Genomic DNA, 288,358 nt, shown 5'->3' on the forward strand with positions numbered 1-288,358 from the left:
TGCAGGGCTTGGTGAGGGTTTCCCAGACATCTGATGTCTCTGCCCTCAGACTATAGGATGGAAGGAGAGGCTGTCTGCAAGTGGAGGAAAACGAGAGAATCCATGTGAGAGTCAGGTGGCTTTACAAGATGCAGAAGCCTAGGGGCCAAGGTGGCGGCAGTGGTGGTGGGTACAAGCCTGTGTGTATATGTGCATGTGTGTATAGATGTGTGCACGAGTATGTGCATGTGTATATATGCATGTGCACGGTATAGGTATGTTTTGTGTGCATGCATGATGTGTGTGTATTTGTGTGTATTGCATGTGTGTGTTTGCCAGGCTGGGAGGATCACTCCTTAGAAGGCAGGAGGGACTTTCTCCCTGACCTGGTTGTCCTCTCTCCCTCCTGGTCCCTGTCATTCTTTGTAGCTCCCTAACCCCAGCCTTCAACACCTATCAGCTTGTTGTACTTCAGCAAACTTCAATTTCAAATTCATGGGCAGCCCTTGATATAGACAGCCATGAGAGAACTGTGTTTTCTAAGTCAGGACTGTGGCGTTATATTTCTCAGCAGGAAAGACCTGTCTAGATTCAGTGGCTGGGGCGTTCAGCTTAAACTCCAGTCTCTGCTTGCTTACATTTCATAGGCAGGGATTGTGGAAAGACCGTATACATTGTGGTTCAAATTCTGGTTCCACCTGTTATCAGCTTCGTGACACTGGGCAGTTCTTTTAACCTCATTTTTCTCCTCTGTGAGATGGGGTGGTACAGCTTGCTTTGCAGGGCAGACTGGAAACAGATCAGACTGCAGAGCTCTGTGTAGGTAGGTGCTCAGTACCTAGAAAGGACATCTCTTCCTTTTGGGGGCAGTCAGTGCTTGAATGCTTGTCACAGTGCCTCTCCGGGTGACTAGTGAGCGGGAGCTCGTGCACCAAAGTGACTGTGAGTGACATGTGTTCCACCAGCTCCCCTGCTCAGCTCAGCCCCCACACACTGCTTCCTTGGGTCATTTTCCCCTCACCCCGAGGTCAGGCTGCGTCCTGCGGCATCGCCTCTTCGCTGTCTCCCAGGGTGCATGCGCAAGTGCCGGCCCCTGCTGTGCCTGGTCTCCGCTTCCCCGCGCCCTGGGTCTTGCCCATCATTGCATTACGTGAGTGTGGCCTGTATCGGAGAAAACCACTGAGTGTGACCCACGGGCTAGATGGAGGTGCCACGTGTTGATTTAACACAGATACTGGGTTTTGATTCCAGTCTGGCCTCTCCCAGCTGTGTGCCCTGGATGAGTCCATTTACCTCCCTCTGGGCCTTCAGGTTTGTACTCCGAGGAGAAGGTTGGATCCCATTTTTCCTTTTCTTATTTTTCCTCTTAAAATTTCACCGTTTCTCCCTCAAATGAAATCTCTGGGACCCACACACACACACCAGGCTCACAGGCCAACAGGGGCTGCCGTGGTTGGAGGCCCCAAAGGCCTTCCGTACAGTGCCCCCTCCTCACCTCCTTCCTCCCGCCTCTGGGAACACACTAGAGCCAGGCGCCTCTCTCTCCTGTTCTGGGAGGTGGGCGCCTCTCTGACAGACCGCGGGGCAGTCCTGGGAACCTTCTGTCTTTTGTTTCTTTTTTTCTTCAGAGAATTAAACCTTTGACCTGAGCTTATTTTCTGAATGCGTATTTCTCGTAGTGAAACATGCATAGAGACCAGCACCGTAGATGTTCTGTCTAGTGGTTCTCTAAGCAGTTGATATTTATCCTGTACTTTGGAGCAGCCTAAGGACATCCAGATTTGGGGTACCTTCCCTCTAGCCAGGTCCCCATGCTGTAGGAGTACATGGGATTTAGCCATGGGATTTCCACCTCAAAGAAAGATGTGACCTGGACGAGGGCAGTTCATCTTTTAGACCCAAATGAGTCAGTGTCGTTTTAGTGACAGTTTGTTTTTGTCTCATGATCAGAAAATCAGGTAGGGCTTTAAGGGGGCTGGAACACAGGATGGGAGTTCTGCTGGGGAGACAGGGTAGCGTGGCACAGAGCCACACCGTGTGGTCTCCATGGTCACAGTCCAGGGTTCAGATCTTACAGCTCACCTGTACTGGCCCAGAGGCCTCCAACTGTAAGATGGGAACACTGACCCCTAGGATTATGGGGGTGGAGCATCAAGGAATAGTGTGCATGGCAAATGAGTTCTCAGATGATTTGGGCTCTTAGTATGATGAGATCCAGGGAGAGGCCAAAGTTGGGAGGAAGAGATTAGACCCTTAGCTTTGGGGGCAGAGCAGAGGGAGGGTGCTATAAACTGCATGTCTCCTCAGAATTTATATGTTGAAATCCTAACCCTCTAATGTGATGGTGTTTGGAAGTGGGACCTTTGGGAAGTGTTTAGGTCATGAGGGCAGAGCTGTCATGAATGGGATCAGTGTCCCTTAAAAGAGACCCCAGGGAGCTCCCTTGTCATGTGAAGTTAAAGCCAAAAGGCGACTGTTTGTGAGCTAAAAAGGAGGCCCTTCCTGCACAGCACACGGATATGCTGGCACCTTGACCTTGGACTTCTGGTCTTTAGAGCCATGAGGCATACATTTCTTTGGTTCATCAGCCACCCAGTCTAGCAGCTCACACAGACTTAGAAGGGTGTCTAAGCATAGAATCCGAGGCTATGTGATAACCAGGCAGTGATTTTCAAAAGCCAGTTGGAGTATCTGGACCTGACTCTACTTACCATCACCTAGAAAGTTTGTCAAAATGCAGATTCTCACTCACAGCCCTAGGTATTTGGCGTATTGGTGGCTAAGATTCTGTAATTTTAACCAGTGCCCAAGATGATTCTGTGAATGGTCAGAACAGGACACTGACTTTTGGAGTCAAAAGAATAGCTTTGGAATCAGATTTTTGAGCCTGAAATTTCATTCCTTAGCTTGCCATGGGCTTACCTTCTCTAACCCTGTTTCTTTGTCTCTGAAGTGGGGGAGAATTCCTGCCCTCCCTCCCTTGCGGGTTGTTTGAAGGCTCAGATGGAGGAACCTGGCAGGCCACAGTCCATGGGGTCGCACAGAGTCGAACATGACTGAGCGACCAACACAAACACAACAACCAACAATAAGATGCTGAACGGAAAAGCACTTCGCAAACTAAAACTCTGCATAGATATTCCTCCTGTTAGGAGTGGCAAGGACAGCCTTCATTGTTTCCAAGACTTCCCGCTCACTTTAACTCTGTCCACCAGGGGGCAGCAGGCGCACACACATGAAACCTTGGAGGGTCTCTCCTGCACCAGAACCCTGTGGGGTCTCTCAGCAGTCCTCAGGCTATCGGGGAACTCGATGTGGCTCCAGAAATTTTCTTCAGAGGTGTAGAATATCTCCCGTTATTCATTGACTCCAGGTAAAACTGCTTTCTCCTTCCAAAAAGAGACCGTGGAAATCAGTAGGGACATTTAGGAAAGCAGACTTGAGATGCCAGACTGGAAGTTAGGGCTGTAGGTCAGCACATTAGCTGTTGGATCTAAGGGACCAGGGAAGCAAAGGTGGATCAGGCCCTGATATTGCCTTGAGGACTCTCTGTCTTCAAAATAATAGTGAACATTTCGGGAGTACCACTCATGTGTCAGAGGCTGTTCTTGACTCCTGACGTGTCCTCTGATGAGAGTCCTGCAAGGGACGTCTGAACCCAAACTCCACTTGACAAAGGAGAAACTGAGGCCTGTAGAAGTTAAATCCAAGTCCCATGTTCAGCGGAAAAGCAGTTATTTGGACACATGGACATGGGCGGTCTGGCTCCAGAGCCCACGCTGTGTCTGGTTTGGTGGGGAGGTAGACTTGATCATGACAGGAATAAATGCAACAGGAGACTCAGCCTTTGTTACTCCTTGTCCCCAGGCCTGCTGGTGACGCCCTCTGAGCTAGGCAGTGGCTTGTGACGGCAGGTAGTTCAGTCACTCACTGCTCCTCCTCACCCCCCTCCCTGGGTGCTGGACAGCCCTTTAGTGTGATCCTTGCCCTCCTTGGTGGTACCCTGGGTTCCTGGAAGAAATCAGAGGGAGAGATACTGTGCTTCCTGCCTGTTTTTGTTTCAGATGTCCCCAGGGATCTGGTAGAACTCCAAGCATCTACCTTGGGAGCTCATGGCCAAACATGCAGGAGACCCAGCCCAGCGTCGGAACTTTGTTACATTAACAGAACTGTTGTCTCTTCCCACCTCAGTCATATTACAGAGCCCAGTGGGATTCGTCTCGTCAGGCCTTGGCAGGTGCTGTGATTCTGCCCAATCCCCTTTTGCCTTTTCACTGATTGCCACTGAGAATAATGATGACAAATCTTTGTTAAGCTTTTACTAAGTTTATTATGAGCTTTTGTATGTGCTAGACCCTAAATCTCAGCAATCTTAGGAAGAAGGGACTTTTTTTCTTTAACACTATTAATTTAATCTTCCAACACTTATTATTGATTATTTAAGGTATTCCTAAACTGGGCTGTGTTGTTTAGCAAAAGCAGTCTCCTGGTTTAAAGTCTTAACTCTAACTTTATTATTATTATTATTTTGGAGTATAGTCGATTTACAATGTCATATTAGTTTCAGGTGTACAGCAAAGTGATTTAGTTATACATCTATCCTTTCTAATGTTCTTTTCCATGATAGGTTATTACAAGGTGTTCAGTAGAGCTCCCTGTGCTATAGAGTAGATCTGTGTATATAGTAGTATGTGTGTGTTATTTACATTGTAATTCATCCCTCCCCTGCTTTTTCCCCTTTGGTAAATGTTAAGCTTGTTTTCCACCTCTGCGTCTGTTTCTGTTTTATAAGTAAGTTCATTTGTATCATTTTGTAGGATTCCAAGGATGAGTGGTACCTGGTGATGTTTGTCTTTCCTGTCTGACTTACCTGCGTAGTACGCTCATCTCTAGATCCATCCGTGTTGCTGCAAATGGTGTTATTTCCCTCTTTTTATGGCTCAGTAATATTCTGTATATAGATACACCACACCTTCTATATCCGTTCATCTGTCAGTGGGCATTTCTGTGTCTTGGCTATTGTAAATAGTGCTGCTATGACCATTGGGGTGCATGTGTCTTTTTAAATTAGAATTTCTGTCTTCTGGATATAAGCCTAGGAGTGGGATTGCTGGATCATATGGTAGCTCTATTTTTAGGTTTTTGAGGAAGCTCCATACTGTTCTCCATAGTGGCGGCACCAATTTACATTCGTGCCAACTGTGTAGGCAGGTTCTCTTTTGTCTATAAGGAGGGGCATTTTCTATCTCCGTCTCACAGGTGCGCAGGTTGAAGCGCAGAGACTTTAAATCACCCACCACCGTCACGTAACAGGAAAGCTAGAATCACGCTGGCTGTCTTTGAGTCCTGGGTGCGGGGCGGTGTGCCGGCATGGATGGCGTGCCTCCCAGTGTGTGCGAGACCGGGCGAGGCCCCGGCCCTCCTGCGGGTGAGCAGAGCAGCTGACAGCTGGCGGATGAAGTGAGCTGGTTGGCGAGGCCTGGATCCAGGGCTTGGGACCTGCCCTGTGGAAGCCTCCTGGATCCAGAACTCAGAACGGCTGGTTCCCTTAGGAAAATCTGGGTGCCATTCCCAGAAGGGGTTGGGGAATCTACACAGCAACACAGTCAACAACCAGGGTGGGATTTGTGCACACCTTGGACGTGAGGCATCCCCCAGCCAACCTCTTTCCCCAGAGACAGTAAGCTTGTGCCTGTTCAATGTCACCCATGAACTTGATGAAGACCTGGGTGCAGAGTGCCCTCTGAGGATGCAGGGGGTGGGCTGGAGGCTCTCCGTCTACACTGGCCTCAGCTCAGTCAGTAACTGGGAGGAAAATCAGACTCCCAATTTTGCTTCTTTCCTGCCATGAACAGCGTCCGCTGATGGTCGATCTGCCTCCAAGGGAGGAGGTGCTTAGGAAGACAGAGGGCCAGTCTCCTCTAAGTGACACATGCTGTCCTCAAATGGGGCAGAAAGCAGCCTCCTCACTTAGAGTGAATGCAGACAAGCCAGGCTGTGGGGCCAGTGTGGTGTGGTGATGGGCAGCTGTGGGCCGGGGGCTCCAGGGCAGTGACTCTTGGTGGAGACGAGGGAATCTGGACTCTTGCAGGGGAGCAGACCAGAGTTGATCATGACAACAAGAAATCCTCCTGGCTTGAAGCATCTGCTTATTTTTTTCTTTCTTCCAGCTTGACTCAGAGAGAGCTTTCTCAAAGATGGATCCAGCCTCCTTAGCATTGCCCTGGGGTGGATAGCTGGAGACACAGCAAATGATCCGTGAAGGGATGGGATTTGTATTGACAGACACATGTTTACCCAGATCAATTAGGGGAAATTATTTTTCTTGCAACACTCCCCAAACAAGGCTTTGCAGCTGATAATGAGTTTGAACTGCACAGTACGAATGACAGAAACGTGAAAGGAGACAAGAAGATGATTTGCCAGATTGCCTCTCAGGGAGGGCACTGTATGGTTGGGAGGTCAGACGTGGATGACCCCTTGGACCAGAGGGCAGGATGCTCTGTAAATTGCTCTGCATAATGAAGGAGGGAGAGGTATGAAGTTAGGGTTTGAAGTTGGGGAGGGAGTGACTGGCTTTGAAAGCTGACCCTCAGGCAGAGGAAGGGCAGGAGAGAGGGAGAGAGATAGCACTGCCGAGAGGAGAGGGCCCTGATGATTCAGGTAGTCAGGTGGGGAGCTTTTCAAGGGAAGTTCAGGGTGCTGGGTGACGTGGGCCTTCCTTCCCTGTGAACACATGAGTCGCCAGTAAAGATTATTAAGAAATCCCCCAGTGCTCGGTGGGCGGCGTCTCTTCTCTCTACTTCCCTCACCCTGCGAGGCCATCCTGCATGGGCTCCTTGCCCTCTGGCTTTCTTTGGGTTTGGGCAACAGGGAGCCTTGGGTTTGGCCAGTGGGGTGCCCCCATTTATGTCTGAGTGGGGCATCAGGGAGAAGGAGGAGAGCAGTGGTAGTGGGGAGGCTATTTGTTTTCCTACATCCCTATCACCTTGTGCTGGGGGGTTGTGCTGATGGCAGGGAAGCACGTGATCTCCTGGGGTGTCTCTGCACCCTGCCCATACCTTTGCAAAATGTCCTTCTGTTAAACATGGCCTAAATGATGCTCGTTTTGATTACCCTGGCTGTTTCCTGCCAGATTCTGACCAACCCACCTGGGGTCAGTGCATTTCTCTTGAAAGTTTATAAAGGGTTGAGTTTTGCATTGTGTTCACTCAGACGAGTGAAGAGCTGGCTTCGGTTACAGCAGACACAGATAGGAGCTCTCCAGGGGTGTCCTGGCAGCCCTGCTGCCCCTCGTGGCCATGGTCACTTGGACATGTGAATCTCAGAATACCAGAGTGGCTCTGAAATGTCATCAGGGCTGGGACCCCTTCGGCCTTCATGGAATGGTCCTCCTTCCATAGAGGCTGGGAACAGCCAGAGTCATAAGACACAGAGAGTGGGGAATTGAGGTTTACTGGATGAAGTCATTGGTGTGGAAACTGAGGCTCTAAGTGGTTCAAGGTCACACGTCAAGGAGAAGGCAGCATTGAAGGAGCTGGAGTGAAAAGAGGGCCTGGCCCAGGATCAGACACCAGAGGAGATGTCAGATGTAAATGCAGAAACACGAAATTGTGAGTACAGGGTTTGTGTGCAGCATTATATACATCTTTTTAAGACTCTTGCTGTATACTGAGGCCCTGCAGAGACTCTTTACTAGCCCTGTTTCTCCTGCCAGTCACCTAGGAGGGTGCAAATCCCAACATAGCTTTGCCTGTGGGGAGTTTGGTAGGGCCTCTCTTCAGGGCCCGTTCTCCCCACACCCCTGCTCCTAGCCTGGCCCTTCCCCAGATCCTGGCCCCTCCCCCTGGTTCTGCGTCTGTTGGTCTGTTGGTATTGGTCTTGAAGGTGAGCCTGGCGCCTGTTGTGTGGTGGGTGAAAGCTGCTTTGGTTCCAAGAGTAACATGTGTCCATTTTCTACTTTCCAGATGTTCCTTCTCTCTGGGTCCAGTTCCATGGCTCCCTGGAAAGTGATATGATGACCTTGGGCTTGAGCCCAAAGAACACAGGAGATTTCTGGCAGGTTGAGGGTGGGTTGGTGCCAATCCACTTAGAACAAAAAACACTGCATGTTGTGCTCACGTGGAGGAGCGTGTCTGCACCTGCCTCCTGTGGACACAGGGGCACCGACAGCGGCCACCAGCAGACTGAGGGTCCCCTTGGAGGAGAAGCAGGGTGTGCGGTAGCAAGGATTCGTGGGTGGGGGTTTGATGGGAGAGCAGGCACACCCTGGCTGTGGAAGCAGGACGCCTGGGCTGCAGTGACCACTGATGCAAAATCAGTGACCACATAAAAAGCAGATACTGGACCCCTCAGTCCCAGCTTCCTCCACACTTCGTCTGTGCGAGTTACTGCTGGAAAGTTCGCTAGGGCCTTTTCCATCAAGTGTACACACACTCGTGTTCATGTCTCTGCACACACAGGGCCAAAATATATATTCTCCTGTACAGTCTACTTGCTGGATGGTGGCTAGGTCCCAGCTCATTCATCTTAAATTGTCAACTTCCTCCTGCTGCCCTGGTGCTGTAAATGCACTTAGCTATAATAATAGCAGCAGCTTTGGAAACCCAGGACTGCCTTTCCCTCGAACAAAGCCCTCTTCCTGTAGCTGCCATCATGGCCGCATTATTTCCCACGGCTGGGTAGAGTTTATTTTAATACTAATTCCAAAATATGATTGAGAATGTTGATTGCAGAGCTTGTGTTTGGACTTGCTCAGGGTTTACGCAATGACACTCTATCGCTTTCCCCTCTGAGCGCAGGGAACTTGGAGTTACTAGACATGACCATCGTACAAACATGGAAACTGAGGCTGAGAAAGGAGACATGTTGAGCCCAAGAATGCCACCCAGTGAGTGGTGGAGCCAGGACTGAGGTGTAAATCTCTAGGTTCTAGGCTGGTGCTTTACTTATTTTACCTGTGATTTTATGAAGGTTTTCTGGGAATCCTTCCAACTCCGATGGCAGTAGTGGGGAAGGGGTATGTGTAGCCCAGAGCCTCATCTGCTAGGGGCTTTTAAAGCAATTCCAAATTGGATTACAAGCAAAGGATGTTCACCAAGCAATTTGCCCTATTTGGTCTCTATTCTCTCTCTCATTTTCCACCCAACAAACTTGGGATGAGTGCTTACTATATCTTTGGCTCCATGCCCTCCATGGGATTCTCCAGGCAAGAGTACTGGAGTGGGTTGCCATTTCCTTCTCCAGGGGATCTTCCCAACCCAGGGATTGAACCCTGGTCTCCCGCATTCCAGGCAGATGCTTTAACCTCTGAGCCACCAGGGAAGTCCCATTCTCTCTCTCATTTTCCACCCAACAAACTTGGGATGAGTGCTTACTATATCTTTGGCTCCATGCTTAGCATAAGCGAGCTACTTAATGTCTTTCCAATATATTCCCTGCCCTTGCCTTTCTTCCTTTCTTGAAGTACCTAGCATCTTTGTCTTGTTTTCTATCAATGAGCCCTAATGGGTGTAGGGAGTTTTTACGATCCAGTGGTGAAGCCCATTTGGGAGATTTTAGGCAGGTGAGTCTGGGGCAGAATGAGTGTTACATACAGCAAGCTGGTGACTGAAAAGTGGATAACCTGGTTCCTGTGGGCCTACGAGTGGTCAATAGGAAGCAAGAAGATTGATCAGGTATCAATAGTATTGACAACGAGGAAAGAAATGCTGAAGGTCTAAGCTAGGTTAGTGGTTGATTGCATTAAAGGCAGGAAAATTCAGTGATGAAGAGCTTGGTCTCTGATGGCAAACCTGGGTTCGAATCCTGACTCCACCACTGAGTTGGTTTGTAAACATGAGCAAGTCATTTAACCTCTCCCGGTCTGTTTCATTATGTGTAGGATACGCTGGGTGAGATTATCTCTGCTTGTCAAGTGTTGGGAGGATTCACTGATGAGCGCCTGGCTCTTAGGAAGCACTCTGTAAATGTCATTTATCTATTGTGATGCTGATGATGGTGAAGACAATGATGGTGATGCTAATGATGGTGATAATGGGTGGGGTTAACAGGGGTGGGGATGATAAGTGGGTTTTGATGGTAAAGTCAGGGTGACTTCTGGATTTCTAGGCCTGGTAACTGAGAAAACACACACACACACACACTCACACACAAACAAAATATTTTCAGATGGTTCTGTGGTTTTGTAGACTTTGAAAAGTTGGCTGTAGGGTAGCTTAATCCCACTCAGCTGAGATGGGCTTCCCTGTCTTCTGTGATCTCTTCACACCGTCACTTGTATGGAGTGGTCCTGGGGTGGATGCAAGAAGGGCCCATGCAGACTTCTTTAGCTCCCTGTTAAATCTGTCTGTGTCATCACACTTTGCAGAACTCTTGAATTGTATCTACTTAACATTTCTTTGCCTTGTCCATGGGAAGCCAGTGTCACATCCAGTGGCTACAGAATTAAACATGATGGAAAGGGCAGTGGCTGTAGAATTAAACATGGTGGAAATCAAAGTCATTCAGCCTTAGCTGGATCTTGTTTCCTGCAGGAACCCTAAACCTGAGGTTTGTTCTTGGTTTGGGGCTTCCCTTGTGGCTCAGCTGGTAAAGAATCTGCCTGAAATGCGGGAGACCTGGGTTTGATCCCTGGATTGAGAAGATCCCCTGGAGAAGGGAAAGGCTATCCACTCCAGTATTCTGGCCTGGAGAACTCCACGGGCTGTATAGTCCTTGAGGTCGCAAAGAGTCGGAGACGACGGAGTGACTTTCGCTTTCAGACGACGGAGTGACTTTCACTTTCACTTGGTGAAATAATTGCAGTTTTGGACCAGGAGTTTTAAATCATTGCAACTAGGCAGACATATCTTTATTTATCAAAATAGGAACCATTACACTCAACACATTTCTGCCAATGAGAAATAAGTTTGCTTATTCCTGTGGCATAAAAATCTGAGCTCCAGGATTTGACAAACTCTTGGAAAGCATCTTCTGCCTCCTGCTGGTTGTGGACGTGTATTCCCTGTAAAAGGTTGTTGAGATGCTTGAAGAAGTGGTAATTGGCAAGAGGTCAGGTGAGTGTGGAGGGTGAGGCAGAACTTCGTAGCCCAGTTCCCTCAACTTTTGAAGTGTTGGTTGTGTGATGTGCAGTCGGGTGTTGTCCTGGAGAACTGGGCCCTTGCTTTTGATGGATGCTGGCTGCAGGCATCGCAGTTTTCAGCGCATCTCATCAATTGGCTGAGCATACTTCTCAGAGGTAGTGGTTTTGTCGGATTCAGAAAGCTGTAGTGGGTCAGACAGGCAGCAGGCCACCAAACAGTGACCGTCACCCTTTTTCGGTGCAAGTTTGGCTTTGGGAAGTGCCTTGGAGCTCCTTCTTGGTCCAGCCACTGAGCTGCTTGTCAGTGACTGTTGTATGAAATCCACTTTTTGTAGCATGTCACCATCTAGTTTGTTGTTGTGTAGAATAAGAGAAAATGACACTTCAAAAGACAGTTTTTTGGAATTTTGGTCAGCTTCATGAGGCATCCACTTAATGAACTTTTTCACCTTTCCAGTTTGCTTCAAATGCTGAATGACTGTGGAATGGTTGATGTTGAGTTCTTCAGCAGTTTCTCGTGTAGTTGTAAGAGGATCAGCTTCGACGATCCTCAGTTGGTCACTGTCACCCTCCGATGGCCAGCCGCTGTGCTCCTCATCTTCAAGGCTCTCGTCTCCTTTGCAAAACTTCTTGAATGACTGCTGGACTGTGTGTTCATTAGCAGGTCCTAGGCCAAATGCATTGTTGATGTTGCAAGTTGTCTCCACTGCTTTATGACCCATTTTGAACTCAAATAAGAAAACCATTTGAATTTTCTTTTTGTCTAACATCATTTCACTAGTCTAAAATAAACAACAAGTAATGTCATTATCAAAAAAATAAACTGAGAAATATGCATTAAAATGATATGTAACATAACCACATTTATTTAGGAATGTATTCTGATATCAAACAGCAAAGTTCAACAATGCAAAAACCGCAATTGCTTTTGCACCAATCTAATAGAAGGATGTTAAAGACTTAACGGCAGCAAAGTGAGTGGCAGTGGTTACTTTCTCCTGCAGTAACCAGTGTGACATACAGAGAATTGAGAGTAGCACATGGTAAATCTCTTGCTGTGTGGGCCTGGGTCTTTTCATGCTGGGTCTGTGGACCACCAGAGCCATCCCTGAACTTCCAGGGGAACTCACCCCAGAACATGGACAGTCCTGTCCCCTAGTCAGGCTGTCCCATCAGCACACCACGTGGCTGCATTATTCAGGACCTGTGGAAATTGACATTGACAGGTGGACACAGGTAAAAATTAGCTCAGGATTAATTGGTGTGGCCTGGTGCTTCCTCAAGCAGGCAGATGGGAGGCATCATCATACAAGCCTTCTATTTAGAGAAGGCATCTGAGCAACTGGGTTTGGATGGGCCAGGCTCTGCGGAGGGGTTGCTGGAATCTCCAAAGCAGGCTCGCTGGTGACATCACTGGAGCCAGGGCACAATAGCCCAGCTCTGAGATCACCAGGAAGCAATTAAAAGGATGAGAACCGCCCCCCGCCCCGCCCCGCCCCCCCCCCCCCCCCCCCGCCCCACCCCATACCTTCTAGGAGCTTCCGCAGAGACTATTCCTTCCCCTGAAGGAGGCCGAAACCAGCTTATTGGCTTCCTGGAAAGAAAAAAAGTGAGGATGAATAGCTCTTTGGTCGTGTCTTTAATGAGCATGCTTTTCTTAGTCCCTGCCCTGCTCAGTAGGAATGTGCTCATATGCCTTCCAGAAAGACTAATAAGCACTAACATAATCACAGACACCAGAATTGACCTTGGGAAAATATTTGCATCCTTTACAGATTCTCTTTCTAGGCCATGACATTAGCAGGGATGCTCAAAATATTGGCAACGTCTCTTTCTTAAATCTTAGAGCAAATTTTAATCATGTACGAGAGTAGAGAGAATGTTAAGTATAATGAGCCCCTGGTATCTAGTGCCTGGACTCAGCAGTTACTAACTCAGGGCCGGTCTCATTTCATCTCTTATCACCTCCTCTGCTTCTGTTAATCCTACTAGGTAATTTGGAAGGAAATCCTAGAATTGTGTTATTTCATCCACAGATACCTCCTGGTGTGTTAGATGGAACTATATGCAATTGCTACTTGATGCACAGATTTCTGTAGAGTTGGTTTGTTTGGCTGAGGCTTTGTGCCCAGTTTGGCAGTGTCTTCACTTTGCTTCTCCTGCCCCTACCTGTCTCCGTCTCTTCTCTCATCTTCCCGAGATTGACAGTCATCCCAAGACGGAAATTTGAGAAGGAGCTAAATTTGTCTCTGGAAGCCCCAAGCTCTTCAGATCCCACCCACCTCCTTTAGGCACCCAGAGATTTTACATTTTCTATGTATTTAGGAATTTTGATTCCCAACACATTCTGATTCCTTGAAAAAAGAGGATCCAGAGATGAGAGAGCCGGTGGGTTGGATGGTAGAAGGCCTCCTTGGTGCTTCTGGGCCTCGTGGACCTACTTCTGTTTAAGAATTGCACTGAGGCCTTGTGTGACCCTGGCCAAGTTGCTGAACGTCTCTGGACTCCAGTTGCCTCCAGTGCGACGCGAGAGAGTATCTGCTGGCTTGTTAGTCCTTTCCTTTCCCATTGGTAGAATGGATAGCTGTAGCAGGATGCCTACCGCATTGAGAGCGCTCGCTCATCTGCTGGGGGAACTGAGACTGAGCAGAGGCCCAAGACTCGCCAGTCCTGCCCCGCTCAGGGTGTCTCCTGCCCCCCTCCTATTGGTGGGGAGGAGCGTCTCCCACCCCTGACTTTGCTTGGCTGATTCAGAAGAAAACAACTGCAGACGACAGTGGAGGGAGAGGTGGGCAGGGCTGTTAGAGGCCGCCTCCCTCGTGTCCTTGAATGGGTGTCCCCTTCCTGGGTGCCAGCCTGTGTCCCGGCACTCAGCTCTATTTCGGGCGCTGTTTGGCATGTGTCGCCTTGCAGAGACTTGAGCCCATGGGGACAAAAGGCCAAAATCTGCCACAAGAATGGTAATTTGAGGAACTTGGCCCTCTGCCCCTGGGGCTTCGGTGTTCTTGGGACAAGTCACTGATGATATCATGGACTTAGTTACTTTCTGGAGCACGTAGGGTCCTTGTCTCTGGGCTCCAGCCGGTGTGAGGCCCCAGGGAGCCTAATTTAGGAAAAGGAATCAGTGGGATGGCAGCTGTTGAAAGTGCTTGGCTCCTGCCTTTAGCCAGAGAATTTAAGGAAAAGGCCCTTAGAGACACCCTGCTAGAGAAATAGGTCTTTCCTCCTAAGGTCTCCCAGGAAAGGTTTAACTTGGAGGTGAAAGGGCCCACAGGGGTCATCTTAGCTGGCCGATACCCTTCCCAGTACCCCTAAGAGGTGGTCATTCTGCTGGTACTTGATTACTTCCAATGACGGGGAGCTCATTCTCTTTGGAGACACCTCAAACTGCTGGACTGCACCTGACTTCTGCACAGCCCAGTCTGCCTTGATGCCACTTCCATCTCCCAGTCTCACCCTGTGGAGCCACATGGAACCTGCTGAAATCCCTCTCCCTTGTGACAGCCCTTATGTATTGGAAAGCCTCTCAGACATTGGAAAGCCGCTCTCCTGTCCCCCGAGCTGCTTCTCTAGGCTAAACGTAGCTCTTTCCACCATTGCTTATATGACGTGGCTTCCATCTGCCCCACTGTTGTCACCATTTTCTCCTGGATGAGTACTAGCTCTTTGCTGTCCTTCTGAAAGTGGAGGGACCTCGGAGGCGCTGCTTGGAGCAGAGAGGAGCCAGGCACTGTGTTTATTCCGACTCTCGCACAGCCACCGTCACAGCCCTGCTTGGCAGACACCCCTGCTCCTGACGCATGGCCCAACCCCACGACTTCCTCACACCCGCGGCTGTCAAGCGCTGAGCTCTCTCTGGGATTTGGGCAGCTGCATCTCGGGGCCCGAGTGCAGGGCTCTCAAGCATCTCTCCCATTAGAGTTGCGCCTTGTTGGATCCATGCTGTTGCTCCAGGCTGCCTGGATATGTTGGGGTCCTAATTCTCTTAAAAGTTGGCAGCCCTTGTCGGGTCTGTGCTGCCCACCCTGTGCTCACCTGTCGCTGAGAAGCATGACCTGTGGAATTGGACACGTGCGTCCCTGTCAGGCTTCAGTGAAGCCATCAGTCAGTGCCCTTTTAGGGGGTGGTCATTCAACACCTTACAGGCTCCATCATCTGGCTCCTATTTCTTCATCCACTTGCAGGGTGCTTGGGGGAGCTGGATTGTGATCCAGATAGTCTGTGTCTTCACCCGATCCCTGTGCAAGTGACTTGTCATAGTGTTAAAGCAGGGATGGGGATTGTCCTGTGCCTGATCACCCGTCCTGCTCCTGGGGGTCCTCATCATCTTTGTGGAGGACCGGGTCTCCAGGTGGCCGTGGGAACCCGAGGGAGGCGGTCCTCAGGCAGCACTGCCTGTGTGGTCCTGGGGGCTGGTCAGCAGGTTCTGGAGTCTCTAGGCTGCTGGCTGAGGTCACCAGGAAGGGCTGCATCAGGAGTGACAGATGCAGGAAAAGAGGAGCCTCCTACCTACAGGTCTGTTTGCCCGTGGAACCTTTTCCAGGGACTGGACTCAGTGGTTTTATAACTAGAGTGACTGTAGGTCTTACATTTCTCTGGTTTACTTTTCTTATCTTTCCTTCCTTTCCCACTTTCTCTGACTTCCTTTCCTTTCTCTCCTTTCTTTCAGTACCCTCACTGAACTCAGTGTTGCCCCAGGTGCCTCTGTCCTCCAGGTTGCAAGCCATTGGGCAAGACACATGTCAATCACCAGCATCTGGTGAGAGGTGGGCCCAAGGTGCACACAGGATGCTATGGGAACATGGGGTTTCTGGGTAATCCCAGTGCCTGAATTTCTCCCCTATGGTCTTCATAAACCATTGAACTGTCCTTGGAATCATCATACTTTGGTGTCCAAATGACACCTTCCCACATTGACTTCACACTTGAAGGAGAATATAACTCATCTGTTAGACTCTGAGCTTGTATTTTGGTTTGGAAAATGTGTCCCTGTAATAGGTGAGCTTACAGTCAGTCCAGGTCATTTTGGGATTCAAGATGTTGCTGAATTTGACAACAAAGCCTGATAAATTACAGCTCATTGTGATAAACTGGAACCAGGACTTCCTCTGAGCTGAGAGAGCCAGGAACTCTTAGGACCTTCTGGGAAGAGTACAGAATCTCACATCAGCCTTGGGTTTGTATCGTGACTTTTCCTTTCACTGTCTGTGTGCTGTTGAGCCTCTTAATTTCTCTGAACCTCAGTTTTCCACATCTGTAAAATGGGGGTAGCACTTTGCAATTTTTAATTGTGAGGATTAATTGAGTTAGTGTGGTACCCAGTATATAGCAGACATTGTATTTATAACTTCATGTTATGCCTCTAATAGCACTATGAACTCTTTCAAAGAATCCTACTCTTCTAAAAAAAAAAAGTTGGAGAACATGAATCATATAGATTCCATAGGGTGCTTGAATTATGCTTTCAAATGATTTTCATTTATGTTTCTCATGCATGTAACTCTGTGCAAATTGGCCTTTCTTTGCTGCTAGGGTTTGTTAGAAGTCTTTTCAGAAGGGAAAATGCAACAGCCTTTCAAAAGAAAACCACAGGCCTTGCCTTTGCTTGGGACAGCTGGGCCCCACAGAACAAGGTCTGGGAGCTTATCCTGAAGATGACCAGGACACGTGGCCAGGGCCTGTCCTGACCTGTGCTGTGAGGTTGGGTGAAATCAGGGAGCTTCTGGGGTGTTGAGCTGGAAGAGCTTTTGTGTGGCTGGGAGAGGAGGACAGATCGGTGCCATGGGGTGCCACACAGGCGGGGCTTGGGGCTTTGACTCCTCCTGGGTTCCTGGGTCAGATTTGGGGTGGAGGACCATCAAGGTGGGGGTGATTGCTCCTGCTCCTCTGCCCTTTACCTCTCTCACCCGTTTTCAAGGCCAAGATGTGAATTCCATGTTCACCATCCCAACCACTGACCGTGTCTCCTCCCAGGACTCAGCCCAGCCTGGCTGCCAGTTAACGTGCAGCCTTGCTGCGTGTTAAGTGGGCTTTTGTCCGAGGGTCGTTTCTCTTGTGGATTCACCTTCCTCTCCCTCCTCTTCCTCCTGGGTCCCAGCTGTGCACCATTTCATTAGGATTTCCCAACTCCGAACTCTGTGACACAGTCAGCCCAGGCCATTCCACACCAGGTCAAGTCAGCAGATTTCATCCTATTTATAGGATGAGGAGGCAGTTCAGACCTGATGCCTTAGACTGCCAGCCCGGCGGCCACAATAGACTTTGTTTTCTTTTCTCTTTTTCTTTATTCTCTGAAGTTTTAAAGGTAATTATTCTCACAAATAATATGTGAATATATTCTCACCAGAAAAGAGTTAAAAAAATAGAGGAATATAGAAAAAACAAAACAAAACAGTGAAACATTTAGGTTACACTTCATTCTATTCTGACCGTTCCCAGTGTGTAAGATTCCTTCTAATCTCTCTTGTAGGCATTTATATACTTATCTGTGTAAATACAAGCAAATATATGTGTGTATATGTAGTACAGAGTTTAGCCTCGCCCCAAAGGAGGTCTGGCCTTTGTCCTTGGCTCCTGGAAGGTGATCTTTGTTTGCCTGGGTCAGCTGGATATAACAGGGTGATTGAGGGTGGGGCTGGCCACGCCAGAAAGACCAACTGGGTGATGCAGAGTGCGGGCTTCGGGTCATGCAGTTACTAGATGACCTGCAGATTAGCCAACCGTGGGTCAGTCAATCAGTGAATCAATAAATCAGTCAGTCAGCTGTGCCTGTGTAATGGCACCACAGTGAACATTATGAACTCTGAGGCTTGGGTGAGTGTCTCTTGTTAGAGACACTCTGTGCGTGGTGGCCCGTGTGAATGTCAGGAGAGTCAACTGTCGGTGACCCGCAGTGGAAACTCCACCTTTGACCTTTCCCACGGACTCTGCCTTATGCATGTCTTCTCTTGGCTGATTTCAGTCTGTATCTTTTCCCTGTGATAAACCATAACTGTGAGTCTAAGAGTTTTCATGAGTTCTGTGGGTTCTTCTAGCAAGCATGAGGGTTTTGGGAACCACCCTGAGTTTGCAGTTGGTGTCAGAAGTGAAGGTGCTCGTGGGGAGAGTGCCCTCTAACTTTATAGTTGACTTAAACTCATCTCAGTGTGTGAATTTACATATGTGTGTGTGTTTGTTTCAAATTACATAATTGGGAATTCTATTCATGCTTCTGAAAATTATTTAATCTTTCATATGCCTGGAGGCCTTCTTTAAGGCTTCTTATTTCACGGGTAAAGTGAAAAGTGAAGTGGCTCAGTCGCGTCCGACTCTTTGCGACCCCACGGACTGTAGCCCATGAGGCTCCTCCGCCCATGGGATTTTCCAGGCAAGAATTCTGGAGGGGGTTGCCATTTCCTTCTCCAGGGGATCTTCCCAACCCAGGGATTAAACCTGGGTCTCCCACGCTGCAGGTAGGCTTCTTACCATCTGTGCCACCAGGGAAGCCCCTTTACTTCATGGGTGAAGTGAGGTTAATAGCAGCACCTCCGTCACAGCAGTGGCTGTGAAAATTGGTTTGTTGCTCATCATATCGCTGGACTGTTGAGAACAACTCTGATGTAGGCAAGCATTATGATCCCCATTTATGGATGAGAAGACTGAGGCCTGAAGGACTAAGCACCTTGCAGCTTTTAAACAGTTTTTAAAAATAACTTGCAGTTAAGTTTGCACAGTGGGCTGTGTGGGTGTCATAATATTGTCAGTGACTGTCTCTGTGACCGGGAGAGTCACTCTCCTGGCGGCAAGGGGCTCTTCTTCAACCTCAGGACCTCTGCCCCCATCTCTGGAAGGCAGCCTGCATCTTCTTTGACTCCCAGATCCTTTTTTTCCCAGTCTAGCTGCTCAAGTCCTTAGGACTCTGAAAGCAGATTCCTTTGGGCTCTTGGTAATGGAGTGTTTCAAAACTGACCCTAAGTGAAAAATAAAAGCCTTAATTAGGTTCTTTTGCAGCTTTATCTGCAAACAAATAAATGGCTGCCTCTGGAGGGTTTTCTTCATTTTTCTAGGCACGACTCATTGTCAGATACATGCATCCTCCAGGATATAGTGGAAAACTAAATGAGACTTTAATCTCTGCTGAGAGGAGTAGAAAAACCCAAGTTGAACACAGGGATGGCCACAGGGCAGCCAGTGAGTGACTCAGAATGCTTTTCTCCATGACCTGAGCGTGGACCTTGAAAGGGTGGCTGAGCTCTGAACTGCCAAAATAAGGCCGTGAATGAAACTGGCACGCACTTTCACTGTGAACTTCAGTTTGTGAGGCATCCAGAGACTCTCCCCTCTCTGTGGAGGCGGCCTTGTGAGCACGCAGGGCACCAGCACCCAGAGCCTTTGCAAAGATAGCAGGCCTTCCTCCCTCTGCCACAACTGCTGCTGACATAAAGGTGTCTCCGCCCCCACGCCCCGCCTCGGGAACTTGGGGTCCGTTTTTCCTCTTTGGAATCACAGCTCGACCTGGGACAGACATGGTGATTGATCTTCCTCCCAGGCTCTTGTTCTGAGGACCACAGGATCACTGGGATTTGGAGAATTATTCAGGAATCTTCTGCTTGGGGCAAAACAGTTAATTTGCCCATTCTTCTGGCTTCTTTGAATTGCGTACCTACTGTGTCCCACTCAAAGTACTAGGAACTGGGAGTGTTGCCTGGAATAGAACAGATGTGGGCCTCCCAGGAAGCCTGAGTACTCTTTTATCGTGACTCCGGGTGTCACAGCCAACAGTCTCGGATGGTACCCACAGCAAGGACGTAGAGAAGGAAGGGATCGGTTTTTCCCATTTTCCAGGTGAGGAAACAGAGGTTGGAGAAGGTCCAGGGACAGTCACAAACCAGTGTTGAAACTGGGACTTCGAAGCCACAGTTTTTCCTTAACCTTGACCCTGAATGTCTAAACCAATAAGCTGTGCAAACTTTGGGAAAGGTACTTAATGTTTCAAAACGTCCGTTTCCCTGTGATACGACAGGGTTGAGAGAAGCAGTTCTGCAGAGTTGCTGAGATGATTGAGTTAGATGCGATAGATGGGTGCTAATAGAGAGATATATATCTGTAGAAAGAGAGGAAACATAATAATATGCTTATGGCCCTTGATATACTGCTGAGAACATAAGAATAACCACCTTTATAATAATAACACTAGCTAATAGTTATCAAATGCTTCCTAAGTTCCAGTCAAATTTTAGTATTTTCTCTCATTTTACAGTTGAGAAAAACTAAGTGTAAGAAAGTGAGGTAACTTGCCTAAAGTGACATGGTTTATAAGGTGATGAAGCAAATATTTAAGATTTACAGTACATACAGATATATTATATATATCTCCTTTGCCTCTTATTTCTCCAGTGGAAAGAAAAGGCAATTATTTTGGAACCATCAGAGGAAAGGCTACAACTTTTCTGCAAATAGTTTATAATATACATCCATTTTCCAATGCTGTGTGTAGGCTCCTGAAGGAAGATCAAGGCCTGTTTTCCTATCTGTTCAGTAAGGATTGCTATAATTCTCTCAAGGTGGTTTTAAATATTAAGTGAAAATGCCTTGTACCAGATGTCTTGTTCAAAACACAAATTGCTTGTCTTCATATGCCAAACTCCCGGGACCACGACATTTTGTGTTCTATAAATGGGTAACAGTGACATTTGACACAGAGAGAAATCATTCTTCTGAGTCTGCAGTCCGAAAGATGGAATCTTACTGAGGTAAAAGGACACCCAGCTGACCACCCTGGGAGAGTTCAAGGAACCATTGAAATTAAATTATTTCACCCTGGGCTATTGATGACCCACTGTTCCAAAGGAAGATCTAACTTTTAACTTCATTTTAAAAAGACTTGTTCAGAAACTGTTTTCTCTTTCTAATTTTGTTTTTAACAACCTCTCTCTTATCTTAAGGGCTTCCCTGAAAGGTCAGTTGGTAAAGAATCCACCTGCAATGCAGGAGACCCTGGTTCGATTCCTGGGTCAGGAAGATCTGCTGGAGAAGGGATAGGCTACCCACTCCAGTATACTTGGGCTTTCTTTGTGACTCAGCTGGTAAAGAATCCACCTGCATTGTGGGACACCTGGGTTCAATCCCTGGGTTTAGCAGGTCCCCTGGAGAAGAGAAAAGCTACCCAGTCCAGTATTCTGGCCTGGAGAATTCCATGGACTATATAGTCTGCAGGGTGGCAAAGAGTTGGACACAACTGAGTGACTTTCACTTTTCACTCTTGTCTTAAAATAATGGTGTCACTTGGTGTCAGTATATTGAGGTACAAAGGGGGAAAAATAGAAAATTAAAATTTCTTCTCAGGAAACAAACAAAATAGAAATGCTCTCTACTACTCCATCTATTTTCAGATGTGAAAGAAACATAGGGTAATAATTTCTTCCTATAGATTTTTTATAGAAGTATTCTTTTTTATTATGGTAAAACATGCATAACAAAATTACCATTTTAGCCATATAACCCAGTGACATTAAGTACATTCACAATATTGTACAACTATCGTAACTATCCATTTCCAGAACTTTTCATCATCCCAAAGACAATCTGTGTAACCATTCCACACTAACTCCCCATTCACTCTCCCCTCAGCCCCTGTTAACCTCTATTCTACTTTCTGTCTCTATGAATCTGACTGTTTGGGGTACCTCATATAAGTGGAATTGCATAATACTTGTCTTTTTGTGTCTGGCTTATTTAATATTTTCAAGTTTTGTCCATGTTGTTGTATGTTAGAGCTGAGTTTCGTGTCCCTCCTCCCTCCATCTGTGAAAATTTATATGTTGAAGTCCTGACTGTCAGTGCCTGAGAATGTAACCGTATTTGTGGAGTGGGTTTTTACAGAGGTAATTCAGCTGAAATCGGGTCATGTGGATGGGACCTGATCCAGTGTTACCAGTGTCCCTAACAGGAAAAGGAAATTTGGACACAGATTTATACAGAGGGAAGACCATGTGAAGATACAAGGAGAAGACCATCTAAAAGCCAAGGAGATCCTTTCCTCGCAGCTCTCAGGAAGAATCAGCTCTACTGACACGTTGGTCTTGGGCTTCTAGCCTCCAGAACTGAAGAAAATAAATTCTTGTTGTTTAAGTCACCCAGTCTGTGGTACTTTGTTATGACATCTCTAGCAAACGGCATGTACCAGAAATTCCTTCCTTTTTATGGCTGAAAATTACCCCATTGTATCTAGACCACATTTTGTTTATTCGTTCATCTGTTGATGGACACTGGGTTATTTCCATCTATTGGCTGTTGTGAATAACGTCACTTTCAACATTGGTATACGAGTGTCTCCTTGAGTCTCAGCTTTTGATTCTCTTGGGTATATGCCCAGGAGAATTGCTAGATTGTATGATAGTTCTATGCTTAACTTTTTGAGGAACTGCCAAACTTTTCAGCAGTGGCTGTGCCGTTTTACATTCCTACCAGCAAAGCACAAGGGTTCCAATTTCTCCACATCCTTGCCAACAGTTGTTATTTTATTTTTTTTTTATATGTTTCTTTTTAACTTTTTTGTTCTATCAGAGGTGTTAAGATCAATAAGGAGTTGCACTTATGGGATGGTAGACTAGGCTCTTAACCGGCTGATCCTCCTTCAGAGAATAACTATAAGCTCTGAATAAGATAGAAAATCAGGACCTGAAGACTCTGTAAAGTGCACAGAGTAAGTAGATTTTGGAGAGGGTCAAAACTTGAAAGAAGTGACCCAGCATTGAGTAGTTTGCAGCGTTTATGGCTTTAGCTTGAAGGTAGGGTGCAGTCATGGTGCAATAAACTGTACCTAAAACTCCAATAGAAATCCTGCCATATCTTTAGCCAGGGGATCAGAGCTTGGTTCTGGGGGCTACTGAAAAGTGACAGTGAAGTCCTGGGCAGGAGAGAGAGCTGGAGGGGGAACCCCTACATTCTCCATTTTCTCCCCATGTCTCTGACTGAACAGTGAACATGCATGTTCAGGGTAGATGTATGTGGCTTCCGGTTAAGGCTAATCAAAGTCAATTGTGTTTTTATGTATTGGCAGTAAACAATTAGAAAATGAAGTTTTTAGAAATTATATTACCACTAACAATTGAGGAATAAATTTCATTAAAATAGCCAAGACTTTTTACAATGGAAGTCATCTGCAACAAGAGAAAGAAAGAAGACCTAAATAGAGTGGTATACCATAATCATGGTTTGAGATACTCATTTTTGTTGAGATGACAGTTTTTCCCAAAGTGATCAACATAGTCCCAATCAAAATCGCAGCGGGCACTTTTGTAGGAATTGATGAACTGATTCTAAAGTTTTTGTGAAAATGAGAATGATCTAGAATCCACCAAAACAATTTTGGAAAAGAACAAATGTGGGAAACTTAGCTCTTTATGGTCTCAAGACTTACTATAAAATTAGAACAATCAAAAAATAAAAAAAATAAAAAATAAAATAAAATTAGAACAATCAAGACAGTGTCGTGTTGGTGAAAGGTAGACATATAGACCCTGTCCCACTGGACAGAAGAGAGTCCAAAATAGACACATGTATGATAACTGATTTTCAACAAGGATGCCCAAGCATTTGGACCAGGAAAGAATGGTCTTTGCATTCTATTGGCCAAAGTAGGTCCCAACGATAGTCCAGATTCAAGGAATAGGGAAATAGACTTTGTTTCTTGGTTGGAGGGTAGCCAAGTTGCCTTGCTAGGAATATGGAGACAGGGCTACAGGAAGGACTGAAATCCTTCATAATGAAGGATGGATGAAGATCCGTCTTTAAGATTCATTGGTACCAACTCTATTCATGGGAGTTCCAGTTCAAAGGCCACCTCCTCTGAGAAGCCTTCCTAGATTGTTCTACCTCTAGGTGACCCACAGGTATTGCTTATCACACTGCCCTGTTCAGCTCTTTCATATCTCCACAGTCTCATTCATCTGTTTCTTTGTTCATTGTCTGTCTGCCCGGTTAGGATAGGATTATAGTTTAAGATGGCTCTGAAGAAAATAGAAAGAAATGAGGTCGGAAAAGTACCCAGAGGCTGGGCCATAGAGGCTTGGAATGTCCCAGTAAGGAGTGTAGTCATGAAGTTGTAGAGAAACAAAGAATCAGGAAGTTAGAGCAAGGGCATGACATGCTAACCCTGATATCTTCTACAAGATTCTTGTGCCAAGGGCAGTGGGGTAAAATTCTTTTCTGGGAGGTGTCTGAAGGGAGAACTAGAGAGGGTGGAAACAGGAGCCTTTGAGGGTGTGACAGTCTGAGTGAAGGTGAACAAAGGGTCTGTGGTGTTGGAGAGGTGGGTCTGAACTCTGATAAGCACAGCCCTTCTTTTTTGTTTGTTTGTTTTTTCAGCAGAATATGGACATTTAGATGTTCTCTGTGGAATCTCACAATTTTTCATCATTGGCAACTAATAAAAATGCTTAAACTCTTGCTGGTGTGGAGGGGGTGCTATGGCCTGAGTCCCACTGGACAGCTCTCTGCCAAGCATAATATAGTCCTGATTTCAAAGGCGTAATTGTAGCTTAATTTGAATGCCTGGAACCCAGGTTATTGCGCCAAATGACTTGTGTGTGCAGCCCAAGGAGGGCGGGCAAGAGCCAGAGTGGGCTGTGGGCCCCACGGTGGGAGGAGGCCCAGCTCTCCATCCTGACTGGAGGAAGCCTGGATTCTAACACACGATGAGTGGTCAAAGTACAGTCCCGCCACTTCTTCACTTCAGTCTCTTCCTTCCAACATAGAAACAGTAATCCGTCCTTCTCAGAGCTGGTTGGCAGAGAAAAGAAGGGCAGGTAATTACATCTGTGGTGATGACCGTCTGCCACATGCAGCTGTCTGTTCTCTGCCTAAATGAATGCATTTAACACTCACAGCGATTCTCTGAGGGCATTATTATGTACTACATTTTATGTGGGTAAACTGAGGTGCAGAGAAGTAACTTGTCCAAGTCTGCACAGCTGGGATGTGGCAGAACAGGGTTTCCCCAGACTTCGGTGCATGCACCCACTGTGCTATCCTCTGAGATGTGGACGATCCTGACAGTTCGTAGGCCCTCAGCCAAGTTATTCATTTATTCAGTTGATGTTTATTATGCTCCTGCTGTGTGCTAGGCTCTGGAGGTAGAGCAGTGGGGTGGATAGGCGGGACTCCTGCCCCCGTGTGATCTTTGTGTGGGGTTTGCTGAGTGCCAGCCTCTGGTGGCTCAGTGGTAAAGAATCCACCTGCGATGTGGGAGACCTGGTTTCAATCCCTGGATTGGGAAGACCCCTGAAGGAGGGCATGGCAACTCACTCCAGTATTCTTGCCTGGAGAATCCCATGGACAGAGGAGTCTGGTGGGCTACAGTCTACGGTGTGGCAAAGAGTCAGACACCACTGAGCAACTGACACTTTCACTTTCACCTGTGAGATCAGCCCATGTGGTTCAGGGGGCGACTAAGCACAGGCTGTGTTTGCGGATAGGAGACTGTATTCAAATGTAGGTCTTATTACTATTTATGTGTCATGAGGCCAACAGATCAGGAGAGGACAGCCCTTGAAAAGAGAGTCTGTTGCTCATTCCCAAGAGGAGGGACTCATAATGCCATGGGGAGCCATGCAGGGAAACACCAGGGTCCTCAGGAGGCAGGAAGAGAGAGGAGGAAGAGTGGGCAGGGGCCTTTATTGTGGTTTTCACAGGAAGGCATGGGAGAGGCAAGGTGAATAAGCTGAGCTGTCTAGGGCTGGGTAGTTTGGAGAATTTTATGTGAGCTCTGGACTTACAGGAGGGTCCCTTCTTGTCCAGTATGCAGCCTGGGGTTGACTTAGGGCAGGGGAGTAGTGTCTCAAATTGCAGGAGTCTGATCAAAGGCGATGGATGTGGAGCAGGATCAGATTGGTTTCCATATCAAAGGACTGTTGTTTAAGATCTCTAAGGAGTGACCAGCCCTGGGAGAGACAGTCAAGAATATAGGAAGTAAGAAAATGCAGATAATATAAAGACACCTTCTCTGCATGAAACAGGCATGGTTCTGCTCTGGAGAAGCTTTCAGGCCAGGATGGGAGCACAAAACAGTAGCAAACTCAAATATAGGCTGTTCATTCCTCTGTCAAACAGTTATTCATTCATTCAGCCAGATTTATTGAGTGCCTACTATGTGCTGGACACTGTTGACAGTCTGAGGGATCAAGCATGAAGAAGGCCCCTGTTTCATGAAGCTTACATTCTGGTGGAAAAATAAGAAGAAACAAAATAAACATGATCCACCCCTATATGTTGTACACAAGAAAATAGATTTTTAAGTCATATAAGAATATATGTGTCTTGGTCTCTGCTCCTGCTTCCTGACACAAAATTCCTAACACCCTGGGAATTTCCTAGGTGAGAGGAGATAGATCTTTGGTTCTACTGAGGCCTCCCTGGTTGGGCTCCTGAATGGGGCCGGTCACCAGAAAGACCAAATCCTGACCAAATTAGTAGCTTGGGGCTTTCAGCTCCCTCCCCCAATCTAGAAAGAAGGGAGAGGGGCTGGAAATTGAGTTAATAAGGGATGGGGTCCAAGTGATGAAGCCTCCATAAAAATCCGTAAATCATGGGGTTTGGACAGCTTGCAGAGTGGTAAACACATCCATGTGTCGGGCGGGGTGGGAGTGACGTTCTCCAACTCTGTACTTGGGACCCTTCCAGACCTCGCCCTGTGTCCCTGACTATTCATCCGTATACTTTATCGTGTCCTGTAGTAAACCTGTAAGCATTACTGAGTTCTCTGAGCTGCTCTAGCCAATTATCAAACCCATGGAGGCGGTCGTGAGAACCCTGATTTATGTCTGATTGGTCAGAAGTACAGGTGACAAGTGGGGACATGTGATTGGTGCCTGGAGTGGGTGCAGTGTTGTGGGGCTGAGCCTTTAGCCTGTGGGGTCAGTGTCAGAACTGAATGGTTGGACACTCACCTGGTGTCAGAGAATGGGTGAGTCTGGGAAAGACCCCTGCCTCTGGTCACAGAAGTGCGCTATGAATAGTGACCATACTGGGTTGGGCAGAGAAGGGTCTTCCCTTAGTCAGTGTAGAGAAGTTGTTGTGTCACAGGCAGGGATGTGACATGGAGTGACTGGGGATGGGCCTTATGGATCAGATGGTTGGGGCCGCGTCTCTGTAGAGCTGGCATCCGAGTCAATGCTGGATGGCAACGTGGAGCCGGTGTGTGATGACCTGGGGAAGAGGCAGCATTCCTGTACCCAGTAAGTGCAAAGGTCCTGGGGCTGTTATAGCTCAGCACCGTGCAGAGGCCTGTGTGGCTGGAACCTAATGAGTGAAGGTGGGGGTGATGGAGGGTGAGATTTGGGAGGTTCACAGGCACTGAATTATCCCAACCACAGAAAAGAGACTGGACTGGATGCTATGGGAGACCCCACCAGGCTGTGAGCAGGGTGGGACTTGGGCATGTCAGTACCAGCTGTGAAGAATGGGTCATGTGGGGACAGGGGTGCAAACCAGTTGGGAGGCAAGTGCTGGGTGCTAACCTGGACAGTAAGGGCGCCCTGGGATGGGTCCTCAGGGATTCCCTGTGTAGCGAGCAGAGAGCACTAGAGACCAGACCTCACAAACCTGGGACAGAGACCCCCACCCCAACACGCCGGCCTCTTCGTGGGGTTTCGGACCTGCTCTACTTTCCCTTCAACATTTCTGCTGTGAAACCAGCAAAGCTTCTTGTAAAGTGGCCCCTTGTGGAGCCTTGTTGAGGCGTGGCAGAGTCAGGCTTCACCCTGAGTGCCAGGGAAGAGCCCATGATGGATTGTTCTGGAGCCTGAGTTTCCCTGTCTGTGAATGGAGCGCTGGGACCCTGGCCCCTGCCTTGAGCCAGGGAGTGTTTCTAGGGCCGTGAGCTGTCTGTCCGACCTTATTATACTTCTCGAGTGTTTCCCAGGACAGCCAATATTTTACCGTGGATTCTGTGAGAATGGAGGTCATATTTGCCTTTCACTTCATTGAATTGCAGTTAAACCCTGGTTCACACTGGGTTTCTCTGAGCCAGCAGGATCCAGGCCATTGTGGATGAAGCTAACCGGGGTGGCGGGATTCTGTTTGCCTTTAAACTGCCTGCCCTGCAGGCAAAATATATGGGCAGAGTTATAATAAAACAAAAATACGAGTGTTTGTTCAAGATCAATTCCTCCTTTGCTGGCCAACCTCAATTAACTTCTCTGACCTTAGGCAAAAAATGACAAGGAAAACAACAAAAATTGTGGCAAAAACAGCCTTAGTAACTGCCGCTTGCTTCACCGGTTACTAGCACTGCTTTTACAGAGGAGGTGAAAGGCCTCAGGACAAGGAACCAGGAGAACAGGTGTCCAGTCCCAGTCCTGTTACTTCCCGGCTGTGTGGTCCCGAGGCCCCAGTTTCCACCCAGGTTATCATCAGCCCTGGTTTGCTGGCTGTCTGCCAAGTGGCCCGAGGCTTGTTCCATAACCTTCCTGAGCCAGTTTCATCCTGTGCAAAAAGGAGACGAGTAACCTGCAGTGCAGGCAGGACTCGGGCTGTGTGAGGGTCCCCAGAAATGCTGTTTCTCAGCTGTGTTATTGATACAGTATAGTAATGTCTGCTTACTTGAACAGTCTTGACATTTCGCCCGGAATAATCTTCCTCGGCTCCACACTGGATATCTGGCGATCTTCAATGACAGTCAAGGAAATAAACACAGTGGTTTTGAGCTTGCTTTCCTAAGAGCCACAGAGTCAGTCGGTTTAGGGGAAAAGCAGGACAGAGCTAGTCCTTGTAGTGATGTACGACCGAGAGCCACAACCGTGTTTTGCGTTTAGGATCTGTTGTCTCCTGACAGAGGCTGAGGTAGGTCAGACAGAAGGGGGCACCCCCAGAGCAGCTCCAGGTCCTCCTCAAGGCTGGGTGCCTTCCTGACGTCAGCATTTTGGGTGGGCTGGGCCCTCAACCTTTACCTGCAGGACCCTGAAGCTGGCCTGGAAACCAGCTGCTCTGGGGCCATGATGCAGCTCCAACTGCTTGGCCAGTTAAGCAAATCGAACGTGTGGAAACTTCCCTCAGTCCGCCTCCCATCCATCACCATGTGGGTTGTTTGGACAAGAGTTGGGGTGGTGGTTTCCACTTGCAGCATGTAGTGAGGCTAAGCTTGACAGAAACTGAAGGAGAGTCATGAACGTGACCTTTCCAAACTGGGCCCAGATTGCCAGCCTTGTCTCAGACCATTGGCCTTGTCAGAGTCCCCTGCCCCAGTGAACCCCCGTTTCCTGCCCTCAGACCTGAACTGTGTAGTCAGATAAATGGTCTGTTTTGCTTTCTCTTCCCTCCTAATGCCCTTCTTTAAGGAACTTCCAGAATGAGGGGTGTCTGGCTTCAGCTCCTGCCTCAAGGATGAGCCTTAATGTCGAGAGCCCCTCCCCGCCCCGCCCCCATGGTTCCTGGGAGCCCTGGGGTCTGTGAGGAGGCCTCGTCAGTTGCTGTCAGTTGAGTGGATACGTGGGTTGGGGGGGGGGGTCTCTGGCTGCCTTCCCCCTGCTCGTGCTTACAGCCCTGCTTTCCTTTATTTCATGTATGAGGAAGCTGTATAAATTTTATTGACATAGAGCGTTTGGACAGTGTTTGCACATGCCTGAGTTAGGCCATCAGGGGCTGCCGAGAGAACGTTCTTCTCAAACCAGATTAGCAGAAAGCCAATGTTTTCTTCTGAGAATGTCAGAGAAGCAGCAGTGCATGGCTAGTACTCTTTACACAGACCATTCCCATCCCACCTCTCATCCGGTCCGCAGCAGTGCTGAGGGGTGGGTGGGAGGGATGCTCTCGGCCATCACTCGCCAGTTTTGCAGGTGATACTGAGGTGAGGAAAGCTCTCAGGGAGCAGGAGAGCCCAGGACTGAGCTCCAGCTTTCTGCCTTCTGGGCCAGTTTCCTGTCATCCCCTATCTAGAACCAGCCTCTCAAGAAAGAAGGCCCTGACTAGAAAAAGTCTAGGTTAATGACATTTGTGGGAATACACCACCACCAAATGAATGAAGTTCATGGAGAAGCAGCAAATGTAGGCAAACCTGTAAAAACAGGGCATAGGAGGAAATTTAGATTCACAAGAAATTTCTATTTGTAAAGATGATTCCCTGTCTCTATATTATCAGTGGGGGACTCTTTATCACTCTTATTCACAGAGAAAGCTTAGACTTGAACCTGCCTAACAAACCTTCCTAAACAACCCTAGTTTACTGTACTTTTGCTGGTTACCTTCCTGTAACTTGACCAGCTCCTGCATCTTGAAGCCCAAACCCCTTTTCCTTTGTTAAGCCTGAAATGTGCGCTAGAAATCTCATTCATCTAGCTGTCTCTTTGAGCTGTCTCTTTGTCAACTCCTGGGCACAGGTATGCAATTAAAAGCTTTTTTCCTTTTGTTAATCTTTCTTTCAGTAGTTTGATTGGTGGGCCCCAGCCAATGAAAAAGAATTTTTTCCTCCCTGCACTAGCCTGCCAGCAGGGCCCAGATCCCAGGTCACAGAGAGATGGGTGCAGAGTGGTGTCCTCGTCATCAGGAACCTCGGAAAGTTCCTCTTTCTATGTAACAACGGGGACTGACTCCTCTGATGGGTCTTTTGGTGCTGGAGTGTCATGTGTTTCCTCTTCCTAAGCTTTTTCTTACAGCACTGCAGTGTCTGGCCTCAGGTTATTATTGAATGCAAGTCCATGTGCCCGACGCACAGTGAGGCCATATAAACCGAAACATCAGAGTTTGAGGTAGAGAAAGGTTTTTTGCAGGCCCATGCAAGGAGATGGAGTGGCTTGTGCCCTCCAAGCCTCAAAATCTTTGCAGGGTTTCAGCAAAGCTCTTTTTATCTCTCTAGCTATCTATTTTTGGTTTTACTGGATCTTCGTTGGTGCATGTGGGCTTTCTCTATAATTGCGACAAGGGGTGACTACTCTCGAGTTGCAGTGCACGGGCTTCTCATTGTGGTGGCTTCTCTGTTGCACAGCACAGGCTGCACGCACGTGAGCTTCTGTAGTTGCAGCACTCAGGCTCAGCAGTTGTGGCTCCTAGGCTTAGTTGCTCTGAGGCCTGTGGAATCTTCCTGGACCAGGGATTCAACCTGTGTCCCCTGCAGTGACAGATGGATTCTTATCCACTGTACCACCAGGGAAGTCCAGCAAAGTTCTTTTTAAGGGAGAACGAGGGAGGGCTATGGTCGGTTGTTGGAAGTTTCTTGATGTTGGAATCCTTTGTTCTTGCAGCTGTTTACCTGGGTCATGTCATGATGTTCCTGTAAATCTCCAACAAGACAAATGTTTTTCTCTGTTCTGCAGCTTTTTACCTCTATATGAATGAAAAAGTGTTATACCCTTGAGAATGGGTTATCCTGTATATTTCAGGCTATAGGCAGCATTCTTAACTGAGGCAAAAGTATTAGAATACAAACTTTAAAGTAAAAGAAACAGATTCAACATGGAGTCAGATTTGTTCTTCCCTATTACAACGTTGCTTCCCGGGTAGCACAGTCATAAAGAATATGTCTGCCAGTGCAGGAGGTGGAGGACACGTGGGCTTGATCCCTGGGCTGCAAAGAGCCCCTAGAGTAGGAAGTGGCAAACTACTCCAGTATTCTTGCCTAGAGAATCCCATGGACAGAGGAGCTACAGCCCATGGGGTTGCAAAGAGTCGGACATGACCAAGCAGCTGAGCACGCACTCGTACATTGCACGGTTACCTGGGGTGAGTGGGGACAGGATGACGAACCGTCTTCCTCTTCCCCCGTGACAGGAAGACCAGTGGGGCCTGCATCTCTAATGTAGTCATTCAGACTGCTGCCCAGGGGCCTGCAGATGACTTAGCCTTTTAAATAAGAGTCATCTAATTTTAAAGAATGATGGAAAATTTCTCTGGTTCTCCATTATAAATGGAACAGACAAGATCCACCGACTCTAAATACTATTCCTTTTCTCTTGGCAAGTTTCCTGGCATGGAGGATACCACATGGTGTCCTAATGGTTGGAACTGGGTTTGCCTTCGGAACAGAAGGAAGTTTCTTAGCATGAACAGCGCCACAGCCCCAGCGTGAGATGGATCCCCACGTCGCTCTCTGTCTGAAGCCGATGGCTGGATTTCAGGGCCATGTGTGCATTCTCCTGTGGGATTCCCTCGCCAGGCAACAGAAGGCAGTCTCGATTTGGGCAGAATCTGGAAGATCTCACTCTGACTGACAGATGGACAGCCTGACAACAACCAAACGGAAATAGATGCGTGTACCCATCAGAAGGCACTTGAAACTCTGAATATGGAATAAGAAATAAGAGTTAGAAGAAAAGCCGGCCTCTGAGGCCATGGCAGGCTGCCAGCTATTTTCTGACTTCACAGCAGTTCAGAGGACGTGTCTCTGGAGCCATGTAAACTGTTGTTCGTCCTTCCAGCATGAGGTGTTTTCATTTCAGGCTGTGGGTGTTTCATCTAGAATGCTTGGTATTTTCTTCCAGGCCTCTATTTTAATAATCTTTTGATTTTTAAAAAATGTTTTCTTTAAAAAACGATGAGTACATAGGTATAATCACGCCTCATTCCTTCAGATCCACATGCTCATTTGGAATTTGTGATAATTCAGCTCCTACAGAATTGATTCCCTTTAGGGAAGTTGCATGCTTGCTCAGTCATGTCCAACTCTTTGTGACCCCATGGGCTATAGCCTGTCAGGCTCCTCTGTCCATGGGATTCTCCAGGCAAGAATACTGGGGTGGGTTGCCATTTCCTCCTCCAGTTAGGAAAGTTACACCAGTCATATATGGTAGGGAAACCACTTTGGGGATAGTAGGGGGCTTTCGGGTAGTTGGTGGCAGGAAGACATGTAACTTTTGAAAGTAAATTACAATTTTCTTTTTTTAATTGGAGTGTAGTTGACTTACAGTGTTGTGTCAATCTCTGCTGTACAGCAAAGTGACTTAGTTATACACATAAAGATATTATGGCTTATCATAGAATATGGAGTGTGGGTCCCTGTGGCGTACAGCAGGACCGTGTTGTTTATCCGTCCTATATATGATACTTTATATCTGCCCATCCCAAACCCCAGCCCTCCCCTCCTCAACCATCCTCGCCCTGGGCAGCCGCAAGTCTGTTCTCTGTGTCTGTGAGTCCGTTTCTATTTTGTGGACACGTTCATTTGTGCCATGTTTTAGATTCCACGTGAGTGACGTCATATGATGTTTGTCTTTCTGTGACTTCCTTCACTTAGTGTGGCCATCTCTCGTTGCATCCATGTCGCTACCATTGGTATCATTTCATTCTTTCTCATGGCTGAGTTGTATTCCATCGCATATACCTGTGGCGGATCCATTTCGATATTTGGCAAAACTAATACAATATTGTAAAGTTTAAAAATAAAATAAAAAAAAATAAAAATTTTCAGTCTCTGGTTCCACATGAATCCCATCCGTTTATCAAAGTTTGGCCATACGATTTCTCCTAGATGGAAAAGCGCTGGTTACCATGACCTAAAACTCGGGCTTGTCACACCCTGCTGTGCTGTGATGGGAGCCTGAGAACACCGTGAGAGTAGACCATCAGAGGAGGGTGTCCTCCACGAGTTGATCTGTCGTGTCCTCCATGGGTTTTTGTTCACCGCTCGTACCATTCACTCAACTGACAACTTTGTATGGGGCTGCAGGGCGGAGCCAAGTCCCCATCCTAGGAATGTGATCTTTTCATTTCATGTGTACTTTAGAACCAAGAAAGCAAGATAGTTAACCTCCTCTCTCTGTCCCTGCACACGCACAGAGGACAGCACTTTACCAGCTAGAAAGATGCATGCTGCATTTTAAAAAATCCTCTTTTAGAAGGGATAGTTGGTAAAGATAGAGAGCACTCCCCCCGCCCCCTGACCCTGTTTGTGTAATTAGCTGAGTGAACACTGGTTCCCTGGCCAAATCCAGCCTACCTCCAGTCAAGTTTTATTGGCACCCGGGGTGCTTGTTTGTTTCCGTTTGTCTGTGGCTACTCACCCGGCACTAGGGCAGAGTTGAGCAGTTGCAACAGAGGCCATGTGGCCCGCAAAGCCTAGAATATTTACTATCTGGCCCTTTGCAGAAACATGTTGCTGAATCCTGGCCTTAGGTTGGGGCGATGCAAGCTGGCTGCCTTCAGAGCAGTTGTAGCAACAGGTATGTTTCTTGGTGTGTTAGAAAGCGAAGTGACAGGCAGCCACACAAGCAGCTTGGCCCCTGCTGTTGGCATGTGGCCTGCTTCATGGATGTACCTCATTCCCTGGTCCCTGCAGGCACTGGAATCCCATCCCTGGCTAGCGGGTTCAGGAAGGCTGTGGGCTTTGAAGCCAGGAGACCTGGGTGGTGGTCTTGGCCCTACTTTGAGCTTGCAGTGTGACCCTGATAAAGCTCTTCTACTCTATGGTCTCAGTTTCCTCACTTCTCAGGCAAGGGGTCAGGTTGCCTTGCCTCAGATCAGCCTTTGCAAGTCTAACATGCTCCAGCCTGGCTACACCAAGGGTGGTCCTTAGACCAATGGCATCGCCACCTGGAGCTTGTTAGAGAGGCAGCATCTCAGGCCCCACCCCAGACCTACTGAATCGGCTGTTCAGTCGCTAGGTCGTGTCTGATTCTTTACGACCCCATGGACTGCAGCACGCCAGACTTCCCTGTCCTTCACTGTCTCTGAAACTTTGCTGAAACTCATGTCCATTGAGTCAGTGATGCCATCCGATCAGAACTGAATCAGAACCCACATTTAACAATCTCATTTCGATATATGGCAAAACCAATACAATATTGTAAAGTTAAAAAATAAAATTAAATTAAAACAAAAAAAAACAAAAAAAACAATCTCCTCAGGCGATTCTTCCAAACACTATGTCCGAGAGGCCTTCCTCAAGAATGTCACCTTCCTGGTGTTAGCAGTAAATGCATGCTTATTTGCTTTAGTCGTGTCCAACTCTCTGCAACCCCGTGGACCATAGTCCGCCAGGGTCCTCTGTCCATGGGATTCTCCAGGCAAGAATACTGGAGTGGGTTGCCATTTCCTTGTCCAAGCAGTGAATACTGGGCTCCATGTTTTAAGTCAGAGGGCTTTGGGGATTTCACTTCCTGAGCTGTTTTCACTCCTCGACTGAGTTAGGTGAGACATAAAATGTATGGCATTTTCAAAGGAATGTTTCCCCTACCTTTTCCCAGGTATTCCCTTAAGACTTCGTGGAACTCATTGTCGTGAGTCTGGGGGTCAGCAGAGCCACTCACTATTCTTGTTTTTGTTTTTAATGTTTAACTGAATTTTAATGTTTAAATGTGTTTGTTTTTAATGTTTAAATAGTTGATTTACAAAGTTGTGTTAATTTCTGCTGTACAGTGAAATGACTAGTTATACCCATATTTGCATTTTTTAAAATACTCTATTCCATTATGGCTTATCCTAGGATATTGAATGTAGTTCACTATGCCCTACAGTAGGGCCTTGTTTAACTATTCTGTATGTAATAGTTTGCATCTTCTAATCTTGAACTCACAACCCATCGCTCTCCCCTGCCTCTGCCCCTTGGCACCCACAAGTCTGTTCCCCGTGTCTGTGAGTCTGTTTCTGTTCACAGATGAGTTCATCTGTGTCTTATTTTAGATCCCACATGTGAGTGACATCGTGTGATACTTGTCTTTCTCCTTCTGACTGACTTCACTCAGTATGATCATCTCTAGGTCCATCCGTGTTGGTGCAGATGGCGTTATTTCATTCATTCCTTATGGTTGCCACTCACCATTCTTAAAATGCGCATGACACAAGCACAGGGCAGGCATCACCTGGCTTTGAAAAGGTCGACAGACTTCACTAGCAAAGAGGGGGTGTCTGCATTCACCACTCTGTGTGTGTAGGTGTAGCAGGATGCCAAAATAGCTCTCTCAGTGGGGATGTGGGTCATATTTAGGCATTTACCAGATGGTCTCAGAGATTAGAAATAAGAAAAGGAAGTTTGCTGGTGAACTTTAAAAAAAAAAAAAAAATTAGGGAAAAAACACTCTCTCTAACAGTAGAGGAGATTTCAGTTAAGCCATCTTCTTCCAGGGTCCACTGTTGGGTAATACAACCAACACTTACTTGGTTTGGTAATTACTGAGCACTTACTGTGGACCAGGAGCTGTTCTACATCTTTTTATTTTTTTTTTAAACTTTACAATATTGTATTGGTTTTGCCGTATATTGAAATGAATCCGCCACAGGTTTACATCTTTTAATGTGCACACTCCCATTAAATTTTCAGAACAGCCCTATAAAGGAAATGCTATTACTACCCCCATTTTATAAAGGAGAAACTTGGGAACAAAGTGAAGTGACTTATCTAAGCGCCACAGTGGAGGTGGCTTTAACACTGAGGCATCCAGCTGCCGTGCCCGTGCTGTCAGTAGCCAGGCTGAGCTGCGGGACATGTGGGATCTATTCGGTGACTGAGTGAGGAGGGTCAGGCCTACTACTGGCCTGTTTTCTAGGAGGCTGGGGAGACCTTGGCAAGGAGCTCAAGCTGGAATTCTGCTAGGATGCAGGTCTGAGTGGATAATGGTGTTATTGGTGGCTCTCCTCTGATAGATTTTGACTCTGTTGGTGCAGAAACCATGTCTCTTTCATCCACTATTGTATTTCTAAGGCCTAGCACAGTGCCCGTTTCCTGGTAGGCATGGTGAGTGAATGAATCAAAGAATGAACTAATGCATGAGTGAGTTGCCTTTTCTGAAGACAAACGTGGAGTCTGACACGTGGAGTCTGGTCAAAGGCCACGTCAGTCGCACAGTTAACTCTGGACATCTGGAGGAACCAGCAAGGGCTTCCTGGAGGAGGGAGCATTTCTGCTGAGCCTTGATGTGGAGGTGGCAGAAGGGTGCCATTTGGGGCGGGAACAAGTGCTGAAAGCTTCGTGTTTGCAAGCCCTGGCCCAGATGTCACGGACACCTCTCCTGCAGAGGGACCACACAGGCACCGTGTTGAATAAACACCGTCTTCCTTGGCCTGGGACTCTGGCGGGAGCGTAGTCCTCTGTCCAGCTTTGCCACACACGGTCCCCTTGCACTGGCCAAGGATGTCTGCCCACCCGTCACCTCCTGTTCCCTCTCCCCTTATCAGCGGAAGATGAACTTCGTGGAGCTCTCCTGTCAAACGATGCACAAACTATTCCCTTGTAGGGCAAAGACTTGTGGATCTTTGCAACAATATTTCATAATTTATATATTTGATTAAAAAGCGGAACCTGTGCCAGCAGTCTGCATGATCTAGCATATTGGGATCATTAGCTGCTTGTGTCACTCTGCTATTTTAAAACTTTCCATATTTGAACTTGTGCATGTACATCCTTCACATTTATTAAACTTTTCCCATAAAAACAGCTTAGTAAGTCTCCATCATCTTTCATGGAATAAAAGAAAAAAAAAAAGGTCCCAATAAAACCCTGCAGACATTTCCTTGAGGGAATACCATTTTATTTGGACCTTTAAAAACATTTGTCTATTCTTGCCAGTAATTAAAAAAAATACCAAGACAAATGAGAGTTTTAGTAGCACGATAATTGCTTCAAGATGAGCTCTGTGATTTGGCTTCCTCCCTGGCTCTTTGCTGTACTCCTCCCAGGAGTCTGCATTCCCCAATCCCGGATGGCCTCGTCCTTAGATTCCTTGGCTTGGTTCTCTTCTAACTTCTAGAAGTGCTCCTTCTCTGTGCTTTGCTCCTGTAGTTTTATCCACCCTCCCTCTCTTTGCCCAGAAGGATTTCCTTTGTCACCTCCAGTTCTAATGGAACCTGTCTTTTATACAAGGGCCTGACTTTTGTGATTTAGGGGTGGCTGATCCCTTCTCTTCCCCTCAGGGATTGGCTGGTTAATCAAGGCACTGCCCATCAAGGTACCCTGCCTGTCTGGGCATAGTCATTGGTCAAGGGATTAGTTACATGACCCACATTGGGTCATTTCCAGAAAGCCCAGAAAAGGGAGCCCTTTCATTAGGCTTACTGGCTCCAAGGACGAATATAAGCTTTGTTGCTTCTGGGTGAACCTGCTTGAGCATGAAGTCAACACAGAAAAACAGAGGTGAGAGATGGAAAAAGGAAGCAGATTAGTAGATTCTAGAATGTGGATTCCCTTCAATTTTTTTCTTTTCATTGTTGTTGTTTAAACTGGTTTGCGTTGGACTTCCCTCACTTGTGAGAGAGGCCTGGATAATATTTCTTCTGTCTGAAAGTCCAAATCCTTCCTGTTGTTCAAGAACCAAAGCTGTTCCAGACTCAGACCAAAGAAACTCATTATGCTGATACCCTCAGATTCTATCATCATAGAACCGAGGGAATCAGTCCAAGAGATCATTTTGCTTGAAACTAGTAGAATCTGGCTGAACACACATCCTGCTTGAGAAGAAGGAGCAAGCACACTTCTTCCTTCAACAGCATCATCTCCAGTCTCAGGTCAAAAGCAGGGAAGTGTGAATGGTCTGCATGCATGCCGTGGCACACTCTCAGCTTCCATGGAACTGGCTCAGACTTGAAGCCAAGCTTTTGGAGCCAAAGTCTGATAACCTAGTGAGTCACGCACTCATGTCACTATTGCCTGTGCCCCCTGGACAGACTTGACTACACGTCCAGATGAACCAGGGGTGTAACGGCTTCAGAAATGTGTCAGTCAAGCTAAAACGTGAGACATCTTGGGTACTAGTCACATTGTTTCTGGCTACAGTGAACAAGACCTCACTAATGAGAAACTGTATGGTGAGGAAAGGTATCACACAATTAAGGAATTTGTAGCCCAGCACAGAGTAGAAGGAGATTGTCTCATGTAACAGGAAAGGCGGAAGTGAGTTCACTGGCTTGATGATGCAACCAAGGATCTAGGTACTGTTTAAGTCTCAGCTCCATCTCCCTCAGTTTATTAACTTGGTTCACTTGTCTCCTCATGGTTCTAAGATGGTGCCAGGAGCTCCCACCCGCCAGCACCCAACTTAAGAAGATGGGACTTCCTGAGAAACGGCTGAATCCAAAGCTGGGGCAGGAAAAGCATAAAATGAGCTGAGAGCTCCTTGTGGCGCCAGAATGTAAAATTATGTTCGAGGCATGATGGCAACCTGTCGAAAGAGTATAACAGCCTGCTTGTAAAAGTCTTTGTTGGCCATATTTGGGACAGTTTGAGCATCAAAAGTAATAATGAGAATAATAGATAATAAGCAATTTAATAAAATAGACATCTATAACTCCAAACTGACAGAACAGTGAATAAATACATAAATAGGGAGAAAATAAAGCTTTCCCTTATAGGAGAATGCTAACTGATAAATATGGAAGGAATGATTGAATTAGAAAAAAATCAGCATTTGGCAACTATTGTAGTGATAATTAAATCATTCAAGAAACCTCAATGGATACTGACAAGCAGTGGGTGGAATTTTGATGAGGAACCAGGATATTAACATAGTCTCAAAGTATCTTCCCACAAAATAGTCATTAAGTACAAAGAGAAAAGGAGTAACTTTATAATGGAAGAAATCTAGTATAATCAAGTGTTGAAAATTAATATCAACACTAATGGAACAACTAAGAATCTTGTATTATCTTATAGGATGCAATGAAAGGAAAACAGCATCACTCCTGTGGGCTTCCTACCAAAAAAAAGCATAACCTGAATCTAATTATAAGAGAATATCAATTCTCAAGCCCAATTTGATGGACATTCTACTCATTAAGTGACCTTTAATCGTTTAAGATGTTAAGATGGTAACTGTCACGGCAAGAAATGGGAGTATTTCCCAACTGAAGAAAGCTAAAAGGGACAAGTTAAGTAACTGCAGTATGTAATCTTGGACTGGATCTTTTTGTTATAAAAGACATTATTGGAACAACTGGTGAAACGTGACCAAGATCTAAGAATGAGAAGGTAGAATGCTAATCCCTATTTTTGATGTTATTTCACGCTTAGGTTGGAGAACGTCCTTGTTTGTAGGAATCACACACTAAAATATTCAGGAGCAGTGGGGCATTGTGTCAGCCACACTCTCACGTAGTTCAAGAAGTCAAGTTCTTTGTTCTCTTTTTGAGACTCGAAGTTTGAAATTATATCAAAAGAAAAGGAAAGCAGGACTGTTTCCTCCAGAGCATCTCTTTTCCTCAAAGAAGAAAGCATTCTTAAGTAGCTTCCCTATGGCGAAGCCCCACTAGCCTGGCACAAGTCACATGCCTGTCCTCCAGCTGCCAAAGAGGCTGGGAGAATGAGTGTATGTCTTGGGAATGGGCTGTCCCCACCAAGAAGAAGGAAGCGGAGCCAGCAACGTCTGCCTCAGACTGAAGTTCCCATATTTGATTTAGGCACTTTTGGAACCCACTGCCGTTAGCAACAATGAATCATCCCAGGGCCCTCTGCAATTTATTTTTTGATTTAGTTGCTAAGCGTTATTCTAAGGATTGGAGACCAAAGATGATGACAGTATGTATTGTCTCAAGAAGCGCATAGGGGAGCCTTTCTCTAACTATTATTTATAGCACAATAGAGTCAGTGCAGTGATCGCTGTAAGCCTAGGGGGTTTGGGAACACAGGTGAAGGGGAAGGGCATCTACAGTGATCTTGTAGGGAGGGTGAGGCCGGGGAATGGCAGTGATGAGCGTGACAATTGCTCTTCCTGCTGACATAGGGATAAACCATGCATGAGTTATAACACTTTAGAGCACATGTCCTTTCAATTCTGATGCAGAATCCCATTCAGTTCTGGCAGCCCCATGGGCAAGGCAGTAATAGGGCGCCGTGTGGGGAACTCTGGGCAAAGGGAGCAGTCGGAGCAGCCAGCAGAGATGGGGGAAGCTGGGGTGTGTGCATTTGGCTTCTGAAAGGAAAGCGGGAAGTAAGGTGGGTTGGGGTCAGGAAAATTAAGAAGTTTGACTACAAAGCTAGGAGTGAAACTCTCTCACTCATGTCCGACTCTTTGTGAACCCATGGACTATACAGTCCATGGAATTCTCCAGGCCAGAATACTGGAGTGGGTAGCTGTTCCCTTTTCCAGGGGATCTTCCCAACCCATGGTCGAACCCAGGTCTCCCGCATTGCAGGTGGATTCTTTATCAGCTGAGCCACCAGGGAAGCCCACAAAGCTTTCCACCTTCTCCTGTGTGTGAACAAAGTGCCCCTGTTTTGTAGAGGAGACTGCACGGCAAGGCTGTGTTTCTGAAAGGTCTAGCTGAGCAGTGTGTGGACAGGGTGAGTTTGTGGCAGGAAGACTCACTAGGAGACCATTGTCAATCTGGGCAGAAAACACACAAGGTGAAGTACAGCCTTGGGGATGGAAGGAAGAGGCAATGGGAGAGAGGGCTGCATTGAGTGCCCATCAGAAGGGGGTGTCAGAGGGGATTCGGGTATTCCAAGTGCAAGGTCAGTGTCGTTAGTGGACACTGGGAAGGCAAGAGCATGCTCTGGGTGGTGTCCACCAGGGTCTGTGGGGGGCATCACTCCTGTCCACAATAGTGTGGACAGAGGCACCAGAACAAACTCAGGCAGGCATCACTCTGGGGCTTCATGTATCCTGTGGTCTCTCTGTCCAGCCATCACCAACCCCTGCTGAAAACTCTTTGCAGGCTTCCTATTGCTTTTAGGACAGAGACCGGTCTTGTCTGCTGCCCACAAAGCTGACGACCCCCTTGTGCCTCAGCATCCATGTTACCTCTCTGGACTTGCCACACCTGTCCATGGACCGTGGTCACTGTGTCTCCAACAGCAATAAATAGGTGCTGCTTCAGCCACAGGGCCTTTGCACATGCCACCCAGGCATCCATCTTTAACATCTTCCTTTCCCTCTTCAGATCTCAGTTCACATGTCGCTTTTCCAGGAACACCTTTCCAGACATCCCTGATTAGGCCCAATCTCTTTCATTTGCTTTATAGAGACACGTTTCCCCACCACCGCCTTTATAGCATCCATGTGTACATGCACGCGTGCTCAGTTGCTAAGTCGTGTCTGACTCTTCGGCCATCTCATGAACTGTAGCCTGCCAGGCTGCTCTGTCCATGGAATTCTCCAGGCAAGAATACTGGAGTGGGTTGCCATTTCCTCCTCCAGGGAATCTTCCTGACCCAGGGATGGAATCTGCGCCTCCTGTGACTCCTGCATTGGCAGGCAGATTCTTTACCACTGAGCCACTTTTGAAGCTATAGCATCTATAGTAGCAGTAATTTTAAATCTACTTGTGGGAATATTTGCCCAAGGCCCATTTCCTGCACAGACTGTAAAGTCCAGGGGCGTTGTTCTTTCTGTGAGCACCATCCCCACCTGTACTCAGCAGAGGAACTGGAACTCTTTAGTGCTCAGTGAATATTTGTGAATGAATGAATGAGGGAATGTATGAGTGAATATTCCATTGGTGCTACAGGAAGGGCTGAGAAGGTTATGTTTCAGAAGCACCTTCTAGAACAGACTTTCAGTGGGGAGGAGTGGCCTTCAAGGAACCAGCACAGAAAAGGGATGTGGGGAGAATGGGAGGTCTTGATACAGAGGAGTTTCTGAATGTTTAAGAGAAATAAGGAAATTAAAATCTAGAGAAAGAAAGGTTTTAAGACCAGAAAGACAGTTAAGCCAAGTGTTGGAGGGATTTACATGTCAGGGTGAGGACTTTGTTCTTAAGAGGCAACTGGGAGGCAGGAAGAATGCATCTAGAAGCTTCTCTTTGAAAAGGTGGACATGGAAGAGAAGCAGGGTGGCTGGAGAGAGGAGCTGGACACAGAGGACCACCTGGGAAGGGCGTGGCCATAGCTTCATCGAGCTTGCAAAGCACGTGAACGGGGCTATTGTAGACAAGATGATGTGAGTGGAAGTTGGGTGGTGAAGGTAAAGAAACTGGGCAACAGATGGGCAGTTTAAGAAAGAGAGGCCATGGTTGAATGGACTGTGAGCTACTAAGACTCGGGTCTTTTTACACTTGAATCCCCAGTAGAGGGAAATGTCTTTTTTTTCCTGAAACTGTGGGAAGGAAATGAATTTGGAGGCTGTAAGTGCACCGAGGTCATAAAAGAGAGACTAGCCAATGAGCTGGTCTGTTTGGTTGGCAACATTTACAACAGGGAGTGATTTCTCATGAAGTCCCTATAACTCAGGTCAGCCTGCACTGGTCACCATATCCCACGTGGCACCCATCGGGTGAGCTTAGGTGGCCCTTTCTGAACACTCTACCTGGTCTCACTCCCAGAGGGGCTCACTCATCACCTGCCTCAGCTCTGAGAGCACTGAATTGCTGCTCCTAAGTTTCTAGGAGGCTGCTTTTAGGTTCCCGTGAAACACAGCACTCTCATTTCCATCAATGCCCTGGGGCTACCTGGAACTGGGCCATGGGGGTCCTGCCCTGAGGACCTACAGTCCCCAAAGAAGTCTGACGAGACACGGCTGAAGAAGAGGCACACCAGCATTTCCGGGGCCTTCTGCCACCAGCGCCAGCATTCAGGGTCTTGGGGCAAAACAGATACCCTGAAACACTGGCCACGTGGAAATAATAAGATCAAAGTGTATGCGAACTTCATAAAACTTTTATTGGTGTATTTATCATGCCAACATTATTTTTTTTATTTAAAATTCAAATTCCATTTGAAAAGGAGGAAACAAAAGATCGTTGGGATCCCAGGCTGCTCCTGGAGGAGCCTCCACACTCACGAGAAAGCACGCACACCCTACAGCTACAGGATTTGATCACTCAGAGTTGCATTCTGGGAAGCTCCTCCTAGAGAGCCCTGGCAGGATGCCTTTCACTGGTAGCAGGGAAACAACAACAACAAAACAACTGCATCCTAAGACTTCTCAGCACATCTTTGGCTTCGAAACTATTGACCCTGAAGGATCCATCACCACCCAACCTAGAATATATGTGTATATATATATTCCCACTGAAAAAAAGATGACTGTTCTTGTTGCTGGCTGTCTCACCAGACCCTTAGGATGGCCTTGGTGCACTGGGCTCCCCTCCTCAGCAGGATCCTGTGGGTTCTGGCCGTGGGCAGTCAGCCCTTCAGGAGCGTTTGGACTTGCTGCATGTCGGGCACAGGAGCTGACCCTTGGTGACAATGTACGCCCGGCCACCCAGCTGCTGCTCGCAGCCCTCGCACACGAAGTGCTTTCGGTGCCAGGCCAGGTCTTCCACACGCTGGTAGTCCTCTGAGAAGATTATCTGGGGAGGGGAGCAGAAGACACGTACAACTCAGGTTCTATCTCGAGGAGACGGGGCATGTGAGATGGTGGTCCCTCCTCCCCCATTCTTGTTTTGTCCTTTAAATGCTTCAATGGAGAAATCTGACATAAGTATCAGGCAGTTAAGTATGGTATTTGATGAAGATCATGGTTGCATCTTAGCATCTCGGATGCAAAAAAAAAAAAAAAAACAACACACAACCCTCCGCTATTGGCAGGTTTTATGAATCTGGCATCTGTGATGCTCTGTGGGTCAAATCCAAAGCCCAGTTGTGCTCTGAGCTGGTGAAGACCGCCTCACTACAGCCAAGTGGCCAATGGCCAGTCTGCAAGATGAGGCACACCCAGCGTTACTTGGGCTTGGAACAAAGTAAACTTTGGAACATCTGTGCGATCTGATGAGGAGCCAGAGAGCGGAACAGCAAACTGGTTAAATGTGACTTCTCATCTCGAGGTCAAACAGGGATCAGGTGTGAATGTTCATTTACATACTTAACAGCTGCATGACTAGGGGCAAATTTCTCAACCTCCCTGTGCCTCAGTTTCCACATCTGTAGGATGGGGATATAAATACCACCCAGCCCAGGGGTTGTGTTCCAAGGGTTGATGCAGATGGAGTACTTGTAATGGTAACGGAGATAAAGTCAGGGCTGTGTGATTAGCACTGACCCCTCTGAGCTACACTTTTCTCAGATGTCAAATGGAGATAGTGAATCCTTCCCCTTAAAGGGCTGTTGTAAGATGTAAACGGCACATCACGGAAAAGTCTATAGCACATTAGGACGAGGAGGGGTTACCGTGAGCATACTGTGGTCCTTAAAATGTAAGCTGGGGCCTAGGCCTGCTCACAGCCCTTTTCCCTTCTTAATGCTCTTGCTCACACAGTTGCGGTGTAGGAGGATTACAGGGTCTTAACTTCTCACAGTGTTGGAGAAGACTCTTGAGAGTCCCTTGGACTGCAAGGAGATCCAACCAGTCCATTCTAAAGAAGATCAGTCCTGGGTGTTCATTGGAAGGACTGATGCTAAAGCTGAAACTCCAGTACTTTGGCCACCTCATGCGAAGAGTTGACTCATTGGAAAAGACTCTGATGCTGGGAGGGATTGGGGGCAGGAGGAGAAGGGGACGACAGAGGAGGAGATGGCTGGATGGTATCACTGGCTTGATGGACGTGAGTTTGAGTGAACTCCGGGAGTTGGTGATGGACAGGGAGGCCTGGTGTGCTGCGATTCATGGGGTCACAAAGAGTTGGAGACAACTGAGTGACTGAACTGAACTGAACTTCTCACAGAGAGCAACATGTGGAAGGTGGGAGGGGAAGATCCTAGCCCAAAGTGAAGAAGGCATTTCTAACCCTCATGTGTGCCAAACGTGAAGGTAGCGAGTTTCCCGTCACCAAGGGCATGCAGACAGTAGTTGCTACTGCCATAACTATTACTGTCACTATTCACACACCTATGAGTGCCTCTAGTCTAAACCCATATTGGAGAGCTGTGCCCCTTTCCTAGCATCTCTAACTGTTGGCTTGTGTTATGTTGATGCTACATGTTACAATAATACTGTTGTCTCATCGTGTATTACCTGATTCTAAGAGTCACGGCAAGCTTCTATTTTTTTAGTCACTAGGTCGGGCTCATGCAAAGCATTTTCGGGCATGATCTCGTTTGTCCTCACAGCAACTGCATGGGGTGGGCACTGTTACCCTCCCATTTTGTAGGTGATAAAACTGTGACACAGGAGTTAGGGACCCATATGCAGAGCCAAGTGTGACTGTGTTCTGTCTGCCTCCGGGCGCACCCCATGATGTTCTGAGCACTCACTAAGTGCTGGGCCTCTTGCCTGGATAAGGATAAGATTTGACAGGTGCTCTGTGTCCCACTTATCCCAACAGACCTGGGGGCAGGAACTAATTTCTGCCCATTTTGCAGATGGGAAATAAGAGGCCGAGAGTGTGAAGGGGGCTCTGAGCCCCAGTTTTCCTACCTGTGGATCACATCATTGGCGAAACCACACCCTCCTGGGCCTCTGGGTCGTCTCGTGCAGTCAGAGGCACTCCTGCCCCACCGTCCACCCACACAGGTCCTCACCTCATCACAGCCGGAGCACCGGGGCCGCAGGCTCTCGCAGTAATGACGGCCACACCAGGGCGCCCCGTCCTTCCAGAAGTAGATGAGGTCCACCAGCGGCTCGGAGCACTTGGCGCACACGAAACAGGCAGGGTGCCACTGCTTGCTGTAGCCTGCCCTGTCTGAGTAGACCACAGGGCTGTCGGCGGGGGCCACGCCCTTGCAGAGCTCACAGACCTGGAAGGAAGGGTGGGGGCGGAGCCCCAGGACACAGGTCGTCAGGAGTGCATCATGACCCGGGTCCCAGTGTTAACTCCAGTCCACTGCTTCCTGAGTGATCTTGAGCAAGCTACGGTACCTCTCTGTCCTTCAGTTTTCTCACGTGCAACGTGGAATAATACTACTACCTACCTAGCAGGGAGTTGTGAGGACTGAAGTATTTGTTTAGGACAGTGATTCTCACACATTTTGTTCTCAGGGCCTTTAGACTCTTAAAAAATTATTGAGAACCTCCAAGAGTTTCTGTTCATATGGGTTAATAGCTCATGGTATTTACCATATGAGAAATCATAACTTAGGAAAAAGTTAAATAACTACTTATTAATTCATTAAAAATAGGAAACCAACAACATGTCAATATAAATATTTGTAATTATAAATAACTGTGTTTTCCAAAACAGGAACATTGAGTCAGAGTGTGGACTTGTTTACATTTTTGCAGACCTCTAATGACTGGCTCAGTAGAGAATTTCTCACTTCCTGTGACTGCTTTAGCTTTTCATCTTTTGCATTAAGGGGTTTTCTGAGGAATTGAAAAAGGCATTTTTAGATAGCCCTTCCAGATAATTGAACTATTTTTCTTTGCTATTAATCAAAATTTGACAAGTGGCAGTTTCTCAGAAGCAAGTTAATGCAGAGTCTGAAACCATACCAACCAGCCTTTCATCCCTGTTTTCAACATAGTAAAACCCACTGGTCCACTTGCACTTTGAATGAATCTTTTACCTGTGCAGGGTTTGCCTTTTAATAAACTTAAAATTTTAGAAGTTTTCGATTTGCAGAAAAAATTGTACAGCTAGTGCAGAGGATTGTTGCATCTTGCAGACCCCACACCCACCGTCCTGTTTGCTTGGCATCTTACATGAATATGGTGCACTTGTCACAATCAAGTAACCAGTACTGATATGTTATTATTAACTAAAGTCCAAACTTTCTCCAAATGTGCTTAGATTTTACCTAATGTCCCTTTCCTCTTCTGGGATCCCATCCAGGATCCTGCATTACGGATAGCGACCATGTCTCCTCAGGCTCCTCTGGGCTATGATAGTTTCTCAGACTTGCCTTGTTTTTAATAACCGTGGAGGGGTTCTGGTCAAATATTTGGTATTTACCACAGAGGTAAATGGCTGTTCTCATCACATCCTATCTAGACGGCATCCTCAATCTGTAAAATCTTTCCAGTTGTTCTGGAGTTCTCGCCCCCTCCCCAGAACTCCAGTGGTGAAGGTGATACTGGTTGTCATCTCCCAGGGGCAGGTGTATATCCAGTATTATGCGTGGGTGTTTTTACTCCTGCTGCTGCGGCTGCTAAGTCACTTTAGTTGTGTCCGATTCTGTGCGACCCCATAGATGGCAGCCCACCAGGCTCCCCCGTCCCTGGGATTCTCCAGGCAAGAGCACTGGAGTGGGTTGCCATTTCCTTCTCCAATGCATGAAAGTGAAAAGTGAAAGTGAAGTCGCTCAGTCGTGTCCGACCCTCAGCGAGCCCATGGACTGCAGCCATCCAGGCTCCTCTGTCCATGGGATTTTCCGGGCAAGAGCACTGGAGTGGGGTGCCATTGCCTTCTCCGTTTCACTCCTGACTGATACCCTTATGGAAACCCAAGAGAGTTACTTTCCCTTCTCGAGTTATTTTCCTTTTAGGGAGACCTGTATGTCCTGCTCCCTCCCTCCCCCTCCCCCTCACCCCCCAAACAGGGCAGAACCCAGGTTCACAGAGATTCAGTCACTGTCGAGTAGCAACCGTTGACAGGAAGCAAAGCTGGGATTTCAACACGGGCCCAGCCTGACCCCAAAGCCGAGGTTCTTTCTACTCCACTGGGTGGTCTTTCCATCAGTGCTGGCACAGCTGTGGCAAACACAGCTTCTGCCTGTTCTTGTAGGAACCATCAGCTTCAAATGCATCTTACGTTTGAACTCCAGTTTACTGGCATGTTTTTCTGCCCCCAAAGAATTCCATTTTTCACGAGCAGGCCTGTGTTACAGACTGAATGGTTCACCTCCCCCAATTAATATGTTGTAGCCCTAAAGTGTGACTGTATTTGGAGATAGGGCCTTTAAGGAGTTCATTAAGGTTAACTGAGGTCATTAGGGTGGGGTTCTAATCAGACAGGACTTGTGTCCTTAGAAGGAGAGAGACCAGAGATGGCTGGCTCCTTCTGCTGTTCTCTCTGGGTGTACTCACAGGGAAAGCCATGTGAGGAAACACTGAGAAGGGGGCCCTCTACAAGCCAGAATGAGGGGTCTCCCCAGAACCCAATCATGCCAGCACCTTGAGCTTGAACTTTTATCCTCCAGAACTGTAAAAACGCACATTTCTGTTGTTTAAGCCCCCTGGTCTATGATATTCTTTATGGCAGCCCGAGTTGACTAGTACAACATGTACTGTAAAAGCCTGTCTTAATTATCCTACTTTATTTTGAATTTCAAAAAGTTGTAGACATTTATTTTCTCTTTTGCCACAGAAAGTTCTTATGTGATATCACTGATTTTAACTCTTGGCCCATAACACCTAATTAATTGATTACCTGGCCTCTATAGAAATGCTTGTTGACGCATGGCTTGAAATGAACATACTGTCTTACTAAGCACTAATTATATGTCAGCCCAAATAGAGATATTTATTGTTTTGCTATGTAAAGATGAGTAGGCATATAGTCAAAGCCTAAACACTTTGTCTTATTTATATACTTTAATTGCATACTTAATATATTCTTTTAAATGAAGAAATACAATTAAAATGGTGATAATCAGGGAAAGAAAACCAAGTGACAAAATAAGCCCATGTACTGAGAGTGGTCCCTAAGCACAGCCGTGGCTGAGCGCGTGCCCAGATAGGAATGCGTTTGATTAATTAGTCCTGGCTGCCTGACGACGTGCCCTGGACCATACTGGATTTGTGGTTTCATTTACGCCCACAAGAATGATGTGTGTGAGTTCCTCCCCAGAGCGAAACCCTGTCCCTTTGCACATGACTGAGCCCCAGCTCACCTGGAACTCATCAGAGCCTGCCTGTGTATGCCTGCTCCGTCATGTCCAACTGTGCGACCCCACAGACGGTAGCCCGCCAGGCTTCTCTGTCCATGGGATTCTCCAGGCAAGAACACTGGAGTGGGTTGCCATTTCCTCCTCCAGGGGATCTTCCCCACCCAGGAATTGCACCTGCATTTCCTGCATTGGCAGGTGGATTCTTTACCACTGAGCCACCTGTGAAGCCTTATGGGAAAAACAGATAACGCATCCACATTCATTGATTGTCACATCTCTTAAGCATAGCTGCAAAGTGTCAGCTGTCTGGCGAGGGCTGTTTGAGAACCAAGTGAGTTTCCTATCCATCTGTCTTTCCATATTTCACAGAATGAAGTTTCCAGCCCCTGTTCTCCCACACAGAAGGGCTTTCTGGCCATCCATCATGCCTGGTCAGGTATCACCAGGCAACAGCAGTGGGGCTCCCAACTTCAAATTTCCAGCTGTTTTTCTAACACAGAGGTGGGAAAAGGAAGGGATGTAAATCACCTGGGTGTGCCTGGGGCGGGGTGGGCGGGGTGGGGGGAGTGGTGGTGCTGGCAGGTGCCTGCGACCCACAGAAGGAAGCAGGGGGATGTGAGGGGTGCCTCAGATAGGCAGAGAGGCAGTCTGGGGTGATCACGGGTGACTCTGAACTGTGGGTTGGGACCTCACTCTGGAGGTAATGGGGAGCCTGTGCTGGTTCTGGAAGCCAAGAGTGCCGAGTTCTGGTTCATGCCGTGGGAGAATTCTGGGAGCACTGTCTGAAAGGGCTCTGTCAGGGCCTCTTTGGGGAGTGTCTTTTCCCTCATTGTCCCCCAGCATTCCTGCTCTGCACCCCATTACTACCAGTAGCCAGTCCTTTTTCTTTTAAGCCGATCCTTTTTAAAGAAAACAGCGTCACTGCCATTTTACGAAAACATGATATTTGATTAGTAAGTCCCGTCAACATGCATCAGGAACCAATTTCTTCTTGCCTCTGAACTGTTTTCCATGCCCTCTTCCCTGTGGTCTCAAAGGATTAGAGATCTGATAGTGTCCTGGTTCTATCAATCTGGCGGCCCCTCAGCCACCAGGGGCATCCTGGCAACCAGGAGTCCGAAGGCCCAGCCTGCCTGGGTCCCGTGATCCGGGGGCTGCCTTTCTTTCCATAAACTTATTCTATCATCCTCAGTACTGAGGATTACAGTTTCTAAACTGCAGTGGATGCTTGAGGGGGGAGGGGGCTAGCTGTGTGACCTTGGGCAAGTTAACCAACCTCTCTGTGCCTTAGTATTTTCCATCTGTCAAATGGAAAATACTACTAAAGATACTCAGAACATCATAGGCCTGGTACATGGATTAAGTGAGATCCTAGAATAACGAACTTTATAACGGTTCAGTACTAATTAGCTAAAATCTACTGTCATCCCTACCCAGCCCTATTTATAAAAAGCTGAGGCTTAGAGGAGCTAAATCCATTTCCTAAGATGACAACGATGTCTCAGGCAGGATCTGCTTCTGGTTTGGAGGCTTGGGTTCCTTTCAGTAGGACCAAGGGCACGTGGAGTGTGAGGAGGTCATTCCTCCCACCCGCGGGCTCTGTTGTTTTTCCATGTCTGTTCTCTCTCTCTGTACAAGGCCAGAGAATTAAGTCAGGTGACTTCCATCCTGTCACTACCCCAGACTCGGCTACAACCAGTCCCTGGCTTGGCAGGCCTGCTCGTCTCCTTCTCCCATCGTACCCCCTCTAAGACCATGCTCTCCGGTTCCAGACAGGGAGGTACAGTACCTCCCCAACCCTGCAGGGTCTGATGAGTAGATCTGGGGGTGGGGAAGGAATTTGCAGACTCCTAGGGGATGCTGGGGTAATCAGGGGACCACAGTTCACGAACCACTGTCATAGAGCATTTAAACATGACCTTATATATATAAACTCAGCAAAAATGACATCACCAGTTAGGTTCAGTTGGCGCAAAAGTCAATTTGAATTCCTGGGATGCTCCAGTTCTATACTGTTCTGAAGAAAGCTCAATATAGTCATTCCCAGGCGATGTCCCCTCTGGAGGAGACAGCGTGGTCCAGTAGAAGTCCTTTGGGACTGGGTTAAAAGGAGCAGAGAAGAACATTGATCATTGGCATGTCAGTGGGTTCTCATTCAGACTTCCAACTGGCTATAATCAGAGCTTCCTCATGGGAATCCGTCCATGTACTGGTTGCCATGTGACCTAGTTTTCAGACTGTCGTCCCTTGGGGAGAGGAGCTGTCGCACAGACCTTTCTTTTCTTTTTCTTTTTTCAATATTTATTTATTTGGTTACTCTGGGTCTTAGTTGCAGCATGTGGGATCTAGTTCCCTGACCAGGGATCAAACCCAGGCGCTCTGCACTGGGAGCATGGATTCTTAGCCCCCGGACCACCAGGGAAGTCCCCAGACCTGTCATAAGTAGAACATACGTGACATTTCTCCTGTGAACATCTCTTCACGCTGAAGGTTCGCCCTGTCCCTGTTCAAACGGTGAAAGCAAGGGTCTAAATGAGAGGCTTTTGTCTATCCCGTACTTCGGGTCTTTGTAAACACCTGCTTTGAGAAAGCGGAGGAGCATGCTAGGTTCAGTTGCCTCGAAAGCTCAGACCCTGTAGGGCTGGGTTCCGCCCACTGTGATGTGTGGAAATGATGCTGGCAGCTCTGTGGACCTTCCTCCCACCAGTGGGTGTCTGATTCCTTTGTTCACACGGGTCCTGCCTTAGTGACTCATTTCTGTAGAACCGAATGTGGCAGACTTGATGCTGTCGATTCCCGAGGCAGATCATAAAAGGCAGCTCAGCTTCCACCAACTCTTCTTTGTGAGTTTTGGTGGGGGCGGAGACGGGGGACTGGGAAAAAATCCTGAGGCCCCCTTTCTAGGGCAACTACGCAGAGAAAACACAGAGATAGAGGGAGAGGCCAAGGCCCCTGCTATGGTTCAGCCCCAGCCTTCTCCGTCTTCCCAGCATCATGGCCGGAGACAGGCTAGCCCGCTGAGCCCTACCCGAACTGCTTATTTGTGAGCAACACAGACATCAGTGCTCTGAGCTGCCGCATCCTGGGGTGGTTTGCTGCGTGGCCCTAGGTAACAGGTCCAGCTCATGCGGGCACGCAGAGTCATTCAGGCTTCCGAAGTGGAAGTAACCAACACACAGCGTTTCAGGAAACAGCAGGTCCAGGCCAGTGGCCCCAGGTCCCACGGCCAGAGAACTACCTCCAGGGATGAGACATGCTAGCCTTCAGAGACAAGTCTGCAGGCCCCGAGAACCTTGCAAACCAGCCACAGCCTCTCCGTCAGGGTGGCCAGCAGTTCTGTCCCAATCATGCCCTTCCCTTCTGGAAGGCTCTTATCCAAAGGTCTCCCCAGTCTAAACTCAGATTACCTCGTGAAAAGCTCACCACTATAACACAGTAAATATTAACACAAGGGCCTTGAATCCAGGCGCTGGCTTCCCTCCAACACAAATACTCAACAATTTATTCATAAACAGCATCTCCCCGTTTCCTCTTATGGCGATTACTCACTATCTTGGCTTTGCAACCTCGTGCATCCCAGAGTAGTTTGGTTCCCCGCCCCATCTCTCTGCTCTTTCCTGGCCCGGTGTTGTGGCGGGCATCTTCCGCCCACTGTGCTCCAGGCCCCCACACCGGCATCTTCCCCGGCTCCTTCAGGTGCAGACTGCATGGGATGGTGCAGGCGCGGTGGTCAGGGTCCTGGGCTTTTGTACAGAGTCCCAGCATTGCTTCCTCTTGGGGGCACCTTGGATGACTCGGCTGCCTGTCTGAGCCTCGGTGTCCTCCTCTGTGACACAAGGCGGGCCCTGATGCTGGCAAGTACTTAGCCACCCCGTGCTTTGCCTCCCACGTCTTCTCAGCCCAGGTGCTTGGGGAGGGGGCGCTCTGCCAAGCGAGGTAGAATGTCAGGTGTGTAACCAAGTCTCCCTCACTGGTGGTCTGCTGAAGGGGGAGGTGGGAGCCACAAAGTCTTCTTAAATGCTACACTTGGAAGAGAGACTGTCGGCCTGGGGTGTTCTTGGTCCCCCTTTGACAAGCGTGTCCTTACAGAGGGAGAGTAGGGACAAGGTTCATGTGTGGCCATCTCCACTGCAGCAGCCTCACATGGTGCCCAGGCCCCCTGGGAGCTCTGGAAGTCGGGGAGCTCCCATTGTTTGGAGTCCGTGCGGGGTTTGGGGTGAGGCTGGCCCGCGTTCCAGTTCTGGCTTCAGCACTCACCAGTTAGACGACTAGCTAGGGGAGGGTCTATTTTGTCGAGTAATTCTTAGAATTGAATAAAACAGCCATGAGAAGCCCCTGGCGTGGTGCTTGGCACGACATAGGTCGTCAGTGAGTGGCAGACGACACCACCCTCCATGTCATCATTGTCACGGAGTAACCTCCAACAGGAAAATAAAAGCCCTGTTTTAGTCAATGGACTATTACGCGGCCCACTTCAAGGGGGGCAGGGCGGGGCAAGATACTTGTGAAGCCTTATGTGGCAACACGGAGAAGTATTTATAGTATCAAAAGTGGGATGAAAGGAATTTTCTGTGGAAAAGAAAATCTCCTTTAATGTCATTAAAATATCTCCGCCGTAAAGGAGGAGGCAGGCGGATGTGGAGGAGCCTGGTAACCATGGCAACTGGGAGGGCTGCCTCTTGGGCCTTTGACCCTCGGTCCTCAGCTCAGATGGGGCTCTTAGGCATGGGGTGGTGGTTTCAAGTGTGCAGAGAGAGACTGGCTCTCCTGCCAGCCCACAAGCCAAACATCTGCTCTGACCAAGCTTTGGAAGTCCCTTGCCCACAAATATGTCCCCGTCAGGCCTGGAGTTGGGCTGAGCTGCCAGCTGCTGTAAGTTTCCATCTGCGAGGCCGGCTCACGGGAGGGAGGGGACCCAGGCCTCCGGTCCCTCCTCTGTGCATTCTTGTGGGGAAACGGGGTCGGGGGAGGTCCACTGTCATTTGGGACCTGAGGAACACATCTTTACGACTTCCAGAAATGTCTTCGCTTCTTTCAGTCTGTTCTCCTTTTAATCTTCTCTGGGGCCGTGGCCTGGCCTGTGAGGCAGGAGCTGGGGGGCTCCTGGCAGGAATGAAAAATACGGAAGGGCGGAGATGACATTAAATGCTATGTCCTGGCTTGCTTGCTTCTTTCTTCGGTTACAAGTTTGGGGTGTAGAGAAGGGAGGAAATTCCTGGGCAGGATGACCATGCCCAGGAAATCTGTATATTTAATTTCTGAGAACATATCCAGTAGGCTCTGTAAACGCAGGGCAATGGTCTGGTAGAGCCGTTCACGGTCAGTGCATCAAGGTCCGGTGTCTGTAGGATCCATCCAGGTGGGAGGGGTTGGGAGCTGGATGCGGGGCCCTGCCGTGCGGCTGTGGAGTAGTCCAGGCTGCTGGGGTGGGCAGCTTCCTGACCATGGGATGCTTCAAAGCCCCCAAGACCCCTGGGAACCCATGGCAGGTGGGATTGGAGTGGGGCAGACAAGCTCTTCCCTTGTTCCTGACTTGCCCCCAAATTCTTTGCTGTCTGGGCTGTGAGTCCACACATCGCCTCTCACCCCAACAAACAGAAGTCCCCGCGCCTTTGCTTTGTCCCCACTCTGCCGAGACCCCCCAGGGCTAGTGACGCAGAAGGACCTGGGCTGGAATCTCACTAGCAAACCAGTTAACCTCTCCGTGCCTCAGACTCCACATCTGTAAAATGGGTATAACAACCCCACCCTCTCTCACTGGTTGTTTGGGTGATTCAAAGAGATGAACGAGACTGCTGTGCAATGCCAGCCCCCCTCCTCACTCCACGCACAACTCAGGGAGAGAGAGGGAGGCTGAATATTGGGGGGTTTACTTGGCCTCAGTGATTTAAAGGGCCTGCTTTCAGAGTGACAGCTGACAAGCTGGTACCTGGGATTTTCCTTTGTGACTTTTCCTCACGAAGAGGGCTGACTCTTATGGTCATTTCCCATGCTGCCACCTCTCCTAAGCACAGAGTCAGAGTGGCACTTCCAGGGACCCGCTGCTCCTGCCATGCCGCCGCTCTCCGGCTTCACCCAGCACTCAGCCCGTGGGCAGGGATTCCATACGGATGACTCCGAACAGGCTTTGGCAGGAATGCTCCTCTGGTCTGGTCAGTCTGGTGGAGGGAGGAGTCGGCAGTCCGACCCTGGGGTCACTGCGGTCCAGGCTCCTCCCAAGGTTTCCAAGGTAACAGGCTACCCAGCCTCAGGACGGAGCCGAGTGAGCGCCGGGGAGGACCACCGTGGGGTGCAGGCTGTGGAGGCTCCGAGGGTGGGGCTCCTGGCCTCTGGCTGCTGAGAGCAGAGTGTTGTGAGCTCCCGGCTGGGGCGATCAGGGCCGGGAGAGAGCGGGGGGCTGTATTATCTGCAAGTGTTCCCTGAACTCCCCGTGGGCAGTTCAAAGAATTCGAGAGTGCTGACAGTGTTCTCAAAGCTGGACGCCCGAAGCCGGGCAGGGGGAGGCCACACACGTCTAGAACACGCCCATGTTAGCATCTCACGGACCCTCATTGGCGATATCGTTTTGGCTGAGCTTATACATCAGGTCATTTTCAACCCTCTATAGCAGTGGTTCTCAAAGGGTGGCCCCCAGCCCAGCATTGGCATCAGACTGGAGACTTGTTGGAAATGCTGAGTCTTAGGCCCCACCTGCACCCACCAGTCTGGGGTGGGACCCAGCCCGCTGGATTTTAGCCAGGGTGCCAGGTGCTTTTAGACATTGCCATAGTCTTCTGAAGGCTCTGAGAAGTCCAGCCTGAAAGAAACCCTGATGTCCCCTTTACACGGCCATGTGGCCCTTTAATAGCTTCATATCCATGAGCTTTCTGGGCAATAAGCTTTGGGAAACAGGAAGATGGGCTTGGGGGCTGACAGAGGTTGGTTTGAACCCCACAGCCTCACCTCCTGTGGCTGGGAGCTCTACATCAGATGCTCCCTGCTTAGCACTGTCCTTGGTTCAGCAAAGGCCAGCAACAGCACTGACGCTCACCATCAGGATGACGAAGCGTGGTGTGTTACAGTCGTAGCTCCAGTGTACTGCATGTCACATGTCCTTCTTTTTGCCTCCTCTTTCACACATCACTGATTTGGAATGTCAGTTCTATGCTTCCTCCCTGTACCCAGGTTCTTAGGTTGAATGCCCCGATGGATTCTAGCCAAGTTCATTTCCCTCCTCAGGGGAGCTAAAGTCAGATTTGTGCCTGACATTTGGCTTTGGAGGCTGTCCTGCTGCCCTTTTATGAGAACAAGGGGAGCCCGGCACACAGGCCGGCCAGCACCCATGTCTCCTTGATATGCTGCCCCCTGGGTTGGGGCTGCCAGGGACACACAGTCTACAGCCTATTAGTTACCTTAATAGAATTTGCTCCCTGGCTTTGAGGAGATAAACACTGAGTTAAATACAGATAACAGGCAGGTTTCTATATTCAGCATCACACAGTAGAAAGAGTATCAGATCCGGAGTCTGACCACCCCACTCTCCCCCGGAAACGATGGGGCCTCAGACAAGCTACCTATCTTCTCTGAATCCCTGAGTCCTCACCTGCAACACATGTGTGCAAAGAGTCATGTCTGACTCTTTGCAATGTCGTGGACTATAGCCCACCAGGCTCCTCTGTCCATGGGATTCTCCAGGCAAGAATACTGGAGTGGGTTGCCATGCCCTCCTCCAGGGGATCTTCCTGACCCAGGGATTGAACCCGCCTCTCTTGCCTCTCCTACATTGGCAGGTGGAGTCTTCACCACTTGCGACACCTGGGAAGTCCCACCTATAATACAGGGGTTGTGAAATCCACCCACCAGGTAACGGTCTGAATTAATCCGAGACCTGAAAGTGGTGAACGTAGCATGTAGCACACAGAAGATGATCAAGGCATGTAAACTTGAAATCTCATTGTCCTCTCAAGCAAAACAGCCACCCAAGTGGTCCCCATCTTTAGAGGATCAATTTAGTTTCAACATTCATTCATTCATGCATCACATAATTATCAAGCACCTTCTCTGTATATTATATCAGTGGTACCTGCTGCAGAGATGGGGTGGTTTGATTTGTAGCCCTCAGTTACAGAGACAGACAAGACAGGACCTCAGTGTCTAGAGGGGGTAACGGATGTGAGTCCAGTAGTGACACAATTAGTTATCTAATGAAGATCAGGTTTAGGAAAAGGAAGGGGCTATGGTGCTGGAGAAGACTCTTGAGAGTCCCTTGGACTGCAAGGAGATCAAACCAGTTAATCCTAAAGGAAATAAATCCTGAATATTCATTGGAAGGACTGATGCTGAAGCTCCAATACTTTGGCCACCTGATGCGAAGAACTGACTCATTGGAAAAGACCCTGATGCTGGGAAAGATAGAGGGGAGGAGGAAGATGGGGAGACAGAGGATGAGATGGTTGGGTGGCATCATCGACTCAATGGACACGAATTTGAACAAACTCTGGGAGACAGTGAAGGACAGGGAAGTCTGGCGTGCTGCAGTCCATGGGGTTACAAAGAGCTGGACACGACTTAGCGACTGAACAACAACCACAAGGGAAGGAAAAGTCTGTCTTCCCTAACCAGCTCAACCCACCAATATCACCTTCCTGTGCATTCCCTATTTACTGTCTGGTCTTGTTTAAATGCTTCTAAAGTGTCAGAGCCATTTCCTAGAGCTGGCTGTTGCCAAGGACCTGGGATCTTAGGCTGCCTCTGCCCTACTTCCACGCTGTCCAAACATGTGGAATCCAGGATGAAATACGTTCTCAGATCAGCATTTCTCTCCTGGGAATGGCAACTGGGAGATGTCACAGACTTAAAGAAGCTGCCTTCCAATTTGGAATTCCACAGTACTTAGTTGTTAAGAGGCGATGGCTACTGGAGGGTGGATAGAGAGCAGGGCTGGGTAGGGGGCTGGTGTCTGAAAACATGGTCACTGCATGTAATTTTTAAAAATCAATTCCTGGGGTGTGAATTCTTCCTGAGAAACAGGTCTTTTCAACACCAGCACTAATTTGTGCTAAGGAAAATTAGTTTCATTCTTTTGTCTTCAAGTTCATCGGATGGCAATCCCAAATGAATGTGCCCATGGGGTGGGCGTTGGAAATGCAGGGCGCAGGTTTCAGATAGCAAGTGTGAGTTACAGAGAAGAGAAACCCCTTCTTGATGTAGTGACAGCATCATTTGGGTGGGCATTTCCCTGGGGTTCCTGGCTAACGTGGGTGACTCTTGCCTGTTGCCAGCAAGGCAGGTGATTTGCTTGATGGATTGGGACTCATATTTCCAAATGTCACGTAGAGTCACAGGGCCTCTTGACTGATGGGGGTTGGGGTTGGGGGTCCCATGAAACTTAGCAGATAGCCCCACGTGGCCCCCAGTCTCAAGCCCACCACTGTTCTCTATGGCCCTTGGAGTAAAGTCCTAAGTCTATGACATCCCAGTATGGGGACAGGGTCCTCTGCTTGTTTAATTTCCTGGATCTCAGCAGACAGTACAGGCTAATGGATCCTTGAGTGATGGATGGATGGAGTGCATGACTCTTCAGGAAATGTGCCTCTGCTGATCTTGCCAGCCCCCCAGTACCACACCATCAGCCACCTGGCACTTCATTGAGTCCTTTGACTGTGCTGTGCTCTGAGACTCTCACCTCTTTTAGGGCATGCTCACCTCTTGAAGGCAACACAGGCATCCCCTGAAGAGCCCAAAGGCCTGGGGGACTCCTAGTGACTCTTGCAAGGCCAGAGGGGGCCTCCCCTCCTCCCCCAAGCCCACCCTCACCATTGAGCAAGGAGAGATGCCCTTTCTCTGAGCTGGTGGGGTCTGCTTGTCTGTGACCGCCTCTGGACCATGACCATAGATGGATGCAGGAATGAAGGAACAGGGCCTGGAGCTGGGGCCCTAACCCTGCAGCCCTGAGCTGGGCATTTTCATCCAGACCCGAGGCATGAATGGATGGATGGACGGAGGGGTGGGAGAGACTTACGTATTCCTTGGACGGGTCACCGATGCTGCCGTTGGTGGTCGGGGGCGCGGTCTCGGCTCCCTCAGGCTTCTCCTGCTGCTTCCCCTCCTCCTTGGGCAAGCCGCCCTGCCCGGGGAGGGCCACCTCGCCCACACCTAGGGCCTCACTCTTATATTGCTTCACAAACTCTTCCATCACTTTCAGCTCGTTCTCCAAAAGTCCGCGGCAGCGAGAGGGGTCCTGGTCGTAGATGGGGAGCTGGTGCATGAGCTGGCGCCGGCGGTAGAGGGCGCCCTCGGTGCCGGTCACCGGCTGCTTCTCCTTGGGGATGAGCTCCATGTACTGCAGGCCCTGGGGAGGGGGAGACCCAGCACCGTGATTCCCATGCACCCGGGCATGGGAGATCTAAGCCCTGGCAAGACCTGTGGTTTCCTGCAGGTTTCTGGAAAACCCAAGGATTAGTCTCAAGGAAGAAAAGGGGTGAATCTTTGGGGAACACCCAAGGGAGGCCTGAACAAGCTTCCACTCTCCCCCAAGTCGTAACCACAGCTTCACATGCTTGATGAGAATGGGATAATTTCAGTAGACTTTCATTTTAGATCTGCCGGCTCTGCAACATGGATTTTGTTTCCTTAAAAACTGAAGATTTTTACCTCGTTTACCTCATGGCAATGCTTCTCATTAAAAAAAAAAATCTCATTTAAAATCGCTTTTCTTAGCAAAGTATAATTAAATCCTTATAGGCAGAAGGCATTTCATGGTTTATTAATTTTAAAATATGCAAAGGCCCCTTCTAATAGTAGAATCGACAAGGTCTCAGGTCAATAACATTTCCACACTGATACGGCTGGGATAGATGGTAGACCATCTGACTATAAATATGGCCATGGATAACCGTCCGATTGGCCTTTCATTAGTTTGCTGGCTTGGTTTTCTTTAAAATGAGTAGAAATCTTACACTCAGGTGGGTCCCAGGTATGGGGAGATAAAGGTCAAGGCCACACAGCTTGAGAAAGTGTGAAATGCAAATTGTTTATACTCTGCTACTGTTTCCCACCTCTGTGCCCAACCCTGACCCTAACCCTCCCGCCGGATGGCCTGATGCCCATGGCCTGTGGCTGCTGCCTTCTGTGGAAGCATTGACTGGTGCCAGGATGCCCAGGCCCTGAATTTCTGTGTGGCTCCCACCTTCTAGGGCCTGCACCCCTCCCTGCTTGACTTTATAAATCAACCCTGTGGTTGAGACCGTGTGTGTGACCTGCAGAGCTAAGGGGTGCCTGGCTGGCATCCTGGAGACAGAGACCTACTTTTCCTGTTGCAGCTTAAAGCCCCAGCTGGGTACCAGCTCTCTGCCTTTGCACTGACAAGGCCCCAGCCTCTGGTTGCTGCTGGTGTGTGTTTTGTGATCCTGGCTGGCTTGAGGCCTATGCTACCACTCCCTACTCACTCACACATGGCAGACATTAATAATCAACCCCAATGAGGGTGTCAGAACCCACCTCAGCATAGCTCTCAGACAGTTGCCATCATTGGCATGGACTTGGGAAGGGGGCGATGGAAAGAGAGATTGGGTCAGAATCAGCAATCTCTCTAGGAAGCCAACCAAGGTCATGTTCCCAAAACCTTTAGCAAGAGGCCTTTTCTCAGATCAGTTGGGAAGACTGCTTTAGGTCCTAAACCAATCTTTGGTGTAAGACTGGATGACTTTTCTGAATCATTTGGTGCTTTGCCCTCTGGTGGAGAATTCTTGGGGAAGAGGTTCCCAGAATCAGGCTTTACCAGGAGACAAATCAAAGATCAGAGAGAAAAGTGGAGGATAAAGGTGCTCTTTCCCAGGGTTGGGCAGGAGGAGACACACGGACTCTGAGGTCAGAAGGCCCAGTCCCGATTTTGCTTTTCCTGATCTTCTCCAGCTGTCAGACAAGGACAGTAAATGGGCTTCACATTCCATGCAAATCCTGGTCAGTCCTGGCAGCCTAGAGTGCGGTGTTGAGAAGGATGCTGAGGTCCAATAGGGCTCAGTGGGAAACGGATCAGTGGGAGGCTGAGCAGTGGTGTCTGCCCTGGGTTCAGGGGCAGACGATGCACACGAGACTGCCAGGCCTGCATGGACTCCCCCCCAGGCTCTGTTTGCTCCTCTGTAAAATGCGAGCAGTAATGCACCCCCTCCCCCAGATGGCTCAGATGGTAAGGAATCCGCCTGCCAATGCTGGAGACCCGGGTTCTTCTATCCCTGGGTCGGGAAGATCCCCTGGAGTAGGAAATGGCAACCCACTTCAGTATCCTTGCCTGGGAAATCTCGTGGACAGAGGACCCTGGCGGGCCACAGTCCATGGGGTTGCAAAGAGTCAGACACAACTGAGCGACTAACACTTTCCGTGCATGTATAGCTCTTAGCATAGCGCCTGGCTCACAGTATGTACTCAATAAATACTAGCAATTAGGTTTATCATGACTTTAGTCTTTAAAAGCTCAAGCATTTCTCTGGTTTTTATTCTGGTTGGGAAGGGTGATAAAGAGCAAGATTCAGGCCATTTCCAAAATGTAATCTGTCCCGATCACTTGGTAATTTAAGGAAAAGTCGGAAGGGTGAGTGGGAGGAAAGTCATCCAATCTCAGAAATGCGACTTGCTCAGGCAGGCCAGACACAGGGCAGACAGAAGGGCCTTTATCCCGTGCGGTTTTATGAGCCGGCATTAATCACGGCCCGACGATGCCTTCCTCTGATTAGGCTGGGGCCGAAGCATTTGAGGTTTTCACCAGCCAGTTCCTGTCGCCCACAGCCGGCTCTTTTATGAGCTTCTTGCTTTAGTTTCCACTAACATCTTGAAGACCCAGTGATGGTTCACCCAGGCCCAGGCGCTGGAGGCAGATCTGTTTTCGGAACCACCGGAACCCGGCACTGCTGTTGTTCAGTGCCTCCCTCTGTGGCCCCCGACCTGCCCCTGCCTACCCCCGCATGCTGGCAAAGGGCAGTGAACCATTCTGTGTCCCCTCACAGGTAAACTGACCTCTACCTCACCGGGTGGCTAAGCTCAGGCACCTCATGCATGCTGAAATGTTCTTTGAAAGTATGCTTCTCAAAAAGCAAAGCTTAAAAAAACAAAACAAAACTTTGTCTCTCTTTGCTTTATCTAGAAGGGATTTCTGCACCCCTCCTCCCTTAAACTCCAGGCTTGAACCTTCTATGGTAAAGAATCAAGGTTTGTTTTGGGGTTCTGTTGGGTGGTTTGGATTGCAGGACAATCTGTGGGCTCACTGTGCCTGGTGAGATGGTTCTCAGGCCACAGGAGGCTGTGCACACGAGAGCTTTGTTTGGCCATCACGCACTTGGGTGTCAGTTGCCACAGAGGTTCCTGATATTTATTCTCAATTCCTGCACTTCTGTTTGTGGGCCAGTCACAAGGGTTTTTACGGAGCAGGTCCAGCCCGCTCACTGACCACACGTGGGTCACTGGCTGGGAGGTCACGTGGGCACAAACACTCATCAAGCCCGCTGCACGCTCTGCGCGGTGTGAGGCGAAGGATGCACCATGCACAGGACACGTGTGCGCATGCTCTGGGTGATAATGAAGCACAGGCTTGCATGAGGCAAGGACAGCTTGAAATAAGAGCTTCTAAGGATATACCTATGGCTGTTCATGTTGAGGTTTGACAGAAACAGCAAAATTCTGTAAAGCAATTATCCCTAAATAAAAAATAAATAAAAGAGCTTCTAAGGAGACCATGGAGAATGGAGAGAGAAAATTCTAGTGGGATGAGTGATGTCAACTGTAGGTGGGGTAGTGTGGTGAGGCCCGTCTGAGGCTTGATTGACAGAAGGACCCAGCTATACAGAGAGCCAGGAAAGGATGTTTCAAGTAGAGGAAACAGCATGTGCAAACCCTGAGGAGGGCAAGAGCCTAGAGTGGTCCAGGGCAGGAAGGCAGGAGGTCAGCGCACTGCCCGGTACTGAGTGAGGGTGCAAGGCAGGAGCTGCGGGAGGAGCCTGCAGGGCCAGGGCCGCACAGGACTGGAAAGGCACTTCTTTTCTCCCAGGAGGGATGGGATTCAATAGCAGGTCTGCATTGCTAACCTTGTAGGGCTTTTTAAAATCTCATTAACCTGTAGAAATCACCTAGGTCCTTGCTATTTCAGATGTGGTCTAGGAGCTGGCAGCCTCAGCATGACCTGGGAGCTTGGCACGCCATCCCTGAGCCTGCTGGATGTGTTTCTGCAAGCTCTCCAGATAGTTTCTGCACTTGTGGAAATTTGAGGGGCACTAGTCCACTGCTCTGGGTCTTGAAGAGGCCTGCATGGGATGCTACCTGGGGCTTCATTTAAATTCTCATGTCTCATGATTCTGACCCTGCTGTCTGGAGCTTCCCAACTTAATTGTCTGGGGTAAGGCTTGTTCACGGGGACCTTCCTTGGGTCCTTTTAGTTGGAAGCTGAAGGGGGGTGACTTGTGCAAATCACCTGCTCTCTCTAGGCTTTGTCCTTCTCTGGGTGCCATTTCCCCAGAGTTATGTAAAGTAAACTGGCATAACTCCCTTCTAAGCCCAGGAGTTAGGGAGAAGAGAGGAGGGTTCCTGTGTTCTCCCCTAGGCTTGCAAAAGGCACATCCCAGATCACTTTGAGGGAAAATGAACAACTTGCGGATGAACAAAAGCACTCTGAGAATTCTGAAGGATAAAGCATCCTCTATTCAGAAGCAGAGAGCCCAAAGGGAACCATAAGCAACTGTGTACTGCAGCTGGAATTCCCATGAACACCTCTACCCATTTCATGGATGAGGAAAAATGAGGCCCAGATAGTTTTCACTTCAAGATCCCAGAGGTAGGACCAGCTATGAAACCATAGCTATTCCTACCATTCTTATAACCTTGCACCTGTGTTCCCTTGTCTTTGACATTCAGGAACCCATGGCATGACTCCTATTTACAAGAGAAGGGAAATAACCACTTGGTTGCAGGAAGCTGCCTTACCAGTTTCTGGGTGACTCCAGGGGGAGCCCACTCGTAGGTGATGGTGTCAAAGGTGGGATCTTTCCCTGTGGCAATGGGGTTGGTCATGATCATCCGGTTCCTCTTGTAAATCCGGATGCCGTCCCCGCCTTTCACCCGGGCTGTGAGTGTGGAATACTTGGAGTCCATCAGCAAGCGGCCAATTTTCCGATCGTCTTCCAGGTCAGAGCTCAAGCAGTGGTCCTCTTGGCTGCATTTGCATGACTTGCATATTTTCCTGAGGGGTGGGATGGGGACAAGTGAGATCAACCTCCAGAAAAGAGAGGCAGAGTCTCCCGCTGGCAGCATCTACGCTTTGGAAAGCAAGCGCAAAGTTTAACTTTAGTAACTTGAAAAGGTTAGCAGCAGACAAATGGTAACTGGAGACCAAAAGGCCTTTGGAATCAGCACCTCAATCTGTCTCTGGGGAATTTGGTATGACTTTTGTTGGTAAAAAGAACAGCACAATTTTTCTCTTGAGAAATTTTCCACCACATTGGGGTGGCAAAGGCTGGTTCATCATTAGAGATGTTCTAGGTCAGGAATCTTCACAGCCTGTGGGCTGAACCTGGCCCACAACTTGCTTCTGTAAATAAAGTTTTATTGGAACACAGCCATGCCTATTCATTTACTGTGGTCTGTGGCTGCGTTTGGGTGGCAGCAGCAAGTGAGTAATTACAAAAGAGATCAGAGGCCTGCAGAGCCTAAAATATCTGCTATCTGGCTCTTTATTTTAAAAAGTCTGCTGATTCTTGCTGTAAAGAATTATTGAAATTGTCTCCCAAGATTCATGAGTCTCAGAGCTTCAGCAATTTGTAAACACTTTAGCACTCATCCTGAAGTTAAAATACAGCTGGAAGTTTTCTTCAAGAAACTGGTGGACAGGACTTGGGGGGAAAGAGGATGAGCCTAAACCCCTCGGGCTGGAGAGATTGACATCTATTGGCAAGGCTTCGTCTTGGGGTTGGAAGAAGAAAAGCGTCCTGGGGAGGCTTCATAGGCTGACTTGAAAGCCTGATGCTTCCCTCTGACAATTAAAAACAAAAGCAGTTGGCAGCTTTGTGTCATGCTGTTAAGGTTTAGCTATCCAGAATTCCCAGAGTGAGAGGAAAAGCGCTCCCCTCCCTTCCTGGCCGGGTCCCCTTAGGCAGGCTCCATCTCAGATGCCGGAACACACGCGATGTAGAGCTTGTTAGGTCAAGTGAGCTGCATCACAACCTCGGTGGGGCGGGGCGGGGCTCAGTGGGGAGATGTCAGGGCAGTTGCCTGAGCGCTTCACAGCCAGGCGTGCTCAGAGGAAGCCTCCCTTTCTCTTCGAAATGCAGGAGATTGATGTATTTAATCAGTTAGCACAAATTTTGATTGTGGGGCTCTGGGAAGCTTACCTTGATGCTCTACATCAGCATCTGACTGCAACCACAGTCAGAACTGTCCCCAGGGGGCATTTGGCAATATCTGGAGACACTTTTTTTTTTTTTAATTATTGGAGTATAGTTAATTTACACTGTTGTGTTTCTGCTGTATGGCAAAATGAATCAGTTATACATATGGATGGGCATATATCCACTCTCTTTTTTTTTTTTAAAGATTCTTTTAGATTCTTTTCTCATATAGGCCATTACAGAGTACTGAGTAGAGTTCCCTGTGCTATACAGCAGGTTCTTATTAGTTATTTATTTTATACATCATAGTGTGTATATATCAGTCCTAGTATCCCAATTTATCCCTCCCCCAACCTTATCCCCAGGTAATCATAGTTTGTTTTCTACATCCGTGACTCTATTTCTGTTTTGTAAATAAGTTCATTTGTACCTTTTTCTTTAGGTTCCACATATAAGCAACATCATATGATATTTGCCTTTCTCTGTCTGGTTTACTTCATTCAGTACAACAATCTCTAGGTCCGTCCATGTTGCTGCAGATGGCATTATTTTGTTCTTTTTTATGGCTGAGCATGGAGACATTCTGGAGAAGGAAATGGTAACCCACTCCAGTGTTCTTGCCTGGAGAATCCTGTGGACAGAGGAGCCTGGCAGGCTACAGTCCATGGGGTCGGAAGAGTCAGACATGACTCAGCGACTAAACCATGGAGACATTTTTGATTGTCCCAGTGGGGGGCTCTGGTGTCTGGGTTACTGCTAAACATCTTACAATACACAGGACAGCTCCCTCCACAGCAGACAACCATCCAGCCCCTACTGTTGGTAGTGCTGAGGTGGAGAACCCCTAGCCTGATATGAAGAGAAGGAGGCCCCATCGCAGCCTTCAAGGAGACTGCAGTGGGGATGGGAGAGAGAGAGAAGATCAGGTGGAAACTGTAACGTAAGGTAGAATCAGGTTGGGCCATGCAAGTTGCATACACTCTGAGGTGGTTCTGCTGCCTGGACCAGTTCCCCCGAGAAGTCAGGATGTGGCACATGGAAAAGTGCTCATCGGTGATGAGTTTGGAGGACAGTGGGCTATAGAAGGTTAAACACATTTCTTCAGTGCAAGGCTTGCTTGCTTCTTGTTTTTAACGCACGGTGTGCAGTGTGGTGTTCAGGAGAAGAGAAGGAAGCCTTTTAAGCATTATTTGGGGAGAAGCTTCCAGTTTGCATTCAGTGGGCTGCCATTTCAGTCAGTTCAGTTCAGTCACTCAGTCATGCCTGACTCTTTGCGACCCCATGGACTGTAGCATGCCAGGCTTCCCTGTTCATCACCAACTCCTGGACCTTGGTCAGACTCGTGTCCATCGAGTCAGTGATGCCATCCAACCATCTTATCCTCTGTCATCCCCTTCTCCTCCTGCCTTCAGTCTTTCCAGCATCAGGGTGTTTTCCAGTGACTCGACTCTTCACATCAGGTGGCCAAAGTACTGGAACTTCACCTTCAGCATCAGTCCTTCCAATGAATATTCAGGACTGTTTTCCTTTAGGATTGACTGGTTTGATTTCCTTGCAGTCCAAGGGACTCTCAAGAGTCTTCTCCAACACCACAGTTCAAAAGCAACACATCTTTGGCGCTCAGCTTTCTTTATGGTCCAATTCTCACATCCATACATGACTACAGAAAAAAACCACAGCTTTGACTATACAGACCTTTGTTAGCAAAGTAACGTCTCTGCTTTTTAATATGCTGTCTAGGTTTGTCATAGCTTTTCTTCCAAGGAGCCAGTGTCTTTTAATTTCATGGCAGCAATCACCATCTGCAGTGATTTTGGAGCCCAAGAAAATAAAATCTGTCACTCTTTCCATTGTTTCCCCATCTCTTTGCCATGAAGTGATAGGACCAGATGCCATGATCTTAGTTTTTTGAATGTTGAGTTGTAAGCCAGCTTTTTCACTGTCCTCTTTCACTTTTATCAAGAGGCTCTTTAGTTCCTCTTCACTTTAAAGTGGTGTCATTTGCATATCTGAGGTTATTGATATTTCTCCTGGGAATCTTGATTCCAGCTTGTGCTTCATCCGGCCCGGGATTTTGCATGTCATTTGGGACATGTTAAAATCGACACGCTCAATGATAACTTCAGGGAAATTATCTCTAAAGATAAATTAGCACCCTAAAGATGGTAGGTAGCAAATGCAAGAAGGCTTTTCTTTTCATTCTCATGAGAAGGGGTTGCTTGTTTTATGTAATTGGAACATTTTATTCATGACCAATGGGCTTCCCAGGTGGCTCAGTGGTAAAGAATCCACCTGCCAATGCAAGTGATGCAGGAGATGTGGGTTAGATGCCTGAGTCAGGAAAATCCCCTGGAGAAGGAAATGGCAACCCACGCCAGTGTTCCTGCCTGGGAAATCCCATGGGCAGAGGAGCCTGGCGGGCTACAGTCCACGGAGCCATGAAGACTCGAGCATGACGAGCGACTGAGCATACATGCACATGCATGACCAATGGTGTTCTCTGTGAGCCAGGCATGGCAGAGACTCCTTCTTTAAGGAGACTGGTGAGGGCACTTTTGGTTTATGGGGGTGAGGCGGCAGCAGAGCTGGAAGTGGAGAGAAGAGGAAGAGGAAGGAAAGGACGGGAAGCCCAGAGTTCCATGGGGTCCTCTGACATCCGCAAAGCTTCCGTACTTGAATCTGGGGGAGGAAGCTGCCCTTTGGCAGTTTTGGTTCATGTAGATGCTCAGGATGCTATGAGAGGTGTTGGGATGCAGAATACTTTGAAACAGAAAATGCTGAGAAATATGAGATGTCCTTTGATTGTGTCAACATTATTTCTCCTTTATTTGTGCTGTTTTTGTTGCCAGACTCATTTCTGGGACTTTATAGATGAGGAACACACCTCCTCGGTCCCATTCCTGCTCTTTCCAGGCACCCAGATTGCAGAGGACATACACGCATCTAGAGAGATCCTCGGTAGTGCCACAATGGCCATTTCTTCAGGCTGTCCCAGGCAACTCGAAATTGTGGAAGAGGCATGACATTGGGATATAATCTCAGCCTGAACACAAGCCTACCACAGGCTCCTGTCAAGCTTCTTATCTGTAAAATCAGGCTTTGTCTACCTCAGGGGTTGGCAAAGTATAGCCCACTGGGCAAATTCAGTCCATCACCTCCTTCCATATGGCCTATGAACAGTTTTTATACGGTTGAAAAAGATTTGGAAGAAGGTGATTACTTGGGGACACATGAACATGGTGAGAAAGTTGAATTTCAGTGGCCCTCAATAAAGATTTACTGGAACACAATGACATTCATTCATGACAGATTGTCTCCAGGGCCAAGTCAAATAGTTGTCATGGGAGGCCATGTGGCTTGTGTCCTGGACAGGCAGGACCTACAGGCTGAAGTCTGTATTTCTCAATTAAAGTTCACTTGATGTTCTGGGAACCGGTAGGATGATGAGAAAATGTCAGGATGGAAACGATGATGAGAGGCTTCCGCTCCCAGCCAAGAGGAACAGTGTACAGAACTGCCCTCCTGCTATAAACAACTAGGAAACCAGAGAGAATACACCGAACACCCATTCTCAGAGGCCCGAGAACAGGCAGCGTGGGCCTGTGCACCTTGAGAGAAGGGAGCATTGGGGCACTGACTCCATGTGTACATTTAGGGAACACGATCCCCTGGGCCCAAGAACTCTGAAAGGGAGGCACCATCTCTTGACTTCAGGGAGAACTGATGAAGAGCCAGCCTCATCCTCTGACACCCTGATGGCAGCGTCAGGACCGGCACGGTGAGACGATGGGCAGGCAGACCCTCTTCAAGGCCAGAAAGAGCTCACATGGCCAAAACAGATGTGTGGGGAGAGGACGTCCTAGCTGTCGGGGGGAATTGGTGCAGGGGATGGGAGTTGGGATTGGATGACCTTGACGGTCCCTGGCATCTGGAAGCCCATATGAGCTCCTCTGAAGTGGGGAGTGTCTGGGAGTAGAGTCAGGAACAATCTTGGACATCAGGACTCTGTGCAGAATGGCTGGCAGCATGGCATGGGGCTTTACTCACAGACCTGAGTTTGAAGTCTGCTCCATAGTTGCCAGGCTCTCGTTACCCACCCTCAGTTTCCTGATCTGTAAAATGGACATACTAACACCTCCTGCTCAGGGTTACTTCAACATTCAAGTAGAAGAGATTTAGCTCAGCTCAGTGTATAATTTTGTTACTGCCATCTCATGGTGGAAATCAACTTCTCTGAGACAAACACCTCCTGAGATGGGTTCCCTCTCTGAGTGCCCAAGGCCACCCTCTGGCAGTGGAGACAAAACCTCCTTTTAAGTTGTCATGCCCTACAGAGCTTAGCCTCTCTCCCCCAGGGCTAGGGGGATGGCCCCCTCAGACTGTGCCCTGCACACCTCCAGGGGTGCCAGCTACACAGATGCTGATGTGAACAGTGCCTGAGGCTTGTGTAGAATGGCAGCAATACCTCTTGTTGTGAAAAAAAAAAAAAATGAAACAAAACAAAAGAAAAATCCGCGAATCCAAGTCCAAGCCAGATATCACCGCCCTCCCGCATGGACGTGAAACCAGGCCCTGGCTTTCAAGTGCTGCTGACACAGGGACTTTTATTTTGGTCCCTGGGGCACTTTGAGATCAGAATCCTGGGGGGCTGATGGTGCAGGAGGGGAGGATGAAGCCCACACACCAAACCCCAGGACAGACTGGTCTACCCAGCGTGGATCAGGCAGCAGCTAACAACTGCCCACCGCTTCCCCAAGCATCCTCGCCTCCACCTGGAAATGGTTTATAAAGCCTGAACTCCTTCTTCGTCTTGGCTCCTCAAGGGCTTTTCTGTCATTTCTGAATTAGGCCAAGCAAGAATGCGTTCACTCCCGAGCCAGTCAGCCAACAACCCATGCACCCTAAGCAGTCCCAGGGTTCCCAGAAAGGACAGCCAAGAAATGAAGGCAGGCAGAGCCTTTCCTGACAAACTCCGTTACCTCCATGAATGTGGCTCGAAGCCCGAACACGTCCCCTTGCATCTCAGACAAGGCACACCTCTTGCTGACTGCTGCTGGCCCAGCGACATCTGGAAAAGGAGACAGAAAAGAGGGTGTTTTCCTTCCAAACGTCTTGGACCGGAGATGCTTGACCTCTAAAGACTTGGCATGCTGGTAAAGCAATTGTGTGGGGTTCAAAGGGCTCGAGATGAATAAGCCATGGCTTTACTGTTTACCAGGAACAGAGGAGACCAGCCGGGAAAGTGGCCACAGGGTAGGCAGGTGTGGAAGGGTGGAGTCCTTCCCATAAAAGTGCACTGGGGGTTCATCGGCTTCTTTCTCCCACCCTCACCCACTCCCCTGATCCACTTGTCACTGGAATGGAATCTTCCAGTGAGTGTTTCTTCTCTCTCATTTATTTGTGATTTATTGATAGGGCGTGATTAAACCAAAGCTACAGGCACAAACAAATGTTCAAGCTGCCAAATGTTTATAGCTCAAAGCATAACTTAAATATTTTGCTAAATCATGGACAGTCAGAAGCATTTGAAATCTGGTTATCCTTTGGAAAGGGAACAAAGTGGGAGACAGGTTTTATTGTTCATTATCAGCCAAAGGTAACCAAAGTGCATTGACTGCTATTGGCTGATGCATTTCGACTCCAAAATGGGATCTTGCATCACCAGAAGCTTGCAGGAAATGCCCCACCTCTGAGGGTCTTAGCCCTTTTGAATCAGAATCTGTATTGGAAGGAAATTTCCAGGAGGTTCACAGGAGGTGAAACTTGGAGAAGCAGTGGGTTAGCAAATGGATCTGCCAGCTGAGAAACTGACTTGATTCTGTGCTGGGGATGGGGACTGCCTTGGGGGTGGGTACCATGTGTACTAGGATTTTATAGAAGCATAGCTCCATCAACCAGTGAGATAAAGGGATAAGCTGCTCATTCCACAAACTGTTGACTCACTGAAGCATTTATTTAGCATCTGCTATGTGCCAGGCACAGGGATACATTGTGAGACTTGTGGTGCCCTGGAGGAACACACAGTCTAGTGGGAAGAAACACACACTTCCTGGAAGGGGTAAGTCTGAGGCAAGGGCAGCTGTCTATTGTGTGGTAGAAACACATGGACTTTGGAGCCTGAGAGACCTGGATTTCAAACTCAGGTTCATGATTTAGCAGCTGCGTGACCTTGGACAAACTAAGCCTCAGTTTCCTTACCTGTCAAATGGGTACAGAGATAATGCATGTGATGTCCACAAACACCTTAGGCACTACAGATGGTAGCTGCTATTATTTTGCACATAGACTTCAGGAGCGCAGAGGAAGGTTAACCTGAGTGGGAAATCAGGGAGGCTTCTCGGAGGAGGTGGCTCAGAATTGAGGCTGTGCAATGTATGCAGGCAGGAGAAAGAAGAGAACTCCTAGCAGAAGGAGGAGGTATGAAAGGGCAGAAGGGTACAAAAGGGCTGGATGGTAGGGTGTCACAGTCTGAGCATGCTCTTTAGGGCATGATGCCTCTACCCTCTCTGCTTCTAAGTGGGAAAAAGACAAGCTGTGAGGCTACCATCATTGCTAGTGTTGGAATTCAAAGACGGACATGGAAAGAACCAGTTACTCTTCACATTATTTCTCTGCTCCCCCACCAGTTCGTCTCATGATAATACCCAGCTCCATGCCACCTGCTTGGTGACTTGACACACCACGTCTTCACACGCTATGCTATTCTAACAGATCTTCACAACTTGGGGAGGAAGAGTCATGTGGCGTGTATTTGGAGGGTTGCATGCTCATGTCTGTGCCTATTTGGTGTTAGATTCATGTTAAAATGGAAAACCAAGACGATGCTCACGGCCATCTCATTGTCTGAGCCAGGGTACTTTGATTCATGGGTGGAACTTTGCTCCCTAAAGCTGCTGGCATAGAAAACCTTGCCTCTCATTTCTGACCCATTGGATTCTACTAGTTGAAATACAATGGTCCCCTTACACTTAATATTTAAGTCATTTGAAGTTTTGGGCAGAGGTAAACAATTTCTGGATCAGGCTTCATCACTGGATGGTTTCAGATCGACCCCCAAGGCAACAAAGCCTGAAACAGGAGAGCTCTGTGGGAGTGTTTCCTCTCTGGTGAATTACCCTGCCTGCTTGAGCACCGCTGTTATTCTGGCTGGTTTAACAGCCATCCTACAAGGGGATTAGTCCTAATGCTTGGCCAGGAGAGCTAACTGCTGGCTCAGGGTCTGGTTTAGAAACAGTGGTGTAAGGCAGCTCAGTGCAGCCGGGTTCTGGCCTGCAGGGCAAGGGGCTGGCCCTCTGGTGCCAACTGTGACATTTATTAGCTGTGCAGCTAGAGGCGACTTATTCCCTGCCCAGCCCACATTAGTCCTCTGTGAGATGAGAAAACTGGCCTGGATCGGAGTGGCCCGTATCCTGTTCTGTGGAACCCTCATTGTGTGGGATGTTAGAGAGGGGCTTATGGCTGAAGGCAAAAAGGATTAAAAAATCAAACAAAAATGGTGGACGCTGGATGGACAGTGGTGTCCAGCACCTTTGAAGAGCAAGGCTACAACAGAGACATGAAGAGAGATGAAGAGAAGGCAGCTGTTTCAAGTCAGGAGGTCCAGGCTTTGGGGTCAGAGGGCTGGTTTTGATCCCAGTTCTGTCCCTTTCTTCTGCTGGACTTGGGCCAGTGACTGCATTGCGGAGTCTGCTTCTTTGTCTGTGTCACGGGGACAGTAAGAACCCCCCAGGTGCGTGGAGTCACTGAGAGGGTTAAATGGGCTGTGCACTCAAGGGCTTAGCATGCACTTATTATACTCCGAATGTTTGCTGTTGTCAGTACACCTTGTATAAACGTACTCTGAATCAGACATTCTCAAAAAATTTTTTTTACCTGCTTCAGAGTTCTCGGGAACTTTAGAGGAACTACTTTTTAAACTGCACACCTCATCTAGTTTCTTTTTCTCAAATTAATTTTTATTGGAGTATTGTTGCCTTTTTTTTTTTTTTTTTTGCCTCGCTGTGTAGCATGTGGCATCTCGGTTCCCCAACCAGGGATCGAACCCACACCCCTGGTATTGGAAGTGTGGAGTCTTAACCACTGGATCGCCAGGGAAGCCCCCACCCCATACACTTTCTTACTCCCTCCTTTGTTTCATGATTATAAACGTTGCCTCTCTGATGGTGCAGAAAGCAGGGTTGGCCTGCGTCTCCGTCCTGCTAGTGAGATGGTTTCTGTGGCAACAGAAATCCGTGGGTGAGAAAAATAAATGGCCTTGCAAGGAAGAAACCAATTTGGGCCATTGGACCACACTCACTGCCAGTTTCCTGGCTGCCTGTTCCACACAACGAGCAGTCATTTGTCCAGGGCAGGCATGCCATCCAGCCAGGGGCCAGACAGATCCAGCTCACCCCCAACACAGAAAATGATTCTCCTGTTTGTTGACGTGGGGGACAAACATCAACCAGAACAAGTGTTTCAAATGAGACATTCTGGTTTGTAAACAGTAGGTTTCTCTGATGTGGATGCAGTTGCAGATGAAAGATGGCAAAGTGGCTCACAGTAGCTGAGAAGAGAAGAGCTTGAAAGGAGCCACCACTTAAAAAAATGGGTTCTTGGAATGCGGCCTTCTTTCTGTCCTTTTTCCGGAGCAGGGGATAAAGTGTCTGGACAATTTTCTTTGGCTCAGGATAGCAGGATGTGGTTCACCTGATGCTGTGCCACTGAATCGTGTCGGGAACTTAAAAGGATTGGGATGAGACCAGGAGGCCTCTGGGATGTAAAGGGTGGGGGCCGCGGGTACCTCCCTCCCTCCCTCCTTTACCTTTAGTGAAGCCCAAGGGAAGTCTGAAAAGAGACAAATGCCACTGAGAGCAATGCGGGGCTGAGATGAGAGTGCTCTGAGAAGGCCAAGTGGGAGATGGAGTTTCGGGACGAGCGCCAGGCTCAGAAGTAGGAAGCAGGATTCTCCTCCTAGCCCAGCTTCTCTCTCTCCTTGTGGAACTAACTCAGTTTTCTCCTCTGGAAACGGGTTTTCCTTGACCTTTTTGCCCCAACAGGGCCACTGTAAGCATCACGTAAGTGAAGTGAAATAAGTATTTACCGAAATTGTTGGAAAAAAAAAGAAATCCAAAACTTGGATGTAAGGCAGAAACGGGGGTGGCACAGCCTTCATGTCACATGTGGCAGCATGACGGTGTTCCCCACTCCATCCCGTCCCTGCGAGGGTCTGGGGAAGTTCCCTCTGTGCTCTTCTTACGCTTGGCCAAGTTCCATGTTAACGTGTGGATTTTTGTCCAGTAGTGACACCCACGCAGATAGTTTTTGTCATTTTGAAAAAGACAACCCCAAAGGTTATGGTTCATCGTCATGCAGGATATCAACTAGTTCTATACCTGTCAATCTTGTCCTGACGTTAAATTGCTCATGAACCCCCAGCTCCTCAAATGCTTTTTGGACGGCTCTAAATATCTTACTGGTTCCTTCACTATATCATGAGTTGAGTATAATCTTTGCTAAGTTTCATTTTATAGTTGCACAAGAATGCTGACCTTACCTTTTTGAAAACTATGTCTTAACACGATCACGTGCCCTCCTGACTATCTGTGGGCTTGCTCTTTGAGCAGGGATGTTCTGAACTGGTACTAAATTCTATTCCAAAGCAACTCCTCTGACTTGTCTTTTACAGGTAAGCTCTATAAGCATACCTGTGTTGTTATAAAACATTACTGGTCAACGTGCTTTGTGACTTAAAAACATCCCTTTCCCCCAGGGTCCCAGGACCCAGGAGAGGAGGTGGAGAGAGGATGGAGATGAGTGGGGAAAAGGTGAAGTTATGAGAAGGTCCAGAGAACTGAGATCATAAACAGAAACATGATCAGAGAGTTACTCCAGTACCCTCAACAACCCCCAAATAAAAGTAGCTCGACAGTCCACAGAGCGATTTCCCTATGAAACCACTGTCTTCCTCAATAATGATGACAGCCCTGTGGGGGACAGTCATATTCCCAGTCATCAGGTGATGGTAGGGCCGTGAGTCTGAGAGGAGAAGCACCGTGCCCATTCAGAATGCCCCTCTGGGGAAGGGTGTCCTTAGTCGATCTTTATTTGTATTACAACTTTAAGCTAAACTTTTATTTTTCCGGGACTCCCCTTGTGGTCCAGTGGTTAAGACTCTGTGCTTCCAATGCAGGGGATGTGGGTTTGATCCCTGGTTGGGGAACTAAGATCTCACATGCCATGTGGCATGGCCAAAAAAAAAAAAAAAGAAAAAAAGATATATACCTTAAAAAAAAGCTGTTTTATATTTCCTAATGAGTATGATTATAGCTAGCATTTATTGAGTATACCTTATGTGGGGGCATATGCCAAGTATTTGCATAATATTTAATTTAAGCTTCTTGATGAACCCACAGGAGGCACTTTGAGTAACCCTGTTTTCAGGTGAGGAAACAAGCTAAGAGAGGTTTTGCCTCCCCTTCAAAATCCAACAGTCAGTAAGTGGTGGAGCTTGGACATGAAGCCAGGCAGGTCTGACTTCTTGACTATGCTCTCATCTCATGTTCTATGGCACAGGCACAGCACTTTACAGGTTACAAAGTGTATTCACATCCCTTCTCTCACTTGGTTTTCACAACCAGCCTATGATGTCAAGATTTAGCATTTGGCTCATGAGCAAAACAAGCTCCCAGAACTGTTAGGATACACCACTCAGAGCATGATCCACACTCATGTCTTTGGATTCAGATCCTGCGGCTTCCCACCACACCAGGTGTCTCCAGACCCCAGACAGCCTCCCGCGCGTCTCGCCTTGACTCAGGGCCTTGGACTATGTGGGTCCAGAGAGGTGGACAGCATTTCTGTAGGGGTGGGATGTCCTGGAAGGGTTGGGGCGGGGGGTGGTAGGACAAGGTCATGATCACCCTGGTCCCAGGATTTCTACCAGCCAACCTTGTTCTGCGAAATAAAGTGTAGATGCTCAGGGTATCAGACAGGCTTCAGTGGAAGAGGTGGCAGCCAGAGGAGAAACTGGATGAGAACCATGGGCAGTGCCTGTGTGAGTGAAGCACTGGGCACTGGCTTCCCCCAGTTTATCTGCCCTGTCCTGGAAGCCTGAAATGACTACAGGTCACAAAGCTGGTGCTTATGCTGTGACTCTAGTTTACATTTCAATTTAACCCATACACTCTAGGCAGTGTCAAGAAACTATCTCTAGGTATTCTGGGGCCCTTACACTGACTGGTAATAACTCACACACATGAGCTGAAGCTCCAGTACTTTGGCCACCTGCTGTGAAGAGCCGACTCATTGGAAAAGACCCTGATGCTGGGAGAGATTGAGGGCAGGAGGAGAAGGGGACAAAAGAGGGTGAGATGGTTGGATGCATCACTGACTCAATGGACATGAGTTTGAGCAAACTCTGGGTCAAAGTGAAGGACAGGGAAGCCTTGTGTGCTGCAGCCCATGGAGGTCCCAAAAAGTTGGACACGACTTAGTGACTGAACGACGACACTGACTTCTGTAATAACTCACCTGACTACACTGCTACAATTACAAGTGCAGTCAACGCCAGGAAGGAGGAAAGGCATGTGCCACAAGATTGTACTCGAGGAAGACGATTTGGCTTTGTCTCGTGGACCAGCGCTTCTCAAGTTACCCGACTCTCTGATTAGCACAAAGATCCCCTGAGATCTGGCCAGTGTGCAGATTCTTGTCTAGCAGATCTGGAGTGAGCCTGATATTCCATGGTACTCCCAACCTCCCAGAGGAGGCCAGTGCTGCTGGTCTGGGGGCCACACTTTGAGTAGCCAGGGGCCACATCAGTGGTTCCCAAACCTGAGTGCATATTACAATCACCTAGTAATGAAATGAAAGTGTTAGTTGCTCAGTTGTGTCTGATTCTTTGTGACCCCTTGGACTGTAGCCCACCAGGCTCCTCTGTCCATGGGATTTTCCAGGCAAGAATATTGGAGTGGGTGGCCATTTCCTCTTCCAGTGGATCTTCCCAGCCCAGGGATCAAATCCGTGTCTCCTGCACCGTGGATTCTTTCCATCTGAGCCACCAAGGAAGCCCCTAGAATCACCTAGAGATCTTTTCAAACTTCTGAAGCCTAGGCTGAATCCCAGAGCAACTTAGCTCCAATCTTGGGGGATGGGCCACAGGCTGTAGACATTTTGGAGGGTTCCCCAGGGGATTTTAACATGAAGACAAGTTGGGAACAACCGGGCCTCAGGACTGGGCCCTCGGCCATTCCAACTTGGACTTGAAGGCTCTCAGCTCCTTGGCTTAATGTATTCTTTTCCTGTACTCCCCTTGCAGACCACCACTCCTCCAGGGTGAGGTTTTACGGGCTGCCTGACTTTTGTTGTCCCTTCATTTTGGTCCCATCTGCCCCGGTACAGGCCTGCCTCACAGACTTCTGTGCCAAAAGTGGTAACATTCTTAAGAGCCAGACAGAAGGGAAACCACACCCTTCCTCTTCCTTTAAATTTCACTGGCGGCCCAACGCCCCTCAGGGGCTCTTAGGGATCCTGAGACCCTCTGCCAGGCCTGAGGTCAGGGGTGGTCCTCCCCTTACCCCACCCTGGGGCCAAAGCGGGGAGCGGGTGACGGTGCCAGATGGAGGAGCCCAGCCTGGCTGTGGCTTCAGATCTTGGCCATGAGAACCCTGTTTTCCCAAATAGGAGAGGAAAGGCAGGGCATGTGGAGCCCAGACCCTGGCAGGGTCTTTTATCCCCTCCTCCGCCTTGGTAGCAGCAGAGAGTGTGCAGAACCAAGTGCTGGCAGCCGCTCCCTTTTCCAAATTTCCATCCTGTGCCGTCCCACCCATACTCTCTACGATGACGTGTGTATCAACCGTGGAGACAACTTTGGATAAAGTGCCTTCTAAAACCACAGAAAGTCCCCCCAGGCTAAAGCAACATCCTTGTCTACGTTAGAGGTCATATCTCGGGGCAGAGATGTTCTCCAGGGGGATGTGTGTATTGAAATCTACTGTTTCTCCCCCACATGTGCTCCTTGAGAATTTCTCTTCCTCTGGACAAGCACAAATGTGAAGAAAGCTCTTGAGTTTAGACCCTCTTTTCCTAAATTGTGTAATGAGGCTAAAAATGTACAGACTAAACAAATTGAGATGAGCCCTACTGATCTAGTGCTTAGAATTCTGTGCATGGAAAACTTTTTTCTTTCTGATTATAAAGAGCAATCCTATTTAAAGTGACAGTAAAGGGAAGCATTGGGTGGGTGACGAGCTGATTGCAGAAGTGGCTGAGTAGTTTGCATTCTGGGGTAAGACTCAATTATTTTTCCTATTACATATGTGTGTTGAAATTGATTCCTTGGACTGGCTGTGGTTGGGAGAGTTCATCTGATGGCTTTAGTTTAGGATGTTAGGAGTGTCTGGCGTCCCAAAGATAGTTTTACAGATGCCCCTAAAGAGTACTTTTCACTCTCTATGAGAAATGGTGTTTCATTTGGGTTTTGTCCATTCAGATAGTTTGTATGGGTTCAGCTCTAGGAGAATTTGGGTTTGGGGCAAAATATACCATGTTGTCCTTTATTGTCCTCTTTTTTAAAAAGCTGAATATAGTTCCCTGTGCTATACAGAAGTACCTTGTTGTTATCTGTTTTATAAACAGTAGTTTTTATCTGCTGGAACAAAACTCCTAATTTATCCCCCTCCCCTTTCCCCTTTGGTAACGGTCAGTTTGTTTTCTATATGTGTGAGTCTGTTTCTGTTTTATAAATAAGTTCACTTGCATCATTTTTAGATTGCCTATATAAGTGATATCACGTCTTTCTGATTTGCTTCACTTAGTATGACCATCTCTAGGTCCATTCACATTGTTGCAAATGACATTATTTCCTTCTTTTTTATGGCTGAGTAATATTCCATCACATAAATGTGCCACATCTTCCTTATCCATTCATCTGTCAGTGGACACTTAGGTTGCTTCCATGTCCTGGCTGTTGTAACCAGTGCTCTGTAAACATCGGGGTCCATGTATCTTTCTGCATTAGAGTTTTCTGTGGATATATGCTCTGGAACTGTCCTTTCTCTCTCAATACATCATGTTTAACAGGTAAAATTAAGTTTAACTTGGGGTGGCCAGGAAGGAGAATTGAATTCACAGATGCTCCAGAGCTGCAGTCCCCAACCTTCCTGGCACCGGGGACCAGTTCTGTGGAAGACAGTCTTTCCACAGACCAGGGGTGTGGGGGGCTTGGTTAGGGGATGATTTAAGTGCATTACACTTACTGTGCACTTTGTTTCTTGTCTAATGCTGCTGCTGATCTGACAGGAGGTACCGGTCTGAGGCCTGGAGGTTGGGGACCCCTGCTCTAAAGTACGTGAAAGGTAGGCAGAAAGCCTGGTGGGTCCAGACCCTTTGTGGGGTGAAGGGGCCTGTCACTTCTGCGTCTCCCCCACAAGCTGTCCCTGAAGTGCGTCCCAGTCATCTGTTCAGGCTCCTCGATGAGCTAGAAAGTTCTAGAAACCACCGTCCATTTCCTCCTATCACTTCCTCAGGAAGGTTCTTGATTTTCCTAGACTGGGTCCTCCCTCCTGCCCCCCTTAAGTTCCTAACCACCATACATAACCCTTTATGGCACATTTTTAATAGTTGTAATAACTTATATGGTTCTGTTCCCCTCCAGGGGAAGACATGATTTGAGATTCCCAAGGTTTACATCACGTGTGAACAAGGGTTAATCTGTCTAGGAAAACCAAGTCGGAAAGCAAATCCATATGTGGCCAGGGAAATATAAAATGAAAGCCTTCTCTGTTTAAGGCCCAGCCTTTGCCTCCCCTGCCCCAACCCTTGTCAGACAAGCCTCATTGATTTGAGGTTGGTTCCAGAAAAGCAGGAATGCCCAGACTGCCTGCCTTTGGGGCGGCTGGTTCTATTGATGATACGGCAGCCGCCCCGCCGCCCCTGCACCCCAGCTGACCCCATGCTTAACTGGCTGCATCCTGGAGCTTTCCCCTGATTGAAAATGTCTTATTGCCGTCACGGTGGAGAAGGAAATGGCAACCCACTCCAGTATCCTTGCCTGGAAAATTCCACCAACAGAGGAGTCTGGCAGGCCACAGTCCACGGGGTCGCAGAGTTGGACACAACTGAGCGACTGAGCACACACGCACACATTGCCACCGTGGGTGCCTGGTATCTGGCCTGCTCGGCCGAGTCTGTGTGTAACGTCTGCCTGTCCCACATCATCACTTGGCAGCACAGAGTGGACACCAAGTGCTCGGACAGCCATGGTGGCGGATTATCTACCCCTTTTTTCTTTTCCTTCTTTCTGTCTGCCTTTTCCATACATTGACTCTTTTGTATTTTTAGCACTTTCATCAAAAAAGAAGCTGAGAGGCCACAAGACTGAAATTAGGACCTTTTTTTCCCAAGGGTTGGCAGCTCATGGAAGGACCTGACAGGAGGGCTGTTTGGATGGAATGGCTGAAGCAGTGCTAAGAAGCAATTGGCGTGGCCGGGCTCCTCTCCAAGCTGGTACTGCCAGAGCCCTGGTAAGGGGGCAGCCTCGAAATACTTGAAGAGTATCTTTTACCTTTCAAAGGAGATGGAGCTTGGGGTCATTTTGAGAAAAAGGAGTACTCACTGGGACAAAAAGTCCCATCTCCTAAACTGAACCACCGATGGCTAGGTAGCTGGATCTACTTAATGGCTACAGAAAACCTAGGGCATTGTCAGCCCCCACCCAGGATTCTGACTCCTTTGTTTAACATTCCGTTGGCAGAGAGACAATGATGACGATCGGGGAGGAAAGCAAACCAGCCTCTTGGGCGGCCAGCTTTTTGTCGATAGCTGACGTTGTATCCAACGCAGGTCCACAAGTCTTTGTATTAGGTCGGCCAAAAAGTTCATTTGGGTTTTTCCATCTGTAGCATCTTATGGAAAAAGCTGAACGAACTTTTTGGCCAACCCAGTATGAGGCACCCAGCTGGACTCAAGTGATAGGTGTTTGTTTTGGACTGAATTCTTATTTCCCCTTGACACTGGCTCGCTTCGCACCAACTGCAGAACCTGCCTGGGAGACCGTGAAGAGCGCACCGCAAAGCACAGAGAGGTCAAACCAGCCCAGGGGCACAGCCCTTCTCTCCTGTTTTTGAGAATCACCCACTTTTAGAAAAGCCTGCCCATCATCTGAGCAGCTTGCTCGCCTGCTTAATCAGTGTGTGTGGAGGGGAGAGGTTCCTCCTGCCTTCCTGCTCTGCCACCCCCAGACTTTTATGGATCTTCTGAGACACTCAGGTTCCCAGAACATGGGCACCGTTTCATCCACTGTGAAAGGGATTTCCACAGGGCAGGAGCTGACCTGGCATTTCTTTTCCAACTAAGTGTTTCCAGAAGCTCCAACAATTTTTTTTTTTCCCCTTGCAGTTGTCTTTTTTCCTTCTTGGAAAGGCCCTGCCTGCTTTGGGGGAGATGGAAGTAAAGCCACCAGTCTCGCTCAGAGCCAGGAGTTATCCAGTCCTCCTGGGAATCTTATCTAGAGGTTTACCAAGTAGCTTGTGGAGTCAAAATCAAAGAAAATGAAGTCCCTGAATGAGTATTTACCCCCCTACCAACTCCCCTCTTCTAAAGGAGAACAAGCCTGGTGTCCTGAGGTTACACTTGGAAGTAAAGATCTCATTGATTACATGGTTCTTAGGTTTGGACCCTTAAAAGACTCCTTCTCAAGTATAAAACTGTAAGCTTGAGGCTGGCAATGTTTACTTATTATCTCTCCTCCGTTTTACTAAAGCACTCCTCATTTTAGAGGCCTGGTGTCTTAAGAACAGATTCCAGGACTTCCCTGGCAGTCCAGTGGTTAAGACTCCATGCTTCCAGTGCAGGGGGCATGGGTTTGATCCCTGGCGGGGGAACTAACTTCACTTATGCTGCTTGGGCAGCCAAAAATAAATCAAAAAGAACAGCCTTCTATAAGGATGTAACTTGGGGTGTGTGATTGTGTGCATCTGAATCCTGAAATGGCAGCATCACTGAGCTTTTCAAGGATAATACACTTTTATTGGAGTTCATTTTGGAAATGTGTGTATGTGGTGGTGGGGACTTAGCAACTCATATTGGAGAATTTTTTTATCTTGCCTATCTGAATCTTAATATCTTGAAAGGAAATACGTGGTGTAAAGGTATAGCCCTGCTATTAAAAGTCTGAAGGCTTTACTTATATAAGTGATTCCTGCCGGGAATCTCTCAGTTAATGTATAAGACAAGGGAAGCATTGAGATACAAACGTTTCCTTCAGCCAACACTGGGGCCTTGATGGAAAAAAGCACTTGTGTTTTAGGGTGGTGTCTTTCACAGGACATTTTCTTGGTTTAAAACAAGATCCTTCTTATAAACGACTTCCCTCTCCTGTCTTTATTGCTATCATATGTTTCTAAAACTAACATTCAATGCACTTTCAAATATTTCATCCTTTCCTTGATTTTCCAACCCTGCATAATGCACTCGTTGTCCATACTCTGTAGAGTTGAATGCAGCATTTAAGAAAACCTGAGGCAAGAAAATCACAGATTCTGAGAAAGGAAAACACCATAAAGGGGAGGTAGGCCAAGTTTTTCATGTTTATGAAACAGAAATTAGCAGATGTCATTCATTTTGCAAGTCATTCACTTTCCAGGTCCCACCTTTGAAGCTCATGGAACAGAATGAAAATGTAGGATTAGAGATACAGAAACCAAGTGCCCTGCCAGCAAATTATCTCTGGAGTAAATTTAGAATTACTCATGTAACTGTATGCCCTAGAAAAGATGCTAAATTCCTCTATACCTCTAAGCCAGCCCATAGGCACTTCCCTCTGCTTGGACCATCTTCCTTCTCTCCTCCCTTCACCTAACAAACTTCTACTTGTCTGGCAGGTATTTAGGGTCTTAGAAAAGCCTGCATCTTGCACTTCTTTGTTGTATCTATTGTGATTATCATTATTTAATCATGGTATACCCGTGATTATATACACTCTGATGTCATTTTTTCCTGCTGGGCTGTCAGTTCTCTGGGGGCAAGGTCCCTGTGTGTCTAGTTCATGCTCCATCACCAGTGCCTATGGTAGTGCCTTGCGCCTGGTATTGCCTCTGTAAACATGGGTATCAATAGCTTCCTCTGCAACAATTTCAGCTTTGCCTTTGAGCACTGCTTTTCAGTGCTTTCCAGGTGGCTCAGCTGGTAAAGAACCTGCCGGCAATGCAGGAGACCCTGGTTCAATTCCTAGGTCGGGAAGATCCCCTGGAGAAGGGATAGGCTACCCACTCCAGTATTCTTGGGCTTCCCTGGTGGTTCAGACAGTAAAGACTCTGCCTGCAATGTGGGAGACCTGGGTCCAGTCCCTGGGTTGGGAAGATCCCCTGGAGGAGGGCATGACAACCCATTCCAGTATACTTGCCTGAAGAATCTCCATGGACAGAGAAGCCTGGTGGGCTACAGTCCGTGGGGTCATAAAGAGTTGGACATGACTGAGCAACTATGCACAGCACAATGCTTTTTGGTGCATTAAAAGCTAACACATAATAGTGATCTTCCACCTGAAGCTGATGTCTGTAGTTTGAGTTGGAAGAAGAAAGATCGACCTTGGTTTCCTGTTGTTTCCAGAATTCTAGCCTCCCCTGATCAAACCACCTGCTTGGCCAGCCCTTGTGTGCTTCCCTCACTTGCTGCCCTCCCCTTTCCTAGGTTCTAGTGCTGGGCTCTGGTCTCTCTTTGGTTCTCAGAATGCTTCTGTCTTAGGCATCAATCTGCTCAAACTCTTCCCTCTGGCTCGCAGCATCATCCTCAGGAGTGTGTTCCGCTCCTGCAAGCTCTTCCTGGATAGACTGATGGAAATGCCAACTCACCTCCTTGGTCATCCAACCCCACTGGTTGTCCCACATTTATGGACTCCCTGCCCATCCAGTCACCCGGCCCTGCAGTCTGAACCCTGGTCAACTGCTGGAAGAAATGTCCTTCTTCCTGGGCAGAAGCTGGCTTTTCCTCTTTTATAGTTTGTGTCATCCCTTTCTTAGTGTACCCCAGAAAGTTGGATATGTTCTCCTGACAGGAGAACCAGCTTTGGAACCGTCTAAAAAGTGAGTCCCTAGCAAAAGAAAGTCAGGCTTCTCTAGCAAAACTAGAATGGAGCAACTGTAGGCTTGTCCATGAAATAGAATGTACACAATCACTGGGAACTTTATAAAACTCAGGACAGTCAAGGGGGTCATCAAGTTCAACAGATGTTCTCTGGCATTTTGGGCCTTGGTTACTTGCCTTGGAGTACCCCTTTATTTCCTCCTGCCCTGACACGATGTGCTGGCAGAACACTGGAGGAGGCACCATGGATCTTGAACTTGACCCTGAGCCCTGGGTGCTTCTTCACTGTCTGTGTGACCATGGGGAGCCATTTCTGCTCTCTGAACCTTGATATTTTAAACGGCTCATCTTTGAAATGGATCATAATCCCTAACAGCTTCATGGGGTTGTGGTAAGAATCCAGTGGGGGTCATTTATATAAGAGATGTTGCAAATTGTAAAGCGCTATAGAGATCAGGGATTATCAAGTATTAGAAGTTTATGAAGCCCTACGTTCCTCTTTTGGAGAAGGCAATGGCACCCCACTCCAGTACTCTTGCCTGGAAAATCCCATGGACGGAGGAGCCTGGTAGGCTGTGGTCCATGGGGTCGCGAAGACTCAGATACGACTGAGTGACTTCACTTTCACTTTTCACTTTCATGCATTGGAGAAGGAAATGGCAACCCACTCTAGTGTTCTTGCCTGGGGAATTCCAGGGACAGGGGAGCCTAGTGGGCTGCCGTCTATGGGGTCACACAGAGTCGGACATGACTGAAGCGACTTAGCAGCAGCAGCACGTTCCTCTTTCCTGAGTCCTATCCTCAGTATACCATCTCTGTGGTTATTTACTTTTTATTTTTCTTCAAAGAAATCACTTTTTAAAAACATATTTCTTGAAAAACCCTTTTCCCTTACACTTTAGAAAAATAGGAGGTAAGCCACAGACATAGAAAACAAACTTCTGGTTAACAAAGGCAGGGAGGGATAAATTAGGAGTTTGGAAATAACACATGCACACCATTATATATAAAAGAGATAAACAACAAGTACTTACTGTATAGCACAAGGAACTATATTCAAAATATGGTAATACCCTACAATGGAGAAGAATCTGAAAAGTATACACACACACACACACACACACACATACACATTGTATAACTGAACCACTGTACACCCAAAACTAATACATTATAAATCAACTATATTTCATTAAAAAGCTGCTTGTTCTGAAAAAAATAAGAGGTAATGATAAAAATACAATAAATATGAACCAACACCATTAAATTCTAGCTAATCTCTTGTTTTAAAGCTCTGAGCCTGAGGACTGCTCTCTATCTGTTCCAAGTGACGCTGGGCAAGTGATGCAGGTGTTAAGGCCCTATGAGCACCAGGTGGAGACTTTCTCCTGGTTATAATCCAAAAGGTGCAAGAACTGAAAATGGAGACAAATTCTGACTAACATGGTTCAACACTGTTAATGCATGTCTGGGTACCAACTTCATTCATCTTGTGACCAACAAGTTCATGGCCCAACATTGTGGAACCCTAGAAACATGTTTGGTATAGATGAGAAATGGTTTAGAGGGAAGGGGGTTGCTGAGGACTAAACTGTCTACATTTAATTCCCATTCATCACATTAGCTCTGTCACAGTAACAATTTACTTCATCCCTCTGAACCTTAGTTTACTCATCTGTAAAATGGGATTTATGTAAAGAGGAGGGGAAAAACCCTATGTAGCACAATGTCTGACACACAGCCCATTTGTGGTAAGTACAGGTCATATGCCAAGTACAGCAGGCTTCTATTTTTGCTCCTCATACCAAGAGCATAACTGGTTCAAGTTTCTGGTGTTTTGGTTCTGAGGAGCATGGAATGACTAAAAATACTGAGGAGAAAATCTGGGGCCATTTCTCTGCGAGCAAAGTAAAAAGGAGAATTAAAGTGATGAACTGGGCCATTCAGATTTTCAAAAGATGGGGAAAATGTCAACCAACAAAACAATCTCACCCAGCAGGACTTTGAATAGGCTTATCCGCTCTTTCAAAAAAGTGGTCATGGTCAGCAGGGTGTCAAAGACTGGCCAAAATTATAAAGCACTGAGAGGTGTTGATATTATGCATTTTTAAAGAAGGGAGTGCCAATTCTGAGTCTGCAGGATAAGAAGAAATATGATGGGTCCAGGGCCTTTTCAGAATTATTCTTGCACTTCAAAGAGCATGTACTTGGCATCGATTCCACCACTTTCCTGAGTTTGGTCAACGTGGCTGAGGAAAGGCAAAACTCTTAAAAATCCACACAGATGGAACATTTCCACTAGCCCTATTTTGGTATAAATATTCATCAAGGACTAGAAACTTTAAGTAGATATCGGTGTGAGCTATGCGTGCTTTGGACTAAATTTCAGCCAGTTTTCAGTCGTCCTGCTGTATCTTATCTCTCAGGAGGGCCAACCCTTCTGAGATGTGGCTGCTGTTGTTTAGAGATCCCAGCCAATCTGTCTCCCCGGACCAGGGAAATCATGGGAGTTTGTTCTCAAGAGGCTTCCGGCCAGAAACAGGGGGCCCGCTTCAAGGTTCAGATGGAGGTCTGTGTTAGCTGTCTGAAGGCAGGAAGCAAGTCAAGGCTTGGCTCATCTGCCACCTTGAAGTCCACCCTTGTGTAGATGAGTTTGAAGGAGGATGATACAATTCGGCACCAGACATGGAAAATTCAGGCTGCTCTGGAAGGGTGCCTTTCTGCTTCCCCCCTCACTTTCAGTTCCTTTTCATCTTAGGATCCTTCCTAAATACTCTCTAGGAGTCTTCCTCCCACTCTTCTGGCCCCTTTCCCATCTTGCCAGTTCTGACCGTGGTCCACGAATCAGAAGGTTTTAGATTAAGCAGCGTGTGTAGGGCTCTGGGAGAGGTTGCTGGTCCAGCCTACTCTACTCCATGTCTCTCCGTGTCCTCTGCCCTGCTCCTCCGTCTCCCTGTCTACCCCTCAGGATTCCTTGTCTCTGCCAGGAAGGAAAACCCACTTGCTCTTGCTTCTTTTGATGCCTCTCCTTCTCTCTCCTGTATCCCAATTCCATCTCATTTCCTTCTCAGTCCATTCATATTTTTGAGCCCTTCCTGTATGCCTGGCTTTCCGGGGTGACACAAAAGAGAAGTAAGGCCTGGTCTCTGCTCTCAAGGAGCTCACAAATGGAGGATGTAGACACAAGAAAGATGTCACGGGATAGGAGTTAAATGGCCAGGAAAGAGCTCGTTGGTAGAAGAGCTAGGATTAGAACTCAGGGTGTCTTAGCATTTCAGATTCAAAAAGACTTAAAAATGATTTTGTCCAAGTACCCCACCCACAACCTTAAATGGGAGATGGAACACGTGGCCAGATGCTGTGAGAACCACTTATAGGCACTGAGACCTCGTCAAAAGATCAAGTTTTTTTTTTTTTTTTAATTCCTTTAATTATTAGACAGCTCTTTCTTATTTCGAGCTAAAATCTCTCTCTCTGAACCTCACCTCTCTCTCGCCCATTGGTTCTGTTTCCTTAGTTCAGGCATGCAGTGGCCACTTTTTTCTCATATCTGGTTCACTGTCCAAGTCCTACATACTGGTCAAGATTGAGGTCAGAGCATCTGTTTCTCGGGTGACTTCCTACCTGCTGGGAGACCTAGTAGGGTTCAAGGGAGGTACCGGGCAGGTGGCAACAGCCCTTCTGATTAGTGTGAATCTTGGTCAGAGTGTGTTCTCCCAGTGGGCTGTTTGCGCCTATGGGCTGTGAAAGAGGGCAGACTTGAGGAAACCCAGCTTTTCCATCAAACCTCACCTCTTTGTCAGATCCTTGCAAACCCAGGGATGGTCCCCATAATTTCATTTTCCAGATAATTGGCAGGGAATCATTTGTCTTCCTCCGACCCCAACCTGTTTAACATACCATCTGCAACTGACACAAATCAACTGCCAACAATTATTCCAGTGGCCTTTCGATATACAAACCATGTGGTTTTCACTGTGCTGCGTCACCTGCTCAGAATCATGGCAGGAAGGGGCCCCACAGTCTCAGACCAAGTCAGAAACCTGAAGGAATTGTTCTCATGCAAGGGATCATTCTTACTCAGGTTTCCTGATTTTCCTTCTCACAGTTTACCAAGGAATTCTCTGTGGAATTTCTTTTCCTCTAATTACTAGCTGAATGACTTCAGAATTGGAAGGTGGATAAACCTTGGGGTGCACATGCCATCCTGTGGTCCTCACAATTGTGTTTTCACATTCTGCTCACAGGCAGAGCATGCTGGATTTCACAGAGGGTGTGTGAGTGTGTGTGTGTGTGTGTGTGTGTGTTTCTCTCTCTCTCTGTTTCTTTCTTTCCATATATGTTGCATATCCTCAGTTATTATTTTTTTTTCCCTTCAATCACAAATCTACATCTTCCTGTAAGAATTCAAACTGAGTGGGGGTGAGCTTGCTGTAACTTCTCTGCTGAGCTTGGGAGTCTCAAGCATGCCAGCTTGGCAGGCTGTGCTATCCTATCATCCCAAGGGTGTTGGTTGAGAGGCGAGAGGGACAAGTTCTCAGATGAGAAAGTTACAAGATGTGCCTAATGGATGGATGGATATGTAGGTGTGTATCTCTGTAGTTGAAGATGGATGATATTTCTCAAGTTAGAAGTCAACTAAAACTGAGAACATGTGTGTCAAGACTTGGAACTCATAACACTGGCCTGTGACCCAAGCATAATATTCATTCATCCTTGTCTTTCAACATTCAGCTCAGATGTCGCCTCCTTGGTGAGCGTTCCCTGACCTCCCCAGGTCAGGTTAAGTACTTCCTCTCTGATCTCCCTCACTCCCTCATTTGAACCTCTGATCAAGGCTTTGATTCTCTGGTGGCCGGGCTGGCTGTTCCATCTCTCGAACTATCAGCTTCTGGGACTTCTTTCGTTTTTACTTCTCTGCTTCCCAGCTCAGCCCCTGACTTATAATAATTACATGGAATATGTGTTTGCACAGAATGAATTCTTAAAGTTGGCCAAATCAGAGGGAGGTGATGAGTTTCACCAGAATAATGTTTGCACATTTTACTTTCATTGGGTCTTTCAATAGTGATGATAACTCATGTGTAACACACACTCAGTTCAGTTCAGTTGCTCAGTCGTGTCCGACTCTTTGCGACCTCATGAATCGCAGCACACCAGGCCTCCCTGTCCATCACCAACTCCCGGAGTTCACTGAGACTCACGTCCATTGAGTCAGTGATACCATCCAGCCATCTCATCCTCTGTCGTCCCCTTCTCCTCCTGCCCCCAATCCCTCCCAGCATCAGAGTCTTTTCCAATGAGTCAACTCTTCGCATGAGGTGGCCAAAGTACTGGAGTTTCAGCTTTAGCATCATTCTTTCCAAAGAAATCCCAGAGCTGATCTCCTTCAGAATGGACTGGTTGGATCTCCTTGCAGTCCAAGGGACTCTCAATAGTCTTCTCCAACACCATAGTTCAAAAACACACACTCAGGAGCCGTCAAATGCTGTGTTAGGAACTTTATAGGTTATTGTCATGAGGACAACTTTTAGGCCCATTCTATAGATGAAAAAACTGAGGCTCAGAGGTAATGGGATTCCCCAGATAGGAAGCAGGTGACAGAGCTGGGATTTGAACTCAGTGTGTCTACTCCATCCCAGAGCCTCAGAACTCAACCCACATGTGCGTGTGTGTATACATATGCATGTATGCAAATATTTGTGTGTGTGTATGTATTGTTAGAGCTTTTTTTGACTGAAGTCTTAATCTGTTTGTGTCCTTTTGTCTGATATGAAAGTGTCCCTTCTCAGAACCATGTTCTAAAAGCACAAATGAAAATATGTAGGATTACAAAGAAAATGAATATTACTGAAATAATATCAATATGTAAAAGCTAATCTGTAATTTAGTAACATAACATGCCTTTGTTAAATTAATTAACAACACCAGTCATGGATTTAATTACTGTTATTTCAGAACAAGGATGAGTATGAGCAGTATGCCTGGCATCTCTCTTGGCTGTAATAGGATATGAAAATATCAGATTTCAGTCAGTATGAAGGACACAGGGCCTATAGCCAGTTATCTTTTTCTAACTTAAATGTCACATTCAATAGCTTTATTTGCTTTAAAAAAAAAAAAAGCACAGAGGATGCTACACTGCCAGGGCTTTTGTTTTCATTTATAATGAAAAAAAAGAAATGTTTCATTTTGGTTAGAGGTTAGGTATATAAGGATGCACTATTTTTCTTCATTTCTGTTCCTTGATAATATCAATTCTATCCACAGATCCTTGTTTTAAAAAACCCCTCTCCTCTGTCTGTTGATATTAACAAGAGTAAAAACAAAATCTCCCTCCCACACTTTCTCTAAAATAAGCCTCAAATGCTGACCCCTCCCCCCATCAGAGCCAGACCCCTTAACAAGGACACTGGTGACCACAGGGCCAAAGTGGGGGTGGGGAGCACAGGTATCCCTCGGCAGGTGGGTGGCTGTCCTCCAGGATGAGGGCAGGGCTGGGCTCCATTCCCCTCCAACTCTTCTAGCCAGAGGACTAGCTGGGTCAGTCACCTTGGTGGTCAGCCATGAATCAGTACGTGGAAATGCCTCTTAGTCACACCACCCAAATAGCTGCTACCTTCCTAAGGCAGGTTTCTTATGGGGCATTAGTCAGCCAAGAGCTCTCACCCTGTGTTCCTGCCCTTTGGTGCCCCTGACACCAGCATCTGAAAGGACAGAGCCTGGGGTGCTGAGCTGCCTTGGAGGACATGGGCTGTACACAGACAACTGGTCTACCACCGTGTGTCTGCAGTGGGGCTGAAGAGGCCACTGTTCACTGGTCATTGCCTTTCCCAGACTTCTCTTCACTCAATGCCCTGTTAAAATGCAACAACCGGGAGCAGAATTGTCATACGTACATCACTGTGATACTGTAGAGATAACTGGGGTTGGGAGTGGCTCAGATGTGTGCAACGCTCAAATCTGAGGGCAGACAGTAAAAGAGGAGAAAAAGAGTGGTGTGTCTGTGTGTCTCTGTGTCTTTGAGATGGAGGAGGTCAAGGAAAACACAGAGTAATAGAACCTGACATTATTTGGCTCTTCCCTCCCATGTGTGCCAAGTTGCTTCAGTCGTGTCTGATTCTTTGTGAGCCCATGGCCTGCAGCCCACCAGGCTCCTCAGTCCATGGGGATTCTCCAGGCAAGAATACTGGAGGGGGTTACCATGCCCTTTTCCAGAGATCTTCCCTCTTATACTTTCATGTGAAACACAGTCCACTGGACTCAAGTCTGCAAGGCAGGGACTAGAACTTTCTTTTTCATTGTCTTGTATTGAGCGCTCAGCAGAGTGCCTGGCATATAATAGGTATTAAATAAATATCTGCTAAATCAAGAAATGGTGACTATTAAGCTGTTTTAAAAAGCAAGACATCCGAGGCTTGGCGTGTCTAAGTGCCTGGGTAAAATCACCTAGCTGGGACCAACGAATGGTCTCCATGAAGAGGACTACTTTTTAGAAGTGTAGCAACCAGACACCCAAGGCACATTGTTGCCATTGTCCTGATTTTTGCAGATGCTGTGACCCAGGTCTATTTATGGCCAGGTCTAAGTTTAGCTACAAAGAGAAGGTCCTGCAATCTGATATCTCAGAAGCCACCGGTGATGTCAGTAAGATGAACTTGGTCTTCCACGTTCTAGCACTTAACTTCCTATAGGATTTCTGTGCTGGGGCTGATGAGAAGAGGATACTAACAGCAGCAGGAGGAAATGTTATTTCGAGAACATACTATGCATCCAGGTGCTTTACATGCTTTCTCATTAGACTATTGCTTAAATATAGAACTATTATTAACTCTCTTCCTCAGATGAGGAACTAGAGGTCCAGAGAGGAGTAAGCAACTGGGTTGCAGACCCATGAAAAGGCAGAACTACACATCACATCTAGATCTCCATGCTTGCAAAGGTTGCATGTTTAACTGCTTCTCAAAATGGCCTTTAAACTGTGTGGCCAAAGCTACATTCACAGCCAAAATGTTCACCTGACCTTCTGAGCTTTGAGGGTATGAGGGTGACATGAAGTCAGGGGACCCTGGGCATGGAAGTGATGAAACAGAGAAGATACCCTTTTCTTCATTCTTTCAAGATGCTGTGAGCCAGTGCCTCTCTGCTACGTCACATGCAAATTTTGGATATAACATTTTGCCCCCATGTCCCCTCTGCCACCTGAAGGGACTGACCAAGCAGATCAGTAGATTCTTCTCAGCTCTTTTATCTAATGATTCCTTCACATTTTCTCCAAAGATTTATTTTACAAAGGAACCCATATTTTAAAATAGGAGGAGGGGGAAAAAATCAATACATACACATATCATATGGATTTAAAACAACTGCCACGGGCTGGACCCTGGCGCCAACTTTGTCCTACAAAAAGAGTGACTTGCCAAATAGAGCCTTTGGTTTCTTCTCCCTCAGCAATCTTATTTCCTTTTAAAGCATGTCCTGGTGGGGGCTCGGGCTGTGTTTTGCTTGGTCCTGATTCCTGTGTTATTGGGTAGACCGTGAGTCAGGCTGACCAGGCATGTAGAGAATACGCATTCCAGAGGCCAAGCTTATCCCCAGGATAGAATTTCCTGGAAGCTCTGGAGCTTGGATCTCTAGGATTTTTTTTTTTTTTTGTCCAGTGTCCTTGCTTCTTCAGTAATTTTTGGATACTATTATATGATCCCTTAGATTGTCTCTCTACCAGCCTCCTCTCTAGACAGTTCTAGCAGACTTCTAGAAAACCAAAGGAACAGATCTAGGAAGTCTTTCTTTTCTACCTGGGAAATGGCTTTGACTTGGTGTGGATGACAGCATATACCTGGTTGTGGCCAAGAAACATCAGAGAGGTACAGAGGCCTGATAACCTTTGGCAAATGCTGGGCCATCCCTGAATCACCGTCAGCAGTGGGCTGACCTTCATCTGTGTGTGAAGCCTGAGGTAGTAATCCTAGTCCTTCTCCACCAGACTTCTGCTTCTGACAAAAGCCTTCTGGTGTCTTCCTGCAGTGGAAAGGGCTTCAGTTTTAGAGTCCGAGAAAAATGGGTGTGAGTTCTTAATCTGTCATTATAAGATCTTAGGTGAGTCATTGAAACCCTCAGTCTTCATTTACTCATGTGTAAAAAGGACATCATTATGTTTGTAATGTAGTCCTAAAGACTAAATGAAACAAGCGAGAGAAAACATCAGGCATCCTGAGTGTACTCAAAAGATGTCTCTCTTTTTTCCTTTCCCTTGCCTTTCCCCAAACTTGTCCATCCTAGCAGAGAACAGATGAATCTTTGTGCAGATCCTCGGGGGGACCAGAGTCCAAATGGATCATGAAAGTAAGACCACAGGTAAGCACTTCTCATATGGAAGAGCAGACAGTGAACAAAGGCTTGATTTAGGGCTTTTCCAAAGCTTTGTGATTGTACTAGTATTTCTGCTTTTGTGAAAGCCCAACTGAAATTCCACATCAAATATTTAGGCCTAAATACCAAAAACAAGTTTAGGCCACTAAAACAGTCTAGGTCCACACAGGAGACCAGACTTCTTATTTCGCTGTTTCTTGAAAAGCTTTATAGAAGGCAGTTCTGGAGCTTCTGCAGATCTGGGCCATTGATATACTCTAAGCTCTGAGATTTAAAGATGCTTCCTTCTTGGAAAAATAGCTATGACAAACCTAGACAGTGTATTAAAAAGCAGAGACATCACTTTGCCGGCAAAGGTCCGTATAGTCAAACCTATCGTTTTTTTCAGTAGTCATGTATGGATGTGAGAGTTGGATTATATAAAAGGCTGAGCGCCAAAGAATTGACACTTTTGAACTGTGGTGCTGGAGAAGATGTTGAGAGTCCCTTGGACAACAACGAGGTCAAACTAGTCAATTCTAAAAGAAATAAACCCTGAATATTCATTGGAAGGACTGATGCTGAAGCTCCAATACTTTGGCTACCTGATGAGAAGAGTTGACTCACTGGAAAAGACACTAATGCTGGAAAAACTGAGGGCAAGAGGAGAAGGGGGCAACAGAGGATGAGATGGTTGGATGGCATCACTGACTCAATGGACATGAGTTTGAGCAAACTCAGGGAGATAGTGAAGGACAGGGAAGCCTGGCGTGCTGCAGTTCATGGGGTCACAAGGAATCGGACATGACTTAGGGACTGAACAACAGAGCTCCAAGAATGGGTTCAGGACTGAAAGTTGCATGGGAAATGAAGGAAATGGTACGACCTTGAGGGTCTCCAGTGGAAGTGGTTGGTGGCCCTGCACCTGGTGAGATCACAGCAGCAGCTGCCAGCCAAATCTTCCTAATCAGCAAATGAAGGGGAAGAGGGGACTATTTCCAAATGAAGGCACGTAGAGAGCAGCAGCTGTCTCTTCCTTGTGGAGGTCTCAAAAAGCTCTTCCCCAGTTCTGCTCTCAATGGAATGGCGTTTGTGTCCTGTTTTCCCATAATCATGTGTTATTTAGGAGACAGTCTGGGGTCCAGAAAAGGTCAGTGGACGGCAGGAGGAATGAAGTTTCCAGCCGTCATTCAAAGTCAGCCCCTTCTGAGGAAAAGCGACCTGTCCAAAGTCACCAGTAAATGCTTGCAGTTACTGTGACAGCTTGGCCCCTTGCCAGAAAACTCTGCTTATCATACATATTTCAGTGGTGTTGGATGAACATGGGGGAGATAAGGACTGCCAAGGTCTGTGCTTTCAGGACCGATTTCCACTTTATTATAAACACACTATTTTGAATGTGGAAGTTGAAAAGAAAGATTCTCCCTTGCAAAGGCAAATGGCATCTCTCTGTTGGAGCCCAGCTGACCCTAGAGGGTGGGTTACAAGAGGTACTATTCCCTGACTTCTCTGCTCCTGATCTAACCCTCCCTGGAAGTGGCCAGGGCAGCGGAGGGAAAGGAAGATGCTCATGTGAGTCTGCACATCTGCCCCTCCTCCCGGTCCCCAGCCTTTGCTGAATCCAGCTCATTCTTTTTCTCCCTCGTCACCTCTGGCCAGTTAACATGGAGAGGAGATCAAACTGTGGGATCTTCAGAGGGGAATGCCAAAGTCACTCCATGTCCTGCTTGTAGAACTGTTGGTCAGCTCTGGGCCAGGAGAAGGTCTTGGAGCTGAGATGGCTAGAATAAAGCCTAGAGCTGACCTGCGAGATACCTTTCCCTGCCCCCAACCACCTCAGGGGGCAGATGTATTGGTGCAAATCAATTGTCAACCCTAACCCCACATATTCGAATACGTCTGTGCGACATGACAAACATCCTCAGTGTACAAGTAATGGCTTTAGCCATCTGTCTGGGGAGAACTTTAAGGACTTGGATAATTTCTTTCTTTCTTTTTTAATATGGTTCTCTTTGGGCCAAGTTGCTTATACACCTATGGGCATGTCTCCAATGATTTGGCTATTAAAGTCTTTAAATGACAGCTTAATATATTTCTAAGATGGAGGGAGCCAAGGACAATTCTCGAGGAGCCGTGTTGACATTGGATCGGCTCACCCAGGCGGCGTGCCAGCAGTTTTGCACACGGCAGGAACTGGAGGTGAAAGCAGGAAGGGCTGAGTACAGGGGGGAGGGCGTAGCTGGAGGACAGGAAAGCCAAGAGGGACGTGATGTGGAGAAGGGGTGGAGGGAGACGCCCAGCTGACCCTGGCAATGCACTTGGACGAACCATCCTTTCATGCTCCTCGGACATTGTGCTGAGGGGTGAGAAATAGAACCCTCTGGAGCCGGTCCACTGGCAGGCACACAGGCAGCAGTGAACATGCTCTCAGATCTCTTTGTTCTAGTCCTTTCTAAATTCCTGCAAATGGTTCTTTGGCAGCCAAGAGCCTGTATTCTTGCAGAGCCTACTGGGCCCCGGCCCACCTTCTTAGCAGTCTCAGAGAAAGGACCTGACTACTCTGGGTCTCGGTTCCTATATCTATAAAGTGAGAAGAGCTCCATGTCTCCTTCTAGGCCTAACTATTCCAGGACTCCAGAGTGAAATGCTCACTGACTGATGATCTCTGTTGTGTAAGCAGATTTTGTATGTGTTAGGCTAGAATGAAGACAAGGTCATCAGTCCTTGTTCTAGGTTATCAAGGCCGCTGGCTTTCGTTCAGTTGAGTGAAAATTAGTTGCTCTTCAGATGGGCCAGTCATCTGAAGAAGAAAAGTGTGTCCTCATTCACCAAAAGACTCCATTCAGCAATCACACGCTCACTGAAATATACAACCACCACCACCGACAATAATAACGGCCAAGTCTACTTGCACTCAGGGGCTGAGCCCTTTGTATACGTCAGCTCATTTAATGATTATGGGCCCCTTGGAAGGAAAGTTAAGTACTTTGGCCACCTCATGCGAAGAGTTGACTCATTGGAAAAGACTCTGATGCTGGGAGGGATTGGGGGCAGGAGGAAAAGGGGAAGACAGAGGATGAGATGGCTGGATGGCATCACCGACTCGATGGACCTGAGTTTGAGTGAACTCCGGGAATTGGTGACGGACAGGGAGGCCTGGTGTGCTGTGATTCATGGGGTCGCAAAGAGTTGGACACGACTGAGAAACTGAACTGAACTGGGAGAGAGATGCTTTTAGTGTCTCCTCAGTTTTCAGATGAGGGCACAGACTCAGAAGTTAATCAGCTTGCACAGGAGCACATAGCTAGTAGGTGGTGGAGCTGGGATTTGAACCCCAGGCTGGTTACAAGAATACTGATGACTTAATAAACCAGAGAAGAACACACCCACAGTGGTGGTTGATTCCACCAAGAGAAATGGCATTTGATCTTCCAGGCTTTTTGTTACCAGGGAATGTTGGCTAGTTCCTGATTCTCAGGGAACAAGATCTCCATGCTAGGAAACTTTTTTCCCAGTCGAAAAACAAACCAGGGCTCAAGAGTAGCCAATGGGAGCATTTGGCTCAGTGCAGATAGGAGGAGGGAAGGGACTGTTTCTATACCCTGCCATGAACTAAGGATGGGACCCATGGCCAGTTCCCCTGTCTGCCTGGAATTGGGGAGATGATCTCAAAGGCTGCCCCAACTTGGAGATTTTAATGTTCTCTCTCTCAAAGACTGTTTCTGGCTTCCCAGCTCTTGGGATTCCCTGTGGCCCCCCTCCCTTTGGGTGCAGGGCAGCGGAGTCCTCATGGAGGCCATTTGAAACCATTTCTCATTTTGTAAATCGGTCCCTTGCAGCTCTAAGAGTCTATGAAATTGCTTCAAAATGCCTATGTGTGATTATGCCTCCTGAAGCCAAATGTTAGCAAATCCACCACTGTGGCAGATTTAAAAAGTAAATATGCCATAAAAGCTCTGCAGCGCGCTGTTGATACAACCCAGCATTTAACCGCCGATACACACCTCAGCAAGGAGAGATTTCCCCCCATTCCCTTCCCTTCCCTCGGCTTTCTGAGTGGAGGACCTGGGTTCATCACCCATGTGGTGATCCTCCTCCTGATTGTCACAGTCCCAAGGGGTAAAAAATATCCGCCCTTTCATCTATACCCACCACATTCTTTCACTAAGCCTGTAATTGGATCTAAATGGAAAATAAACCCTTTGCAGGGCAAGGAAGTTGGCACTAGAGGGTGACAAGTAGGAGACTGTGTTCCACCTCTAATCCGGATAATCACACTCTCCCATGCAAAGGAAAATAAAAACAAGGCTTCCTCCGAGTGGGGACCCGGGCTGTGCTGAGGAGAGAGGTTCCGTGTCTCCTGTCTCCCTTCACACATTAACTGTCCATCAGCTTGTAATAAAACCACCCTGAATCATCTGATGTGCCACTGGACAATGAGACACTGCCCCTTTCGCTCTGAACTCTTTTACTTTGGCTGAATCTGGGGAGGCAGTTCAGACACACAAATATGTTGGAGCTGCCACAAGTTAGAAAACAGTAACACACAGACTGTACTGTCTGCGAACACTATGGTCTTAGCTGGTTCACTCATAGTTTATTGAGTCATGCTGTGCGTGGCAGCCTGCGTCGGAACAGAGATGAGCAAGAAAGGTTTGTCCCTCAAGGGATTTAGAAAGATGGGCAGAAAAGTAAGAGCAGTGTGTGCCTGACTCATTAGTAGGTAGAAATTAACAGGACAGGTAGCTTACCAAGGTCTAACATGTTGTGAGAATTCCAGAGAAGGAGAGATGACTGGATTCTGCAAACAGTCTGGCAACTGTGAAGCGGGGGTGGGGGTGGGGGGCAGGAACATTCCAGAGAGATGCTCTCTGGATGAAGTCTGCCCTGGTGTACACATTCAGAAGGTCTGATGGACTCTGTGTGGGAGTCTGGGGCAGGTCAGCCTTGCAGGGGTACAGTCGTAAATTAGATACGTAAATCCTGCACCTCTAAGTGGCTGACTTGCATTTTGATTCTGACATAGTTTTTCTTTTTCTTTCCCCCTCTCATTCTATCCCGCCTTGCCCAGGTAATAGCAAATGTTTACAGGGGACTTTGCCTTGAAAGACCAAAACTCTGATTTTCCCTGAAATCAGAGTTTAAGTTTAAAAATAACTACTTTGGGAGAGAACACTACGGGGTACCATAGCTATTATTGCTGCTGTGAGGGAGGCGGGGCCTAACATCCCTCTATGGGAGACAAGGGAACTGAGGCTCAGAAAGGTGATGGACGTGGTTGGTCATTGTGGTGCAGCTAGAAAGTTGCGCAGCTAGAAAGTGGCACAACTGGGGTTTCCATGCCTAAGGCTTTCCCATAGGCTCCACTGCCTCCCTGAACCAACTCTCTGTGACCCTGAGACTCAGTTTCTTCACTGGTCTAGGCTGTCTCTGGGCTTCCTTCCAGTTCACAGGTCCTCTTAGCCCCTAGCCTGTGACAACCTCCCCCCTCCACGCCCCCGCCCCCCACGGTTTGCAGGTAAGTAACCATCAGGGATTGGAGCTAAGGGCACAGCTGCAGGCCCCTCGGGCAGTCATTCACCCATGACCTTCTGGGCTCCCAGCCAGCCCTTCTTGAAAGGGAAAAGTGAAGACCCTGGGGACAGAAATTAGTTCCCGTGTGCTGGAACTGTCGCCACTGCCAACACCAACTAAAGAAACTGGTTTCTTTGTATGTGTGTGTGAAAAACAGAAAATGTTGGGATGAGAGCACAGGGGTAGATTCCTTGTGAGTAAATATCACCCCTTCCCACCTTCACCTCAATCACTGGAGGAGGAGGGTAGGGTTCCTTGCCCACTCCTCCAAAAGCACAGAGTTAACATTTAAGAAAAAAGTTTTACCTTATTTAAATTTTAATTAGCATCATCAAAGAACCAAGATCTGTTGCAAATACTTTACACAAAGGCTTTTAAGAGTAGCATTTGGGGTATGTGCCTGTTAGCTCAAACCTGTATTCCCAACGATTCTATTTTCTATAAAGTCTTGGAATTTAGTGAACTTTTTTCTCCATACATCTACGAAAGCCTCTTCAAACAGGAGAGGGAAATGGGAAAATAAGGATCTGCCCAAGTACAGACAGATCTCAGCTCACCTTCTGAACTCTCGGGTTGAGGTCCTTGGCCACCTTTGCCATCCTCTTCGGACAGACAGCGCCTGGCTGCTCAGGCTTAGGCGCGAGGGCGTGCAGTGGGGACAGCTGTGCTTGAATGGCTAAGATCGCTGGCCCAGGGAGAGCTCTGTGAGCAGCCGGGTGCGGCGGGGCCCTTTAATTGGAGAGCGGGACTCCCTCTAAAACCTCGCCAGCCAATCGGCGCGGGCGCTTGCACTTGGCCAGCCAATCCCAGCTCGCGGGTACCCCCCCAACCCTTCGGGTGTTCGGGCCCGGCCGGGAGGCTGCGGCTGATTGAGCGCTTCCCTGACGTCAGTGAGGCCGCGGCCCCTGCCTGTCCGGGTGGCGCACATCTGTCCCTGAGCGGCAGGAATCCTTCCCCACGCCCTTCTCCTTTAAAGGACAACGGGTTGAGGGTGGGGCGGGCCGCCGGGGCCCTGCGATCCATTCAGGTCAAAAGGGAGAGTGATCAAACAGGGAGGCTTGGGGTATTTTTAGTGAACTGGGTCCAAAAATAAATGCTGAGCTGTGTTCTCCTGCCCACCCTTTCTGCCTTGTCGTCTGGAGGGTGTGAGGGGAGCGGGGGTGGGCAGGTGGTGTAGGCGGCAGCTTGACTCAGCTGGTTAGCTTTTCCCAAACCTGGGCAAGTTTGCCAATCACCGGAGAGGAGGTGAGATTCCAGTGAGTCGTGATTTCTTTATTTTTTTAAATTTTATTTTATTTTTAAACTTTACAATATTGTATTAGTTTTGCCAAATATCGAAATGAATCCGCCACAGGTATACCTGTGTTCCCCATCCTGAACCCTCCTCCCTCCTCCCTCCCCATACCCTCCCTCTGGGTCGTCCCAGTACACCAGCCCCAAGCATCCAGTATCGTGCATCGAACCTGGACTGGCGACTCATTTCATACATGATATTATACATGTTTCAATGCTATTCTCCCAAATCTTCCCACCCTCTCCCTCTCCCACAGAGTCCGTAAGACTGATCTATACATCAGTGTCTCTTTTGCTGTCTCGTACACAGGGTTATTGTTACCATCTTTCTAAATTCCATATATATGCGTTAGTATACTGTATTGGTGTTTTTCTTTCTGGCTTACTTCACTCTGTATAATAGGTTCCAGTTTCATCCATCTCATTAGAACTGATTCAAATGTATTCTTTTTAATGGCTGAGTAATACTCCATTGTGTATATGTACCACTGCTTTCTTATCCATTCATCTGCTGATGGGCATCTAGGTTGCTTCCATGTCCTGGCTATTATAAACAGTGCTGCGATGAACATTGGGGTACACGTGTCTCTTTCCCTTCTGGTTTCCTCAGTGTGTATGCCCAGCAGTGGGATTGCTGGATCATAAGGCAGTTCTATTTCCAGTTTTTTAAGGAATCGTGATTTCTTTAAAATTAATGTTTGTAAAATATTCATCTGCCTTTTATAACTTGCTTTCGTGTAAATCGTCCCGATTCAGGGAGGGAGAGAACACTGTCCTGATTTTATAAATGCCAACATATACATCTTCACTCCTGGAGTCCTATTTTCTCATGACAATCTCATAATTATCACAAGTGTTATTATAACATGATGATGTTGATGATGATCACTCCCATTTAAGAGATGAGGGAATATGATCAGAGAGGGTCAGTGCTTCAAAGCTGGACTTCTCAGTGAGGCTTTAACCAGGGAGAGGGAGGCTGAGATTTCACCTGGGTAGAAGGTGCTCAGGATAACGAGCCATAAACTAAGAAATTAATTTTTTTTTTTGCAGATTAATTGGGTCATGCAGGTCTGGACAAGCAAGTTTTCTCATATCCTTGGGATGAAGTCTCTTGCAACATCTCACAAGTCCTATAAGTCAAAATCTACCAGGACTCACTGTGCCACGCTGTCTGCCTATAAACCCACAGATATTAAGCCAGTTCCACAGACCTGGGTTCCTAGAGCCATTATCCTAGCCTAGACAGAGGATTAAACACAGTCCTTTTTCACCTTTTTTCACAGACAGAATACTGTTTGTCATGAAGTTTTCTTCCTGTCACCCTTTGCTGGAAACCAGGGCTCAAGTGGACTAAAACCTGGGTTGTAAGGAGACTGCCTGGAAAATCCCATGGATGGAGGAGCCTGGTGGGCTGCAGTCCATGGGGTCGCTAGGAGTCAGACACGACTGAGTGACTTCACTTTCACTTTTCACTTTCATGCATTGGAGAAGGAAATGGCAACCCACTCCAGTGTTCTTGCCTGGAGAATCCCAGGGACAGGGGAGCCTGGTGGGCTGCCGTCTCTGGGGTCGTACAGAGTCGGACATGACTGAAGCGACTTAGCAGCAGCAGCAGCAAGGAGACTGCAGAGTGGCTTCACAGGCATGGTGTGGCCTGATGTGAAGGGAATGGGGAGCTGCAGGTCACTACGTAGGGCTTTTTCTCTTCTTGGAGGTGCTTTCCTTAAAGACACCTTCCACTGGTTCTTTTCTTTTTCTTTTTTTTTCTCTTTTGGCTGTGCTGGGTCTTCACTGCTGCATGGGTTTTTCTCTAGTTGTGGTGAGCGGGGGCTGTTCTCTGTGGTGGCTTCTCTTGTTGGGGAGTATGGACTCTAAGGCACTTGAAATTCTGTAGTTGCAGCTCCCAGACTCCAGAGCACAGGCTCTATCAATAGTTGTGGCTCATGCGCTTAGTTGCTCATTGGCATGTAGGATCTTCCCGAATCAGGGATGGAACTTGTATCTTCTGCATTGGCAGGCAAATTCTTTACCACTGAGCCAATAGGGAAGCCCTCTAATTGGATCTTAACACATCATCATCTTCAGTGATCCCAAATCTGATTTTGGGATCCCATGATCCCTAATTGTGGCTCCTTTTTCGCATTCTGGAAAGGGCTTTCTATTTATTACTCCTCTTTTACAACATGAAGAATGATCTTTTTCTTCTTTCATGGATTTCTGCTATTGTCAATGTTTGTCTCACTTGCCCCTACCTGTAGCTCTGACACCTAGCACACGAGCAATGCTCAGAACATGTCAGTGGAATGAATGGAGGTTGGCTTCTGGCTTTTAATCAGCAGTCAGTTGGCAAGGTGGGACTAGGAGAGATGGCGAAGGGCCATCCCTGGTCTGGTTTGTCCAAACTTCCTAGGTGGGCTGCATGATTAAGCCAGGGTGTAAGTAAATGGTAGCCAACGGAAGCCTGGCCTGGGAGAGGTTTCCATGTGAATAGCCCTTTCAGTGGCAAATCCTAGGAACAATGGTGTTGAAACTGGGATGTTCTGCCAGAAGCCTTTATACTTCAGAGCTACGGGGAACAGAAGCCAGGAGAACAACAAAGGCAAGCTTTATCCTTTGCAAACTAGGCAGAAGCCTGCCCAGTGAAGTCATTTCCCACTCTCTTCCCAGCCACACTCCTTGCCCCATCTTGAAAAATTATCATTTCATGGAAAAATTTGACTTTTATGAGCTTTAAAAACGAATCCAAATAAGACCCTCTTCCCCTCTCCTTATTTTTATCCTTGGCCCCAGTTTCAATCAAGGAGGCAGATATTGTGGCTGTTTCTGAGAATGTAAGAATCAAAAGCTACTGCTTGGATGGCCTTGTCTTTTGTACCTGCTAAGTTGCTTCAGTCGTGTCTGATTCTTTGCAACCCTATAGACCAAAGCCCACCAGGTTCCTTTGTCCATGGGATTCTCCAGGCAAGAATACTGGAGTGGATTGCCATGCCTTCTACCAGGGGATCTTCCTGACTCAGGAATCAAACTCCTATCTCTTATGTCTCCTGCATTGACAGGTGGATTCTTTATCTGTGAAGCCCTCTGGCCTTGTCTTTTTTTCCTTTTTCCTAGTAAAGAACCTGTCATGGGCAGAAAGCTGCTCCCTGCTCCTCTGGAACTTGTTCTGTCCCCAGCTGAAGAGGCTGACTCTGACTTTTTAAATCCTACTCTCAAGCCAAAGGTTTCAGGGGATCTGTAGTCAGTTTTGTCTGGACACCTGGACAGACTCTTATAATTGGGATTCTTCTGGAAGATGGAGGAAATAGGACCCATTACATCTTCCGAGATCAGATGAGATCGGGCACCTTCAGGCTGATATGGCCGGAGCCGACCCATTACATCTTAAGCCTCACTCCATGGCTAGGATCCTTTTGCTTCTGTTTGGAGGAAAATGGGGTATCTGAAAATAGGGTATCTTTTCCAGGTTGGAACAATGGAAAGATCTGATTTCCCCAAGGTCATTGCTTTGTGATGCTGGGGATTTTTAGAAACTTTATTCATCCATCAAGTAGTTTTGGGGCGTCTGCCTTAAACCAGTCCTTGTTCTAGGTGCTTAGGACACCCATGTAAATAAAAGAATGCTTCCCCTTCAAGAATGTCTTGGTCTGATAAATATCACTGGAACTCTTAGACTGACAACTGTCATCTTACTTGATCTTCAAGACAACCATGATATGATTCTAATTATTTCTTAATAATTCTAATTATACCTGTGGGAGAAAATAGAGATTTAGGACAGTCAAGGGCTTCATGCAGGGTCCCACTCCAGCAAGTAGCAGAGTTGAAATTCAAACTCAGGGCTTTTAGCTCCAGACTGTGTCCTTTTAGTTATTACACTGCCTCCTATAGTGACTGTAGAGGATTGATTACAGGATAAGAGTCAGCAATCAGAGCGAGATGGTGGTGTCATCCTCCACGTCACTGGGTTTGTCCTAAGTGGAATTTTTGTCTCTGAGTTTCTTGCTCTTTTCCCTGTTCATTCATGCATTCAGCAAACACTGAGCTGAGAACTATAACTGGTGGAGCCCTGAGCTGAAGATGCGACACTGACTGAGTGAGACCAGAAAGCGTCCTTCCCTCACACAGCTGCTGTTCCCCTGGGGGGAGGCTGACACGGAACAGACAGATCATCATATGAGGTAGCTAAGAATGGCGGTGAGCGCCTTGGAGGAAATGAGGAGTGAGTCACTGAATGTGTGACTCCTTGAGATCAGGTGGTCCAGAAAGGCCTGGCTGAGGTGATGTGTGAGATGAAATAGAAACAGGGAGTTTGAGTCAGCATTGCAATGAGTAGAGCACCATGGAAGGAGCATTCCAGAAGGATGATGTCATACATGAAAAGACCCTAAGGTGGGCATGGGCTTGATGTGTCTGAGGGATCATAGGGCCACTGCAGTTGGAGAATAATGAGGGACGAGGAGAATTTGTGAGGAAACCCTGGGGGGACCAAATCACCTTGGATACTGCTAAGGAGTTTAAATTCTTTTCTGAGGACAGTGAGAAACTGTAGATCAGTGCTTTCCCTCTGAGATATAACGTGAGCCACATATGCTATTTAAAAGTTTCTAATAGTCACATTAAAAACATTTACAGAAAGGTAATCTGTTTATATTTTATTTAACCCAGTATATCTGAAGTGGTATCATATCCATCTGTGCATGCTATAAAACATTCCCTTCTCCAGGGGATCTTCCCAACCCAAAGATCTAACCCAGGTCTACCCACATTGCAGGTGGATTCTTTACCAGCTGAGCTACAAGGGAAGCCCTAGAATACTGGAGTGGGTAGCCTATCCCTTCTCCAAAGGATCTTCCCGGCCCAGAAATCAAATCTCCTGCATTGCAGGTGGATTCTTTACCAACTGAGCTATCAGGGAAGCCCCTATAAAATATTATTGAGATGTTTTCCATTCTTTTTTTCATGCTACATCTTTGAAACCTGGTGTGTGTTTTATACTTACAGGACATCTCAGCTGAGGTCAGTCACACAGCAGATGCTTAATAGCTCTCTGTGGGGTGGGGGGTTCAAGATGGGAAACACATGTACACCCATGGCTGATTCATGTCAATGTATGGCAAAAACCACTACAATATTGTAAAGTAGTTAGCCTCCAATTAAAATAAATAAATTAAAAAAAAAATAAAAGTAACTGTTAAAAAGGAAAAAAAAAAAAAAAAAGCTCTGTGTGGACTCTGGCTACCATATATGACAGAGTATTACACAGAGTTTTAAGCAGGGGCGTGCGAGTACCTGATTTACTAGTTAACTCACAAGAAGGACACCCAGGAGGTTCTAAGAGAAATCCAGTTGGTAACTAACAAGGCCGAGGGGCGGGGGACCCACAGCTGAGTGTCTGCTATCCTACGTGTGTTTCAAGCAGTGAGCTGGGAGGGGAGAGTGCTTTCCTCAAGATCATAGAGCTAGAAATGAGGCCAAGCAAAACCCTGAACCCAGATCTCTTTGTTTCATGCCAATTTAGAAAGTCCACAATCATCATGGCTCAGGAAGATGATGTTTTTACTGTGTTGCAAGCGCGGCTTAGTTGTAGTTGTTTTAATATACATACATGAGTGACGGCTTCTATTTGGTTATGATTGTTCTCAGCATACTGTTTTCATTAAAAACAACCAACACTTAAGAGTAGGTAGATATCAATAATCCCTGAACCACATAGTATATTTTAATATGTATTAATTGATATAAACATACCATGAACCACATAATACCTTTTAATTGTATCAGCTTGGCCCATCATTTGTACAATATATATGTGGATTGTTCACAACTTGAATTTTTTTATTTCTTTCCTGCCATTCTTATAGTAACTTTAATTTTAGAATAACTAATTTTCTCCAGATTTTTGGATGGACTCCTAGATCAAGAAAGGCTTTGCCTATGAGGTCAAATCATTTGGATGAGAAGAAAACATGATTCCTGGACCCAGCAATTCTCTTGCCTTCAAGCCTGTCTTTGACAGGGACAGTGAAGGGCACAATGAGATCTGTCCATTGTGAAGGAGCACTGAGTCAGGAATCCAGAGCCCTGCATTTGATTCTAGCTCTGCTAAAAGCCATGTGGCTGCCATCGTGCACAAGGCCACTTGCAACTCATTTATCATTTACTGGGATCAAGTGATCAATAAGCTCTGAACATCAGCTATGTGTCCCACTTAATGGTGCAACAGAGCCTTCCCTTCTTTGCCAGTTTGAAAAGTGGAGGAGAGAGAATATGAAAATCTCACTGTGTGTTTCAGCTTCGTCACAGAGGCGAGCTTATGATTTGGGTAATATATTTAAGAGTCTCTGAGTCCCTGCAAAAATGAGGTTAACCATCTTTATTCCTCTTACCTTACAAAGCATATCCTTACATTCATTTATATATGTCTGTACTGGGCAGAATTCTAAATTACTGCCAGGTTACCTGGCCCATGTATAGTCCCCTCCCCGTGAATGTGGGTGGTGCTTGTAACTTCCTTCTAACCAACAGAATGTGGCAAAGATTGTGGGATTCTGCTCCTGTGATTCTGCTGAGTCTTGTGGCCAAAGTGAAGCGATTTTACAGGTGGAATTAAGGTCTCTAATGGGGAGAGTCTCCTGGGTGGGCCTGACCTAATCAGGTGAGCCCTTCGCAGGCAGAGCCAGCAGTCAGGAAATCTCTACCTCTGACCCACTAGCTTTCAAAAAGTGAGCTGCCACGAGTTCGATATCTGTAAGGAAGTGAATTCTGCCAACAACCACGTGGCAGAATGATAAATAAGGATTGTTCTAAGTTGCTAAGCTTGTGGTAATTTATCATGCAGTGTATTGACAAACTACATTCTGTCATCCTCATCCTTGGATCTGTTTAAAAGATTTACTTCTCTGCCATTTCTTGGGGGTGAAGATGTTTGGTATCCCTTTTCAAAAAGAAATACTTCTGCTCCCCTCAGTTCTTAGCGCTTCTTGGAGCATTAAGTTACAGGAGTTGGGTGAGTCCTTTGGGAAGCAGCCTTTACCATGGACAAGTGTCTAGTTACCGTCCTGGAGGACTGAACCATATCCACATTTAATTTCTGTAGGTGTACTATTTACTGCTATCCTCGGTGTGTGCGTGTGCGTGTGTGTGTGTGTGTGTGTGTGTGTGTTCGCACCCACGTGCGTTTCTGGACGCGTGCGTGCGATTCCAGGTGCGCACGTGGCTTTCTCTGAGCACACGTGCCTTTCTCTGCAGGCATGTGCACTTCTGCGCACGTGCATGCGCGCGTATGTCAGAATAGCCGGGAAAGATGAGAACAGGTGCGCGGGATTTGCTCTGTGCAGTCTGCATTTCACGTGGATAAGCCTTAAGACCACCCCTAGGTAGCAGGTGTTGTTAATCCTATCTGCAGATGAGAAAGTGAAGCTCTGCTGTGTAACGTGAGCTGCTCAAGCTTCAGAGCTAGTTGGGATCCACACCCAAGTGGGGTCCCTCGGGAGAGGCTTGGCTTTGGAGAGAGGGCTCAGCCCGGACGATGGCGGAGGCACAGGACTCCCGGCCGTCAGAGATGGTTCTGGATGTTCCCGGTGACCCCTCCTGCTCTGGGCCTGGGAGGCAGTGGCTGAGACCTGAGGTGGGTGTCTTTAATCTCCTGGCTTCCTCCCGGTGGGCCAGGGTGTTGGATGGTCGTTTTCCTCCACCTGTCGCCACAGGTCCTGTCAGCCCGAGGGCCGCTGTCTCCCTCGGCCCCTTCAGGCCGGGGGTGGGGGGGCGGAGTGTCCCGGAATCCCGCGGTCGCTAGCCCGGGAGTGATCTCTCCTCCCCTCCCGAGTGGGTTCAGGCCGCTGCTGTTTCCTCATTCGTTGGTTGCCCTTTCGTTAAACTCTCTTCAGTTACTCCTTCGAGTGTTTCCAGTCAGGACCCTGACGCGTCCGGGAGCAAAAGTGGGCTTTAGGGAGGACTCCTCCCCTGGTTGTGGAGATGTGCGTTGCCCTGCGATTTCTCACGTCGTGTTTTTGGCTCTTGGCGTGTGAGTGAGTTAAAAGGCGCCGAGGCTTGCAGTTCATTAGGATGGGAAACCTAGAGAGAGGAGCTGGGAAAGCAGGACAGGAAGCTGGCGACCCTCTCGCGGGAACGTCTCCCGGCCGCTCTTGAGTCTTGAGGAGAAGACTGAGCGTGCAGGACTCCTTTGGCGGGTGACAGTGACTCGTGCGGTCCGTCACTCCCCTGTGCCTCCGGTACCTGGTGTGTGGAGACGGCGGCCGTGAGGCGTGGATGCGGGGCTGCGGCCTGCACTGCCTTTCCAAAGGGGCCTTGTTCCCATGCCTGCCCAGCTCACAGTGACTCTCAGTTCAGTTTAGTTCAGTCGCTCAGTCGTGTCTGACTCTTTGCGACCCCATGAATCGCAGCACGCCAGGCCTCCCTGTCCATCACCAACTCCCGGAGTTCATTCAGACTCACATCCATTGAGTCAGTGATGCCATCCAGCCATCTCATCCTCTGTCGTCCCCTTCTCCTCCTGCCCCCAATCCCTCCCAGCATCAGAGTCTTTTCCAATGAGTCAACTCTTCGCATGAGGTGGCCAAAGTACTGGAGTTTCAGCTTTAGCATCATTCCTTCCAAAGAAATCCCAGGGCTGATCTTCAGAATGGACTGGTTGGACCTCCTTGTAGTCCAAGGGACTCTCAAGAGTCTTCTCCAACACCACAGTTCAAAAGCATCAATTCTTTGGTGCTCAGCCTTCTTCACAGTCCAACTCTCACATCCATACATGACCACAGGAAAAACCATAGCCTTGACTAGACGGACATTTGTTGGCAAAGTAATGTCTCTGCTTTTGAATATGCTATCTAGGTTGGTCATAACTTTCCTTCCAAGGAGTAAGCATCTTTTAATTTCATGGCTGCAGTCACCATCTGCAGTGATTTTGGAGCCCCCCAAAATAAAGTCTGACACTGATCCACTGTTTCCCCATCTATTTCCCATGAAGTGATGGGACTGGATGCCATGATCTTCGTTTTCTGAATGTTGAGCTTTAAGCCAACTTTTTCACTCTCCACTTTCACTTTCATCAAGAGGCTTTTGAGTTCTTCTTCACTTTCTGCCATAAGGGTGGTGTCATCTGCATATCTGAGGTTATTGACATTTCTTCCGGCAATCTTGATTCCAGCTTGTGTTTCTTCCAGTCCGGCATTTCTCATGATGTACTCTGCATCTAAGTTAAATAAGCAGGGTGACAATATACAGCCTTGATGTACTCCTTTTCCTATTTGGAACCAGTCTGTTGTTCCATGTCCAGTTCTAACTGTTGCTTCCTGACCTGCATACAAATTTCTCAAGAGGCAGGTCAGGTGGTCTGGTATTCCCATCTCTTTCAGAATTTTCCACAGTTTGTTGTGATCCACACAGTCAAAGGCTTTGGCATAGTCAATAAAGCTGAAATAGGTATTTTTCTGGAATTCTCTTTGCTTTTTCCATGATCCAGTGGATGTTGACAATTTGATCTCTGGTTCCTCTGCCTTTTCTAAAACCAGCTTGAACATCAGGAAGTTCACGGTTCACATATTGCTGAAGCCTGGCTTGGAGAATTTTGAGCATTACTTTACTAGTGTGTGAGATGAGTGCAATTGTGTGGTAGTTCGAGCATTCTTTGGCATTGCCTTTCTTTGGGATTGGAATGAAAACTGACCTTTTCCAGTCCTGTGGCCACTGCTGAGTTTTCCAAATTTGCTGGCATATTGAGTGCAGCGCTTTCACAGCATCATCTTTCAGGATTTAAAATAGCTCAACTGGAATTCCATCACCTCCGCTAGCTTTGTTCGTAGTGATGCTTTCTAAGGCCCACTTGACTTCACATTCCAGGATGTCTGGCTCTAGGTCAGTGATCACACCATCGTGATTATCTGTATCATGAAGATCTTTTTTGTACAGTTCTTCTGTGTATTCTTGCCATCTCTTCTTAATATCTTCTGCTTCTGTTAGGTCCATACCATTTCTGTCCTTTATCGAGTTCATCTTTGCATGAAATGTGTCCTTGGTATCTCTAATTTTCTTGAAGAGATCTCTAGTCATTCCCATTCTGTTGTTTTCCTCTATTTCTTTGCATTGATCGCTGAAGAAGGCTTTCTTATCTCTTCTTGCTATTCTTTGGAACTCTGCATTTACGTGACTCTAGCCTTGAATTTTTGGAGATCAGGTTCTTTTCGGGAGATGCTGGGGAACCCGGAGCAGTTTGCGGAGCTGGGCCCTCTTCCTAAGATGAAATCCCTGTAATTCGCTGACCCGGATGGAATTTGTAACCACTCGGTAGCAAAATACTTGTATTCTGCCAGGCCCACTGGGAGGGAGGTGTTGGTATGACTCACTCCAGAGAATGGCTGTTGAATGCGATGAAGAGACAAACTTGGAGTTCCGAGTTCCTAGCCTGAGAATGATTTTGATCTTTGGGTGAGGGCTGGACTTGGAGGTGGTGCAGTGGAGGGTTTACCATGGCCTACCCAAGGAGGAGCTGCTCAGCTTCAAGGGAGGTGCTCAGGATAATGGAACCCAAGTGCCCTTTTTGAGCTCCCATCAACAAGACTCTGCCAGACTCTGTCCCTGAGCCATTCCACAGCATCCTCACAACACTTTCCTGAGGTGGTGGTCTTGTCAACCTTTGACCGAAGAGCAAACTGAGTCCCAGGGATGTTATATAATTTCGCCAAGGTCATGTAGCAGGTTGCAGAGTCTTAAATTGGACCCACATATATCAAACTCCAAAGATGGTAGGAATAGAAACTACAAAACAACAACTAAAGCACCAGCAACCATTTCTTGGACTGTTCCCCATATGTCAAGCTAAATTTCATCATGTTTAAGTACTCTGCAGTGTAGCATCTCGATCCCTAGCATAGATGTAAAAAGCATTTCAGCCCCCGACCCCCAACACACACTTAACACTGGTGGTTGTCTAATTGTAAGTAACCCTCGTGATCTAATGACAACTGTTTAGAATAAAATCTGTTTTTAAATTTTTTGAAAACTTTTTATTTTATATTGGAATACAGCTGACTATGTGGATCACAGTAAACTGTGGAAAATTCTGAAGGAGATGGAAATACCAGACCACCTGACCTGCCTCTTGAGAAATCTGTATGCAGGTCAGGAAGCAACAGTTAGAACTGGACATGGAACAACAGACTGGTTCCAAATAGGAAAAGGAGTACGTCAAGGCTGTATATTGTCACCCTGCTTATTTAACTTAGATGCAGAGTACATCATGAGAAATGCCGGACTGGAAGAAACACAAGCTGGAATCAAGATTGCCGGAAGAAATGTCAATAACCTCAGATATGCAGATGACACCACCCTTATGGCAGAAAGTGAAGAAGAACTCAAAAGCCTCTTGATGAAAGTGAAAGTGGAGAGTGAAAAAGTTGGCTTAAAGCTCAACATTCAGAAAATGAAGATCATGGCATCCAGTCCCATCACTTCATGGCAAATAGATGGGGAAACAGTGTCAGACTTTATTTTGGGGGGCTCCAAAATCACTGCATATGGTGATTGCAGCCATGAAATTAAAAGACGCTTACTTCTTGGAAGGAAAGTTATGACCAACCTAGATAGCATATTCAAAAGCAGAGACATTACTTTGCCAACAAATGTCCGTCTAGTCAAGGCTATGGTTTTTCCTGTGGTCATGTATGGATGTGAGAGTTGGACTATAAAGAAAGCTGAGTGCTGAAAAATGGATGCTTTTGAACTGTGGTGTTGGAGAAGACTCTTGAGAGTCCCTTGGACTACAAGGAGATCCAACCCGTCCATCCTAAAGGAGATCAGTCCTGGGTGTTCATTGGAAGGACTGATATTGAAGCTGAAACTCCAATACTTTGGCCACCTGATACGGAGAGCAGACTCATTTGAGAAGACCCTGATGCTGGGAAGGATTTAGGGCAGGAGGAGAAGGGGATGACAGAGGATGAGATGGTTGGATGGCATCACCGACTCAATGGATGTGGGTTTGGGTAGACTCCGACAGTTGGTGATGGATAGGGAGGCCTGGCCTGCTGCCGTTCATGGGGTCGCAAACAGTCAGACATGACTGAGCGACTGAACTGAACTGACAGCTGATTAACAATGTTGTGATAGTTTCAGGTGTACAGCAGAGTGACTCAGCCATTTAAAAAAATATTTATTTGACTGTGCTGGGTCCTAGTTGTAATTCCACGTGGAATCTTTGCTCTTTGTTGTCCCATGCAGCATCTAGTTCCCTGGCCAGGGATTGAACCTGGGCCCCCTGCATTGGGAGTGGAGAGTTTTAGCCACTGGACCACCAGGGAAGTCCCTAAAATCTATTTTAGAATAACTTTTACACACTAGGGATAATGGGGAAATTCGGCCCTGTTCAGCCCATCAGGAAGTGTCTAATGAACAAGAGATTGGGTGGGTGCCTTGTAGCACCCAAGTTTCCCAGGAGAACTTAAGAAGCAGAGAGGAGATAAAGATCAGTATAGTTAAAGCTGTCATTAACATCTTTTCCCATCATCATGTTTTCCATTCAGTTTGCCATATTGGCATTTTAATTTTCCAAAGCCTTGTGACCCTATTTCCTGTTAATATTTTCTCTTGACATGTTGAAATCATTTTGTACTCTAAAAAAAAAAAAAAAAAAAAAAAAAAGGTAACTGTGCTTTTATATGTTATCTTTAGGAGCAAAGTTGACACATGCAGGCTTCATTCAGATTGAAGTGTCTGAGGTCCCGTCTGTGAACCTGTGTTATGGGCAGTTTGGAACCAGTTGTATAGCTTGGTCTCAAGGCCAAAATGAGACTGAATTGTGAAGGAGGTGATGTCTGGTTTGATCCATTTCCTGTTTCTTGTCTTTCTTCAGTGATTAAGTTGGCCTGTCTGAACAGCCCATTCTGACCTACTCCCCATGTCTTACTCTACACAGCAGCCTTATCTTTCCTTTTCTGTTCGTCACAACCTACCTGTCCTGAGAACTATGCTTTCAGAGCTCTGCCCAATCCCCCCCTTCCCTGAGTTCAGTATGTACTTTGAGTACATATTGAATTGATAATTCCAATTTTCACATTGTTATTGGAAACCATATTAATAAGTTATTAATATAGTTTTAGTTATAATAAATAAATAAAATAATAAAGTTTTAGTTATTCCCATGCACAGTATGAAAAAAAAAAAAACTTTGGAGAAAAGAGAGATGGTTTTGAAATAAGGCATATCTGAGTTTGAACCAATTATGAGCTGTGCAGCCATGGGCAAATTAACTCTTAGATTGGTCTAGCTGTGAGATAATCATGATGACCCTACTTTAAGACCCTACTTAAAGACCCTACCTGCCTTTAATAAAGGAATGGAGCAATGGCACCCCACTCCAGTACTCTTGCCTGGAAAATCCCATGGACGGAGGAGCCTGGTAGGCTGCAGTCCATGCGGTCGCGAAGAGTCAGACACGACTGAGCGACTTCCCTTTCACTTTTCACTTTCATGCATTGGAGAAGGAAATGGCAACCCGCTCCAGTGTTCTTGCCTGGAGAATCCCAGGGACGGGGGAGCCTGGTGGGCTGCCGTCTATGGGGTCGCACAGAGTCGGACACAACTGAAGCAACTTAGCAGCAGCAGCAGCAGCCACTCTATTGCAAGCAATACAGTAATACCCCCAGTTTCCTTCCTCTCCCAATAATTTTGTCCCTTCTAATGCCCACCCTCTTCTTTGTTTATCACAAATAGATTCAGAATAACAGTTCCCCATCATTGCTTCCTTTCTCCTGCAGGAGATTAAAATGTCACAACGGACCAGTTCTGCATAGGCTGTTTTAGTTGCGTGCCTGTGGCAGATAACTGCAAGGGTAAGTTTGTCAGATGGTTACTAAGCATCTCCCTAAAGCTAACAGAGGGAGTTGGACAGGACCTCTGAGCTATCTCCCATCCCCTCCTCTTTGGCACCCACAGGATGTTTGCTGCCATCTGCAAGGACTCTTTCTGTGTCTGAGAGCCCATTCTCTGACCAGACCCAGCAGTTGGGGAAAACACTCATTGTTACAAGGTGTCTTGCTACCTTGGGCTGCCATCTGCCTTCTGGGCTGTCACTCATCTATTCTTTCCAGCTTTTGGAATCTCTTTGGAAGGCTGTCCTTTACTCACGTGATGGCAATAGATCAGCTAACAAACTGGTCATGTGTTCACGAGGTCTTCTCCGCCTTCTCCCCTTTAGATTTTAGGCACCACTTTATCCTTCTTCAGTTACACTCAACTCTTCTGTTCCACTTTGTCGGCAGTCACCTTTCCCTCCTATCTCAATGGGCTGTGGTTCAGCCTCTGCAGGGGTAGGAGCACCAGCTTTGAAATTAGGTCTGGTTCATATATGTGTTGACACGTACTGGAAGCCTCAGTTTACCTGTCTGTAAAGTGGAAACAGTAATACCAATGTCATAGAACTACCATGCAGGTTAAATGCTCTGCTGTCTAGAAAGTGTGCAGTCTGGTGCATGGAATGGAGAAGGTGTTTGATACCTGGTGGCTGTGTAATTATTATTTAATTATTAGGCAGTTATTGTTTGTTCCGTTGCAGGTAGGTAGTCATCATGTTTGGTTCTCTTAGAAAGTCTTCCCAGGGACACTTAAGATTTTGCCCAGTCTGGATGTGGGTGTCCTTTCCTCCCTTACAACAGGAAAACGACCTTAAGTAAGTGTTTCTGTTATTTTTCTTTATACTTACAGATTCTTGGTAGGATAGGATCATCAAAATACCGTCTGATGGTCATGTTAAGTACCTTAGTTTGAGGCAGGTTATCATTTAAGAACAGTTTGCATCTTCTTTGGCTGCATATGTCCTAAGAGGCTCCCTGAGAATGCAACACGATGTCCAGACGTCTGTGGGCAGAATTCCAGAGCTTCTGAAAGATGAGCCTGTCCTGTGGCTGATGAACAAGGTATGAAGACACTAAATCCCCCCGAGCGAGTCTAGCAAGGCCTGGCCCCTGTCTGGCCTTTCTGGAAAGATGGGATGAGTTCGCTCAGAAAAAAAGGGATTGGGGGTGTTTTCAAGGAAGAGTCTTCCTTGTCAGAAGTTAGACAGTGAAAGATCTGGGGTTTTCTGTTGATTTTCCCAGTTGTTCTCACAGCCCAAGACACATGGTTTGGCCATGATGTCATCTGACATGGATAGACATGCCACAGCCAGAAGCTGTCAAGCAGGTCCTGGGTTATGATGGAGGGTGGGAGGGATGTGCAGTTTGAAGGCTACGTGAGTAATGTTTTCCAGTAGGGTATTATCACCCGTCCCATCACTGATGGGGGGGATAGAACTGAACTCCTTAAAATACTCAAAACCAGCTTTTCTGTATCGTCCCCAAAGACTATGATTTCCCAAGTTAAAATCCTGTATTTAGCAGTCTTGTCTTTTGTCATGCTAGGAAGTATTTTCAGATCATCCAGTTGAATGTAGATGATGAATTTCAGTCATTTGTCTATTAATTCATTCAATCAATGGATCGTTCAGTCATTTGGTCTATGGTTCAGTTGTTCATTTGGTCTCATTCCATTGGTCCATTGATTTTTCAGTCTTTCAGTCGTTCAACAAACAGCCATTGCAGAACTCTGTATCAAGAGCTCTGTGGGTGTGGGGCATCCCACAGTGATTAAAAAAAAATTAACAGGATCTTCTGCTGGGAAAGGCAGACGTTAAACAAGAAATTAAAGCCAAAGGTGATGAATGAGGAGCACTGTGATAGGAAAAGCAAGGACCCTGAGGGAAAGGATGACCAGTTTGGCTGGATATTACAGTTCTCTGTCATCTAAAACATCAGATTCCCTTGACTTAACTTCTAGGGTATCTAAATAAATAACTCCAGACAGCCTTCACTAGAAAGAATTAGAGCTCATATTTGTGAAGCTTTTGATATGTGGTCAGGCCCTGAACTAAGATGAACTAAGATGCACAAAGATGGTCATACTTAATCCTCGCAATAACTATAGGTTAGGGACTCTTAAGTATCCCCATTTCACAGATGAAGAAGCTGAGGCTCAAAGAGCATTAGCAACTTGTCTGTAGTTGCAAAGAGTGAAGTGGCAGAGCCAGGATTGAACCCTGTTCTCTCTGCTTCCAGAGCACGTGGTGCTAACCACAGATGCTTTTTTCCTACTCGTGCCCAGTACCTGGGAATCCTGTAACAGGGAGAGAACCCAAGGCAAAGAGAACCTCAAAGAGAACCCAAGGCAAAGAGGACACTTCCTAGCTTACTCCCAAAGAGCCAAGTGCTCTGCAGTGAGGCTGGCAGCCCATGGAAATAAGAGCAAGGACTTGGGGTGACAAGTCAGAGAACATCTTGGGGTGAGCTGTGTTCCTGCATCCCAGAGAAACTGAGAAGTCTTTACAGGAAGCTGTTTGTAACAGCAGAAAGACCTTAGGCAATCCAGCCCAGAAATAAATCAATCTTATGCTCACGCATGCATTTTAAATGTAGCTAGAGTAATACAAACTGAATTAAGAACCTACTGCCCACATGACATCTTTATTTGGTTGTAAAACACTCTATTACACACACTTGTTTGTTTTTTCGATGATCAGAAAAAGAAAGTGAGTCAGTCATTTCTGCAGAAATAAGTCCTATGTTTCAAAAGAAAATAGTTTTCTTAGAGAACACAGCCTTCTTTCTATTTTTTCCCCACTCCTATGTCCCCTCCTCCCATTCAGTAATATGTATCTCCTGTCCAGATGTTAGACGACTTTGAACTAATTTGGAAGTCTTCGTGCTTAATTTAGAAGTGATTCACATACACACTGAGTAAGTAGTATCTGAGTTTGGCCAGAGATAGAGATAGTTGTAGTGATGTGATTCAGGCTTGCCAGTGAGAGGTCAGCCTTCTATCACTTGAGATGTGACTGAATCACTATGGTGACTCAGCTTGAGTCTCTACAACTGTGAACATAATGGTGAGCCTGCTCAGCAGCTTCTTTTAGTGTCCGCCACGTGGTGTGAGTTGATTCTCTGCTAATGGGCACGTGTTCTCAATGGAGATGTGAGTGGGTCATGTTTCCTCATATCTCTCTGTCCATTTGGCTTGGTATCTGCAGTTACCACAGGCTTCGTTCATCCATCATCCCTGCCCCAAAGGGATTCTTTTACCTGATGTCTTACTATCCTTAAAGACTGTGTGTGCTCAGTCATGTCCAACTCTTTGCGACCCCATGGACTGTAGCCTGCCAGGCTCCTCTGACCGTGGGATTTTCCAGGCAAGAACACTGGAGTGGATTGCCATATCATTCTGCAGGGGATCTTCCCAGCCCAGGGGTCAAACCTGTGTCTCCTGCATTGGCAGACAGATTCTTTACCACTGAACTTCCGGGGAAGCCACATCATTAAAGAGGAATAAACTAGGAGTTGGGGATTAACAGATACACACTATTGTATATAAAACAGATAAAGACCTTTGGTATAGCACAGTGAACTATATGTAATATCTTGTAATAGCCTATAATGGAGAAGAATCTGAAAAAGAATGTATGTATGTAAATGGCCACCCACTCCAGTATTCTTGTCTAGGAAATCCCATGGACAAAGGAGCCTATAGTCCACGGGGTCACAAGAGTCAGACACAATTTAGAAACTAAACAACAAATATACACACACACACACACATATATTCACACACACACACATATTCACACACATATATACACACACACGTTTATAGGTATATACACACACATATATAACTGAATCACTTTGGTATACCACTGAAACTAACACATTATAAATCAGCTAAACTTTAAAAAAAAAAAAAAAGACAGTTCCTTCCTTTCCAGAGTCGCAAACAGTGAGCATCAGAATCCAACTAGTCGGCCTAAACGCCATCTAACTACAATGGTACTGTCTCTGCTAGCGCAGTATTATGACTGTTACCACCATCTGCACTCCTGTTAGTACCAGCAGGTAATACAGTGTAACACTTATGAGTTACAGCCGCTGGTTGAATTCTTTATATGCTGTGTCTCTATTCATCCTTGTACCATTCGCCTTCAGAGGGTGCTATCTGGATCCCCCGTCTTCTGCTGAAGAAGCAAAATGCAGGGTCAGATAAGCAAAGGAATTCACCTGAGTGTTAGCCATGGGTCAATGGCAGAGGTATTTTGTAAACCCGATTAACTGACACTGTACTGTAACCACCTCATTGGTGCTTTCTACCTTCCTGATCTTTTTCACCATCTCATATCCAGTCACCTCTGTGCTGTTGTTTATGTGGTAGTGGTGGCTTGGCACTTGCCATACTCAGAGGAACAAGGTGGCAAGAGCAGCAGAGTCATTTCCAGAGCTCACAGCTTTTAACCTACTGATACTTCAACTACAGTCTGCCTCATCCATCAAAGAAGATCCCCGGAAGGAAAGCAGAAACCTGGATTAGCACGGATTCTGCAGGAAGAGCTTGTTGAGCCTCTCTGTGACACTTTTCTTATCAATATCCGGGCAAGAGAGCCATTCTCAAAGTACTTTCTTTTTGCCTCATAGACTTTTTTCCCCTTATCACACTATTATTACAATTTTGTTTCCTCTCCTGAGGATTTTAGCTTGTTCTTTGTAGGAATAGTCTAAGGTCGTCTAAAAGGTTTTGTGCAAACTGTGTTTTCCTGGATTGTTTGACTCTGATCTCCACTCAGGAGGACTTGATGGTGTGTTTGGACACTGGAAAGCATTCCATGGCTTCTAATTTCAAGGTGGAGGGGTTACTCCCATAGACAAGAGTGGGTCCTGTCCTGGGGACTCCACCCTGGCTTCCTGGTCACCCAGTCCTTCCAGGCCAGGTTTAGGTTCCTTGGGCCCCAGAATTCCCTGCTCGAAGGAGCTTAATCCCATTTTCAGAGCAGAGCAGGTCTCTTCTCTGGGGCCATTCTCCTCCACGGAGAATGGTGGAGGGAACCAGGAGGTGGCTGCTTATGGGGTGTGGATCAAGTTTGAGAATCTGCACATGTGTGAGTTGAGACAGCTTAGAGTGTGGGGTGGAAAAGGAAGATGGAAACATACTAGAAGCCACAGGGGAATCTAAGAGTTTGGAATCCAAACCTAGCCTTCCAGGTAGTTTTACAGACATTTATCATGGTAGGAAGATAAACCATATTTTTATTGAACAGTGTGTTATCTGGGTTTATAACTTCTATATATTCAGACATATACTATGTAAGCCTCTGCTGGTACCCTTTCCCCTGGGTTCTTCAAATATTAGGAATAGGTCTTTAGCTACCCCTAGGGTGATCATTTGTTCTATTTTATCTGGGATAAAGGGGTTTCCCAGAATGCCAGATTGAAACTGCTAATGGAGAAAGACCTAGGCAAAAAGTGAGTTGATCTCTTGAGAAACTCACTATCTGTAATATACTGACTGTTCTTGGTTTGTTTAACTAAACAAAACTCAAGACTTCTCTCGGGGGCAAGAAAGAGCTTCTATTTACATTTTCATCATAATAGCACACTAGAAATTCTATTTAATGATAGACCTGTTCACAGAGTCAGGAGAAAATTAAAGGTCACTTAACCACAGGCAGGCCTCCTGTCTCCAGGCAGGATGCTGCCATTAGCCGTGGCCTTCGTGAAAGTGCCACCCAAATCATCAACAAGTGTTCAGTGACCGCTGAAAGAAGAAACGTCATAAGAAGGAAATCAAAATAGGTTTTTTATATCTGGGATGGTCTTATTTTCTCCACGAACAAGGAGACTGGACTGGTTCCACCAGCATCATTCCTATCCCATTTCTGACTGTGATGTCTAAAATGACTCCATGCCAGAGAGAGCCTACAGGTAACCAAGGACTGTGGACATATTGGGGTGTTTGGCACCTGAAAGAAGACTAGACGGGAGCATCTTTAACCAGACAACTCTCTAGGCAGTATTTAGAGGTAGACGAAGCTCGTCTCTACTCAGATTGCTGCTTCTACTTTTCCTGAGTTCCTGGGAATAAGACATCCTTTCATTTATTGAATGAGGCCAACAGGGGTAGCTTTCCAAGCAAGAGGAACTGCAAGAGCCAAGGCTCTGCAGCAGGAACATACTTACTTGAAAATCTAAAAGCAGACGAGAGGGGTGGGCTGGCAGAGGGGAACTATGGGGCAAGATGGGATCTTAGGGGAGGGGAGGGGCCAGGTCACCTAGGAGCTAAGAGCCGCAGTAAATGTGTCAGATTTTAACAAGGGTGGTGGAAGCACAGCGTGGTAGGCTGAATTGCGAGTCCCCCAAAGAGATCCACATCCTGGCCCTGGAATCTGTCGCAGACAGAAACGGACTTTGCAGATGTGGCAAAGTTAAGGATCTTCAGGTGGGAAGATGACCCTGGATTGTCTGGGTGGGCCCTGAGTGCCACTCCACGTCTCCCTGAGGAGGTGGAGGCAGAGGGAGCATTGTCACAGGAGAAGAGAAGCAGTGTGGTCTATCAGGGAGTGGTGGAGTGATGGAGTCACAAACAGGGAGTGCTGACAGCCTGCTGAGGCTGGAAGAGGCAATGAGCAGATTCTCCTCTGGAGCACCTGGAGGGAGCCACGATGACTGCAGCCCAGGAACACCGGTTTGGACTTCCAGCCTTCAGAACTGTGGGGCAGGAGAGTTTTTCTATAAACCACCATGTTTATGGTGATCTGTTACAACAGCCAAAGGAAGTGGATACAGGCACTGCTTAACTTTAGGCTGGAGTGCGATTTGATGGGTTTTGCATCTTTCGGTGACCACGCTGAGAGCTTTGTGGAGCAGAGAGCAGAGGCAGGCAGAAGTGGAAGCAGAGAGACCAGCTGGGAAGTTGTTGGCAGAGCTGTGATGCAGCAGTGGAGGTGGAGAGAGGGGGAACTTTCAAGATTTTATGCTCTGGAGGTTGAGTGACGAGACGTGCTGACAGATTGCCGTGGGATAAGGCAGGCTGTGAACGGGCTCATCAGCAGCTGAATCTGAATGTCGATGTGCTCTTTCTTCGGAGGAAAGCTTCTGATTTTAAAAAGAAGCAGAAGGATAACGCAGTGGTGGGATTTTAAGTTCTGTGTAACAGTACAGATGTGGAGAAAGCGCTTAGTGGGTGGTGGGCTTGGGAACTCGCCCTGCAGTCCATTGTGTCACTTGGCGTAGCTGACCTGTTCATAAGCTGTCACCAGTCTTTTTCCAGAAATAGATGGGCTGCACATCAACCAGTGACACCTTCCTTGTCGTCTCAAAGGAAATTTTTGTGATGCTTCTGGGTAGGGGAGGCATCTGAAAGATCTGGTCTGAATGCCACAATGATGATGTCCTTATGACATTTCAGAGGCCCCCCATCCTGGTTCACATTCTGGCATGTGTCTGATTCACCTGGGAGGTTTCTCCATGAAACAGATTGGAGAGGTGAGGCTGCAGAGATTCTGACCCCAGGCTGGGGTACCATGTAGGGCAGTGCTTCTCAGACTTTAAAGGTTCTGATTCGGCTAGTCTGGGGGAAGCCCGAGATTCTGCATCAGAGTTCCCAAGTGATGCTTATGCTGCTGGCCTCTGGACCACACTTAAAATAGCATGATGTAGGGGTCACTCTCAGATCTGTAAGCCCCACATGTTAAGGATGAGCCTGACTCCAGTTTGGATGTGAAGCTGCGTGTAGCAGAAACAAAGGTAGCTGGACGCATGATGAGCCCTGTTGTGCAAGGGCCCAGCTGTGATGGGGGTGCCACCCCTTCTCTTCTGAAAACCAGGGGCACTTGGTGTTCTCTCCTGCTGAGCTCACAGAGGCTCCCTGCCAAACCCAACAGGGACCAGCTTCCTGGACTGGGCTGTGAGGCTGAGGTCTGCCAGGCTCACCCCTTCCAGAAGAGCCAGGGCCAGACGACTGCCTCAGCCCGGTGCTGTCCGTCTTGCCTGGGGCCCCGTGAGGGCTGGCTCGAAGTCCTCAGCTTACTGTTTGTCATGCACAGTCCTGGCCATGCTTCCTCCTTACTTCAGACCCTGCCCTGCTCACTGGTTTCCCCGTCAAGTTCCACTCCTATCTCCAGCCTCTACAACCCCGCCGGATATTAATCCCTCGCTTCCTCTGTTCACTTCTTCTCTCTAGGCCTGAGCGGTCACAGTTTAACTCAGAAGCCATCCTCATACGATGGAGAAGGATATCTGTGGTGATGAGAGAGAGGAGTAGGATCTGGGCCTGAAGAGAGACAGTGCAAACTGGTGGCTAAGAGGGTAGATTTATCTCAGTATAAATCCCAGCTTGGTTGTACCTCATCTGGGTGACTTGGGACATTGTTGGGGCCTGAGTTTTCCAGTCAATAAAATGGGGGAAATAAAACTTGATTCTCAGGGTTGTTGTTGTAAACAGTCAATGAGCTGATGCACTTTTAAAATTAAAAGGCTTTATTCTGCAATGGGCACGTTATAATGGCAGTTCAGATTAGCCACTGCTGTTTGTTCTTCCCTCTACTCTCCTAACCTGGCCATCATCGCCCCTTCTCTCCTGACGCTTAGGATTTTGAGTCTTTAGTTGAGGTACAATCTTCAGCATGTCCTCCAGGTGAAATTCCTGAGGTAGGAAGAATTGATTGTATTCCAGAGACCATTTTTTTTTTTTTTTTTGAAAATTGCCCCGTGGGCATGGTTTGGGGCTACCCACTCTGCTGGGCTGGCCACAGCCCTTTAAAAGGAAATGAAGGGAAGTACTGACAATTCCGGCCATTAGTCCAGACTTGAAACAAACAGGAATCTCTAGGTCCAAACATTTCCCCTGTACAGCTTTGTTTACCTTAGAGACCAACAGCAACACAATTAGGTTTAAATGTCAGCAACAAGGAAAGGTTTGCGGTCAAGGACAGTGGAAGTCTTTTAAAAATCTAGTATCTGGGACCAGGGTTAATGCCTTCCTTCCTAGATGGGGAGGTGGAGACATTTCAGGGTTGCCCCATCATATTAAATAATGAGGAGATGACATTAGGTTTAATGTACGGTCTTCCCTAGACGTTTGGAAGAGACTCTCTGAATCAGTGCAGTTGAGGCCCCAAGATGAGCATTGGCTGGAGCCCTGCCTCCTCCACAGCCAGCCAGAGTAGACATTGTTGTCCATGGGCCACTGATGGAGAAGAAATAGAGGCTTTGGCTGGGTTTCATTCACCTACATGCACCACCAGATGTTCCTCAAGTACCTGGTACACGTCAGTGGCTGGTGGAGAGGTGGTGGTACAGCTGTGAAGGAAATGCAGAAATCCTGGGCTTCACGGAGCCTGCCTTCGGTACATGTTTAAGTCTTAGAAAATATCTGTTTGCTTCAGCCTGAATTCAGAGACATCAAGGATTTCAGAACCTGGGTTTGGTTGGGAGAGCAAAGATTATCTCGTCTATCGGCGCCTTATCTTTCTTAGGGTCTCTTGAGCTGCACTCCACAGGCCTACAAACCCTGTGGAGTGACCATCTTCAGGAGCAAAGAAAGAGTCCAGAGTCAGCAACAGAGGCATCCACGGTTTAATGGATGGGGGAGCTTACATGCCTGAAGCAAGGTCCCATAGCGACACTGCTGTGCGGTGGAGAGCAGGCAGGATGTGGTGCTAGTCTTTGCTCTGGCGTCAGGGAGGGGAAGGTTACCAGTTATAAGGGGAATTGATGTCAGGTTGGCTCATAGGTTACTAAGGAAATGAGCAGAGGAGCATACCCCTCAGCATCCCTTTGTTAAGCCATCATGGTGGCTAACCTTACACCAGTCACTAGCCTGGGGCAAGTATGTAGGAATGTCAGTCAGGTGAGTCGGGTATAAGTGAAGCAGGCACTGGTCCAGCAGGCGATGTTCAGAGAGCAAGAGAATGGCCATCTTGAGTTGCATACTTCTATGAGAATATTAAGAAGCTGTGAGCCTGCGTTCCAGTCCTGAAAACTTCTGTCTTCAGTTTCAGAAAGTTTTTTTTTTTTTTAATTTTATTTTCTTTTTAAACTTTACATAATTGTATTAGTTTTGCCAAATATCAAAATGAATCCGCCACAGGTATACATGTGTTCCCCTTCCTGAACCCTCCTCCCTCCTCCCTCCCCATACCATCCCTCTGGGTCGTCCCAGTGCACCAGCCCCAAGCATCCAGCATCGTGCATCGAACCTGGACTGGCAACTCGTTTCTTACATGATATTTTACATGTTTCAATGTCATTCTCCCAAGTCTTCCCACCCTCTCCCTCTCCCACAGAGTCCATAAGACTGTTCTACACATCAGTGTCTCTTTTGCTGTCTCGTACACCGGGTTATTGTTACCATCTTTCTAAATTCCATATATATGAGTTAGTATACTGTATTTATGTTTTTCCTTCTGGCTTACTTCACTCTGTATAATAGGCTCCAGTTTCATCCACCTCATTAGAACTGATTCAAATGTATTCTTTTTAATGGCTGAATAATACTCCATTGTGTATATGTACCACAGCTTTCTTATCCATTCATCTGCTGATGGACATCTAGAGTTTCAGAAAGTTTTTATTCCATCCTCTCTTCCTCCCCAACTTCCAGCTTCTGATCTGGTTCCACCAGAACATTCCTCAGCATCTTTGCTAAGAGGGGCTTAGCACAAAGTGTGTGTGTGTGTGTGTGTGTGTGTGTGTGTGTGTGTGTATTTTTTAAGAGATGGGAACTTGCCGCCTTTCCAGGCAGCTCATTTCATTTTAGAACTGTGTAGCCCATGAACCAGTTTCTTCTTTCACCATGTTCTCTGCCTCCAAGCCCCGAGACTGAGCTGCTGCTGCTGCTGCTAAGTCGCTTCAGTAGTGTCCGACTCTGTGCGACCCCAGAGACGGCAGCCCACCAGGCTCCCCCTCCCTGGGATTTTCCAGGCAAGAGTACTGGAGTGGGGTGCCATTGCCTTCTCCCCCGAGACTGAGATCTGCCACCTTAATCACCAGTGTCCTGATTTTTACTTCTACTAACCCTTCTGGGTTTGGGGGCTTTTATGGGCTTGACTACCGTCATTTTCCCTGAAAGGGAAAGACTCCAGTAACGTTTCTTCTCCTAGTCTCTCCATAAAGATACTGGCCTGGGATAGGCCTCCTTAATCTCCTCCACCCTCTGTTTACCTTCTTATCTGAAAATATGACTGGATTTGCAGATTAGCCAAAGGAAACAGAGACATGTTTTTAAGGCTGGCGACTTGCTTTTTAAGCCTGCCGGTATTTATAAAAGCTTAAATGACTTCTCTGTTCCTTGTGTTGTGTGGGAGGAAAAACTCTTACCTACAGCGGGCTGGGAGAGTGGTGTCAACAAGCTCCCCCAACCCCCCTCCACCTCTTTCCTGCTGAAAGCCAGTTTTCTTTTTAACCCAATGTCCAGGCTGGGTGAAATCCTTCAAAAGGAGAGAGCCAGAGACTCAACCAGGAGAGTTCTTTCAGAAGGGAAAGTAGTGCAGGCAGGTCACAGCCCTTTAAAAGTGTTTTTACCCAAAAAAATGTCAGCTGAAGATTTTGAAAGTAACTGGGTCTCATCATCTACTGGATAAGAGCTGGGTGGTGTTTAAAAGCACCAGGCCCAGTGGAGTGGAAAGGCTGCATTGATTCACAGAGTCGGTGGAGCCGTGAGGCAGAGGGAGTTGGAGTGGAAGGAATTTTATTTTCTTTAGCTCACTTAAAGCTGTTTTCCAGCCAATGCACACCATGAGCGTGCGCCAACCACCACCCCACAGAGGATGCCTGTGTGCTGGGTCCTCACCGCGTCCCCGCTGGAAGGGACCATTGTCATCCTTGCCATCGGTCCTCGGCACCTCAGGATTGGACTAACAGTGACTCTGAGTTCACGAAACATGCGAAAGCTTACACATTTTAACAATGCAGGGACCACTCATGTCCTGAACTTAAAGACGTGCAGACACTAACTCACACCTCAGTGCGGGAGTCCCTCCTCCTGGCACCTGTGCTGTCCCTTGGAGACAAACATTGTTTTGAACCCCATTCCCACCACCCTGAGCTTTGTCTGTTTATACAATTGTGTGGCCTCTATGTACCTTCCGTATATATATATACACACAAATGAGTATTTCATTTTAGTTTCTTTTCCTTTGTATCACAGGCTCTCACACGCTGTATAATGTGAGGGGCTTGGTGTTTCCACATGATACCTGGCTGAGGTCATCTGTATTGCGCCCTTCTCCTGGTGTATCCATAGTGACGGCCGTAGCAGATCCCACCGGGGGAGTATCCACGGCTGATTGTTTCACTCATGTGCTCCTAGGTTTTGGGTGATCAGCAGACTTTTGTTCTTTTTAACAGTGTGGCCTCTTAACATTCTGCTGTGTCTCGGTTTTCCAAAGTGGCTCTGTCCATTTACACACTTATCAGCAACGGAGGAGAATCTCATTATTATTCTGTGAGCTGGGGTTTCTGGTAGCTACTTACAAGAAACCAAGCTGTGTGTTTTTCACATACAAACCTGGCCGTGCTGTGAGAACTTTTTAAACATTTTTTTTTTAAATGGAGTGGAGTTGCTTTACACGAACTTGGGCAACCTCCGGGCGTTAATGAGGGACAAGGAGCCCTGGCATGCTATGGTCCACGGCGTCACAGAGAGTCGGACACGACTGGGCGACGAACAGCAGCATGGTTGCTTTACAGCGTTGTTAGTTTCCACGGTACAGCAAAGTAAAGCCACGGGATGTTACATATATTCCATCTCTAGGTCGTGGCAGAGCACTGAGGAGAGTTTCCCTGAGCTGTACGGGGGCTCTACATAGTGTCAGTAGCATATGTATGTGTGTGAGTCCCAATCTCCGAATTCACCCCCCACCCCCCTACCCCTCTAGTATGCAAACCTGTGTTCTCTTCACCTGTGTCTCTGTTTCTCTTTACACAAGGAGAACTTGAGGTTGCCTCTCATTTGGCAGAATGGGCTCACAGATTCAGGACTCAGACTTCCCGTGCACCATCTCCCCCTACCCCCCAACCCCCCACCCTCCCCTTCACCATCCCCACCCACCACCCACCACAGCTGCACTGGCAGGCGAGGAGGACGCTCCTCTGGCAGCTTCCCTACAAGCCTTGGGCTGCCTCTGAGTGGCCAGACTGAGCTTCAGGTCCTGATCCAGTGCTTGTAGTCAGTACCACGGAATATGCCAGTAGATGAGACCTGGCTCCATCAGGTGCCCTTGTAACAGAGAGTGGATTCTCCGCTCCCAGACTCCGGGAACCCAAGTGGGAGATGGTCATTCCCTTCCAAGAAAATGAGACGGGTGCTCCCAGGAGAGAGGAGCAATGCTAGGCAGGCAAAACCAAACCAAACCTAAAAGGCAAGTTTTTAGAAATAAAAATGGTTCCATTTATTATCATATGAGCTCAGGCAGGGAGCCCCTAACATGTCCATGTGGAAACCTCCTGTATGTCTCTCCAAACTCATAAAGACCTGGGATTAACGAGGGGAAAACAGTTCTAGAACCTGGTTCTTTGTGTTTCTTCCAGTTTATCTCTTTTATCTCCATTTTTGGATATTTTCAGCCTGGGAAATGTGACCCTTTGGAATACATTTTTAATATTGTTTCTCATCCAAGAAGGCCCTTGCTTTTATAGCTGCTCATGCAAACCTACGGCTGTCATTGTTTTCATTCTTGCAGTTGCCAAAGGTGAGTTCCAGAGACTGGGTCAGGACATTTGCGAGAGAGGGTAAAGTTCATTCCCAAAATATTATTGAAGCTTCAGGGTTGCCATAGTTGCAGATGTTAGCAAGGTTACATGTCTCTAAGAGGTCTGGGGTGTCTCTTGTGGCTTTGAGAAATCTACATTCTTTAGAGAATTCTTTTCCCGACTGAAACCATTTCTCAATGGGCAGGGCTGGACCATAGCAAACAGACACCCACAACCCAAGGAACAGGCACCTGGTTAGGGATTCAGACTTGCAGTAAGACTTGTGTCCAGATCCTGGCTCTACCCCTTTTTAGCTGTGTGATCTCAGATAAGTTGCTTAACCTCTCTGAGCTTTACCTTTTCATCTGTCAAATGAGGCTAACACTGGTGTTGAGAAGACTAGATGAGACAGTGTATGTAAAACTTAGGTCAGGGAGAGAACAGACCCTGTCTTTGTTCTTAAAAGTTAATAGTAAAATGATTATTAATACAGTAGACAAGTCCCTGTTGTGCGTTACAGCAGGAATGCCGGTGCCGGCTTCTAGCTCAGTCTGGATCCAGCCGTGGCTAGCCACTTAACAGCTATGCGACCTTACCTCCCTGAGTTTTATTTACCATTCTTGTTTGTAAAATGAGGGTGAGGATACCACCTCACGGGATGAGGATGTGAGTTAAAGCAGTTTCAGTAAACCACTTGGTGTGATGCCCGGCACAAAGCTAGTGCTCAGCCAGCAGTGTTGCTGCTGCTGCTGCTGCTAAGTCGCTTCAGTCGTATCTGACTCTGTGTGACCCCATAGATGGCAGCCCACCAGGCTCTGCTGTCCCTGGGATTCTCCAGGCAAGAACATTGGAGTGGGTTGCCATTTCCTTCTCCAAGGCATGAAAGTGAAAAATTAAAGTGAAATCGCTCAGTCGTGTCCGACTCTTAGTGACCCCATGGACTGCAGCCTACCAGGGCCCTCTATCCATGGGATTTTCCAGGCAAGACTACTGGAGTGGGATGCCATTACCTTCTCCCAGCCAGCAGTGTTACCCTTCCCCTTTTCTTTCTGAGAAGCTGGAGCCAGCCCCTGTCCCTGCAGTGAGAGCAGGGTGGCTAATGTTGTTATAGCACAAACCAGCTGAATTCAGCGGGGTTGAGAAGAGAGAGTGTTCATAGCCTGTCTCAGACACTGGCAGTCCAGTGTGGAGAACTGCCAGATCCCCACCTCTGGGTACTCAGGGAGTGCTCATTATGTTACTTCCCCTTTTACAGGGTTTGACTTATAGAACAACTGCCATTGCTGTGTGCGTGGCAAACATCATTCAAGACATGGGGAAGCACGGTCCGATGACCAGGGGGAACCTCAGCTGTTTGTGTGTGGGCAGGGTTGTCCCCTGGTAGCTAGCCTGTTACACATGCGGCCTGAGTGCAAAGAACCGTGTGGCATTTTACTGCTATGACCCCAACTGGAGAATGCTTTGGGAACAATTAATTGTGGTGTAAGAATCTGGGTGGGAGTGCTTGGCTTCCAGAGTGAATAATTCTCTGAAGACAAACCATCCCAGGCTGCCTCCTGCCAAGAGAACACTGTTTTTCGTCCTGGCACTGCTGTAGCCGGGCTCGCTGAGCAGGAGCCGGATGACAGGCAGGTCCGATCAGAAGCAGGAATACACAGGGATGGATTTGCCTGGAGCTGGGAGACTTGCAGATTCCCTTTGGGGGCCCTCGACAGTGGGACATAGTGAGGATGTACACTGATGCTTGTTGCTGGTCGCTTTTTTCTCTCCCTAACCTGCTGTCTCTTTTCTGTTTAAACTCATTCCTGTCTTCCCTTCCAATATGTTTCCAACTCTGCCTTCTGTGTCTTTCTCATCGTCTGACCCAACAGTGTCTTGCAGGGCAGCCCCACTCACAGTCAGCTTGAGAGAAGTGGAGAGCTCTCCATCTGCCCAAGTGATCCCCTTAAAATGTATTACCCAATGTCTCCTTGCAAGGGCCTGAAAGTCTTACTCGGCCACGTGACACTGGAATTTCAGAAGGTCCGTATTGTAGGAAAAATCGATTACCCAGGAGATTAGTACCAAAATCCACTGATGCCCAATGTGCTATTCAGCTATTGCTGGATAACAAATAATCCCAGAATCTTAGAACAAGGAGTGTTTTGCTCATAGCTCTGTGCATTGACTTAGGTTGTACTGGGTTGGCTTTGTTCCACAGGGCTTCATTCTGGGGCTAAGTGGAGGAGTCTGTGTGTCCCTGGGGGAACCCATTTCATGGGGATGGCAATGTCAGCGGATAAGCATAACTGCAGAAGCACAGTTCAAGCTGCTACTTGTATTGAATCTGCTAACATCCTGTTAGCCAAATAAAGTCACATGACCAAACCCAAGGAGAAGGGGAAGGGTCATACAACTTGCCTAATTGTGGAGGAACTTCATGGCTGCATGGCAAGGGGCACAAAATGCAGGGAGGAGTGAAGAATTGGGGCTGATAATTCAGTTTGTGACTGCCAATAACACCTGAGTGTGAATTAGGTAGCTTAGGCCAAGAAGAGCAGGAGAACCTGGCAGGTAGGTCTCATACAGTTCCATGAGGGGAGGTGAGAAGAACATAAAAAAAGCCTGTCTGTCCTTGAGATGTGGCAGAGATTTGGGGCCTGAAGACAATGTGAGGCCATTGGATAACTAGGAGCTGTGTTCTCAAACTTCAGCGTGTATTAACCTGGAGAGCTTGTTAACACAGACCTTTACACTGTCCTTCCAGAATTTCTGGGAGCACAGAGTTTGTACTTTCAACAAATTCCTAGGTAATGTTTATGCTCTTCATTCAGGAGCTACATTGTGAGAGCCACTGCCCAAGGGATATGGGTGTGGCTGATGGCCTTTCCTCTCCCCCTGGATTCCATGCCAGTCCTGTTTCTTTCATTCCCACTCATCTCCCTCTTGATTCTGTGCCCCCTTTTCTTTCCTGAGTGCTGTCCAATCCTTCTCCTTCTCCCTAACTCCTTGACATGTGTTCCCCTTTTCCTTTCCCCTAGAAGACACTAGAACCCAGAGTGTGTGTGGCTGGAGTGTGCCTGCCACACACACGAGACACAGCTTGGCAGCTGAGTCACAACCTCCTGGAGGAAAACACTCCATGTTTTGGATGGAGATAACTATTCAATACAGAGATAATAAATATCCCAAGGAGTATATAGGTCCCTTGGTTCTGTTATGACAGTTTTTTTTTTTTTTTTTTGCATCTGTGCTACATCATGTATTTGTACTTTCTCTTCAAAAAATATGTGTTTGGTGCCTGGTGTCAACCATCACAAGGCACTTGACTATAATGACTTCTGAGGGATGAAGATGGTCCCCATGGGACCATAACAAATGTGTCATGAAACTTACCTGGGATTTTGGGAAGTGGTTGGACCTCAACCCAATTCACGCTCACAACCCAACTCACCAGCGCCATCATTAACTCCCAGCAAGCCCAGCTCAACCTCCTGGGCTGAAGTGCATAGTGGCCAAGATGACGGTTGCTCCAGCATGTCCTTCCGCTCCTATCTGAGCAAGTCAGTGATCTAGAGATGTTAATAGCTGGTTCTCAGAGAAACAGAAAGATAGAAGAGGAGGCAGCTACTATGCAGGAGCCTACCAGTGGCTCCTTAATGGCTATGCACCCCTTTATAACTGGGGCCTGGGTCACGCACAACAAAAAATTCTCTTTCTTCTTTTTCCTGTAGACCTCAGGGTCTCAGTCTGCTATGTCCTTGGCCATAACACACATCATCCTTTGGGACTTTCTGGCTCCCAGACCTGGCTGGGGGTGGAGCAATTCTCTTTCTTCCTCCTGCTGCTCTAGAACACATTCCCAAAAGGACATTAAAGTCAGTTTAATGCTGACTACCAGAGGACATCACAGTCACATTGGCCAGTGGTTTACAGATTTTGTCTCTGAAATAGTAAATAAAAGCATCATGTTCTTTATTTTCTTGGTTGCAGGCCCTATAAATTCTGATTGCTTTCAGTTTGTCTTGAGTGCAGAAGGCAACTTTAGTGGAGGTGACTTTTTTTCTGTAAATGATTGAATGACTTGAGTCTTCTCAGTATTAGTTTTCTACTGCCATGAAACCATTTAGCACAAATTCAGTCATTTAGGACAAGACAGTTGTTGATTACCTCAAAGTTACTGTGGGTTTGATGTCCCAGCACCGCTTAGCTGGTCCTGCTCTCAGTCTCACCTGCCAGCCGTCCAGGAGTCAGCCAGGGCTGTAGGCTCATCAGTTCAACTGTGGAAAGAATCACCTGTGAGCTCCCTTGGGTAGTTGGCAGAGCCCATCTGCTGGGGTTGTAGTACCGAGATCCCTGTTTTCCCTCTGGCTGTCATTGGAGGAACTCTCTCAGCTCCTGACCACTCTCAGGACCCTTTGCCACCTGGCCCTGACCATCGTCTGTCTCACAACACGACAGCCAACAGCAGAGGACAGACTTCTTTCACTCTGGTCGGCCAAGGCAGAGTCTCACATGATGCTGTGTAGGGTGACAGCCCACCGTCCCTGCAGGTTTTGTTTTCATCATGTGTTTTTAGTTCATTCAACAAATGAACTCATAGCATTTTTTTAATGTTTTTAAAAAATTTTTATTGGAGTATAGTTGCCTTCCAATGTTGTGTTTCTGCTGTACAGCAAAGTGAGTCAGTTATGTGTATACAGGTATCCCCCCTTGTTTGGATTTCCTGTCCATTTGGGTCACCGCGGAGCATGGAGTAGAGTTCCCTGTGCTGTACAGCAGGTTCTCATTAGTTATCTATTTTATACATAGTATCAATAATGTGTGCATGTCAATCTCAATCTTCCAATGCATCCCATTCACCCCCATTCAACAAATACTGACGGAACACCTATCAGATCCCGGGCACCATTTCAGGCACTGGGGAAACAGTTATGAACTTGACAGGGTCTCTGTTCTCATGCAGTTTTCGTTTCGGTGGTGGAGAGAAACAATAAACAAAAATGTATAAGTAAGTGACAAGTGCTGTGAAGGACATAAAATGTGGCTGGAACGTGCCAGAGGAATACTTTAAATGGGGGTAATGAAACAAGGTGTTATCTGGCAAGTGGTGTTTGCGTTGAGCCTTGAATGATGACAAGGAGCCACCCACATCATCATTTGGAGAAAAAAAAACAAAAAAACAAATTAAAGTAGGGAAAGAGCGAGTGCAAAAGGCCCTGTGGTTCAGAGGAACTTGACCTGTTTGAGCAGCTGAAAGGGAAAGCCCATTGGCTGGAGCTGGAGGGACATGAAGTTGAGGATATTGGCTGTGGGCTGATCTTGTGGGGTCTACAGGGGTACGAGAAAGGTTTGGATTTGATTCTTGTGTGATGGGCAGCCACTGGAGGGCTTCAATAGGGGTGTCATGTACTGTAATTTGTTTGATGGCGTTCAGTGTGGTTGCTTTAAAGAGAACAGAGTTTAGGGCAGCAGACAAGGGAGACTGAAGGATCAGCCCATCTGGAGTCAACTGCAGTTTTCCAGGCAGTGAGACCATTACCTTGGGCTGAGGTCCCAGCAGTGGACTTGGGAGAACTGATGGGAGTTGGAATGTCTTTGTTGCTTTATTTACCTCTGAAACAGGCGAGTTGAACACACTCTGGTCATTTAGTTGGTAACGAAATTAGTCCTCAAATTGAAGATGATCAATTTCTTCAGTTTCGTGAATGTTTGCACATTTCCGGGATGAGTTGAGGAGGTGATGGAGGCCTTTCCCATGTCCCACTCCAGCTGTCCCGTCGAAGGCTCCAGCATCCATTTTCAGCCACAGGAGGGCTTGCTCCAACATGGAGACTCACAAAGTAATTAGAACTTCACTGACTGAAGAATTCCACATGCTAGGCGGTTGTGCAAACTGACTTCTGCCCCTGTGGTGTGGCTGTGGGGCATCCATAAATATTTTCCCTCTGCTTCAAGGAAGAGAAGAGAAAGGGCCACCAAGTTCCCAGGGCAAAGGAGGGAAGCAGACTGTGTGCTACAGTGCTTCCTGTTAACGCAGAAACACAGTGTCCATTCATGGCCACGGACTCAGAGTCTACAGTGAGAATGTCTGGGTAAAGTCCCTGTTCTGCTGCATCACTCTGAACTACTTGCTTAGTTTCCCTCTACCTTGGTTATCTCATCAGTAAAGTGGGAGTATAATAAAACCAATTTCTTTGGATTTAACACATTCACACTTGTGAAGCACTGTTTCAGAGTAAAAGGAAATGCTATAAAGGTGTTAGCTAAATTAAAAGCAAGTCAGACATTGCCATTGTCTTTAAGACCCTCAGGATATAGAAGGAGACTATTAAAAATGCAGGGTGATTTTTCTTCCTTTAATGTAAATGTCACCATATTAATAGGAAAAAAATGTGAGATTTGGTGTCAAATGGCATTGATTGAATCCCCAAACCCTGCCATTTACAGACTATGTGACCTTGTGTAAGTAACTTCACTTCAGAGCATTGTTTCCTTCACTGGAAAAAGAGAAAGGATAATTAGAGAGGTGTTCCAATAAATGGCTGATGACAAGCTCTTGGCTAATAAAGAGCTTCTGTTTGTAGTTGGCTGATTACTTTGGAGTAAATGCATCCCGGGCAGTGGGCCTGAAGCTGTCTGTGTGATGGCACGAAGAGCAGAGGTGGTGGGAAATGTAAATGGCCTGCTCTTGGGCCAGCGCGTCTGCTCCTGCTTCTGATTGAAAGCACTGCCTGCCATTTACTGATCGCTTAACATGCATGGGCTTCCCTGGTGGCTCAGATGGTAAAGAATCTGCCTGTCATGTGGGAGAACTGGGTTTGATCCTTGGGTTGGGAAGAACCCCTGGAGAAGGAAATGGCAATCTACTCCGGTATTCTTGCCTCGAGAATCCATGTGCACAAAGGAGCCTGGCAGGCTGCAGTCCATGTAGGCACAAAGACTTGGACATGACCGAGTGACTAACACTGACATGCATGCAGATCAAAGCCAATATCAAGTGAAAGAGAATACTTCACTTAATCTTCAAAGCAGCTTCATGATGAAGGCATCACTGTGATCTTTGTTTTACAATAAATTCCATCAAGGCATAGATGGGTAACTTGCTCAAGGTTATACCTCTGGTAAGGATGCAAATTGCTCAGTTTAGTGCCTGGCCCCTGGGAAACACTCAAGAAGATATACACATTGATATTAATTGCTTCTGTGACCGAGGGAGAAATACTTAATAGTCAGTCATTTCTATAATGTTCCACTGGTTTTCATAAAATCACCCCCGATTGTCATACTTCTAAAGGAACTATAAGTTCATTCTTTCCACTGACAATGAGAGTGTGAGGCACAAAGAACTACTCTCTTAATTATTTATTGATATACAAAAGCTGAAGATTTGACTTTGCTTGTATACTTGGTAGAAGGATTAGGGATGGAGAGAAGATGTGGATGTTTATTGAGTACATACTAAGTGCTTTGTGCGTCACATGCATTAAATTGTCCTAGAGGTAGAAAGAATTATCCTTGCCCTGCTTCTCGTCCAACAGATGAAGATACCAAGGCTCAGAGAAATGCAGTGACCTGCCCAGTTTTACATCATGATAAGTGTCTGTCCTGGGATTTGAACTCAAGCACATGAGCAAAACTTGGTTCTCTTTGCTGTACCATGCTGCTCATGCTTGGGCTCCCCTGTTGTGTGAACTTCAACGGGACTGTTTAATAGAACTCAAGTTGGAACCCTGTGAGATAAATAGAGCCTTGCCAGTTACAGAGCATCTTCTGGCAGCTGGCTCAGCCCTTCTCCCTCTGACCACCGTTAGTAAGAGCAGTGGCTCAGCGAATGTCACCGCCGGTGGCTAGAAAAACACAGGGGCCCTGCTGTTTACATGAAACTGTTTACAGTGTTTACATGAAACTGTTCCATCCATGCCCCTGTGGTGCCCCGAGCTCTGGCCTCTTGTTGAGGGAAAATATCAGCTAGTGCTCCATTTCTGGTTACCATCTGTACCCATTCCAAAAACGAGCACTCCATTTTAGCTCATGACCAAGTCAACTTCGAGACTGCAGATCCACAACCCTACTTGTCACGACTCACATTCATCTGTTTGCTTTAGGTCCAGAGCCAGTGTCCAGAGCAGTCCTGAATTTAAGTTCTTATCTTCATGGCCAGAGGGCTGAGTGGATGAGATTACATAAGAAGTACCATCGGAAACATAGACAAAAATATTACTGCTGTAGTATCTGGGATTTTCTGACCCAACAAATTGAATAGGAAGGGTTTTTTCCTGCTTAAGGGGGGTTACAAGCCCATGTATTTTTCAAGCATGACAGGGAACCCTAGAATGTCTAAATGGAAAGGGTCTCCATTTCCCATATTCAATCATTCCATCACTCATCAGATGTTATTTGAGCATCTTCTGTGTTTCAGAAACTGTTGGGTGTCCAGATTAAAAGGTGAATGTGGCATGATGCTCATTAACATGAAGCTTCTGGTCTAGGTGGGGAGGAAGCTTCAGAAAACAGTCCTATAAATACATCTAAAATTGCCACTGTGAAAAAAATTGTATGAAAGGGAAGTTACATGGTCCAGTGAAAGCACTTAATAAAGGGTCTTCACTCAAACTCTGGGGGCCCTGGGCGGCTTCCCCAAGGAAGTGATATTTGAACATGGAAGATGGAAAATGATGGCTGAAATGGAGGGAAAACTCCAGGTAAGGGAATAGCATATGCAAGTTCTGAAGGTTGAAGACAACGTGCTTGTCCAAGAGTAGAAAGAAGGGCAGAGTGGCTGGACCACTGAGATTAAGTGGGAAGGAGGGATAAGCTGAGACTGGGGAGCCAGGTGGGGAGGGACTTGTCTCTAGGTTAAGGATATCGCTCATCTCCCGAGAACCAGGGGAGGCTTTGGAGGTTTCCAAGCCCCATGGTGATGTGATCGACACTGTCCTTTCAGCAGAGCACCTGTGGACAGTAGTTGGAGGGAGGAATAGGTGGGGATGAAAAGTTCAGATACATCTTTTCAGGTGATAAGATAGAGAACATGGGGAGAGAATGATGGTGGCCTGACCTGAGACGGAGGTATTAAATGAAGGGAAAAATGAAGACATTCCATTCCCAGGAAATTCAGGAAGCAGGTTGATAGAACTTGAAACATTTTTTTAGGAAGGAGAGCAAGGGGAAGAGGTATCAGAGGTAAATTCCAGATTTATAGTTTATGCGGATAGATGGATGTTAATCTCCTTTACCAATGTGGGAACATGTAAACTTTTGTCCAGGTGTGTGGAGTTCATTAGTCAGTTTAAGCCGAGGTGTGTGAAGGTAACAAATGACCCCCAAATCTCAGTGGCTTGCAAAAATGGAGGTGTATTTCTTGCTTATGCTCTTTGGCCACAGTGGTCAGCTGCATTTCCGTTACATGTCCTCTTTGGGACCCAGGGTGTTAGGACAGAGGCTGTTCACAGGACCAAGGGAAAAGAAGGCAAAACCAGTGTTCTTCAAGCTTTGGAGATGACACACCCCATGTCTTAGTTTTCAGACGACAAAGCAGGTCACATAGCCATGCTTGAGCATATAATCCTCCTACAGGCAGGGGTAGATGACACATGTTTGAACAGTATAAAAATCTTCAGAAGGAAAATTAAAATTTGAATTCATCATCTGTAAAACCTGGATGATGATGGTATTTACTTCGTAGGATTCTTGTGATGATTGAATGAATTAATGCAGGGAGAGTGCTTAGAGAATGCACACAGCATACCCCATGTCTCAGACAGGAGAAAGAATCTGCCTTGGTCCTGTTTTTATATAGACCCACTCCACCTATCCCCCAGCTATGTGGTAAAAGTTAACTCCCGCCTGAGAAATACATACTGAGCATATACTACATGCTGAGCTGAGATTTGGATAGGAACACTTCTGGAGGAATTTGTGGGATAATAGGGCAAAAGCATGTGCCAACAAATGTTAAACCCGGGGATCGTGCAGCAGTGCTAAGTCAGAGCGGTCAGCTCCGGGACTTCCATTTCTTCTTTGGGAGGAAACACGTCTGAAATTCCCGGGGTGTCTCAGAGATGGTGGTTCTTGACCTAGGTCTTGAAGCCTTGCATAGGTCGTCAGATGGGCAGTGTGGAAAGGGCGTGGTGGAAAGAGGGAATGGTACATGCACTCACAGAGCTGGAGCTGCTTCGTGTGTTTGTAAACTCTACACGGTGAGTGAGGAACGTCCACACCTGTCACTCCCTGGCCTGGGCTTCACCACGAGTGCCCGGGTGTCAGGGTATGTCTGATGAACTGACTTCAACCTTTCAGCTAGCCACCTGGCTCTTACTTTGTTCAGTGAATATTTGAGCTGAGGGTGGGGTGAGGAGAGGGAGTTAACTTCAGTTGGAGAACAGTTTTTTTTTTTTTTTTTAATACTTATTTATTTGGCTGCGCCAGGTCTTAGCAGCGGCATGTGAGATCTAGCTCCCTGATCGGGGATTGAACCCAGGCCCCCTGCATTGGGAACGTGGAATCTTAGGCACTGGACCACCAGGGAAGTCCTTGGAGAATAGTTTTGGTATCAAGAGGGGAAAGAGACAGTTGACAGTTGTCATAGGGAAAGGAATTTTGAGAAAATATTTTTTAAGGGACACTGGTGAAATGATGCATGGTCTTAATCCCCCTTTTTGGCCTTCTCTCCACTCCACAGACCTTCAGTAAAATTCTGCTTTATGGTCTGACTGGTACAGGTGGTGGATTTGTGTGTCTGTGTATATGTGCATATGTGTACATAAGCACATGTGTGTTTGAAAGAAGGTGATAAGTTGACCTTGACTGTATTGCCATCATGAGCTGCCTGTGAAAGTCCAGGTACATTTGGGTCCCAGATAAACAGCTTGGTATTGTTAGCGTGTAAAGTAAAATAGAGGCACTGGTAGGGTATGAAAATGTGGAAGCAGGCAGGGTCAGTTGTAAATGGTATTGAGTATCAAGCTAATATCTTGGACTCAAGCGCTCAGAAGCGAAACCTAGTTACAGGTACACAGGATTGATGTTGTATGGGGGACTAGAGAAGGACTATCATCGCTTGGTGAAGATATGTCCTCATATGCCCTCAAGAGAGTCTGCCAAGACTGGTGTGATTGTGGAGTGAGAGAAAAAAGGGGAGAATTCAGTTCAGTTTCAAGATAAACAGTATTTTTTTTTTTAAGCCAAACCTACCATATCTCCATGTAGTGTTGCCATGGAAAGAGCTATTTTCATCGAATGTGAGAGCAGGAAGCCGCATGAAACATAGAGAAATGGCTAGAATGCAGGCTTGAAATATCCCTGGGCTGCCCTAACTTAGTAGCGTTTTTAGAGAGGGCAGTTTCTTCATGTTTATATGACAGGAATGAGAAAAATGTAAGGTCTTAATGACCTCTTCCTTCCATTTTCCCACTGAATGAGAAAACATGCCTAAAATTCATGGACCAGATATTCCAAATAAATGACGACTTGCTGAATGAAGAATGGTTTCCAGATGGCACGTCTGGGATCACATGTCCATCACCACCCACCCCCCCCAACACCAGTACCATCTTGGAACAACGTAGCAGATCTTGTTGCTTCCCTGTTACACGTCTGCATCGAAGCGGTCCAGGCAGTGGCGGTTGACTTTTTAAGGGGCATATTATGCTCCAGTGAAATCTGGAAGGCCATAGTGAGGACATACAGATCTTTCCAAGAAAAATATGTTTTAAAAAAGAAGCATATTCATAATGTTGGATGAAAGGAAAGCAGAGTCAGAACTTGGAATGAGATTCTGGAGCCACCTTAGGGGTCTGGAAAAATGATCAGTGCCCCATTGAGTGGTGAAGTTAGGGACCAGGACAGGAATTTTCAGAGTCTGGGGGACTCTGGGAATTGAAGGCTCCTGTCAAACACACCAGAAACCAGGGAAGCAAATCATGTTTTGTTAGCACGTCTGGCTTCTCTGTGACCCTGTGGTCAGGATCTTAAAGTTGACAGAGCCCTTGAGGCTAGACAAGGGAAGAATTTGCAATTTGACGCAGCAAAAGACTAGGACATTAGGTCTTGTGTTTTTTGGACAATTTTGGCAGGGGGGAGGGGTAACAGACCTCTGCTTGAGAAGTGGGTGTGAAGATGGATCCATTTCAGAGAGAGATGAGGCCCAGATGACAACCCACCCAATGTCACTTCCTGCTCCTTCTGTGCGATCACCCTGATAAACAGGGGTTAGAAGGGCAGAACACATACACTAGACTTTTGACTGAAAACAATTCTATCTGGTGTGAGAATGTGGGGCAAGATTACTTTCATATGGCTGGCAGCCTTTCTTCTTAATGTTTTGCTCAAGGCATGAGTCATATGGATTTGCCTTCTCTGGAGAGCTGAATATCAAGGAGTACAGAAGCCCCTCGAATGCCTGGGTCAGGTTGGAATGGCAACCAATTTAATTTGCAGAATGCAGAACGTTTACTAAGCACCTACTGTGTTTGAGGCAAAATGCAAGACTTTAGAAAGCAAAGAGAAACTGCGTATCTTTCTCCCCTTGAAGAATTCACAACCTGTCGATACACACACATCCACAGATCTATGTGATTAATGCTGGAATCCTAAAAGAGTTGAGTGAGATGCTGGAGCTGGACCTTTCATTTTCTGTGTGCTTGACCCCATGTAACCCTCCCAGGAATTCTGTTAGTTGATGCTATTCTGACCATTGCTGTTCAGATGAAGAAATTGCAGCCCAGAGAAATGAACCGTTTTCCTAAGCACCCATAGCTGTAAGGTGGGGAGCCAAGATTCATGAGATTGTCCAGGGATGTGGAGGCAGAGGAGCAAGGAGTCAGCTATGGTCCCTGTCTGGGCAAAATGTCTAAGGGATGCTGGTGATAATCGATTCATCTTTCACCAGTGCCAGTTGCTGGTGGAGGCACTGGCCACACAATGACAACCAGAACTGGAGAGTACTCTGTCGTATGGGGCATCCTTAAGCTAGGCCATAAAGAAGTCTATGAATGTGCCAGTAGACCACAGACACATCAGCTACCGAGATGCTGAGAATTCACATCACATCGGGAAATTGGTCCTGTGGTCAGGCCTCTGTGATGAAGTAACATTTAGGTTGAGGTCTGAAGACCAGGGACTTCCCTGGTGGCTCAGTGGTAAAGAACCTTCCTGCCAATGCAGGAGATGTGGGTTCGATCCCTGGGTCAGGAAGATCCCCTGGAGGAGGAAATGACAACCCACTGCAGTATTCTTCCCTGGGAAATCGCATGGACAGAGGAGCCTGGCTGGCTACAGTCCATGGGGTCACAAAGAACTGGACACGACTTAGTGAATAAACAACAACTGAAGACCAAGTACGAGCCAGCTGCTCAGAGATCATGGCGAGGGGCAACTGGAGGGGGAGCAGTCAGTAAGGGCACAGGTCCCTCAGTGGGAAAATTGGGTCAAAGAATCTGTCCCCACCAAAGCTACGTCGCGGTGCGTGCTTACTTTTCTCACGTGGCCACATGATGATGTTTGATGCCTAGTAGAGGCTCATGCAGGATGGCTCCAGTTTGGAAATTCTTCTGAAATTAGTGCATTGATTGTGGGTTCTGAGTTCCATAGAACCTACATGTGTTCAGTCATGTGTTTTATCCAACTCCATCTCCAAGCAGCCAGCCAGCTCAGATGATTCTTTAGGCTGTGTACTGTTTAAACACGCCTGCTTTGGTTCTGCCCTGGCCCTGTCCCCACTCTCTCCCCTCTGAACTAATCTTCCAGTGATTAAATTGCCACATTTTAACTAAATGGCATCAATTACGCTCCCCTCTCTGTTTTCACTGTGGCCATGAAAAGCAAACTTCATTAATAATCTCCCGAGTGTTCCCGTTCTAAACCTAGGCTAAATGAGGTTTCTACCACTGAGATCATTTGAAGACAGCCAGTTTCCGTTAATTAAACATGAACTTCTTTTCCCAACCACCTACCCTGCTCTTGGTTTGGAATGATTCTTAAAAGTCATTTTTGTTGTTCAGCCAAGAGAGGAGAAACTATTGAAATGCACAGACTGGTCACTTGGTTCCTACCTGCCAGGGAAAAAATTAGGTGGAAGCTGTGAGGAACATTGGAAAACGCCAAAGGGAGACAGTAATGTGACCCAGACCTGGTGGGTATGTGACTGGAACTGACCAGTCAGCCTCCCTCTGGGCAAAGAAGTTGGATCGGGGTGGTACCTGGTCTGAGGCAGGCCATCGAGCATCAGATCAGGGACTTGGGCTGGAAGACTGGGGAAGACGGTATCCTTTCTCCTGGGGTTGTTGAACTGGGAGCACTTGGGCCTGTGGCTGCCTTTGACCATCCCATGAAAAGCAGAGTCCAGAGATGAACTGAGACAGGTTCCTGAAAATATTATTTGAATACCTGGATACAATACAGCCATGTCTCAAAGCCAGTACAACGTCAGACTTCTGAATAATGGGAACCAGTAAAATATACTTAATCTTCTCTGAGACTATTTTCAATGGGTGCCTATTGCTTCAGACTCAAAGGGTTATGTTGAAGACGTGGCCACAGCGGCTCTGCTGCTTCACCTTTGGTAACCGTCTTGATTTGCTTGTTCCTTTTCCTCACTCGGAAACATTTATGGAGCTCTTGCTGTATGCCAGGGGCATGACCACTGCAGCAGACCGTTGACCGATATCTGTTCCTCACCTGCCCCCTCCTTTCCTGGCTGGCAGAGTCCCTAATAATTCACTCCTGCCCTTTTCCATAGAGCTGTGCACCAGGCACAGTGATACTTTCTTCATTCCCCATAATGGATCTAGTCCAAGCAATTCTCTTTTTAAAAAGAAAAAAATTTTTACTTTTGCCTAATTGTAAGGGTCTTGGGACCAATTTCTGGCCAGTGAAATATGAAGGGAAATCATCATGGAGAGGGGGCGCTTTGAACAGTAACAGTAGGGCAAGAAAAGTCCATTTTCTTGTGATGAATCGTATTTCCATGTGAGACAGTGAGAGGTATACTGAGACCATGTCAGAGCAAAAGGTTGGTTGCGAAAATGTGGCCCAGGATGCCATCACTGAGCTACTAAATTGACTCTGGGTCCTCTGCACTTTCTAATGGGGGGAATAATGAGTGGCTTTATTGTTGAAGATGTTGGATTGTGTCTTCTCTTGCTCACAATCAAAAGGATTCTAAGAGGTACAGACGCTCATACACAGCGATGCATGAATTGACAGCAGTGTGCCTCCTAGAGAGGTTGTCTGATCCAAGCAGATGGTGCTGTGGAGAGTGAGGACACTGTGTCTTTCTGTTTTAAAGTTTTCTTTGTTGAAATACAATTGATTTGCAATGCTGTATTCATTTCAGATGCACAGCAAACTGACTCAGTTATATATATATGTGTGTGTGTGTGTGTGTGTGTGTGTGTGTGTGCGTATCTATTCTTTTTTCAATTCCTTTCTATTATGGGTTATTGCAGGACATTGAGTGTAGTTCCCAGTTTTATACATTAGGTCTTTATTGGTTATCTATTCTAGATACATAGTTGTGTGTATATTTTAATCCCAAACTCCCAATTTATCCCTGCCCCCCTTTCTCCTTTGGTAAACATAAGTTTGTTCTCTATGTCTGTGAGTCTATTCCTGTTTTGTAAACAATTTCACTTGTATCATTCTTTTTGTTGATTCCACATATAAGCGATATCATGACACTTGTCTTTATCTAGCTTACTTCACATAGAGTGATCATCTCTAGGTCCATCCACGTTGCTGCAAATGGCATCGTTTCATTCTTTTTAATGGCTGAGTAATATTTCATTGTATACGTGTGTGTGTGTGTGTGTGTGTGTGTGTACACGCAGACACCCCACATCTTCTTTATTCGTTCATCTGTCGATAGACACGTTGCTTCCAAGTCTTGGCTGTTGCATATAGTGCTGCTATGAACATAGGGGTGCATCTACCTTTTTGATTTATAGTTTTCTCCAGATACTTGATCTGGAGTAGGATTGCTAGATCATATGGTAACTCTGGTTTTAGTTTTTTAAGGAGCTTCTGTACTGTTCTCCATAGTAGCTGTACCAATTTACATTTCCACCAACTGTTTAAGTGTCTTCAGCATTTATTATTTGTAGACTTTTTGATGGTGGCTATTCTGACTGCTGTGTAGTGATGGAGAAGGAAATGGCAACTCTTCCAGTATTCTTGCCTGGAATTCCATGGACAGAGGAGCCTGGTGGGCTATAGTCTGTGGAGTTGCAAAGAGTCGGCCATGACTGAGTGAGCGAGCACATTCTGACTGCTGTGTAGTGACGCCTCACTGTAGATTTGATTTCCATTTCTCTAGTAATCAGTGATGTTGACTATCTTTTTATGTGCCTGTTGGCCATCTGTGTCTTTGGAGAAATGTCTGTCTAGATCTTTTGGAGGGCACCGTGTTCTGTGTCTGGTTTTTTATTATGTGAGCTTGGACACCTGGGAGACTGGGCCCAGGGGACTGACTTCCTGGTGATGACCAGATTCACTTAAGATCCATTAGGTATTAAAAAGAATTGGGGAGTCAGTTTATTAATGTCCATTTGAAACTTAACTCCTGTCTGAACATTCTGTCCCTATAGACAAATCTTCATCAGAAGCCAGCGATAACTGGAGAGTAGCTGACTGAGCTTGGAGGTGGAGCCACAACCAGGAGGCTTATTTCTCCATTGCATGACTGTAATGACGCTTGTCACCCAGCTGCCAAGACTGAGGCCTCTGTTGCCACAGTCTGTCCAACCCGGTCTTGCAGCTCCCCATTCTTGCCTCCCCCTCTGTTTCCTCCAGACATGCCACTGTTTCTGTATAGGACAGTTTCCATAGCCAGCTTCACTCACCTGGCAGACTTCTGTTTGTCCTTCAGATAGCAGCTTGGTGTCACCTCCTCCAGGAAGCCTTCCTTGACTATATTCTCCCTCCCTAGTCCGTATCGTTCTCCTCCCAGATTGCTATAGTTCCTTTGTGTTAACCTAAATGTTTCATTTCTCCTGTTGAATTGTAATTCTCTATTGATTTGCTGTCTACTTCTCAAGTGTGAGCTCCTAAGAAGGCAAGGACCATGTTAGTCTTGGTTCCCATTGTATCCCCATTTCCTTTGGCTTTGCTTGGCACTCCAGGTGATCAGTACATGTTTGTTGAAAAAACAATGAGTGAATAATTGTGAGGATATTTCCAGAGCCAGTCCCATCCCCAGTCTTACTTGGTGGGTACTGGCAGTGGCCTCTCATGACTGTTTTTTGATGGATTAGTCCTTCTGTAGTTACTTAAATTCCCTTAGCTGGTTAATTTCAGCTACTCCCAGTCAGTCTGGGAGCCCTGCTTTGGATTCAAACCTGTGTTTTAAGAGCTCTCCTCTGTCATTTATTTGTTATCTTGGGAGATGTTCTTAATGCTCAAGAACTGTAGTTTCACATCTGTAAAATGGGGCTGATGGCAATTCTCTGTCTTATAAGTTACAGTGAGAATTAAATGGAAAAAATGCCTATGAAATGCTTTCCACAGCATCTAAAATACACCAGATACTCAATTTACATTCCCAGTCATTATTATGAAGCTTGGTGGTCCTCCTTTGAACTCGGGCTGGAAAGGGAGTGTTTCTCCTAGGATTATTGACCCCTGACATTCTCTGCCCTTCATAACAGAGGAAGACAGAACTAAGGACTTCCACCTAGCATTTCCAATGATTGCATTTGTCCATAAATGTTTAAAAAAACCCACAAAACACAGTGTAAGAATGTTTGAGTTCAGCCCAAGAATGTACGTTATGTTCTTTAAAAAGGAAATGTCAACAGAGTGTTGGGTGACAACCAGTCTCATGCAGATCCTTCCAACAGCTCGAAGAGGGCATTCCACAGAAAATAGTTCTAGAGGGCCTTCTCCGAGGGAAGTTAGTTTTAAGTCAGAGGACAAGGAGTCAGATCATGAGATGGAGTGAGACTTCTGGAATGAGCCTCCATAACAGCCAAAAGGACCCAGCCATTCCCTCTGGAGCACCATGTGGGGGCAGCCTGGCCTGGCAGGGGCGCTCCAGTGGTGAGAGACACATAGGCTGCATGGTCCAAACTCTGCCACCTCCTTGCACAGGCTGACATCTCCAAGCCTCAGTTTTCCCATCTGTAAAATGGGCATAAGGATAGGTAGATACCTAATGAGAGATGTTGGGAGTAGAGCAGTGTCAGAGCCCTTTCTTGTTCCTCTGCCACCTCCCTTTCTCTGGAGCCAGACCAGAGAGATGCCAAGAATGTCAGAGTGTCAGGGCAACAGTGACCTTTGGGTGCTGGACCTGACTCCGAGCCTGGCCCTGCGTGATGGTGGACACAGTGATGAGAAGTAGCACACGGTGGTCATTGTGGCCAAGCCTCAGGTTGCAAAAGAAGAAACTGGAGCCCAGGGAGGTGAATGACTTAAGACCAGTAATGAGAATACCAACTCTGGAGCCAGCCTGCCTGGGCTTGCTTCCTGGCCATGGGCTTTCTCCATGCCTCCATTTCCTGATCTGTGACCATGCCCCTAATTCACTGGATCGTGATGAGCATTAAATGTGTGAGCATGCGTGAAGCACATGGAGCGGTGCCTGGCGCCTGGTTAGTGCCCTGTAACTGCTAGCTCTTACAGTTGTTATTTATTGGTATCATTATCTCACCAGATCTCACAGAATCTGTTCATTCTACTTGTCTGACTTTGCCTCGCCAGCCCTGCTGTTCCATCAGACACAGGATGGGGTTTTCTGGGAGCAGATGTGGAGGTGTTTACAGGTGTCTGTGACCTTCCTTTGGGGCCAGCACCAGTGAGAGGATGGGCAGGGAGCAGAGGGAAAGCTGAATGGCTCTCCAGGGCCTTCAGGCCCTCCACCCCCCAGGGGTTCAGGAGGTGTTCCCTGTGATGCAGAAAGGGCCAGGCCTTTATACGCATCCTAACTCAGTCGTGGGCTGCTCCTGGAGCCTGGAGCTCCTGGGAACAGCCCTCTGCAACTGAGGCAGACCACTCCTCACGAGCCAGGAGCCAGAGACAGCACCCTCCTCTGGAGGTGGATCTGGGGAGCACAGCTCTGGGTCTGTGGGACCAGGTGCTGGCTGGATTTACAGGTTGCTGTGGTCTGTTGATCACTCCATACAGGGCTTCTCTTGAGTTTCTCCAAGAAAGACTGCAGAGCAGAGAATGCTGCAGCTGGAAGAGGCCCTGCAGCCTTCTGGTCAGGCCCTCCCCTCCTTTATTTTCTGATGAGGACTCTCCAGTGAGGGGATGGGATTTGCCTAAACCAAACCCCTGAGCTGGGATTAGAAGCCAGTGGAACCGAAGACCTGCATTTTAATTTCAAATAATACATATTTAATATATTCATGTGGCAAGTGGCTGCTGTATTTAGACAGTGCGGTAGCCTTAGCAGAAGATATCCTGTTAATCTTCCCGAGAGCCCTTCATGTCATCGCTGGACAGGCTGCAGAGAAGGCAGAGACTGGAAAGTTTTGTGACCTCTCTTCCCCTCCCACACCGAGACCAGTGTTCTGCCCCTCTTCTCAGTCTTTCTTGGTATCCTTTGATTTCAGTCTACTCAAAGGACTTTGTTTGCAAAGATTGTGAAGATTGCTTACTCTCCTTCCCTCATCTCTGCTGTTTATAAATACGTAATTTGCTTACCTGCAGACTAGTAATCTCTTACATTCTGTTTGTAAGGCATCACCTTGCCCTTCAGGTGCCATAATTTACACCAGGAACTCTAAATTCAGCTCCCCAGGGATCCACGCTTGGGTTTCTCCCATGCCTCCCTCCATCTCGCTTCTGTGATTAAACACTGTCATTTGCCTTCTGCGTGGCCTTCTCTTCAGGCCTGGATGCGCTTAGCTGCCTCTCCCAGTGTCCACAGGGATGCTGTGTGGTGCCTCGCGGCTGTGATAACTTTGCTGTGTGTACCAGTAATGATCAGAAAGCAGCAGCGACTTGCTGTTTGTTATTAGAAAGCGTCTTGGAGCCTTAAGTCCCTGGTTCTGCTTGTGAAGATGAGGGTGTGGTTCTAGGTAACAGATGGCCTGCAACCCACCCATCAGAATCCCATCGCGGCTGGCTCAGTTTCTGGGCACTGCTTCTTAGCTGATTTAGATTCTGAGAACTTTTCTTATTGCCTTCCTTCCTTCCTCCTTTCTTTCTTTTTTTTTTTTTTTTAGGTTCAAACAGATACTTTTTTTGTTTGTTTGTTTTTATTTTTTATTTTTTTAAATTTTATTTTATTTTTAAACTTTACATATTTGTATTAGTTTTGCCAAATATCAAAATGAATCCATCACAGGTATACATGTGCTCCCCATCCTGAACCCTCCTCCCTCCCCATACCATCCCTCTGGGTCGTCCCAGTGCACTAGCCCCAAGCATCCAGTATTGTGCATTGAACCTGGACTGGCATCTCGTTTCATACATGATATTTTACATGTTTCAATGCCATTCTCCCAAATCTTCCCACCCTCTCCCTCTCCCACAGATTCCATAAGACTGTTCCATACATCAGCGTCACTTTTGCTGTCTTGTACACAGGGTTATTGTTAGCATCTTTCTAAATTCCATGTATATGCGTTAGTATACTGTATTGGTGTTTTTCCTTCTGGTCCCTTTCTCTCTTCCCTCTTTCCCTTTCTTCTTTCCACCCTCCTTCCCTCTGCCCCCTCCTTTCTTTAAACTATTATCAACTGTGGAAAGCTTATCATGCACCTTATAAATAAAGACCAGTAAGATGAAGGCCCTCGTCACTTCATCAGTTGTCAGGGTCTCGCTTACCTTCCTACAAGTCTCAACTTTCTAGATTCCCACTGAAAGGTGAAGTTCTTTAGTTGTAATTAATTTAAAGGAATAGCTTTCATTGCTTTGTGAATTCAAGATTCTTGACCTGATTATTCGTAACCATAGCTGCTGCCTTTAATGAGTACTCATAAAGGATTCCACATCAGAATGAACACTTTGTATTTTTTTCCTTTTAATCCTCAAGTCCACCCTGTGAATAGGTACTAACATTGTGCCCATTTTACAGATGGAAAGGGAGAGGTTGAGGAAATGACTCATCTCAAGCCACACAGTGGGGGAATCAGAGTTTGAACAGGTTTGACTGCTGAGCTCACGCGCTTGACCCCTGGCCACCCAGTTAGCTGTCACATAGTGAAGGGAGAGGTGGAAACCTGGGCGGGAGGGCTTCTGTGGTGGAGGAGGTGTGTTTGGTGGATTGGTGTTGTTTTTGACTCGCCAGCAGTCTTTCCCAGCCTTTCTTTTGGTAACACATCTTGTCTTTAGGCCAAGTTTTCTGAAAGCAAACCCTGAGAGAGGATTTGGGTACAAATTGGGAGGGCTCCCCTGGTGGTTCAGCAGTAAAGAATCCACCTTCAATGCAGAAGACACAGGTTTGATCCCTGGATTGGGAAGATCCCCTAGAGGAGGGCAGGGCAACCCACTCCAGTATTCTTGCCTGGAGAATCCTGTGGAGAGAGGAGCCTGGAGGCTATATAGTCCATAGGGTTGCAAAGAGTCAGACATGACTGAAGCGACTGAGCATGTACACACATGAGTTGTTAGGAAACTGTCCCTAGGAGACCCTGAGAGAAAGTGGGAAAGTAGAAAGTGCCAAGGAAGCTAGGTCCCATCCTCAGCCAGATCCTGCGGGCACTCTGAACTGTGAATTTCAAGTCTCTGTCTAATGTGAGGCAAGAGAGCTGGATTTCTCACCCCAGCTCAGGGCTGTCCTTGGGGGACAGACATTCTCAGGCCCTGTCAGCTCTCTGAGCCCATAAGTGGCTCCCACAGCTCGAGGACCATCCTTTGAAGGAAGTGGGAGGTGGAAACAGTAAGCTGGGCGAAGGGAAAAGAGAAATGGCCAAAGGGACTCGAAATCTAGGCAGAGCAGACAGTGGACATGTCCTCTACACCCTCAACTCTCCATTAAGCACATGTTCCTTTTGCATTCCTGTTGGACCAATGAATCAAGATTGGAGTCGTCGTGTCTCAGCTCGGCACTACCGATATTTGGGAAGGAAGGGTCTTTGCTGTGGGGGCTGTCCTCCTTATAGGATGTTAATCAGTTCCCTAGTTGTGAGAACCCATGGATGCCCTGGGATGTGTCCAGATAGTGCCAGATATCTCTGGGAGGAAGGGGAGAAAATTTCCCCATGTTGAGAACCGCTGGTCAAGATGACTTGCTTTCCCTGGCTGAGGGATGGACATTGGGTCCAGACCCTCCTTCTCAGGAGTTTCACTCTTGCTGAGTGAAGCAAAGCATACACGTTTGGCATTGATTAATCAAGAATGCGGTGTCATGAAGAAACTGTTCCGGGCCTCTTTCTTGCTCCCTAGATGCTCAAGATGCCCTGACTTCTGGCTTTTCGAGGACTCTTTCTTTCCTCCCAGTTTTTCTCCTATTCTATGAGTCATCCCACATGCTTCAATGTATTTCTTCTCTGTTTAAGTTAACCTGAATCAACTTCTGTTGCCTCTGATGAAAGACTCTGATTAATCTATTAAATTTTATGGCATGGCAACTTAAACCAAGAATTTGAAAGTATCTGAAGATCCAGAATGGAGTGGAAAACTCAGCTAGACCGAGTTCACATCTCCTTTTTTTCTAAATCTCCACTTTCTCCCTCTTTCCTACCCTCACACACACTGTTGACAATTTTCCTGTCATTCCAGGTTTGTTAAATAAAAGAGCCAACAATCCCCTTGAAGAAAGCCTCTTTCTTTGTTACTTCACCATTCGTTGACTACGGAACACTCTATTGCTTCAGGAGACATCATCTTCCTAGGAGACATAGATCTGGATTTTTTTTTCCAGGATTTATCTTTTCCAGATCTCACATATAGTTCTTCCCCTGCAAAAAAAGGAGGTGTTCTTTGCTTCTTGTTTTTGATTTGGAGACTATTCTTTCTGTATTACTGGGAAGCTTCCTAAGGCGCTGGAATATTTCCACTCAGAGAGATGGATCGTATAGATTGTTCTTGACGTTTGAGTGTAGCTCTTTGGGGATTGGGTCTGTGACCGAAGCTCCCAGCTTGCCGTCGTCTCTTACTGCTGGCATGTACCTTTCTGTCTTTGCATGAGGCTGGACTACTGTAAAATATTAGGGAATAGCATTAGTGATAGACTGGCAATTTTTAGAACTTATCAAATTCTTGTGTTTAAATCATTGAAAGATTTTGATCATTTGGAAATGTTCTTTGGGAATTGGCCACTAGGGAAAAAGCTTTTCTTTACGTTTTTGTGAAGAATCACTTGTCCGTATCCTAAAAGGTAATGTGGCGTTGCCCTTTTTCTTCTGCCTGCTGGAAAGTTCACAGTGAAATCTGATGCTGCTCATAGATTCTATGTTATCTAAGCCACCGCATTTCATTTCCTTTCTCCCCTTTTCCTTTGTCTGTATTTATTTTGCTAGACTTGTCATACTCTTTGCTGTAGGCGTCCCTAAAACTTTTAAGGAGTAGGATATGAATAAAAAGTAGTTTAACTCCAACTGTTGCTCTGGTGGGAGGGATGAGACTGTGCCAGTTATCTCCGTGTTGTAGACTCTGATGTTGCCCTCGCGCTACTTCTCCATCTTTGACTTTAGTGAATGGAGCAGCCCCAGACACATTCAGTACCTGGTTGGTTGTTTGATTTTTCATTGTTTTGCTCATCTTTGGTTCTTTGGATTGGAAAGGATCACGTACCAGGATGCTTAGTTTATTTCAAAGTGAGGGGAAGGACATAGGAAGGGATGTTTTGTTTGGTCTGCTTAACGTTTTAAGAGCCGACATAACGAGACAGGAGTTTCATTTGGTTGAACAACAAGCAGCTCGGCTCTGTCACCTGGCCCGCACTGGGCTTTAGCATTTCATGATGCCTGTTTGGCTCTCATGGTCACTTACATCTGAGACGCCTGCTTGATGATTATGAACCCGTTTTACCAGTTGTTAACAAATGTGTAAAAACAGAATCAGGTCCTAAATTATAAGAAATGCCCAATATTGACGTCATTCCAGATTCCTGTTGAATGAATGCCTATTTTGTGTTCTTTTTGCAAGCTCTGACCCTGGAATTTTAATGGAAAAATTTGTCCAGTGCTGAAAATCTAACTTTGAATGCATTAAATTCTGTAGATGTGTTTTATCTTTGAAAAGAGGTAGCTTCGTATGGGTGTATTTCAGTGTCTTTAATATTCCAGATATGAAATGGCCTCACCTCTTTGTGTATATCTGCACGTGCATGTTGGGTGTGGGGGAGTAAACTGTGTTCCCTCAGTCCCTTCCAATACTGGTGAGTTCACACGTGACCTGAGAACAGCTGCTGTAACCCTCGGGGCCTCAGTTTCTCTGAGAACTTGTGACTGGCTGCATTCATGGCCCATGTCTGTTATCAGCCTGTGTAGTCCTGTCATCGCCTTGGAATTGAATGAAGCTTCAGAGTGATGTGGCCTATGGAGAGAGTAGAGAGACAACCCACAGAGTGGGACAAGACGTTTCATCTTGCATTTGATACTGATCTTCTATCAAGACTACAATAATATCTCTTGAAGTGAAGTGAAAGTCGCTCAGTCACATCTGACTCTTTGCAACCCCGTGGACTGTAGCCTGCCAGGCTCCTCTGTCCATGGAATTCTCCAGGCAAGAATACTGGAGTGGGTTTCCATTTCCTCCTCCAGGAGTCCTCCCCCGTCTAGGGATCAAACCCTGGTCTCCTGCAATGCAGGCAGATTCTTTACCCTCTGAACCACCAGGGCTCAACAAAAAGACAAGTCAGTTAAAATGTGGGTAAAGGACTTGAATATTTCTCCAAAGAAGATATATAAGTGGTCAGCAAGTATATGAGCATAAATGATGCTCATGTCGTTAGCCATTAGGGAAACACCAAATCAAACCCAGAATGAGATGCAGCTCACCCCCACTAGGTTGGCCACAACAATAATGACGACAACAAAAAAGCCCTAAAACAAGTGCTGGTGAGCATGTAGAGAAATTGCAACTCTTCCACATTGCTGATTGGAATGGAAAATGGCACATCCTATGGAAGACAATAAGGCAGTTCCTCAGTAAGTTAAACAGAATTATAATATGACCTCCTCCTATATGTATACCTCAAAGAACTGATGACAGGTGTGTAAACAAAAGCTTGTTTGTGTGTGTATATCAAAGCACTAGTCACGGTAGTTAAAAGGTAGAAGCAACCTAATATCTACCAGCTGATGAATTTGATCAACAATGTAGTCTAGCCACACAGTGGAATATTATTCAGCCATTAAAATGAATGAGAGACTGATGATGTTGCAACATCAGATCAGATCAGTCTCTCAGTCATGTCTGACTCTTTGCGACCCCATGAATCGCACCATGCCAGGCCTCCCTGTCCATCATCAACTCCTGGAGTTCACTGAGACTCACGTCCATCGAGTCAGTGATGCCATCCAGCCATCTCATCCTCTGTCATCCCTTTCTCCTCTTGCCCCCAATCCCTCCCAGCATCAGAGTCTTGTCCAATGAGTCACCTCTTCACATGAGGTGGCCAAAGTACTGGAGTTTCAGCTTTAGCATCATTCCTTCCAAAGAACACCCAGGACTGATCTCCTTCAGAATGGACTGGTTGGATCTCCTTGCAGTCCAAGGGACTCTCAAGAGTCTTCTCCAACACCACAGTTCAAAAGCATCAATTCTTTGGTGCTCAGCCTTCTTCACAGTCCAACTCTCACATCCATACACGACCACAGGAAAAACCATAGCCTTGACTAGATGAACCTTTGTTGGCAAAGTAATGTCTCTGCTTTTGACTATGCTGTCTAGGTTGGATATAACTTTCCTTCCAAGGAGTAAGTGTCTTTTAATTTCATGGCTGCAGTCACCATCTGCAGTGATTTTGGAGCCCAGAAAAATAAAGTCTGACCCTGTTTCCACTGTTTCCCCATCTATTTCCCATGAAGTGATGGGACCAGATGCCATGATCTTCGTTTTCTGAATGTTGAGCTTTAAGCCAACTTTTTCACTCTCCACTTTCACTTTCATCAAGAGGCTTTCTAGTTCCTTTTCACTTTCTTCCATAAGGGTGGTGTCATCTGCATATCTGAGGTGATTGATATTTCTCCCAGCAATCTTGATTCCAGCTTGTGTTTCTTCCAGTCCAGTGTTTCTCATGATGTACTCTGCATATAAGTTAAATAAGCAGGGTGACAATATACAGCCTTGACGAACTCCTTTTCCTATTTCATGGATGGACCTTAAAAACATGTTGCTCAATGAAAGAAACCAGACTCAAAAGGCCACATATTATATAATTCCATCTATTTATGTATTTTATTTTTTTTTAATTTTATTTTATTTTTAAAACTTTACATAATTGTATTAGTTTTGCCAAATATCAAAATGAATCCACCACAGGTATACATGTGTTCCCCATCCTGAACCCTCCTCCCTCCTCCCTCCCAGTACCATCCCTCTAGGTCGTCCCAGTGCACTAGCCCCAAGCATCCAGTATCGTGTATTTTAAAATATTTATTTATTTATTTGGCTGTACTGGGTCTTAGTTGTAGCGTGTAGGATTTTTTACTTGTGGCACATGGGTTCTAGTTCCCTGATCCCAGGGATCAAACTCTAGCCCCTTGTGTTGGGAGCATGGAGTTTTACCCACTGAACCATCAGGGAAGTTCCCTATATGATCCCATTTCTATGAAATGTCTAGAATATGTAAATCTATATAGAGAGAAAGGAGATTAGTGGTTGCCAGGGATTCAGAGAAGCCAGGAGTGGGAAGTGATTGCCCCAAGGGTGTTAAGTTTCCTTTTTTGGTGATAAAGTTCTGGAACTAAATAGTGGAGATTGGTCCACAACATTGTGAATGTGTGAAATACTCACTGAATTGTATACTTTAAAATTATTAAAATGAAAAAAAGAGATTAAAATGTTAAAATGTTTTGTACTGTGCATTCAATACACAACTGCAAAACATCAAAAACATGCAAAACTTTTCTGGATTAAAGGAGATTTAAAAGATGGAACAACCAAAAAAAGGCATGGCCATTTTTGTTTCAGTAGGATTTGTATGGATTCTTTATATGGAGGTACATTAAATAATATAGAATAATACCAGTTTTACACCAGTGTTACTCAAAGTGTGATCTGCAGATGGGTGATGTCTACACCGTCTAGGAGCTTGTTAGAAACAGAAATCGCCAGGTGCCTCCCAGACCTATTGCATCTGATTCTCGTGCACTCAAGAATGGCTGCTCTGATCTCTCCAGGCAGCTCTTCTGCAGGCACACTCAAAGAGCATGGCTTTAAGTTCATCAGGCCTGTGGGGATTAGTTTTCATCGTGGGTCAGAGTCATCTGGAGATCCTGCTGCACATCCTCTCTCCTGAGTCTGCAGATTAAAATTCCTTAGATGTAGGTGATGCTCAGAAACCCTGTTTCTAACAGGCATCCAGGAGATTCTAATGCAGGTGGTCCAAGAACCCATGGTCAAAATAATGGTGGGGGAATTGATTTGCAAACTTTACTGGGCATGAGTATCCCCAAGGGGGTTTGCTGAGAATGCTGATTGCTGGGCCCTGCTTCCAGGCAGTCTGGTTTTAAAAACCTAGGATGGGGGCCCCCAGGAACCTACATTTTAAATAATCACCTCAGTTAATTCTGGTTCAGGTGGTTAAGAAGACCACAATTTGAAAAACACTGCTCCAGACAGCTCTTTGAGGACAGATGACAGCTTTTAAATCATCTTTCTGGAATAGAGCTTTGACCTCAGTCTAGTAAAATAGGATTAACTGGGATGGTTGACAAATCCAGGACTTGAATCTGGATCATCAATTATATCAGTAAAAAATGTAGGACATGTAGCTGAGCTGTAGTTGATGTAAAAAAAAAAATAAGGAAAAAAATCACTTTGTGCTTTTATTCAGTGGTAGATACTAAGGCAGCTTGAGGCTTCCTTACCAGAAATGAGGGAGGTGATTATCTCATACATAATAATATAGTGTGCAGACCATCCTGAGACAATGTCTAGTTCTAGATGTCACACATTATATGGATAACCTGCAGTAGAAAGTGAAGGTACTGTTTACTAAGCGCCTCCTATGTGCCAAATGTACATTTCCCTCATTCATTAACCTATTTTATCTCAGTGAATGCTCCCAGTGACCTTGTCATGTATAGATTATACCCATTTTAAAGGTAAGCATAATTGAGGCCGCCAGAAAGGGGAAGGAGCTTGCCCACTGATTTCCTACTTGTTTCCAGAATAACTTGACATCTCTTTAGCCAGTCATACCTCCAGTCTGGAAAGACTCCATCCTACAAGGTACTATAACTGTAGCAAATTGTAGAGATGCCCCATTGCCAGCCCCACTGAATTGGGAGATGGTCCTTTGTAGCCTGGGAACCAAGCCACAGCATTTCCAAGTTCAACATTGCCTCCTGGAACTCTTCCAGCATGGCATCGGGATGACTTACTGTTTGCTTTGTGTCTCTGGTATGTGCCTGGTGTAATATTTACCAACACGTCGGCTCTGTGGACACAGCGGGCCGTGAGACTGTCTGTGTTTGCCCCACTCGGCTTCCTGGCTGGGCCCGTGTCCATGGTAACGGCCTTTCCTGTCAGCAGACTTGAGGAGAGGTATCAAAGAGCACACTGTTAGGTGTTGTCGTCTGGGGCCTAATGGGGTCGGAGTTTTCTCTTGGATTCTTAACAAGGAAAGTGGCTTAAGTCTTGCTCTTAAGCATCCCCACTGCATTTTCCTGTGCCCTGAAAACTATCTTCTCAGCTTTGTGCTCTGCATCAGCCAGGGAGGTTAGATGATGTGACTGGGTAGGGAGCAGGGATTTCCCTCCGGAGGACTGTAATTGGATCCTGTGTCTTTCCCCAGAGCAATGTCTGAATTTCACCTGCCAGGGATTTTCTCTTCTCCTTAATAGCTCTCCCAAGTTCCCCCTGCCTCTGCTTTGTTCAGACCTAAACACGTCTGATTTAGGAAATTGTAATGGCCCCCAGAGAGCCCTCCCAAACCACAGCTTCATCCCTCCCATCTACAGCCGCCCAAGGTGTTTCTGAATCCTCAGTGTGCTGCATCGATCCTCTGCTGCAAACCTCTGGTGACCCCCTCTTGCTGCCAGAAGAGCCCTCGGGATGGCATTATGTGCCCTCATGAGATAGCCCAGCACTGTCCAGGGTAGCTGTAAGGAAAGCTGCATTTGCCATCTGGAATTTTCTACTAGCCACATTAAGATAGCAAAAACATGCAGGCAAAATTAATTTCAGTAATATATATTTTATTTATTTAACTCAGTACATCCCAAATAGTATCATTTCAACAGGGGAACAGTATAAAAACATGAATGAGGTGTTTTGCTTTCTTTGTCTCCCCTGAGTCTTCACAGTCTGCCCTGGATTTTACACGTGCAGCACATCTGCCTTCAGACCGGCCACATTTCAGGTCCTTGGTGGCTCGTGGGCCCTGACTCCCCCTCCAGTCTCCTCCTGGTCCACCTCCCTAATTTCCTCACATTTCCCAGGCCTCCAGGCCCTCCCAGACTGTGAACGTTTGCCATCCTGCGAACTTTTCTTGCCCTTGACCCCCTGTGCCTTTGTGTCCGCCCTTCCTATTGGTCAGCATCTCGTCCTGTACCTGAACTTCTACTCAACTTGGAGGTCCCAGTGTCTGGCGTCATTTCCCTCAAGCCTCTTCTCTTGTCCCTGCTCTCTTTTTTCCCTCCAGGTTGTCTGAATCTCCATTGTAGCACTGGGTGTGTTGTCTATGATTTCTCACTTAGAGGTCTTCATGGTGGGGACAGATCCTAAAGGGACAAGGGTGTGCCTTGGCTGCTTCTGTGGCTCCCAGGACATGTTCAAAACAGGGAACAAGTGTGTCATTGGGGTTTTCCAGCTCCTCTTCTACATGTAGGATCCCGCTCCACTCCCCCTCTTGTTTACCCTAGACTTGGGAGAGCTCAGTGTGTGAGTGGCAAAGTTTGAACCTCGCTGAGCTTTCTAGGCATCTTCCATGATGTTTCTCTTTCTGTCTGCTTCCTCATCCACCTCCTATATCAGACAACATATCCTCTCAGATGAATATTATCTCATGCCAAACAGTTTGTGCAAGATAAATAGGTTGATTAAAAAACAAGCAAGACCCTCCCTCATTTCTCCAAATAAAATGCAATGTGTGAAATATATACAAATACCTCAAATCTTAAAAAAAAGAAAAAAGTTCTGCTGGTTGGGATCATCCAGGCTACCATTCCCAGATGCAGTGGTACCAACAAGCTGTTGTAGAATCAAGCAGAGATGTTGTATTAGGAAAGTGGAGTTATTGAATGAAGGAACTGCTTGAGTCTGCCTTTCGAACCTCATGACTCACTGGACAGGTGACACCATGTTATGTCCCTGGGTTGTATGTCATTGTACAGGTGAAAGAGCCCAGATGCAAAGTCAGTCCTAGTGGAGACACTTCCAAGCGATGTGAACTTGAGTCAGTAAGAGCCTTTCAGGCTCTCAGTGTTCTCACCTGTAAAATGGGCTAGCAGTGGTCTTGCCTCCTGGGGTGTTCTGAGGCTTCCCTGAGACACTGTAAATCTGAGATGCAGACACCAGACCCCAGAGTTGTGGCGTCACCTTTAGAGATATTAGGAAAATCAGTCCTCCTTGACCTCAAGTGATCTAGGTGTAGTATTCCTTAGCTTCAAGACTTTTCAGGGACTAGGTCCAGGTTATTTTTAGGATTGAGATTCCCTGGCTTTTTCCTTAGCCTCGTTTCTAGTGGGTTTTGCGTTTGGTGACACCTAGTGGTTGAATGAGGTAGTTGCCAAAGCCGAGTGCAAAATTCAGATTTGTTCTTCCCTCCCGGCTCTGCTCTCCCCAACCTGCCCCTTTCCCCTCCACCTGCCACTTCTCTGTCTCTGTTCCTCCATCCTTCTGGAGCCAGGCAGCATCCTTCCTGCAACACCCCTTAGCAGTCATACGGAACTGGTCCCATTCCATCCCCTCTCCTGCAGAAGGGCACTGCTGGGAGGACCAGAGCTAAGGTTCAGATGCTGGGCTCCCCTCTGCCTGAAGCCCTGTGATCATCCTCTCTGCTGGGCAGAATCATTCTTCATACTTCAGCACTCACAGCCACCAACTCCATGAATGGTCCCTGCTCTGCCCCGGCCATGCCAGGCACTTTCTTCTCTGGGGTTTCTAGACATTTCTCTATTTGAACTCTTCTTGAGTCTTCTCATTTCTTTGAAACTATTTGCTGAGAATCTGGGCTTCCCTGGTGGCTCAGATGGTAAAGAATCCGCCTGCAGTGTGGGAGACCTGGGTTTGACCCCTGTGTTGGGAAGATTCCCCTGGAGGAGAGCACGGCAACCCACTCCAGTATCCTTGCCTGGAGAATCCCCATGGACAGAGGAGCCTGGTGGGCTACAGTCCCTGGGGTCTCAAAGAGTCGGACATGACTGAGGACTAAGCACAGCACAGCTGAAAATCCAGTACTTATCAAGCCCTTGATACATGAAACTGTAGAAATATATTCACACACCCATGTCTGCCATTAAATATTGAGACCCCACTCCCCAACCCCCTCTTTGCCCTCACTCTCACTTTCTTTCTCTTTTACGGTCTAGGCACTAACATACGATGGGCACACAGCATGCTTTAGGTAACGTTTTATTTTTTTTAAATACCTTTTTTTTTCAGTATTAAACACAAGAATCATTAATGTAGAAAATGTCAGTCCCCTTGGCACCTGAGATGGGTAATATTTTCATCCAGTTGGAACTGGCCTTCGGGTTACCCGCTCCCCCCACCAACTGCTATGTATTTAACCAATGGTCAGAATAGACAAATGTATGGCTCAACTGAAAATATAACAAAATAAGTAACCAGATAGTTATGGGGGAAGTACAGTGGGTTTTCAGGGTGTGTAAAGCCAACTGTGGAAAATTCTGAAAGAGATGGGCGTACCAGACCACCTGACCTGCCTCTTGAGAAATCTGTATGCAGGTCAGGAAGCAACAATTAGAACTGGACATGGAACAACAGACTGGTTCCAAATAGGAAAAGGAGTACGTTAAGGGTGTATATTGCCACCCTGCTTATTTAACTTCTATGCAGAGTACATCATGAGAAACGCTGGGCTGGAAGAAGCACAAGCTGGAATCAGGATTGCCGGGAGAAATATCAATCACCTCAGATATGCAGATGACACCACCCTTATGGCAGAAAGTGAAGAGGAACTAAAGAGCCTCTTGATGAAAGTGAAAGAGGAGAGTGAAAAAGTTGGCTTAAAACTCAGCATTCAGAAAACGAAGATCATGGCATCCGGTCCCATCACTTCATGGCAGATAGATGGGGAAACAGTGGAAACAGTGGCTGACTTTATTTTTCTGGGCTCCAAAATCACTGCAGATGGTGACTGCAGCTATGAAATTAAAAGACGCTTACTCCTTGGAAGGAAAGTTATGACCAACCTAGACAGCATATTAAAAAGCAGAGACATTACTTTGCCAACAAAGGTCCATCTAGTCAAGGCTATGGTTTTTCCAGTGGTCATGTATGGATGTGAGAGTTGGACTATAAAGAAAGCTGAGCGCCAAAGAATCGATGCTTTTGAACTGTGGTGTTGGAGAAAACTCTTGAGAGTCCCTTGGACTGCAAGGAGGTCCAACCAGCCAATCCTAAAGGAGATCAGTGCTGGGTGTTCATTGGAAGGACTGATGTTGAGGCTGGAAGCTCCGTTACTTTGGCCACCTGATGCAAAGAGCTGACTCATTTGAAAAGACCCTGATGCTGGGAAAGATTGAGGGCAGGAGGAGAAGGGGATGACAGAGGATGAGATGGTTGGATGGCATCATTGACTCAATGGACATGGGTTTGGGTGGACTCCAGGAGTTGGTGATGGACAGGGAGGCCTGGCTTGCTATGGTTCACGGGGTTGCAAAGAGTCAGACACGACTGAGCAACTGATCTGAAAGCCCAGGGGAACAGGAGGTTACAGTAAGGATTTTGACTGCTTTGTTTCCCCGTTTAAAAAAAATGTTTCCCTTTGCCAAATGCACTGATTTCCAGTGTTTTGACTGTGCCTCAGCTATGAATAATCCTAAAATACCCCCAGTATGTGGATGGTACTTAGAAATTTGTGTGTCCTACTTTAGTAGTGTGTTCTTTTTATTAAAAAGCATATAAAAAGAGAAATTTAAAACTAATAAGTGAACATAAATTGGTGCCTGCCACTTTGCTATGTCCCCATCTCTCTGACATCCAGAGCCTCCTGACACACTGGTGCAAACTCTCTTCTGGAGTCAGTCTGGTTTGCTCACACTTCCTGTCCCTTCTCCCTGCCCAGGGTCATGCCATTCCACCCTCCTGGAACTCTCTTTCCCCTACCCCCACCCCCCTTGCCAAAATCTGTCACCTTCCAAGGTCTGATTCTAGATCCTTCCATTTCAAAAAACTCCCCAGAAACTGAGACCCGAGAGAGGAGGTTGCTGTTCAGGAAGGAGAGTGGGGAGGAAGGGGGTGGACCCAGGCCTCCATCAGATTGTTCATTCATTCATTGAACAGGTACTTATCTAATCTTCTTGCACCAGGCAGGCATGGAACCTGGGTCCATTGTATTCTAGCAAGTTCTCATGGGTTGGCAAGCTGGGGTTCATTGCCCTTGATGTATTTGGAGGCTGGAAAGATATTTGAATAAACTGTGAGGTCAGTTGGATTTTATGGCATAGTCTGAACTGAGTAAGCTTTGCTTCTGAAATCAGATGAGTCTTGATTTAAATTTTGTACCAGTGACCGACTTTCCATATGAATTTAGTCAACAATTACCTTTCCAAGCCTCAGTTTCTTCTCCTGTAAATAGGGGGTCCAGTGACCAACTTTCTATATGGTTTTAGGCAAGACTTCCCTTTCTAACCTCAGTTTCTTCATCTGTAAATTGGGATCTAGTATCTATCTCAAAGGATCACTGTGAGGGTTAAAGGAGATGATACCAAGTTCGATGACAAACTTGTCCTTGTTTCTCTGGGACTTTCCTGATTTTAGCCCTGAAAGTCCTGCCTCCTAGAAACCCAATGTGTCTAAGGTTGGTCACTTTAAGTGTAGAGAAGCTGCCTGGAGAGGCCCTGTCACTTGGTAGGTGCCCCATAAACGCTCTCTTCATCTTCTGCTTTTCTGTTTAGGCTTCTGCTTTTCTTGCACCCTGGGTACTTCTTCCTTCCTTCAGTCTTCTTGTAAGGTGTTCAACTTGATCCTGGCTGAGAGGGTAAGTCTGCAGTGCTGCAGGTTTGTCTCTTCCTGAGAATTGTGCATTTTACTAGGTGGCTTTTTGTTTAGGTCCCAAGGAATGAATTTATAATGACAAAATTTTGGACATAGCAAGGGGGGTATAGCAAACCTCTGAGACAGAGACTTCCCCTCTCATGCATTCTGAGGTTTTGATTGTGTGCTTGCTGTGTGCGAGGCTCCGGGCCAGGCACCAGGGATCTTGCAGGGGGCAAGGTGAGCCAGCTCAGCGTCCTGCAGGTAGCCTGATGAACACCAGTGCCAGTGTCTGAAGCCCTTTTGTGTGTGGAGCCGTGGCACTTTACCATGAACTCCTAGCGAAGGCCCTGAAATTATTCGTCCTTACGTTTTCCTCCTCCCTTACCACAGTGGACTTTCTCTGAGGGGTGTTACAAATGCCCTTTGCTCAAGATGCTTTTCATAACTAAAGCACATAGGAAATGAGACAAAGGGGCTCAAAGGCATGCCCAGAATTTAGCAAGGTTGCCAGACCCTGACACAGATGTCCCCCAAGCCTTCTGGGAGACTTCTGAACCCTTCTGAGGGCTTTGTGTCCCACTCGTCGTGCAGAGGAGGCTAGCCGCGGCCTCTGTCAGCACTCCTGCTCGGTCCCTGGAGGAGGCCTCCATTCCCATCTGATCTGTGATGGTTAGAAGCGCACCAGGGCACGGCTGGAGAATCTCCATGACTCAGTGAGGAGCTTGAGCTGTAGGCACGAATCTAGTCTGAGCACTGAGTTTAGTTTGGTCTCGGCTGCAGAGGTTAGAAAAGGAACAGTTAGTGAACAGAGCCTTTGAGGGTGGCACTTTGTCGGTAGCTGTAAGTGGTCTAAAATTTGAGGACCTGCGTATAAATCTAGAAGTGTGTGACTGTGTGTGTGAGTGTGTGACTGTGTGTGTGAGTGTGTGTATGTGGCCTCTGGGGGGCACAGGAACACTCTAAGAACCCAGCATTGAGTTCTGTCCTGGTTCTACCAACACATAATAAGATTCTTGGATAAGATACTTAGCAGCTGAATTTTTCCATCCGTAAATTGGGAATAACTTGTGGGTTTGTTATGAAGACCAAGCCACCTGATTTACCGCTGGACAACTGACATTTCAACGTCTCCTAATTTGAGTGTACCTTCCAAGCAAGAGTGTTGTCTTAGTGTGTTACAGCTGCTGTGTGCAAGCCAAGTCGTTTCAGTTGTGTCAGACTCTTAGCCACCCCATGGACTGTAGCTCGCCAGGCTCCTCTGTCCATGGGATTCTCCAGGTAAGAATACTGGAGTGGATTGCCCTGCCGTCCTCCAGGGGATCTTCCTGACCCAGGGATCAAACCTGTGTCTCCTGTGGCTCCTGCACTGCAGGTGGATCCTTTACTGCTGAGTCACCAGGAAAAACCAAATAAAACAAATTGTGTGACTTAAACCACAGAAATCTGTTCTTTCCCTGTGCTGGAGGCTGAAAAGTCCCAGATCAAGGTGTGGGCAAGCCCATCTTCCCACCAAAGGCTGCAGGGGAGGCTCCATTCCAGGCCTTCTCCCAACTTCTGGTAGTTCCTTGGCTTGCAGCAGCATGACTCTTATCTTTACATCATGTTCTCCCCGTGTGCATGTCTGTCTCCTAACATGGTGTTCTTTTCCTGTGGACACCAGTCATACTAGATCCGGGGCCCACCGGACTTCAGTATGACTGCATGTTAACTGATTGCATCTGCAGTGACCCTGTTTCCAAATAAGATTACCTTCTGAAGTCCTGGGGGTTAGGGTTTCAGTGTAGGAAATTTGGGAGCATGCGATTCCATCCATAACAATTCCACCCATTGCTATTATAATTGATAGCATTTTTAAAAAATTGACGATGCATCTTTTCCATGATGGCACGTTCAAATCAGTGAAACAGCAAATGAATATATACGAGCATTTAGTACAACACCCGCCATATGGCAAACACTTGACTAATGATAATGATTGTTATCATCACAGCAGTGAATACGTTCTTTGTGCTTCAGTTTTACTATCCGTCAAATTGGGACAAGGATACCTGCTTGGCAGAATTCTTACAAGGCTTAAATGAGGCATTACGTACGCCTGTGACCATGTGTGTTCCTGTATTTACCTGATACATAGCCTGTGTCTTTTCCTTTCCTTTTTTTTTTAAAACTGTGTCTCGTCTAGTGCCCAGTGTCCACTCTAAGGTCACAGTCTTCCATGTTTATAGCATGTCGTAAACACCTGTTGGAGGACCTAGTAAATCAATGAACGGTGGCTAGACGATTGCATTAGTTGAGTTTCTTTAGTTTGGGAATAACAGGAACACATCTTATGTGAGCTGAGGGGGGCCTTTGTTGGCTCATAAAACCAGACTATAGTAGGGGTGGGGATGGGGCTGCCTTGGGTGACAGCTGGGACCAGGTCCACACAGGCTGGCAGGGCTCTCCTGTTCCTCCTCTCAGCCTCTCTCTGCCTGAGGGCTTTCTCTTCTCTCTCTGAGCGCAGGCTCCTTCTGCCTCCTGGGGATATAGCAGCCCCCCAGAGCCCCGCTCTCATCCTGAGAACTTTCTAATCAGAGCAGAAGGCTTGTCATCTCTACATTCTGCTAGAAAAATCCCACAGGAAGACCAGTTGGTCTGGGAGAGTCTAGGCAAAAGTACCTGTCGCCTCCTCCCCAAACCCTGTGGACTGGGATATGAAGAATCTATTTCCCTGAAGACGTAGCATAGATGGCCCCTGGGGAAATGTGACTTGGGTAGCCACCCTTCCCTGCCCACCCCCCACCAGTGCCACCCCTAACAACAAGGATCAGAACAATTAAACACAGATGAGAAGAGTTCAGGAGACTTCACAAGGCATTACAAGCAGCTCATCCATTCTGTGCTTATTTACTTAACCATGGGGGATGGTTAAGCTCTGCCTGGAGGGAGAAATACCTATATCTGTTATTTGGAATTATTCCATAAATGGAGATTTATCCTTTCTTCCCATTTATTCATTTATTCAGTTGTTTGTATCAGTATGTAACTCTGAGATTTATCTTATACTTTGAGTTGTAATCCAATACCATGCTATGGATTTTTGGTCCCAGAGTCCCACTTTTGGCCACTGGACTCTCTTTCTGGTTGCTTCCTGCTCTAGTTTCCTGTGGCTGTTACAACAAATCACCATGAACTTTATGGCTTAAAGCAACCCAAGCTTATTATCTTTCAGTTCTGGAGACAGAAGCCCAAACTGGGGCTCACTGGGCTGGAATCAAGGTGTTGGCTGGACTGTGTTGCTTTGTGGAGCCTCTGGGGAGAATTCCTAGCCTTCCCTTTTGTGCTTCACAAGGTTTCTTGGCTGATGGGCCCCTTCCACTCTCAAAGCCAGGAGGCACCTCTCTGACCTCTGCTCCCACTCTGTCTCTGACCCTCCCGCCTCCTCTCATATGTACAGGGACTCTGTGGTTACTGGACCTCCCAGGATGGTCCCCCCGCCTCGGTCTGCTCAGGCTGTCATATCAGAGTGTCCTGGACTGGGTGGCTAAAACAGTGGACATTTATTTCCCACAGTTCTGAAGGCTGGAAATCCAGATCAAGGTACTGCATGTTCTTGTATGGCAGGGACAGAGAATGTGAGCTTTCTCCTGGCATCTCAAAATCAGTGCCAATCTTAAGGGCCCCACCCTCTGACCTTAATTACCTCGTTGTAGGGCCCTTTGGGCCTCAACATGTGGCTTTTGGGAGGCACCCACTTCAGTCCAGAGTATCCTCATCTCAAGATCTTTAGCTGCCTTGTACCTGCAAAGTCCCTTTTGCTACATAAGATAATATATTCATAGGTTCTAGGTGTTATAATGTGGACATCTTTGGGGACTTCTTGTTTTGCCAGCCACCAGCTCCTACATCCCTTTGACATGCCCCCATCAAGCTTCTTAAAATTTTTCATTAATTTAAATTTGATCTCTGAGCCTTCACTGTTCATGGTGCTGGCATGTTCCACGTCATTATTGTGGTTCCTCCTCCTGGAGTCCTGGGTGGCTATGGGGGGGCGGATGTATCTAGGCAACTCCAAAGCACTAATCCACACTGGTGATGCCAGAGCGGCCCTGTGTCCCTGCTTACCTGGTCCATTGAAGTCTTAGACTCTGCTGTCAAGCCTGTGACTGGGCCTACACGTGGGGTCCCACTGATGTCCTGTCACCCCTGGAAACCTCTGGGAACTTTCCTTCCATCCTTCTTCCTACCCTCCAGAAAGGATGCCTGGCTCTCCCTTCTCCCTTGGGAATGTCTAGCCTAATCATGACGATTAATTTAGATGTTTACAAAGCATAGGAAAAGCCCCTGGCCTTGCAGAGGTGCTTGTAGATGTTTGGACATTAAAATCTTTGCTATGTCTCGTAACTCGGGCAAGATGTAGCTGGGAAGAGATCACAGTGGAACCCAAACTCGGAAGTGTCAAACTCCAGAGAGAACGGTTCAACGATCCCCTGCTTCAGGCTCACTTGATAAAAAAACATTTTACCTGTTTCCACTTCAGATCTTTGTCAACAAAAATGTTACTTTGTCAACAAAGGTCCCTCTAGTCAAGGCTATGATTTTTCCAGTGGTCATGTATGGATGTGAGAATTGGACTATAAAGAAAGCTGAGCATCGAAGAATTGATGCTTTTGAACTGTGATGTTGGAGAAGATTCTTGAGAGTCCCTTGGACTGCAAGGAGATCCAACCAGTCCATCCTAAAGGAGATTAGTCCTGTGTGTTCAATGGAAGGACTGATGTTGAAGCTAAAACTCCAATACTTTGGCCACCTCATGCGAAGAGCTGACTCATTGAAAAGACCCTGATGCTGGGAAAGATTGAGGGCAGGAGGAGAAGGGGACAACAGAAGGTGAGATGGTTGGGTGGCATTACTGACTCAATGGACATGAGTTTGGGTGAACTCCAGGAGTTGGTGATGGACAGGGAGGCCTTGCGTGCTGCAATTCATGGGGTCGCAAAGAGTCGGACACGACTGAGCGACTGAACTGAACCGAAGCTCAGATCTGACAGATGATTAGATTGAACCTAGTTAGTTAGTTCAGTCGCTCAGTCGTGTCCGACTCTTTGCGACCCCATGAATCGCAGCACTCCAGGCCTCCCTGTCCATCACCTAATGAAATGTCCATTTGTGAACTTACTTACTGAATTCATGGTTCAGTCTAAGAATCATCATAGAGGTGGAAGCTTCATAAAGCAAGTTCTCTAGGTAATTGTGATGCTCAGTGAAGCTGGAGGTCCGCTGCCCAAAAGCCAAGTCCCGGGCACTGGATGGCACATGAGGGGCGTTGACAAGCTTAAGAAAACAAAGGGATTGGGAGCAGGCCCCTGACCTTGAGTAGCCGAGGGCTATCTCTTCATCAGCTTGCTGCTTCCTGGTACACTTTAACATCTAAAAGTGAAGGCTTTGTCTTTTTAAGTTATGATTTTTTTATGTCTACCTAGCCTTTTGAGTGGAGAAGGCAATGGCACCCCACTCCAGTACTCTTGCCTGGAAAATCCCATGGATGGAGGAACCTGGTAGGCTGCAGTCTGTGGGGTCGCTAAGAGTCGGATTGAGCGACTTCCCTTTCACTTTTCACTTTCATGCATTGGAGAAGGAAATGGCAACCCACTCCAGTGTTCTTGCCTGGAGAGTCCCAGGGACGGGGGAGCCGGGTGGGCTGCCGTCTATGGGGTCACGCAGAGTCGGACACGACTGAAGCGACTTAGCAGCAGCAGCAGCAGCCTTTGGGGAAACCCAGGTCATGGGATGCAGGCCTTTTCATCTCCACTGTTTCCTCCATTAAGTATAAAAAAAAAATGTTGGTATAAAGGCAAATATATTAACACCCTATAGTAAAGTATTTTATTCACCCTAAATGTTAATTTTTTTTTCTTAAAAAAAAAAAATTAAAGCCTGTTCAAGGTCCCCTGAAAGTATTGCTTCGTGTGCCTCATGGGTAAGTCAGCTTTGGAGAAATGTACCCGATAGAGGGAGGGGTGACTGATCAGCCTCTGGTTACGATCTGATTTCCTGGTGGAGTAGTCCGCCAGCCTCAAACACACGGTAGAGCAACTCACGGGGTGTCCGGTGGGAGGCGTGAGAAGATGCCCCATGTCACTCAGCTGAGCCTCTGGCAGAGCTAAGCTGCCTTTATGAAGTGATTGTTTTGCTGGTTCTGAGGAATTACAAACCTTCAAAGACCTTGTTGGCAGGCCGGGAACCACTTCTCCTCAAGGCATCTTTAAAATGCAAACCTGGTCTCTCAGCAGACCCACTGCATCTCAGCCTTCATGATAAATGCTTCACACTGGCAGCCGACCCACTCGAGTTTGGTGTCGGGCTTGCCGACAGATTAATCCTATCGATTGCTGGCTGTTTGTTTGCCTTTGTGGCTGTCTCTCCCTTGTTGGTTCCCATTTGTTTTCTCCAACCATCACAGCGCTGGGCCCAGCTCTGCCTTGAAATAAACCAATGCTGATCAGCACACTGGCGGGTGAAGGAGGGCTGCAAATCTGTCCGCTTTCATAAGGAACTACCCCAGGACAGGCCTGTGGGCTGAGGCTGGGATTCCAAAGCCCTTTCCTCTCTGTTGTATTTCCGATGCCTTCAGGGAAGAGCCCTGACCTGTCATTAAACAAGAGGGTACCCTGGCTGGAGGGGCAGGAAGGGGTAAAGTGATCCCATTCTCCCACAGCTGCCTTGGGAGAATCTGCCGGACATGTGGACCTGACTTGGCCGCCGATGCATGTGTGTGGCTGTGCTTTGGCGGAGTTCTGTGCTTCTCTTGGTATTCTCAGCAAGGTAATAGTAATAACAGGGACTGATATTTACTGAACTCTTAAGAGGGACCAGGCATTGTTCTAAATGCTTTCCAGGTTTTACCCTTTTAAGCTTCACAGCAGCAGCAGCAGCCAAGGGTTAGAGGGGTGAAGTAACTCAGCCAAGATCAAGAACTGGCTGTTCAAGGCTAAGCCCAACTTTGAGGTTTTGCTACCTCAGAGTGGTCACTAGAAGTCACTCAGAATTAATATTTTGAGATTGTAGGTTTAGCCATTTGGCCGAGTGGCCATTCACCTTTTCCCAGGTGTAGTGGAAAGTTCTGGGCTTCCCAGGTGGCTCGGTGGTAAATAATCCACCTGCCAATGCAGGAGACACGAATTTGACCTTAGGTCCGGAAGAACCCCTGGAGAAGGGAATGGCAGCCCACTCCAGTTTTCTTGCCTGGAGAATCCCATGGACAGAGGAGCCTGGTGGGCTACATACAGTCCATGGGGTCACAAGAGTCAGACATGACTTAGAGACTAAATAACAGCAACAGGAACAGTGGAAAGTTCTAGTCACAGCATCTGCAGTAAATACAGTGGCGACGTGCACAAACACTGCAGCCAGCCAGCCTGCTTGCATTTAAATCCAGTTCTACTACTGAGCAGCTGTGTGACCTTGGGTCACTAACTTGACCTCTCTGTACATTGCTTTCATCATCTGCAAAAGGTGACTAATCCTAATAATAGTGACTTCATAGGGTTATAACAGGGGTTGCAGAAATTAGTGCTTGTATGCGTTTCGAGCAGTACCTTGCACATAGAACGCATGATGTGTTTGTTAAAATATTTCAATTATCCTTCATAAATAAACATGAAGCTCCAGGAACTGAATCTAGGAGATGTTGCTGTCTCACGTTAGCTTAGACTGGTGGATTTTTGTGGCCTTGTAACCTTGAGTGCAGAGGCTGTGATTTTAATATCAGATGGAATAATTAAGTGTTGCCAGACTGTGAAGGAACAGGGCATGAGGGGGATCTACATCCCGTGGCCCTTTGCATCTCATTTGATTTAGCAATTAACAGGAACAAATTCCCAAGTAAGAGTGAAAATTAAAGCATAGGGTAATGCTTTTTGTAATGAGGATTTTGTCATTTTGAAGCAGAGCGAGGTATGTGAATTTTGTTCTTATAAAAAGCTGCTCCCCCTTGGTAGAAGGCCCTTGATGGGTTTATGACGATGGGTCCTTCAGGGTGACGGCCAGCGGCTTTGGGGAGGGGCTCCAGGGGCTGATGGCTGTTGGCCTGGGAAGAAGCACTAGTTCCTACCCAAGCCTGAAAAACAAAAATCAGAGCTGGAGTCAAGGAAAATCTGCGCTGGTGATCTTGAGAAGATTGGTAAAGTCCTCTTAGGAGCCGGTCAGCAAGGGAAAGTTTCACCATGCCTGCAAAGGCTTTCAAAAGGCACCAGGAGAAACCCGCCCCAAGAGACCCAGGAACCACAGCAACCAGAAGCGAGACCAGTGGGGCCTTCACGTGTCCTCTGGACTACGAGAATCCCATGGGCTCCTCACACGGCCCTGGGGATGGGAAGGGGCCGCTGGAACCATAAACCAGGCCAGAAGCCTTGCTGTTTATAACACGTGGCAGAAGGACAAGCCAGACTGATTTGCTGTGCAGTCCACAGAAAATATAGATTGGTTCTGGCTCCCACTTCTTGTTGTGACGTTGGCCCATGAGTCGCATGGTACCTGCCTACAGAGTACAAACTCGGCTAACAAACGTGCAGGCCAGGGCTCCCGCTCGGGACCACAGTGAGGCTCCGAGGCATTTCCTGAGACCTTTTCTCCAGGTCTGAATGCTACAGAGCTTAGGGATGCGGTCCCGTCTATGCTTGTTACACCTCTTGGGTGGTCCTGCCCCCTCCAAGGATGCTGTACTGGAGACAGGCACTGTCTTCTGCATCCTCTCATGCTGGGACATCTGCCCGCTCTCCTGGACTGGGCCACTGCCCTCTCCTGCTCCCCTGGGCACTCTCTCCTTTGTGGACAATACAGCTTTAAGGCGCTACCTTCTTCCTGGACCTGTAAGTCAAAAGTGTCAGGGGTGCGAAAGAGAAAACTTACCACTTCTTTTATTATCATCATCGAAACGCGATGGTCACCAGTGTTTGCTAGCCCTCCTGTGAGTGAGGGCTGTGTATTGTTCCTCCTGATCTTCATTCCAGGTCTGTGAAACTGTACTATGATGGTCATCCCATTTGCAAACAGGGAAACTGATGTTTGGAGAGGTTCAGTAGTCTGGATGGGGTCATATAGCTGGTAAATGGTGGCCCTGAGGTTCAAAGCCAAGTTGGCGACTCCGGGACTCACACACTTAACTACTGTGTAATTGTCCTCTGTGTAACATGACAATTTAAGGTGGCTTTGTGAGCCCAACTTCCCTGAAGGGGTTGGTGATCCTCTCCATTTCAAATATCGTGTCTTCTTAATATTTCTTAAGAGTGATGTGAGCTTATACCCAACAAAGATAAACATGAGTGTCCTCACTGATGGGCAGGAAGATTCCTGTAAAACAGGATGTACCAGACTCTAGGGCGGTGGAGAAGTGTGTTTACCTTGTTGATTGATGTGGGAGACTGCAAAAGTCGCCCTTAATTCATTCCTGCCCTGTTCCCACGCCTTTGCAATGTGACTTTAAGCTCCACCCATAAAGATGTGGAGTCTGTTTCTCCGCTCCTGAAGGTAGGTTACCTGTGCTTGGACATGCCAGTAGAATACTGGAAGGAAGGGTGTGCCAGCTCCAGCCTGGGACTCCAGAGGCCCCACAGGCTTTTTCTCTTTCTCACAATCCTGCCACTGCTGTGATGACATGGCCAGGAGATGGCAGACACGTGACCTGATCTGAGATTAGCCCAGTGGATGTACCAGCCACCCCAGAAATGGGGCTTCCCACACTCAGCCACTGACAGCTGATGCACGAGTGAACTGAAGCCAAAAGACTCTCCCAAATTGCCAACCTGTAGAGCCGTGTGCTGTATTCAGGGTCACTATTTTAAGCCACTGGGTTTTGGGTTTGCAGTTTGGTAGGCCACAAAATAAACAGGTTACACTCAGCTTCAAGTCACACTCATTCATCCCAGAACTGGGTGGTGGGACTATTAGGTGGAAGATAGGGCCGCTGAATTAGAGCCTTTCCCCCACCTTCCTCATTTCTCCGTGAAAATGCCTTTCTGCAGGTTTGTGTCACAGATGCTGGATGCTGTGATTCGATTTCTGATCACCTGAGCAGAAGACATGAGCCATCAGTGACGGCTGGGATCTGGTCCCAGCCCTGACTCCACCTTGCCATGTGGTTTTCAGCGACCCCTGTAACCTGTCTGGGCTGCAGTTGCTCACATAGTTAAGAAGATGAGACTGACACGCACACGCTGTACGCTTTCTCCAACCCTAGTGCTTGGTGTCTCTGATGCATCACTAGCATGGTGTTTATCCTGTCTGCATTTGATTTGGATTGTTTATTCTGGACCTCTGGAGTGGCACAAAATGACGAGACGGAATTTTTTTTTTTTTTTTAAACCATCCACCTAAAAAGAAACAGACCATAAACTGGCTAGTGCCACTCAAGAAAATTCCTTTACTAACAGTGAAGCAAAAAATGTCTTAGTTATAAAAGTACGGGTTTGGAAAGGAAATGCTCAGGTTTCCTGATAAAGAACAGTCTGCATTATTAAAGATAGAGGGTTTTACGGCTTCTTGTTAAAATTTACAAAATCACATTGCTTTTGGCTTTTCTCCTGAAAGCAGATAAAGGCTTGGTTGGTCCGGCTTCCTGGGCGCTATAAAATGTGTTCCTTCTTTCCTTCCTCCCTTCATGCGTTTATCCAGCCAGCGTTTTATATGAGTCAGACACTGTCCTCCTCCTGGGAGAGGCAACCGAACGAGACAGGCCGATCCCAACCCTCTAGGCGCTGACATTTGTATGGCAGAAGCAAACCCACAGTTAAGTGTTAGTGTCGTCTAGCGATTAATGCTGTGAGAAAAAACTTAATCGTTGGAGGAGAGATGAACCCTGGAGCAGGAGAGCCACTTAACTGTCTTCACATGGTCCCACCTCCCCCTGCAATTTCTCATTCATTCTCAGATCCAGTCCCTGGAACTGAGAGGCATCTGTGTTCACTGATGCCTGTCTGACAAGTCTCCCTAAGCAGGAATAAAACCCAGGGATGTGAGACTGGGGAAGAGAATGACTCCTGACAGCGCGCCTTTAGGGGACAGGCTGAGTAAGAGGCTGGGATCTGGGCAACACTGTGGCTTCCTGGAGCAAGTGCCACTGAATTAAGGGACAAGACCTCCCCTGGGAGTTAAGAGCCCGGGCTCCAGTTTTATCTCAGGACTGGATTTCACGTGTGATTTTGGACATCTCGTACCCTCTGTTTCTCAACGTGTGTTTTAGAGACTGTAATACTGCTCCCTACCTCTCCATGTTGTTGGATGATCAGGTTCAATAACACAAACGGAAGCATTTTGTTCAAGTTATTTTCCAGATGGACTGTCTGTTCCCTGAGGGTGGGAACCATGTCTTATTCATCTTGTTTCCATAGAGCTTGGCCTGTATCAAGTGCTCAGTGATCGCATGAATGAATTGGCCTGGGAATCAATTAGCAAAACAATAAAATCGAGTCCTGTGGGCCCTAGTTTCTTCATTTTGCAAATCAGGGTGTCCATGTAGAGTTGTGAAGTTTGTGCACTGCACAAGTGAACTTGCTGGAGATAATTGGAGGAGATTAAAACCCAGATTCTCTACCTGCCAAGTTATGAGCCTGGTTCAGAGAGAGGTGCCTTTTCTATTTTTCATAAAGGTACCATATAGACCAGCAGTGGCTCTGATTAGAAGAATGATGTTGGATTGTCTTGCCTCTCGAAGATTCTGACTTAATCATTATGGGTTGCGGCCCCAGAAGCTGTATTCTTCAGAAAATCTCCAGATGATTCAGATTTTCCTCCTAATTTGGGTACCATTGGATTGGTGGTCTGTTAAGGTCTTCCTCCCTCTAATAGGAGGTGATTTTACATTAAATTTTATATTCTAGCATTTCATCACTAAATTCTCTTTCTTAACGAGCACACAAGCTGCTGTCTTTTGTCCTTACTCACCCTTCCCACCATCTGTTTTCAGCAGAGAGTAGCAGTTGGGGTGTGTGGAGTATATTCATTCATTCTCATTCATCAATAAGGAAATTCTGCACCAAGCTAAAGGAAGAAAAAAAAATTCCCAGGATTTCTTTAATCCTCCAACACTTGTGTTTTTTCTCTTACTAGCAACAAGAGGTCAAATAATAATTGAAAACATTGCAGGGATCTTGAGACAAGCCAGAGCTGCTAAGACTAAAACCTTGTGATGAACTTTCCTAAGGTCTAATTTCATCTACCTGCCTGCACTTCTCCATCAACCCCTGCATGAGTCAGGGTCCAAGGAGGAGAAAGAAACCACACAGTTGTCTCAGCAAGGAAAGCTTTGTGTGGGGTTTCTCAGCTATAGCGACCATTGACACTTCAATTCAGTTCAGTTCAGTCGCTCAGTCGTGTCCGACTCTTTGAGACCCCATGAATCGTAGCACGCCAGGCCTCCCTGCCCATCACCAACTCCCGGAGTTCACTCAGACTCACGTCCATGACACTTGGCGTTGGATAATTCTGAATTCGGGGGAATGTTCTTGCCCCGAGGATGTTGAGCAACAGCCCTGACCTCTGCACACTGGTTGCCAGAAACAATCCTTCCTCTTCCCCCAGTTGTGAAACTGAAAACACGTCTAGTCAACCTCCAGTGTCCCAACCCCCAGTGTCTGAAAGTGGCCCCTGCTTGGTCACCAGTGGTAAAGGAATCATTACCTGTATCAGAGATTATCAAGAGGGAAGTAGGAGAACCATAAAGAATACCTTTGGCCTGAGTGAGAGTATGAAGGAAGGGACCCCAAGTGGGATTCAGACTGGGCTGAACTTCACCCCTGTGGCGTATTGTGTGGGTATGTTCTCTGGGCCCAAGCAGGTGGGTGAATCTACTGGATACCGGTGGGCTGTGGCTGGCAGCTGAGGGCTGGGTGCCTGTGACTCACTGGAAACCCATCCTGGGGGTATGGGAATGAGTGTCACTGGTTGTCCCCCACCCCCCAAACACTGCTGGCAATAGCTTTTGGTAGAAACCAGAAGAAGCAGATGGAAAAGTGTGGAAGTGGGAAGAGAAGCCCCTTCTTCTTGCATTGTCTCTCCCGCGCCCTCTACTGACAAAATGTAGTGTCATGTTATCTTCAAAAGAAGTATTTTGCACAGAGCCTGCAGTGAAAGATGGATTTGGAGCTGAAAGGCAATAAATTAATAGTTGGCATGCTCTTGTATTGTAACATCTTCTTACTTATTTTTGTACCGTTCTATTTGGCATGGGTCTGGCACTTAGTAGATGTAAAATCACTAGTAATGATTGAAAGAAGGCATGAATGCAAGCATCAGTTCACTTCAGTCGCTCAGTCGTGTCCCACTCTTTGTGACCCCATGAATCGCAGCACGCCAGGCCTCCCTGTCCATCACCAACTCCCGGAGTTCACTCAGACTCATGGCCATCAAGTCGGTGATGCCATCCAGCAATCTCATCCTCTGTCATCCCCTTCTCCTCTTGCCCCCAATCCCTCCCAGCATCAGGGTCTTTTCCAATGAGTCAACTCTTCGCATGAGGTGGCCAAAGTATTGGAGTTTCAGCTTCAGCATCAGTCCCTCCAATGAACACCCAGGACTGATCTCCTTCAGAATGGACTGGTTGGATCTCCTTGCAGTCCAAAGGACTCTCAAGAGTCTTCTCCAACACCACAGTTCAAAAGCATCAATTCTTTGGCGCTCAGCTTTCTTCACAGTCCAACTCTCACATCCATAGATGACCACAGGAAAAACCATAGCCTCGATTAGACGGACCTTTGTTGGCAAAGTAATGTCTCTGCTTTTGAATATGCTATCTAGGTTGGTCATAACTTTCCTTCCAAGGAGTAAGCGTCTTTTAATTTAATGGCTGCAGTCACCATCTGCAGTGATTTTGGAGCCCCCCAAAATAAAGTCTGACCCTGTTTCCCACTGTTTCCCCATCTATAGATGCCCAAATAAATGAATGGCAGAGTTTGCTTTTGCTGTTTTGGAAAATGCCGTTGTTACCACAGGTTTGAATTTTACCTACAGAATAGCTAATGCCAGCTTTTATTCCATCCCATCCCACTCTCATACTAAATTTAAAATTAATTGAATTATCCTATTAGGTCTTCCCAACTCTCATGTAACTGATCAATTTGCTAAAAATATGTTAAAGAATTGAGCAGTTCAGTGGAAAGAAATTAATTAAACTTGTCTGAGTCGATCAGTTGATTAAATTCCCCAGTCGAGTGTTGATTAGGTAGCCAGGAAAACATGAGACTGGTATCTGTTTTTTAGACCAGAATATTAACCAAAGTACTGTTGACCAATGAATTAAGTCCAGCAAAATTGATGTCCAGAGGCTAGGAATATTAATAATGTGAAAATCAGAATTAATTTTGACTTAGTTGTCAAATGGTTACTTGTGGATTGCAGTGTGGTTAAGTCAGCTGTGGCCAGGGGCTAAGTCACCCTGTATTTTAACACTAGGAAGTATGTTGAAAAGATGACTGGATTGGGATATGAAGTTTACTGTGGGCTCCCTGCTAACGTGGACAGCTCTGTCAGCCTTTCTGGGCCTCCATCTCTTCTGTGTGTGCAAAAATTACCATACATTTCCATTTGAGGATGAGTAAATATAATCTGAATTATCACTGGAAGGACTGATGCTGAAGCTCTAGTATTTTGGTCACCTGATACAAACAGCTGATTCATGGGAAAAGTCACTGTTGGTAGGAAAGATTGAGCGCAGAAAAAGAGGGTGTCAGAGGATGATATGGCTGGATGGCATCACTGATGCAATGGACACGAACTTGGGCAAACTCCAGGAGACAGTGAGGGACAGAGGGGGTCTGGCGTCTGCTGTCCATGGGGTCACAAAGAGCTGGACACGACTGGGCAACTGAACAACAACAAACAATCTGAGTGCAAAAGTGTTTTGAAAATTGAAAGTAGCACACGAATTTGAGGCTCTTCTAATTAGTTCACAGTTGCAAAATGGGCGCTTTGGGATTGTTTCAATTTTCTTAGGTTTCTAGAACATTCCGAGTATATCTGGGGTGCTGAGAATGTACTTCTGTTTCCTAATGTAAGGCAGAAGCTCATGGAAAGGAGTTTTGCATGTAGGATGATACGTTGCAGTGGAGTACCCCAGGGCCTTTGCACATATAGGTTCCTCCGCCTAGAATTCTTTCCTCTCCTCTTTGCCTCCATAACTCCTACTTATCCTGTTGACTCAACTGTCACTTTCTGACAACCTGGTCAACCCTCCCTGTTACATGTGCTTCTGCACTGCATCTCTTCTATTCACAGCTCTACCACGATGGGTATTTCATGCTTTATTATGATTATTTGATTAATGTCTGTCTCCCCAGCTAGGCTATAAGCTCTGAGATGGCAGGGACCACTCCTGCTTTTGCCCACAATGACATTTTTGGTGGCTGTTTGATGACCGTTTGTTGGATGAACAAATGAATGTTTTATCCAGAGTTGACTACAGCCTACTGGATTTTGATGTGTTGGTCACATTTTGAAAGAAAGGGCGGTGCTTGGCTTTCTGGGGCTGTGGAAAGGACACAGTGATAGATCCAGGTCCCCGGGCTGCCTCAGCAGCCAGCACAACCTCTGGCACACAGTAGAAGCTCAGCAAATGTTTACAGAATGAGTCAACTGTGGAGCAGAAGCCTGGAACCTGAGTTTTGTCTCTAAAATTTACTGGCTCAGCAAACTCAGTGAAGATGTTTAGGCCTGCTGTGCAATACAGTATAAACAGGCTCAGAGGCCAGCATTCCTGGATCCAAATCTCCACTGAGAAGAGGTCTCACAAGACGCTTAACATCACGATGTGAATGTGCAAGTCTGCTTCTTTACACAAATGAGGGTAATCTCGATATCCTGAGGTTATTTCAGGTGTTAAACCAGATAGAAAGGCCTTGCCTAATATAGCCTGTATTAGGTATCAGTAAATGTTTGTCCTTTCCCTTCTCTCAGCTTCCATAACATGGGGACAGCATGACCCACGTTGAGCCAATTGTGTCTCAAATAAGATCGAAAATGTCATACGCTTTGTAACTTGAGGTCCAAGATTCACTTTTCCTCATTCCCATGCTGCCCTCAGAAGAAAAATGTGCAGAATCAGCATTCACCACCAGGTGGCACTGTGACAATACCTTTGATTTCACTGTTTTTGCTTAACAAAATACCACCTTCGTGTACCTTTTAAATTCAAATAAAATTTTAAAAAAATTTATGAAACTACAGAAGAATCCAAAAAAAAAAAAAAAATTCAAATCCTGAGGTGAGAAAAATGGGTTGCATTTAAGAGGGAAGCATTGCTCGATAATGGAATAATGTCTGTTGTAAATGATATTTTAATGTCCAGGGTCTTACTCTGGAGAATCAGAAAGGAACATTTTTAAAACGTTCCTTTAAATTCTTAATTTGAAAACAAGAACCACGAGAACCAGGTTAAGTGAGGAATCAAAGCTTTTATTTGCGTTATTACAACATAATTTTATCACAGTTTACAACTTTTTCCTCTTGGAGATCCATTTTGTTTCCTCAATTATTGTGGTAGCATATATACTTTAAATTTTTTATTTTTTGAAGGAATGCTTAGTTTGGTCAGCGGATATTTGAGTGCCTAATACATGCCATACACTGTTCTGGGTGACTGAAATCATGGTTGTCAACAGAGAAGATAAAGCTCCATATCCTTAAGGCAATGGCAACACCCATTATTAACTAGTGAAAAAAGAAAATGAGCCAAGGAACGAATTTCAACTGGGTGATGGGATGAAGGGAGACTCAGATAAGCATCTTTGGTAAATGAATTCTGTCCCAATGATCTATTACTGCAAAACCAACTCTTCCCACCCCTAATTGTTTTCATGACCTATGTATTTTGCTGACAGCTGTGTGGGTATTAGGAGTCTGGGAAAAATTCAGAAATTTGTTCTGATTCACTTGGCATGACCAGCAAAGGCAGCTGAGGCTAGGGGACCCGCCTTCAGGACATTTCTTTACTGACATTTAAATAGACTCATGGACACCTTGAGGCTGACAGGCCAGTCTCCTCTATGTGGCATCTCATCCTCAGAGCCCCTCCAACTGAACCAGGATGGTCTCAGATGTTTGTGCTTCTCACTTGGCTGTTGGCTTCCATGAGACCAGAGTAGAAGCTACCAGTCTTCTTAAAGTGAAAGTGAAAGTGAAGTCGCTCAGTCGTGTCCGACTCCTAGCGACCCCATGGACTGCAGCCCACCAGGCCCCTCTGTCCATGCGATTTTCCAGGCAAGAGTACTGGAGTGGGTTGCCTTGGCCTAAAAGTTACTTCCGGCATGGCATCACTTTTGCCTAAATTCTACTCATCAAAGAGGCCAGTCCTCTTCAAGAAGAGAATAAATGGACATCATTTCTTTTTTTTTTTTCCCTAAATTGTAAAGCTGTTGTTTATTTTCTCCCACTTTTTAAATACTTAGTTTTTAATTGAGATGTAATTGACATACTAGTTTTAGGTCCATGATATAATGATTTGATATATGTGTATATTGTGAAACATTCACCACAATGTTTAGTTAACATCTGTTCTCACACATAGTTAGAATTTTTTTCTTGTGATGAAAACTTTGAATACCTACTCTCTTGCTGCTGCTAAGTCACTCCAGTCATGTCCAACTCTGTGTGACCCCATAGATGGCAGCCCCCCAGGCTCCCCGTCCCTGGGATTCTCCAGGCAAGAACACTGGAGTGGGTTGCCATTTCCTGCTCCAATGCATGAAAGTGAAAAGTGAAAGTGAAGTCGCTCAGTTGTGTCTCACCCTCAGCGACCCCATGGACTGCAGCCTTCCAGGCTCCCCCGTCCACGGGATTTTCCAGGAGGAGTACTTAGCAACTTTCAAATATACAATCCAGTATTATAATTACTATAGTCGCCTATATTGTACATTACCTCTCCAGGAATTGTTTATTTTATTCCTGGGAGTTTGTACCTCTCGACCCCCTTTATTCATTTCACCCACCCCACCCTGGGTGCTGGCAATCTCCAATCTGATCTCTGTTTCTATGAGTTTTTTTTTTTTTTCAATTTAGTTGATTTACAATGTTGTGTTAGCTTCAAGTATACAGCAAAGTGATTCAGATATATATATATATATATGCATACACATGCATGTTTATGTATGTATATATATCTATTGTTTCATATTCTTTTCCATTATGCATTATTATAAGACGTTGACTATAGTTCCCTGTGCTGTACAGTAGGTCCTTGTTGTGTATCTGTTTTGTATACAATAGTGTGTTTCTGTTAATCCCAAATTTCTCATTTATCCCTTTCTCCACCTTCCCCTTTGGTAACCGTGGCTTTGTTCTCTGTGCCTTTGAGTCTCTTTCTGTTTTGTAAATAAGTTCATTTATACCATGTTTTTAGACTCTACCTGTGAGTGGTATCATATATTTGTCTTTGTCTGACTTGCTTCACTTAATATGATCATCTCTAGGTCCATTCATGTTGCTTTAGATGACGTTTCATTCTTTTCTATGGCTGGGTAATATTTCATTGTGTATATACACCACGTCTTCTTCTGTCCATGGGCGCTTAGGCTGTTGTCTTGGACCCGAGACATTTGGTCCATGTCTTGGCTGTTTGTAAATAGTGCTGCTGTGAATATTGGGGTGCATGTATCTTTTTTGTTTGTTTTGGGTTTCTTTGGGTTAGTTTTAAACATTCCATATATAAATGAAATTATACTGTATTTGTCTTTCTCTGACTTGTCTTACTTAGCATAGTAGTGGACCCACTTCTTGATGGAAGGAGTAGTAAAGAATTTGTAGCCATTTTCAGTTGAAGCAGACTCTTACAAAGTTGACAGAAATTCCCTGTAAATGGCTGGAGGTCAGATTTCCACAGCCCAATACTATACATCTGGTTCCTCTGTAGCATGAAAATCATACCACAGCTTTGAGAAGTGTTCCTTGGGATCTAGACCCGTAACTAGGAGAGTCTGCACCGAACAAGCAGAATCCACTCTGCCAGCTGATCCCACGAGCATTGTCGTCAGCACTAACCTCATTGCCCAGGAAGCCTCTTAAGTCTTGATTGCAAAACTCTAGATTGAAGGCTGGGGTTGAAAACGCAAAGCATGATGCCAGCTTCTGTCTAGGAATTTTCCTTTGCAGAACAGTTCTGGGATAATCTTCGAGGAGTGGGAGCAAAGGCAACACATGGTTACAGTTCAGATACTGAGAGTGTTTGACCTTGAAATAGTCCATGGAACAGCTGTAACACTGCACTGGTCAATAGCCAGGAGGGTGTTCACTAGGTTTGTCCCCTTAAGAAAGACAACTGAGCCAGCTGGAGTTAGAGTCCTCTTCTGAAGTAAGTGGACTTTCCTGGTGGCTCAGATGGTAAACAATCTGCCTGTAATGCAGGAGACCCAGGTTCGATCCCTGGGTTGCATAGATCCCCTGGAGAGGGAAATGGCTATCCACTCCAGTATTCTTGCCTGGAGAATCCCACGGACAGAGGAGCCTGGTAGGTTATAGTCTGTGGGGTTGCAAAGAGTTGGACACAACCAAGCGACTAACACTTTCTGAAGTAAAGGGTGTGAGGTCTACATTTCTGGACCATAATAGTCCTTGGGGAGAAGGAAAGAGACCCATAGGAACTGAGGATTTTCTCTGGTGGACAGGGTATTTGAAGGGGAGGGAGCCCTCGAGGTGAGGATGAAACAAGCTGATTCTGATAGACTCAGGCGGTCCAGACTTTGTTCTACATTGGTGTGGCAATCAATAGAGCAAATGATTTTTGTATTGACAGATGTCCCAAATCTAATGTTTGCCTAATGACGGCAGCTGGTTTCACTCAAGATGAGTTGAACTTAAAAATGTTTGCTTAATCATGATGGCTGCTAAGTCAAGATAAAACTTGAACCTGAAAAAAAAAATCGACAGCGTTTATATTCACAATCCTCGCCTATTCCTTCTGCTGACTGTCTATTTCTCTTAGCATCCTTTGATGTGCTGAGACTCCACAGTGGTACCATTAAATGAACAGCTCTTTCTGTCCCTAACTAATCTGTCAGCATGGGCAAAGCTTCCAGTTTGGGCATCAGAGGGAGTAGATGTTTGGGCATCTGGAGCAGCATTTTTATTATTCATTGTTATGAGTTTTAGTGTGAAAATAGTCTGATTTACCTGAATGAAAGGTTTTCATGGCAGCTGTGACAGTGAACTGGGAAGGTGCACTTTTGGTCATATTGTAATGAAAATACAACTTGGTCATTCAAATCCCACAGTCACGTGCTGTCTCTACATACAGACTGATTGGGTTTAATAAGGTGGTTTTGGAGTGCTTGACTTGAATGCAAGAAAACAATTGCATTAATCACATATCACTTGGCTCTTAAGTGTTATATAAATAAGAGAAGAATGCTTCCAATGCTGTCTTTCTGAAATCAAATCTGAGGTTGGATTAAATGGCAACCCACTCCAGTGTTCTTTCTCAGAGAATCCCAGGGATGGGGGAGCCTGGTGGGCTACCGTCTATGGGGTCGCACAGAGTTGGACACGACTGAAGCGACTTAGCAGCAGCAGCAGCAGTATCTATCTGCCTGAGGGACCAAGTGGCATCATAATTTCCATTTGTACTGGCTCTTGTCTCTTCTTGCACACACTTGCCTGTTTCTTAAAAGTAACCCCCAGGCATCTTGCCAGGTCTTGGCAAGGAATTTTCAGGTCAGGTCAGGTCAGTTTAGTCGCTCAGTCATGTCTGACTCTTTGCAACCCCACAGACTGCAGAATGCCAGGTCTCCCTGTCCATCACTAACTCCTGGAGCTTGCTCAAACTTATGTCCGTCGAGTCGGTGATGCCACCCAACCATCTCGTCCTCTGTCATCCCCTTCTCCTCCTGCCTTCAGTCTTTCCCAGCATCAGGGTCTCTTCCAATGAGTCAGTTCTTTGCATCAGGTGGCCAAAGTATTGGAGCTTCAGCTTCAGCCTCAGTCCTTCCAGTGAATACTCAGGACTGATTTCCTTTAGGATTAGCTGGTTTGATTTCCTTGCAGTCCAAGGAACTCTGAAGAGTCTTCTCCAACACCACAGTTTGTAAGCATCTTCGGCATTCAGCTTTTTTTATGATCCAACTCTCACATCCATACGTGACTACTGGAAAAACTATAGCTTTGACTAGACTGACCTTTGTCAGCAAAGTAATGTCTCTGCTTTTTAATATGCTGTCTAGGTTTGTCATAGCTTTGCTTCCAAGGAGCAAGTGTCTTTTAATTTCATGGCTGCAGTTACCATCTGCAGTGATTTTGGAGCCCCCCAAAATAAAGTGTCTCACTGTTTCCTTTGTTTCCACGTCTATTGCCATGAAGTGATGGGACCAAATGTCATGGTCTTAGTGTTTTGAATGTTGAGTTTTAAGCTAGCTTTTTCACTTTCATCAAGAGGCTCTTTAGTTCTTCTTTGCTTTCTGCCATAAGGGTGGTGTCATCTGTGTATCTGAGGTTATTGATCTTTCCCCAGCAGTCTTGATTCCAGCTTGTGCTTCATCCAGCCTGGCATTTCACATGGTGTACTCTGCATAATAGTTAAATAAACAGGGTGACAATATAAGCCTTGATGTACTCCTTTCCCTATTTGGAACCAGTCCATTGGTCCATGTCCAGTTCTAACTGTTGCTTCTTGACCTGCATACAGATTTCTCAAGAGGCAGGTCAGGTGGTCTGGTATTCCCATCTCTTTCAGAATTTTCCACAGTTTGTTGTGATCCACATAATCAAAGGCATTGGTATAGTCAATAAAGCAGAAGTAGATGTTTATCTGGAACACTCTTGGTTTTTCTATGATCCAACGGATGTTGGCAATTTGATCTCTGGTTCCTCTGTCTTTTCTAAATCCAGCTTGAACATCTGGAAGTTCTTGGTTCATATACTGTTGAAGCCTTGCTTGGAGAATTTGAGCATTACTTTGCTAGTGTGTGAGATGAATGCATTTGTGCAGTAGTTTTAACATTCTTTGGCATTGTCTTTCTTCAGGATTGGAATGAAAACTGACCTTTTCCAGTACTGACCTGTGAACAAATCCATTCAGTCACTCGTGTGCTCAGGGGCTTTTGGAACTTTCTCTCTCTTTCATCTTCTGCTCCGTTTGCTGACATGCATGCCAAAACCTCAGGCTCTGGGCACTGGCACTGAATTGAATATTGGAAACAGAGTTTTGGAAAACAGTAGCTTTCAGGCTTTGCCATCAAAAGGGGAGACAATGGGCTGATGCCCTGGAAAACTGGCATGTGTCCCCACCTGGCAGGATTTGGGGAGGGGTTTCACAGCAGTGGTGCAAGGGCAGAGTTGCTGAGGATCAGGGTGTGTGCAGGGCCTGCACTGCTCTCATCTGGCCTCGGGTGGTCTCCTGATGAGCTTTTGTTGTTGTTGCTCAGTTGTCAAGTTGTGTCTGACTCTGCGACCTCATGGGCTACAGCACTCCAGGCTTCCTTGTACTTCACCATCTCCTGGAGTTTGCTCAGACTCGTGTCAATTGAGTTGATGATGCCAGACAACCATCTCGTCCTCTGTTGTCCCTGTCTCCTCCTGCCCTCAATCTTTCCCAGCATGTGGGTCTTTTCCAATGAGTCGACTTTTTGCATCAGGTGGCCAGAGTACTGGAGCTTCAGCCTCAGTCCTTTGGAGGTTATCGAACTGTGACCTTCGAAGAACGCTGACATCTTCCATTTGTTGGGGGTCTTCGTTCAGTAAAGAGGTCAAAGATACTGTTACGTGTATCCCATGAAGGGGAACCAGGACCTTGCCCCGAGGCTGCACAGCTGTTTCTTGGCTGCTCATCCCTTGTCTTTGCATCCCCTCCCTTCCCTGACTAGCAGCTGTTCAGATCTGCCCTTTGGAACTCACAGAAGGTTGTGGAGGCTGGTGTCTCTTCCCCACAAACAAGAAGCAGGTGTCACTGAAAGTTCGTGTCCAGGAGCCCCACAGGGTCCTGCTCGGTTTCAGCACATCCGTGGGGACTTGTGGTCTTTGCCAGGCCCAGCCGTCCTGTCTCTGCAGCTGGTTGTTTCTTTCTGTGCAGCCAGGCCGGGTTGCTTCCAGGTTTCCTAACAGGGTACTCTGCTGCTGTGAAGTGAGGGGAAAGCCACTTTCCTCTTTTCAGCACCCGACAGGGTACCACCACCATATTGTTGTCCCCAAAGAGTTCCCAGAGTGAATCGGCTCTTGCTGTTTTGGTGAGAGCTCTCCCTGCTCTGTGGTGACAAGCCAGGTCCACAGGGATGAATTTAGGACAGATCAGAGTAAGAGACAGCCTGCCTCAGTTGGGCACATCTTCCTCCGACTGCTAGACTTTGGGCCGTGTGTCCGGTGTAGCAGAAACAGCAGAAGCCCTAAGACTGGGCAGACCTGGGGACGTTCCTGACTCTGTCACCTATAGCTTTGTGACCTGGGGCAAGTAACTCAGCCTTTCAGAACCTGTTTCCTCATCCTCAAAAAGGAATAGCGATGAGATAACATACACAGAGAACTGGTACTGTTCCTGGCACAGAGCTCCCAGAAACCTGAGGGTTTTCTTAATGACAGGAATGTCCTTTGTATGCTAACGAGGTGACTCTTGCTCTAGGTTTCCTAGGCAGCTGGCTTCCAGAAAATCCACCAAAAGATCAGAGAGGGGGAACGTTCATCCCTGCCCTGACCTCCAGGGAGAGGAGGGGTTGAAGTCTGAGTTCACGTACTAATGGCCACTGGTTTAACTAATCTCGTCTGTAAATGAAACCTTGATAAGAAAACGTGGACCAGTGAGGGTTGAGAAAGCTTCCACGTTGACACAGTCAAGTGCTGGAGGGTGGCACACCCCAGCTCCATGGCACAGAGCTGTCTACACTCGGGACCTTGTGTGCCTCATCACCTGTCTGTTCATTTGTATCCTTTCTAATGAACTGTAACCATAAATATAGGACTTTCTTGAGTTGTGTGAGTCATTCTAACAAACGATTAGATCTAATGAAGTTGTAGTCAGCTAGGCAGAAGGGAGGGTAGTCTGGGGACCCCATTTGCAGCTGGGGTCTGAAATAGGGGAGCGGTCTTGTGGGACTGAGCCCTTAACCTGTACTAACTCCACGTAGTTAATGTTGAAATTGAGCTGAATTGTAGGACTCCCAGCTGGTGTCTGAGGATTGGAGTTGGAGTGATGTCAGGGAAAACCAACCGGAGCCTAGTGAAATGTTTAGTTCACAGTAAGAACCTAGGAGTTGAGAGGTTATACTGTTGTGAGGCTGTTCCTGTTTTATTATAAAATAGAAACAAAATTTAACTATCTAGATAGGGCTTACTACTTAAGTGGCTCACTTAACTCATGTGCCCAAAAATTAGGTACTTGTATTATTTCCATTTAACAGATGGACAAACTGAGGCATCAAGAGGTGTAGGTACTCCCCAAGCTCACATAGCTCATAAGTGGAAGGTGCAAATCCAGGCAGACCATGGCCTGGGTCTGCGCTCCTCGTCTTTATAGGATGTTGTTGTCGTTGGTCTTATGATGACTGCAATTTGTTCAGGGAGGCCTGAGAAGCCCGACGAAGACTAAACATGCCTGGAGCCCATCAGAGAACCCTGACTTCCTGTTAAGATAATCAGATATATTTGTTTCCAGGGTAAGCACTAGCCTTAAAGGCAATAACAGCTTATGTAGGACTTGGGTTATTAATAACCTTTGTTTCTTCCCCAAAGAAATTTCTGTCATCCCTGGGTGAAATGGAGAAATGTGAGTGCCTGCTGTAAACTGTTCTTGCCTGGAGAGTCCCAGGGACAGCAGAGCCTGGTGGGCTGCCGTCTATGGGGTCACACAGAGTCGGACATGACTGAAGCGACTTGGCAGCAGCAGCAGCTGTAAACTGTTGGGTGTGCAATGTGTTAGGAATTAATTGACTTTTCTTGAAAAAGTTCAACCACTTGAGAGCAACTATCCCTATTGAACCTATACAACCCTGGAAACTGTATGGTCCATTCAACTCTGGGCATGCAGAGCAAATGATAAATGGGCCCTGTGCTGCCTCCTCCAGAGCCTGACTCACAGGGAAACTTGCCACTCGCTGGTGCTACCTGCAGATGGAGGGAGGAAAGGCCGTGTCAGTAGCACTGCTGAGCTGTCCGTGGAAAACACACACCCATTTATCATAGCGGGCCTGGCAAGGGGCCATACCTGCACAGGTTTGTAAATAAAAGGCATTTGAAACCAAGACCTGTTGGAGCAAATAGGCATCATCAGCAAGTGAATAGATTTTTTTGGGAATCTGGTATAACCTTTATTGGGCTTTCATTTAATCATACTGTATGAATCTCTTATACTACTTCATTCTCACAAAAACCTAAATTCCCAGGCGGCACTAGTGGTAAAGAACCTGCCTGCCAATGCAGGCAGAGACGTGTGTTTATCCCTGGGTCGGGAAGATCCTCTGGAGGAGAGCATGGCAACCCACGCCAGTATTCTTGCCTGCAGGACCCCCATGGACAGAGGAGCCTGGAGGGCTATGGTTCATAGGGTCGCAGAGAGTCGGACACGACTGAGGCGATTTAGCACACACACATTAGAGTGATTAGGCATCCTAGTTTGCCCGTTGTCCTAAAGCAAATATTAAAAGAGCCCCTTCTCACTTTCCAAAGTGCTCTGGTTGGACCATAAATTAGATTGTCACCCAAGACATTATTTTATGGAAGAGGAAACAGAGAAGATAAACGACTCACTCAAGTGCACCCAGCAGGTGGGTGATGGAGCTGAATTCTAACTCAGGTCAGTGTGTCTCCAGTAGTCAAGTCTTTCCTGCCAGAATCTTCTGCTTCAGAGAAATGAGCACATCTTCCTCACAGTTAGTGCCTTTAGGGGAGGTGGAACTTCCCCTAAACAATGGTTTACCATGGTTTGAAATTTACCATTTCAAAGAAAAAAATTACTCCAGAAGGTCATCGTTTGAAACACTCTTAGATCTCGTGTTTTGGAATGACCTTCTGGAGTAATTTTTTTTCTTTCAATACCATTTTTAATGTTAGTTAATCTTGGTCCTTTGAGGACAGTGTTGATTTGTTTGAATTTTCCTAAACACTTTGATAGCCAAGTCTTGTGAATAAGGTAGGAAGTTATGCTGGGGAACACCATTTTAGAGCCAAATCAAAGTCTTAGCTTGGAGTAATGAATTGCTTATTTATTTGCTTGTTTGGTAAAATTCCCTTTGGAAAACAGTTCTCCGAGACTCATCCTGCAGATGTTTGGAACAGTGACAGTGCTGTTTGAATGGGCCGAGTTTCTTTCCAAGTTGCATTTTACATACTTGGTAGATGTGATGTATTGTGTCCAGGCTTTCGTATCTAAGCTCATTTAGTTTGGAATGTATGGGTGAGCTTGCCTGGGTGGTTGAAATTGCTGACCTTAGATGAAGAAAATAAATCAGTGCTTCCCCCAGACCTCAGGTTTCTATTAGCCAAATTCCAAAGCCTTCATGTTTCATCCACTGAGTTCTAGTGAGTTTCCTTGACCCTCATTTTAAAGGCCAGGTAACCTCTGTTACTAGTACTTGTCTTTCAACATATGAGAATGGTTTGGATGAATTTATTAAATGTAACTGTTGTACACTTTTAATTGCACCTATAAGTTTACAAAGCAATATCAATTCTGTTTTTTTCTTATTTCTTCAATTATTCAGTGGGATACTGTGAGTCAGGTATCATCACCCCATGTTATCAGTAAAAAGGGTGAGGCTCTGAGATTGTGTCTGATCTACAGTGATAGCACTTGAGGATTCCCAAGGCATCTAGTTACTGGTTAGTTCCCATTCCACTGAGTATACTCCCTTCCTCTTGATTGCTTTGCTTTCAGAGATTATTGACCTTTTAAAGTCTATATTGGTCTTCTATGGCTACTGTAACAAAATACAACTTGGTGGCTTAAGCCAACACAAGTTTATTCTTTTTGGATGTCAGAAATTCAAACTAACTGTAATGGAGCTAACTCAGGGTGTCAGCAGGACTACCCCCAGCCTAAATGGCCCAGACAGGTGATCCAGGATAATCTTCCCTCGCAGGACCCTTAATCATATCTGCACATTTCTTGTTTACTATGTAAGGTAACAATCATAGGTTCCAGATCAGCTCATTTCAGGTCTGTTTTCCATGTCTGCATCTTGCGGTGGTGATGTGATATTCAGGAAGACCCACTGTGCAGCGCGGCCGTGCATACAGATTTTGTTGCCCTTGCCTCCAGATGCCTTTCGTCACTCCCCCATCCCCTGGTGGTGACAGACCCATGCTCAGCTTGTAGGGTAAGCCAGGCCGGACCAGTCCCAGATTCTCACTGTGGTGGGTGGATGATCCAAACCAGCCAATCAGAATCCTTCCCAGAGATTATCACAGTGAAGAGAGAGAGAGAAAGAGAAAAAGAAAGAGATGCCATAGTTACAGGCAACTGGAGCTGCCTTTCTCTACCATGTGGTGGTGGTGAAAACAGATGGACTCACCTTGCTGGTTTTTTTTTTTTTTTCATTCCTGAAAAAATGTTTCTGGATCCTGAAATATACAATATTTATATATTTATGTATAAATATTATACATTATAGATTATATATTATGTATAGATATATATTTATATATTTGTGTATTTATAAATATATAAATTCTCAGCATTCTCAGGAAGAAAAGTCTGTCACTCAGAAACACACAGGCCTGACTTCTTGACTGGAAATGAGAAAGTCATCAGGTCAAGGTGGCAGTTTTGATGTATCTGAGCTCAAGGAGAAATTTTAAATTTCTAGAGGTTATTCTAGTCCATTAGTGAAAGTGAAAGTTGCTCAGTCATGTCCGGCTCTGCAACTCCATGGACTATACAGTCCTTGGAATTCTCCAGGCCAGAATACTGGAGTGGGTAGCCTTTCCCTTCTCCAGGGGATCTTCTTAACCCAGGGATCAAACCCAGGTCTCTTGCATTGTGGGCAGATTCTTTATCAGCTGAACTGAAAGGAAGCCCCATTCTAGTCCATTAAATAACCAATAATCACCTTGGTTATTTACCTTGGTTATAATACAGTCTCCTTCATAGCTACACAAAAGGTAGCTTAAATTCTGACTAAACAGCATACATTGATATCTGCTCCCTCCTGAACCCCACTGAAATGATGGAAGAGGAATTAGAACATTAGAAACCTATGCTGACAAAGAGCATAGCATAGAGGAAACAGTAGCAAGTTAAAGATTTCAGCCAGTGTTGAAAAATGGAAGGCAGGTGGGCAAATGGCGGCTGGGCTGATAGAGTCAGAAAGCCAGAACGGAGAGGGAGGGCCTGAAGAGTGCAGTTCAAGCAAGGGGCGGGTCAGCTTCTGCCACAGAATCCTAGAGAGACCAGAGAATCGGAGCCCACGGATGCCTCAAAGGACAGATGTAAGAGATTCAGTTCAGTAGAGGGTAGCCTTCATATTTTTGGCTGTCCATCATCTTTTGAATTGCTTTTCTGTATTTAGGGAAATCTGAAGGTGTGAGCCTTGCTTCTCCAATCTGAATTCTAGCTCCCAGTTTCACCTACATCTAGTCCACAGTCATGTGGCCTGGCTGTGCCAGTTGGAAGTACATAACATTAAAAAAAAAATTATTTATTTGGCTGCATTGGGTCTTAGTTGCGGCATGCAGGATCTTCACTGCAGCACACAGGCTCTCTAGTCATGTTGCACAGGCTCAGTGGTTGTGTTATGGGCTTAGCTATCCTGTGGTTCAGACGGCAAAGAATCTGCCTGCGATGCAGGAGACCCGAGTTCGATCCCTGGATTGGAAAGATCCCTGGAAAAGGGAATGGTTACCCACTCCAGTATTATTATTGCCTGGAGAATCCCATGGACAGAGGAGCCTGCTGGGCTATAGTCCATGGGGTCGAAAAGAGTCAGACACCACTGAGCCACTGACACTTTCAAGTAGGGTCTTAGTTACCTGACCAGGGATGGAACTCACGTCCCCTGCATTGTAAGGTGGATTCCTAACCATTGGACCACCAGGGAAGTCCCAACACATGTAATATTTTAATACAGAAGAGAGTTGAGGAAAGAGGACCTCTGTGCGTTTTCATTTTTGAGACAGGGAACTCAGGCTTGTAGTGGAAACAGCCAACCAGTGGTTTCTTGTGTAGCTTTGATGTTGGTGGGAATAGGAGTGGTGATGGTCTACCTTTATGCTCAGCAGGGTAGCAGAGTCTGTGAAGATTTCCTCATCAGGCCTGTTCTGTGGGGTGACTTGGGGCATATTTCTGTAAGATGAGCCTGGAGCCTGCTTCTTCAGCCCTCCTAAGAATTCAGTGAACCACCCACCAGTTAACAGACTCCTTTCCCATTTAAATTGCCAGAGTCTATTTCTACTGTTTGCAATTTAAAAAAAAAGAGAAAAAATAAATAAACTGAAAGCAAACTTATTCATACTGAATGTGTAGTAGTTTTATTCTCAGATGCCTTTTCCCATTGCAGAGAGCTAGCAACAGCTCCTTCCCCACAGTATCTGGAGAAAGGAAATTCATCTCTGGAGAAACTGTCAGAGAGGCCCCCTTTGAGGACATCTGGAGCAATGGAGAAATGGCTTCAGACATTATAATGAAATGAAGAACCTTTCATTCCATCATTTTCCTCTTCTCAATTCCCAGAATATAGGCAGCTTGGTACATACTCCCCAGGCAGAGAAGGGAGGGTTTTTCTTGGGGAAAATTAACCATTCCAAGAAAAAGACCTCCAATGAATTAGATAAATGTCTACCCACTCACTCAGTAAAGCCCTGCCTACTCACAGAGAACTGACAATCAGCTTTTTACTGCCTCTCTCTTAAGTATCAGCGAATGTGTAGGAGTCACCAGACTTTTGAAGAAAACTTCTGTTCTTAAGGGAGAGAAACCAAAGCAAATCCTAGGAGAAAAACGAGCTTGATGCACACAGTGTTAGTGAAAGGAATAGGAGGCAACTTAATTAAAAGTGTTATAATTAATATTTTCAGAAAGAAAAGAGAAGATACTTCTTTGATGAAACATTACAATGCTGTTTTTAAAAAAAAAGGATTGAAGAAAAAAGAGCTCTTAGAAATTAAAAATATTATAGCAGAAATGAAAACAAAAATCACTAGAAGGCTGGAAGTTAATGTTGAAGGAATGTCTTGGAAAGTAGAACAAAGTCATGAATCAGATCAGATCAGATCAGTTGCTCAGTCATGTCCGACTCTTTGCGACCCCATGAATCCCAGCATGCCAGGCCTCCCTGTCCATCACCAACTCCCGGAGTTCACTTAGACTCATGTCCATCGAGTCAGTGATGCCATCCAGCCATCTCATCCTCTGTTGTCCCCTTCTCCTCCTGCCCCCAATCCCTCCCAGCATCAGAGTCTTTTCCAATGAGTCAACTCTTTGCATAAGGTGGCCAAAGCACTGGAGTTTCAGTGCTTTGGCCCTCCAAAGAAACCCCAGGGCTGATCTCCTTCAGAATGGACTGGTTGGACCTCCTTGCAGTCCAAGGGACTCTCAAGAGTCTTCTCCAATACCACAGTTCAAAAGCATCAATTCTTTGGTGCTCAGCCTTCTTCACAGTCCAACTCTCACATCCATACATGACCACAGGAAAAACCATAGCCTTGACTAGATGAACCTTTGTTGGCAAAGTAATGTCTTTGCTTTTGAATATGCTATCTAGGTTGGTCATAACTTTCCTTCCAAGGAGTAAGCGTCTTTTAATTTCGTGGCTGCAGTCACCATCTGTAGTGATTTTGGAGCCCAGAAAAATAAAGTCTGACCCTGTTTCCACTGTTTCCCCATCTATTTCCCATGAAGTGATGAGACCAGATGCCATGATCTTTGTTTTCTGAATGTTGAGCTTTGAGCCCACTTTTTCACTCTCCACTTTCACTTTCATCAAGAGGCTTTTTAGTTCCTCTTCACTTTCTGCCATAAGGGTGGTGTCATGAATAGCATGAAAGTCATGAATAGCAGGAGAGAAATGATGAAAAAAAAAAACAGAATCGATGTAGTTGGTCCAATAATAATCAAGAAAGACATATAAAATGAAGAATTAAAAAAAAAAAATCCTATATGTATTGAGAACCAAAGAACTCACATGTCTAGATTGAAAAGGCTCACTGTAGTCAGTGCATGAGTTGACACCAAGGCACATTAGTATGGGATTTCAGAGCACCAGGGATGAAAAGAGGTGAGGCTCAAAGTTTCCAGAGAAGAGCAAATGGGTCACACATCAGAGGACCAGGAATCACAAATCACAATGAGATCCTGCTTCTCAGTGGCAAACTTACAGCCAGAAGTCAAGGGAGCATTGTCTTCAAAGCCGAGCCCTGGCTTCTGACCTAGACATCCAAAAGCCTCCCAATTGTCAATCAGATGTGCAGAAAGAAGGCAGGCATGGATAGGTCTCAGGAGCATGCATGTTCAGGGAGCTACTGGATGATTTGCTCCAATAAGCAGGAGGAAACAGCAGGAAAGAAAATGGAAGATTTTGGAGACAGGGGAATCTATCTTTGAGAAGTTGTAAAGGAATTCCTGCTGCTGCTAAGTCGCTTCAGTCGTGTCCGACTCTGTGCGACCCCATGGACTGCAGCCCACCAGGCTCCCCCGTCCCTGGGATTCTCCAGACAAGACCACTGAAGTGGGTTGCCATTTCCTTCTCCAATGCATGAAAGTGAAAAGTGAAAGGGAAGTCGCTCAGTCGTGTCCGACTCTAGCGACCCCATGGACTGCAGCCTGCCAAACTCCTCCATCCATGGGATTTACCAAGCAAAAGTACTGGAGTGGGGTGCCATTGCCTTCTCCGAAGGAATTCCTAATATAGTGATAAAGGAATTTTCCAGCATGTCAGCTGTTCAGGACCGTCAGCAGGAAGACAGAGGCCTTTTCTTCCAAGAAAATCACCTCCCCTGCCAAATCCCACAAAACTTCAAAGGGAAGATGCAATACTGATAGATTACTAAGGAGTTGGACCTTTTAAAGATTTTTTGGATGTGGACCATTTTTAAAGTCCTTGTTGAATATGTTACAATACTTTTTTTATTTGATTTTTGTTTATTATTTATTTTTATTTATTTTACTTTTTTATTTGATTGGCCAAAAAGTTCATTTGAGATTTTCCATGAGATGTTTTGAACAAAGTTTTTGGCCAACCTGTTCATTATGGGTTTTTGGCCACAGGGCATGTGGGATCTTAGCTTCCTGACCAGGGATCAAACCCCCTGAACATCCTGCATGGGAAGGTGAAGCCTTAAACACCAGACTGCCAGGGAAGTCCCAGAGTTGGACCCTTTTAAAAGGGATTTTCTAATTCCACCAAAGAGTCCAAGAAAAATTGATCATTACAAAGTTAAGTAGATGAAAAATAAAAGTAATCACTAACTTCAGGGAAAACAAAATTTTGTGTAAGGAAATGTAATCTTAGTATAGCTGTTTCATCTTGAATAATAATTACATAGCAATAATTTAAACAATAAATACTGATACAGCAAACATAATAAAGCTGTGTTATAAGGAAGGTAGATGTGAAATGTTTAGGGGGACAGTGGAGGCACAGGGTGAAGAATGCTGAAACTTTTTTTCTATGGGAGGAAATCAATAGATGATCCTTAAAAAGAATTAAAAAAACTAAAAGTGTGATGTCTAGGAAAACATAGATAAAGGCTGGAAAAAGAGGCCAAAGGAATTGCACATGCTTGGCTCTTAGGAGTAGGACCTAAGGGTAGGGTAGGGGACTACTCCTTAACCCTTATGAGATTATTTGCTTATTAAAATTATGAATGTGCATCATATGATGAAAATTGAAACCCAGCTAAACCTTGGAAAAAATTCTTAGATAAGTAGGAACTCTGTCATTGGGAATGTAAACTAGTGCAATCACTTTGGAAGACTGGCAGTATCTGCTGAAGCTGTGTACAGACCATGTGATCTAACAGAAATGTTTGCAGGTGTGCACCAAAAGATTTGTGTACAAACTCGTCCCTGGCATTACTATTGCTGATAACTGGGGACAGGCAGGAACAAAGTGCACCCACGGTGGAGCATATACTGTATGATCACGGAACGAAACGTGCGGTAGTAAAGCAGATAGACTGCTTTTACATGAAACAACATGGGTGAACCTCACAAGCATGGTGCTGAGCACAAGAAGTCAAAGACCAAACTGCACATGCTCCATGATCCTGTTTATGTGACAGCCCAGCTAAAACTAACCCCTGGTGACAGGAGTTAGGATGCTGATTGCCTTTGGAAAGAGGTGCGCCTGGGTAGAGACAGGGCTGGGGGATTGTGACAGGCATTTCAGGGTGCCAGGCAGTGTTCATGTTCCTTTTCCAGCTGCTGATAATACGAGAATGTTCACTTTGTGAAGCTGGTGGACTCTAAACTTCTGCATATATATTGAAGTTGGGTGAATAACCTTTAAAGACGTTTACAAAGCAAAACATGCATACGTTACAATAGCTGCTCAGCACAGGAGAAAATACCCATCTGGAACAGATAATCTGTTTTTTTTTTTTTTTAAAGTTATAAAATTATTGACAGGCTTGTGAAAAAACATTCAGAAAGTTTCAGCAAAGTTAAATATGGTTATTTTTGGTTCTTTCTGATTTACCTGGATTTAAGGATTTTTTGGATTTCTCCTCTCTGTGTATGTTCTGTCAGTACTTTAAAATGCCTCAAGTGTTCCCCTCCCCCCCCATAATTAAGGATGATTTTGAAACTATTTGAAACTTTGCAGTGGCCACAAGATCTTTCTTCTGCTTTCTAGATGACCTGCTCATGCTTTTGGGTTCAGTTCTGTCCAAAAGACAGCAAAAGTGGAACATGGAGGGTACAATACTATCTAGAAGAAAAAGTGTGTGTTGCCTGGATTTTGTTGGGAGAGGAGGGTTGGGGTCAGAATCCTTCTCTTGTGAACTATCATGTAGTCACAGGAATCTCTCTCCCTAAAATAATATCATGCATCAGTGGCCTTGGTCTTTCCCATAAGTGTTTGAGAAGACAGAACATTTGCCTTGCCTGTTGCCCTTTTACATATTACGTTAGAAATCTTCATTGTGCCAGCCCTCAAGGAGGGAAGAGGGAGTAAGTTACCCTCTCTTGACCTTCACATCATCACACTACAAAAGCCCTTCAATTTCAGGCATTTGCTTTGCTATCTTGTTCCTGATGAAGGGAAAGCAGAGTGAGACACTCTTGAAAGTTCAGCCACTTACACCAAATTATAGTGGGTGGAATTGAAGGTGAGTTAAGCAGCCAAAGTTGGCTGGTAATTAGATTCATACGCATCATGGATTCGGTCAGCAGCTTGTGAGGGGAGGGGAAGCCCTTCTCCAGAAATGTTCTGTTGAGGGGAATACACCAGGAGGGGAGCCGCTAGGAATTCTCTAGGACACAGGACAGAACGTGGGTACCACTTGGCCTCTTCCTTTTCGCTGTCAGCTCAGTGATGACTTGGGGGCCCAGTGATGATTTGGGGGTGCAAACTCAGTCATTGTGTAGAGTCAGGAATTGTATAGAATGGTAGCAATCAGTCATTTAGATGCCTGTGATTATCTTTGGTTTTACAAGAGATATAATACTGATCAGTAAGTTCAGTTAATTTCAGTCACGCAGTCATGTCCGACTCTTTGCGACCCCATGAATCGCAGCACGCCAGGCCTCCCTGTCCATCACCAACTCCTGGAGTTTACTCAGACTCATGTCCTTCGAGTTGGTGATGCCATCCAGCCATCTCATCCTCTGTTGTCCCCTTCTCCTCTTGCCCCCAATCCCTCCCAGCATCAGGGTCTTTTCCAATGAGTCAGCTCTTCGCATGATGTGGCCAAATTATTGGAGTTTCAGCTTCAGCATCAGTCCTTCCAATGAACACCCAGGACTGATCTCCTTTAGGATGGACTGGTTAGATCTCCTTGCAGTCCAAGGGACTCTCAAGAGTCTTCTCCAACACCACAGTTCAAAAGCGTCAATACTTCGGTGTTCAGCTTTCTTCACAGTCCAACTCTCACATTCATACATGACCACTGGAAGAACCATAGCCTGGACTAGACGGACCTTTGTTGGCAAAGTAATGTCTTTGCTTTTGAATATGCTATCTAGGTTGGTCAGAACTTTCCTTCCAAGGAGTAAGTAAGTGTCTTTTCATTTCATGGCTGCAATCACCATCTGCAGTGATTTTGGAGCCCCCAAAAATAAAGTCTGACACTGTTTCTACTGTTTCCCCATCTATTTCCCATACAAAAAAGATCTTCACGACCCAGATAATCACGATGGTGTGATCACTCACCTAGAGCCAGAAATCCTGGAATGTGAAGTCAAGTGGGCCTTAGAAAGCATCACTACGAACAAAGCTAGTGGAGGTGATGGAATTCCAGTTGAGCTATTCCAAATCCTGAAAGATGATGCTGTGAAAGTGCTGCACTCAATATGCCAGCAAATTTGGAAAACTCAGAAATGGCCACAGGACTGGAAAAGGTCAGTTTTCATTCCAATCCCAAAGAAAGGCAATGCCAAAGAATGCTCAAACTACCGCACAATTGCACTCATCTCACACACTAGTAAAGTAATGCTCAAAATTCTCCAAGCCAGGCTTCAGCAATATGTGAACTGTGAATTTCCTGATGTTCAAGCTGGTTTTAGAAAAGGCAGAGGAACCAGAGATCAGATTGCCAACATCTGCTGGATCATGGAAAAAGCAAGACAGTTCCAGAAAAACATCTATTTCTGCTTTATTGACTATGCCAAAGTCTTTGACTGTGTAGATCACAATAAACTGTGGAAAATTCTGAAAGAGATGGGAATACCAGACCACCTGACCTGCCTCTTGAGAAACCTATATGCAGGTCAGGAAGCAACAGTTAGAACTGGACCTGGGACAACAGACTGGTTCCATTAGGAAAAGGAGTATGTCAAGGCTATATATTGTCACCCTGCTTATTTAACTTCTATGCAGAGTACCTCATGAGAAACGCTGGGCTGGAAGAATCACAAGCTGAAATCAAGATTGCCAGGAGAAATATCAATAATACTGATTGTCATATAATATTATCATCATATAGAATAAGAATATGTTTAAGATATAATACTTAGAGAAGTATTATAATACTTAGAGGAGATATAATACTTAGAGGAGATAATTCACTGTGGAGTCAGGAGATTTGGATTCACATCCCTGGTCTTTAAGTATTTGTGTGTATTTGGGCCACTTTCTTGTTCTCTCTTTCTGTCCCATTGCTGTCTTTGGTACATGAAGGTAATTATGCCTTCACTGAAAGGCTTCTTTAAGCTGGCACAGAGTGAGTGGTCATGAGCTGCTTGGAATTCCCCTCTTCCTTGCTGTTAATTGTTTGTAGGCCAGAGAAAGCTGTGCAGATGACCTTGTACTGTCTCTTCCAGGCCAGGAAACATTGACTTGGCTTGCATTCATTAACTCAGACTTGTTTCTTTTGTATGTTAATTTACTCATTCATTGGACGTTAAGAAGTTGTTCATCTCCCCGCCCCTCCATGCTTGGGGAAGGGAAGGCTGGTTTTGGTGAGTGTTCAAGGTTTATTCATTTTTTTAAAATTTTGTTCATTTTTGAACATCAAAAGAGAGTACACAAAATATGCTTGTAGGATAAAGGAGTATTTTGCTTTGTCCATGCGAATGTACACATCGTCATTACAGAATCTAAAGGCTTGGTTAAGAGTGACCATAGCTTGGGAGCTAAATGGGAGAGTTTTGGACAAAACTATCAGGTGGCCATCTTGAGGGCACGTTGGGTGGGGTAAATGTGAAATTTATTGGTACTTTTGTTTTCTTTTTGATTTCCTATTTTTGTCAAGTTTTTGCTTTTTGTGTATATTAGACTTGTGATCAGAGGCAAAGCTATTAAGAAACAGTTTTGTTGAACTACGTTGAGGCTAGAGGTCAGCAGAAAAGATTCTTCATGAGTCCAAGCTGTTTTACTTTTAAAAAACAAAGAAGTCTTCCCAGGAAGTGTTTACTTTAGAGACTATAAAAAGCAGTCATTTTCCTTTGAAATCATCATTTTATACTTGTCTTTGTAGATTACAGCTGGTTGTCTATGTCAAACTATTTTCTTTTTTCCATTAAGCATTACATTGTGATCATTTTCTCATGTTACTGGACAGCATTCTTTGGAAGCATTTAACTGGCTGCATAGTATTCCATTACACAGCATCCTTAGTTAACTGTTGCCTAATTGTTGGACATTTGGACATTTCTGTTGCTTCCTGGTATTTTGCTCTTATAAATAACTATCATAAATGTCTCTGTGCATCAAGGGTTATATGCCTCTTTGAGGATTTCTTTGGAATAAATTTTGAGAAGTGCAATGCAGAACCAAGAGCTTGCCCTATTTAAGACTTTTACATGCAGCACCCTCTTGGGAAGCTGTATAGGAGGGTCTCCTTGCCCAGGGGCTTCTTGACCTTGCTTTTGGCTCAAGCATGCTCAGCCATCTAGAGAGAAGCTGATATAGGGGAAGTGCCTCCGGATTCTTAGCCTCAAGTCATTACCCAGTGTGTAACTTTAGGCAGGAAGCTTCCTTTCTCTGAGTCTCCCTTTCCTCATGTACAAGATCAGAACGATGACATTGGCCCCCAGATTATTCTGGAGCTAAGGAATAGCTGTCCACCCGCAGTTGTGCTTGAGCCTTTGAGTAGCTCCTAACATGTAAATGTGGGAATGAATATGGGGTAATATGCGGGAAGTGATTTATGGGCAGGAGTTTGGTCAGGTGCGTTTCCTTGTCTCTTAGAAACTTGCTGCACCTTTGGGAGCCAGCAGGCAGTAGCCGGTATCACTTGATGAGAATGGGAAGCGTGCATTTTGATAGGATCATTCACTTTAGGATTTATTATTTAAAATAGCTAAAGCTTGACTTTAAATTGCCACATTAAAAAAATAATAGATGGTTGATTTGTAACTTTTGTTTTTAAACTCTTGTTTTTCTGATCAGGGAAGAAGATTCCAGGGAGCACCCCCTTTATCCCTTCCCTCTCTGGGGTTTTCTGAGGAGCCTTGAGGTCATTTCGGGATGGCAGACCATTTCATCTGAAATTTAAAACCTTGATTTTCTTGCTGATTGGAGGCACACACTCCTATCTGGAACTTGTTTTCCTTTCTCTTCCTCCTGTTTCCTCAGCTAGCAGGGACTAAAGAGAACCCAGAATCCCATGACCCAGATGTAATTATAGCTAATATTTTGGTATCCTTCCTTCCTGATTGAATTCAGATGTATTCCCAGATATACAGGCAGAATATGTTAACAGAATTGGGTTTCATGGTATATATTTTATAACTTGATTTTCTTGTCATTAATATTATATCATGAATATTTTATTATATCCTTCAGTGTTCTTTCGTAATATGATTTTCCACAGTTATAGAGCTTTCTGTCACATGAACATACTCTAATTTATTCAACCAAGGCCCTATTATTAGATGTTTTTCAACCTTTCACTCTCATAAATAATGCCACAGTGAATATTCTAGTAGAGGAATAGCTGTATGTATATCAGTGACAATACTGTGTCAGAGGGCAAGAATATTTACCACTCCTTGCTATTTATTCCAAACTGCCTTCCAGATACAGTGGACATCTTGACCCGAATCAGCTATAATGAGTATGCCTATTTCATCGGATCTACATTTGCACTTGATATGATCTCAAAAATATTTCTTCCAAATTTGATGTGAGAAATACTTAAAATTGTGTTTTCCCTTCTGATCCGAGTGTAGTTGCAGAGTTTTCCTGTCTTCTGGCTCCATGGTATCCCATGCATGACTGTGTGTCTCTGCACTACTGGTCCACCCTTCAGTCTTCTCTCTTCTCTCCACCCCTGGAAGGTGACCTCTGAAAGTTTACCAGTGGACTAGCCTGCCTGTCTCTTCTGTTGGACTGGTCACTGGGAAGCCCCGACAAGAGGTGGGGTGGGTCAGGAAGGAGAGAGAGATCCTTGCTCCGTACTCCGTACTTGGTCAGCTGTGACATAGATCCAGTCCCCCATGTGCCCAAGGTGGCGTGTTCCACGTGACTGTGTTTCCTTCTGTGTTTTGGGACTCACTGCTCCTTGGTCCCTTGGGATCTGGGTGGCTTTACTGTTGTTGGAAGTTTGTGCATTGTCCCTTGAGCTTTGGAATGAATCCCTCAGTAAAGAAGCCCTCTTGGACTGTTCTTGAGTGTTGCATGTGTTTCCTGTTGGGACCTTACCTGGTAAGAATGATCTGATTTGTAATTGCAATAGATTGTGCACTCTGACAGGTCATCACCCTGTGTTGCAAGCCAGAAAGTTTAGGCTCAGGAAGACCCAGAGTCTAACCTTTACTAAGTGTTTTGGTTGCACCAACAGAAGGATGAAGTGTGGTGAGATTTCATTTCTAAGGGTTTTTCAGGAAAGGTAATTTCTAGCATTTAAATATGATCCACTGTTCAAACATCATCATACTTTGCTCGATCTTCCATATCATGGTCTTCTAGATGCTGCTTTTTGTCTGTGTAGCTGGATTGTGAATAAGAAATGAACATGAGAGCCATGACCTCACTCAATCCCGAGGACATAACCAAGGTCAGAGCTCCAAGAGGGCAGGGGTCATTTCCTCCTTTGCTTCCATATGAGTCTTGAGTGTTTAGGATTGTGTTTGGCGTGTGGTAGGTGCTCAGTATATGTTGTTGAATGTGTCAAGGGTTCTGAGACCACCCTCAGGCTTGGTGATTTGGTAAAGGAGCCACAGAACTCACATAGTTGTTATGCTCAAGGTTATGGTTTATTACAGAGAAAGGATACAAATAAAGAGAAGCAAAGGAAAAGGGTGCATAAGGTGGAGTCCAGGAGGTGAGTGGGCATCAGCTTCCCTCTCCCAGTGGGATCACAGGGACAATACTTCATTCTCTTAGCAACAACATGAGATAACATGTGTGAAGTGTTGCCAACCAGGGACGCTCACCCAAGCTTTGGTGACCAGGGTTTTTACTGGGGGGTCATTCACCTAGATATGGATCACACATTTAACTGATCTTAGCTACTCAGTCTCCAGCACCCCTAAGAGGTCAAACTGATACAGTGTGGCCCTGGGTCCCAGGTGAACAAAAGCAGGCCTTCACCACTGATTATTCCATTGTTTCTTGGAAGGGAAGTTATGACCAACCTAGATAGCATATTCAAAAGCAGAGACATTACTTTGCCAACAAAGGTCTGTCTAGTCAAGGCTATGGTTTTTCCAGTGGTCACGTATGGGTGTGAGAGTTGGACTGTGAAGAAGGCTGAGTGCCAAAGAATTGATGCTTTTGACCTGTAGTGTTGGAGAAGACTCTTGAGAGTCCCTTGGACTGCAAGGAGACCCAACCAGTCCATTCTGAAGGAGATCAGCCCTGGGATTTCTTTGGAAGGAATGATGCTAAAGCTGAAACTCCAGTACTTTGGCCACCTCATGCGAAGAGTTGACTCATTGGAAAAGACTCTGATGCTGGGAGGGATTGGGGGCATGAGGAGAAGGGGATGACAGAGGATGAGATGGCTGGATGGTATCACTGACTCAATGGACGTGTCTGGGTGAACTCCGGGAGTTGGTGATGGACAGGGAGGCCTGGCGTGCTGCGATTCGTGGGGTCGCAAAGAGTCAGACACGACTGAGCGACTGAACTGAACTGAACATAAACTGTCTGGAATGGCCCAAGGCCACAGTGGTACAAAGACACACTTAATAGAATATTCTGAGGACTTAGGAGTCATCTCCCAGGAGCGGTCAAGGGCCAGCCCTTGTGTGGGCTGCGCAGGGTTGAGGATCCCATGCTCTCTGAGTTTACTGCACAGGCCAAGATCATAAGCTCCAAGTGGGCTGTTAACGTTACTTCTTTTGTACCCCTGTAAGCGCCAAGAGTTTAGGATGATGCCAGGCATTGGCAGATGCTTATACTGAGGTTCTTCAGAGAAACAGAACCAGCAGGAAAACCAGTACTTTTGTTAAATAATTGGCTCATGTGATTGCGGAGGATTGGCAAATGCACAATTTGCAGGTTGGACCAGTAGGCTAGGTTTCCAGGAAAGAGTTGCAGTTGAAGCTTGAAGACCACTGGTTGACAGAATTTCCTCTTAGAAGTCAGTCTTTTTCTTAAAGCCTTCAGCTGAGTGTGTAAGGCCCATCCACGTTAGAGAGAGAAGTGTAACTTGCTCAAGTTCACTGATTGAAATGTTAATCCCATCCAAAAAATACTTTCACAGAAATGTCTAGAATAGTGTTTGACCAAATATCTGGATGCCATGGCCTCACCAGGCTGACATATAAAAATAACCATCACAATGCTCAATTGTTGAAAAACCATAAACCATTAGGATCAGAAGAGACCAGTGGAGTCAGGACCCAGCTTCCTAATTCCACTTACCTCTCTCCCTGGCAACTCTTCTCTCGGTGTAGAAACCCTTGAATATCCAAGGTTCTGCTTCCCTTTGCCCCCAGGGTTAAGGCCACATCTGTGACTACTCAGTAGTTCTCTTCATTCCACCCTAATTTGTTCCTTTCTACTTAAATCATATCCTGAAACCTTCCCCATCCTAGCTCAGAGCAACCTCAATTATTGGACTGTGTGATAGATTTTTAGTGAAATGGCACCTCCTTCTTTCTTACAAACAAGTTAATAGCAATGAGAATGTTTTTCTAGTCCCCTTGGGGGGAAAAAGGCATCAAATAAAAACAGTGATTTTTCTCTATAACTGAATCAGACAGTTTATCCCTCAGGCTGTTGACACAGGAGAATCTGAAGAAGGAAAAATAGCAAATATTTTCAGCCAGGGTAATTCCCAGTGAATAAGACAGCAACATATTCCAACTGATAACAGAAATTAAGTCAATATTTCATGTAAGGGCAGGAGAGTTCATATCAAATGTGGTCCCCAGGTCCCAAACTGGAACCATAACAATTTCCTACTACAAAAAAAAAAAAAAATTCTATAGTAGGCTTATCGTGATTACCTTTTATTTATTTATTTAATTAAAAAATTACTTAGCACTTTGCATGTTATTGGTTTCTTGAAACCCTAAGGCCAAGATTCTTAGGGACATTCAAGACAATAGATCTTTTCCCAGTTTTAAAAACATTAGAAATTAACATTTTTTTCATTGATTGAAGGAGATGATTCTGAGTGGTGTTCTAAAATCGTACTTGCTGCTGCAGCTACTAAAACACTTTCTTCTGGGGTCAGTCAGTGCTAACCAAAGATAGCCATGGCCAAAGTGTGGAGCTGTGCAAAGCGAGCAAGGCTTTGGTTCTACACGGAAGCAGTCCTTGGCCTTGGCCCAGTGGCTGGGATGGTCAGAAGGTCAGAAGTGTAAAACACATCGGTTTGAAAGCTGTGTAAGAGAATGGCTTACACAAAAGAAATGGCCTCTCCTTTTGAATCTTTCATCATATTTTTGTCCTAGAGTGGACTATACCTCCTGGTTCACTAGGAACTGTCTGGGTTTATGCTTCTTATCCTGGTTTAGCTGGTAGAGCTCACACGTCTCTGGTTCCAAGAATAAGCTAGTGATATTGTAACTCCAGGCCCTTGCATATGCTCTTCCTTCAGCTTGCATTTGCTGTTTTCCTATTAATATACATGATATGGACATGGTTTGCTACTTTATGTCCTCAAGTCTTAGATCAAATAGGCACCTCCTTCGTTATTCTCTAACAGGTGATGTTTGCTTTTTCCTTCTCATATGGTCTGAATGTTTGTGTCCCTTCCCTACCCCTGTCTCACCAAATTCATACGTTGAAATCCTAACCTCCAAAGGTGATAGTATTAGTAAGTGTGGCCTCTGGGGGGTGATTCGATCATGAGGGTGGGGCTTTCGTCAATGGGACTGGTGCCCTTAGTAAGAGATCCCGCAGAGCTCCTGTCCTTCCACCATTTGAGAACACAGTGAGAAAGCTCTGGATGAAGGCCTTTATCAGGATGTGGCCATATTGGCACCTCAGTCTTGTACTTCCCCCCTCCAAGAATGTGAGAAATGAATTTCTGTTGTTAATGAATTTCTGTAATCTACCTAGTCTGTGATATTCAGTTGTAACAGCCCAAATGGACTGCTATTCCAATGTCAGCTCTCTTGTGTGTTTACCTTTTTATTTTCTATCCCTCCTCACCCAAGGTGTCCAAGTTGTCTGGAACTATGCCAGCCTAACAGTGGGCTCTCGATGGTATGCTGGCATAAATAAAAAAATGAATGAATGAATGAACTGGAAGGTGCGGTATGAGTAGGTGGCAGAATCCTAGCAGTAGTAATAGAAAACTACTCAATCTCAGTGGCTTAATAGAATAGAAATTGAGTTTCCAGTGATGCCAAATGTAATCTGTGATGGTGCAGTGGCAGTGCAGAGAGTGAGAGCAGAATCTCTGCTCCACTGAGTCATTCAGGGATCCAGGCTGACAGAGATCATCTTATCTTTGATGTCCCACAGGCATTGACATCCAGCCAATAGAAAGGGGAAAAGATAGAGGATATGCAGGAAGTAAGCTTTTAAAGTCTGCAAGTAGTGTCATCACTTCTTTTTTTTGGTTAGGAAGTGATGAGTATGACCCTGTTGAGATGCAAAGGGGCCCAGAAACATGGTGGGCAGCTACTTCCCAGTGACCACTTTCTAGATAGCTAGTCACTGGTACCTCTAGTGCAGTCACATTCAGTAGCCAAGCGCTACCACCACGGTTATTATAGGGAGCTTCATGAGGGCAGAGACAGTCTCTTTCATAACTTGAGCTGAAGGCCTAGCACAGTCAGTGTTTGAATGAATAACCAACCACCTCTTGATCACCGACTATATTTGGGGCACGATGTCAGACACAGAGCTTGCCATGGTGTGAACACATAAAATTCCACAAAGACTTAGAATCAACAAAGAATCTTTTGTCCTTTGAAGACAGACCAACCCCTGACTCCATTACAGACTCCATAAAAAGCAGAAGATGGCCGGGCAAGTTCTGAAGTGACTTTCTTCACCCTCAGAGAGCAGGATAAAATAAAAGTCTTCTAGTGTAAAATGCATCAGTTTGAAAGCTGTGCAAGGAAATGGCCTCTCACCCTCCTTTTGGATCTTTCATTGTATTTTGCTCCTTGGAGAGCAATGGAAACTGCTTCAGAACATGATCTTTCTACTAGTTTTTGTTCTCCTTTTTTTCTAGACCTCATGTTCTGTTCCATTGTATGTCCTGCAGTGGAAATAAAAAAGAAGTCAGACTGAATTTCCCAGCACATTTTAAACTCCCATAGTTAAGAAAAACAGGAAGTCCTTGAATGTAGACCATCAGATGAAGTCCTAACCCCGTTTTATGGGAGATTAGGTTCTTCAGAGGGCTAAGATCTGTGTCTTTTACACTTGTGTCCTTTAGCTCAGGGGTCCCCAATGTCCAGGCCATGGACTGGTACCTCTGTCAGATCAGTGGCAGCACAAGATTAGAAGTAAAGCGCACAATAAGTGTAGTGTGCTTGAATCATCCCAAAGCCACTCCCTCCCACCCAGCCCCCAGTCTGTGGAAGAACTGTCCTCCATGAAACCGGTCCTGGGTGCCAAAAAGATTGGGGACCGCTGCTTTAGGTCGTCAAGGGGAAAGTCACCTTGGCCACTATGCGCAGACGTTTTCATTGTTTTCTTCCTCATTGCCATATTGAAGTTTTGCTGAGCTCTTCCATGGAGAGAGCAGAGTAGGGAGCAACTTTGTCCTATGAGACTGCAAAAATTTCAGTGGCTGGCTTGAAAGAGAATACCTAGATAGTATTCTGGAAATTTGACATCATATGGGTATCTGACCATGATCTTGACTCTGAGGTTGCAGAGGAGGAGAGTCGTATTCCCATGGCATGCTCTCATCTTCCTTTTATTTCCTCTCTTCTTTCATTCTGATTCCATGGCCACAGCAGTTAGAGGCTCCTTAACTTTGTATTGTCCCCTGTATATCACCATAGTGCTGTCTTTCATCATGCCTTACAATTCACCAAAGACTTTCACTCAAGGTATGTTGTAGGAGCACTTTGAAAACTATGAGTGCGGCACAGATACATGTAAGAATGTCATGTTTATATGCCTATTCACTTCTCCGAGAAGCACGTCTGAGGGCGTCACTGTTTCTCACCGTTTTCATTACTTCCTCATTTTTATCCTAATAGAAATACCCCAAAGGTAGCCCCAAGCACATACTATCCCATCATCTGTCCCAGTGTCTATTTAAAGAAGTTATTTGTTCATTTTTTATTATTTCTTGTTGGCTGTGCTGGGTCTTTGTTGCTGTGCGCTGGCTTTTTAGTTGTGGTGAGTGGGGGTTACTCTTCAGTGTGGTATTTGAGCTTCTTATTGTGCTGGCTTATGTGGTTGCGCAGCACAGGCTCTAGGGTGTGTGGCCTTCATTGGTTGCAGTTCCTGGGCTCTAGAGCAAGGGCTCAGTAGTGGTGGTGCATGGGCTTAATTGCTCCATGGGATGTGGGATCCTCCTGGACCAGGGATCAAACCCAGGTCTCCTGCATTGGCAGGCAGATTCTTTACCACTGAGCCACCAGTGAAGCCCTCAGTATATTTTTTTGTATTGACGCAAGTAAAGGGCTTCCCAAGTGGCTCAGTGGTAAAGAATCTGCCTGCCAATACAGAAGATGTAGGTTGAATCCCTGGGTCAGGAAGATTGCCTAGAGGAGGAAATGGCAACCCACTCCAGTATTCTTGCCTAAGAAATCCCATGAACAGAGGTACCTGGTGGGCTACAGCCTATGGGGTCTCAAAGAGTCAGACATGACTGAGTGACTGAGCATGTATGCAAAACAGTTGATTTATAATGTGTTAATTTCTGCTGTACAACAAAGTGCTTCAGTTACTTTATATATATCATCTCATTTAAAATTTTATTTTCCATTATGGTCTATCATAGAATATTGAATATAATTCCCTGTGCTAAATATACAGTAGCAGCTTGTTATTTATCCAGTCTCTATATAAAAGCTTACGTCTGCTAATCCCCAACCTCCTAGTCCATCTCTTCCCCAGCCCCTGCCCCTTGGCAATCACAAGCCTGTTCCCTACTTCTGTGATTCTGTTTCTGTTTCATAGACGGGTTAATTTGTATCATGTTTTAGATTCCTCATGTGAGTGATATCATATGGCGTTTTTCTTTCTGACTTACCTCACTTAGTGTGATCATCTCTATTTGTATCCGTGTTACTGCACATGGCATTATTTCATTCTTTTTTATGGCTGAGCAGGATTCCATTCTATACATGTACCACATCTTCTTTATCCATGTATCTGTCAGTGAACAGTTCGGTTGCTTCTATGTCTTGGCTGTTGTGAATAGTGCTGCTATGAACATAGGGATGCAGGTGTCTTTTTGGATTAGATTTGTTTGCTGCATGCTGAGGAGTGGGGTTGCTGGGTCATATGGCAACTCTCTTTTTAGTTTTCTGAGGAACCTCCTTACTGTTTTCCACAGTGGCTGCACCAGCGTGCATTCCCATCAACAGTGTAGGAGGGTTCCCTTTTCTCTACACTCTCTCCAGCGCGTGTTATGTGTAGACTTTTTAATGATGGCATTTCTGGCCGAATGAACACCAGAAACTTAGTGGCATAAATCAGTAGCTTGTGTTGTTGGGTTCATAGTTTTTCCAGGTTAGGGACTTCTGTGAAATTATAGTGTGTGTCTTGTCTCAGAGCCAGGATGTCTGGGGCCTGAGCTGGGAAGACCGCACTGGCTGGCTTTGGGGACCTTCTGGAGTTTTCTTCATTCAGCTCTGTGGTGCCTAGATGGGTTGACTCCTATGCTGGGGTCAGTGGGGCTTTCCATGGAAACATCCAGATATCCTCTGCATGTGACTTACTGCGTTTTCAGAGGAAATTCCCTGGCAACCAGCATGTCAAGGGAACCGAACAGTACTGCAATGCTTTTAATGAGCTAGTGAGAGACATAAAAAGTGAAACCATATAAAATGACTCTTGCCATAATGATGGTGACATATCCATTACAATGCAGTGGTATCACTGAAAAGAAAGTCCTGCTAGAGATGCTGTTTTTAAAATGTCTCATTTTACAGATGGCAGGCCTCAAGTGACTTAAAGCCTTTTTTAAAAAATGTGGACTATTACCAACATAAAAAGTGCACACATGTAAACATACAACTTAATAACTTATTATTAAGTAAACCCCTATATAATTACAGGTCAAGAAACCAGTGGTCAGAACTCAGAGCCCACAGGAAGCCCAACTCAGTGACAACCCCTTTCTACACCATGAACATGTCCACAAGACCAACTTTTCTGGTAAGTCACTGGTTATGTTTTATCTGTTTTTGAACTTTATATAAATGGGCTAATATTGTATATGTTCTTTTGCATGTGGCTTTTTTTTTCTTCCCAACATTAAGTTTATGAACTCTGTCCTTGCTGTGTGTGTAGTTGTGACTTGTTTATGTCACTGGGTGGGTACATACATGCTCAGTGTCTCTCTCTTTACAACCTGATGGACTGCAGCCCACCAGGCTCTGCTGTACATGGAATTTTCCAGGCAAGAATACTGGACTAGGCTGCCATTTCCTCCTCCAGGATCTCCGTGACCCAGGGATCGAACCCCTGTCTTCTGAGTCTTCTGCATTACTAGGCAGATTCTTTACCACTGAACCACCTGGGAAGATATGGTTATGTCATTAGTGCAGAATATTCCATTGTATGAACATTTATCCATTCCACTGTTAATGGACACATGGATTGTTTCCAGTCGTTTCCAGCAAATAATACTGCTCTGCACACTCTTAAATGTGTATTTTGTTGTACCCGGGCATGCATGTCTCTTAGGTATCACCTTAGAGGGGGTGAGTAGACAGTACTGCTGCTGCTAAGTCACTTCAGTCGTGTCCGACTCTGTGCGACCCCATAGACGGCAGCATACCAGGCTCCCCTGTCCCTGAGATTCTCCAGGCAAGAACACTGGAGTGGGTTGCCATTTCCTTCTCCAATGCATGAAAGTGAAAAGTGAAAGTGAAGTTGCTCAGTCGTGTCTGACTCTGTGCGACCCCATGGACTGCAGCCCACCAGGCTCCTCCATCCATAGGATTTTCCAGGCAAGAGTACTGGAGTGGGGTGCCATGGCTTCTCCGGAGTAGACATTAACAACCTATCTAAAGTGATTGTACCATTTCATGCTCCCCAAGCCACACAAGAAACTTCACCATAACTTGATATTAAGGTTATCAGACTTTTTCATTAGAGTTGTTTTTGAGGTTTTTTTTTGGCCTTGGGTTTTATTTTTTTTCCCTTCATTTAGAGCATAGTCCTCTGTTTCTTCATTTTGCTTGACTCTCTGTGTTGGATTTAAGCATTAGATGAAACAGCTACTTCTCCCAGTCTTGAAGGACTTAAGTTTTATTTGAGGCAAAACGAGGACTGCAGCCTGGGAGGCAGCATCCCAGATAGCTCTGAGAGACTGCTCCAGAGAGGTGGTGGGGGAAGGTCAATATATGTCGATATATATTGGTCAATATACAAGGTTTTGGTGAAGGGAGAGTTAAATCATTCAGCACTCATTTTACAGAAGGTTTTCTGCTAGTCATGAGGCTATGATGTTACCATGAGGGGATTTAGTGCTTTTCTAGATATGAGGAGATGCAAGGATTGAGAGCATTCAATCTGTTCCTAAAAACATCTAACTAAAGACCTGTCCCACCAGATTCCCTGGAGTACAGGGTGCCTCATTCCACCCTGAGCTCCCTCGGGGTGCTGCTATTGCAACAGTACAGGGTTAAATCTCTGCAGAGGCAGATGGCAAGTGCCCTTGTTGTGTGGTCATTGGCAATGGTCTTGGAAAGTGCCAGTCTGTAGTTCACAGTGTCTCCTGGATGTGATCCCTGTTGCTTTTCAAAGCCATATGCTTTGGTGGCCTATCTCTCAGGTAAAGTCTTCAGGGCGGCGGTGCCTGGTGTAAGTGCAGACCATGCACTCCTGGGCAGAAGCTCCAGGTTTGTTGAGTTCTCCACTGACTGTGGGTCACACAGCCTGGGATGGAGTTTATGGTGACGTCACGTCCTAGGCTTTCCTACCTGCTCGATGTGGGTCTTCCTTTGTTTTCCTGGTATGAAGGGCTGCTCTGCTAGTTTTTGTGTTTTTTCCAGAGGAAATTGTTCAGTCAGTAGCTATAACTTCGGGGTGTTCATGGGAGGAATTGAGTTCAGGATCCTCTTACATCATCGTCTTGGATCACTTCTGCTGCTGCTAAGTCACTTCAGTCGTGTCCGATTCTGTGTGACCCCATAGACGGCAGCCCACCAGGCTTCCCTGTCCCCAGGATTCTCCAGGCAAGAACACCAGAGTGGGTTGCCATATCCTTCTCCAATGCATGAAAGTAAAAAGTGAAAGTGAAGTCGCTCAGTCATGTCTGACTCTTAGCGACCCCCTGGACTGCAGCCCACCAGGCTCCTCCATCCATGGATTTTCCAGGCAAGAGCACTGGAGTGGGGTGCTATTGCCTTCTGGATCACTTCTAGCATTTCCAATTCTTGCCATTCCAGTAAGCATGTGAGCTTCCCAAGTGGGGCTAGTGGTAAAGAACCTGCCTGCCAATGCAGGAGACATAAGAGATGCGGATATGATTGCTGGGTTGGGAAGATCTCCTGAAGACAGGAATGCAACCCAGTCCAGTATTCTTGCCTGGAGAATCCCATGGACAGAGGAACCTGGCGATCTGTGGTCCATGGGGTCACAAAGAATCAGACACGACTGAAGCAACTGAGCACAAAAATACAGGTGAGCATGAAGTGGTGCGTTATTGTGATTTTTACTTGTATTTCTCAGATAACTAATGAAGTTGATCATATTTTCATAGGTTTCTCGGCCATTTGGGCATACTTTTTTTGGTGAAATGCTTATTATTGTCCTTTTCTATTTTTATTTTTCGCTAGTGTTTCACTTATTGATATGAAGAGGTTCTTTATTGATTATAGGCTGTGATATTGTGATTGTTAATAAGAGTTATATTTGGTCTTTGTCCTTGTTTCTGGCAGAGAGCTTCTAAAACTCTTAGAATTTACTAAGTGATGAGAGCAACAATGATGCCATTTTTTATGTTAATAATGTGAGTTCTGGACCACACTTCAGAATGGGGCTAGCTTCCAGGGGACCCACCTATGTGATTATATGGTCTTAGCCCCTGATCTCTGGGGAGAGCAGAGGAGCTGGAGATTGAATCACTTGCTGATGGCCAGTCATTTAATCAATCATGGGTGTGTCATGGAGCCTCCATTAATCCCCCAAAGGACCAGGTTTGGAGAGTTTCTGGGTGTGAATATGTGGAGGCCTGGAGAGAGTTGCATGCCTAGAGAGGGTGTGGAAATTCCCTGTTGTCTCCCCTACCTTGCCCTCTGCATTTCTTCCATCTGACTTTTCCTGAACTATATCTTTTTGTAACAAACCAGTGATCTAGTAAGTGAAATATTTCTCTGAGTTAGGGAGTTGCTCTAGAAAATTGATTGAACCCAGAGAGGAGGTCATAGGAACCTCTGGTTTATAGCCAATCATCCAGAAACATGGGTAATAACCTGGGCTTAAGAGTGGCATCTGAAGCGAGGAGGGGCTCAAATTTTGCAGGACTAAGCCCTTAACCTGTGGAATCCAGTGCCGTCCCTGGGCAGGCAGTGTCAAAACTAGTTAAATTGTGGATCACTGCACTGGTGTTGTAGAGGTGCTTGTTTGTGTGGGGAAAAACACAGACTGGAATTGGTTCCAGAATAGTTTCATGGGTATATGGCCTTTGTTAATTATATAAGTGGCAAACTTCTTTCCCACCCTGTAGGTTACCTTGTCACTCTCTAAATGATGTTTTTGTATGTCCATTTGTATACTTCTTTTTCTGTCCAACATCATGTTGTGAGATTTATTCATGTTGTGTTGGTACCTATGAGCTGTTAATTTCATGACTATGTCATATTCTATTATTCCTAATTCTAATAAGCCCACTTACTACACTTTTTTTGGAAGAGTAACTGCTTTTCTTTGTATTTTAAACACTCTTTCTATATGTCAAGTAGATACTGCTGTATTCTAAAAGCTTTATTGTTTTGCCTTTCTCATTTATAGCGGGAATCAGCACATTATGGCTGGCAAGAAATTCTGTCCCACCACTTAATTTTGTTAATAAAGTTTTATTGGAACACATTCATAGTCTTTCACTTACGTATTGTCTATGGCTGCTTTTGTCCTGTAACAGCAGAATGAAGTAGTTGCAATAGAGACAGGAAACCTGTGAGCCTTATATAATGGGTTGACCAAAAGGTCATTCAGGTTTTTCTGAAACATCTTACCAAAAACCCGAATGAACTTTCGGGCCAACACAGTATTTACTACTGGCCCTTGGTGAAAAATATTATTGACTCCTGATGTAGATCTACAACATACTTGATCAAAATCTCTGTATTTTCATATCACTGGATGGGCTTTTCACCTTCCACTGAAAAGTCTTCCTTTTCTCTACAAACATTCATTTACTAGCTACTCTGTGGGAGGCCTTGTAGGCATTGATAGGCATTGATGACACATGGATGAGAAATATGGTTTGTGCCCCATATGATCTCACAGTTTGGTGACATTGCCCTTCACTTGCATTAGCTTTCTCACACCAGCAAAGCCATGTGTAAGTTAATGGACATTTACTGAGCAGACCTAGGAGGTACCCCATGTTCTGTTAGGGATAAGAAACTCCTAGATAAATAAGACTTTCTCCCAGCCCTCAAGGTGTTTACAGTCTAGTAGGGTGGCCATGCTATGCTAAGTCACTTCAGTAATTTCCGACTCTGTGCGACCCCATAGACAGCAGCCCACCGGGCTCCCCCGTCCCTGGGATTCTCCAGGCAAGAACACTGGAGTGGGCTGCCATTTCCTTCTCCAATGCATGAAAGTGAAAAGTGAAAGTAAAGTCGCTCAGTCGTGTCCAACTCTTAGCGACCCCATGGATTGCAGCCTAACAGGCTCCTCCGTCCATGGGATTTTCCAAGCAAGAGGTACTGGAGTGGGGTGCCATTGCCTTCTCCGAGGGTGGCCATACGGAGAGGTAAATAGCTGACATCATCATTAGCCGATAATTGGTGACATAGTAGATTCTCGCAGCTGTGGCTTGGTGACACAAGGGCTGTGTGGACTCAAAGGAGTTAAAAATAATATCATTTTTGGTTTGTGAAATAAAGCCAAAGCAGAAGTGATTTAAAAATTCTGATTTTAATGTTATTTGTAACATTGAATTGTAACATTTTCAGCAAGTCCCCACCACACACCCTGTGAGGGCTGTGCACATTGGTCATGGTAGTCATTAAATTAGTCATCCTGATAATTACAGGAGCTCAGAAATAGCTACTCATCAGCCTGAATACAAAACCAATCCCAGGATTCATTGAAATGCACTTAAGAAAGGTTGATAATTCTGCACACACACTTAGAGGAAGTTATATATATAAAAAAGAAGTTGCGTCTATCCTTAGGGTATCCTCGATAACCTTATACGTCATCTGAATGGCCATTCAGCATTCCTCCTCCACTGTTTTAAAACTGCATGTGTGACTATATGGTAACATATTTGAAGTCTCTCTACGCAGGGAATTTTTTCCCTTCTCTCAGTAGATTCTGTTGTAAAATGACAGGTATGGTAGAGGCACTACTTGTCAGGAGACAGTAATTACTTGTCAGGAGACAGTAATTACAAAATAAAATCACTAACAAAATCAGCTTATTTAAAAAAAAGGATGAGTAACCATGAAATGGGTTATGACAATCCAATAATTAACTAGTGGCCAAAGCCAGTGTTTTTCACATTTGAATGATGGATTAGAAAATCCCACACACAGTAGAGAAGCTCAAGTAGAAATGTACCAACTTTTCACTTTAGTAAGAGATCCGATCTCCTGGACTGCTGGAATCATTAATATTTTATTTTAGTTTTGTAGATTCTTTGTGTCTTCACAGTTTTGATTTCAAATGATCATACTGATTTTTTTTTTCTTTTTATTGACCAAATGACCTATGCAACTGCTTTTCTGATTGTGATCTCTCCCATTCCTCATTCAGAACATAGTTTGGGAAATGAATCACCTGAGATTCCTATCTCCTTTTGTGAAGGTCTCTGTGTTGGGACAATGCCAAATGAGAAAGTAAGTGACACTGTTGCTTTATTTATCAATTGCCTGGTCAGAATAATGATTGTCTCATATTCTTTGAAACTCAGTCTACCATGTTCCATTCTCTTTGTCCATGGATCCTTGTAATGTTTTTAGACTGGCTTCTTATTGGAGAAGTGTTCCAACTAGTCATTTGGCACCCCATTTTCTTCATGTATAGAATAAGTGATCGGAGGTAAGCCTTGATGGGATGCTCTATGCCAAGAACCAAGATGAAAATATTTAGAGGAGGGATTGTGGAAATTAATTTATGCAGGGGTTAAAAAGAGATATATTAGACCTTGTCATAGCCACTCAACTCTGTCCTTAAACAGCACAAAAATAGCCATCAGTTCAGTTCAGTCACTCAGTCATGTCCGACTCTTTGTGACCCCATGAATCGCAGCACGCCAGGCCTTTCTGTCCATCACCAACTCCTGGAGTCTACTCAAACCCATGTCTATCGAGTTGGTGATGCCATCCAGCCATCTCATCCTCTGTTGTCTCCTTCTCCTCCTGCCCCCAATCCTTCCCAGCATCAGGGTCTTCTCCAGTGAGTCAACTCTTCGCATCAGGTGGCCAAAGTATTGGAGTTTCAGCTTCAATATCAGTTCTTCCAATGGACACCCAGGACTGATCTCCTTTAGGATGGACTGGTTGGATCTCCTTGCAGTCCAAGGGACTCTCAAGAGTCTTCTCCAACACCTCCATTCTTCGGCGCTCAGCTTTCTTTATAGTCCAACTCTCACATCCATACATGACTACTGGAAAAACCATAGCCTTGACTAGATGGACCTTTGTTGACAAAGTAATGTCTCTGCTTTTAAATATGCTATCTAGGTTGGTCATAACTTTCATTCCAAGGAGTAAGCATCTTTTCATTTCATGGCTGCAATCACCATCTGCAGTGATTTTGGAGCCCCCCAAAATAAAGTCAGCCACTGTTTCCACTGTTTTCCCATCTATTTCCCATGAAGTGATGGGACCAGATGCCATGATCTTCGTTTTTTGAATGTTGAGCTTTAAGCCAACTTTTTCACTCTCCTCCTTCACTTTCATCAAGAGGCTTTTTAGTTCCTCTTTACTTTCTGCCATAAGGGTGGTGTCATCTGCATATCTGAGGTTATTGATATTTCTCCCAGCAAACTTGATTCCAGCTTGGGCTTCTTCCAGCCCAGTGTTTCTCATGATGTACTCTGCATATAGACAATACTTAAACAAACAGCATTTGGTGTGTTCCAATAAAGCATTATTTAAAAACCAAAGCAAGTAGTGGGCTGGATTTATTTTGTCTTTTTTTTTTTTTTGCTTTCATTTTGCATTAGAGTATAGCCGACTAACAATGTTGTAATAGTTTCAGGTAAACAGTGAAGTGGTTCACCCCTACATATACATGTATCCATTCTCCTCCAATGGGTTCACTGGTGGCTAAGATGGTAAAGAATCCTCCTGGAATGTGGGAGACCTGGGTTTGATCCCTGGGATGGGAAGATCCCTTGGAGGAGGGCATGGCAACCCACTCCAGTATTCTTGCGTGGAGAATCCCCGTGAACAGAGGAGCCTGGAGGGCTACAGTCATTGGGGTAACAGAGTTGGACAGGACTGAGTGACTAAGCATAGCACATTCTGCCCCCAAAGTCCCTTCCCATCCAGGCTGCCATATAACATTGAGCAGAGTTCCATGTGTTATACAGTAGGTCCTTGTTGATTATCCATTTTAAATATAGCAGTGTGTAAACCCCAAACTTCCTAACTATCCCTTCCCGCATTCTTCCCCCTGGCAACCATAAATTCATTCTCTAAGTCTGTGAGCCTTTTTCTGCTTTGTAAGTTCATTTGTAACATTTCTTTTTAGATTCCACATAAAAGGGATGTCATATATATATATATATATTTTTTTTTTTTTTGGTCTGAATTACTTCATTCAGTAAGACAATGTCTAGGTCCATCCATGTTGCTGCATGGAATTATTTCACGCTTTTTAACGAGTTAATAATATTCCATTTTGTATGCGTACCACTTCTTCTTTATCCATTCATCTTGTCGGTGGATATTTAGGTTGCTTCCATGTCTTGGCTGTTATAAACAATACTGAAATGAGTGTTGGTATCCTTTCAGATTGTGTTTTTCTCTGAATATATGCCCAGGAGTAGGTTTGCAGAGTTATGTGGTAGTTCTAGTTTTAGTTTTTTAAGGAACCTCCATACTGTTCTCCATAGTGGCTGCACCGATTTACATTCCCACCAACAGTGTAGGAGGGTTCCCTTCTCTACACATCCTCTCCAGCATGTGTTGTTTATGGATTTTTTCATGATAGCCATTCTGGCTGATGTGAGGGGATATCTCATTATAGTTTGGTGGGGTGAAGGCAGTCTGTTACCCACCCCATACACTGACTCTCCCCCAACTCCGGCTTGGCTGCCACCCTGGAGTCCATTATGTAAATTTTGTTAAAACATCTAAGGAAGGGAAAACCCAAATGAATTTTCAGTTTGTGTCTCTTCTCCTGAACATAGCATAATGAAACCTCAAACAAAGGTCATTTCAGAAAAGAAGTATTGTACTTCACTTAAAGCCAATATTTTCCCCAAACTTTTAGATTATTCCTATACACACAGTGTATTTGGAGAGAGGAGAGGAGATAAATAACACAGAAGAAAATTCTATTCCAGATAACTAATTACAAGTCTTTTCCCTCCTGAAAAAAAATTGATTTATAGATACAAAGTTAAAATCGTTTCTACAGCTTTTATTCTTTGGCAGAGAGAATATTGTGTTTTAACATTATCGGATTATTGCATTTTGTTGTTTTTGATGTGAAGCATCACTTTGTGTTATTCTCTTATAGAACTATATGTGTGACAATGTATAAAAGCCGTCTTAATGAAATTCCACAGTGTGTGTGTGTGTGTGTGTGTGTGTTTCCTCAAGGAATTAACATTCAGTGAAACAATCAAGGTTTTTATTTTGCTGGATCATTTTTATAATTTATTTGTTTTAAGAAAACAGCATCATTTGCATGAGAGTCATGATGGGACTTGCGAAAGAAATTTTAAATGTTTTCTTGATGGCTTTTTTATATGGCTTATTGTTATTTTTAAATTGACTTTTAGTTATACAAGAATTGTAACTGCATTATAAAAAGAACTGAAAGCTGAGGGAAAATACCAGCTATATGTCTAGATGACTTATAAAAGAAAGTTTAGAGATTTTCAGTGTTCTTTTGGTTTTGAATCTTGTGGTTATATGGAGTCCTCTGTTTCAGCGTTCCAGGGAACTTGGTGAATCAGGCATATGCCCAGGCCCCCACCTGTCTGAAAGCCTCTCAAGACTTGTAGATAAATAAGAATTTAGAGAGGTTGAAAAGAGGGGAAAGGGCAATCTGAGGAAAGGAGAAGCCAGTGGATAAGCCTGGGCAAACTGACCAAGGTTTCATAGAGCTGGAACGTAGGGTTTCTGAGCCAAGTGACAGGAGATGAGGTTGAAACAGGAGTTTTGAATCTGGTTGTGAAGAGTCTTAAATGTTCTGCTGAGGAGTTGAAGCTTTGCTTGTTGTTCAGGAAGCAGAGAGACACCCCGGACAGAAGGACTCTTAGAACCTCCACTCACGGTCCTGAAATCTGTAGATTAAGAAGTCCATCAGTGGTTATGGACAGGCACAAATGATGTCTGATTCTTCCTCTCCACCTCACCACTGTTCACAAGGAAAGCAGGGCTGGGAAAGAGACTGCAGGCACTGTCTTCCCCCCGCCACCCCCCGCCCCCTGCCACCCCAACGTGGTCTCTGGGATCATGGGTCACCACTGTAGCCTGTGCAGGGGAGGGAAGGGAAAGAGGCTACTTTGGAATGAATATGAAAGTGATGCTTTGAAACAAAGGCCCAACTTGAGACTGTTCTAATAACCACAGGTGACCACAGTTACACAATCAGACGACGTCAGGAGGGAGATGTCTACCCCCGCAGCAACAAGTTCTGCAGAGGACTGTGCTGTGCTTAGTCACTCAGTTGCGTCTGACTCTCTGCAACCTGGTGGACTGTAGCCCACCAGGCTCCTGTGTCCGTGGGGATTCTCCAGGCAAGAATACTGGAGCGGGTTGCCGTTTCCTTTTCCAGGGAATCTTTCTGACTCAAGGATTGAACCTAGGTGTCCCATATTGCAGGCAGATTCTTTACTGTCTGAGTCACCAGGAAAACCCAAGAATACTGGGGTGAAGAGCCTATCCTTTCTCCAGGAAAACTTCCTGACCCAGAAATCGAACCTGAGTCTCCTGCATTGCAGGCTGATTCTTTACCAGCTGAGCAGGACAGTTGGTGGCGATTCTTAGAGAAGATTAAGCCATTTCACACTTATTCTCTAAAGAACAGAGACCCCCTTTTTCAATAGTTTTTAGTGAAGTCTAAAAAATTTAAGTAAAGCAAATGGAAAGGGGATTTATAGAAAAGGATAATTGTTGATATTTCTATAATCCCAGGAGATAACTGTTTCTAGGGGCTCAGGGAAGGTTTTAAAAAATCAAGATAAATTTACTTATTATTATGCAGAAGATCCTTCTGCATTTTGCTCAGTTTTATAGTGTGATAATGTGATTTTGTTGTCTTAAGAACTTAATAATTAAAAAAAAAACACAACTCTTTCCCCATTGAATTGAAATAAACATTTTTAGTCTTCTTAGTTTTTCCTGTAATAGCTGCCACAGACTCCTCCACAGAACCCTCCCACCCGCAGCAGCCCCCCGCCCCCATCCCCTCCACCTGCTCAACATTTCAAGTACATTTCTTTGTGGAGAAAATCTTCAGTGGTTGCAATCTATTAAGACATTCTTTTGAGATTATGACTAAGAAACAGTGTTAACTAATTTAAAAAGAGGGAAACTAAGAGGGAATATAGAAGACACTGCAAATGAAGCCTGGTGGGTTCAGTATTCAGCGGCTAGATTAGACCAGCTCTCGGAGAGAAGCTTTACTTGTTTTCATATTGTGTCTTAAGGCAGGCATGGGGACCGTTGCACCAGGCAGTTGTCTGTGGATAATCTGCATTGTATTTTAAGGGAGAGAATGGGCTGGAGAGGTATAAAAGAGAGAGATAGCAAAAAGGTGACTCAGTAAATGGTTTTGGTTTTTGGCAGGAGAGGAGTTGGATTGAGATTTATTTATTCTGCACACACGCACATATACAGTCATACACAGACTCATTTTTATTTAGATTTTTACAAAAGAAAAAAAAATCACTAACCTTTATGAAAAAACAGTATCAATCATAATAAGCAGAAAGTTCACATAATGTATATTTAAATATGTGTAGTTATTAAAATGAAAATAGTCTAAAATCTATTGTCTCCAGTGCCACCAATGTTGTATCATTGTGATGAGGGAACTGCTTTCATTAGCTGCCATAATGCAGCTTTAAAAAAAAGAAGTATTAATCTCTATTCTATTGTCATCTAATTTTGAACAAAGGCATTAAGTCCACAGTTAGATTCATCAATCATAACACAGGAAATGTGACTGACAACCATTATGAACTCCACAGTTGATTAGCTCCCTTGATTAAATAGTGGAGAAGCTGATGGGGAAACAGCAGAGGAGGCTACCTCTCCTGTGCAAAGAATTCCCAGCGCAGAGTCTCCATGGAGTTTAGAGAAGTGGGAAACAGAAGACAGAAGTCGGGCTGCTTCACCAGTACCGCAGTATTTTCCAAAACATCAACCCACATGAGCAGGCCCCAGAGATATTGCTCAATTACTTTTTATATAACCAAAGGTATTTTGAGTCTTTTGTTTTTCTTTGGCAGGGGGAAAGGGTGGGGATAACCTTAGTTGTCATTAGAAAAGTAAGACCCTAAGTTGGGAAGAAAAAAAAATCACAGTGAATGACACCTGAATGCTGACATTAACCAAATGCCACCTTTTTGGACAGCGGCATAGAAATAAAGTCAAAATGTTCTGCTATGGCTTTTTTTTTTGGAACAGCAATTTCCCTGAGAGATTGGAAAAGCAGGAGGAGGCAATCTGATGACATTTTGATTGTAGGCCCCACTCGGAAAGGCTTTGTGGAACTTCCTGCTTAACAAAGTTAAAAAAACCTGCCACCTTGTTCTGCATTCTACTTTTTAAAAATTTTTTAGTAAATGGTAGAATGTTCCAGGAGTGGTTTGTAGACTGGTGTATGTTTCATTGGCAGCCAGTAAACTCCTTGAGATGGATAATTATTTGTTAATGGTACTGCTTTCCAATTTAGCTTCATCTGTAAGGCCCTGAACGACATGCTGCTTTGCTTTATTTCCACCTTTGACTTTCTCCTTCATGAAGATGTTTCCATCTCTACTGTGAAGTTGCTCTTCTTTTCAAACTCTCACTACTTTTTGGTACTCTCCTATGTCATATTTCACCAGCCCTGCTCTGGAGTTTCTTATATGATAGTTTACCAAGTTCTTTGAGGTTAGTGCTTTGTGTTTCATAGACCAATTGAACATCTGGTGAGTGCAATGAATGGATGCACGGATGGGGGGATGAATGGAGGGATGAATAAATTGTGGATGGATGGGAGGATGGATGGGAGATGAATAGATGGATGGTGGGATGGATGGGTGGTGGGTGGATAGATGATGGGATGGATGGATGGAATGAAAGTTTGGACAGATGGGTCAGTGGAAGAAATTGAAAAATATTTCTGACGTTTATAGTACTTGATATTAGAATGAGAGAGACTTTACCATCTTTCTACAGATCTTGAGAATGATTTAGTAAGTAATGGTACTGTTTAAAATAAAAATAATAAATATAAATGTAATATTATTTATATAAAATAAACTAGTATCTCGAAAGAAAAAAATTTTTTTCTTTTTTTGGTCTTTTCCCTATGAGCCTACCTTGTATTTTCTTTCAGAATTTAGGATATAATATTTGCTAGAGCTTCACAAATAGACTGATTAGAAGGGAACTAGAGGTACAGTTTTATTTTAAACTTATGACTTTTTAAAATTACATCTTGAGATGTCCCATAAAAATTTTATGGGGCACTATTGATAAATTGTAACAATATAATAGCCAAAAGCTTTTTCATTTTTTACCTTTCCTCCTTTTTTCTTTGTGCTTCTTATTGTCCCAAATACTTATGCTAGAGGGTTGAAAAAAATTAAGCTTTGTCGTTTTTTTCCATATCCTTTTTTAATAGAAAAGATGAGAGAGTAGTTAAAATTTACCCCTGAAGTTACTGAAATAAATAAAAACGATTCATCGTCCAAGCCACCTCTGTAAGTGTTCCTCGAATTAAATGGACTATCTTGAAGACAGGATACTAAACTTTTATGCCAGTTTCCTATTCATACGTACAAGTAATATCAATTGTGTCTCCTGTTATTACTTTTGTGTTTTGTTGCAATGAAAAGCATGTTTAAAGTATATTTTCAACTGATACAGTGTGGGTAAGAAAAAACGAACAACGGTTGATTTGGATAGATATGGATGCTAATTTTTTTCTTTGTATTTTCTGTCTTGTATTTGTATTAAAAGTGTCTGTCTTTTCGATATGTGCATCTAACAGCAAAACAGTGTGTGAGTGTGTTTACAGAGGCAATAAATTGGGAAGTGAGGCAGTGTGACAGTGAATGTGAGGACTTAGGAAGGGCATTTATTTAGTTTCAGTATCATAACTGTAATGAGCTGTGACCCCTGTAGTTCATGGTCAGAGTGGTGTTAGATATTAGTCAGAACAATGCTAGGTATTCTACAGTAACAAATAAACCCCTACCTCTCGTGGGTGTAACACATCAAAGGTGGATCTCTCACCCTGGCAGCCTCTTCCATCTTCTTCACTCTGATATCTACAACAAATGATTTACAGGCCTCCAGAGAGAGAGGAGAGAGTTGGAAAAGTCACACCAGCTCTTAAGTGTGTTGGTCCAGAAGGGGTCTATGCCTCTCCATTTACAGTTCTTTGACAAGGACTAGTCCCACGGTCCAAATCCTAAGTTCAAAAGATGTCTGGGAATGCCAGAGAGCCCATGAAATTGTGGTGAAGACTAGTTGCCTCTGCCACATATCACATTCAGGAAAGCTCAGTCCAAGCCGGAGTTCTGATCCGTCTGTGGTAGGCATCCAGGCCCCTGTTTCCTGGCCCCTAAGGCAGCAGCATTTTGGAACTATTGACTCCTTTGCCCAGGAAGGGCTCTTGTCCTCATTTTCAATGTTCTGTCCCCACCACATACCACGCCATACAGCCAGGGGCAGGGAGAGGAGTGGTGTGGTGTATCATTAGCTCGCGATCTTTTCTTCACGGGCATCAGCAGACAAATGATTTTGTTGTTTTGTTTTTGTCCCTTTTTCAAAAAGTTGAAAAGGAGGTCTGTATCCTTTATGTGGGTTGTAGAAAGAGAAAGAACTAAGCCAGTATCTTATTTTTTAAGTTGAAACGTAGGTGATTTACAATGTTGTGTAAAGTTATGCTGTTCGCAAACTGATTCAGTTATGCATATATATGCATTTATATGTATATTCTTTTCCATTATGGCTTGTCACAGGATATTGAATATAATTCCCTTTTAGTTGCCAAGCTGTGTCCAGCTCTTTTTGTGACCCCGTGAACTGCAGCCTGCCAGGCTCCTCTGTCCATGGGATTTCCCAGGCAAGAATGCTGGAGTGGGTGGCGTGTCCTTCTCTCTGGGCTATGCAGAAGGACTTTGTTGTTCATCCATCCTATATGTAATAGCTTACATCTGCCAATCCCAGCCTCCCGTTCCATCTGTCCCACAGCCCCTCCCACTTAGCAACCATGGGCCTGTCCTCTATGTCTGTGAGTCTGTTTCTGTTCATCTTTGTCGTACTTTACTTAGGTTCGTTTGTGTCATAGTTTAGATTCCACGTATAAGTGATATCATATGCTACGTGTCTTTCTCTTTCTGACGTACTTCAATTAAACCAGTGTCTTCTTTAGCTGGCAGAGAGAGGGAAAAGATAGATTCTTTCAATATGTTAACAGTCATTCCACATTGCTGTCATTAACAAATATATGCTTCCATCCACCCTTCTACCTACTCACCCATCCACCTATCCAGATTTCATAGTAACAGGCCTAGTACAGGTCCCTTGAAAGTCAAAGGAGTGTCATACACCTGGTTAGCTTTTTCCAATTATCCTTGCCCTTGGATAGACAAATTGTTTCCTCTGTCATAGTTTTGCTAACATTTTCAAGTGTTATCAAGTGCTAGGTTTGAAAGGCCTGAGTTTTATTCACTTCTGTAGTAAGCCCTATAGTAATCTCTAGGGTGGAACCAAAGTCTAACTCTGATGGGCTCTGTAATGTCTTTGGGCTGAACTGGTGGATGCTTCTCTTCATTCAACCCTGGGAGGCCTATTTCCTCAGAGCTGAGTCTGTAGCTAAAAGCTTCTCTTCACGGCTTTGTGCACAGCTCTCTCCATCTGAAGGGCCACAGGTCCAGGGAGTGAGTGGTTCTGATGGTGGCCTCCAGATGATCACACCAATTGCCAGAGCAAGGCTGCTAAAGGGGCTTGCTTTGTAGAAAAGAAAAAAAAAAATCCTGTTTGATTAAAAATGATCTGTAGTGCTGGATAGGAGTTATTATCTTAAAAAACAACATGTTGCATTTTGGTTTCTTTACATGACTCTTCCTTCAGGCTGCATCCTAAAACTAGGCTTTCTTTCCATAGTCCTTCAGCCATCCTACCTCATGCACACCACCCGCTCTCACCCTCTTATCTCCAGCCCCTGTTTCCTTTCAAGGTCCGTACTTGTATTCTCAACTTCTACCAGGAAATCTCAGCAGGATGTCCTGCTGTACTCTAGCGCTCAGCATACTTTAAAGGGGGTCAGCCTTCTGTATCGTAGCTGATGATGCCGTACCCTCTGAGTTCACTCAAACTCAAAATCTGGAGTCACAGTCTCCTTTTCTTCCTTCTGCATCCTCCCACTGTCAGGCTTATTATACACCATTATTCCTATTTCTTCTCTTGGAAAATTCTTCTAATACTATTTTTTTTAATGCTGTTGTTGTCAGACCATCTTACTCTCTCCTCTGTATGTTTTGGCTGTTTCCCTCATGTCTCTGTATTTTACTTTGTTTTTTCACCCTTCCTGTCCTTGTTCTTCCTAAAGTTTGGCCAGTGATATTTATCAAATATATCACTTGTATTTTTGATGGTTCTTTTTATCCTCCAGGTAACTTCCAGCTGCTAGTGTAGCATCTGAGGTCTCAATCTTCCTTCTAACTTCATCTCCACTCTGAGACTTCAGCCAGTCTGTACTTCTCTTTCACCTTAGTCATGGTTCATATTTTTTTCTCGTATATGGTGAGCATGTTACTCAAATCTCTATGTAGAGACGTTCTCACTATTCTTTCAGTACCAGAGATCTCTGTGGTAGGCATCCGTCTCTTCTCCCTGTAAACTCCAACTCAGGTATGGCGAGTAGATTTCATCTCAGAAGTGAAATCTGGTTGGTTAATAAAAGCTGCACTGAGAAGGATTCTGAGGTTCAGTGGGAAACACTGTCATGATCGTTAGTAACATGTGTCAAGAGGGGCAAAAAGAGGAGTTGATGTTGTCATTAGGGACCTTACTATTTTCTAGATACCTTCTCTGATCTACCATTGTGCTTCTGACAGGTACGCAACATCACCTACACCAACTGATAAGTTCTTTAAGGGCGTAGATTGTATCTGCTGAATTATATACCCGTCCACTACAGTTTACCTATACAATGTACTGTGCTCAGTATTTGTTAGGTAAATTCCTGAATGCTGTTTATTTGCCTAAGATTGAAGAGCTTGGGCAGGCAGGGTGGTGAACGCATTGATCAGGCACCTGCGTTACATTAGAGTGTCTTTTAAGTTGTGTCTGGCTCTTCCAATGTGAGAACTGCTTCTGCTTTACCTTTGGTGACAGATGAGACCAGGTAGTACTGTATGAGTGGACCACAGACCGTACTCCAGTACTGCCTGTAATAAATTAAACTTCAAATAGCATCGATGTTTTCGACCTTTAGGCTAACTTTGACAGACCAGCAAAGCGTGTTGTCAGATTTTCAGCCCCTCAGCCAAAGTCAAAAGCCAAAGGCTGACTTGAAGCACATTTACCAGGAGGACCTTACGGATTTGGTAGTCCTTGTAATGTCCCAGTCATTCACACAAGTCAAGTAATGATACAAATATAAAATTTTATAGTCATAGCTGTGAAATTATGATTTCTGCCTTTTTTCCCCCTCTCTGATAGATATCTCAAGTATTTCAATCTTTCTCATGATGTGGTTTTCAGAAAGTACCTCATTCTGCTCTTCCTCCTCTGAGTGTCTTCCTTTTATCTGGTAATGTAGCTTGAATTTGTGAGCTTGCTGGATGGGCTCTGACCAGTGAACATCAAGATCAAGAATCATACCTCTGTGGTTGTATGCTCTATATTTCTGTCTTGACATCCGAAGGAAACATTTAATCTCTCAGTGGCCACATTGCATTGTTGTCTTGTGGAATTGAGGGGCATGTGAAAAATTCCTCATCAGAGAAAGTCATTTGATTTCACTTTGGGTTGGTAAAACCTCTATTTATTGGAAAATCTACTGTGAACTGGCCTAACCGTAAAAGGGACCTTGTTAGGTGCTATCACGAACATGTCCAGAGAGAGGTGAAAGTTTGGTCCAGAGGTATCAAAATTTCATCCCCACTCACTAAGCTTTCAGCTCCACTTCCTCTGTTTTAGCTGCATTCTTTGATTGCTTCTCTTCTCGTGGACGCTAAATGGCTGCAGGAGCTCCAGCCCAAGTTGTTTTTGGCTCAAATTCAACAGGAAAACGAGGAAGCACCTCTTCCTGGAGTTCACTCTGATAAGATAACTTGATCATGTGGTCACTTCTAGACCAATCACTGAGTCATCAGTGAGCTGATGGACTAGCCTGGGTCAGATGACTCAACATTGAAATAAGAGTTGGGCTATGTGTGTTGAGATCAGGGCACCATCACCAAAAGGAGGGAAGGATGCTGGGCAGACCCAGAATGACAGAGGTTCTCTGCAGTGTGATTATATCAATATTTTAAACTCTCTGAAGGCAGAGATTTTGGGTTATTAATTATTTAACACCTTCCTTCTGCCTTTAACAAACGATACAATAAATATTAAAAAAACTAGTAGTTGATGAAATGAGTGCCTGAACATATATGGCCACAAAAATGAATGCATTGGAGATGGATGCTTAATGTAAAAATATCTTTGTCTGTCACTTACTGCATTGTCAAATATAGACCAAACTAAAAACTCCAGTGTCAGCTGTGTTTATGTAAAGGAAAATAAAAGTATAAAAAACTTCTTGATATGTCATAAGGAAGTACTCCTGTGCTCTGTAGTACTAGTGAGGCAAAATGATACATCTTAAGTGCAGAGAAAGGGGACATTTTCTTCTAGGACAAATGAAATGAAAACAGAGCTTGAATGACAGTCTAGTAACATTAATAATAACTTGACAGTAGAGAGCTGCTCTTATTTCAAACATCCCGAGCAATCCTATCAGAAGAATAAGTATTCTTTTTTCCAAATCCTAATACTTCCAGTTGCCTTTGGTTAAGGTGATTGTTTTCTCATGGCCACGTGGCAACTTTATTTAACAAGCATATTTTAGTTCCTAGGTAAAACTGAAGTCTCCCCTCACCCTAAATCCATCCTCTCCTTCCTGTTGGGGGCAGTTCATTTGACGCAGTAATTAGACGCAGTTGTTTCTGATGCTAGAGGCGCCCCATCCCCTTGCCTCTTCACCATTTCAGTGCACTCTGGTCTCACTTCCACTTGACATCCATGCATGCCTTGCAGGCTAAGAGGGCCAGATAATTACCACCTTAGGAAGCATCCCTCAACCAGTGACTGATCAGAAGTGAGGGATAGAGCCTCAAAGGGTGCTTCCTTATCCTCAAGGGATGACTTGCAGACACCTGTCCTGAGCTCTATCTCTGATAGATCCCTATCAGAATTTAGCCCCTGTTGCCACCATCATAAGTTTCCTGATTACACACCTTCTCTTGCTTCTTTTCTCTCTTTTCTGCTTTACTTCCCTCTTCTCTTCCAATCTTTCCCAAGATTACTTCCCAAATAAAATAGTTACTTTTTTCCAGTCTTGTCTCGGTGGCTGCTTTTTGGGGGAACCCAAACTATGGTGATTGTTTTCAAGGAAGCAAGGTTGTCTTTAGTCCTCAGTGGGTCCTGATAATAGATCATCATGTCATTAGGCAGATGCTGGAGTGAAGACTGAGGACCTGCAAGGCTCGCTCTGTGTGGGTAGGATCTGGTCGCTGTAACAATGTGCTAATAACGGCTTCATGAGGGGTTAAGTTCAGGGAGAAGAACTGTGTTTCTCTAGAGCATGAGAACCTAGAGCAACTGCAACAGTCATACCATGACCTTTGATGGATATTCCCAGTGAGGAAGGCCATCCCCAAGAGGAATGTGGTCTGCAGTATGAGAAGCCACTGAAAAGTAGGAAGAAATAGAGATTCTGGAAGTGGGAGGACTTGGGTATGTGTAGGGTCTTGCACACAGATCTAAGAGGTCCCGTGGGGTTGCTGAAGGTATGGGATGAAGCAGTGGGTTGAGAAGACAAAGGTTAGGAAGGGAAGAACTGGAGCAGTAGACTGACTTTTCTGTCATTTGGGGAGCTAAAGCAGGGAAATGCTAGAGAGCAGAGGATGCAGGTTGGCAAGATAACAAAACCCAACTCTTGAGTTCTTGCCTCAGTGCATGCAGAAACTGTAGTAAGTGCTGTGCATTTTCAAAATCCCATGATGTCGGCTCTTTTTATTATCCCCATCTGACTCAGAGGAAATTGCAGTACAGATAGGGTAATTAGGTTACCCAGGCACTCAGAGCTGTAAAGCAGAGAGCTGGAATATGAACCTGGACCTTTTAGCTCTGGAGACCTGGCTCTGATCCAGGTGTTGGCAAATTTTTCCTGTAAAGGGCTAGATAGTAAATGTTTTTGGCTTTTTGGTCTGTACAGTCTCTGTTTCGACTCCTATACTCTGCATTTGTAGCATGAGAGTGTATTAGGTATAGAGAGCATTAGGTTTCAATAATACCTAAACACAGAGCAAGGCTGTGTGCCAATAAAACTTTATTTGTAAACATAGAGGAGGGCTATAGTTTCATGAACCCTGATTTAACTACACTGTTTAACACATTAGTATAAAAGGTGATTTGGGGGACTTCCCTGGTAGTCAAGTGGTTAATACTCTGCCCACTTCCAACAAAGGGGTCACAGATTCGATTCCTTTTTGGAGAACTAAGATCTCCCATGCCACACGGTATAGCCAAGAAAAATGAATGGAAAAAATGGTGGTTTTGGCCAGAGGTGGTCTGTTTTGGGTTTTCTGATGAGCCATTGCTAGCATGCATGTCTTCATAATGAAATATGGTGGGAGACACTGGGAAGATGAGGACAGTTAAGGAACAATGTGAGGGTGATGCTGGAAGGGAAAAAAGAATAAAAGAAGCAGGAATGGAAACTCCAAGTTCTAGCTCAGTCACTTTCTTGGAAGCTGCAGGTGGGAGAGAGAAACACTCAATTCTGACCAGTATAGTAGGGCAGCTCCAAGTTGCAGGAGCAGGTTTAAGAAATGCCATAAAATTCAACTTTGTAGGATTTGGGCTTTATAGCATATATTGTAGCAGCCACATTAAATAAATGTATGTTTTTCATTATATTTTTATTGCACATTTAAAGCACATTAAGGCACACACAGCTTCCAAGAAGAAAAAAAAAATAGAGGAACTTTGACCTCACAAGTAATCACATCGATTTGAAAGGTTGTATGTTATGAAGACAGAGAAAGATGTATGGCTGTTGTCCTCAGTTTTATACTAACTCATTCTTCTTTGGGAAACAATATTAATAGACTTTTTGCTACATTTGTCTCCTGTTGAGGGAGCATTTCCTTTTTTTTTTTAACATAAAGAATATCATATTGTGGGTGTTTAGTCATTTGCTTTTGAGTTGCAGGTAATTGGTTGCCATTCTCAGTCTGTAAAACAACCTGCTTTGTTGGGGTTTGGAAAAAAGTGAAAAACCATTTCAAGAAATTGCAACTCGAAATTATTTCTGGATTTGAGAAGCCATGTATAGCATCCAGTGGTCTTCGATGATATATTCATTCATAGCCCCTGGAGTTGTGCAGAAGTAGTCAGTGAATCATGAGGGACAGCATGCTCACCATGTATTGCTGTGAGGTTGGGTGTGACACAAATGCCCCTGGGGCTGAAATGCAGTCTGTGCCCTCTCCTCCAAGCCCTGTGCCTGCCTGGATGAAGGGACACCTTTTTATTCATGCCAGTGCACCATTCACTTAGCCAAGCCATGGCGTTTGGACCAACTCTGCTCAGAGGTGATGACTTTTTCTAATCTGTGTTCTCCCGGTTATTATGTGTGTGGTGTTTTTGCAAATGATGTATCATACACATTTAGGATGCTGTTGATTTTAAGATGTACCATTATCTTTTGTACACTTAAGAAAGATGAGATGCCACCAGTCACATCTTGATAGACCATTGATGATAAGACACATGCCAACTTCAAAGATGATAAAAGGTGAAGGAGGTGCAATGGAGTTATTTGTCTATTGAGTGAGCACACCTTTCTTTAATTAGCACAAAGGTGCCTTGTAGCTGCCACCATATAAGGATGAGATAGGCATGTCCTGAGAAGGAGGTTTCCACTCAGTTTTGTTTATTTTTGATGATAAAATAAAAAATAAAGTAAAATAAAAATTTTCTCTGCTCTCCTGTCATTGGTCTAGTTCTAACAGAAATAGAAATGTTAGAGTGAAATTGACCTCAGGGAGCATCTTGCATCTCCACTCGGGGCAGTTTCACCCCACCCTGGGGACATTAGTCAATACCTGAGGTTAGCTGTCATAACTAGAGGGAAATGGTGCCTAGTGAGTAGAGGCCAAGGGGTTGCTAAATGTTCTACAGTGCACAGAACAGCCTCCCACAACAAGAATTGTTGTTCAGTCGCCCAGTCGTGTCTGACTCTTGGACTGCGGCATGGCAGGACTCTTGTCGTGAGAACCTCATGAACTATATAAAAGGACGGCGGGAATTATCTGGCTCCAAAAGTCCTGGTGACAAGATTGAGAATCCCTGATGTAGTGGGATGATGTGTAGCAGGGGTTGAGAACCTGGATATTAGAGTCAGGTAAACTTGGGTTCAAATTCCCATCTTAACCTTAACTGACCCTGTGGCTTTGGACAAGTTAAGTAGACTTACTGAGTCTGAGTTTCCTTGTCTATATGGAGACTACAGTCTCTACTTCAGAGGGTTGCTGAGAGTATCAAGTGAGATAACTAAGGCAAAGATGGCAACATGGCAACAGCCACATTAAATGCAAATGCAGTTCTAAGAACCTTTGTCTATACTAATGAAATCCCGAGGGCAACTCTGAAGGAAGCATTGTTTGTAATCTCCATTTTACAGGTGAGCAAACAGAAAACTGAAGGCACTTGCCCAAGGTCACTCAGGAATAAGTAGTGGAACCAGGGTTTGAATCCAGGGTCCCTGTTCCAGCCAGTTCAGTCCTCCCAGCACAGTACCCCATATTGCATGAGGACTTGGGAAAAGGAGGCTGCCAGTAGTATTGTTATTAATATCGTCCAGCTTAAAGCCCCTGAGAAGGCAATGGCACCCCACTCTAGTACTCTTGCCTGGAAAATCCCATGGATGGAGGAGCCTGGAAGGCTGCAGTCCATGGAGTCACTGAGGGTTGGACGCGACTGAGCGACTTCACTTTCACTTTTCCCTTTTATGCATTGGAGAAGGAAATGGCAACCCACTCCAGTGTTCTTGCCTGGAGAATCCCAGGGACGGGGGAGCCTGGTGGGCTGCCGTCTATGGGGTCTCACAGAGTTGGACACAACTGAAGTGACTTAGCAGCTTAAAGCCCCTCCTTACAGATGGCTAGTGACTCAGAGTTTGGAGAGTGGTAGGACTTGGCAAGTTCTCTGTGAGAGGAAAGCTGACCTGGACTAGTTTTTGGGTCTCCTGCTCTTCAGGAACCAGTCTTTTTCCCTTTGCCACGCTACCCCTGCCAACCCACCATGGTGTAGCAGGAGAGAGCCTGGCTCTAGCCTTGAGCCTTGGCACCACCACTTACTGTGTGACTCTAAGATCTCAAAAGACTCTTTAGTGTATACAGGAGGTAATCATACCTATCTAATGGAGTTCTTGGTGGTGATGACGTGCAATCGAAGATATCAGATGTTGGCAAACAGCAGTAGGTATCTGAGTGCTTGGGTGAGGGCTAGGGTTCTGGAGTCCCCAGGAAAAGGCTGTCCTGATGATCATCTCAAAGTTGAGGGGGCTGTATACTTTATATCTAAAACGTTTTAGTTTTTACCTCAGATATTCTATTTTGATCTTTTAAAAAATAGCTTTCAGCTTAAATTTTTGAGCTTTATAGAATAGAATTATAGTAACTGTTTTAATGTTCTTATCTGCTAATTCTGACTCCTGTTCCATGTTTGGGTTGGTTTTGAGCAATTGATTTTTCTCCTCATTATAGGTTACACTTTTATGCTTTTTGAATACTTGGTGATGTTTCATTGGATGCCAGACATTATGAATTTTATGTCACTTTTTGCTGGATATTTTTTGTATCCTTATAAACATTTTTAAAGCTTAATTTTGTTTTGTAGCTGCATTACTTAGAAAGAGTTTGATCCATTTTCTTTAAATATTTTTTTAGAGAGAAAACTCCCTCAAGGCAGTAATCTAGGACAATTCTAGGACTTATCTTATTTATTTTTCATCTCTTGGGTATCAGTGTCCTTTATTACTTGTTGTTGAGTGTTTTGAAAGTCACTGTTTCAGGTGAGAGGATAAATCTACTTCCTGTTATTCCAGCTTGAATGGTAGCAGAACTGTGGCCAGCCTTTCAGATCATTTTTATTATTATCACTCAATATTATGATTGTTGTCTTCATTTTTAGATAAGGAGATAGAGGTTCAGAGACATTAAGTCATATAAAGACAAAAGTAGTTTAAGACACTGCATTTTTTTTCTCAGAATGATTGTGAGTAATCACAAAAGTAAATTTACAAAGCAAAGACCAACAGGCCAGTTGCTGGTGACCTGTCATGTAACCCTCTTTTCTTCTTGAAGGTAAATTAACTCCTGATCAAATCAAAGTGACTTCCCTCTTTCTTACGCTTGCAAAGCACCAGCTTCTCTCCTTTTGTCTTTTTGAATCACTGATTTATACCTATGGATTTTGACTTCTTTGGGGATTAACCAGTCAAGTGTTACCTTATTCAACAGTGAGGATAAAAGGGGTACTGAAAGAAATTTCATGGAGAAATGAATATCTTTTTTCCAGTATATTCTCTGAGGTGCTGCTGTGAAGTCAGTGTTAAGAGGGGAGAATTGAGAATGATGGCATGTGCCGTCAGATATTTACTTCTGTTTTTAAAGACTATTGTCATTTTATGGCATGATCTAATGAGAGGCTCTCTAGACTGGAGGCACCAGACATGTGAACTTGAGTTCCAGCCAAGTTACCATTTGGCAGAGTGTATGTGTCCCCATGACCTTCACTGTAAAGCGGAGGCAGAAATACTCCAACTCATCTATCCTTGTAGGTCACTGGTAAGGAACACAATCATGGATATTGCTTTCGTAGGAAAAGTTTAAAAGCTGAAGCTAATTCAGTGGGAGAAGGCTAGGGTGGGATGATTTGAGAGAATATTATTGAAACATGTACATTACCATATGTAAAATAGATAACCAGTGTGAGTTCTAGGGCATGAAGCAGGGCACCCAAAGCTGGTGCTCTGGGACAACCCAGAGGGATAAGGTGGGGAGGGAGGTGGAAGGGGAGCTCAGGATGGGTGGACACATGTACACCTGTGGCTGATTCATGTTGATGTATGACAAAAACACCACAATATTGTAAAGTAATTATTTTCTAGTTAAAATTAATTAATTAAAAAAGCTGAAGCTAAGAAGGCTATTATTTGGGATTCTCTTCCTTTGATAAACTAAATATAAAGCAGGCATTCACCTTTAGAAGGAAGGCTTTGTGTGAGGATGCCACACTCAGGGCATTTTTTAAAAGTTATTTATTTATTTGGCTGTGCCAGGTCAGTCATAGTTGTGGTATGCGAACTCTTAGTTGCAGCAAGTGGGATCTAGTTCCCTGACCAGGGATTGAACCTGGGCCCCCTGCATTGGGAGTGCAAGTGGGATCTAGTTCCCTGACCAGGGATTGAACCTGGGCCCCCTGCATTGGGAGTGCAAGTGGGATCTAGTTCCTGACCAGGGATTGAACCTGGGCCCCCTGCATTGGGAGTGCAAGTGGGATCTAGTTCCCTGACCAGGGATTGAACCTGGGCCCCTGCATTGGGAGTGCAGCATCTTAGCCTCTAGACCACCAGGGAAGTCCTACTCCAGGGAAATTTTGTCAGAGAAAAGGTATGAAGTTTAGTAGAAAATCCACAGGTTTGGGAATTCAGCCAAAATGAATTCTGCCAGCTGTGGTGTTTACTTACTTACATCTTGTTTTACTCCGACCCAGCTTTCAGAGCAGTAACCATGGTGGAGTCTTGAGCCTGTCCCCTAGTCAAGCTAAGTGGCCACCTCTCCCCATAATGTGCCCTTCACCTGCCTTGGCTCCTGTAATCTGCCCAAAATATCTTGACCCAGCTCTATATGTCACTCAAGCACTGGCCCAGTTATCTTCTGGGAGGGCTTCCTAACAAACTGAAATGTTCTTTTGTCTGTACATCTCCTGAGCTTTGTGCTGTTGCTCTAGAGTTGATCATATAACATTTCTGGTTATTTTAATATATTTTCAGTCCCTCAAAAGCTGAGAACAGACTTAATTCATAGCAGTATCGTAGACCCTCTGATCCTGAAAACATTTGAAACCATTTTCATAATTTTTATTTTTTTAAAGAAAAAAAAAAGCTGGTAACTCATCACATTTCACAGAATCTTAAAACAGAAGATTAATTAAAGTAAAATTCCCCATGTTCCTCTAACCCTTCCTGTCTGTCTTGCCAGTGGGAAGAACCATTCACAGTTGGGAGCAGTAATCATTTAGACATGCATATGCGTGGTATGCCTTACAGACATGTACATTCAAGGTCTTAGAAAAATTTTTTAAGTGGAATTATGATTTACATATTATAAGCAACATACTTTCTTTGCTGAGGACACTTGATATTATTTTCTAATATTCCATCTTAAGTACCTTATGCATTTATTTGTTTTCCTATTGGAAGACATATTTTCCTTTTTTTTACTATTAAAGACAAGGCTATGAAAAGTATCCCTGAAAGTTTTCAATCTGCTTCACCCCAAATTTGGAAATGTTGCTTCATAAGTGACTTTGAGATGCTTGATCCCCTTCTCATTGAGATAACAAAAACTTTAAATTTCAAACATGATCATTTGAAAACTGTTGGCTTTCACAACTGTTTCCAAACGATTTTTTACCATTTTAAATACGAACGTCTTAACACAGAATTTCAAAGCATTTTAGATATTAAACTAACTTATTTGTAGGGTGGCTGACAAGTTGAAACTTTTTGACAATGATTTTATATTCTACATTTTAATGATCTGAGTGTTCCAAAATAACATCCTAATATTTTGAAGCATTTGGAAACTCAGAGCTTTTAAAAATATTCATAAAAAATTTAAGTGATGATTAGAAACTGCAGAAAAAACATTGCTGTTCATCGTGTAGTTTACTGTTCCAAATATTTTTTTTCCTTTCAGATTTTGTCTTCTAAAGTTAAATGATACATTTAAAATATGTTATTCTTATTGCAGGAATATGAATTATTTCTTATCATCATGACATTCTGCTTTTCTCCTATCTGAAACGGAACTCCCTTTCCTTTGTTCACTTGGCAAATATTCATTGAGGGCCTTCGTTGTGTCAGCCAGTATTCTAGGTGTTGGGACACAATAGTATAATAAATAAGAGACAAAAATGCCTACATGGAGCTTACATTCTAATGGGGGAGATGAAAAATATATAAATTAAGTAAAACATGTAAGATAAGATAAATTCTGAGAGGAAAAACAAAGGTGAGAAAAAAAAAAAGTTTCGAGGGTAGGGCTTGAAATTTTAGGTAGGGTGGCCAGGAAATGGCTTACAGAATGCACTTCTGGGTAGAAGGGCTGCATGAAGTGAGGGTGGGAGCCATGTGGATATTTGTTAAAAGGGCCTCTCAGGTTGAGGAATCGCAAGTGCAAAGGTCCTGAGGCAGGAATGTGGCTGGCGTGTTTGAGGCCCTGCAAGGAGATGGTGTGGCTGAATTCCAGTGAATAAATAAAGTTCAGGGACAGTAATGGGAGATGAGGTGTTCAGGGAGATAATGCAGGTGGAACAGAGCATGTAAGGCCTTAGTAGGTCATTGGAAGGAATTAGGCCCATTCTCCAAGCGAAACGGGAGGCTGTTGGGTTGTTTGCCTTCAGTCTGAATGATCTGATTTACAATGAACAGGATCATTTTGGCTGCTGTGCTGAAAAGTACAGGTTGTTAAAGGTAGAAGCATAGGGATCTGTTAGGACGTAGAACAATAATTCAGATGAGAAATGATGGTGCTGGAGTGGAGGTGGTGATAAGGGGTTAAATTCTGGGTAAAATGAAAGCATGCTGCTGCTGCTGCTGCTGCTGCTAAGTCACTTCAGTCATGTCCAACTCTGTGCGACCCCATAGACGGCAGCCCACCAGGCTCCCCCGTCCCTGGGATTCTCCAGGCAAGAACACTGGAGTGGGTTGCCATTTCCTTCTCCAATGCATGAAAGTGAAAAGTGAAAGTGAAGTCGCTTAGTCATGTCCAACTCTTAGCGACCCCATGGACTGCAGCCTTCCAGGCTCCTCCGTCCATGGGATTTTCCAGGCAAGAGTACTGGAGTGGGGTGCCATTTCATAGTGGAGAGGATTTCCTGGTGGATTGGTCAGAAATTATGAGCAGAAGAGAGGAGCCAATGCTTTTAATGAGCCTAGAGTGGATGGACTTGTCCTGTTGTGAGCTGCAGTGGGATGGGATGAGAAGGCTGGAGAGGAGTGGAAGAGCCCCCATAAATTGGTTTGGGACATTTTACGTTTGAGATCCTTTTAGTATTCAAGTGGAGATGTCAGGTGGGCAGTGGGATATGCCGGTGTGGAGTTCAGAGGCAAAGATGGAAATTTGAAAATCATCAGTCTTTGGATACTGTTTAAAGCCATGAGATCACCTGGCATGGCTGTTAATATGGAGGAAAAGAGATCCAAGGACTGGGATCTGAGATGCTCCAACACTTTGAGAAATCAGAAAACGAGGCAGAGAAGGCCCCATCAGAGAAGTAGGGGGGAAAGCCAGATGAAGATGTTGTATCCTGTCAAACCTAGACAGGAAATATTTCCAGGAGCAGAGAAGGCAAGCTGAACAGAATCACCGAGCGAGGTGACTTCATCTAGGTGTTAATTTAGGTATTGGCTCTTCCAGAAAGCCGTTTCATTCCCACCCCGACCCTTATTTCATGGTCAGATTGGACACCCTCGCCCTGGGTTCCCAGCCTCTTTATGGTAGTACCTTTTCTTTGTGCACCCCACGCTGTCATACATGGGTCAGTTCACAGCATCCTTTCCTACATCAGACTGGGAGCCTTTGACAGGCAGGGCCTGTCTTACTCAACTCCGAAAAGATACTCAATGTATTTTTAATATAAATAAGTCATTTATTTTAATCTGGTTTTACTTTGCACTTTTCAAAAATGAGTTTTTGAAAAGAAGTTTTTGGTATTTGTAAGCTTTTTTAAATCTTATGTTAGGGTACAGTTTATTCAAAGTGTGTCAGTTTCAGGTGTACAGCAAAGTGATTCAGTTATATATATATATCCATTCTTTTTCAGGTTTATTTCTGATATGGGTTATTACAGAATATTGAGTAGAGTTCCCTGTGCTAGACAGTAAGTCCTTTGTGACTACCTCTTTTATTTATAGTATTGTGTAAATGTTAACCCTAACCTCCTAATTTGTCCCTCTCCTGTACCTTTCCCCTTTGGTAACTAGAAGTTTCTTTTGAAGATGAGTTTTGAACCAAGTATATAATAATTTGAATTTTGGAAACTTAGCAGTTTTGGAGGGTGGCAAAATAATCACATTAGCCTCTTCAGGTGACTTTGTCCATTATATATACAGGTTTATAATTTTCTATATATCACAGTGACTGTCTGAGGTGTGCTTTGTAACTCCCTCCCTGTATGCCCTTGCTAAAAGCCTTTCTTTCCACCTGGAATGGCCTTCCCTTCATTAAAAAAAATTGAAATGTCCCTAGCTCAAAAGAACCATCTTCAAGTAACCTTCTCACTTACCACCTCTGACCCAGGCTTAAATGCTATTAACAATTTTCTGGCTCTTATATTAGTATCAGTCTGCATTCTTAAATTTGTGAAGATTAACTGGCATATATATCTCTGCTGGAAGCCAGCAACAGATTCATTTTCCTATGGCTTATAGCTCACAATGCTTCGTCTGAGTAAAGGGAGAACCCATTAACAGTTTGCAGCATCAAAATTATTCGAAAGTAAGCAATTTTGGTTTCAGAGGCAATCCATATTGAAGACAGCCATTGTGCAAGAGTCATGAATTGATTTAAAGGCTTTCACAGATGGACATCTTCCTAATAGAAATCAGTGCAATGTTCCTCCCCATTGTTTAGCCAATGGACCTTCTAAAAAACCAACTAGGCACTGTGATATGTTGGGAGGATCTGGAGAAAGTAAGTAATTCACTGCTCATGATTCTTAGCCTCAAGTAAATCGCCTACCTTGTGTTCTCTAAAAGGTCAGTGGAATCAATCGCCATTGTTCTTTTATGCTCATTAAGTATTTTGTGTGAACACTCAATCAGTCCCTCAGTAAACACTGACAAATGGCCTACTGTGTGTTCAGCATAGGGAATTGTGCTTTAGAGTCCAAAGTGCTTACACATGATTTCCATCCTCATGAAATTAATACATACCATGGCATCTACAGGTATCTCCCTGCTCTTTCCAGCGATGGATGTGACTGATTCTGAAATTCTATGTTGCTAATCCTAAGAGCGAACTAAAATTTTCTCAAGGAAGCCATGTAATTGGAGCTCACACAAGAGGTGAAATCTGCTGGCTCTTCCGTATGCAGGATTTCACAGCATGGATGCAGTGAGGCAGTGAGGGTTAGCCGGAGGACAACCATGAGAACTGGAAGCCAGCTTCCTGGCCCAGTGGATGGGTCACTGGGCAAGAAGTCAGGAGTGCTGCCTCCATCGCCTGTTTTGACACTAGAAATGCAATTTGGGGCAAGTCACTTCAACTTCTGGACCGTATCTTTTGGATAACCCCTATGTATAGTATAGTCAAAGCTATGGCTTCTCCAGTAGTCATGTATGGATGTGAGAGCTGAACCATTAAGAAGGCTGAGCACTGAAGAATTGATGCTTTCAAACTGTGGTGTTGGAGAAGACTCTTGAGAGTCCGTTGAACTGCAAAGGAGATCAAACCTGTCAATCCTAAAGGAAATCAACCCTGAATATTCATTGGAAGGGCTGATGCTGAAGCTGAAGCTGAAGCTCAATACTTTGGCCACAGGATGTGAAAAGTCGACTCACTGGGAAAGACCCTGATGCTGGGACAGATAGAAGGCAGGAGGAGAAGGTGACAAGAGAGGACGAGATGGTTGGATGGCATCACTGACTCAATGGACCTGAGTCTGTGCAAACTCCAGGAGACGGTGAAGGACAGGGAAGCCTGGTGTGCCACAATCTATGGAGTCTCAAAGAGTCAGACACGACTAAGTGACTAAACAATAAATCAACCCTTATATAGACAGAATATATATATTTATTTCCAAACCATCTCAGTTTATTACAATAAGGTATCAATTATTATTGATGAGTCAGTGATCCATTGTGACAGATTTGTTTCAAGTTCAAGATCAGACATAGGTCTTTCTGATGTTTTGAAGTAGCGGCAGCTGTCAGGACTGTGTTCTTACGGTTGATGACAAGGGTACAAGCAGTAAAACCAAGCTGCCCAAGACTCTACTCAAGACGTTGTAGACAGAATATTTTCACAGCAGTTGTTTCTTTATATGCAGGAGCTTGGCTCAATTCAGGGCTTAGTATTTCTCTTACCCAAACTTCTGCTGGAAGATCCCTACTGAGCACTTACTCTGTGCCAGACCTGCTGCTAAAGGACCCAGTTCCCACACGTCTGTGAGGAGTTTTTCCCATGTTGCCAGATAGTGCTCTAATACCAGATGAGTGTTTTACAGTTCAACTCAGTTCAGACACTATATGCCTGGATATATCTCCAGAAGATATTGAAGGACAGGGAAGCCTGGTGTGCTGCAGTTCATGGGGTCACAAAGAGTTGGACATGACTTGGAGACTCCTGGGTAGAACATTAGATCCCACAGTTAGAGGCTCAGTTCCCCAAAGACTGCCCCACATTAGATGCCAATCACAGGTCCAGGTTATCAGCTGTGCTTCTGACCAGTGGGGAACTATAAATCAGAGGTTCCCAACAATCTCCTTGTTGGGTTCAATTAACTTGCTGAAATGGCTCCCAGAACTCAGGAAACCCGTTCACTCAGTTGATCATCAACTTATTACAAAGGATGTTAAAGAGTAGGAATCAATGGTCAGATGGAGAGATACACAGGGTTAGTTCTTGAATAAAAGAGCTCTGTCCTCGTGGAGTCTGGGGTCTGGCACAGAGGAATTGTTCTCCTCCTCCATCCTGGAAGCTCTTCACGGCTCCTCCTTCTGGGTTTTTCTGGGGGCTTCATTACTTAGGCATGATTGATTACATTATTGGCTGCTAGTGACTGACTCAACCTCCAGCGCCTCTCTCCTCCCCAGAAAGCAGGGGAAGGACTGAAACCTCCAATCCCCTCTTCATGGTTGGTTTTCCTGGCAACTAGTCCCCATCCTTAGGTGCTTTCCAAAAACCAGTTCATTAACACAAACCCAGATGTGGTAGAAAGGGGTTTGTTGTGAATTACAGGACATCCGTTTCCCCTCTGTGGCCCTGAAGTCACTTCAGGAACTGAAGATAAGAGACCGAATATCAAAACAAAAGATGCTCCTGTGGCTCTTTTCTAAGGCTTTTGGGAGCTGAGAGCTGTGGATGAAGACCAAGCTATGTTTATGAAAAATCACAGTATCATAGGACTTTCTCTTTGTCAAGCAGTTTAATTTTCCCACTGACCCTATGTAGTAGGTCCTATTAATGTCCCCTTTAGACAGATGAGGAAACTGAAGCACAGAGAAGTGAAGTAATTTACCCCAAGTCCTACAGCTATTGATTATCTTTGAGTTTGAATCCTCCTCCAGACTCCCTTACCTCCAAATAACTCTGAAGTCCATCCCTTGATTTGCTGCACTCTACTGAGGCCATTGTGGTTTCCAGAATTTGCTCTCTTTGAAGCTGGGGACGTGGACTGTAAGACCCTGCCCCCTTGGCCCCTCAGTACTCCTCCAACCCCCACACTTCTCCTGAGGCACCCCTGTGGAACCCAGTGGATCCAAGAAACACCTTCAAAACCTCTGGACTAAAGACCCCTGGCTTTTCAGTCCCTTGCACTTGACTAACCCAGCAGCATGCAATAGCAGCATCAATTTCCCAGTCCTCAAGGGAACCGCTTGAGGTATAGATGATGCTAACTTGTATCCTGGCTTTACAAAATGTATCAAATAGGAAGTGATTATTCAGGGCTGTTCTGAGGGCTGCCAAGATGGTGTTTGTTATATTATTCAGTGTCTTCTTGCTGGGGGCTCAGGGGAGGCATCTTTCTCTGGCCTCTGTGTAAAGGGCTTTTCTTGACCGCTGGTATACTTTAGCTTCAGAGACTCTCTGAATCCCCTAACTCACTGTGGCTGTCTTGTCATATGGCCTCTGGACAACTCAGTTCCAGTTTAGCAACAGAGTCCTAGAGAGTTTACTGGCTTTGCTCATGGATCTCAATGCTTCCTCCCCTTATTTTCCCTTTGTCTCATTTTTCTTCCTTTTAATTTAGTTTATATTTCTGTGGCCTGTGCATTTGGAGAAGCAACCTTAAATCTCTTTTGGAACAAGGTGGAGTATGAGTGAAGAAAAATTATTTTCTTTAAAAAGTTATTTCCCTCTCATGACCATATCTGGGCTTTCTTAATCAGCTCAGCGTCTTGGATGAATGAGTTTTTCGTTGCTATAGATAGTGTTTTAAAGTTCACGGTAAAGGTGGACCCCAGTCTTACCAGAGATGAAAGAAAATAAGGGGTCTGTTCCCTACTTTCCTCATATGGTAGACATACCATTGTGGATGCAAGAGCTGTTCAAGATGAAGAAATGAGAGTGAAGCTGGAGAAAAAGAAAAGGCATCTCAAGAATAGAATTCCTGTTAGCCGGGTCCCTATTTTGTGTTAGAGACCATGCTATAATATGTATATTATTGCATGTATATTTTGTCATTTAATCTTTACAGCAAATTTGTAATTTACTCTCCTTTTACTTAAACGAAACCTGAAGTTTGATGAGGTTTAGGGAGAGAAGCAAGGACCTGGTGGTTGGATGTTTCCATTAGTTTTCTGCATCCATCTGTCTTCATAGTCAAGTGTATTATTCCGAGTTCAAACAGCATCATTTCTCTGGCGGGGCTGCCACTTCCCAGCTGACCCTGTCGCCTGCAGCCTGGCGCCCTCTACCTTGTTATTCAAACTGCGGCCCAATTTGGAGCGAATTGCAACTCTGGTCATTTTACTTGCCAGAGATCCTAGGATTTAAAGATTTATTTGTTTGATCATTCATTGATTCAATGTTTATTGAGCATCACTTATGTTCCAGGCTCTGCTCTAGGTCAGGGGACAAAAGGATTGTCTAATAGAGAAAAAGATCCCTGCCATGGTTGGAGTTTGCCTTCTTGTTGGGGAGGCAGCTATTGGGCAGCTATTGGGCTACTCAAAAACATACATTGAGATATCAAAGGAAAAAAGTAGGACTCAGGAGCTGGAGTGCTGGGTGGAGAGGCAGGCAATTGCAATTTTAAATAGACTGGAGAGTGAAAGTTTTCCTGATCAGGTGACATTTAAGCAGAGACCTCAAGGAGGTGGAGGGGTTAGACAGTGAACCAAGTAAATATCTGAGTATTCCAAGCATAGAGTAAGTAAGTTCAAGGGCACAGGGCTGTTTAACACATCCATGGACAAGAAGGAGACCAATGTGACTGGAGTGGAGTGACCAGCAGACCCTATCTGTGGTGGAAATCAGCTTCATGTCAGATGTTAGGTCTAAAATAAGATGCAGGCAGCGTGGATTCAGAGAATTCTCTGTGTGATGAGCCTCTACACCATCTGGTGACCAGCATCTCAGAAAGAAGGCTGTCTTCAGTCATGACACTGAAGGAAAAGTTGATATTTTACAAACACTTCCAAACTTAAACACTCTTTCCTTGCCCCTAGTTACCTGTGAAATAAAACCACTGAAAAATATTAGTTCAGTGATACACACTTAGGGGAAATCTTGATGTCCAGGTTCAGAAAGATTTCTTAGTTTGAGTGTTTTATTTTGAGGAGTTACTGAGTAGTAAACAAAAACAAAAATAAAAACAGAACTTATTGAAATATTGAAATATAGTTGGTTAACAACTTTATGGTAATTTCTGCTATACAGCAAAGCGATTCACACATTCTGTTTTATATTCTTTTTCATTATGGTCTATTATAGACAGTGTATTAAAAAACAACAACATCAGTTTGCCATCAAAGGTCCATATAGTCAAAGCTATGGTTTTTCCCGTAATCATGTATGGTCATGAAAGTTGTACCATCGAGAAGGCTGAGTGCCAAATAATTGATGTTTTCAAACTGTGGTGTTGGAGAAGACTCTTGAGAGTCCCTTGGACTGCAAAGAGGTCAAACCAGTCCATCCTAAAGGAGATCAACCCTGAATATTCGCTGGAAGGACGGATGCTGTTTGAATATACTTCCCTGTATTATGCAGTAGAACCTTGTTGCTTATCCATTCCGAGTATAATGATTTGCATCTTCTCTCACAGACTCCCCATATATCCTTCCCCTAGCCCCCTTCCTCCTTGGCAACCACAAGCCTGTTCTCTATGTCTGTTACTCTGTTTCGGTTTCATGGATACGTTCATTTATATCATACTTTAGATTCCCTGGTGGCTCAGCTGGTAAAGAATCTGCCTGCAATGCAGGAGACCCGAGTTCAGTTCCTGGGTCTGGAACATCCCTTGCAGAAGGGATAGACGACCCACTCCAATATTCTTGGGCTTCCCTGGTGACTCAAGACGGTAAAGATTCTGCCTGCAATGTGGGAGGCCTGGGTTCGATCCCTGGGTTGGGAAGATGCCCTGGAGAAGGGATTGGCTACCCACTCCAGTGTTCTTGCCTGGAGAAGTCTATGTACAGAGGAGCCTGGCAGGCTACAGTCCATGGGGTTGCAAAGAATGGAACACAACTTAGGGACTTTTCACTTTTTTCACTCTTTAGATTCAACATATAAGTGATACCATATGATATTTGTCTTTTTCTTTCTGACTTCACTTAGTATGACAATCTCTAGGTCCATCTGTGTTGCTAGAAATGGCATTATTTCATTCTTTTTTTATGGTTGGGTAGTACTCTTGCCTGGAAAATCCCATGGATGGAGGAGCCTCGTGGGCTACAGTCCATGGGGTCGCACAGAGTCAGACATGACTGAATGACTTCACTTTCACTTTTCACTTTCATGCACTGGAGAAGGAAATGGCAACCTACTCTGGTGTTCTTGCCTGGAGAATCCCAGGGACGGGGGAGCCTGCTGGGCTGCTGTCTACGGGGTCGCACAGAGTCGGACACGACTGAAGCGACTTGGCGGCAGCAGCAGTATTCCATTGTGTATATGTACCACATCATCCTTTAGATGGTACCTTTTATGTTACGTGGTGTAGCACAGTCTGCTGCTTAGTCTCCCATTTCTCATCCTCCCACTGTAATGGAACTCCTAAAGTGAGTTGAAGATATAGATGCCCTCCATAAAGACATTTACCAGCCTCCCCTGTGCTCCATGTGGCCATGTGGCTAAGATCCAGGCAGTGGGTGGGATATAAGCAGAGGGGTATGGACAGTTCAAGAAAGTGTCTTTAAGGGGAAGAGTATTTCCTCCCCTGTGCCCTTTCTTCTTGCTGGCTGGAATTAGGGATTTGATGACCACTGGACCTTACAAAAGAGGCCATGTTCCAGCAATGAAGTGGATATTTGGGAGGTGACAGAATCCCTTGGAATTTGTATGCTCTCATGTTCACCCTGAACTGCTCATCTCTATAAATTTCATGGGAGGGAATAAAACCCTCTTGATTCTAATGTTTTCATCTGTGTTTGAGGTCACATACCACAGAACCTAATTATAACTAATACTGGATTTTAGGAGTCAAGGAGGTCTGAGATAATAGAACTAATATAGATGTTTATGTTTTGAGCCTTTGAATTAGATACAGTCTGGTTGAGAATGGCGGGAGTATGTGTTTCAAAATGAAATTTCTTTTATTGCTAGTTTTTATTGCAAAAGCAATACATGCTCACTTGAAAAAGAATAAGAATAGATAGGCAAACAAAAAAGAAAATTAAACATACCCATCATTCCACCCACTTAGAAGTAATCTTTTAATACAACAGTGTATTGTTTCACATATATATTTTTAAAAGAGGGTAATATCCTAGAAATAGCTTTGTGACTTGCTTTTTATAAGCTTACTGTATTGTGAACATCATTCCATATCAAGGAATATATTTTTGTATTCAAGTTTTTAATGATTTTGTGTTATTCAATTGTGTGGATGTACTATACTTCTTTTAACCATATGTTTGTAACTAGGTATCTAGGTAGTTAATAATGTGATGAATATCCTTGTTGCTAAATCTTGGCATTGACTTTCCTGAACATAAATTCCCTGAGTAAATAAAGTGTAGTGAGCATGTGAGAGCTGGGACTGTCTCCAGGGAAGTAGAGAAAAGGGGGGGATGGGGGGCCCCTGAGGTCATCTCTATTCACGCAGACTTATGTGGCTGCAGACAGACCCTGAGTGGGGTTCAGGGAGATGAGCCATGCTTTCTTCTCAGGCCTGGGCTGTGGACCAGCAGCGAAGAGGTGGGAAGTTGACAGCCTTGACGGGAGCCTCAGGGCCTGCAGTTTGAAGCTCGGAGGACAGGTCATTTCCTTAAGGCGGTGGTTCTCAAACTCTGGTCCCTGGACACCAGCAGCCTTAGCATCATCTGGAAACTATTAGAAAGGCAGATTCTCAAGGTTCACCCCGGAACTCTTGAATCAGAAATGCTGGCGTCAGGCCCAGTCATCCACGTTTCATCAGGCCTTACCAGTGAATCATACACTGTTAAAGTTTGAGCACCACCAGAGAGAGGGAGGGGCTCCCGAAGAGGCAAAGAAGACGGATGTTATGAGAATTTAGATTTTTCTTTCACTAAAATCCCACAATGCTCTTACAGTTTGTCTTACACACATACTCTGTCTCCCTGATCATGTACTTCTTTTTTTTAAATTTTTTTAAAAATTGTGGAACTATAGATGATTTACTATGTTAATTTCTGCTATACAGAAAAGAGACTCAGTTATGTGTGTGTGTGTGTGTACACATACACATTATTTTTCATATTCTTTTCCATTATGGTTTGTCACAGAATGTTGACTATAGTTCTCTGCTCTACAGAAGGACCTTGTTTTTTTTTTAATTTTATTTTTCTTAATTTAAATTTATTTATTTTAATTAGAGGCTAATTACTTACAAAATTGTATTGGTTTTGCCATACATCAACACAAATCCGCCACGGGTGTACACGTGTTCCTCATCCTGAACCCCTCTCCCACCTCCCTCCCCGTACCATCCCTCTGGGTCATCCCAGTGCACCAGCCCCGAGCATACTGTATCCTGCATCGAACCTGGACTGGCAATTCGTTTCACGTTGGACCTTGGTTTTTATCCATCCTATGTGTATTAGTGTTCCTCTGCGGATCCCAAACCCCAGTCCATCTCTCCCTAACCCCCCTCACCTGTGACAGACTGTGTGCCCTTTGGAGGTCGGTCAGGGCTGCTCTTCAGCTGTGTGTCCTCTGAGCACAGCACGGTAGGGGTGCTGGCATCTTCCCCCTGCCCCTCCCTCTACTCCCCATCCTCCTCTGCTGTCCGTCCCCCAAGGCTGACCTCTGCATCACATCAGTGGGTTCTTCTATCCCCTGGATCCCAGATAACTTTGGCCAGTGGACAGTTCTGGTCCCCTTCCCCCCTCAAAAATGGAGGAAGAACAAAGACTGAGGTCAAGATCTTTATTCCTCCACTCCTCCCTGTGAGTATCTCTCAGGCCAGGTCTGTACCCCCACCCCAGGCCACTGCCCCCGTAAAGGCAGAGCACTGTTGGACTCCCTCCTCCCAGGTCTGCGAGCTGTTCGCTCCCTTGGTCCCTCTGGCCTTGGGGCACATGGCTCCACTGCTGCTAACCCAGGTGCCCGCCATCACCTACTGTGTGTGATTACCCTGTGCTTACACCTTCCTAATCTGCCTCTCTGTAAGTAAACCCTCCAGGAGTATTGACTGCAAGTGCATCATCTACTTCTAGCTGAGACTCAACTGAGAGAACCAACACCTAATAACTATTTTTAATGCAACTGGAACTTTTTAAAAACTATTTTTGTTGAAAACAGAGTATACACATACTTTCTAGTGTATTTTTAAATTTTTATTTATTTTTTTCACATTCTATCAAGTAAAATTCTTTTGAGATGTATAGCTACCCATTTAGCCTTGATGAGAAAAATAAGTCCTAAAATATTTATAAGGAATCAAGACAAGTATTCTATTATTCACATTCTTTGTTTAAACCATGGCAGAGAGGGTGAGGTGGGATCTTCTCTAACTGCCATAGTGACAGTTCTCTAACTATTCATAGTGACAACCTGGGCCCTTGACCTGTGCAAAATCTCCAGAGATATATGTATTTGTCAAGATGGGCAGTGCTTTAATGTATTTTTAAAGTTTTTTTTTTTTTCAAAATTGTAATAACATAAATTCAAGGCACTTGGAGTTATATTGTAAGCCAAATAAATTAGTTTTAGTCTTGACGGGCATAAATCAAACTTCGGTATTTAGGGAGAGAAATGTTCCCCATGGTCATTGATGGGCCCTCACATTGTAGTTTATAAATCAGAGGAACAATTTGAGAATAAAACACTTGTTATGAAATCGAATGTCAAGAGTTCCTTCTTAAATTTGCTGTAACAATTAATTTCTCAGGTGAGAAAAAGACTCTTTTTCAATGTTTTATTAACTCTGTCATTCAGCACTCCATTCAGGACTCCATTTATAGGAGCAACTCTTCATAGTAAGTACACATTAGGATGACTTTTCACCTCCATTGAAATGAAAAGTTTGAGAGGAGAGATCAGTTTCTGTCCGCGGGCTTACGTAGCAATGGAAACTGTATCCTTGCCAGTTGGTGGAGACGAAAGGAGAAGGGAAAAAGATGGTGACTGGTTAACCCAGTCCAGGCTGGCTGGTGTGGAGGTGGAGACGTGGTCCAGCTAATAGTGGGGGCAGAAGGTCATGGGATGCCCTAAGGAAGAAAATGTGTAAACTGGTGTGCAAGCTGCTGGTATCAGGGTCATGAAAAATGAAAAAGAGAAGGAGATTAGAGATGGGGAGCTCAGGTGGATAGAACAAAGAGAGCAAGAGGGAGGCCCAGATAAAAGCAGAGCCTCCCTGGTAGAATGGCCTCGGGGCTTCCTCGGGGCTGGACCTCTTCCCGACTCTAGCCTGGACTACGCCACGGTGAGCTCCTCCCTCGTGAGCTGGCTCAGATGGACTTCTGTGCTTTGTAACTGTGTGACGCTGATTTGAGTCACTGTGGACAGTGTTAGAGATTTCAGGCACTCTAGACATCATCTAGCGTTTGCTTTCCACTTGAGAAAACTTAGTCTAAGAAAAATGAAAATGTTCCCCGCTCCAGCTGCCAGACCAGGTTGGAGGGAAGATGTAGATAGAACTGTTCACTCTTCTTCAGGAGGGGCGCACAGGGGTGCAGTGTGCTTTTTGTTCAGGATGATGATCCCACTTGGGGTGCATCTGCTTTTCAAGAGAGTCCTGCATGTGAATGGAGTAGATAGCTGTCTACATGGTATTTGAGGAGCACTGGGAAGCTTTTATTTCTTCCCTGCTGTCCTCCCCCCAGCCCCACTTTGGGTGCCAACACCTGGATGCTCAGATTCAATGCAAACGTTAAATGAGTTTGTGCATGCGTGTGTGTATGTGTTAAATCCTCACCACAGAGCTTGGTGCATAGTAAGAGCTAAAAGGATCATACCTACACAAATGGATCAAGCCAGTGTTCTCAGTCATTTACTCCTGGCTCCAGAGCTCATGCGAGTAGATGATGCTCTTAATGACTCCCGTTAGCTAGGCTTGTTAGATTTAGTTTAGAACCACACCTGGAAGATGTAATCAGTAGTACAGTGTTGATACCATCTGTCCTGATACAAAAGAAAGATATCACACACTAGTTTAGCACTTCTCTGAACCTGGCTACCTATAGAATCTCCTTTAACAAACCTAAACATTGCAATATTGATATCACCATTTTACAAATGGAAAACCAATGGCTTATATATTCTGTGCAAGAAGCATTTTGAGAACCAGTAGGACTTGAGGGAGGGAAAGAGAGTGGACCAAGTTGGGGTGAACTTTCAGTGTTTCATCCAGGACCAGCTCTCCTTGCCTGGAAACCTTCAAATAAAGGGCACTCTCTCCCCTAGCTCTGAGTGTCATTCTTCTCTGTCCAGGCTAAATGTCACCAATGTGATTAGCACCTGGATCAGGGAAATCACCTCCTTGGGGTGCATCCACCTTTCTCATTCATCTCTGTCTCTGCAGGTGATGAGAGTGGCAGCTGGAGGTGGGAGAATGTTCCTTGCATAATGAAAGTGACTCTTATGGATCCAGCAGAGACTCCAGGTCAACAGAGGTAGGAAAGAGGTGGATGGGTGACTTCCTATGGTGCAGTATATTGAATTTATTTGGAAAGTTTTTGCTAGAATTTGAGAAGTGCGAAGCTGCGTTCCTTTTAGGAGGATGCACTGGTATCTGGGACTCTCCTGCTGCTGACAAACCAGGCGGTGCTGACCTGGGAGGCAGGCAGCTGCTGGCTGTTAGCTGGGAGTTGATCCGGCCTGACAGCCACCACTCTTGGAAGGGGCTGTCTTTTCATGAAATGGCCCTTTAAGAAACTATGAGGACTGAATGCCTAAATTTTCTAAGTTTTTTGGCAGTTCTGAAACTGAGACATGTTTTTAAAGCTTAAGATATTTATTTCGATCAAAGTATTTTTAGTCACTTGAGAAGTTCACTTCAGAGAAATCCATTCCTAGTTTGAATTTGTATGCATAGCCCACTTTAGACTTTAAGAACTTAATTCTGAAATAAAATTCTTGGTTGCCATCTCATGTGTCAAGGGCCCGGTTTCTATACTATACTCATTTTTTAAAAAACAAAGTTTTACCTAAAATAGAATCTATATTATGTTTTATTTCATAATACACATTAAGTATGGCTTTGGAATTTATACATAGTATATCTACCCAGAATCATAACATCAGTGTGGATATTAGAGGCTTATGGTTGTATCTTTGGAACTGTTAAGACAGTAAAGTAAAATTGCTGCATTTTAAGTAATAGGTTATTTTTAAGGGGAAAAGTTTTTTTTTTCTGAGACATTTTTCCCCTAGAAAAACTTATTTGCAAAATTACAACTAACTTTCCTGATAGAGTTAATTCCCTCATGTTTTTATTGCAGTGGTTCCACATAAAGCAGTTCACTGCTCTGTGTATTACATTTTTGACAAATATAAATACCTACTTGGGCATTTTTGGACTGATTTCATTATAGTATCAGAACTTGTCTGATATTACAGATATCATTTTACCCAAGCAGTTTGACCCTTCTATCCTGGTTGCTAATCATTAATTTTGATTTCATGATATCAAGCAAAAGAATGAAATAACATCTCTGTGATATTTTAGTAGGTTGGTTTAATTCTAAGTTTCTTTGTCTTGGCAACATGACCTATTTTTCAGCCTGCTGTTATCTGAAAAATAGCCTTCGATATCCTTTGGAACTTGTCTAGTTTGTTTGCCCTCTAATATTGTTATCATTGTTAGAACTATATGTAATTTTTTTTTTTTTTGCGGGGGGTTTGGGGAAGTCTCGGTGTACTTGGCAAATCAGAATAACAATTGTTAGTTAATCATTATTGTGTGCTCAGCAGATAACAGCTCTTTAAAACGAGCATAGGTTCTTTCTCCACTGGCAATAATTTAGGGACTCGGTTTTATCCATCATTCCCTGGCAGCATCTGAGGCTGAAGCTTGACTTGAACCTCGGATAAAAGATGAGAAGAAGGGAAATGCACGTGGGGAGACGTGTGCAGACTCAGTCAAACCTGACACTTTGTCCTCACCTGTGTCCTGGGTGGTTCCTGTCCCCCTGCCCCACCCCGACCCTGGTTGGCTGTGGGCCTGGTAAACTGAAAGGTTGGAGAGATATACCAATGTGTGGTACAGACATTTGCTCTATTTTGTAGCCACACAAACTTTTCTACAAAGTCTTTGGAGAATATTTACAATATGAACATGTCCTATCCAAGAGGGAAGTCAAATGCCAACTTCCCTAGACTTCCTTGCTGCTCAGTAGAGTCCTATGACAGCCTCAGTAAATAAGATGCAAACACAGGTGGGATTTTGATGTAAAGGAAGCAAGCTGGGCACACAGTCCATTTCCTGGGGATTATTGTGGTGGAGGGGCGTCCCTGGTCAGCTGGTAAAGAATCTGCCTGAAATGCAGGAGACCCTGGTTCAACTCCTGGATTGGGAAGATCCCCTGGAGAAGGGATAGGCTACCCACTGCAATATTCATGGGCTTCCCTGCTCAGACAGTAAAGAATCTGCCTGCAACATGGGAGACCTTGGTTTGATCCCTGGGTTGGGAAGATACTCTGGAGGAGGCCATGGCAACCCACTCCGGTATTCTTGCCTGGAGAATCCCATGGACAGAGGAGCCTGGTGAGCTACAGTCCATGGGGTTGCAAAGAGTTGTACATGACTGAGCGATTAAGCACAGCACAGCACTCAGTGTGGGAGGATTCCTGGTGTTCAGATCCAACCAGTGGACAAGATGCCGTGAGTGTATGTCCAGAGGCAGTGGGTCCACACTGGGGCAGTTCTGAAGTGATGTGTAGAACTACTTGCCTCATAGCTGCCCTCTTGAATATCATTTTATAAACTTATTTTAAAATTTAGATTGTGCAGTATGATTTTATTTTTAAGGTGTACAGTCTGATGTTTTGACATACATTTATGTGAAATGATTACCCGCATCAAGTTGATTAACACACCAGTCACATCACAGTTACCTATTTGTGAAGAGAACACTTAAGATCTTCTCTCTTAGCAGATATAGTCACCATGATGTACATTAGATCCCTGGAACTTTTTTATCTTAAACTTGAAAGTTTGTACCCTTTGACCAACCTCTTCCCTTTCCCTGACTGTTGAGCTCCTGACAACTACTATTCTCCTCTCTGGTTGTATGAGTTTGACTTCTTTAGATTCAGATTGTAAACCATTTGCCTTTCTCTGTTTGGCTTTATTTCACTTTGCATAGAGTCCTCCAGGTTCATCTGTGATATGACAAACTGCAGGATTTCCTTCTTTTTTATGGCTCTCTTATGGGAAAACACATAAAGAAATTGGTGTGAGAAGAATCTAAGCAGTCTTCCGTAGAGTTTTACCCAACGATGAACTTGGACTTATGTCTAGTTAGTTATAGCAATTACAGCACAGTCTTCTCACATGGGACAGGGAAAGTCTTCTACCCCCAGAGAGGTAGTGAGAAGCCCGCCACTGGCTCTGAGTCTGGGCTGTGTGGGGTTGTTCATTGATTAGGCTCTGCCTTTGCTTTGGCGTGCTTTCTTGCTGGTGGCCATCTCCTTCTAGAATCAGGCTGATCATAGGAAGGCAATTTGAGGGCTGTGTCTCCTGATGGTTTAGTTTGCTGATATATGTGGCTTTCTGCCCCTTAACTGATACCATCGATATTTCTGAAGTTGTGTTTTCTGGTTCTGCCTTTGGGTCTTGCTCCAGCTCTGCTATTTTGAGTCCTCTGCTTGAGGAGCACATCTGCTCTGGGTTGTCAGGAAAATCGTGGAGTAGCAGTGATCACACTCTGTGCCCCAGTGCGCCATTGTACTGGCCCCTACACCTCCTGTTCTTCATGGTAGGCTATGGTAACCTGAGCTGCCCTTGGATTCTCTTCCTAAGCCACTTTTTAAAAGTTGTCTGCATTACATAGAGTCTGAGCTTCTTGAAGGCAGGAACTCCTTCAAGCCAAAGAAGTGGCTGCTTCTTTGTCCTCAATCTCAGAAATAGCACTGGACACATTTCCATCACTGAATAAGGCATCAGAGCCCTGGTGCTCGAGAGACTTCAGTCTTGGCTGCATGGACCCAGAGATATTTACACTGACTATCTTTCTGTTCTTACTTACTGCCTAGGTCTGACTTACCCTCTAGGTCTTGCTGACCAAACCTATCCATTTGGTCTCCAAGTGAGACCTGGTCTTGTCTTCCAGTGTCTTATCTGTGACCTTTTATAAATACCCTCATGATCCCTTTTCCTAAGACTTATTAGGATGTTTAGGTTCCTCCTTTGACTTCTTAGGGCATTCACTTGTTTCAGCTCCTAAGGAACACAATTCCTTTTTCTGTGACTTTTAACCTTTCTTTCTTAAACAAAACAAAACAAAAACAGTTTGATCCCATTTCTTCCACAGTTGCTGGGAAGTGGACAAAATTGTTCTTGTTAGTCGACTAAAGCAGCATTGTGCATTTTAAATTGCTGTGGCCCTGGAAAATAGAATACATAAACCAAAGGCCTTGGAATCCTTTCAATTGTGTCTGTCCCTACTGAGTGGGTTACATCTGTATAAAACACAAGTAATTGAGTGAATAGTAAAATGCATAGTGTTATATGATTTGATTCCATAACTACAAGTATCTAAATGTTCAGGAATACGTCCAGACCATAAAGCAAAGAGGAACTAAAGAGCCTCTTGATGAAGGTGAAAGGAGACAGTGAAAAGGCTGGCTTAAAACCCAACATGAAAAAAAGTGACTGCAGCCATGAAATTAAAAGACACTTGCTCCTTGGAAGAAAAGCTAAGATAAACCTAGACAGCGTATTAAAAAGCAGAGACATTACTTTGCCAGCAAATGTCTGTATAGTCAAAGCTATGTTTTTTCCAGTAGTCCTGTATGGATGTAAGAGTTGAACCATTAAGAAGGTTGAACGCCAAAGAATTGATGCTTTTGAACTGTGGTGTTGGAGAAGACTCTTGAGAGTCCCTTGGACAGCAAGGAGGTCAAACCAGTCAATCCCAATCAGTCATGAATATTCATTGGATGCACTGATGCTGAAGGTTATGAAGCTGGACAATAGATGGCTGAGGAAGTAAAAGGTCAGTTTTGTTGAACAGCAGACCATGGGTAGTTACCTGATCAGCCATGACCAATTCAAGGATTTTGGATTTAGTCTAAGAGCAATCAAGAGTAACTAAAGGATTTCACACAGAGGAGCAATATTATTAGATTTGTGTTTTAATAGATCACTCAGGTTGTAATATGGAGAATGGATTGAAAAGGGGTAAAGATGGAAAATGGCTTTTGCAGTGTTCCAGGAAAAAGAAAATGTTGGCTTGGACTTTAGTGGTTGTAGTAGATGTGGAAAGCTTTGGGTGGTCCTAGAGATGCTTAGGAAGTTGAACCAATGGTTCTTGACATTAATTGGGATGTTGTGGACAAAAAAGGAGAAAGATTGTCCTTGAAGCTTCTGGTTTGTAACAGTTGGTGGGGCTATTCCTAGAGACAGAGGACTTTGGAGAAAAATGATTTGAGAATCAGATCAAGAGTTTAATTTTAGATGTGTTGATTTTGAGGTACTTGTGGTATATGGGGAAATGTCAAGTAGACAACTGAGCATGTTGTTTTTCAGCTCAGAGGAAAGGCATGAGCTGGATATATAAATTTGTAAGTTACTGGCATAATGATGGTCATATGGGAGCCAGGAGACTGAGTATGAAGCCAGGAGAAGAGGTTGTAGAGATATCCTTAGGGATATCAAAATGTAAAGGAGGATTAGTGAACAGAGGAAACAAAGAAGGTAAGGGGGAAACCATACGAGTACAGAGTTGTGGAAGACAGGGATAGGACAGAGGTCGACTCTATTGAATGCAGGTGAGAAGATCACGAAGCTGAGCAATGACACTTGTCTGTTTATTGAATAACAGGAAATTCATTGATAAACTTGGCAATAGTCAGCTGGCACAACAGAGATGGAAACCAGATCACAGTGGGTCCTTGAGGGACATGAAGATGGAAAAGGCTGACGAGAATAAGGATATAGCCTCCAAGCACTCACAGTTACTGTTTGTGCAGAAGCAACCCTGATGTGTGTGGTAGTAGGAAGAGACCTGCCTGAGCTGAAGGAATGTTCACAGATGGACATTGTCAAAGAGGAGACACAGTCTTTACCAGTGTAGTTAAGAGTTAAGTTGCACTAGTTCAGATGCCAAGAATTCATAATTTGGGTAGTGGCTTTGCACAGAATTACCTATAATTTTGTTATGAAATAAGGATGAATGATATTTGTGTTTGTGTGCTGGTACTGCTGCTAAGTCGCTTCAGTCGTGTCCAACTCTGTGCAACCCCATAGACAGCAGCCCATCAGGCTCCAGTGCCCTGGGATTCTCCAGGCAAGAACACTGGAGCGGGTTGCCATTTCCTTCTCCAATGCATGAAAGTGAAAAGTGAAAGTGAAATCGCTCAGTCGTGTCCTCTTAGCAACCCCATGGACTGCAGCCTACCAAGCTCCTCCGTCCATTGGATTTTCCAGGCAAAAGTAATGGAGTGGGGTGCCATTGCCTGTAAATAATATTAATTGGGATAGTTGCTGTACTGGGAAGGAAACAGTTTCCATATGTCTTTTCATAAAACCATCGATTCGATGATGACCTATCTTTCCCATTTCTGTTGGATATGAAGTCCCATACAGGCAAGATCCTACCTGTTCTCTCCCATTGCATCTTTATCACTCAGAACAGCATCTGGTACAAGGAAGAGGTTCAAGTACTGTTTGTTGAATGAATGGGTGCTAGTTATTTTTTCTCGGATCCTTGGAGTTTGTCCCCACTCAGAAGAAGCACGGTGGTGCTAGTGGTAAAGAACCTGCTTGCCAGTGCAGGAGACATAAGAGACGCAAGTTCAACCCCTGGGTCAGGAAGATGCCCTGGAGTTGGGCATAGCACCCCACTCCAGTATTCTCGCCTAGAGAATCCCATGCACAGAGGAGCCTGGTGGGCTACAGTCCACAGGGTCATGAAAGTCAGACACAACTGAAGCGGGTTAGCACTCATGTGCCTTGCCAACAATAGTCAATCTGACCCCTCTGACAATTGAATAATTCAGGGTCGACATGTTACCAATAAGCCCAAGTGAGGGAAGTTATGCTCTTCTGAAAAACTCGCCATTGAAGTGAGCTCCGCATGACTTCGACGGCACCAGATGGAATTCTGCTTTCCAGAAACCCTGAGTAAATAGCAAGTAAGTGGAGCACAGCACAAGGTAATTGTTTGCATTTGCTAGCAAACCTTACTATTACCCAGTGCATGAAGGGCGCGTGCTCAGAATGGGAGAGCACAGAGCTGAGCAGTGTGTGAAGAGCCCCAGGAATCTGGAAACATCTCCGACACTTTTTCCTCAATGGCAGCAAGGACATGAGAGATGTTGGGTTTGTCTGTAGCAAGTGCTCTCACTTTTTATTTAATGAGAATTGGCATTGTTTTTCCATTATGGTATTAAAAGTGTGCATGTTGCCTCCATGTACTGTGGAAATAACAAACCCCCCAAATAGTTGGTTTTTATCTGTAGCACCTTCCGTCTTAGAGTCTCCCAGGATCTCAAAAGCTGATAATGTTCTTTCCAAATGAGCTATTTTGTAATCACACTCCACATGATTGTTTAAAATGATTATTATTGTTTCACCTTAATATAAAAAGATTTATTTGCCAATAGAAAAACTGAGTTTCCCCAGGAATGCTTGTGTTAACTGCCTCTTGGCTCATCAAGGTCTGTGGGACTCTGGAGATAGTGAAATGCAAATGTTAGTTTATGGTTCTGTACATTTTAAGAAAATGAGGAGCTAAATTTCCATATCCAAAGATGTGTTTTACCCTTCTGCTCCAGTTCTCAGAGTAGGGCATTAACTTCAGCAAAAGGAAGGAAGGATGAAGTGGAGGAGGGCGTGGTGCTCATGGGAGAAGGGAATGGGGCAGGAGGATCAAGTGAGAGCTGGCTGTGCATCCCTTTCTCCCCACTCTCCCCACCCCCAGCCCAGGGTTTAGGATTAGGATCAGATTTCTAAAACTCTGAAGCTCTCTTGTCCAGCATTCCTGAATTTCCATCACATATTGGACCTGGGCTTCTGTTTCATTCATAATTACTGTAAGCAGACACCATCTTACTCTAGACATCATGTCACTGACTGATTTTCATCCCCTCCCCACCCCTCTACCCCCACCATTGACTCAGTCCCTGCCTCAAGTTCAGTTCAGTTCAGTTGCTCAGTGGTGTCCGACTCTTTTTGATCCCATGGACTGCAGCATGCCAGGCTTCCCTGTCCATCACCAACTCCCGGAGCTTCCTCAAACTCATGTCCATCAAGTCGGTGATGCCATTCCTGCCTGATGCTCTTTAATACTTTCCTGACAATATCGAGGCTGCTTTTAGGTCAACAATTTTGTGATGTACTTGGAGGTTTTTATCTTATCATCCTTCTGCTAACTTTATGCCAAGATTTTACATTATGTAGGTCAAAGCTACACGTTTTTTTGACTAACCGTACATGGTAATTTTCCTGTTCTGAAATCACCTCCACTTCATCGTAAGATGACTGTCTAAATCAAGGTTGGCAAACTTTTTCTGTTAAGGAGAGAGTAAATATTTCAGGCTTTGTGAGCCATACGGTCTGTGTTGCAACTGTTCATCTTTACGTAACATGGGCATGTACATGCCACCGTGCAATATATAAGAATGGGTACAGCTGTGTGTCAATAAAGCTTTATTTATAAAAAGAAGTGGTGGGCTGAACTTGGCCTATGGGCTATAGTTTGCCAACCTTATTTCTAAATCATAATTCCCACAATTTCTCCATTTGATGATGTTGAGACAGGCCTATACAGGGGACTGATGTCTCTTCAGCTTTGTCATTCTCTGTCTTCCCACATAATTAGTGAAAGTGTTAGTCGCTCAGCCATGTTTGACTCTTTGCCACCCCATAGACTGTAGCCTACCAGGCTCCTCTGTCCATGGAATTCTCCAGGCAAGAATACTGGAATGGGTGCGTTCCCATCTCCAGGGTATCTTCCTGACCCAGGGATTGAACCTGGGTTTCCTGTACTGCAGGCAGATTCTTCACCATCTGAGCCACCAGGGAAGGCCATAGTCAATAAGAAATCTTGAAATCTTTTTTAGGGTAATAACATCATCTCAGTGGCCTCACCAATGGCTCTTTCTGATCTTGCTTTCTGTTCTTCCTTTATCACTCTAATTCCTCTGGCCTCCTTGCTGTTTCCCTGAAATAACCAGACATGCTCCTGCCTCAGGACCTTGGCACCTGCTCTTCCCTCTGCCTGGAATGCTCTTCCTCTAAGTCATCACAAATATCATTCCATTCCCTTCAAGTCCCTACTCACATGTCACCTTCTCAGAAAGATATTTTTCCTTGGTCAGTGTTTGGTCAGAAGCATAGGAACAATTAGATATTTCATACAGAATTTAATAGAGGAGACTGGTTTTCAATTGGAGGAGCAGAAGGGATAGGAGGGCTTATATAGAGATTAGGGGCTGCAGAGGGCAGGACAAGGAAAGGGGAAATGGTGTAACCCAGAGCCCATGCTCCCAGTGCCACAGAGCAGGCAGCTGCTGGACCCATGACCACCATTGCCTTGCAGGAGGACCAGACTGGTCACTTCCACTGGTGCTTGGGCACTTGAAGAGACCTACACTTGATGTTATCAGAGTCACTAACTGCTGCATGGATACTGTTAATGAATCACTCTGTCTGATCAGGGACCCAAGAGCCCCCTACTTGACCCTGGTTGCTTGAAGCACCACTGGAACCAGGAAGAATACTGCTATCTGTTTTCCACTGGTGTCTCCCATTGGCAGAACCTAACCAGTCCTAGCTGCAAGGGGATCTGGAAAATGTAGCAAGGTTCCAGCCCCTTGCTACAGAGAACTGACCCAGGAAGGATGAGAACAGGGCAGAGACATGTTGAGTCAATAATCAGTATGCCTGGTCCACTCGGTATAAACTGACAACTCCCCACAGTCCATCCCTTTTCCCTACTTTATTTTTCTCCATAGCTTGTATTACTGCCTAACATATGATTTATATACTTTCTTGTTTATTATCTGTCTCCCTTCCTAGAAAATAAGCTCAGTGACAGCGGTGATTTTTTTTCATAACTGTACCCTCATTTTCTAGAACAGTGTGTGGAATCCAGGGAGCATTCAGTAAATATTTGTAGGATTAATGAATAAATGCCTTAACAATACCCAGGGTTTACTCCTGGAAACTACTGTGGTTTACAGAGTCAGATTTGACAACGTTAGAGAATCATAGAAAATAAAGGCTCGGGAGAAAGTCTCTCTCTTTGTTCTCTCACATTTACGTATATCATATTTAGAGTTTTTTTTTTTTTTTTTCCCCTCTGGAAAGCATGTGATTTGAAACACTGACCACTTTTGTTGGCAGGGTAAACCTGTTCAGAGAGAGAAACCTACATCTGAATCTACTTCTTCAGTTCTTTGGCAAATACTTCAATGTCTTTGGGGAGTTTTATGAGTTTTCTGGGGCTGCTGTAATACAGATTGGGTGGCTTACACAGTACAAATGAATTTTCTCCGAGTTCTGGAAGCTGGAAGTCCAGAATCAAGGCGTCTGCAGGGTTGGTTCTGGGAGCCTTTGGGGAAGGATCTGTCCTCATCCTCTCTGCTTAGCTTATCGATGGTCGTCTCCTCCCTGAGTCTCCTTGTGTTGTCTTCCCTCTGTGTGTAAATATGTACAGATTTTCTCTTCTGATAGGATCACCAGTCATATCAAGTGGGGATTCATCCTAATGACCTTGTTTTAATATAATTACCCTTGAAATGTACAGCTTGAACTCCAACATGCTTCCATTTTGAGATTCTGGAGGTTAGGACACCAACATAGAACACAGTTCAATTGAGAGCAAGAGTAGAGGCAGATCCTCCCCCAGTTGGGTTCAGTTCAGTCGCTCAGTCGTGTCTGACTTTTTGTGACCCTGTGGACTGCAGCACGCCAGGCTTCCCTGTCCATCACCAACTCCCGGAGATTGCTTAGTCGTGTCCGTTGAGTCGGTTACCTGTATTTCAGCCTGGGTTTTTGAACCAATGCTTTCAGGTTCACGATGAAAAGCTTTGTTCACTTCTGATCTTCCGTGTTTCGCATTTCCAGTTTCCTCCTACATGCTGAGGGAATGTGGTGACATCACACTTGTTGTGTTTGTTTTCCTGAACCAGGAAACGTCCGTGCCTGTCTTCAGAGGTGAACGTGGGACAGATTCTTTCTTTACAAGCACTGTCCAGAGCTGAGTGGGTGAGTATAGGTGCCCATCAAGAGGTTAGGTGTCAGCTATTCCAACCAAAATGTCAGGATTCCATTGGCAGGGAAAGGGGCTCTGTGAATGTCCTCAACGTTAGCCCTGTGATGAATGTTTCAAAAAGCCAATATAGCAGATTGCATAACAAGGAACCTCTCAGACCGTGAAATTACACAGCACCTTTGGGCTGGTAATGTTGGTCCTTTGTTTATAGGTCGGTGTTCCGTTAGGGAGGACCCCGACTTGGTAGCTGATGGGTAAGCCAGCAACTGTGACGTAGAGGAAGGTTCCGCAGGAATACGTATCCTCTCTGACCTTGATGTAAATTACATCTGTCACAGAACACACAGCCGAGCTCTCGTCTTGCTTGTCTGTGTGCAGACTTGTTCTATGAACTGCCCATCAGATATCTTTCCATTCTCTTCCTCGAATATTGAGTGACCTTGGAAATAGCCTAATCTATCTTGGCCGATTGAAGATAGAGAAAACAAGCAGGGGAAACAGACCTGCTGGTTCCTGCTATTGATCAGTGGCTTGAATGAAAGCTCATTATGAGCTGGAGAGATGTGTCAGACACAGGTGTCAAGGGTGGAAAAACTCAAAACAGACCCTGGCATCAGGAAGAAGTGATAACAACAACAGCAACAATAACAATGGCATGTACATCAGAACCACTGTGCTTTCCTTGGGTTAGTTTTATTCTGGATATATGGCCATTTGTCCCCAATCATGGGCCTTCCTATATGGCTCAGCAGTAAAGAATCTGCCTGCTAATGCAGGAGAAATGGGTTTGATTCCTGGATTGGGAAAATCCCCTGAAATGGCAACCCACTCCAATATTCTTGCCTGGGAAATCCCACAGAGGAGCCTGGCGGGCTAGAGTCCATGGGATTTCAAAAGAGTCAGACACAATGACTGAGCAACAACAATAAAACCCCAATTGTGGGAAGCTATGTAAGAGAGATAATTCCTAGAAGTCAGTCATTTAGTTATTCCAGTCCCCTCACTGGATAAACTGAGGCCAAGAGGGATGAAATAACTGCCCACAATCCCACAGGGAGTTTGCAGCTCTGTAGGGATGTTCAAACCGTGTCTGAGTCAATCAAAATCCAGGTTCTTTCTCCCACTTTATTCAACTTCTCTCTCTTGCCCAGTGCTGTGTCTCAGGATCCCAGCGTTAGAATCTGCAGGGTGAAGACTCTGGCTCCAAGCCGATCAACACAGTTCTCAAAACAGCACAGAACTGAACAGACCCACATGGATTCAAGTTGCTGACACCAGACATATAAATTGGACATTCCACTTTACCTGCTTGAAACTTACATCCTCAGTTTTTTTTTTAAATGGACATACAAATGTTCATTCACCTTGCTTGTCTGGGAAGATGTGATATTAAAATCACACTTGTAGGCACCAGTTACAATACATATTCTCCTGGAGGAGTAATCTCTGAGTCTGTTCATATCTAATAATGCTGCAGCCAGAAATAGTTAATCAGATTGTCCCAGCACGCCCAGGGGGAGGCAGAGCCAGAGCCATGCATTGTGATTAGAAGGAGTGGCATATTTGTCAGGGTTCTCCAGAGAGACGGGACCAATCGTATGCAGGTACATATATAGAGAGATTTATTTTAAGGAATTGGCTCATGTTGGAGGCAGAATTCCTCCATCCTTGGGGAACCTCCATTTTCTTTCTTTCAGCCTTCAAATGATTGGAGGAGGCCCTCTTACATGATGTAGGATGAACTGCTTTCCATCGAGTTGCCTGATTTCAGTGTTAATTACATCTAAAGAATTATTTTTCAACAGCATCTTGACCAGTATCTGATACAAATCTGGGTGCCATGGCCCAGCCAAGGTGCCACATAGTATTAATGATCACAGGTAGAGATTTCTAAAGTCTAGAAATCTAGATGGGGATGGGGTGTGAGCCTCCTAAAAGGGAAGGAAGAAGTACAGGGGCCAGAGGAGACTCAGCCGCAGAATGTCAGGCTGTTCTGAAGCACTCATTTCACTGAGAACCAGACTTGCCTTATAGCCCTGGAACAAGTTGAATTCTTGAGTCTCATCTCTGATCACAGAGAAAGTACAAAGGAAAGGGGGAGAGGTGGCACCCCCTGTGGCCTCTGCTATTCTCCAGCACCTTAGTCCTTTGCGTGCTTGCTAAGTTGCTAGGGACTTCCCTGGTGGCTCAGACAGTAAAGCGTCTGCCTACAACGTGGGACCCCTGGGTTCAATCCCTGGGTTGGGAAGATCTCCTGGAGAAGGGAATGGCAACCCACTCCAGTATTCTTGCCTGCAAAATCCCACGGATGGTGGAACCTGGTAGGCTGCAGTCCATGGGGTTGCAAAGAGTCGGACATGACTGAGCAACTTCACTTTCACTTTCGCTTTAAGTTGCTTCAGTCATGTTCGACTCTTTGGACTGTATGGACCATGGCTGGCCAGATTCCTATGTCTGTGGGATTCTCCAGGCAAGAATACTGGAGTGGGGTACCGTATCCTCCTTCAGGGGATCTTCCCAACCCAGGAATCGAACGGACGTCTCTTGCGTCTTCTGCATTGGCAGGCAGATTCTTTACCATTAGTGCCACCTGGGAAGCCCTCCAATTCTTTACTGGCCCCAATTCTCTTTTTTCATAGTCTCCCCCACCAGTGCCAACCTACCAGAGGGCTGCACCACCTTCAAAGGCCTTCTCTGTCTGAGGCAGGAAGGAGGCTTGATCTCAGTGTCATCCTATAAGTGTGATTTCTTTGAAAGATCACAGGCTCTATTAATTTCTGATTCTTTTCGTGTGTAGACGATTCCAAACAAGAGTTGCTTACATTATAGATTAGATGAGTAGATGGCTTAAAAGGGGAACCAGGTCTGGGCATTCTTGCCAAAGGGGAGAGAAAATCAGTATCTTCTTTAAGATTGCCACCACACATCAGCTCTCAGTGGTGACTCTGTGTGTTACACATTGCCCGCCCCCCATCATGGCTTTGCATGATCCTCTTCCCTCCCTCCTTTCTCCTACTTCTGCCTTCTTTCTCCCCTTGCTTCCTTCCTTTCTCCTCCACTCCTTCCTTCCATAAATGTTTGTTGGGTTCCTACTATGTGCCAGCCTACTGTGCAGTGTAACACTGTAACAACAGTGAGCAAAATAAGCATAGACCTCTCATCACGAGCTTCAGTTTCGGAGGAAGGGTGGCAGAGATAGATATGAAACACATAAAGTCACAAGTAAGTAGTCACAGGTCAGGGTAAGTGCTATGAAGGAAAGATACAGGGGCATGGGGGCCTTTGGCAAGGGGACTTGATCTAGCTCATGCTGTGAGGGAAGGAGAAACTGGCCTTAGAACTGAGAGCAGAAGGAAGAGAAGAGTTTATTAGGTAAAAAGAAGGGATAGAACATTCCAGAAAAGTTAAATGTGCCGAAGCCCTGATGTGGGAGGGAGCTGTCCTACATACGGAACAGGAAGGACACCAGAGAAAGGGGGTGGGGAGAGATGGGGACAGTGGAGATGGGTGGACAGGTGGGAAAGTTAGAGCTACGACCTGGAGACTTGGATTCCCCAAGACCACTTGGCTGATGCGTGGAGAGCAGGTGGTTGCTGCTACAGGCAGCCAGGTGAGAAACGATGACTTTGGCCTGGGTGGTGATGGAGACAAATACTTGGAATCCAGAGAATCTGAGGAAGGAAAATCAGCTCAACAATTTAACTAGCTTTGTGACCTTGGACACGGAAGTTGGTTAACTGCCTTGACCTCTGTTTCCTCCAGAGCACAGTGGTGCTGATGTTACTGGCCCTCCTTTGTCCCCAGAGAGTCTTCTCATGTCTTCTGGATATGATTCACCTGCTGTGCATGGGCACAGGAAGGCAACAGTAAGTGGGCCGTGTCCCTAAGGGACTCACAGTCTATGGAAGACCAAGTTAGTGTCATAAAGTGTGCCAGGCGCATGATCCAGGTGAACAGGCAGAAGGTGAAGAAGGTCAGAGAAGCAGACAGGACTGTGTCTGTGAGAGCAGGGAAGGCTTCCAGGAGGAGGTGATGTCTCAGTCAGCCATGAAATGGATGAGTAGGAGCTTGCCAGGTGATGGCAAGTAGAGAGGCTGGAGAAAATGACATGTGGAAGTGATTCTTACCAGGGGCAGCTTTGTCCCCAAACATCTGGAGACATTTTTGGTTGTCACAGCCAGAGTGGTGCTACAGATGGATGGTGGTCAGAGGCTGGTCATGCTAAACATCCTCCAGTTCACAGGACAGTCCCCCAAATATACAAAGAATGTCAACTCTGCTGAGGTAAAGGAACTCTGCTTTTTAAGGTAGTTGCTGGAGTAATACATGTGAAAAGCCTTAGTAAGTTAGACAATTCTATATACATAAGTCTCTTAAAATTTTCTAGTCCTTTATGACATCATTATCGTATGTGACTGAAGAGTGAAAGTGACTGTTTCTATTGCACGAAAACCTACATGTGTGTCAGGACTCGTACTTCATTACCGTGGTCTGTTGAGAGGCAAGGATGATGTTATGGAGGAACGAGGCAAGAATGCAGGAGAATGAAGTCCCTGTTAGGAGGGTGTGGAATCTGATGGCGGCTGGGTGACCCTCTAAGCTGTGTGAGTTGACAGGCTTGCTTTGATAGATAATCCCACCTATTTGCTTATGCTGAGAGCCAACTAAAACATAACTGCTCTCATTTCTCAGCATTAAATCGCAAATAAAATGAAGCCCAGAATGGCCTTAACTGAGGCATAATCATTGGATACTTTCATTTCTTCCTCCCTTTCCTGAGGAGTATCTCAGTTCCTTGGCATCTGGCTGAGTTGATTTTATCCACGTTCAGTCTCTTTAAAGGTAGGGGGGGAGTAAGGAAAGGTGAAGATCGTGTTGTCTTATCAGGAATGCTATTGCATTGCAGGACCCTTTAGATTTTGAAAAGGACTGGATTATTTTAGAAAATGCAATAACAATAACCACACACCTAAAAAAAAAAAAAAAAAAACCCTCAACACAAACTGATTTTCCAAGGTCAAATAATAGAATGCCACATGTAACCCAAATGCTCTCTGGGTCCATGAAATTACAGTTCTCAGATCTGAAACAACCAGGTTTAAAGAAGAATGCGCCTCTGACTGTCTGAAATGAAATTTTCTTTGCTTTATATGGGGTGCACAGCTTTGAGTGCTGTGGTTTCTTTACAGGTATTTCAAACCTCTGTTCCATCCCTTTTTCCAGGGGAGGGTGAACATGGCTCTGAATAATCTTTGATAGGCGTTTCAGCAGATGGCATCTCTTGTGCTCCTTTGTATCTATTCCTATGAATTACCTCTGTGTGTCTGATAATAATCTCCCTATTCTTAAAGTCACTTCATGATCCTCCATTTTCTGTTGAATTAAGCACAGACTCCTTAGCCTGTGTTAAAGATACTGGTTGCAAGTAACAGAGTCTGAAACAGGGTAGTGAATGAACCAAAGGAATAGACAGATATCCAAGGCTTGGGAATGGTGGGACCCAGAAATGCCCCTAGGGCCTCAGAGCCCAGAATTCATGGCCTGGACTTTGGAAAACTGCCAGAAAGTGAATGACTTGGGTCCAGCTACTCTTGGTGCTTGGGTATCTGAAGAATACTTGGATTCCCACAATAGAGAATCTGACTGGTCCAGGTTGGGTCAAGGGCCCTGCCTTCCACCTTGGAGCAATCGATGTGGTCAGCGGGGGTACTAGAGTTGGCTTAGTTGGGTCACATGATACTTGCTGGCATCTGTTACCAGCAGGAGAGAAGATGTTGGGGGGGCCACAGCAAGGCCAGTACCAATCGGTACTCAGTCCTCTCCGAGGCTCCACCAGGCCATATGATAGTTATGCACCCAGTACATCTGCTCTCTTGTCATACCACCTGTACTTTGGTCTTTTGAACTGAACTCTGATTTGGGACATACGCATGCATTTGATTGAAGTAGGAAATGGCAAACCACTTTGGTATTCTTGCCTGGAGAATTCCATGGGCAAAGGAGCCTGGCAGGTTACAGTCCATGGGGTCGCAGAGTCGGACATGACTGAGCAACTGTCACTCACGCATGCATTTAATGACATCCCTACTCTATACATTTGTCCATAGTGCTTAGATCCCCCACAGCTCAGTTCCTCCCCCAAAGCATCAGGGTCAAGTGCTGCCCCTCTCTAAAGCCCTGTAGGTTCCAGTTGCAGCTGGTTGGGTTTTGCACATTTTGAGCTCCTGCAGCCTTTGTTCCCTGACTCTCTAGTTGTGGGTATGAGGTGCGGTAGCACTGGCAGGACTGGGAAGGAGGGATGATTCACTGACCATCGCCCCACCCCCAGCATGGTACAGAGGTCCTCTGGGCCATGTAACCACCAAGGGACCAGATCAGGAGCCTAACAGAGAGGGGAGTTCCAGTCACAAGAGACTGTAGTATAGATGTAGTGGTTAAGTGTAGAAGGCAGTTGTAGATAAGAGTCAGACTGGCCTGGATCTGAAAGCTGGCTCTGCCACATTCTGACCTCGTGACCTTGACCTTATCCTTGTGCCTCCTCCTGTTCCTTGTTTCCTTATTTACTAAACAGACAGCATGATTTGGGGTGCATCATGCTGTGCCCAAGGTGTAGCCTGGAAATGGAGATTCTAAGCTTTGGTTTCTTAGACAAGCCAGTTGTTAAAGTGTAACGCTGAATTGTAAAAAACAAGCTAATCAAAAACCTTTGTGAAATCCAAAAGATGCTGGGCTGACCAATGCCTTTCTTACTTCAGTTCAGTTCAGTTCAGTCACTCAGTTGTGTCCGACTCTTTGCGACCCCATGAATCGCAGCACGCCAGGCCTCCCTGTCCATCACCAACTCCCAGAGTTCACTCAAACTCACGTCCATCGAGTCGGTGATGCCATCCAGCCATCTCATCCTCTGTCGTCCCCTTCTCCTGCCCCCAATTCCTCCCAGCATCAGAGTCTTTTCCAATGAGTCAACTCTTCGCATGAGGTGGCCAAAGTACTGGAGTTTCAGCTTCAGCATCATTCCTTCCAAAGAACACCCAGGGCTGATCTCCTTCAGAATGGACTGGTTGGATCTCCTTGTAGTACAAGGGACTCTCAAGAGTCTTCTCCAACATCACAGTTCAAAAGCGTCAATTCTTCGGCGCTCAGCTTTCTTCACAGTCCAACTCTCACATCCATACATGACCACTGGAAAAACCATAGCCTTGACTAGATGGACCTTTGTTGGCAAAAAAAAAAAAAAGGAAGAAAAGGTTAGAGAATATTCATCTCTAAGTACTATTGGAAAAAAAAAAAAAAGGGCCAGGTTGGGCACAACCTTCAAAGAATAACTACACATTTTCTTATCCTCAGTATATTGAGTTGGCCAAAAAATTCATTTTAGCTTTTCTGTAACGTCTTATGGAAAAACCCAAATGAAGTTTTTGAACAACCCAGTAATATTTTAATGAATTAATGAGATAAAGTAAACCTGAAGTATCAGTTTAGCCATTTAAATGTGTTAATTATTTGGAAACTTGATTCATTTACTTAAAATTGTGAAACATGTTTATCATAGGAAATTGGCTTCATTTACCTAAACTATGAAACGAGTTCACTGGTCTTATTTTAATTTAGCCCATTGTTCTAAATATAATGTAGATATTGTTGCTGATCAGAAAAAAAGGGAAAGAAAAGAAATCCCCAAACCTCTAGATTTCAGTTTTTTCTTTTAGGTCAGTAATGTATGTAAATGAAGAAGTACCTTTATTTAGATTTATGTTAAAATACAACTCAGGCTGCCGTAACAAAACAGCATAGGCTAAGTGGCTTAAATAAGAAATGTTTATTTTCTGGCAGCTGGAAGTCCAAGTCCAAGATCAAGTTTCCGGTGAAGTTGAATTTCTGGTGAGGACCCTCTTCCTGGCTTGGAGACAGCATGCTTCTTGCTGTGTGCTCATATCCACAGAGGAACAGTGTGAGAGGGGTTTTCTTAAACACGAATCTGGTCATATCAGGGCCCCACCCTAATCTTGGTTACTTTCTTAGAGGCCCCATCTCCCAGTACAGCCACACAGGAGACAAGGGTTCATATGAATTTTGTGGGGACACATTCAGCCCATAGCACCTCCCAAAGCCTCACTTGTTCACGAAGGTAAATGTTCAGTACAAGTTAAGTGGTTGCCAAGATATTGCTGAGCAGTGGGTGTTTGGGTGCAAGTCTTCTTGATCTGCAGTGACTATCAGGGGTCCAGATAAACAGTCTCTTCTCAGTGCATCTTTAGGTCTCCATGGAAACATCACTTCCTCAGGAAAGCCTTCCATGCATCCCTGATTGGGTTTGGCTACTCTGTTATTCACTTTCAGAGGACTCTGAACCTGTGAGTTCAGTGACTCTGAACCTGTGAACTCCGTGGCATTGATCCCTGTTTGTAATTAATTCATGGCTAACTTTCTGCCCTGTGAGTCCTGCAGTCCAGTTTCCGGGTGTAGATACAGCATCAGTCTTGTATCTCCATGGTCTCTCCATTCTGGGCGCATGTTTGTGAAATAAACACGTGCTCAAAATCCAGAAGCAGTCCACTGCTGGGAGCTGACAGAGAGATTGCTGGACATCAGCAAGGCATTTGTACCCTGACAGAGCAGGGGCCTTAATCTTAAGAGTTGATTCATTGGAAAAGACTCTGATGCTGGGAGGGATTGGGGGCAGGAGGAGAAGGGGACGACAGAGGATGAGATGGCTGGATGGCATCACTGACTCGATGGATGTGAGTCTCAGTGAACTCTGGGAGTTGGTGATGGACAGGGAGGCCTGGCGTGCTGCGATTCATGGGGTCGCAAAGACTCGGACACGACTGAGCGACTGATCTGATCTGATCTGACATAAGGAAACCAAAGCCAAAACCCAGGTTAATACATTAGGGCTGCATGGCTGGTATGAAGGTACACGCTGGGGGCACATGGGGGCCTCAAGGTCCCCAAGTTCAGGCAGCAGCCAGAACAGGGGCTGAGGCCATGGGCAGTCTGCCATCCTGGTCAGGACTGTGCCTCTGGTGCTAGTGAGGCAGCTGGCTGGGGGAGGGCACTGGGGTTTCTGGTTCTGGAGAACTGACTCGGATGGTGTGCGTCTTTTGTGTCACCAGAAGCCTGTGCTTTTGGGTTGTGCTTACTTGTGTCTCTGCATATCACCCTCCTACTTCAGAATAATGCCAGGGACCAGATGTGATAGCATACATGAAAGGGCCTTGAGTTTTTCTTGTATTTAAGAGTGGAAACAGCCTCTGTCATCTCCAGTGTCTTTAGCCTTTCTTCCCAGGGTTGCTACATAAGCCTGGGTAAGCCCACGTATATCAGTCTTAAAAGAAAATAAAAATCATCAGTTCTTTGTACTCTAAAACTGGCAATGAAAATTAATATTTTTTAATTTATATATTTTTAATTGAAGGATAACTGCTTTACAATACTGTGTTGGTCTCTGCCATACATCCCCCTGGAGAAGGAAATGGCAGCCCACTCCAGTGTTCTTGCCTGGAGAATTCCATGGACAGAGGAGTCTGGTGGGCTACAGTCCATAGTGTTGCACAGAGTTGGACACGACTGAGTGACTCACAACACCTGCCATACATCAGCATGAATCAGCCATAGGTATGCATATGTTCCCTCCTCTTGAGCCTCTCTCCTACTTTCCACCTCATCTCACCCCTCTGGGTTGTCTCAGAGCACTGGTTTGAGCTCCCTGATCATACAGCAAATTTCCACGGGCTATGTGTTTTACATATGGTAGTGTATATGCATCCATGCTACTTATGCTGTGTTCTAATGACATGAAATTATGGCTCAAATCAACACAGTTCACCTGCAGGGTCTAGTTCTTACCTCTGGCTTCACCTATAAGAGCAGGGCATGTGACATTAAGGTCACCAACAGCAGTGGTCCCTGAGGGAATGGGACTCAGGTTAGGCAGGGTACCCAGGTCGCAGAGGTGTAAACGAGTGTAGCCCAGGCTTGAACCCAGCTCTTTATGAAGACAAAGCCTAATGTCTGCTAACCCATTATGCCACAGTATTTGCCTATCAAATAAGCACTACTCTGCTCTTGGGGCCTTTGCTTTTACCAAGAAGAATCTTAAAGATGCTCTGAGCAAACTTGAGACAGAACAATGAGCTCCTACATCACTAGGTGCCTTTAGATTGCTGTGGCAAGTAGCTGAAATCCAAGCAGTTCAGCCAGTCCCTAGGCTGCTGTTCCTTAGATGTCAGACTGTCTACCTTCACGGGCTGATCTTTTCACTGAGGGGTCTTCCAGTTTTGAATCCCATCCACCTAGCTCTGTCACCAAGCTCTGTAAAAACATAATGGCCAACATCTGGAGACAGATGAGATCAGTTACCCCTCATCCAGATGCTGTGATGTTCATTCATGTGGCAGCTTATTAAGGATGCATTGTGTTCACAACTCTGCATGGGCTGGCTCTCCGGTAGGGGACGGATTCATTTTTTTTTTTTAATCTTCCAAATGTGTTGCATGATAGAATGGAAACATTATCTCAAATCCTCATAGAGGCGAAATGAGTGGGAAAAAATGACGGAGATTATAAAATAAATGTCTCTGACTAATTTACATTGAATTAGCAAGATTTATTATTAATAATAATGTTGTGGGGTAGCTTGCATTCATGGAGAATGAATGGTATGTCAGGCAATGCAATGAATGTTTAATGTATATTATTGTCCCATATAAGCCCTGAACCTATTCCCAATTGAGACATGAGGTTTCAGGGATTGGGAGAGGTCTGATTCCAGAGCCCTAACTCAGCTGTCACGTTAGTGACTTTTCTGTGTCCTTGCTGCTCAGAGTGTGGTGCAGAATCTCGGCCTTCCTCCGCAGACCTACACTTTACCAAGACCCTCCGTGACCGGGTGCTCCATGTTCCGGGTGTGGTTCCCAGGTGGCTTTCCTTCAGTCACCGAGTGCTTGTGAAAATGATACTAACATGGGGTCCGTTCCAGGTGTGCTGAATAAGATTCTTTGGGAGTGGGACCCAGGTTTTTGGACTATCCTGATGATACACTGACACCTGAAAACCAGCGCTCTGTGACATTCCTTCCTTTTAAGGTTTATCTGGGGCTCCAGGCTTTCTTTTGGAACTGGAAGATGTAACCTAAGATGGGAGGAAATGTGTCCTTCGAGGGGTCCTAAGGAGACATTCGCTTGTTGCTGATTTGGAAGCTTTCAACTTTCCTGTCAGAGCCACCTCATCACTTCCATTCAGTTCAGCAGATATTTGCTGAGCCTTTATACTTGGCATCAGAATCAGGGGGACCGATTTTCACGTGAGAAGCTGAGGTCCAGGGATGGCAAATGTCTTCTCCAAAGGCAAGTAGTGAGTGGCGCTCCAGGAATTTGAGTCATTTAATCTGATCTCAAAGAACATGCCTCAAAATGGCCTTGGACCACAGTTCCTTCCCACAAGACATTAATTGTTTGAACTCATCAAAAAAGAAGAGTCAATGACTCCAGTTAATTCCGGGAGCAGGAATCTATCTTTTTGCCTACATTAACTGGATGAATGAGATGTTATGTGTGAAAAATGGAATTTGTTATAATGCATGTAAACGATATTGGCATTAACAATCGATGTCTAATTACAATTAACATCTATTGTCCTGATTATTTTGCATATACTCTGAGCTACATGAAAAGCCTTTATTATGGTAACAGTAATAGTCAGTCTCTATGATTTGTAACCCCCAAATGGTGTGTCTGATGAGCCAACAACGATGAAGTTTTCAGCTTGTAAGTGCTAGGACCTGGAGAAGTACCAGCAGAATCTTGCAGCATACCTTGATTGGTTAATTGGGTTGACTCACTCATTCACATTCGTTTTTCCCTCACTTTTGACAGGGCTCAATTTCATTTTTTGCATCTTCCACAAATATCCTTAGCTTGAGTGAGTGAATGACAACCTCCTTCCAGATGCAGGAAACTTATATCTCTACTGCTCTGTGGCTGTTTACTTGCTCCTGGATGGCACAGAAGCACACAGGAGCCAGCTGGTGGGTGCCGTGAAATGGGATTCAACTTGTAAATACTGGCATTTCTCAGTGGGGTCAGGGCTGTACTTAATGGTGGTACCTGTTATGGACTGAATTGTGTGTCACCAAAATTCACACGCTGAAGTCCAGACTTGCGACATGACTGTGTATGGAGATAGAACCTTTAAGGAGGTAGTTGAGGTTAAATGAGGTCACGAAGGCAGGGCCCTCAGCCTTTAGGGGCCGATCCTATAAGAAGAGGAAGCGCTACCCAGAGGTCTCTGTTTCCATGCATGCGCAGAGGAAAGGCAGTGTGGAGAGGCAGTGAACGCTGGGAAAAGAGGGCTCACCAGTAACCACCCCTGCTGGCCTCTTGACCTTGGACTTGCAGCCTTCAGAACTGTGAAAGGATACATATTTGTTGTTTAACCCCCCTAGTCTCTCACGGAGGCCGGAGCCGACTCAGATGACAGTCATAGAGGCTCACTTATTTTCCAGGGGACTGCAGGTGTGCTTTGGGGCTGGGTACTGTAGATCATAGCAGTGAAGGAGCCTTGGTCTCCACCCCTGATGGTTATGCCAAGTGACCAAGGAGGTGAGTACAAGAAATGTATTCACGTCCCTGAGTGCAGAACAGGTGCCCAAGAAGGGGAGAGGAGTGTTGGGTGGAATTTACACAGGTGGACCTGGGGTGGGTTGGGGCAGAAAACGGTAAAAAGTTTTCCTCAGTGCGTTGCTCAAGGTGGGCTCTTGGTCTTGTCTGCCTGATCTTGTGAGTATGTTAAAATTCCCTCCTGGTTGTGTTCTTCCAGGCCAAGTCCTGCTTTAATAAAACATTTTTAAGGGGTTTAATGATGGCAAGGAATCTAAAAGCTAAATGGCAGCATTTGGCAATTCTCTACACAGACATCACCTGAAAAGTTGGAATTCTCCCATTAGAGCTGTATAACCGAAGGTGTTCTGCTTGGCACGTGAAATTCATCCTCCCCTTTTTTCTTTCTTTCTTGAGCAGAAGGGTAACTATTTTGCTTTTTAATGAGTTCTGAGGAGTTACGATAGGCCGAAAGCAGGGTTTCCCTATGGATGACTTCCCATGTGGTCTGAGCCTCCTGAGTCCTCTAGACCTGTCCGTCTGGTGCCCAGGGGTGGCTGTGTGTCCAGGAGCCAGGCCTTTGAAGTCAGACAGACCTGGATAAAGAGTCCTGCCCCCTCCGTGCAGCGGCTGTGTGGCTCTGGGTGAGTTACAGGGTCTCTTGGAGCTCCGCTACATCCACCCAGGAAGGGAAACAGTGGTTCCCAGGATTAAGTCAGTGATGCAGTTATAGAAAATACCGGGCACAGAGCCTGGTACATGGCAATGGCTCCAAAACTATTTTTGTTGCTGTGTAATTTGGAAGAGACTGGCATAAATTTAATGGTGACTAGTAGGCAACCACCGTGACCCAAGACCTCAAATGTCAGTTTACCCATCAGTTGAATTTGACCACACCCTTTTCATATGAAATACAGGAGGGCAAATGCAGTAGCACAAAGCTCCCTCTGGATCCTAGTGGGTGCTCAATATGTCACTTTCCCCTTCCTTCTCATTAAGAGCAAGTTTTGTCTATACCTTAGCTGCTCGTCTTAGCAGTTAGTGTTCTTGACTCCCTCCAACCCCAGTGGATATTCATGACTCGCCGTGCATTAACCTCTCACAGTGTGTAAGAAGGATTTCATATTATCAAGGCTCTTTTAACGTGACACCTGTGAGCCAGATTTGAGTGTTAAATTTTCAGTGCTATTAATGTTCCAATTATTTCCAAGTCAAAGGTGATACTGCTGAAAATAAAGCCAACACAGATTTCTGGTCTAATTCCTTAGTTCAGTCTAGAGAATTGAAATCGCCTGGTATCCTCTAGTTAAATAATTCAGGTTAAGGGCTATCAGGTGTGAAAGCTGAGGCCCTTGCCCTCAGAGTCCCCACAGTCTATTCAGTCTATTCACAGTCTTTGCAGGAGTGGAAGTTGCTCAGTCGTGTCTGACTCTTTGCGACCCCATGGACTGTAGCCCAGCAGGCTCCTCTGTCCATGGAATTCTCTAGGAAAGAATACTGGGTTGCCATTCGTTTCTCCAGGGGATCTTCCTAACCAGGAATTAAACCCGGGTCTCCTGCATTGCAGGCAGATTCTTTACCATCTGAGCCACCAGAAAAGCCCCTATTCAGGAGCAAGCAAGCAAAAACCATTAAATAAACTGAAACAGGAATGAGGCATTCTGTAGTCAGACAACTTTTATAAATAGTGAGCACCTACTTTATCTCATAAAATCCATTTGCCCTTCAGACATCAGCTCAAAAAAAAAAAAAATCACATTTTTTTCCCTGAAAACCTTCCTGTATCACTCTTCTCCATCTCTACACACACATAGGTGTGCATGTACACACACACATACACACACTCACTCTCTCCCTCACAAACACACTATAGATGAGATCTCTCGATTCTTTGAGCGAAGAAAATGGGGTATCCATAAAGGCTACACCAGGGGGTCCTGACCAGTAGTATTTTCACTGCTTCTGACAATGTCACTTTCCTACAGTGGAATCTCCAGACCAAGGTGTGAACACTGAACAGGGACCTCTTCAGATCCGGCAGGAGTGGGTGAGAAGCCTTGTTCCTGCCTCGCAGTTCCAAGAGCTAAATGGTTAAGATGCAGAGTTGAAAAGGCTTCTGTCCAGTAGGGGGAGCTCTGTCCCTTAGTAGTCACTTGTTTTTAGAACCACAGCACCTCAGATCAGAGGGACCAAAACCCATCTAGTCCAGCCACTCTGAGAGCAAGAATTCCCTCAAGAAATAAGGTTTCTGTCTTCATATATTTCCTCTCCTTCCTTTTTTAGACGTATTTATTGAGCACCCACTGTGTACCAGATTATAAAGATAGATAAGGTGATCATGAACTCTCCCCCTTTTCTACTTACAGCCTCACTTGATTACCTCCCCAAACTGGGCAGCTCCTTACTACTACCCTTGAGGATCCTCCTTCCTTGGGCTGCTCTGAAGGCTCAAGTGTCCTTTGCATTGATCAGAAACCCTTCCCCCATACCTTCTGTCTTTGATTCCTGATGTGGCTCAGCTTTGTACCTGGTATATTATGAGTGCTGCCTTCCAGGTCTTCTGCCCCCTGAGTTCCTTTCAGATACTTGAAAAAAGTGACTGAGCCTCTTTGAGTCGTGTTGTTAATTTTCATCGTTGTTTGGTCCCAACTTTGGATTACTGCTGAAGGAAGGGAGACCCCTTGGAGGGTCCAGCAGTGGGCTTTTATCTAGCACTCGGAAATGAACTGTCCGAGGAGACACATGTGCTGACAAAGGAAGAGACTTTATTGGGAAGGGGCACCTGGGGAAAGAGCAGCAGGGTAAGGCAACTCAGCGGAACTGCTCTGCCATGTGGCTTTCAGTCTCGGGTTTTATGGGAAGGGGGTTAGTTTCTGGGTTGTCCCCGTTTAAGCAAGAATTCTGACTCAGGGTCCTTCCTGCTGATACACATTCTGGGAGGTTGGTAGGACCTATGGACTGACATTTCCTTGCTTGTTTTGACCACTCTGGAATTCTTCCGGTTGGTGGTGTGTAGCCTGTTACTTCTGCCTTCCTTCCCAGGACTTCTGTTGTGAGATAACTCAGGCAAGTGGTTACCAGTGTGCTTGCCCAGCGTGGGGGTTTTGCTCAGTGGTTTCCCTAATGTTATGAACCCTCCTTTTGGTGAGTGAGGTGGTCAAGGAATAGGCAGGTAAAGTGCTTTCACCGTGACAAAATGTAAAATCAGTAAGATTAGATTTAAGCTTCCCTTGTAACACTTCTATGTCATCTTCTCTCTTCCAGGGTTTCCATGTTGAGTTCAGAGTTCTTTGATCTTGCTGGGGTAGGGCAGAGTCAAACTCTGTCTAATCTGTCTGTTATGCGGTATCGAGAACTAAGAGGGGATATTTTCTTGAGAGATGAGCAGTGTAAAGGGAATGTGGAGGAAATAACCAGCTGGACCCAAGCAGGGTCTTGCCTGGGGCTGCTACTCAAAAAAATTTGAGTTTGAATCAATCAATAAATCAGTTGATATATTCCAAACTTCCTGATCCTGACAAACTAAGTCCCGAGGTTCTTTTAGGCTATATATAGACAAAGCTTTTGATAGCCTCGGAGGAGCTATGGAAAATAATGACTGTCAGACAGGAGATGAGCAAATATGTTGTGATTTAAAAAAATAGCTATTGATTAGGTGTCCTTGATTTCAGTCTAATAGGGAACAGATTTATTAATGTGGAGTATCTTAAGTACTGGCAAATTTGGGGGCAGCAAAGAGGTTTAAACTGATGTGCCAGTTCCTGGCCTATTGAAAATGCTTGTTGACGGAGAAGACAAGTTGTGACAATTTTGGCTCATTGGAAACTGATTAGTGATATCCGCCTTAGGCCTGGGAATGGAGCGTGGTGGCATGCATAGCAGGGGTTTGCTCTCCCCACGCATTCCATTGGCTCCTCCTCTCTTAGGAGCAAAGAGTCAGTGACGCGGTCAATGATCTGGTTATCGAGTGTAGTCAGCTTGACCCACGTGATGGGCCTGTGGATCCACCCCACGTATCCTGCTCTGACTGCCTGGACACTGGGGGATGGGTTTCTGGTACACACTGTACTGGACAGAATAGGGTAGGGGTGCAGGCTATGCCGAAGCAAGTGGAAGGTAGATTGGTGGACACCGGTGATCAGTGGACACGGGGTGCAATTAATTCACAGGTGAGATGTGCATACGTCACCCAGGCACTAATTCTGAGAGGATAGGAGGGAGGGGGGTTATCTTAGAGAGAAGACACTTTAAAAAAATTTCATAGGAACTTGCATTTTAATCATAGACCCTCCATACAAACGAAACTGCTATGATGAGGTGAACAAATACAAAGTCTCTCAACCCATACATAGTAAGGGTTACTGTGGTGGAAAGTCTGTATACATGAGATTATATTATGCATACAGTCATTGGGTTAGCAAGCAGTGATGCAGAACCATGCTGTCTTCTAAGTGCTTTGTATGTTAATCTGTTTAATCCTTTAAAAAATCATATGAAGTAGAAGCAATTGTCCTCATTTTACAAATGAAACAGGCTCTCCCAAGGTCAGTGAAGTGCTGGAGGCACAATTTGAACCCAGTCAACCTGGCCCCAGCGTCCTTGCGTGCGGTCTCCCCACACAACCCTGAAGTGTGTGCAATATTGATGTTGCCCAGCAGTGTCACGGAGTCTCTAAGAAGTTCATCGCCCTGTGTTTTTTTCTCACTGATTTTTCTCTTCTTGGGATAAGACGTGTTAGGGTTTCCCCTCTAAACAGCTTTCGTATGTAACATACAGCATTATGAATTGTATTTATCAAGTTACACCTGACATCCATAGCACTTATTTCTCTTATAACTGGAAGTCTGTACCATTTTGACTGCCTCCATCCAATCCATGCTCCCCCACCACACTCGACCCTCCCCTGCCTCTGGAAACCACAAATCTGATCTTTTCTATGAGTTTGTTTTGTTTCTGAAGTATAATCAACCTCAAACACTTTTAGTTCCTGTTTCACAAATAGGGATTCAAAATTTCTATACATTTCATACCGATCGCCATAGTAAGTCTAGTGATGATATTTTTCACCATTCAGAGATATTACTTAGTTATTGACTATTCCCCACACTGTGCGTTTCACACCTGTGACTCACGATTGGAAGTCTGTACCCCGAGACCTTTCTCATCTATTTCTTTCCTCCCTGGCCCCCCTTCACTCTAGCCACCACCTGTTTGTTCTGTGTCTGACTCAGCTTCTGTTTTATTTGTTGTGTTTTTTTAGATTTCACGTGCAAGTGAAATCATACAGTATTTAGAAAACAACTTTTTTTTTCCCTTTCTGTCTCAACAGAGGCCACGTCTCTGGAGGGGACTTTGTGGAGATTACAGTGGTTTAGAACAGCATTGAGAGTCTTCCCTTTCCCCACGCACCACTTCTCCTTTCATTAATATCTGCTTTGCATAAGGACACCTGATTACGTCAGTCACTTAACGCAGAATAGGTGAGGAGTTGGGGTCACTATTGTAGTTCCATAAGATCGCTAAGAATTTCAGGGATGTAGTGTTGAGTTGTTCTTGTTTGTCTTGAAGGGTTTGTTTTTTATCCCCTCCAGATTATTTAATTTACATAATTTGGCTAACCAACCAGGACCTACTGTATAGCAAAGGGAACTACGCTCAATACCTTGTAATAATCGCTAATAGAAAAGAATCTGAAAGACTATGTATACATATCAAATCACTTTGCTATACACCTGAAACTAGCATAATATTGTAACCTAACTTTACTTCAATAAAAATGTTTTTAAAAATGTAGAACAAGCAAATAAAACTTCCTTTACTTAAGATGATTAGCCAACATAGTGTGAATGTACAGTCATAGAAGAAAAAGTGAAATGATGGCTGGTGTTTGGGCTAAAACCAATCAGAAGCCTTCTCAGCATGTATGCCCCAGCCCTTTGTACTTTGGACAAATTACTTATTCTTTCTATGCCTCAGTTTCTCCTCTGTAGAAATGGTGCCTGCCTCCTCCATCTCTGTGAGAATTAAATTGTGTCTACAGCATTTAGATTGGTGCCTGGCATGTGTTAAGTGTGTCTACAAGGTAGCTGTTATTGCCTTGCAGACTTGGGTTACCTACTCCCGTGACTTTTTGGGGGGGCCTTTGCATTTTCTATTTTTAAAGTAATTTGTGCTGTGGCATGCCCAAGGATAGCATGTACAGGTACAAGTAGAAACAAGTCCACTGGGAAGAAAAAGACATCACCCCTTGCTGAAACGGAAGATTTAAAACCCTTGAGATATACCTTCTAGATCAGGAATCAAAATATTCAATTTCTTGGGAGTGCAGCCACAGATTGCAGTAAGTACTTTGTAAAATAGAATTAACAGAAGCACCTTGGCATTCTAAGGATCTCAACACTTGGTTTGAATGACTCTGTGTATATTTTGAAGCACCAATTGTGCTATGAAAGAATTCTCTACCCAGCAGATAATGAACTGATAAGAGATCTTTCTGGCTGCCAAGTGTGGGTTATCAGGAGGGTCCAGATTCCTGGAGGGGAGTGCAGCCATATCTACTACAGGCACTGCCTGGGTCAATATTGTATTGTATAGGAGGCTGGCGTGTAGCCTGTAGATTCTCAAGGGGTTGAGACAACCTGGCTGATGGAATATTGATCTCAAGCCTGTCGGTTTCAATGGAATTCAGGAGTGAGTTGCAATAAAACAAGTTTGTATTTAGTTTTCTAGATAGTTGCCATCCTGTTAATTTCTCTTTGATGTAACTTTTCCTTCTGTTCTCATAAAACACATATTGCCTCTCTTACCAAAGGAACCTTTATGGAACTAGGGGAAAACAGTGTGTTAAGAGAAATACATCAGGCCTCCAGTGTTCTGTCTGTGAGCCATGTTAGGAATAGAAAGACTCCAGGGCAGTGATGATTTTCAAGCCAGGTTGTAACCAAGGCAGTGTGTTTGCTAGATGGGCTCATAATGGTGGTGAGATATTTCAAATGTTAGGTAACCAAATCTGTTGCAAGAGGAAGAGTTTAAACTTCCAAATTAGGCATAATGCACACTATCCGTGTCACTGAGACCCCTGAGGTGGGACCAAGCTGAGTGAATTAGAAGCAAGCTTCACTTTATTTCCTGGTATACGATCAATTAAGCTATTTCCAGAAGCAGCAGCACAGATGGCATTTTACTGAGTTTTATAGGGTAGTTTTCCACCCTTTGATACAAGGGGAGATGACAGTAGGCAGCAGTAGGCTTTCTTATTATCCGCTTTATACTTTCTTAATGAGCCTACTTGATTTCTAGTCTGTGTCTTCCTGGGTGCAGAGGGCAAAAGCATTTTCTCATGCCAGGTTCCATACTCAACGCTGGATCTATTAATATACTCATTCCTGATCAAAGGTTTGGCAGAGAACCATGGGAAGTGTTCTTGAAGCACTCTCCCTCTAAACCGTACCTCCAAGCTGAATGTGCATCATGGGATTGATGTGCATCTCAGCTTAAGATGCATCAGCTGTGAACTGAACTGTGTCCCCCTAAAATTTGTATGTTGAAGTTCTAACCCACAGTCAGATATTTGAAGATGAGGCCTTTGAAAGGTAATTAAGGTTAGGTAAGGTCATGAGGATGGGGCCCTGATCTGGTAGGATTAGTGTCCTTAAAAGAACAGGTATCAGAAAACTTGCTTTCTCTGTCCATCATGTAAAGACACAGTTAGAAGGGGGTTGCCTAGAAGTCAGAAAGGGAACTCTCTAACTATGCTGACTCCTTGATCTTGGACTTCCAACCTCCAAGACTTCAAGAATGTAAATTTCTGTTGCTGAATTCACCCAGTCTTTATTTTGTCATGTCGTCACAAGCCAAGATAGCATCTTATCTATCTATGAACTTAAATGTGGCATAGTAAAGGCATCTTGCCAGCCCTGGGTGAGGCTGCTCATAATAGAGGGAGAAAGCAAGTCTCTCTTCAGGCCTTCCAAGCCCTCAAATAATTTTCCCACCCTCTGCCTCTGTGTATTCAGCTCAACCTTAGTAGTCCATTCCTTTGGGATTCCAGCAGTTGTCTTTTTGGTCAGCTTTTTGCTTTTTACATTTAAAATTGAAAAATAATGCAGTAATACAATCATCCTTCTGAATCTAGGGGAGATTGGTTCCAAGACACCTGTGGATACCAAAATCCACAGATGTTTGAGTCACATATAAAATGGTATAATGTTTGCATATAACTGACACACATCCTCCTGTGTGCTTCACATCCTCTCTAGATTTGCTATGTGAACAGTCAAAAATATAAATGCTGTTGAAGTAGTTGCTAGAGTGAGGCAAATTAAAGTTTCCTTTTTGGAACTTCCTGGATTTTTTTCCCCAAATATTTTCAGTCTGTGGTTGGTTTAATTCTCAGATATAGATTCCTGGGATATGGAACCTTGGGATATAGAGGGCTAATTTTACATGGTTGTCAAACAAACAGCAGTAACCACACATTACATATGGGTAGCTAGTGAACATGTTTCCTCTCTCTGTTCACATCCTGAGATCTTCAACTTTTACTCCAGCATGTCATGGACTTCAGTGTCTTTGGATACTTCTTTAGATACTATGTATGTATGTAAATATGTATCTCTTCTTTTTAAGAGACATGTACACATACTATTTATATTCCATTTTCTGTGTATTGCTGGTAGTACTAAGATACTGAGAAATTCCTGACTGATTGACACTTTGAGTCTGCAACATTTATCAGGACAATCAGTCCTCTGACTGGAGGGCCGTCTCAATCTAGGGAGGACAAAAAGAGGCTGATGAAGAATAATGGATGTCCAATGCACAATTGAGAGTCTTTCTGAGGGTTGCCCAACTTCACCTAAGTAGATGCTATAGAAACTCTGTGGTACTGTTGTAGCTGTATTTTATCATGTTCACATGACCGATTCTTTTTTATCTCTCATGTCTCACTTTTGATGTCACATCCTCTGAGAAGCCTTCCATGACTACTCTTCCAAAAATAGCTTCCTCCACTGCTCCTCAGCAGAGGATTAGCACAGCTTTCCTTTTTGTTTTATGCATAATTTATTTCCATTTGAGTATTAGGAACAAAATGATTTTTGCATCTTACAAATGTAAATTTTTTTTTTATTGGAATGTAGTCTTTTGAACAATCACCTTTCTTCAGCAGCAGAGATTTCAGCATTTGTAAACTTCTGAGTTCAGTATCCTGTCAGCTAGACCCTGAAGTTAGTGAACATGGTGACTAGCTCTTACACACTTGTATATCTACAATGCCTACTCAGGGTTTCGGTAAATATTTTATTGAATAAGAATAATGTCAAAAAACAATGTCAAGAAGCTTTTCCTGTACACTTTTTGTCTACTATTTTTTACAGTTTCGGGTTTCATGTTTAAGTCTTTAATCCATTTGAAGGTGATTTTTATACAAGGTGTGAGGTAAGAGGCTAGGCTCATTCTTCTTTGCATGAGGTTCTCCAACACCATGAAGAGATTATCCTCTCCTTGTTGTGTGTTCTTGACACATTGGTCAGAGATTAGTTGACCTCAGATGCATGGGTTTATTTATGGGCTCTCTGTTACATTCCAACCCACTTCAGTACTCTTGCCTGGAAAACCTCATGGACGGAGGAGCCTGGTAGGCTACAGTCCCTGGGGTTGCGAAGAGTCAGACATGACTGAGCGACTTCACTTTCACATTTCACTTTCATGCATTGGAGAAGGAAATGGCAACCCACTCCAGTGTTCTTGCCTGGAGAATCCCAGGGATGGAGGAGCCCAGGGCTGCCATCTATGGGGTCGCACAGAGTCGGACACGACTGAAGTGATTTAGCAGCTGTTACATTCCACTGGTCTGTATGTCTGCATTTATGCCATTCCCATACTGTTTAGAGTACTACAGCTTTTAGTATATTTTGAAATAAGAAAGTGTGATAATTCCTTCAGCTTTTTTCTTAATGCTCAAGATTGCTTTGTCTAATTTGTGTGTGTGTGTGTGTGTGTGTGTGTGTGTGTGTGTGGTTCCCTATGAATTTGAGGATTTCCTATGTTTGTAAAAAATGCCTTTGGTGTTTTTACAAGGATCACATCAAATCTGGAGTTGGCTTTGGGTACTCCAAAAATATTCCTCCAGTTCACGAACATGGAATGTCTTTTCATTTACCTGTGTCTCCTTTAGTTTCCTTCGTTAGTGTTGTGTTCAGTGTACAGTAGAAGCACACTGCACTGAAGAAGTACTACTCCTGTTGTTCCCTATCACAGTATTTCTCTGATCATGATTTACCTGCTCCATCTAACCTCTCTCCTGATTTCAAATTCTTTGCAACCTAGAGGCAATTAAAAATGATTTTGCATCGCAAATTTAATATTGCCAACCATTACCTTAAAGGGACTTGAAATTCAGATTAAAAAGGGATACAATTTCTACCCCTTTAAAATTATATTTTTACTGTATTTAAAGAGATGATTTTGCAGAACATTTTAATTTTTTCTTACTTTTCAGATCAGATCAGATCAGTCGCTCAGTCATGTCCGACTCTTTGCGACCCCATGAATCGCAGCACGCCAGGCCTCCCTGTCCATCACCAACTCCCGGAGTTCACTGAGACTCACATCCATCGAGTCAGTGATGCCATCCAGCCATCTCATCCTCTGTCGTCCCCTTCTCCTCCTGCCCCCAATCCCTCCCAGCATCAGAGCCTTTTCCAATGAGTCAACTTGTTGGGGGCCGGCGTGAGGCACTCCACCCATGGCAAAGGTCATGAGGAAGGAGGCTTGACATAGGCAAAGGAGGGATTGAGCCTCAAGAGTCCCCCTGGAAATCCTCAAGCATCTACCCCCATAACCAGAGCCTGCCTACTTTGCTACTTTGTGCTCTCACCTACACCTCTGACTTTACAGGGGGCTGGCCCCCACAACCTCTTTTGGAGAAGGAGTTAACTTAGAGCTCCAGTTAATAAAAACTCCTGGGCGTAACAAGAGTGTTTTAACCTACAAACTCCTCTGAAGGTTCTCTAGCTTGCCTGACAGGCTTGTCTGGCCACATGTGATTGCTCATAGCCTCCCAACCGTGAGAGGCATGAGATGCTTTAAACCTTCTAAAAACAGGTTCTTTAGAGAAGTTAGAAAACCATTAGTATAAGTGTAGTGGGCTGATTAGAAATTGTATTGGTGAAGGGTTTTTTATTTGTTGAGCCAATGTTTGTTGCTAAGTCTCCACATCCCCTGCCCTTACACACATTAATGAATATATAGAAGAAATAAGTATTAACCTTTGATATTAATCACATTAGACCTTAGGCTAAGTAAGTTCTTTCCTTAACTAAAACCCACTACACCCTCACCCTATAGGAATGTAACTTTATTTGGGTGGCGTCTGTTTTAAGAATAATCACCCCTGGAGAAATAAGTGTCCTGGTTGACTGACTGCTGTCACAAGGAGAGGGTCATAAATTGTCAGCAGGCCCCCTGGCCAGAAGATGATGTAACACCCCTAAGACCTCTGTATACATTTGTATGAAGCACCTGACTTTGATAAAAGTCAGGACTGCTGACCCCGTGTGACTTTTGCATAACATCTCAGTGTATAAAAGTAGACCATGGAAAATAAAGAATTGGGATCAGTTCCTCAGAAGACTGGTCTCCCCATGTCTCTCTCTTTCTCAAACTCTGGCTGAGTCTCCATCGGTAGTGCAGAACCCGCCATACTTACTAATTATGCCTGGGCTTCTAAGATCCGACCGGGGAGGCCTCAGTGTCTCCTCTCCTTCCAGGAGAACGGAAGGATGCCTGTGGCCTACGTAAGTGGTGCAAGCTTCTTGTCTTGAAGTTTTATTGGTTTCCCACATAAACCAAGCTACTCGGCCTCTTTTCTCCACTGAATTTTCCTACTGAGCTATCCTCATTCTATTACTCTTTATATCTCTAATTAATATCTAATTGAAGCTATTGTATCTTGATCCTCGCCGATGCCGTGCCCACTTCGAACTTCCTGGATCAGCCGGGGCTGGACCTCGGCAGGTCCACATGAGGTGGCCAAAGTACTGGAGTTTCAGCTTTAGCATCATTCCAGGGCTGATCTCCTTCAGAATGGACTGGTTGGATCTCCTTGCAGTCCAAGGGACTCTCAAGAGTCTTCTCCAACACCACAGTTCAAAAGCATCAATTCTTCGGCTCTCAGCTTTCTTCACAGCTTTCTCTCACATCTGTACATGACCACAGAGAAAACCATAGCCTTGACTAGACGAACCTTTGTTGGCAAAGTAATGTCTCTGCTTTTGAATATGCTATCTAGGTTGGTCATAACTTTCCTTCCAAGGAGTAAGCGTCTTTTAATTTCATGGCTGCAGTCACCATCTGTAGTGATTTTGGAGCCCAGAAAAATAAAGTCTGACACTGTTTCCACTGTTACCCCATCTGTTTCCCATGAAGTGGTGGGACTGGATGCCATGATCTTCGTTTTCTGAATGTTGAGCTTTAAGCCAACTTTTTCACTCTTCACTTTCACTTTCATCAAGAGGCTTTTGAGTTCCTCTTCACTTTCTGCCATAAGGGTGGTGTCATCTGCATATCTGAGGTTATTTACATTTCTCCTGGCAATCTTGATTCCAGCTTGTGTTTCTTCCAGTCCAGCGTTTCTCATGATGTACTCTGCATAAAAGTTAAATAAACAGGGTGACAATATACAGCCTTGATGTACTCCTTTTCCTATTTGGAACCAGGAGTTCCAATAGTTTCCTATTTCTTACTTTTACTGAGCCCCATTTAGTAGTTTTTTCATACCTTCTGAAGTTCTTTGACTTTGCACATTGTCCATGATTGAGATGATAAAGAACAGTCTCCCCCACCATCAAGAAAAGGACTTGTATTTGGACTGTCTCCAAACCTGACCATCATGTTTGGCATGTGGCTTCTGAAATGGAAAGGGACATATCACAAAATAATTAGTGTATTATCTTCCTGAAATTTCCTGTCTTTTATTTGGGAGGAATAAACAAATTGAGTGACATGAATTCCAAAGTGCTCATCGTGTGATATGATCTTAAATTATTCTAACCCTCACTGCTCGAGAGAGACAATGTATTATTTTACCTCAGAAAGAGGGAACTAATTGGGAGTCTCAATCCTTGCAGGAAATGAAGCAATTAAGAAATCATACAAAGAAAAATAGAATGCCAGATAGATGAACAGCAGTGGTATCCAGACCACCATTACTTAGGTACTTCTTACTAAGAAGAAACTGGTCACATGCACGTCAGCTACCTACAGAAATGTGGGATTCAGCCCTGCCAGGAACTGAAAGCATATGCATTATTCTGATCTTAAACATTTCATCCAGGGGTTTCTTCAGGCTTTTGAAAAAATGCATGCAATGACTTTCTATTCCTAGAAATGTTGGCTGTCACAAAAGATTTAGTTTAATTTTAATTTTTTTAATCTTTTCACTTGTCCACAGAGTCCTTAAGATGTTTGGGCCTTGAAGGATGGGTAGGAACTTGCCAATTAGATGATGGGAGCAAGGACCCGTGACAGTTGACCTACAAGGCAAAGTGTGCTCAGTAGCACCTGGAGGTAAAGCTGGTGGGGTCTTGGATGCCGGCTAACCATGCCTACGCACTGTGCTTTAGGCAGGAAGGAGGGGTTACAGACTCTAAGGAGGAAAGATGCAGTCTGGTCATTTATAAGGGTCCCTTGGGTAGCAGGGTGTAGAAAGAATAAGCCCACGAGAGACTTGAGGCAAGAGAATGTTGGGAGACCATAGCAGAAAAGAGGTGAAAAGATCGCGACAAGGGGCTTTGGGACAGAGATTCAAAGCACAAGACTTAGTGGTGGGTTTCCTATGGAGAGTGAGTGAGTGTGCATGTGTGTGAGTGAAGGAAGGCGTGATGGAAGAGGAGTAAAGAAGAGGAGAAAGGAGATGGAGGGAGGAAAGGGTAGAGGAAGGGGAGAGAG

General features: G+C 45.4%; 1 protein-coding gene, 1 long non-coding RNA gene and 2 other non-coding genes across 4 annotated transcripts; 1 reads left to right on the forward strand and 3 right to left on the reverse strand.

Annotated features, from left to right (window-relative positions):
* Positions 1-43,527: 43,527 nt before the first annotated feature.
* Positions 43,528-100,583, reverse strand: LMCD1 (LIM and cysteine rich domains 1). Its single transcript, XM_019984552.2, has 6 exons — positions 100,426-100,583; positions 70,861-70,949; positions 64,482-64,737; positions 59,536-59,865; positions 46,290-46,505; positions 43,528-44,182 (listed from the first exon to the last, which is right to left on the reverse strand). Exons 1-6 carry the CDS (start codon positions 100,465-100,467, stop codon positions 44,024-44,026), a joined length of 1,092 nt encoding a protein of 363 aa, XP_019840111.2. The 5' UTR covers positions 100,468-100,583; the 3' UTR covers positions 43,528-44,023.
* LOC139178589 (uncharacterized) lies at positions 93,487-216,037 on the forward strand. The gene is made up of 3 exons (XR_011562969.1): positions 93,487-94,300; positions 210,047-210,146; positions 215,928-216,037. It is a non-coding gene; the product is annotated as an uncharacterized lncRNA (long non-coding RNA).
* On the reverse strand, positions 113,403-113,475 carry TRNAG-CCC (transfer RNA glycine (anticodon CCC)). Its single transcript has one exon. It is a non-coding gene; the product is annotated as a tRNA-Gly (tRNA).
* A 19,324-nt stretch (positions 216,038-235,361) lies between the features above and the next one.
* Positions 235,362-235,433, reverse strand: TRNAG-CCC (transfer RNA glycine (anticodon CCC)). The gene has a single exon. It is a non-coding gene; the product is annotated as a tRNA-Gly (tRNA).
* Positions 235,434-288,358: the final 52,925 nt, after the last annotated feature.

This window comes from Bos indicus, chromosome 22 (genome assembly GCF_029378745.1).
Source record: "Bos indicus isolate NIAB-ARS_2022 breed Sahiwal x Tharparkar chromosome 22, NIAB-ARS_B.indTharparkar_mat_pri_1.0, whole genome shotgun sequence".
Taxonomy (NCBI): Eukaryota; Metazoa; Chordata; class Mammalia; order Artiodactyla; family Bovidae; genus Bos; species Bos indicus.

Coding starts and splice junctions, on each gene's coding strand:
- LMCD1 (XM_019984552.2), bottom strand. CDS start 100,467: ATGGCAAAGGTGGCCAAGGACCTCAACCCGAGAGTTCAGAAG. Junction 59,866..64,481: donor CTGGAGTCACCCAGAAACTG/GTAAGGCAGCTT, acceptor CCCCCTCCCCAG/GGCCTGCAGTACATGGAGCT. Junction 44,183..46,289: donor GGTGCTCCGGCTGTGATGAG/GTGAGGACCTGT, acceptor TCCCCTCCCCAG/ATAATCTTCTCAGAGGACTA.